Source organism: Magallana gigas, chromosome 1 (genome assembly GCF_963853765.1).
Source record: "Magallana gigas chromosome 1, xbMagGiga1.1, whole genome shotgun sequence".
Classification (NCBI taxonomy): Eukaryota; Metazoa; Mollusca; class Bivalvia; order Ostreida; family Ostreidae; genus Magallana; species Magallana gigas.
This window is the reverse complement of record NC_088853.1, coordinates 823904-1112261: the sequence shown is the minus strand read 5'-3', so window position 1 is coordinate 1112261 and position 288358 is coordinate 823904. Positions and strand designations below refer to the sequence as shown.

Below are 288358 nucleotides of genomic sequence, written 5' to 3'. Positions count from 1 at the left end.
CAGGAATTATTCGATTTCTTTCTTATTGTTTTTATTACTCATGTTAATGGCTTAAGAACTCTGCTTCTTGCAGGTACTTCTAGCTTTTCTCTTGACATTAACGGAAGACCCACTCGTTGCTTTGCAACGAGCTTTGCTCTAGTTTTTTTTTTTTTTCTTCCTAGACGCGAACTTTGAGGCTTCATATCTTGCTTATTTCTGAACGGTTTTTGCTCAAATTTTCAGGGCTAATGTACTTTAGAAAACACTATCTTAAGCAATTCATAAAATTTAGAATTCCCCTTCCGTTAAAGAGTTATTCCCCTTTTAAAAATTTTTAGGGCCTTTTGTTTCCAGACAAAGGCTCTGAGACTATGATAGCAGGGAATGGGAATCCAACGAATTTGAATAACAGAGACATTGTAGTTGTGCACATCTGTTTTTGTTTTAAGATTACGTTTTTTATTTAGGAAAAGGTAGGGGATCAAAAAACAGGATTCAAAAAAGTGCGAAAATTTAGACATATTTTCCTTTATATCTTTTAAACGAAAAATATTTTGTTAAGACATGTAGAATAAAAGTTGTGCAAAATATAGAGGGCTTTCATTTGACACCAATAAAAAAGGGCTGGCCCCTTAAATTAAGGGCCAATGGCCCCTAAAAATTTTGCTTAATAACTCAAAAACGGTTAGGATTTTGATATGGCTGTCGCTGGAAAAGTTGTTTGTTGGGATCTCATAAAGGTCGTTACAATGTTATTTTGTATGTGATTTGTGTAGTATGAGTGTAAAAAGCTTTACATGTTGACATGTACATGTTTTCATTTGACAAGTTAACGAAAGTCTTTGTGCGTACAACTGGCATAAAGTTGCCGCAGAAAGTATGCTGGTTTATACAGGAGGCATTAATTCATAAGAATTTTTGTTGTTGTTGGAGTATACGCTTTTCCTTTAGGAGTTAAAATTATTGTTGTTAAGTTCTTATAGTGCACAATCATTAAAAACGGCAATTGGAAAACAAAACATTCTTTTTCTTTTCTAGTAAACCACAAAATATGGAATTAAAAAACTCTATGCATTACATTTTAGTTATTAACTCCATGCATTTAAAATCTACCTTGAATCAGAGCTGCATGTGTGTGTGTACCATTACGTAAGCTCTCCCTTGTCCGCGGCCGAGAAAATCGGTTACCATGCTCGCGGCTGGACTACCTAGCGGTCAGCGGTTATCTAATACACGAGAGTTGCGTCTCTCATATATGAGTTTATGTAGCCGCGAACTCAGGAATTGTTTTAGTTTTGATTACACAAAATCTTTTGTGGATTAAACGATTGGATGTCAAGTAAGAAATAGTTCATTTAATTAATAAAAGCAATGTCATTCTCTAAAGCAATAATAGACATAGATCAATTGTGGGGTTTAAGTTTAAAATATATAACTTCTATTTGATAGAGTAAGGTCGTTATACTGCAAACTTTTCAAATCTTCCTTGGTTCTGAGCTATGCGATTCTGTGCTTTGTACCTTTACGTAATCTATTCTTCGCCCACGGCCGAGGAGATCAGCCACGGATGCATTACCTAGCGGTAAGCGGTTATTTAATACACAAGATTCGCACACCGGATTACACTTACATGCATATGAACGTGTTTGAGTTAATATAGCCGTATATACAAGAACTGTTTTGATTTTATGTTATAAAAGTTTGTCCTACTTGTATATATATTTAATTAAATATTTGAGTGTAAATGAATATTAATGAATGATATTACTCCAAATCGGAAAAATCGTTAGAATAAACTAATGTTTCGTTTGTTTAAGTAAAGTACTTTAAAAACTGTACAATTAATGTTTTAAATCAACACCCCCCCCCCCCCTCAAATATTAAACCTTTAAATGATGATCATCCCTCGCACATGGCTGAGGAGATCCGGCGCGAGTGGATAAGTGATCCGCCGTCGGTTCGTGTTCTTCTACATGTACCTTATGACGCGTTTATGTTTCATATTTTGCACGGACACAACTATATTTTATTATGTTTTCAACTATTATATTGGTTTAAGATGAAAAGATAAATTTATTTTACTTGTACAGTTGATTAAGCATTGGTGTATACGATAGCGTACAAGGTAGTTTAAACATCAAATCAAATTATAATCAAAGTTCCATGTTACATGTTTGCGGTAGGTGCTAGCACGATAAAAGAATGTCCTGAGTTGAGGCATTCGATGATTATTTAAAAGAATATTCACATGAGTTTTAAACAACTTTAGATAAGATTCTATCGGTCACATATTAATCACTTCTGTAGTTTTTCTACATGTTCGTTTCATTATGGAAGCGAACTCATTGCTGCCCCCCCCCCCCCCCCCCCGCCCCCTCCTCCCGCCCCGCTGACAGGAGCTCGCGCTGTATTTTTTTTGGCGAAACGATATCAAGATCTGTCGAAAATCATTTTTGGTGGCTTCTTCTTATGTGTAACATTTTGTTTCACTTTCCCAACCGTTTGTTTATTCGGTCAGTCTGTGTTAATTCAATCGCCACGTGCGACCGAGAATCTTGTGTCGCTTCAGCGCACACAGCTCAGAACATATATAGCCCCGGGTCATCAATTGTTATGTAATTGAGTAACAGTTGGAATGGTGCTTTTACTACATAAAATATAAATAAAAAATCATCCAGAAAAAATGTTACCGTAACTCAATAGTCAATACCAAAAATAAAAATCCGTATGATTACAAACTGAAATCGGTTTTTCAGTATTCGGCGGGATTTGATTTTTCTTCTAACATTAGTATTTTTATTGGTTTCAGAGAATACGATGTAAAAATACAAACAGGAAATAAATCTGATATTATTTACATTGATAATGTTGAAAAATATTTAAAATTAAATTAGTCACATTAGAAAACAATGTTATACAAACATCCGATAATTTTTTTCCTATGTCGTATCATTCGCGTAAATAAATATGTTTTGTACATATCCATGTACCTCAGAAAAAATTCAAATGATTAAACAAAAAAGAAAGTTGTAATTACTATTTCGGATTTTTTTTCAAAGTAATTTAACATTGTATTGAAAAGAACAAGAAATAAAAATGATTTAAATTTTTGACTCAATCTTCGTATATATTACCGGCGCTCCTTACATGTATAACGGCGTACAGTGTATATAGATTATCATGATCTATTTGAATTAAGTTCCATTCGTAAAGATTCCCATAATAATTAATTGCATGACTGTGTACATTGTAGGCAAATCGCTGTGCGTTTATTACGTCTTGTTTTCCGTTAACAGTGGTTTAAGTAATTAAAATAATTACTTGTAAAAATATCTGTAATCGGGATTCCAAAGAACTTACTTCCCGCAATTCATAGAAATGATCAGTATGTTTTCTTTCTATGTTTAAATTTAATTTTGTTCAAATAATTAATAAATTTTCTATCATTTAAATTGTGTGCTTCATCCAATACTGATTCCAATTACCTTGAAGTCATTAATTTTTCCATTGGCTATTGACAAAAAAAGAGACGCTTGACCATCCAATGAAAACAAATACACAGAGTTTGATTGACAGGTTCAGCCAGGTGCAGGTCTCACCCGATGTCCGAGGTTATGTGTGTCGCGAGTGGTCTCAATAAGAGTTATCGATGTAAATAAATTAAAAAAGATACATGCTTATCAAAACATGCTCGTGTAAGTTAAAGTTGATTAAGGCTTGTTCCAACAGAAATCATATTTTGCTAACTGTATTTAATATTTTTTATGTATAGCGAATTTTAATATTGTACAGTCATTTTACCGGTAACGAATCAGTATGCGGTTTCTCGTGCATGCAACTATTATTATCGGAATTCCAAATGTTTTTATTTTTTGTTTAAATCGCGTTTCTTTGTCCTTCTAAACTGTATCAAACCCGAAAAAATAAAGGATGAATTACGGAGACAGTAATTTCAACACCCCCTCCAGTTTCCTAGTTTTGAATTCGTTTCCCAGTATCGAATTAAGCGCCCTTTATCACTTCTGACCGAATATTTTGAGGCGAATTAATTTCAAAAATATACTAGAGGTACATGTTAATGGACTTATAAATGAACAAGGAAAAACAATTGTGGGAATATGTCATTTAAACAAATTATATGATCGTTATTTTTATCATACCGTTTTCCGGTCAAATTGAAACTGGACTTGAACAGTTTTCATTTCCGTTACTTTATAATATTGAATTTTCATACAAACACTTTATAGTAGTAATTGATGATAAGTAGTTGCCATTTTCCTTTGTTTTTCCCGTATATCTATCAATTTTTGCAGCCAAATAATACTTCTGTCGCAGGAAAACTACACGTGGTTCTATTTGAGGTCGTAATTTCATTCAAAGCTCCATTATTATTTGATATGATGTATTATCTTTTTAAATGAATTATATTTACTAATTATTCACTAAATAGGGATCAATAACAAACTTATTTTCATAGTTAGGCTTAATTGTTTTCACACTTTCGTTTTTTCTGCTTTGAACATCCGGCAGCCCATATCTGGGGCACATTTTTAATTTGTAAACAATTCGGTAAATAATCGTGCAAATGGCAAACACTGATATAATATTTATTTCTATGTTATAATCACCTAGCTATAATTTTTTAAAACCTCAACATTGTCTTCCACCAATAATTTTTCTAAAAATTATTCGATACTGGCAAATATTCGTTACCGGTAAAACTGTACCAGTGCTGAAACATCGTATAAAACGTTATATATACATGTACTCTGTAACAAGTCGTCTTTTAATACATATACCTTTCTTTTGTTTGTTAAAAATAAATTCAATTTTGTAAAAAGATAAGTATATCATTTCTTCTAGATTTTTTTTTCATGAAAATACATACAAGAGAGTTTTGCCAATCACAAACAGTTTAAAGTACATGTAATGTAAAACACGGCCTCCATTTTGAAACAAATTGTCAGAGAGTTCCGAATGAAATCTGATAAACGTTTCACATGGTTCTCGCACGCTTTGCTCGAAACGATATAAACGCATTGTCCGAAATTCTGCACGCTTTGTCCGAAACGCTAAACGGTTTACACGAAACGCTTCACGATTCACACGAAACGCTAAACGGTTAATACGAAACGTTTTTCGCACGTAAGTCGCACGCTTTTTTTTGTTGTAGTAGTACGTTTCAGGGTCTGTAAATTTTGTCAGCACGCAACAATTCTAAATTGCACATTGTCTTCAAAAATTTACAAATATTTAAATAAAGAAGATATCTTAGAGAAAAGGTGTTTTGTAAACGGGTTCGGTTTAAAATAAAAAAAAAAACACCACAATTCCTGACATGACACATGAGTACATACTGTTTATTACAATGCTTGCTACCCTCTGAAAATTTAACTCGCCATTAAATATCTCATTTTTAAAATAATGTTTGTTACGATTACATAAACTGTATGCGACAAATAGTTTTCCTAAAACATTTTCTTATTTTCTTTTTCAAAACACGTTTTATATGCAGGCTTTCAATCACAACACGTTTTTATAACAAAAGCACAACTGAAAGTTTAGTAATTATAATCGTTTGACACCATATCACATATATTTTCAACTCGCAGCAACAACGGAAGACCTACTCGTGGCTTTGCCACGAGCTCTGCTCTAGTGTTACTTATTTTTTTATAACCGAAAAAAAAAACGAAGAAAAAAAAGCTATTCGAATGTTTAATTTTTAATGTATTAATCGGTCAACTTAGTTTTCATTATAAATTAATTTCATCTTTATATTACTTATTAAACGTATATAGCCTATACTCGACGTAAACAATTTTTTTAAAAGGGGGGGGGGGTCCTGTGTCTGAACAAACGACTTGTTTTGTCACTGGTACATTGAGCTGTTGGATTGAAAGAATTTACCCCCTCCTCCCTTACCTGAACTAAGTTACAACAGTTTTTTCTTCAACACTTTACATATACATGAAGGACACGATTTTGAAAGTTTGTTTTCGGGTCAGCCATTTTTTTTTAATATACGTAGTTGATTTTTAAAAATATCGCGTTTTATCTCACCTAAATTGTCACTGGCATGATATATTGAAGAAGTAGACTACATTGTAGAATATATGATATAACAAACCTTTTGTTTCACGGGAAACAATTATCTAAACGGATAGAAATAAACCTTCCTTTCCTCTTCCCAAATATGCAAATCTGTCTCTCGTCTGTTCGACATACGTCACAGCGATGCTTAGACGTTTCGCCACCCAGCAATTTCGGCCCCAAGTCGTTTCCAGATAATGAATATACCGGTTTTCAAAAAATACAAAAAAGCAGTTCGAATATTTAGTTTTTAGTGTACTGATCGGTCAACTTACTTTTCATTATTACTTAATTTCATCTTTATATTACTTAATGTATTTTTTTAAACGGGGGGGGGGGGGGGGGTGAAAATGGATTTGAGACCACGGATGACTTCTAAAGCAATCCTGTATTTCTACATATTTTGCAGAAATGTTTGCCAGAACAACTCAAGTGAATTTATTAGTCAGTTTCACTGTATGTGATTTGTTTTATTAATTCATGTCAAAGTACTATGTGTGGTTTTATGCATTTTTTGCCCCAAAATTAAAGTTTTTTGAGAGCTTTAAAAATAAGGTGAAAGATAGTTAGAATCATATCAAAAATAAAGGTGCAAATGATTATCACACACACACACACGCAAACAGAGCTGTGTGTGTGGTTACTTTTTTTATTTAAGAAAATATTAATTTTCAACTTTATATGGAAAATAAGTAAACAGTATCATTTTATAATCATAGCAAGGCTTCGCAAGAGGCACGTATATAACATCTTTTGTGATCCAAAGCAGCTGTTTCCGTTTGCATGGTATAAGGTAAAATATCTAAATATATCTAGAAAGTTCATGCGGTGGGGTTCCGATGGATGATTGTGTTTTCAAGGAGGATTAAATACATTTAGTTTTCCAAGGTGGGGTCCGGACCCCCATTAGATGCGCACATGGCGCCTCTTTAATTAACTACTTTAAAATTATTAAGAGTCCGATGTCTGAAAAGAAAAAGAAAAGATTGCGTATTTATTTTATTCTTTTTATTACAATGACGCCACTTTTTATGCCTTATACACATAAAAACAATATACTATTTTACAGGTCATCTTAACTTCAATTGTTGATTCAAGAATTTTAATGACTATATGGTTACAGTAGACGTTAAAGATAAATGGTTGGTCATATGTTTCATGTTGCGTCACGTATGACGACATAACACATAGACCATGAAGCACGTGATGGCTATGATGATAATCCCGAACATTCCTCCCATATATAGCTAACGCCTGTACGGAGCCGGACCTGGGGAGACAAGAACACAAAATTACGGAATGAAACGTTATGGCATTTAATTACATTTATTGAGTTGTATGATGATCGATATTGAACACTTTGGATTCAATATGTATAAAAGTACATCATGTTCAAAATATATAGTCAACGTTTTAAAAAATTATTATTTTACTGGTTTCTGAAGAGACGACCTATATAATAGGCATCGAAGACTTACGTAATTTGACCTTCTGTGACAAAACTGTCATCCAGTTGATGTAAAGCTGAAAAACAAAAATGCACTGCCATCAAAGTACTGAGAGTACCGGATTCCTGTCAAACATTCCTGTCAGGCCTCAAGTTAGGTTTCTGCAAATAAACATATTTTACCACCGCCTGACTTTTTTATCATTACAATAAAAATACGCATTATGACAACTTTTGATTTTTATTTGTAGGGTTTTGTTTATATATCAAACAAATACATATGTTCTGATTAAAATTATACCGTCATGTTTTTCTACATGTTCGTGTTCACGTGTACCGGTAAATGGAAAAATGCTATGGCATTATTCTCCCCTATATATAATTTTAACATTCAGAAAAAAAGAATGTTTGAAGACTTTTAACTGAATATTTTGAACAAAAGGATACAACAATTGACTAGTATGCATGTATTTATATATAAACAATGTGGTTTTTGTTATTTAAATCTACTGGAGAACAGACAAATTTTTTTTATTTTTTGTGAGAATATGAAATATTGTTAAGTTTTACAGCACCAACCTATGCAGGAAGACCGCCTTCTGTTAAGACTGTTAATGACGCCAAAGTCTGTAGACGTAAAAGACGAATGATGCCACAGTCCGTCCCATTCACTGACGGTATGACACACCCTCTCCAGGCATTGAGAAGTCCCCGGATAACAAGTGTAAGTGTCAACATTAACACCACCACACTTGTAGGAATACGATGATTCAAGAAAGGACGGCGGTACATTGTATTGTGATAAATTACAATATGGCTGAAAATTCACTTCAGTGGAATATCCAACTCTTGCGCAGAAAATCAAAAGAAATATCTCAAAAACTGGAAGCACTATATTCTGTTCGCACAGGAAACAGTGAATATTATTCATAATCCTGGACTGAAATTTTCTGAATTTTTCACATTTTAAATCTTCACATCATTTTTCTAAACAGTTAAAATGCCAACAGCAGGGAAAACTCCTTTTTATATTTTAAAATATTCAGTTTCTTTACCAAACTGGATTACATGAACTACAGAATGGAAAATAATTCTTGGATTGATTCTATCGTATAGGTTGTTTAGGGCCCTCTTTCAACAGGACAGAGGGATATTGTTTGTGTATTTGCCTGGCCCTCTTTCAACAGGACAGAGGGATATCGTTTATGTGTTTTCTTTTTGTTTATGATATAATTTACTGTTCAATAATTCATCGATACCTTAACCTTGTCTCTATGTGAGTTTATGTTTACACACACGTAAAACACTTCATGCTTTCATTATAATCACTGCCGATCAATGGGTTGTTTTCTGTGACACATGCTTCGTTAAAAGTTCTCAAAATGAGGATCTCCGCAGTGACCCAAAAAGAAATGAGAGAATGTATGAGAGCTTCCCCCCTCATCCCCCTAAGAAATGAGAGAATGTGTGAAAGTCTCCCCCTCCCCCCCAAAAAAAAAGAAACTAGAACTGTCCTAATGGGACTAATACCCCCGCTAGGCTAATTTCAAATGGGACAAATAATTGAATTGAATAATAATTAAGGTTTGGAACACATACAAAAAAAAAAATTCTCGAAATGTAAAAAAAAAAAAAATAGTTAACAAAGAAAAACTAAAATCAAAATTGTCAGAATTTCACTGTAAATACATATCTATAACAGTAATACATTTACAAATGTATGTATTTGATGATATATTTTTTTAATTTAATTGATTCAAAGAAAAACCAACAAAATGACAATAACCCCTCCCTTTGCAGTGAATAGAAATACCGGTAGCCAAGCAATGCTCTTCTGTTGATAAAACTTTCAATATCTTTCTAATAAGAGTCTTGACAGATGCAATTAGTTGTTTCAAATTTTCCTCACTTTCTCCTATGGCACAATTGAACTCCAAATCAGAAAATTGATCCCATAGGACTATGATTTTCTTTGATGAGCTTGTTAAATTTAATAAACTCCCAAAACATTACCATAATTACCATACTATGTAAAAATATGTAAAAAAGAAAATTTAATATTATAAACAATTTTAAAATTGCCAAAACACTTCAATCATATCAGTAATTTTGAATTTCATTTAAATTAATGCCCAATAGGGTCACTTCATCAAATTACTTGACAAATAAATTTAAACAACCTCTAAAAATAGTTTAACTTCTTTATTAATAATTATATTATTTATTTCCTTATAATGATAGACCTTTTGGTTTACATGAAACAGTTTTAAAATAGCCCCAAAACCATCACCCATTTTACAGATTATCAATTTCCCCTAAACACATGCTCCATCTGAACCATGGCTCAGATAATGGCTCCCTTGGGACAAATGAATTCAGCCACACTTGTCTTTGATGTTCTCATTAGCTCCTAAGAATTTATCATTGACAAACAAAAACTTTGCATTGTCAGTTGATAGAATACTTATAAAAAATAATTTTTTTTATTAATTAAGACATAAAGACAAAAAACTCCATCTGGATGTATTTATATAAATATATTTTAGAGTGTTTTCTATTAATTAATTAATAAAATCTGTAAGGATTACCTCCCTTACTTTTCAACATTAGTGTACAATATATAGAATAAGGAAAATGAAAACTGTCATAAAATCATTAAATCTTGTCTGATCTTAAAAAAAATTGCAGGTGCACATCTTCAGATGGTGTTCAACATATGTACAAATTTTCAAACTGTTCCATGCAGTAATAAAAAATTCTATAGGGGGGACAAAGTTGCGTCTACAGACAGACGGACAGACGAACAGACAGACAGACGGACAGGGTGAAACCAATATACCCCCCTAAACTTCGTTTGCGGGGGTATAATGAGAGAATGTATGAAAAGCCCCATTCCTCCCCCCCCCCCAAAGAAATGAAAGAATGTATGAAAGCCTCCCCCTCCTCCCCCCAAAAAGAAATGAGAGAATGTATGAAAGCCTCCCCCTCCCCCCCCCCCCAAATATGTAAGCCTCTCCCCCCCCAAAAAAAAAATGAAGAAAAAAAGAATTGGCTAATACCGTTTCACACCCAAATGTATAAGCATTCTGATACGCTTTGCAATCAAAACTCTTTATCAATTTTTTCCGAATTAATTTATTTTTTTATTATATTTATTTATTAGCTGGTTAACAGTATCTTTTGGATTTAAATATATATCGAAAAGAGCTCTGCATAAAAAATGTCAGGATGTTTAAGGTCTGTTTGACGTTTTACTTACCAAAAATTGTTGAAACATATACACCCTTCTCTCTCTCAGATTAACGCTTTCATTGTTTACAGATTCCTTCAAAATACACGATTCATGTATTGGCCGGAAAGTAACCCCAAAAAGAAGTCCTTTTTATATGAAAAGCCTTACCCCCCCCCCGCACCCCCTCAAATCTATTAAGAATTGAAGTTTGCCAAAACAGTAGTGGTGTTTTTTTTATCTTCGGGATGGGGGTATGTCAATGTGTTAAGGAGTATGTCGGCTCCTTTAAAATAAATAAAGGTCGTGATTCTATCAGTAGTTATTTCGTTTTCTACAGATTCCTTCAAAACACACAATACATGCATTGGTCGGAAAGTAACCCCAAAAAAGAAGTCCTTATTATTACCCCCCCCCCCCCCCCCCCCCCCAATGGATTAGGAATTGAAGTGGCGGGTTTTTTTTTTTAATCTTTAGAATGGGACATGTCAATGTGTTAAGGAGTATGTCGGCTCCTTTAAAATAAATAAAGGTCGTGATTCTATCAGTAGTTAATATAAATATCAAGTAAAACATGTCATTGACAAGATGACCCGGTGAACTGATGACCCTAGGTCATTCCGTGAACTTACAGACCAGTCATAAGACATTGACAAGTTGACCCGGTGAACCGATGACCCTGGGTCATTCCGTGAACTTAAAGCTCTGGACACGAGACCATATGGAGTATAACTATATACATTTATTTAGTGACAACATTAGATACACCTCTAAGTTAACTGATTTACAGAGTTTTATCTTATGAGTGACAAATAGACGTCATCCATGGATCTAAACACTCTTGATATTGCTAACATTTGGCCCCAAAATCAATCAGTCACATTTTGACCTGGAACAACCTCTCTCCTTGGTAATCTAAAATTCTTATCTCTGCCTTTGACCCCCACTGTCAAAACAATTATCCCTTACCCCCCTCCCCGGGGGAATATTCTGGATCCGCCCACTTTTCCTTGAAATAAGTTAACAACAAAACAACAAAGTCTTGTACATAAATTTATTTGAACCTGTTATTAAAACTTCATATTTGTAAGCGTCATGATCAGTAACTCTTGATATGCAAATTTTATGTGACTATCACACACATCCAGTAATACATGGAAAAATACAGTACGTAATATACATGGTATAGTAAGCCGACACATGCACACTGAAGAGGTCACAGGTCAGAGTGAATATATTAATAATCATCATTGTTAGCTATGGTCAGCGTGAATATATTATAACGTCACTGTTAGCTAAGGTCAGAGTGAATATATTAATAATCGTTACTGTTAGCTAAGGTCAGAGTAAATATATTAATAGTCGTCACTGTTAGCTAAGGTCAGAGTGAATATATTAATAATCGTCACTGTTGGCTAAGGTCAGAGTGAATATATTAATAATCGTAACTGTGACGTAGGTCAGTGAATATATTATCATCCGCTGTAACCAAGGTCAGACTGAATATTTTCATTATCGCTATCGTTAGCTAAGGTCAGAGTAAATATATTAATTTTCTACATCTCAGCATCATTTTTCGTCGTTATTTTATTTATGGCAAATTTGCAATTACAAAATGTACGATTTTGTTGACACAAAATTAAATAATTTCTATAATCTTTGACGAAACAAATTATGGGTTGTTTCAAAATAATCCGTTAATGACAAAATATTGATAACAAAATCCATAATGCTAGTCTATAACGTAGATATTTTGATCATGAAATACGAGTTCATCGACTACATGATGTTCTTCTCGGATAATTCAAATTCTATAAGATGATGTTTGAATTGGTTGAATAACACAAGAGAGATAACTCTGGGTACAGAACATGCTGTAGTTGTATGGTTTAATGGTTTGCTATACAGGAGTCAAACAGATTCTGTAGTGTACCCCTGGTGATATTGATTAATGCTGAGGGTGTGGCTACGTTATATATGGTCAGTATAAATACAATATACCAATTTTATATAGGAAACAAAAGCTTACTACAAATATTGTGTACGATAGAGAATGTAGAAAATTACACAGTCGTCATCATAATAATTATACAATAATCATAATATTAAACAGAATAAAATATATATCGCTTTTATCAAAATTTAAACACGACTAATACAAAATACACACATAAAACAGTTCAATACGCAGCACTGGGTATATGTGTAGGACTAGCGTGGTACACACCAAATACTCGCGGATTTACTCGGTTAGTGGAAGCCTGGCATCAAACACAGAAATCAAATCAAGGTTTTTCTCATGAAATTATCAATTAAAACTCTGACTAAAATCAAGCGTGAATTGAAATCTCTAAACAGTAACAAAACAGGGGAAGAAACCTGGTTAATTTTCACTCAAACTGTGCTGATAAAGCAAATTTCTAAGTCGACATAAAAACACGACTTGAATACAACATCTGCAGTACATGGATAGTACAAATACATATCAAAGAATATGTAAGCTATATCAGTCTTTATATTGTATATAAGTATTGCATATCTGTCATTTGTAACACCATATCATCTATCATTGGTAACACCATATCATCTATCATTTGTAACACCATATCATCTATCATTTGTAACACCATATCATCTATCATTTGTAACACCATATCATCTATCATTTGTAACACCATATCACAATTGGCTACCTTAAAACAGTGTAGATTTAATCTATCAGATTCGGAAAACTTCATGTTTATATTCTTAAAAAAAAAAAAAACGTCTGCTTGCAGAAAAAAAATCCAAAAATAATCAAGTGTCGAATAACAACTGCTTCTATTTAAAATAGATAAATTTTTGCACGGTTGGTAAACAATTCTGTAAAATCCTGTACAATATGCGACATAACTGGTTTAACAGTTAATCAGCAGCTACATATACATATGATATGATTATTGAGAATCCTTTCTTTCTGAGTCTCTTTCTTCTCAATTCCAAATTTCTGTCCTCTGAATACATTATCCATCATTAATCATTCTAAGTATACAAACTTACACATCTATATTGAAAAATCACACCCACAAAAATGCAACCCTAACCCAGATCTCAAACACTCTCACTCCCTTCAAATTCTAAATCACTTAGATGCTTGTCACCTTGACCTTCACAAGGACAGCTGACATGGAAGCCATTATGACATCACAAGACACGTGACAGGCACTATACGCATTATACAGTTAAAGCTGGAGCGTGCGGCGTTAGAAGGCGGATGATGAGTCGCTATCGTGGCCCGTGTCCTTGTACCGCTGTTTACGGAACTTGGCCAGCTTCTCTCTGGCTTCGATCCATTCTCTCTCCTTCCGTAACATCTCCTCTTGAATTTGTAGTTCCTGTAAATTTTTTTAGAGAAAAGAAAAAAAAAGTTGTTTATATATGAGGAGATGAGAGACGAGATGGTAATAGTGAGGATGATACGCTAACATGCATAGAGACCGAGGCAGTCAGTCCAAGAATACACAGTGTGACAATCGAGGGGGGAGGGGGCTCAATACCTCTGAGACAGAGGAATTTGGACATGGTTATAAAATCTGTCTTTAGATTAAAAAATTCCCCATGTCATTAGACTAGTATACATTACTTTATTCTTTACCAATTATCGCCAAACAGAAAAGAACTTTTTTTCAAACAAAATTTTACAGCCTAGCAAATTACCCAACAAACGTAAAAGAAATTTTTTGTTATAGGGTAAAAGAACAAGGGTTAATGAGCCCGCGTTTCGCCCCCGTCACACTGTGTTATCTAGACAGCCGTCTGGTCGCGTTTCTCCGCCAGTTTCTCCTTCAGGCGCCTCGCATCCTCAAGCTGCTTCTCCAACAACAAAATCCTCTCTTGGGCCTCAATTTGCTAAAAATAGCAACAAGACATTGATGACTTTTTGACTTAAACACATCAACTGAGCTTTATCCTCTGACATTATTTCTTTTTCTTTCTTTTTTAATTGCTGAATAAAAACTTTGCAAAATGTATGTAAAATTTCATTATCTTAACATTAATTTTAGCACACAGCTCTTTTTATCAAATTTTTTTATGTTAAATGAAATGAATCATTTCTTGAGTTTATTTACTTCAAGAGAAAGAGAAAGAAAAAGATTGAATTGGAGACGGATTACAAACAGTCAAAAAGTGATCATACCTCAACCTCCACAAACTTAGTTCTAAGTTCCATAATAAAATTGTTTGATGTTTTTTGTTGTTATTGTCAGGCGTTATATCTGTGTAGCATTGTTAATTATTTTATTGTAATGTCAGTTTGTGGTAATTGAACACTGTGCATTAGATTTGTATATATTATGTGAGACTCTTGTTGGAGTTTGTCATATCAAACATGTACTCAGTGTGTCATGTGTGATTCTAATTTAAATACTGTAAACGCATTACATCTTGGCTGTGTATTCTATTTAGCGTTTTTGGCAGAAGGCGGCTTCTGCTAAATCAAGTACATTGCTCAATTCCATGTATATACGTATAGAATAGGAATATGCTAATTCAAATCCACGCCAAATTGTTCAAAAACTTTTTTCCGCTAAATATCGTACACGCGGAATATAATGTGTTTACAGTACCACATATCATCATGTTAACAAATTACATTTAATGAGAATCCTGAAAGAAACGAGAAATGAAACCAGTAATGACCTCCGGTGACTTCTGGCTGTAAAGTGAGGTCAAATTTAAGAGGTCAAAGGTCGTCAAACGCCAACTCATTTTGACAATAAATTCAAATTCACAGGTGAAAATACCCGAAAACTGAAACATCGTTAGTTGTTTTGTTAGTTACATTGTATGTAATTTATCAGTTGTTAGTGTGTTAATTATATCTTAAGCATAATCACTACATTTATAATCACATTATTGTATGTAACGAATTATTAGTGTGTTTATTATATTTTGAGTATAATCACTATATTGTATTTAATTAGCAGTTAGTGTGTTAATCATATCTTAAGTTTAATCACTTCATATCGTATGCAATTAGCTGTTAATTACATCTTTTAAATATTTTCAGTATATGTGCTATATTCTTAATCTGGACATATATAGTATATTATCAATGATACGACCATACAAGTTAGCATGGAGTCAGTGATGTGGATGTGTAAATTCACACGTTTGAAAGTAGTTTGTGTCAATACTTGTTATAGATATTACCTATTCAGGAAAATATTATAAAAATCTTAAGTGTATTGTGGTGAAATATACAGTGTTAATTATGAAATATACAGTGTTAATTATGAAATATACAGTGTTAATCATGAAATGAATTGATAAATGTATAGATTAGGAATACTTCAGCTGTTAGTGTGTTAATTACATCTTTTAAATATTTTCAGTATATGTGCTATATCTGGACATATATAGTATATTATCAATGATACGACCATACAAGTTAGCATGGAGTCAGTGATGTGGATGTGTAAATTCACACGTTTGAAAGTAGTTTGTGTCAATACTTGTCATAGATTTTACTTATTCAGGAAAATATTATAAAAATCTTTAGGATATAGAGGTGAAATATACAGTGTTAATTATGAAATGAATTGATAAATGTATAGATTGGGAATACTTCATGCAATACACTAATACGTTCATATTTATCCCATGTTCTCTTGCAATACCGGTACTTGGATTTCATCAATCATGCAGTTTCGTTAATATTCGTGGACATAAATTTTTGTGGATTTAATGAAAATCACAGTTACATAGATATGTAAACTCATGGCTAATAGTCCAATCAAGTCAACTTGTTATTTGATATTGCACTTCACTGAAAATTTATCTTCATGAATCACCTCAACTAAATGAAACTAAATCAAATTCATTTGGTATTTAACGAATGCTGATGAACTGTACAAGTTTTCAACATAATAGTAGTAGAGATCAGGTACAAACATGACATAAAAATAATCCTCTAAAGTCAAGGATGAATATGGTAAACCAACTCATATTTGCAATCAAGAAATGTTAAAGAGATTAGAGAATTCCTAATCATTGCCAACGGTCTTGTCACAAACAACAATCTTCTCTGGATTTTTTTTTTCAGAAGATTGCTTTTTCGTAAACTAGACAATGAATGATTAATCTAAAGGTAAGCTTCTATACTGCTATTCATCACTGTGACTGACAGATGCAAAGACAAGTTGGTTTTCAGTTTATCATTGTATACAAGAACATAAATACAAATACATGAAGAAATATACAACACACAGTAAGTGGGCGTGTCTCACCTGTTTGATCCCGCCCACTTTACGTGAGTCGACTGCCACGTTTATATCCTCGTCCTCATCTCTCTGCTTGGCCTGCTGGGCCGCCTTCACCAGGACCTCCGTGGCACGCTTCACCGCATTACCCGCCGCCTACAGATATGAATAGTAACAAGGTCATATCAAGGTCATCTATTGATCTAATATTGTAGCTAGGTCAAATATTTATTATATCAAAATCAACAAATACTCTAAATAAATACAAGTTCAAATCATGTCATCTGTTCATCTTGTGTTGTTTAAACATATTGAAGTCATAATGAAACTTAAATGTGACATCTAATAAAAAAAAAACACTGGACATTTTCTGGCTATTCCGCAAAAACAAAAGTGACACAAGGCAATTTATTACAAGAAAACAAGGCTTTTACCTGGAGGCGTTTCATGGCGACTGAGTCTGGGTCGGCCTTGACCCTGCAGGCGACCAGGAGATGGGCTGTCGACCCCGCGACCTCCTTGGCGGACGCGATGAGTCGCTCCTCTGTAGCATGACCTTGAACCATGGCATTGGCCGACTCGCACAAACTATGAGTGGCAGCAGCTACCATCTTGGCCTGTGGAGTATCAAATACAAAGCTTAAATCAGTTGAGTATCAAAAACAAAGCTTAAATCAGTGTGGAGTATCAAAAACAAAGCTTAAATCAGTGGAGTATAAAAAACAAAGCTTAAATCAGTGGAGTATCAAAAACAAAGCTTAAATCAGTGTGCAGTATCAAAAACAAAGCTTAAATCAGTGGAGTATCAAAAACAAAGCTTAAATCAGTGTTGAAACCCAATGTTTTGTACTAACATAGCTGAAATCAATGCTTGTATTGGAAAGAAGAAGAATCAATAAAAATGTGCAATGATTTATCTTTCTGTGTCAGCAAACATACAAAATCATTCGTGATATTTAACCATTGAAAAACTATTTGCTTCTGAAATTTTTCAGAAGTATTTTGTATTTAGAATTATTTAAAAATATTATGGATTTGTAAATTACTGCATTTAATCAACATGCTTCTATTGAATTGCTCATCGTTTGTTTCCCACCCTGTTGGGTCAGAGACTTCCTGCTGATATAAGCCCCTCGGACCATTTACTTACCGCTGATATAAGCCCCTCGGACCATTTACTTACCGCTGATATAAGCCCCTCGGACCATTTACTTACCGCTGATATAAGCCCCTCGGACCAATCACTTACCGCTGATATAAGCCCCTCGGACCATTTACTTACCGCTGATATTAGCCCCTCGGACCATTTACTTACCGCTGATATAAGCCCCTCGGACCATTTACTTACCGCTGATATAAGCCCCTCGGACAATTTACTTACCGCCGATATAAGCCCCTCGGACCATTTACTTACCGCTGATATAAGCCCCTCGGACCATTTACTTACCCCTGATATAAGCCCACTGGACCATTTATTTACCGCCGATATAAGTCCCTCGGACAATTTACTTACCACCGATATAAGCCCCTCCGACCATTTACTTACCGCTGATATAAGCCCCTCGGACCATTGACCGTCATCGTCCAGTATCTGAGATTTGTGGTATGTTGCTCCAATCTGTTATAACAACACAGCAACATATTATTACAGGTATATGTTATTACAACACAATCAGTTTATTATTACTTCAATAGTCAGTGGAATCATTTGACATCATTGGGTATCCCATCATTTGTTGGCAGATTGATATTTTAGTTTGTTTATGTGAACAAAATTCTAAAATTATTCTCATATGATAATTGAAATTTTTACCAAAAAATATTGTGTCTACATAAATTCTTATTCTTCCAAAGTAACACTGAGAATGCTACAACTCTCTCTATGTACAGCAAATCTGGACAACTCTTTCAATATTCAGAAAATCTGATTTCTATCTGGCAAATCTATCAATAACTTGTTTGTTTTAAAAATAGTTTCACTTTAACTGATTATTCTAAATACAGAAAAGTTGTACAAGTTTCTGTTAAAAACGATGCCCCTGTCTTTAACCCCTGTAAATGTGACGGAAACAATGTTGTTCAGTTTTCTTACAGGGCTTGATATGCTGTGATTAATGTTAATATCTAAGCTTCAACAGCAAAACAAAATTTCAACATCAAATATGTTATTCATCTAAGAAAGATGTTATCTCAAATTTCTTTTTTAAAGCTGAAGAAAATTATTCATATAACTCATGATAAATATCAGAATTCCCAGTCTACAATAGGTCCCTCTACAATCGATAATTATCAATTATAAATCAGTATAATGATTTTATTTAAGTACTTGTGTGAATTTATCCACAGTTCTATAATACCTTGAAAGATAGATATCCATTCAAATATTTGAGTTCCCATGAATAAATCATAAACCACATACATATATACCAGCACCAAGATATAGAGGAGTTCACAGATGTTGATATTCTTACCAATAATGAGAGAAAACAACAGTTTGTTTACCCAGTACAGATAAATACAATTTGTTTACAACCCAAGAAGTTGTTGATACCATACTTCCTCTATTATAGTAATTAATATATGATATATTTCCTATCCTTAAATAAAACTATAATGTAAGGTCACCCAGAAGAAAGAAATATTACAGGTTTTAAGTACATCTTAACTGGTTTTCAGTATTTCAGTAAAAGAGTTATAAGTTACATGATGAAGTTTACACGCCTATAACTTGTAATTACATGTAACACTAATGTAATAAATCATTACAGTATATTCCCTGTAATCTGTAATACATCTACCTTTTCCAGCTCTTTTATAACCTGTCAATTGTTTACAGTGTTACACAGACACAATACAACAACCATCAAATTTGTAATTCTTTAAATTTGGTCAACTTTAAACTGTTTTGTGTATCCTTCCCCTTAAATCATTATCATAGGTGTGTATTAAATTAAACTGAGAGATTTTACTGCTCAAAGATAGGATGTGTTTTCTGTTTGTTTTTCAAATCATCATACAATGTAAATATAATACAATAATCATTACAATTCCTATTACAGTTCTCAATAATTATTTATAAGTAATATTTTAAGATATTCTTTAACTTTAAAACTAGATAAATGTGATTTATGAAGATGACATTAATACTCTCTATCAATGAAGCATAATTCTGATATGAAATCATTCTTTGGCCTTTACAGTAATGTAAAATATTGGTTAATCCTTCTAATGGAAGGTTAAGGTCACCCCCCCCCCCTCCGGGTTAAGACAAAAGTTAACACACAGATTTCTGTGGTATTTCAATAAACTGTTGCTAAAACTTAAAATATAACCACATCACGACAGAATCACACCAGTGTCAAAATGGAATTCAAAATGGTGGTCAAAAGCAGGTACAAAGTATAACCAATGGAAATTGGTAAATCATATGTCATGTGAACAAGTTGGGTAAAAATGGATAGATTAGCGTTCACTGCAAACCTTTCTTTTAAGCGTTGCTATTTTTTTTAGCTTCAAACCCCCTATCCCTGTCATGATGAATAATGTTTGTGTACAATACGAAATCCAAAAAATCTATGTTCTACATTAATTATAAAGAAAAGCCCTCACTATTCTTAAACTAAATTTTGGAACTAAGTGAGGAATATTGCAAAAAAATTGTCTCCTTTAAAACTAAACATCTTGATACAGATTTATTTGAAATTTCCTTTTTCAGGCTATAATTTGGAGTAACATCAGATTTCCAATGTTTTTAACTAAAGCACAAACTTCTGAATTTTTTACAAATGAAATAAATGGTAACCTGAAAAATAAACCATAACTTGTCTGAGATACAGATAGTTTCCAACAGACATTAATATGGTGAGAGTTATTTCCCTTTGGCTGCCATTTTGGATATTAAAATTATTGACCAAATAGAATAACAAGTCATAGAGGTAATCCAGAAGACAAAAATCTTAACAATCTATAAACACTTTCTGTTGAAGTCCCCAAAAAAGATGAAAATATTTTATACTTGGTATTACAGCTCAAATTGTCTAAATTTTGTCAAGTGACAAAATTTGCCTGTTTTAATATGACAGCAATGGGAACTAACTCAACATATATTAAAATCATATGAAGTCTATCTAAACTCAAATTATAAGTCCCCAAAAGTGCAAAACAAGAATATAAAGTGTGTGTAGAAATAATGAGATTATACACCCAGTTGTCACAATACAATTGTGGAAGCAAGAAAGCGCAAGGTTGCCATGGTTACATCAATATTGTTTACCTCTTTGCGCGTGCGAACCTGAAACAGGAGAGAAGAACATGCAAGAACGAAATGAAACACAGAGGAATTAATGCATCGTCCAATGAAAATTAGTCACACAAAAGGTGGTCAGGTGACTATATACAGATCAGATCTAAGCTGACAGAATCCGCCCCATTGTCAGATTGACCAATCACAATTTGTGTTACAGCACAGTCTAGGACACATTAACATGCCATGACGTAGAACAAACAATATTTTAATGTCAAATTACTCGTCATACTATTTTTGAAGTTCACTAGGTTTCTTAGTAAAAACATTTACCATGCATCTCAGAGAGACTGCTAAGAATAGATATTTCAAGCCGGCAGGTAAGTTTATTCATGGCATTAAAATTTGAAAATGTTATCAAAAGCATTTGAAATATGTTCATGCCTTGTTCTAGATTTCTTATTTATGAATCTACCATGCCTTGCAGACTTTACTTGACTTCTAATTCATATTGGTTCAAACATTTCTCTACAGACAGTTACAAAAGTTAACCCAGGCATTTGTCATTATCACCTACAGTACAGTCCTAAACTCAATCCACTGCTGGCTTACCTTTCCTTGCGCCACAAGTTCTCTTTGTGCGGCCGACGCTGACTTCACCAAGGCTGCCGTTGCTGAGGCGATAGATTTGGCTGCCTCCAGAATTTGCTCTTCAAAGTTTAGACTCATGTCTGCTTCCTGAAATACATAAATGGGAAAAATGTGAAATAAGCCCAAAACACTAAAAAAAAATGTCTTCTTCAAAGTATGCAATACTTTTAGCATAAAATGGGGACAATCTTTAATTCAGATGTGAAGGGTTATACTTATCAATGAATTCATGGTTCAGGATAGTGATATTAGAGGTGTTTGGAATGAAATACATGATATTGTAAATCCTGGTGTAAAAACATATTCATCACTCCTAATATTTATTATGCTATGTTCCATGACCCTCAACTGAATTCCACATTCACTGATTAATTCTTCACAACTTACTCTCCAATGTACAAACAAATGCAATACACAATCTCTCCTCTGCTGACCGGTGCAGGCCGTAGTGTTGACATGTCTGATATTTGGTGGGACTTGATTTCACTCACCAAATATATCAAACATATCTCACCACAGCTCACTCAAAATATCTCATTCGACAAAATATCTCATTCCAAAGACATCTCTCAAAAATCATCTTACCACAGCTCACTCAAACTATCTCACTCGACAAAATATCTCATTCATAAGACATCTCTCATAAGTCATCTTACCACAGCTCACTCAAACTATCTCACTCGACAAAATATCTCATTCCACAGACAATTCTCATAGAATATCTCGTTAGGGACCTCCTTGCTCAAAACTTTTGTTCATTGAATTTATCACTGAGACTATCCCTCCACAAACATCTCTAACAATCCAACCATACAATGTCTCAAACCATAGCTCACTAAAGCCCACTTATCTATTGAAATATTTCATTCAATTATAGACATAACTTTATTGAAAATCTCAACGAACATTATTGAAATCTGAATGAAATTTTAAAATTGTTCAATGAAGCAATCTCAACATATCTCATATTTACAGGAATGATAACCATCTCATTTCAACTGATTTCACCTAAACCCGAGCATCTCACCAGATTTTATTCAACAAAGAAATCACAAACATCTCAACACAAGCTCACTGAAAATGCCAAGCGGAACCATGTTCACATAATTAAAAGTTGACATTGTAATGTTTGGCTCACATTCCTAAATCAAACATCTCATTGTTACTCAAAGAGCCCTGTGTGAAAGCTGTAGCAGTTAAAGTCAATACAACCAACTCTGCCTTTCTTTACAACAAATACTTTGGCTTTTTTGTGGTACAACTTATGTTAGTTTTATGGTGACGGATTGACTTTCTTCTATTAGGCAAGTCCTTCTGTTTGTTTGTTCTGATGTAGTACACATACCTTTGCCTTTTTGCGTGGTTTGAGTTGCGACAGTTTCTGTGCGGCAGCTTCGATGGATTTGGCCGCCGTCAGGAGTTCGCTCTCGGCGATCACTGTGGGGTCCTCGGGATCCACCCAGTCTGTACCTGATAAAGTCAGAGAACACAGAATCAAAGGACTGAAAGCACTCACAGGTACGCAAAATCAAGGGCTTGAAAGTACTTAATGGCAAAATGATCCTACAAACTTCTAATTAAATATCAATGAATGATTTTCAACAATGGTTTTGATGCGGAAATGATAAAACAATTGCTGCTATTTTTTCCAACTTTCAATCAGCAAGGTTTTTCTCAAAATTTCTTCAAATTTTTTTCTCCTCAAAATTTGTTAAAACTTTTATTTCTGCATCAAAAGCCCTCTGCATGAATACAAAGTATGAAATGATTATATTACCCTGTCTTTGTAAAAGTAATTGACTAAAATCTAAGAAATGTGGGAATTTCACAATTCCTACATTTCGCGCTGAAGAAAACAATACATGCAGGTAATTACATCCTTGTGCATGGATATATAGACAAAATAAAACAAGTCATACATGCTTGATATCATACTCAGGTTCATGCTGGTAACTCGGTAACAAATGTAACACTGCATCTAACAAACAAGAAATAAACTGGGGACAAAGTCTAATCTAATCACTGACTGCAAACATACAATTTAAAGAAATGAAACTCAGGTTTGCTTTTAGGGATATACATATTGTTTGATCTAATACAGTTGAGGTATGGGGATTTTTCTGTATGTGGAACAATTGATGCATTATACATAAGAATTTACATAGATGACTCAGTACTAACATTATAATTCAGGAGGAATATAAAATGGATAATGATTGTAAGCTGGAATCTAAAACTACTGTAAATTCCTTATTTTTTGTAATGGTTTCAAAACTGTCTGAAAAATAAGAGTGATTTTAAAATCTTTGAGGACTGCATCTCATGATTGTACGTGGAAATTAATTCCTTGAGTTTAATTAGGAATTTACAGTATTTCTCAATGGAATATTCTGAGAAACAGGTGTTGTGACAATCACTGTTCATATCGAACACACCCGATTTTATTTTTCCCATAATTCTTTGCAACGTGCTTGGCCGACGCTAACAATAGGCGCTAAGTTATACCCGGCCGAGCTGTCCAGCAATAAAGACGTGCTTAGTGTGTGAAGGGGGTATCGTGTTAGAAGCCTGTGTGGCATGTTTTAGTTTCACAAGTTCAGCATTTGACGCGGACACGGATAGCTGACCGTGGTAAGTATTTATTTAGTTTGGTGTAGTTTATTTGTAAATTTTTGCCTTTTTATTATTATTACGCAGTCGTCCTATAAAGTCACCTTGACCATTGTTCACTGTAGAGTTACCTGTGTGTTCACTGATGTGTGACTTTAGCGAGAGTGTTTAAATGGAATTCGTCTTTTTCTATAGTACAGTTTTTGCTATTGCTGTATAAAGAAACGGTGATTTAAAGGGCTATTTTCTATGCGTTATTTTATTTTACAATTTATTGTCACTTTTTCCACTTAACTACTTGGGCGGAAGTGCGTCACCGGAAGTCTCAGACGCCATATTGTTTACTGTAAACAAATAACTTAGTTACCATATACTTACAATATTTTGAGATGTTGCCTTTAATATAATACTATTTATACATTATCATAGTTTGATACTATCAGTGAGATACTTATATGATGTATTATACAATATTGTTTTTATTATGGTGTTATGGTGTCACTTGTACACTTATTGTAGTGTCATATTGTTGATGTTGATGACGACGATGATGTTATGATGTCGATGACTACGATGATGATGATGGTCATGTCGATGATGATGGTGTAGATGATGTCGTTCATGGTGAAGTCGATGACGATGCGATGTTCATGTTGATGACGACGATGATGTTATGGTGATGATGACGACGACGATGATGATGGTCATGTCGATGAAGATGATGTAGATGATGTCGTTCATGGTGACGTCGGTGATGATGATGAAGTAGATGATTATGGTGATGACGATGATGTCTATTATGATTATGGTGTTGTAGGCGATGGTGTTGACGATAGTGTCGATGATTATGATGGCGATGGTGATGATGATGATTGTGGTGACGAAACTACTCTAGTTGTGGTTGTCCGTAGTGGGTCCAGGACTACAGCCCCGGAGATTCGGACACTCTTCTAATTTATTTTTGGTCATTTGTATAAACATCATATTTTTTCTTGTTGAGTGAAAGTTGTGTGAGTGTTTGTGTGGTTTAGTGTTTATATTTCTATCTTTTCTTTCTTTCTCTTATTTTTTTTGTTATTAAATTTTGTTAAATTTAAGATGTCTTGTTGTTGTTTGGAGTAGCCTCCGCTCATCCCGTTACAATTGGTGGCAGCGGTGGGATGAGTTGACTCCTCCAGATACTACAAGATATCTTTATAAGTGAACAGTTGCCAAGGTTTATTTTATTTTTCATTTTTTGATCTCTTTTGTAGTACATGTAAGAGCAAGTGTAGGTCGTTGTTTCCTTTTCCCTTGGTGAGTACATTACGTTAGGCAGATTGTTTTGTTAAAAGTTGAGAAGTTAGTCCCTTTATGAGATAATTTTGAGGTAAGTTGGTCTGTCAGTCAATACACCATGTCTACTGTCAAGGAGATGCTGGAGCTACTTGAAGTGGGGACCAAGATGGGGATGAAGGATGAAGCCCTTCAACAATTCGTGAAGGACGAACAGGCCAGAATGCGGGACGAACGTGAGAAACATAGAGTCGAGAGACAGGAGGAGAGAGACCAGGAGGAGAAAGACCGCGACTTCAAACTACAGATGGAGGAGAAAGACCGCGACTTCAAACTACAGATGGAGAAAGAGCGCGCCGCAAGAGAACATGATGAGCGAGAGCACGCTCGATTGATAGAAGAAAAGAGACATCAGCAAAAACTAGAAGAACTGGAACTTGATCACAAACTGCAACTCGAGAGATCTCACATGAATCCGAGTGTTGTGACTAAAGAGGAGAAAGAAACTTCTCAAGTGATAAAAGGACCAAAACTTCCTCCGTTTGAGGATTCGAAAGACAACATTGACGCGTACATTCAAAGATTTGAGATATACGCAACAACGCAGAAATGGAATAAAGACACGTGGGGGACTCATCTTAGCGCATTACTCAAAGGAAAGGCACTGGATGTGTTCGCAAGACTCTCACCCGAAACAGCACTTGATTTCAACGAGTTGAAGAACGCCCTGTTGAAACGATTTGACATGACGGAGGACGGTTTCCGCAAGAAGTTCCGATTTTCAAAACCAGACGGAAGTGAAACTTTTATGCAATTTTCTACCAGACTGGACAGTTACCTTGAGCGGTGGATTCAGCTGTCTAAGACTAACAAGACATTCGATGATCTGAAGGACTTGTTCTTACGTGAACAGTTTTTATTGTGTTGCTCGAAAGAACTTGCCTTATTCCTAAAGGAGAGGATTCCTACTTCGATCCAAGACATGGCGCGATACGCGGACCAGTTTGCTGAGGCCAGAACAGTGACATCCTCTTCACTTACGCAAAAACCGCTCTTTGACAGACGACAGCAGTCCGATAGACAACCGCCGTACAAAGATTCCGTGCAACAAAACCAATCTGGAAATGCAGTGAAGTGTTATGAGTGCGGACGACAAGGACATAAAGCCTTTAACTGCAACTTCCGCAAAAGTCCGAATAACAGGCCGTTTAATTCGAGCGAGAAACAAGAAACAACACCGAAACATACTTACCCTAGTGATTTTCAACGTGGGTCGTACAATAATGGGAACCATGGATATCCAGGACGCGGTAGAGGTCGCCAAGGAGCCGCGAGTGTCGTCGAGAAACATGGAAACTTACCGTGTGTTGGTGATTCGGTTGCTTTCTGTGAAACGGAAATGCCAGTTGTGAAAGGATGTGTTGGCAATAAACTAGTGACTGTGCTAAGAGACACAGGTTGTAGTGGTGCCGTTATTCGTAGAGAACTGGTAAACGATGATCAACTAACAGGGACATCTCAACGATGCAAGTTAGCAGACGGTCGTATTATTGATTCAGATGTGGCTAGAATTAATGTCGATACTCCTTACTTTACCGGAAGTGTTGATGCTTGGTGCTTTGATTCGCCTTCGTACGATCTTATTCTTGGTAATATTCGTGGAGTAAGGAAACCACATGAACCAAATCCAGCCTGGATTCATTCCGTTGAAAACATAGCAGCTGTTGAAACGCGTGCGCAACTAAAAAAAAAACAGTCTCCATACAAACCATTGAAAGTACCGGAAGCAATACGGGATGTATCGCCGGAGGATATCTTACAAGAACAACGAAACGACGAGACACTGAAAAAGTTATGGAGCTTAGCTGAGAGTGGACAGCTTAAACATTTCAGTGACGGCGGATTTTCAAAAATGTGTGAACGGAAACAAATGTTGTTCAGAGAATTTTGCAGTCCCAAAGTGTCCAGTGGAAAACTTTTCCGACAGTTAATCGTTCCTCGGAAATACAGAACTATCGTCATGAAGATAGCACATGAAACGCTGATGGGTGGTCATCTGGGATCAAAGAAAACAACCGACAGAGTAGTGTCCGAATTTTACTGGCCAGGAATTCAGTCAGACATTAGACGGTTTTGCAGATCATGTGACGTGTGTCAGCGGACTATTCCAAAAGGAAAAGTACCTGCAGTACCGTTAGGACAAATGCCGCTAATTACAGAAGCGTTTCAACGAGTAGCAGTTGATCTTATAGGCCCTCTGCAACCAGTTACCGACAAAGGGAATCGTTACATTCTGACGCTTGTCGATTACGCAACCCGTTATCCCGAGGCTATTCCACTTCCTGGAATTGAGACAGAGCGAGTAGCGGAGGCACTGGTAGACATCTTTAGTAGATTAGGAGTTCCGATCGAGATGCTAACAGATCAAGGATCGCAATTCACATCGGACGTAATGAAAGAAGTGAGCCGTCTGTTGTCATTTAAACGGATTACTACTACTCCGTATCACCCCATGTGTAATGGACTCGTCGAGAAGTTCAATGGTACGTTGAAACAGATGCTAAAGAGGATGTGTGCTGAGCGACCAAGAGACTGGGATAAGTACATCAACCCATTACTCTTTGCATACCGTGAAGTACCACAGGAGAGCCTTGGTTTTTCGCCGTTTGATCTTCTCTATGGACGTACTGTTCGTGGTCCGATGACAATTCTTAAAGAACTTTGGACAAAGGAAATTCCTGACGAGGACGTTAAGACAACGTATCAATACGTACTTGACTTACGCACACGATTGGAAGAAACATGTGACATAGCTCGCCAAAACTTGGAGAAAGCTTCAAAACGTCAGCGCAAGTACTACAACAGGAAAACGCAAGGTCGTCAGATGAAAGAGGGAGACACAGTACTGGTTCTTCTACCGACAAAGTCAAACAAACTCCTCATGCAATGGAAGGGACCTTATAGTGTAATACAGAAGATAGGACATATGGACTACAAGATCGATATGGGAGGCAAGCTGAAAACTTTCCACGCAAATCTTCTTAAGAAGTATGTTGAACGAGATACATTGAACTGTGGTGTTTTGTCAACATGTGCAATTTCACTCATAGACTTTAGTGACCTAGATGATGATGAACAACAGGACTCTATTCTTATGCCACCTGTTACTCAAACCGAAACAGCAAAGGACATAAAGTTTGCAGACAGACTAACACCAGATCAGTTGGAAACTGCTAAATCACTGTGTGATTCGTTCTCAGATGTATTTACGGATATACCTGGAATGACGAACTTAGTGGAGCATAAGATTGTTGTGACATCGTCTGAACCTGTGCGTGTGAAACCATATCCAATTCCGTTCAGTACAGAGAAAACAATTACAGAAGAAGTTCAGAAAATGCTACAGTTGAATGTGATTGAGCCATCATCTTCCCCTTATTCAGCTCCAGTTGTCATAGCTCGGAAGAAAGATGGAACGAATCGATTTTGCATTGATTATAGACGACTGAACTGTGCTACGGTATTTGATGCAGAACCAATGCCCAGTCCAGAAAGCATATTTTCCAAAATGACCGGAAAGAAGTTTGTGTCAAAGATAGACTTAAGCAAAGGATACTGGCAAGTACCGATGGCTGACGAGAGTAAGCCGCTTACAGCCTTTTCCACACCATCCGGATTGTACCAATTCAGGACAATGCCGTTTGGTCTTGTAAACGCGCCGGCAACATTTAGTCGTATGATGAGAAAACTACTTCAAGGTATGAACGGCGTAGAAAACTTTATCGATGATGTCATTGTTTTTACAGATACCTTTGAAGAACATCTACACATACTGAAGACTGTGTTCGAACGACTCAGAGATGCGGGACTTGCGGCCAGACCGACAAAATGTTTCATCGGATTTGACAAGATTGACTGTTTGGGACATATGGTGGGCAACAAGTGTCTAGAACCAGAACAGGACAAGATTGATGCAGTCAGAAATGCGCCAATACCACAAACCAAGAAACAGGTTCGTGCCTTCCTAGGCTTAGCAGGATTCTACAGAAAGTTTATTCCGAATTTCTCTGCGATAGCCATTCCACTTTCTGATCTTACGAAGAAGGGCCAACCAAATAAAGTTATTTGGACTGAAAGTCAGCAACGAGCTTTTGATACATTGAAACACATGTTATCAGAAAGGCCAATATTGAAGTTGCCAGAATTTAATGAAACCTTCATTTTACGCACGGACGCTGCAGATGATGGGATAGGTGCTGTACTGTTACAGATGGAGGATGACGAGAAACTACCCGTAGCGTACGCCAGTAGGAAACTTCAACCAAGAGAAAAGGCATACGCTGTTATCGAGAAGGAGTGTTTGGCGGTAGTGTGGGGAATACAGAAGTTCCACCAGTACCTTTATGGACGCGAGTTTCTACTTGAAACTGATCACCAACCCCTGACCTACCTTAACAAAGCAAAGACAGAGAACTCCAGACTGATGCGTTGGGCTTTGCAGCTTCAGCCATACCGCTTTAGGATCATTGCAATCAAAGGAAGCGACAATGTGGGTGCGGATTACCTGAGTCGTCAGTGAGATGTATCGTAGACAGTACAGGTATGTGTATAGGTTTTATTGTAAATACGTGAGAATTTTCAAAATTCAGTGATTGTTTATTTGAAATTGCAGGACAATTTTTTAAGGGGGGAGGTGTGTGACAATCACTGTTCATATCGAACACACCCGATTTTATTTTTCCCATAATTCTTTGCAACGTGCTTGGCCGACGCTAACAATAGGCGCTAAGTTATACCCGGCCGAGCTGTCCAGCAATAAAGACGTGCTTAGTGTGTGAAGGGGGTATCGTGTTAGAAGCCTGTGTGGCATGTTTTAGTTTCACAAGTTCAGCATTTGACGCGGACACGGATAGCTGACCGTGGTAAGTATTTATTTAGTTTGGTGTAGTTTATTTGTAAATTTTTGCCTTTTTATTATTATTACGCAGTCGTCCTATAAAGTCACCTTGACCATTGTTCACTGTAGAGTTACCTGTGTGTTCACTGATGTGTGACTTTAGCGAGAGTGTTTAAATGGAATTCGTCTTTTTCTATAGTACAGTTTTTGCTATTGCTGTATAAAGAAACGGTGATTTAAAGGGCTATTTTCTATGCGTTATTTTATTTTACAATTTATTGTCACTTTTTCCACTTAACTACTTGGGCGGAAGTGCGTCACCGGAAGTCTCAGACGCCATATTGTTTACTGTAAACAAATAACTTAGTTACCATATACTTACAATATTTTGAGATGTTGCCTTTAATATAATACTATTTATACATTATCATAGTTTGATACTATCAGTGAGATACTTATATGATGTATTATACAATATTGTTTTTATTATGGTGTTATGGTGTCACTTGTACACTTATTGTAGTGTCATATTGTTGATGTTGATGACGACGATGATGTTATGATGTCGATGACTACGATGATGATGATGGTCATGTCGATGATGATGGTGTAGATGATGTCGTTCATGGTGAAGTCGATGACGATGCGATGTTCATGTTGATGACGACGATGATGTTATGGTGATGATGACGACGACGATGATGATGGTCATGTCGATGAAGATGATGTAGATGATGTCGTTCATGGTGACGTCGGTGATGATGATGAAGTAGATGATTATGGTGATGACGATGATGTCTATTATGATTATGGTGTTGTAGGCGATGGTGTTGACGATAGTGTCGATGATTATGATGGCGATGGTGATGATGATGATTGTGGTGACGAAACTACTCTAGTTGTGGTTGTCCGTAGTGGGTCCAGGACTACAGCCCCGGAGATTCGGACACTCTTCTAATTTATTTTTGGTCATTTGTATAAACATCATATTTTTTCTTGTTGAGTGAAAGTTGTGTGAGTGTTTGTGTGGTTTAGTGTTTATATTTCTATCTTTTCTTTCTTTCTCTTATTTTTTTTGTTATTAAATTTTGTTAAATTTAAGATGTCTTGTTGTTGTTTGGAGTAGCCTCCGCTCATCCCGTTACAGGTGTCCTTGGTTACAAACTATATATATAACTTAAACCTGTCTGTCAATCTTGCAGTACACATACATAGATTTTATATATTCCACAACAACTTGATACGATGTCTTGGCTGAAACAACATTTATAACACTGTAGGCTTAATCAACAGCATACTGTATAAAGGGAAATATTCGCCTTCGTTTTATTTTTGCCCTTTTGCCCTCGCTGTCAACGTGCGAATTAAAGACTGGGCAAATATCAATGTTCCAATAATCTCTTTACCATGCAATCATGTTTGGGCAAATTTAAGATGGGGCGAAACCGTTTGCAAGTGCAGAAGGGCGAAAATAACACAGGGCGAAAATAACTCTGCATACAGTATTGTATCTTAGGGCTTACACTGAACACAATGCATGTTAACCATTACATGGGGAATTCCAGTGAATTATCCAATAGTATTTTGATGATAACACAGCTGGAATCCTAGCATGTATGGACTACATTAGGCATGCCCACATAGAAGTCAGAACTGCATTTTACAATAGATCTTGATACTTATAATCAAACATATTTATTTATTTGATGATTAAACATAAAACTTTGTATACGTAATATAGAAATTAAAAAATAGTTTGGAACAAAGGAACAAATGGCTTTATCAGTACTTCTAATTGATAACATAATCCAACTTTTATTCGCAACAACTTTATTTGCAATTTATTCCCAATAAACTTGTTGGCAACGACTAATTTTCGCGACCAAGCCTTATTAAGACTGGTGTTGTTATAACAATCGTATGACAAGGATTGGGTTTGCGCCAGGAAATATTCATGACAATGAGGCTCTTGCAAACCTCGCCAAATTTCTCGCATGCAAATAAAAGTTGGTTTACAGCGATCATTCCACAAGAGTGAGATGTTTTAAGACCAAGTCAAAGAGTTCCTTTGTAAAATGCAGCCCAGAACTTTCTTACACTAAAGTCCAACTTTTTTCTTAATTTTTTCAAGACAAAGAAAGTCAGAGTGGCTGTCTGAGGTCATTCATGATGCATGAAGTCACATGTGTCAAGTTTGCTTTAAATCAAATAGGGTCAAAAGGTCATACATAATCACAGGTAAAAAATAAAGTCAAAGATACAATGATGTAAGGTCAGAGAGAGGCGAGGTCAGAGTTACATAGGATCAAATGTGTTGAGTATGGTGTAAATCACCTAAGGTCATAAGGTCATTCTGACATCTCTGGTCAAGGTCACACAGATGTAAGGTCAGAGAGAGGAGACAGGAGTTAATGGAATCTACCCGGACTGTTAGTCACGTGATTGTCTGGAGCCTATTTTGGGGGAATTGGACTGTAAACACAAACTGCTGCATTAACAGGAAAACTTTTAAATCAAAATTACAAGGCAGTTTTGAACAACAAATCAAAATAAAAGCCCTTTATAGGACAATTTCTAACAGCCAATCAAAATAATTTGACAACTACCAGTAGCCAAAATAAAAAAGATTTTTTTCATTGTATAAAACTTAAACAATTTTTAATGGAGGCTAAATTTTATCTAACTTTTTGTGTTTGCTCCGAGAGAAAAGAAACCAGCACAACATGTTTGATAAAGAACTTTATCCACACATCACATATCATGGTAGGTCATAAACTCTCTAACCTAATATCTCAGGTGTTAATTTCACTGTTAATGCAGCATTTTTATTCCTATCCTACAATGAAAGCATTCCTCTTTTGTTTTCAGCGATTGCCATGGTTACCTTTCACGATATGGGACCATCTTATCTCTTTGGACGCTAGTTTGAAAAAAACAAAGTGTCATCAAATTATGGAGGGACAAGTTTGACAAGGAGGTAGGAGTGACCTTCCCCCCAAACACAAGACTGAGGGGTAAACAATGCAGCACGTTTCTCATGCACACGAGACAATACAGGTAAAATACAGGTAAATACAGGTAAAATACAGGTAAATACAGGTAACAAAGAGTAACAGTTGTTCAATCCAATACATGTCTATCCAATTATCAGATCTCTGTGCCCAAATGCAACACTGCTATTCTTCTGAATATATGTTTCTCTCTTTCCCAATACTCCATATAAGTGTATAGATATTGTAATGGTGTGTAATGGTTATTTTCATTCCCATGTTATTTTTGCCCAATTAACCAACCCCTTGAGTTAGTAAATTTAAGATGGACCACATCCATTAAATACACTAAATTTCTCTGTGTTAATTTTTCATGTTTCAAAAGAGGAAAAAATGTTTTCTCAAGCCATTGGGCAAAAATAACTTTGGTGTTGAAATTCACCAGAGGCGTGTTCAGCAGAGAGAGCGCCCACGAGCGCTCGCCAAAATTTGTGTTGCGGGTATAGGGAATTTTGGCGAGCGCTCGCGAGCACCCGCTCTGTTGAACAGGCCTCTGGTGTACAGTCAGATCACAAAAGAAAGTGAGTGTTAACAGACTTCATCTGTGTCCGTATCATTTCACCTTTATATCTCTAACCAAACTACAACAGTGTCTATTTACAGAATATATCTCTAGAGTATAAGCCTTGTCTCAAATATGCAGGCAGTGACATTTCTCCTTAACATGAAATACATTCACAGTAATTCAGTCATCCGGGTCAGTTACAGACCCTAACAGCCATTCTGATTGGTTGCTTCCAAATAGTGCTGTCTTTGTATAAAAATTAAAGTTTCTTTGTTCTGATACAAAAGACATCTGGACAAAATACACCAAAATAAAAGGGAAGCCAAAAAAAATCAAAACATGACACTGTAAGCTCAATACCTCCTTCTGCGGGTTGGCCCACTAAAAATAAACGAAGTCAGATATATATCTACACAGTACCATGCCCATAATCACAAGCCCAGTATGGGCATTATAAGAAATCACAAGCCCACTTTGGGCGTTATCATTAATCACAAGCCCAGTATGGGCATTATCAGTAATCACAAGCCCACTTTGGGGATCGTCCATGAATACTATTACTGACCCACACATTTTCTAACCCAGACATTAAATGACTCCATCTTTGGCTCCTATTCTTTGCTTTGTTCCCAAAATGATTACTTCCTATAAATTTAACTTCTTAAATATAACTTCCCAATAAATTGTTGCTCTTGAATTTTACTTTGCATTGAAATTAAACTCCAACAAATTTCACATCTTCTTACTTCCATAAACATTAACTACTGTAATTTTACTTCCTATGAATTTAATGCAATTTTTTTTCTGCTTTGCATTTATATCTACATTATGCAATATCTTGAGTTTTAAAAATGCTGCAAATTGTCATATCTGTAATCTTTCAAAAAAAATTGTTATCTGTTTTAAAATTGTGAAAAAATAATTATACATTCTTAAAACCTTTTCCTCTCATGCATATCATAATTCATATTTACATGTATCAAAACAATCACCAATAGTTTTTACTTTAAAAAAAGTTCAATAAAAAATATATATCTACAAAAACTGACAAATAATAAAATTTGAATGCTATGCATATATGAGATAAATACGGTACAACAGAGCAGAATATCATGAAGTTGATGCGTCCGCTGTTGTTATGGTAACAGTGACACAGGGCTATAGTTATTACATGTAAAATGGCTACACATCACACCCCTAATCATGTCACAGGAATTATCAGTCACATACCTTTAATGAGTTCAGAGCAGTGTACGATTTCCTGTACGGACACCGCGACTTGGTGCGCACGTGCTGCCAGTGTCTGCTTGGCCTCCTGGGAAGGTTTCTGGACCACCTGAAAAATGGCCGCGAAACAAGGTGGTAAGATAACAGAATCACAGGCCCCACATTTCTACAACAATCCCTCCCCACATATTAACAGCTTCAATAACAACAATCCTTCCCCACATATCAACAGCTTCAATAAACTTGGTGTTTTGAATATTCTATTACTGACTCTATGCACACTGTGTGCTAACTGTGCACATTGTGCTGATTTTTTACACTGTGCTAACTGTCCACATTGTGCTGAGTCTGTGCACACTGTGCTCTGTACACTTACCGTGCTGACTTGCTCCAGTAGATCTTTGTAGACAACAGCACAGTTCTTGCCGGCTGCTATCGTCTTCTGTCGGACTTCTGTTGTCTCTGCAGTGCTGGCTGTGCCCTGTCAACACACAGGAACACCAATATTCTTAACATTTCTTGGAAATTCAGTTTCAAGGAAATGTAAATTTGTGGACAATGATCTTATATGTTTTACATTGTACTCGAATCTCTAGCAGAATATAACATACCCTGCATGTTGCCAGTAAATCAAAGATGGCCTTGCGTCCCATGTTGGCACAGATGATGACGTCCTCTTGGCGACCCGAGTTCCCAGCAGCCACTGCTTTGGCGGTCGCCGTGGTGATAGCTTTGGTCAGTCGGATCAGATCTTCTGCCGTTGCTTTCTTCTCTGGCAAGGTTCCAGCCTCGTACGACTATGAAAGAAAACATCAAACAGTACAGTGTCTGTTGATGAAGGAGAAAAAACATAAATTGGGAAATAAACCATTGGACTTTAGTCGGATTAGTACCCCTGTATTACCTTAACCTGTGGTAGACTCCAGGGCCTGAGTTACCTGTATTTGTACCTGTAGTTACCTGTGTATATTCAGTGTATTACCTTAACCTCCTGTCCTATAGTCTCTATGGTAGACTCCAGGGCCCGAGTTACCTGTATTTGTACCTTTAGTTACCTGTGTATATCCAGTGTATTACCTTAACCTCCTGTCCTATGGCTTCTATGGTAGACTCCAGGGCCCGAGTTCCCCGCGCGGCTTCATCCTCCACGGTCTTCACCGTCTTCAGTAACGATGTCACGTTGGTCACCATCACCTGGAGGGGAGATTGATATTTACAGTTTACTTCATCTGTTGTTTTACACATACTGTCATTTTCATTGATAAGTGACTGTTTTCATTAACAACTGTCTTATCATACATCCTGATTTTTGCTAATTTTCTTTTTTTTCATCTTTTTAAACTACAAAAACAAATTTCTGATAAGGCAGGTCAGACAAAACTTTTTAAAACAATATTTACTTACCTAATAATGATTTTTTTTCAATTGTTTGAATACATTTATGACTTGGTAATACTGTTTTTATTTAATGACTATTAAGGTCAGACGACACGTTCCTCGAGAATCTTTTTTGTATCTCCTCGTAATAAAGAAATCCAATAAAAAAACATTAATTTTATAATTACTTTAAAAATGATCAAAATTTACTTGAACTTGGTTATATGTGTACATGGTCGAGTGGTTAGAACCGTGGCCACTCACTGCCAGAAGCGTATAGGTTCTAGAGGTCGTGAGTTCAAATCCCCGCCCCGACGGAGATAAACTTATAATTCAGTGAATTTTGCTGTGCTGTAGATGTATTTATTTTTAAATCAGCAATTCAAGTGTATTTTCAAGAAGATTATATAGGACATTGCATATTCTAGTATTTTGCAGAAATGCCTGGTAAGGTACCCTAATTTTTTGCAAGAAAGCTTGTCAAAGTAGTAGTAAACCATAAACAAATTCCTGGAAAAAGTTATCTAAAATTGAGGAACGTGTCGTCTGACCTTAACACAAACTTCTACAATATTATTTATCTCTGAATGTCATAACCATCCTTCACCTCGATCAAAATCAAACACGTTTCTATGAACAATTATTTTTAATTAACACAGACATGTTATACAGAGTCAAGCAAGATATGTAAATAATAACAAGATATACAAGGCTTCCCTATCTAACACAGATCATAATACATTAATGGTCACAACATGGAGACATCCTTATTCAGCCCTACCTATGACATCAATTACACTATCAAATTATATAAAATATTCATTGAGACTTGAGTTTTTCTTACTTCAGACTTATTAAAAGGAAAAGCATTTGAATTTTTCATGCAAGAGTTGTCTTTCTTATCAAATAGGTCAATGTACCTTAAAGCTTAGCCTAACACAATGAAACAAGATTTTCTTGTCTGAACAATGCATTGTCTTTCTTATCAAATAGGTCATTGTACCTTAAAGATTAGCCTAACACAATGAAACAAGGTTTGTTTGTCTGAACAATGCTTGGTTTGAGATGAAAGCACAAGCTTGTATGAACAGGGAGACACAATGCAGGTGTCTGGAGATCTCTGCATGTCCCAGTCTCATGCTGTCAACAGAAGCTTGCAGGGAGGTTTAATACTACAGGCCTCAAACTCCAACATCCTGCCTCTCAGCTAAACTTAAGGTGGCCAAATGGTCAGATGTACTGTCAAGTTATTTTATAGCCAAATTTTTAGATATATAAATTCATGCTTATTTTTATATTTTTTCTCCAAATCCCTTTTTTATGTTAAATATAGAGGTCTTCTCTTCCTGAGGTTTGAAATGGTACAAAAATTACAAAATAGCCACCATTTTATAACATTACAAAATAGCCACAATTTTATAACATTACCAAAAGGTTTATCTTTTCGAGTGGATCAAGCCGATGGTCAAGTTCCCTGAGTCTGAGAGGCAAAATGATTTGGTAGTCCCCGCAGCTCATATAATTATTTGTATTGAATTCAAATTCTTGAGTTAAAATACTTAGCAGCTTACTGTTTCCACTGACAAATCATGATATGTATAGGAGCCCTGTGCTGGCTATAACCACCACAGGGAGTGATATGAGCTGGAACAACATTGTTACTGCAAAACAAACATGTTACACCGAACTGTGCTCATTTCTTCCTATCAAGAAAGCATTGCAAAACTAATACTTGACAATAGCTTTACTGCTTTTTCCATTCCAAAAAAATCTTATACTTTAAACTACCAGGTAAATTTACAATGTCCAGTCAGTTAAAAGGTAGTGTGTCAACAATAATTTGTAGTCATATGCTGATTGAGTGTACAGTGCAAGTAGGTAAAAGAAAAATTGGAGGAAAGGGGTGAACATGTTTTAGCAATAATTAATGCCCATGCAGAAATTGTCTGTAACTTGCAGGAAGAAATGAACACAGTTGTCACTAGTAGCCTGGTCAATGGTTCAGTGTGAAACAGGGGGATGGTTTCTATGGAAACACCAATTCAAATGCAATCTGTTGTTTCTTAAATCTCAAACCTCTACAGGATTTCAAAAATTCAATTTATAATGATAGAAGCTCTCACAAAAAGTCATTACTCACAACATTCAATATTTTTCTTTTTTTTTTAAATTGTTTCATTAACAGCTCTTGTTTTTGTAAATTGTCAACAACACTAGAACAGAGAAATATCATCCAATCAGATGGCTCGAAATTTTAACTGCACTCAGTACATGCTGGAAACATAGATAGTATACCCGTCCGGCAAACCCTCGATCAGGGAGTCTGTCTTCTGTAAAATCACACGACTCCACAAATCAGACAACAGTTAACTTAACAATTCTATCTATCAACGCCTAGGCGGCCTTTGTCAAATTATATTGTATATATTTCTTCCAATTAAGACAAAAAAAAATATTTATGCTCAGAAAACTTTTCAATTTTTAAACCTTTTTAAAATTGACTTAAAAAAAACTTTATCTACACATTGAATACTGAAAAGTCACTGCTAAAAAAAGTTAAACTGTGCCTGGAATTGTTTGAAATAATGATTAGCAGAAAAGGTTTATAATTATAGACCTGGGCTACTCCAATAATTGATTGCCAGAAGAGGTTTTTCCATAGAAGAAGAGAGTGCATTACATCACTACACCACAACACTACCATCTCATCAAGGTTAAAGTTCTAACACAAGGTCAACGCTCAGTCCTTATGTTACAGTAATTCACTAATCAAAATTTTGAGCATTTATATAAAAATTATAAGCATGTTTTCAAAAATCTCAAATTTTGAGTTTAAATAAAAAATAATAAACATAAAAAACTTCGGTCAAGGTTAAATGAAAACAAGAAATAATGTTGAATTTTGACTGACCTTGGCAGACTCTTTGAGGGTCATCATTGCCGGATCGGAGACGTTTTTGCCGGAGGCGTTCTTGGTGGCGCTGATCAGATCGGAGAGTGCGGAAGCCACATCCTTCACCGCGTTAATTATCATCACCTGAAAACAAGCTTACTCAGTTATTTCCCTCTTGAAATGTTGCAATTAACAAAATTTGATCACTCTGGCAAATTAATTGATTAAACAACTTCATCGTTACAATGTCAAGTTATAAGCCACGTACCTGAGCCTCAGGTTGGTTAGATCCGAGTGAGGCTGCACCAAGTTTGACGACATCTGCGAGTTTGGTGATGGTTTTGACGGCCTGTTGAGCGGCCCCGGCGAGCGTTTCCTGATCGGATGCGGCGCCCTGTACCAACTTCTTGGTCTCCTCTACCAAAGCCTTCGCCGTTTTCAGGATGTCCTCTCTATAAGTGGTTACAAAAATAAATATCGTGGAATCATTAAACTTTGTGGGGACAATTTCCATGCATTACTTTCATGAGTTATTTCATACCTACAAAAGGAAGTATGACTCTATCACCCTTATTCATTAGTGGATGAGAGGTACCCACAAACTCCACGAAAATTGATCTACCTCAAAATCTGATGATTCTACAGTATGAGACTACTGTTGGAGTGGATCAGTCGGTGGGGGTATTGAGGACTATTTGTCAGTGGGTGGGGGTATTGAGGACTATTTGTCAGTGGGTGGGGGTATTGAGGACTATTTGTCCCATTTACCTGTGGCTGGCGAAACTGTCATCTCCCTCAGTACACAGAGTTCCGGCGGTGGCAAACATAATGGTGGTGTCCAGATCAGCAATGATTCCGCTCACCGCGCTTGCCGCATTGATACAGGCCTGGGTACCGCGAGACCCGGACTGTAATGCTGCTAGAACAAAGGCCACCTTCTCACTGACGCTGCGGGCATGGTCCTGGAGGTCGCGTCTCGCGTATGTGTCGTGTGGGTCGCCCTGGACTTTGCCGGCGTCCTGTACCAGCTCCACACAGCTCTTACCCAGGTCTTGGATCGTCGTACGGATGCGATTCGCAATCTACAGATAGACCAACAAAATATATAACAATGAAATCAATGGAAATCTACAGACCCAACATAATGGATTTCTCAGAGATCTGTTAAATATTATGGTAGCAATCACATTGATTATAAAGCCAGCATCTTTGGTTTCAAGGGAATTTCCCATTAAAAATTCAATATTCAGTTAGACAGGAAAAATGTTTGAAACAAAATAAAACCAAATAAACACTTTTTCATGCAGATAACCATATTCTTGACTTAACAGTACACAGAGCACACAATATCCATCCAATTTTGTTTACAAAACATTTTTAGAATAACAGATAAACCAATAAACTAGGAATCACTAGACATTGTAACAGGCTCGTGACTCCACTTACATCCTGACTGTTGGAGGTTGCGGCGGCATTTGCTGAGTTACTGGCCAGCACATCGTAGTCTCGTGTCAGCTGATTGGCCAGTCGCCCGAGGTCGCCCGGGTTCACCCCCGCCTTGCCCACCATCTCCTGCGTCGTCATGGCGATCTTCTTGGCCAGACTGACCATGTTGGACTGGTACTCCACGAAGGACATCCCCTCCCTCACCATTACCTGCTCGTCCGTCTGTAACCATAGAAACAAAGGGGGGTCAATATTGTAAACACAGACTCCTTTATTTGATAGACCTTATTATGTTACACCGATATGTATCCAAAATGTTCATAATGGCATAAGTTTGTTAAAATTTCATGATTTTAAAAAATTAAAGTCGATCAAATTCTTCCTCCAGTGCCACTATCAACACAATATTGAGGACTTAAAACAGAGCAAATTTTGGAGGAAAGAAGGTCCTTTATGTAAAAAATTGTACCTACCTTAGTGATTGATTTGGTGAGTTTCTCTATCATACTGTTGACTACGCCGGCCTGTGAGGCGGCCTCCTCCAGAGACTGTAACAGGTCTTGTACGACGTCCATTGTGTTGTCTGCTGCTGTGTCAATGTTATCATGGGTGTGCTTAGGGGCCTACAACATAAAACAAGATATTGTAGTCTACAGAAGATCCGTGCACACACTTGTCTATTGTAAGGATTTGCTATGAAGTCCAGACTTAAACATGCCTCCTCTTTTTATCTTACGATACTCTAACCTCCCTATCTTATCTTTGGGTTGCCTCCCCCTCCTATCTTAAGGTACACTCTCCTTCTATAAGGTACACACTCCCCCTTTTTTCTTTAAGCTCATTCCTCTTCTCTCTTACTGTACACCTACCTAGGGTTGCCTACCCCTTCTATCTTTGGTTCACTACCCCTTCTTCCTTAAGGTACACTCCCCCTTCTACCTTAAGGTACACTTCCCCTTCTATCTTTAGGTACACCTACCTTAGGGTTGCCTCCCCCTTCCTTACAGGAGTACATGAACTGAAGTGCCGACTCGGCCACGGTCTTAGTCAGGTCCAGGATGTGGGTCTGTTGTTTGGAGTTCTGGATCAGCGAGGCGGCGCCTACAGCACCGTCCGAGAGTGGGCCGAAGTAGCTGGCCATCATTGTCACCTGTAGATACAGGAGGTGTCAAAAGTTATTACCTACCTATGTGTACATTGTGCTAACAAAAGGCATGTAAAAAATGACCATTATTATTTTGGATTATCATTCAAATTTCACAGAGAAGAAAATGACCCAGATCTCACATAATAAGTATTAAATATCACAACCGATGCTCTGTATACTGACCCTGTGACCCAGATTCTCCGGCTCTGCTTTAGCTGAGTCCTTGACCTTGGAACAAAGGTCATGGATTTCTCTTGCACTCCCAATCATCTGTTCTTGGAATCCCTATAATACCATTCAACAGTAATAATTAATGATTATTTATGAATATTGAAAATTGAGCATATTTTGATTACTTTAAAATCTTAATAAAGGGGGGGGGGGGGGGGTGAACTATCAAATAAATCTGTTAAACTGTTGAAACAAGGGAGGGGGTGATACCTTAAAAATCTAGACATGAAAGGGAAAATTTGAAAACTTAAATATCTAGATATTGGGAATGAGGGGTTGATAATTTACAAATCTGGACACATGGAGACATATTGGTGGATGGGGAAAAGGTGGTTTTGGGTGGAATAAGTACTGACCCTGAGGGATTTCTCGGTCCGTTGCTGTAGACTCTGACTGATGGCAGCCAGTGAGGCCTGGTCCAGGTCGCGGATGGAGCGGTTCAGTTTGTCGATCGACTCGTCACACTCACGCTGACCCGGCGCACAGTCCCTGAAATATAAAGATGTATATAGTCAAACAGGTCCTGATGTTTTACAGGATATATGTTCAGTTCAAGATTTTTACATTCCTTGAAGTATACAGTCAAATACTATAATATGTGTCAAGAAATAACAGATGTAAAGTGGAATGGACCTCAAACAAATTAAAATCAAGCTTCAGAGAAATACAGCAAAATACTATAATATACATGTCCGAAAATTTAAAATCACTTTAAGGAATGAACCAGGCTATTGAAGAGCTAACACTTTTGTAAATCTAGAAATGCTGACCAACGTTAGGAGCTGGCATTATAATAAAGACTTGCACTATACACTTACTTGATGAAGGAAAGACTTACTACTGGTGGACAAACTTACTTGATGGATGACACGAGTCGTTTGATGGCCTCGGACACACTCTTGGAGTGGTTGGAGTACAGTTGGTAAGTGGGCGGGTCCTTCGGGTTGACAGCCAGCTGTTTGGCGGCCGTCACCATGTGACACGCTCCATCGATCATCGCCTTACCTGCTGACACAATGGGCTCTTGGGCCTTCCTTGCCTACATATATATACAGATAAGTCATCTGTGTGTCTTGTCCCAGAAAATTAGGAATAACTGCATAAAACTTCCTTGAATTATGAAACCCCACCATGAACATATTCAAGTACATTTCTAATATGGGGTTTTACAGGACAACAGAATCCTGTTAGTTGGGTGCTTTAACTTGCTAACTGTCTGCTTTATGTAGCTAGCTTAGTAGCTATCTGCTATATATCACTAGCTGTCTTACTACCTGTATTTATCGATAGCTTTTCATTTACTGTAATTACCTCAGGGCTGATCTTGGCTGGCAAACTCGGGAGAGGAGGCAAATGTGGTGAGTTCATCCACTGCATCTGTCAGTGGTTTGGCGGCCTCCGCACATCGCTGGCGGTTCTCCTCGGTGAAATCCTGGTCCAGCGCCTGAATAATGATGTATGTAATATCATTTAAATCTTTGGGAGACTTAAGGTACAAAACCCATAAGAAATTTCATACAATCTAACCAAACACAAATTATCACAAATAGAAATGTACACTTAAGATCTTGACATTTGACCTTGACACTCACCTTGATGGCCTTGACCAGGTTGGCTGTGCTGTTGGCAACGTCCTTGGCACTCTGTACAAAGTGTCGCTTAGCGACAGGATTGGAGGTCTTGCTGGAGGCCAGGCGACAGGCGTTACACAGGGCTGACGTGTGCTTAGCAACCACTGTTGCTGCTGACAACACCTACAAGGGGAGAAAACTCTAAATCATCTCTAAACAAAACACATCCTGGTGACAAGGTTAGAAATAATTACAAGTTAATCAAAGCAAAGTCATTACAAGTTCACTCTGTGTATGATGTAAAATTGTTAGTTAAATATTAATTCTTAATACAAAACTGATTTTAGATCTTGGCAAAGGTATGAAATTAAAGTAGATAATCTCCTCCATTCATCAAAGTATTTTTTCACGTAGCACACAAGATGATGCTTGTATATATATGATACATAGCCTGATACCTCACAAACTTTTAACATAGAGATATACACACATATATCTGTTTTTCCTGGTATACTGTAGAACAAGTTAACTCTGATATTTCTTGAAACATGATACAATTCTGTTAACTCTGATACGCTTTCTCCAGCAATACATGTTAGTAAAGTAAATAGCAACCCCCACTTAGCGCTGTTCGCGATTCTATGATATATATGATATATGATACACAGTAACATGTAAGATACAGGTGATACGGAGTGAATTTCAATCTTCTCAACGATACACAGTGTGAACTATTGAACAATCTTGTCTAAACTTCTATCATGATACGTGAGGACGTTTTAATTATATCGTCTGTGATGTATCTAGATTCTGTGTGACGTCATACCACTATATTGAGCCCTGTATCTATTAATATCATATATACATTACAAATTCTTAACAGCCTACAACTAGAGAGTCTATAATTGTAATTACAATCCAATAACACTCAATGAATGCTTTAACATGGTGGTCAGAGACCATGAACAGAGACTTTTGAATTGTTGCTCTACACTATATAACAGAGACCATGAACAGAGACTATAGAATTGTTGCTCTAAACTACATAACAGAGACCATGAACAGAGACTATTGAATTGTTGCTCTACACTATATAACAGAGACCACGAACAGACACTATGAAATTGTTGCTCTACACTATATAACAGAGACCATGAACAGAGACTATTGAATTGTTGCTCTGCACTATATAACAGAGACCATGAACAGAGGCTACTGAATTGTTGCTCTACACTATATAACAGAGACCATGAACAGAGACTATTGAATTGTTGCTCTACACTATATAACAGAGACCATGAACAGAGACTATTGAATTGTTGCTCTTCACTATATAACAGTGACCATGAACAGAGACTATTGAATTATATTGCTCTACACTACATAACAGAGACCATGAACAGACACTATGGAATTGTTGCTCTACACTATATAACAGAGACCATGAACAGAGACTATTGAATTGTTGCTCTACACTATATAACAGTGACCACGAACAGAGACTATTGAATTGTTGCTCTACACTATATAACAGAGACCATGAACAGAGACCATTGAATTGTTGCTCTACACTATATAACAGTGACCACGAACAGAGACTATTGAATTGTTGCTCTACACTATATAACAGTGACAATGAACGTAATAAACTTTGCTGCTCTATGGTTTCCATGGAAACAATAAGACAGATGTGGCGCCAGACTATCTACGTCCTTCAGAACACTACTGAGGTGTAGACTGAGGACTATATACACTAACATTTATCACTAGAAAAGAAATCCCTACTAACTAGTTAATATGGTCAATATCCCCGAGTCCTGGCAAGTCTAACCTTTTGAGGTTGAGACAACTGCCAGCTACAAAGAAAATCTAATTCAGTCTGTATAAAAGTAAAATAGAAATTGCCTGCAGTTGAGACACGTTTAACCTACTGATGTACCCTAATTGCAGAGGTTGAGATAATCAAGTTCTAGCGAGTTCAATCTCGCCGAGTCTATACAATCACTACAGATATACAAAGTTCATATGATAGATACACAGTTCCTACGGTGATACACACAGTACCATGGTAACTGTTACTAGGCAACAGTATAACATTTTAATCGATCCCCTTGTCAAGATGTCTGATGAAAAATGTAACAGAAAATGATTTAATTTTCACAATGAAGCTCCTCTTTAACAACAAGAAATGTGTTACCATGGCTACCAGTCATACAGACGAACTCTCTACAGAGAAGCTTACACAACAGTATAATGATTCTACGTGTTATATGGACAGGAAGTTTACAGAATTCTGGGAAGTATACAATTACGTCGTGATATCTTACATCATGCAGAGACCGCCTCTGAAAAGCGTGTGATACAAAAGAGAAAAAATACATAAATATGCATGTACCTAATATAATGAATATTTAAATCTCTGTGTATGAAAGAAAATTACAACTCATGAATATGAATGAACCAAAGTATCTCTAAAGCTCAAACATAAAAGTGAGTAAGATTTTTCTAAGATCATAGAAAATTGTGTTCTTGTATGTTGAATATTTTTAATACAATGGTAATTTGAAATATAAATATGTTTAATTAAAGAGAATGAAGTTGATCATAAAAAATCTGACAACATGAATAATTATGGAGATATTTAAAGTTGTATACGAGTTGGAATGACCCAGACATTGTTACACACTGTACCTTCTTTCTATCAAACAATAGAAGCTGTTTAAACAAAAAATGTTGCAAATACAATATTAGCCATGTAATAAATTAATGCTACAACAAATCTTTCTTAACTTTCTTAAAAATATGCTTAATCAATAAAGCATGAAATAGAAGACTTAAAAGATTGACAAAATGTAACTAATCGTTAAGCACAAAAAAAACAACGACCTTGAGCCAAAATTTTTCATGACATTAACCCAAATTTTGTTTTGTCTTTAAACATGGAAGGCTGACAACACAACAATATGGCGGTAAATAGCTCTGTGTACGCAATTTAACCAAAAAAAATATTTTGAAAAAGATAATAAACATTCCACACACAGATCTACACGGTAACTAAGGGACACAATGCACAGGGTTACGTGACCCCAAGGTCATGACCCCAGGGGTGAAAGGTCACCTACCATTGACCTACAGCTTTCCGCCATGTAATACTAAACAAAGGACAAAAAGGAAATCAATTTACTTTGATTATTGAAATAAATCAAAATAACCAACAAATGAGGACAGAACAATGTGCTATGATTTGATTTCACCAATTCTAAAAGGGGGCTTTCCAATTGTATATTAATAAATCAATGCACATACAAATCAAATAGTTTCTTTGTTGTTATAAAGCAAATGATTTATTTACAGCAATAAATTCTGGATAGGAGGAGGAGGGTAAATTATGCTGTATGGATTCTGAGTGAGTTGGTCTTGATAGAAGTACACTGCTTTAAATCCTGTTATATATCATGGAGCATCATTGATCTGCTAGAAGCCAGGCTAAGTTAGCCACAGAATACAGAGTTATGGCTCTAAGGCAGTTAGTCTGTAATCAAACAGCTCCTATAGCAGGATATATAAGGAGATACTTCCTTGAGATATATGTAACTCAGGTTCTGCTACAAGCAGTCAGTTTGTCTAAAGACTTAATTCTTTTTGCAACAAATTATGTCTTATAACCTGATTTGTTAAGAATGAAATGAAATTATTTTTGAAAATTACCTCCCATTTCACTGAAAATTTAAATCTTAAACATTCACGTAAAAAAAGTTTGCTTATATTATGTCCTGAACTTCATGGTTATTAGGAATTATGAAATAAATTCTAATACAACATAAGCTCATTCAAAGAGGGGCAATAATGATGTTATCACCAGTCGGCTCAATAAGCTCATTCAAAGAGGGGCAATAATGATGTTATCACCAGTCGGCTCAATAAGCTCATTCAAAGAGGGGCAATACTGATGTTATCACCAGTCAGCTCAATAAGCTCATTCAAAGAGGGGCAATACTGATGTTATCACCAGTCGGCTCAATAAGCTCATTTAAAGAGGGGCAATAATGATGTTATCACCAGTCGGCTCAATAAGCTCATTTAAAGAGGGGCAATAATGATGTTATCACCAGTCGGCTCAATAAGCTCATCCAAAGAGGGACAATAATGATGTTATCACCAGTCGGCTCAATAAGCTCATTTAAAGAGGGACAATAATGATGTTATCACCAGTCAGCTCAATAAGCTCATTCAAAGAGGGGCAATACTGATGTTATCACCAGTCGGCTCAATAAGCTCATTCAAAGAGGGACAATAATGATGTTATCACCAGTCAGCTCAATAAGCTCATTCAAAGAGGGGCAATACTGATGTTATCACCAGTCGGCTCAATAAGCTCATTTAAAGAGGGGCAATAATGATGTTATCACCAGTCGGCTCAATAAGCTCATTTAAAGAGGGGCAATAATGATGTTATCACCAGTCGGCTCAATAAGCTCATCCAAAGAGGGACAATAATGATGTTATCACCAGTCGGCTCAATAAGCTCATTTAAAGAGGGACAATAATGATGTTATCACCAGTCAGCTCAATAAGCTCATTCAAAGAGGGGCAATACTGATGTTATCACCAGTCGGCTCAATAAGCTCATTCAAAGAGGGGCAATAATGATGTTATCACCAGTCGGCTCAATAAGCTCATTTAAAGAGGGGTAATAATGATGTTATCACCAGTTGGCTCAATAAGCTCATTCAGGGGGCAATATAGAGGTTTGAGAATTGATGCCATGTATTGCATTCTGACTGGTCCAACATTGGATCTGTATAAACTCCTACAGGGCTTTATTGACCAGGCTCTATACAGGTCCATTAGTAAGTCATTAGTCCTCCACTAATTAACCACTGATTAACGACGTACCTATTGCTGGGACCTGGCCGGGTTAACCAGGTTCTGACACGCCATCTGTATGGCCTGGTTAGCCCGGGCAAACTGGGACTGGTCCACCAGCCCGGGCCTTCCGGGCTCTGACGCTCCATCAGCGATGCCCACAAGGTAGGCTGCCTGTAATTTAAAGTAAAAACAAATGTCATTATTATTCATTCATCATACATATTAGGACGTTCTGGTGCTCCATCTCCTACACTCCATCAGCTATGTCACTCTTGACAGAATGTTGATGTAGAGTTTTGAGTCAGTTACTCTCTCTAGAATGTTTTGAGACAGTTCCTCTCTAACTCTTTTTCCTACTTAAAATTCTATGGTCTCAAAATAAGTTGTTTGTGCCATATTGGAAAAAATAGCAACTCATAGGAGTCAATCCCTGAATACAAAAACTTTTGAGATTGTCCCTTACCTGTGAGGCGGCCTCAGTGAGTCCACAAACAGATGTTGAGAAGTTCCCCACGGAGTCACAGAAGTTCTCCAGGTCACCCTTCTTGGCGTGGTTAGTGATCCCAGTCATAGAGTCTCCCAACAGCTGCAGGACAGAAAGAGGGGCCAGTTAGTTAATCCAGTAATTAACTAATTAACTGATCCAGATATTAACTAACCATTCAAAATATTATTAAATCTGAAGTGGTATGACAGGTATAATGTCAGTATAATTCATAATGAGTGATATACAGTTGGCTTAATGGTTCATCAAACACACTATAAATATATATATTCACTGGTCAACATTAAGGAGATAAATATCATCAATATAAAGCAAAATATTACATGCATGCAAAAATGTAATTCACATTTAAAGCCTCAAATTGACTGAATTTTTTCATATTGAAAACAATACCATTGTAACCAAGAAGAAGGGAGTTGTAAACATTTACATGGAGTGGGCACAGACATGCGGAGGGACCAAGCTCAGGGCCAGAGAATCTAGACTCGTTCACTTCTGATCTCAGTCTCACATTTACAAAAGTGGAGAAGTGAGATTTAGTTACAAAAGAAATATGAGAAAAAAGAGATTGAGACAAAAAGTGAGCTCGTCAAAGTTTTATGGCCACAGAGCCATCATCTGACAAATCATCGACTACCTCTATCTATTTGGAGGTCCGTGTTGCTCAGCTTTGAATTTGTATTTCGTTTTATGGATTTTTGAGATGGTTGACGGTTTGTTACTGTCATTTTTCAAACATTGACATTAAGGCCAATTCTCTGATTGACAGTTAGGCTTATTAGGGGACCATCATATAGTATTTGAGAAGACACTGTTGTAATGAGTTTTCAGGCTTGAACATGCAACAAACAACAAAACAACACACAACATAATGTTGACAGACAACAGACAGGGGGGGGGGGGTTAATGTTTACACACATACATGCTTTCTCTATATCGTGTTCTGGGACTGTACATTGGGGAAGAAATCTGTTCTGTTCATTTTTACATGCTTAGCAAATTGAAGTAAAATTATATTGTGATAATATTAGTATTCTGGTTATCACAAATGACAAGTAATACTATAAAATCAAATTTGTCATGAATTCACAAAGCCTTGGAACCTCAGATCCTTCAAGAATCAAGATTCTAAAGATATTTTGTTCTCTGTCTAAAATTAACCGACAACATATTTCATTTAATTTTCCAGAAAAGGAACAAACAATCTAGAACTTGTAAGATGGTAGCTACACTGTTAATTCTCTCTGTATATCACATGTATGCTGTCCAACTTAGCTAGTACTTATTACAGATAGAAGAGAGAAATATGCAATAAGTGTAATATACAGTTTTTCCAGGTACATTGGACAGTAACTAGCTTGGCTATTTTCTACCTATCTAATTAATGAATAAATACAAGATTATTTTTACCATTTTGACATTTGTACATGTATGCATATAGCACTAGCCATTTTATTTTTATCAAAACATAGCATAGAAGTCATTATCTCCTCAATTTTTTTTTGGAGGGGGGGGGTATTAATCAATTAATTGGTGGGGGTGGGGGGGAGGGGGTCATACATTTTCTCAACAACAAAGGCTGACATAAAAAAAAATGACAACAAACATGCAACTGATGATGGGAATTGACAGAGACAAAGTGGAAAATAAACCCCAGAAATAGTTCATAGAAAAACAAGTCTAAATCAAGATAACACTGAAAAAGCACCAGTTTCCCTCCCCCTTCACATGCCTGAACCCTGACCCTGAAAATAGATTGTGGGAACACAGAACAAGCTCAACATTGTCAATATAACGACCTTAAACTAATTACTGGCCCATAAACTGTGACATGCACATTGTCAATATGATGACCTTACACTAATTACTGGCCCATAAACTGTGACATGTACATTGTCAATATGATGACCTTACACTAATTACTGGCCCATAAACTGTGACATGTACATTTAAAATGACTGTTTTTTCATTACTCGAAGTTTCATTAAGTTCATTTGAGAAGGTTGGGTGTTTCATTTGAAATACAGGTGAAGTTCAGAGGTTAGGATAGTGTGTGATTATGTGTTCTGTGAGCAAATATAAAACGATGTGATCAACCCAAGATTTTTTGTGAGGGTGGGGGGTGGGGGTGAGGGTGGAGGTGGGGTGTTGAGCATGTCTGTTATAAGCTTTCTGGGTACAACAAAAATAGAAGAGATACAAGAAGGTGAGATTTACCCAGACTTGGCCCTGTGATAAAATCCTCACAAAATCAGCCAATCAGTCGATAGCATTCAAAACAGTATTATACAAACAGCCAATCAGTTTACAGCATTCAAAACAGTTAATTTACAATCAGCCAATCAGTCAATAGCATTCAAAAAAGTTTAGAAATGATTAGCCAATCAGATATTGGCATTCATAAATAATTCATAATATAGATGGCTGTAAATGTTAAAAGATTTAAATTAAAAAAACCAAATTAAATATTAATCTAGTAGGATTTGGGAAAATTCTAGTTAAACATTATTCAGCCATTAACAAAGATATGAATTTTTTCATTACAAAGGTTTGTAAGTAACATGAAGACGAATGAAAACAAACCTTAACTTCATTCTAAATACAAGACAAAGAGATTTTCACAGATTCATTCTCTACACAAAAAAGTCAAAAACTGATAAAGCATCACTTTCTACTCCGACAGTCAGCCATCATGCGACTTAGTTCTTGGATACATTCTGAGAGTTCACTCTCCGCGCCACAGACATTGTGATACAGGCGAGGAATGAGTTACCTACCTTAGATTTCTCCATGACGGAGTCCAGACATTCGAAATACGACAGGTCAGTCACTGGTTCATTGGCACTCTCCAGCATAGATTTCATCATCTACAACAACACAGCATCACAGCATTAAAAAAATACAGCATACTGAGCATAGAGAAGCATTGCATACCTGTTAACCTTTCTAAGCTGCTATGTGGGAGAATCTCCCCCTTACCAACTTGGCTAAGGGGGAGATTTTGCGTAAACAACGTTTTTTCACGTGAAATGCAAATATATATTAAAAATACTGTTAGATACCTTATTTTACCATTGTAATTAATGCATTTGCAATCATTTTAAATTTTATTATTTCTATGACTACCAGTGTGCAATTACAGCTTGTGTTGTTGTACAAGCTAGTTCAGAAAACTATTATTTTGTTTGAATGGTACAATACAAGAAGTCAATAGTGCCACTTTTTATATTAAGTCTTTCTATTGTTCAGTATTGAACCATCACTGCATGCTGACATCTAGGGTAAACACAGAAAATTTATTTTGCCTATTTTGAATTTTGAAACCCAGTTAAGAAAATACCAGAAAATAATATTCATTAAAATTATTTGTTGCCTTATATATAGGATAGATTTTTAATTCACAAAACAATTTTAACATGCATTTCTCCAGTATCATTTAAAAATGATCTCTGTTGTAATGTCTATAGCATCCCTGTAAATCATAGTACCGGTACTATAAACTTTAAAAACTCTTGTGAAATGCTTTTACACTTTTTTTTACACTTTATTGGTAGCTTGTATAAACACTCAGTGTTCCAAACTCACTTTGATTTTTACCGACCGTGCTGGCCACACAGAATTAGTCACGACTCACTGCACGTGGCTTGGGTGCTTTACCTGTGCACCTGTTAAGTGACACCACTGGCTGTTATTGTTTTCTTTGGTGTTACAGAGTAAAATCAAGATGTTTTAAGCTTTCACTTATTTTTTATAAGGCATATGCATAACTAAATACGTAACTGATTTAAGTCAAAACCGGAAGTAATCGTAAAAAGTAATCTGGGCTATAACATGTCATACTATGATCACGGTAGATAGTACTTGGATGGAATTTGATATATTCAAGCTGCACTGCACTGCAGCTTTTTTAGTTCAAAATCAGAGAAAACCCCGCAGTGGATGTTGAAATTTGCATGTAAAGATTCAGAATTGGGGGGGGGGGGGGATATGGGGAAGACAAATACGATTGCGGGAGAAACTTGTCTCCCGCGCGGGAGATAGGTTGGAAGCGGGAGATCTTAGATTTTTAGGACGTTTTGCGGGAGTCTTCCGCGCAATGCGGGAGGGTTAACAGGTATGCATTGTACAGCATAGATTCTTACACGGCTCAAATCTTTATAATAAAATACATATCTTTAACATTTTCATTTTCAGTTTGGAGGGAAAGGGCTTAAGAGGAAAGGAGTATAAATCTAAGGAATCCACTACAAATAATTATTTTGCTATGAGGATGAAGGAGTAATTCATCTGTAAAATCAGAAGGATGAAAAGATGGCTTTTAAGGATAAGTTATGTGATTTCTGAATCAGACTTACAACAGTGTCATAAAGCCATACTCTACAACTTCTTTCTCACTCTTATCGTAATAATATTCTGAGGGTGTTATCACACTCCTTCTGTCCTTGGTTATATAAACTACATACACATTGGAGGGTGTTACTGACCTGTATCTGTCTGAGGGCGTTATCACTCTCCTTCTGCCCTTGGTTATATAAACTACATACACATTGGAGGGTGTTACTGACCTGTATCTGTCTGAGGGCGTTATCACACTCCTTCTGCCCTTAGTTATATATAAACTACAAACACATTGGAGGGTGTTACTGACCTGTATCTGTCTGAGGGCGTTATCACACTCCTTCTGCCCTTGGTTATATAAACTACATACACATTGGAGGGTGTTACTGACCTGTATCTGTCTAAGGGCGTTATCACACTCCTTCTGCCCTTGGTTATATATACTACATACACATTGGAGGATGTTACTGACCTGTATCTGTCTAAGGGCGTTATTACACTCCTTCTGTCCTTGGTTATATAAACTACATACACATTGGAGGGTGTTACTGACCTGTATCTGTCTGAGGGCGTTATCACACTCCTTCTGTCCTTGGTTATATAAACTACATACACATTGGAGGGTGTTACTGACCTGTATCTGTCTAAGGGCGTTATCACACTCCTTCTGTCCTTGGTTATATATAAACTACATACACATTGGAGGGTGTTACTGACCTGTATCTGTCTAAGGGCGTTATCACACTCCTTCTGTCCTTGGTTATATATAAACTACATACACATTGGAGGGTGTTACTGACCTGTATTTGTCTGAGGGCGTTATCACACTCCTTCTGCCCTTGGTTATATATAAACTACATACACATTGGAGGGTGTTACTGACCTGTATCTGTCTGAGGGCGTTATCACTCTCCTTCTGCCCTTGGTTATATAAACTACATACACATTGGAGGGTGTTACTGACCTGTATCTGTCTGAGGGCGTTATCACACTCCTTCTGCCCTTGGTTATATATAAACTACAAACACATTGGAGGGTGTTACTGACCTGTATTTGTCTGAGAGCGTTATCACACTCCTTCTGCCCTTGGTTATATATAAACTACATACACATTGGAGGGTGTTACTGACCTGTATCTGTCTGAGGGCGTTATCACACTCCTTCTGCCCTTGGTTATATAAACTACATACACATTGGAGGGTGTTACTGACCTGTATCTGTCTGAGGGCGTTATCACACTCCTTCTGCCCTTGGTTATATATACTACATACACATTGGAGGATGTTACTGACCTGTATCTGTCTAAGGGCGTTATTACACTCCTTCTGTCCTTGGTTATATAAACTACATACACATTGGAGGGTGTTACTGACCTGTATCTGTCTGAGGGCGTTATCACACTCCTTCTGTCCTTGGTTATATAAACTACATACACATTGGAGGGTGTTACTGACCTGTATCTGTCTGAGGGTGTTATCACACTCCTTCTGTCCTTGGTTATATATACTACATACACATTGGAGGGTGTTACTGACCTGTATCTGTCTAAGGGCGTTATTACACTCCTTCTGTCCTTGGTTATATATACTACATACACATTGGAGGGTGTTACTGACCTGTATCTGTCTAAGGGCGTTATTACACTCCTTCTGCTCTTGGTTATATATACTACATACACATTGGAGGGTGTTACTGACCTGTATCTGTCTAAGGGCGTTATCACACTTCTTCTGTCCTTGGTTATATATAAACTACATACACATTGGAGGGTGTTACTGACCTGTATCTGTCTGAGGGCGTTATCACACTCCTTCTGTCCTTGGTTATATATAAACTACAAACACATTGGAGGGTGTTACTGACCTGAATCTGTCTGAGGGCGTTATCACACTCTTTCTGACCTTGGTTATATAAACTACATACACATTGGAGGGTGTTACTGACCTGTATCTGTCTAAGGGCGTTATCACACTCCTTCTGTCCTTGGTTATATATAAACTACATACACATTGGAGGGTGTTACTGACCTGTATCTGTCTGAGGGCGTTATCACACTCCTTCTGTCCTTGGTTATATATAAACTACATACACATTGGAGGGTGTTACTGACCTGTATCTGTCTGAGGGCGTTATCACACTCCTTCTGTCCTTGGTTATATATAAACTACATACACATTGGAGGGTGTTACTGACCTGTATCTGTCTGAGGGCGTTATCACACTCCTTCTGTCCTTGGTTATATATAAACTACATACACATTGGAGGGTGTTACTGACCTGTATTTGTCTGAGGGCGTTATCACACTCCTTCTGTCCCTGGTTATATATAAACTACATACACATTGGAGGGTGTTACTGACCTGTATCTGTCTGAGGGCGTTATCACTCTCCTTCTGTCCTTGGTTATATATAAACTACAACCACATTGGAGGGTGTTACTGACCTGTATTTGTCTGAGGGCGTTATCACACTCCTTCTGTCCTTGGTTATATATAAACTACAAACACATTGGAGGGTGTTACTGACCTGTATTTGTCTGAGGGCGTTATCACTCTCCTTCTGTCCTTGGTTATATAAACTACATACACATTGGAGGGTGTTACTGACCTGTATCTGTCTGAGGGCGTTATCACACTCCTTCTGTCCTTGGTTATATATAAACTACATACACATTGGAGGGTGTTACTGACCTGTATCTGTCTGAGGGCGTTATCACTCTCCTTCTGCCCTTGGTTATATAAACTACATACACATTGGAGGGTGTTACTGACCTGTATCTGTCTGAGGGCGTTATCACACTCCTTCTGCCCTTGGTTATATATAAACTACAAACACATTGGAGGGTGTTACTGACCTGTATCTGTCTGAGGGCGTTATCACTCTCCTTCTGCCCTTGGTTATATAAACTACATACACATTGGAGGGTGTTACTGACCTGTATCTGTCTGAGGGCGTTATCACACTCCTTCTGTCCTTGGTTATATATACTACATACATATTGGAGGGTGTAACTAACCTGTATCTGTCTAAGGGCGTTATTACACTCCTTCTGCCCTTGGTTATATATACTACATACACATTGGAGGGTGTTACTGACCTGTATCTGTCTGAGGGCGTTATCGCACTCCTTCTGTCCTTGGTTATATATATACTACATACATATTGGAGGGTGTTACTGACCTGTATCTGTCTGAGGGCGTTATCACACTCCTTCTGCCCTTGGTTATATAAACTACATACACATTGGAGGGTGTTACTGACCTGTATCTGTCTGAGGGCGTTATCACACTCCTTCTGCCCTTGGTTATATAAACTACATACACATTGGAGGGTGTTACTGACCTGTATCTGTCTGAGGGCGTTATCACACTCCTTCTGCCCTTGGTTATATATAAACTACATGCACATTGGAGGGTGTTACTGACCTGTATCTGTCTGAGGGCGTTATCACACTCCTTCTGCCCTGGAGCCGACACAGTACAGACGTTGATCAGCTGATTAATGCTCTCTGTCACCGCTCTATCAGACAAAATGTAGTAAAAGTTTAAAATATAAAACATTGAAATTGAAACAAAACCCCTAAAATCCTTACTCAATTTAATTATTTCATGCTTTACAAAACTACACATAATTATTGACTCCGGGGCTATAAACTTAACAAAAGTTAAAGATAAAACTCAAACACATTAAGGATTAGACTATGTAGAGTAACTAAATGTAATATTGGATTATATAAAGGTAATATTTGAGTGCCTACCTGGCGGCCTGCGAGAGCAGATTCTTGGTGTTGGGAGCGTTTGGATCAGCCGACACAGATTTGGCGGCCAGCAGCAGTTTACTTGAAACCATGGAGACGTTCTTCAGTCCGCCCGCAATCTGGTTCTGTGTGTCTCCATCCTTGGACAGACCTGGAAACCAACCAATCAAAATCAATCACAGGTACCTATGTGGCAGAATCATTATATATAATATATATATGATAAGTGTATTGTTATTATAATGTATTCTAGTAATATAATTATGATGTTTATTATATATTGCATAGTTAAGGTTATTATTTAAATAGATTTACTTACATCAGGTAGTGTTTGATATTACCTAGGCAATTAGTATGCAGTCAAGCATAGTGCTTGGCTGGTCAGTGAAACTGCCTGAGGTACATAATTAAGTATTGGCCAAATATTAGATATGTCTTTTAATCCTATTGGTGTTTTAGTTTTCTATTCTGTGTTTGGATTGGTTAGTAAGGTTTTCCCCCCAAAAGTTCTTAGATTTTGGTTATTCTTTGTCATGATCTTGATTTGGGCAGACATACAATATGTAGTATATCTTTGACAGACCTGACAAAAACCTCATACTGTTATAGACTGACATTTCTTCTTTATTGGTAAGTTAATATGTTTATTATTAATACTAACAATATATCTAATTTATTTATTAAAATGTTTATCCAGTAATTCTGCAATAGATAATTTCCTTATCACATATTTCTCCTGAATAAATGTAAAGTGAGAGTGAGGCATTTAAGATAAAAGTTACATGTAATTAGCAAACAATACCTTGTCTCACTAATATAATATTTTATATGTAAATATTGTTTTAATACAAAATCAAGGTGTTTATCATATCTAAATTTACAGATTCATGCATATGGCAATAATCAGATTTTGATAGACCCTTTCCCACAGAATGGTATGATTAATATATTTTATGTAATTGTCCTATATTGGGAGGCTTATATTTGTATATAATATATGCACGTAATATAAAGTTATCTCCCTTGTAATTGATTAAATTATTATACTGATATTGTATATCAGAATTCAAGTAGAGTAATATGTCTATTTTATGTTATTTTATGCCTGATAATGATATATGTTATACAATTGTTACAGGGTCTTCTAAACTCTTAATACATAAAGCCAAGTTTGAACCCTCAACAGTCTTGACTTATTTATGCTCATGCAAGGACTGTTACACCTACATTCTACAGTAATGTCACACCTTCAGCCTCGCGTCTGTTTTGATCAAACCTTAAACTTTTAGTATCTGATTTTGTTGGAATCTCGCTCTCACTGACCTGCCATGGTGAGTCCAGATTTGATGAACTCTGAGTAAGACGAGCTGTACTCGCGAGATGACTCGGCGAGTTGTTTAGGTGTGCCACGAGATGCGGTGACGATGTCACTGGCGGCCTGGTTGAGATTGACAGCGGCGTTGTTGATCTCGATCTGGATCTCCTGGAACGTGCGGTCTGTGCTCGGGTACTACAATGTACAGGAATGAAAAATTAAATCAATTCCTAATAATGATGCATAGATAAAGTAAATTTGTTTAAAAGATTACTTTTTATGAGATAAGGATTTCTATGCATATGTGAAGTAATTTAATTCTGAAAGAATGAGAACTATTTCTGTGAAAAAGGTGACTTTTTATGAGCCAAGTTAAAATTTGAGATGAAGTTTGTTTACTGTTGACATAAGGTTGCCTATTCGTCTATTTCTAAGATAGATGTAACTATCTCGGTGGATGCCATTTGACTCTTTATCCACTTATTCTGAGATCAAATCTGCTTCCAACTTAAATTTTGTCTATTTCTGAGATAGACTTTGTCTGCGGAACAGACAGATCTGCATACCTTGGTGGACGCCAGCTCCTGGCTCGAGTCTGTGATCTGTCTGATGGCGTTATCCACGTCTCTCTGTCCGGGAAGGGCGTTCACACAGTTGTTGAGCGCACTCGACACAGCCTTGGCCACCTGGTTAAGTCGAGCCTGGTTCTCAGGATTTTCTGGGTCGTTCATGGCTCGCTTCGTCTCCTCCAGTAGATGCGTCGACTTGTCGATGACGTCACGGGCGCTGTCGATCACTTGCCGTCTGACCTCGATGTCTTCCGAGGTTGAGGCGACACCGCGCGTGGCTTCTGTCAGCACGCGGAGAGCATTCGCGGTGTCCCTGGCTGCTACACCCACGTAATTCTCATTGCCCTAAAAAATCACCATATAGTGGAAATATATTATATAGATAAATATATAGATAAATAAAATCCAATTCCCTGAGAAATGACCATAGGGAAGAATGTGTGAAGAAAAGCCACAACAGAATGAAATCATGTCATATATATATATTATACTGTTCACTCCGTTTTTTCTCATATCACAAAAATTACAAAAATGGGAGTAAATACATTACTTTTTCATTTGCATCAGTCATCTTGTTTCAATTTTTGCGTATCATATTTTTTGTGATGTCTTATTTTTTTACAGCGATCATCTATTACCAGAATATATGAAATGTTCTATATATTCTACAAAATTTCTGTCTCCATTATACATTTATCTGTGTTTACCTGTGAGGCAGCCGTCAGTAGCTGAGCCATCGCCGATCCCACGTTCTTAGAGGTGGAGCCAAGTTTCATGGCCGACGCCTCCACCTGAAATACGTAACAGTATCATGTATCAACTCCATTCCACCATATTACAATAGAAAACCATGATACAATATCAAATCTCCCATTTATATAATAATCAAAAAATATCTGATACTTTACACCTGACTATATAATCACCATGACATTTTCCTCTTGGCCTTACCGTTTCACCGGGTAGTGGCACAAGGTTACCGCTGTCAGCGGCTCTGCGGTACTCCTCCAGCTCGCGGTCGAGTTCGGTCAGCTGATCAAGGGCAGCGTCAACCTCCAGTGAGATACACATCTCCTCTGCCTTCCCAGAGGCGGTTCTCAGCTCAGCGAGCGCGGTGGTCATCGTCTTCACTGCCTGGTTCATGTTCATGCTTGCGGCTTGATCTCCAACCGTTGGGGCTGCGGCGTTTGCGGCGGATACCAGCTGACTGGCAGGCTGTCAGAAGAAATGTGGCCAGTGAACCGAGATGTGAAACTAGTGTCTATTATAATAGCTATGCACATCATATTATTTTGATAAAATAAATAAAATAAGTTAAATATAGCACAGAAACCTTAGTATTAAGATATTTTCCTTTCTCCCCCAAACACTGCAGCAAGATTTTACAGATATTGTACTATCAATGTTTGATTTTTTTTCTTGCCAAATGGTCTCCCTTACAATTTGTACTTTATACCTGTATAAATTCCTTGCTGGCATTGATCAGTTGTAGCTGGGCTGTAGCGCTGTCCTGGTTTGTCTCAGATCCCCGGAATCCTTGGATCAACAGAGGCAGCTGTTCATTCATGATCTGTAGAAGGAGAACAACATGTGATAGTCTCAGCCAATAAAAAACAACAATACAAGGAGGACACACTATTATTTTCTTAGCCAATCAAATATGGTTTTACAAAAACTACAGTCCTAATCAGCCAATCATCGGCAGCATTTGGAAGACACAATACAATATTCTTAGACAATACCTTAATCCTCTGGAGAAACAGAAGGAATGCAGATACAATGCTTAGTCATAGAACACAACAAGAAGATTTGACCCCTTGACCTTTTGCCAATCAATTATAACCCAGCATTTGTCAGTGTTTCAACGTTCAGTGTGTCTTGTTAGTCATTTAACAACTTCAGGATTTAAACCAAGAACCTTTAGCTTACTGGCCAATCTACTATACCTCCCATAGCTAAGTGTTTCCACCATTATATAAATTGAATTGGGACTTCTTTTATTGATAAGAATTATGGAATGATGTCCCCATCACTGCTTACCTGACATTGTTGTGTCAGTTGATGTTCCGAGGTTTTGTTAGTGTTGGATTTGTTAGCGTTCTTTGAGGCGTTAATCAGCTGTGTGGTGGCTGAGGCGGTACGACGCGCGGCGTTCTACAAAACATAGATATAGTCTCTTAAAGCCCAACTACATATTAAAGTACGATTGTAAAATACTCGTTTTACAATCCAATTACATTTCAAAGCATGGTTGTAACCATAATACACCTAAATGACTCATGTAAAGTCTCATCACAAAACATGATTGTAATATCAAGCCATCATGTCGTATATCATTTACTGCAATTAAATTACAGGTTCTAGAGATAATTAAACGACACTTAATGAGTCTCTGACCTCTAGCCTCCTGATGAGTTTCTTTTTGAGGGCGTTGCTGGCGGCGATATTTGTGGCAGCCCGGAGATCCTCTGCAGCGCCTCGTAGTCTCTTCTGCTGCTCCGAGTCGTTTGGACTCAACGCACAGCCCTGTAATATTAGAATATAACACTTTACTGAAATTGATTGAACATGATATAGCTGTCAACTGTGATATACAACTCTGTATCAAATATAACATTTGACTTTACAAATGTTAAACATGATATTGCATTCTACAGTGTCAGCTGTTTTATCTTTATCATCATATGCTCTGCGGCCTTCAATGTCTACATAACCAGAAACACAGTATACTAGTATACTATTACACTTCCCATCTCATTGTACAATGCACACAACTTTTCCTTACCTTGGCAGCTTCCACCATGTTCGCGGTGGCATCAGGGAGTTGTCTGGCGGCAGCCAGGCTAGGAGTCGCTTCTGCATGTCCGAGTCAGAGTGGCCCTCAGCTCTCCCCTGATGGCCCCAACCAATGAAGAGGTCGCCTGAAAACAACAGATATCAAGGTCAAAAATTATATCATAAACAAGTAAATATATTGAAACAGTCAACAGTGTTAAACTTCTGAGCCATGTAGGTGCTAACCCAATCTAGCATTGACTTTTATAGAATTGAACTTATGAGAGAGGTGTGAGATATTTGCGAGCTTACCTGAGCTAGCTGCCTGGCCTGTCTCACCATCTCGTGGGCGTCGCCCACACTACTGAACAGTCAGGATCGTGTCCACTGCGTCCTCGTGGGACTCCCCAGCCTGAATATCAAAAACATACATTTACTACCTCACTGCACAGAAGAGTTCATGATCTTGGTATCATAAAAGGCTCAATGTTTTGTATCAAAATATCCTTAAAATGTGTTTGTCATTATAACCAAAAATTAAGTGTAATAATTTCTTCATTTTTTCTTAATATTGTGTAACAGGTCTATCTCAGAGAGAGAGAGAGAGAGAGAGAGAGAGAGAGAGAGAGAGAGAGAGAGAGAGAGAAAATAAAAAGCTACAGAAAAAGAAAACAGTGACTATCCCACTTACCGCGGTTGGCCCTGCCCCTTTCTTGATGTGCTGTAGCAGGTCGTTAAGAGCCTGAGTAACCACGGTGGCTGCGGCGCCTAGGTCGGCCAGAAGCTTGTCATCGCGGCAGGACTGCTGGACCGCCTCCACGACTCCCTCCACAGAGTGAGCCACACCCTTTGTGGTGTCTATCAGCTGTTCCTGACAGGCCGGGCTACTGATGGTCGAAGCCACCACCTACAACATACATAGTGATACAATATAATACGGTGTTAGTACCAACAAGCAGATATCGATGTTATCCTATGAGGTTATCATTCAAACCAATAGGACTTATTGTAACAAATGGATTAATCCAACCAATAGTACTTATTGTAACAAATGGATTAATTCAACCAATAGTACTTATTGTAACAAATGGATTAATCCAACCAATAGGACTTATTGTAACAAATGGATTAATTCAAACCAATAGGACTTATTGTAACAAATGGATTAATTCAAACCAATAGGACTTATTGTAACAAATGGATTAATCCAACCAATAGTACATGTACTTATTGTAACAAATGGATTAATTCAACCAATAGTACATGTACTTATTGTAACAAATGGATTAATTCAACCAATAGGACTTATTGTAACAAATGGATTAATTCAACCAATAGTACTTATTGTAACAAATGGATTAATTCAACCAATAGTACTTATTGTAACAAATGTATTAATTCAACCAATAGGACTTATTGTAACAAATGGATTAATCCAACCAATAGTACTTATTGTAACAAATGGATTAATTCAACCAATAGGACTTATTGTAACAAATGGATTAATTCAACCAATAGGACTTATTGTAACAAATGGATTAATTCAACCAATAGGACTTATTGTAACAAATGGATTAATTCAACCAATAGGACTTATTGTAACAAATGGATTAATTCAACCAATAGTAGCCACCACCTACACCACAATGGAAGACAGTATTGGCACTTAACACATACTTAACACACAGGATCAATAAAAATCCAAGGTCCCAACAAATAGAATGATTTCCATCCTACTGGATCAATCCTACCCATTAGGATCAATCCTGCCCAATAGGATCAATCTCAGCCTAAAGGATATTTTGGGTAATTCTAACCTAAAAGATCGTTTCCAGAAGATTTTGTCAAGCAAAGGGATTAGTCTGAACCTCATGAATCAACCCGAAAAATCAGATCCAAACAAATGGGTTAGTCCAACCAATAAGTATCAATCATAAAGAATTCAAATGAAAAAATTTATATTATCTACTTTATATTACAATATTTATAGTTTGATTGCAGCACTTATTTTCAACTTTGATATTCAATCTTTAAAACAGATTTCATAGAAATTAAATCCAAACTAACAGCAAACTAAGGTTATCCAAATTAAATTGTGTTACCAGTGACCAGTCAGCATAGCATCTTACCGAACCAAAGTCATGGAGCTACAGAGATATACAGAGACAATCTGAAAGCTTTGTACAAGCTATTAGCTCTGTCAGTCAATTTACCTTTAACTTAGAACAAGCTGCGAGCTGTGACAAAGCCTGATAAATCGTACATTATTCTAAGCCATGATATATAACTCGTACCTTGCTACAAGCTTCGAGTTGAAATGCGGCAAGGGTACAGACCGTCGCCCGGCCGATGAGTTTGTTCTGTGATGTACATGAATAAACTACAAACTCCGACTTATCTTACTACACACCTCAAGCTTAAACTGTATACAGGGAAATATTCACCCCCGGGTTTTTTTGCCCATTTTTCCCCACATTGTCAGCAAATCATCTCCTTCTTAACACAACTGTATCTTGGCAAACTGAAGACAGGACAAATTTGCAGGTGTAGAAGGGTGAAAGAAATACAAGGCTACAATAACCCTGTGTACAGTAGATAAACAGACGTACCTTGATACAGGCCACGAGCTGTGACGTGGCGAGGGCACAGCTGGTCGCCGAGCTGATGACCTTGTTCTGAAGCCCCTGGTCCTCGGTGGTGCTGGCCACACTCTTGGCCTTCAGGACGAGCTGGGCTGTCGCATTGGCCACTGCCTTAGCAAGAGCTAGCAATGTCTCCTAAAAATACAACACCATTCATATCAAATCTTATGATACATTTAAAATGATAATGTAGATTCCTTATTTTACGCAAGTCTTAAATTTCAAGATTCAGCTGCATCAAATCTTGAGCATATGAAATTCTACGCCAAAGTTTCATGTGATTTTACGTGATGTTTATACCTTGCGTTTAATTAGGAATCTACAGTTTTTAAAACACAAGAAATACATCTTTCTCTATACATTCATTGTTAATTCTATGAGATGGTACCTTATTAATTTTCAAGAAAGAAATCACACAATTAGCCGAAGACAATTAATCAGAGCGCCTCACCTGGTACATCCTGTCCATGTCGTCAGCCGTCTCTCCAATGCCTGTCATCACTTCCTGTGACGCCTCGCCGATCGTCTTACCTGCCGTGATTAGGTTAGATTTACCCTGTCAACACACGGAGTATACATATAAATAAATGGAATTATATAAGCACGTATCTGGTTAGATTTATCCAGTAAACACACTTATCTGTTTACATATAGCAGGTTGTATGTATAATTCTATGTTACCTGTATGTATAGCAGATTGTATGTATAATTCTAGGTTACCTGTACATATAGCAGGTTGTATGTATAATTCTATGTTACCTGTATGTATAGCAGATTGTATGTATAATTCTAGGTTACCTGTACATATAGCAGGTTGTATGTATAATTCTATGTTACCTGTATGTATAGCAGATTGTATGTATAATTCTAGGTTACCTGTACATATAGCAGGTTGTATAAATAATTCTAAGTTACCTGTACGTATAGCAGGTTGAGTTGTACAGGGTCACGCTGGTCCACATTTTGGTCGGAGAAAAAGAACTTCCTCCTCAGCAGTAATGTGTCCACGTCCAACACCCCCTGTTCCCTCAGGGTCCGTGAATGGTCCAACCACTCCACTGAAAAATCATCCAATCAAAACTCATTTACAAAACATCCAATCAAAACTCATTTACAAAACATCCAATCAAAACTCAATACATTTTTTTAAATCTAAATTTCATCAACTACTCCAATTAAAATCATTTGATCAAAAATTTATGAAAATGTCCAATCAAAACGTATCAATGAACGTAGCTTACGTTCGTCGTCCGTGTGGAGTTTCTTTCTCATCTCGTCGAGTTTCTTCTGGTCCTTGGCGATGGACTTGTCTCGGCGGAGAGTCAGCGCCTTCTCTTTCTTGTCGTCCATCATCTCGCAGACCAGGGAGTATTCCTTATGGTTAGAGATACCTGGAGAATAATACGACTGTGATAGGATTATATTTAGCATGGTCACATGTCAAGCACGTGTTCGTCTATTGCTTAAGCAAAACGTAACAATATTCGTTTAAGTATCATTCGGAAAATGTCTGTGTTATTCATAATGATGTGGGGAAAAGCTGGGTCGAGTTATAAATACATATAGTCTTTCTGATTGGTTAAGAGAAACACACCCCCAGAGCGCGGTGTATATAAAGTCAGGATTTGACTTAGTCCAGCAGTTGACGTGGAATCTTCTCTAAGGTTCGAGTCAACTCACTTCCCCGGGTAGAAGGGTGGGCCCCAGTCTCAGTTTCCCGTCTTGTTCATTAATTGCCTCGCTAAGCATTTTGTTTATTGTCCCGTTAATTTCCATTGTGCAGCATGCAAGGCGTTTAGTCCGTGCTAAGTGGGTTGGCATTAGGTTTGGGTTACTTGGACTTTAAATTAACCTTAAGGCAGGCTTACATTTACGTTGTAACTTGGTAAGGATGGTGTTAACGGGAAGTTTGTATAACTGTATATTTGTGTATATAACATTTGTTCATTAATAGTTCTATGGATCCATAACAAGTGTTTTCATTTACATGTGAAATGTGTGATTTTGAAAGACTCGTAAATATTTGATAGAGTGATTGAGCGTTGATATAACTTTCTAGAACATTTACATTATTACAGAGTTTTGGATTTAAGAAAACTGACAGATTTGAGACTGACTTAAATTAAGCGACTAGAGACTTAAGAATATCATGGAACTTCTGGTATAAATTAAAGTTATAACCACTATACGATTACACAACAATACAGAAAATATGTTGATAGGTGTTGCTGTATGTTGCTAACACTTACCCATCTTGGTACACATTGTGTTGCCCAACTGTGTGACTGTCATTCACCTTACATATGTGTTTGTGTTGCTACATGTTGCGTGTGTTGCTATTTGGTGCTGTATGTGCTAACATCTGTCCATCAAAAATTTGACCCCCACCAAATTAAATGATTCCACAGTACCTATATTGATATAGATGGTGACCATCAGTTGCCCCACTGTGTAGCTGTCATCCAACTGTAACTTCTGTGTTTCTGTGTGTTGAGAGTTACAGTGTGTTGCTATATGCCGTGTGTTGCTGTATGTTGCTGTAAGTTGCTATATGTTGCTTAGACTTACCCGTCTTGGTACAGATGGTGACCATCAGCTGCCCCACTATAACTTCTTTTTTGTGTGTTGCTGTGAGGTTGCTGTATGTTGCTGTATGTTACTTTAGGTTGCTGTATGTTGCTTAGACTTACCAATCTTGGTACAGATGGTGACCATGTGACAATTATTTGTTTTTTACTGTAAATGTCTTTCCTGTTCCAGCTTGGCCTGTTATCAAGATATTGTGATCATTTTCCGCAATGTTTACACATTTTTCCTTGTCGCTGTCTATTTTCGCGGGTTCTTACGATTTCTCTGGACTTACCGTATGCATTCGAAACATCTCTGACTTTATATGGAGAGCCGCCGCTAGGCGTCGCGTTGCTCGATGTAAACTTCCGTTGCTTTCGAAATGGAATGGTATCGAGGACGTTTCGGGTCACTGGGTGGTTAAAACAGCATGTATACTTATATAAAGTATATGGAGAAGTCATCGGATCATTTTGTGACCTAGTTCTCGCCAGAAACCGGTAGACAAAGGGTATAAATTGTTGAAAATAAACTGTGAATTGAGCCCCCCCCCTGAAATCCAAGATGGCGAGTGTCGTCTCTTTACTTTTTAGCTCACCTGAGCCAATTGCCAATAGCGCCAAAGGCTCAAGTAAGCTTTTCTGATCACAATTTGTCCGTTGTTTGTCGTTGTTGTAAACTTTTCCAATTTTAATCTTCTTCTCAAGAACCACTGGGCAAATGTCAACCAAATTTGGCACAAAGCACCACTAGGTGAAGGGGATTCAAGTTTGAAGGGCCACGCCCTCTTTAAACTGTGTTAAAGGGGAGATAATTGAGAATTATTGAAAATTTGTTGGTATTTTTCAAAAATCTTCTTCTCAAAAACTATTCGGCCTGAAAAGCTGTAACCTGTATGGAAATATCCTGAAATTTGTTTGGAGGCATCCTCAGGTATACTCTGTCCCAAGATATTTTGGATTCACATTTGGCTTAATTGCTTGATATTTATAAATACCTCAGGGTTCAAACGATGTTCATTCAAAACTATGAAAAATTTCCAAGATTTCTCAGTCGAAACGCCCGTTAGCTTATCAGGTTTCAATACAATGCTAAAAAATGAGATGTCTACGGAGATTTTGTATTGCAGCAAGCCCGGATGATAACGTTGAAATATTGCGCGATGTATTCCGAGTGTATTCCGAATGGAGAAAAAATGTAAACATTCCCCATTATAAATCTCCGTACAGAATCTGTTTTTGTTCCTGTGAATTTTTCTGAGTGAAAGATGATAATGTGGCAATGAAATTATCTTGGAAAATATCCCTTTCAACTATTTCAATTGCACTTCTTTCACAGGTAAGTGTATTTTTATTTAAAATCGTCCAAATGTGCAGCATAAATATCTTGGGACAGACTATGGTGTAGATTCAAGTTTGTTCAAATCATCGTCCCCGGGGGTAGGGAGGGGCCACAAGAGGGGGATCAAGATTTACATAGGAATATATAGAGAAAATCTTTAAAAATCTTCTTCTCAAAAATTATCAGGCCAGAAAAGCTCAAATTAAAATGGAAGCATCCTCAGGTAGTGTAGATTCAAGTTTGTTCAAATCATAGTCCCTGGTGGTATGGTGGGGCCACAATAGGGGGATCAAGTTTTATGTAGGAATATAAAGAGAAAATCTTTAAAAATTGTCTTCTCAAAAACTATTAGGCCAGAAAAGCTCAAATTAAAATGAAAGCATCCTCAGGTAGTGTAGATTCAAGTTTGTTCAAATCATGGTCCCCGGGGGTAGGAAGGGGCCACAATTGAGGGATCAAGTTTTACATAGGAATATATAGAGAAAATCTTTTAAAATCTTCTTCTCAAAAACTATTAGGCCAGGAATGCTCAAATTTGAGTGGAAGCATCCTCAGATAGTGTAGGCTCAAGTTTGTTCAAATCAAGGTCCCCGGGGGTAGGGTGGGGTCACAATTGGGGGAAAAATTTTATACAGGAATATATAGAGAAAATCTTTTTAAAAAAATTCTTTTAAAAACTACTAGGCCAAGAAAGCTCAAATTGGCGTGTAACCATCTTCAGATCATGGTTCCTGGAGTAGGGCAGGGCCACAATGGGGGATAAATTTTTATATATAGAGAAAACTTCTTCCCAAAACTATTAGGCCAGGAAAGCCCAAATTTGATTGGAAGCATCCCAAGATCGTATAGATTCAATTTTGTTTAAATAATAGTCCAGGGGTAGGGTGAGGCCACAATGGGGGATGAATTTTTACATAGGAATATATAGAGAAAATCTTTAAAAAATTTCTTTTTAACGAGGCCGGGTCTAATTTTTTCTGGCCTAGATTTTTTAATGAAATTTTTTAAATGAATTTCTACTGATATAATTATTATTATAAGGAAAAAAAATTAGACATTTACCACACCGTTTGTTCAAGGGGTCATGTCAAAGTTTGTTAATCTTTAACATGGGACCCTATGGGATTTTGCCTGAAATGTATCAATTTTGCATGTTTTTTACATTTTTTTTTAAACTTTTGCCCTAGGGATTTCTTTTTCTATTCTACATATTAAAGTTATTGCTTAAAGACATCAAATGGTCAAATAAAAAAAACCTTTTACCTCCTGGTTTGATCCAGGGGTCTTATCAAAGTTGTTTTTTGTATGCCCGATTTCCCAGTTTGCCAGATAATGGCTATTTTTTATTTGACAAAGACGGAAATGGTGATCTTTATAGTATTATTAAAACATTCAGACACATTTAAGTAATAAATAAATATATAACATCGCATATTAAGGGTCATTAATATAAAATACATGGTAACTGTCTTGAAATATATAAATTAAGCTATATTTAGGCGGGTAAAGAAAACGTGACAGAGGGCTAGGCTTGCTGAACCCTCTTCACGTTTTCGAACCGAGCCCAAATATAGCTTATACTTCGAGACATTTATGTTTATTCCACAATATAATATCAATTTTACGCATCAATCGAGCTATTTTCAACAAATTTTGCTGAATATTTGCAGTTGAAACTATTACGCCATGGCGTCAACAAAGCAAAAATATGACGTCACAATACAAATGAAACGCTGCGCGAAAGCGTGCGTACTCGTTCTGTACTCGGCCTCGTTAAAGACTATTGGGCCAGAAAAGCTTAAACTTGTGTAGAGGCATCCTCGGGTAGTGTAAATTCAAGTTTGCAAAATCACAGTCCCTAGTGGTAGGGCGGAGCCGTGATGGCGGTTTGAATTTTTACATAGGAATATATAGAGAAAATCTTTATGAATATTCTGGGAAAGTTTTCGGTCCAAAACTCAGTACTTAGTGTGAAAGCAGAGGTTATGCAGATTTAAGTTTGATGAAACCATGATTCCCTAGAGAAAAGTGGGGCCACGAAATATAGGGGGGGGGGGGGTATATAGGAATAGAGAAAAATCTTCTTACAGGTACAACAACAAAAGGGGCTTAATATTTACCCAAAAAAGAGGTGGGTTTGAATTGGCAGATTTTCAATTTTTTTTTAGCATTACAGTATAACAACTAATGTCGAGGCATTTTGATACTGTAATGCTAATTTGATCAGAATTAAGGCAATTGTTGCTTAGGTGAGTGATGTGGCCCCTGGGCCTTTTGTTTTAATGTACAAATGATACACATTTTTTAAAACAACGATAAAGGACGATTTTAACGGCGTATTTTATTTCGATACCATAGAACATATATTGAATGACCATTTATGTATATTTTTTTATTCGGGAATAAATTGTTATAAATTTCAGTGTCTGACAACCGAGCCCCTGTGGTTTTAAATTCAAAATAGATTTTAAAAAGGTAAAAACGGCAGGGTAATGCTATTTTTTGATTTCTGAAATATAAAATTACACATATTAAGCCATTTATTTTTCGAATTTTGTCTGGTTTAGACAGAGACATATCTTTTTATATGTCTCTGGTTTAGATGTTACATTTTAGATTTATGATATTTAAAAATGCGAGATTGTGGGGTAACAGTATATGCAAAATGCGTAATTGTGGATTAACCGTATATGAAAAATGCGGGATCGCGGGTTATCGGTATATATACAAAGTGTGTGATTGTGGATTAATCCGTGTCCTCGTTCTGGATTAATCCCTGTCCTCATTTTGTACCATGTATTACAGTACTGCCTGACTATGAAAAAAGACAAACAATATAGACATGTCACTTTAAGTTTATTGACTTTTATCTACAGCTCGCTACATTTACCCAAACATCATTTGTATACAAGTATTATGTTTTTCATGGTAAGAGTAAACACAATAAAAATAAACATAATACTATATATACGTTATAAATGTATTTCATCACGTTCATTGTGTGCGTAAACAAAACAAAAAAATTCTCAAAAGAAAATGACATTAACTTGAGTTGTCCTATCTATCTGGTCAACAGAGATACAGAGTGTGAGAAATGTGCTTAAACACCATTAACAACACATAGGATTAGCAGCTTGCTAAATACAAATTGAGGTCATCATGACCTACTTTCACATTGATATACATGAGTAAATGACTCCTGGTATGATTAATGGTACTTCATTTCTAAAACACAAATTTGGTATTTTTTTTTCCAAATAGATATGTTCTAAAATAGTTTCACCATAAACTACCATAATTCTAATTGGGTCATTGTGACCTACATTTTGAGCACAACAAGCAATATATGATGCACCAATTGTTACACATGCACAGCTCAAACTTAATGAATTAATCTAACATCAACTATTAATATATTGAAATTAAAACTACATAACATTGTATAAAAAACCATCTAAAACTTATCAAATTCTTATCAAAAGCTTATCAGATCACTTCTTTCCAAATGATCATGATATATTGTAAAAATACATTAACTGATATTCAATCCTACCAATAAAACTGTCAGGGATAAACACCATCAAATTCATTTCTCATTCTCAAGGGGAATAACTGTTTTTTCATCCTGACTGAAAAATACAAATTTTGAGTTATTCCCCTTTGTTTACTACAACATACAACATACAAGTTTACTACAACATACAAGATTATTTGTGTAAAAATCAAAATTAAAAAAACCACACTATGTGACACATTGGCTACAATTGTAATGGACATCTCCGTCCTAGCACCGAATGATACCAGAAATTTCAGGAGCTTAGATATGTAAAACATATTATATACTGACAACATTTACACTTAGATAAAATTGATAAAAAACGTATGATAACAAATTACAGTAGAGTTCACGTACACAAAAGACAGAGTCCATTGATGAGGCATTATTCATAAAGAGTTTAGGTACACAGAGCACAGAGTCTATTGAGGATGCGCTATATATGCAGATTTCACACACACAGAAACAGAGTCTATTGAGGACGCGTTATATATGCAGATTTCACCTATACAGATACAAAGTCTATTGATGACGCGTTATTTTTGTGCAGATTTCACATACACAGCAACAGTGTCCATTGATGACGCATTATTTTTGTTCACCTACACAGATACAGAGTCCATTCATGAAACGTTTATGCAGAGTTCACGCACAGAACACAAAGTCCCTTGAGGACCGGTAATTATTTAGCTTCTGTAACTCCATTGGAATTATGGGTAATCCGGGCAGGTTTTCTACTGTCTCCCCCTGAAGGCGTTTAAAAAAGCAGCTTGTCTGCAAGAAACAAAACAAAAATAATTAATTTATAATTGTATTAAATGATTAATACCAAATACTTGGACAAGAAGGAAAGAAAAAGTGAGCAAGCTCAAATACTCCATGTTCTCCCATTACTTGACAACGCTACACATCATGAATGGCAGAATATATATGCATTAAGGTGGCATTCTACACCACTTTTTGGTGACGCAGTACGCAAAAAAGTTAATCCTGGTACTGGCTGATTGCAACTGAGGCGAATTGTATGGGGACCGCTCTTTTGAAAAATTTGTTAAATAAATAGAATAAGTCAAAATTTTGATTAAATTCATTATTTACATGAAAGGTGGAATGGGACACCTTCATGTTGTGTCGTATTATTTATCGAAATAAACAATAAATCAAGTGTAATTTTATAAATAGTTTCTTTCCCATCATTGTTACCTTACAGCGCAGTGCAGTGGGTTAGAGCACTCACTACGGACCTGTAAGTCACGAGTTCGAGTCGGGTTTGAAAATTTATTACTTTTCCAAAATTTTCTAAAACAGATTTTTTGGTTAAATATTGTGAAAGAAAATTCTAAACCAATGAAAGTATTTCAGTAGTAATGTACTTTAATCCACATTTTTATTGACAGATGTTCCAAACCACCTTAATTAACGGGATGGGAGGGTGGCTTTGAATTTCTCTCAGGTTGGGATACATAAATCCTAATTATCTACCCTTGAAAAGGGGCACGTTCCTTAATTTTCAAAACTTAGAATCTTCTTTGCCTAAGGGTGCTTTGTGCCAAGTTTGGTTGAAATTGACCCAGTAGTTCTGGGGGAGATGTTGAAAATGTGAAAAGTTGACGGACAGAGGACAGACAAACAGACAGACAGACGACAGACAAAATGTGATCAGAAAGGCTCACTTGAGCTTTCAGCTCAGTTAGCTAAAAATGATAAAGGGCATTACTAGCAAAACATTATCAGATCAAAACTTTCTGCAATTATGCACATATTTAATCATTTGTCTTAAACAGCAACATACTAAACTCTAATGGTTCAAAATTTGAAGACAAAACATTGTAATTAAAATTTCCTAGAAATGTGCAAATCAACACATTGTGTTCTAACTACCTACAAAAAAAATCATTGCTAAATTCAACATTTGGACAAAATTCTAAGTTCAATGGGGCTAAAATTCCCAGAAAGATAAATGAATCAGAACTTCCTAGTAATTAGCACATCTACACATTGTGTCCTAAATACCTTAAAAGTTTCATATTAAACATGATAAAATTCTGTGCAGCTGTTTTGTAAATTATAATATATAAGTTTTGCTTAAAATCCAGGACTGACTGACATAGGTCGAAGTCATTATTCTCTAACAATTCCATTACATGGGGTATAATAATGGCACAATTAGCAAAACAAGATACATTTTGGAATTGATAAAGATCCAACATTTACAATGTTTAATTGTTTAGTTATTATTTGTTTTATAATATTCCACATTCAATAAATAAAACTTGTATAACATGATGTTTCTCACTCAGCAACAGACAGCCATGTTTGGATGATCACAAAGTGTGAAATAAACAGGAGTCAGTATTACAGTCCATGTGAATTATACACAGCTCAATTTCAGCTGCAGATGTTGAACAAAGTGACAAACAACATGTGTGGTTTTGAGAGCAGACTAGATTTGTACAGAAACATTTACAACCTGTCAATATCCCAGCTATCTCCATTATACGGCTGGTGTTGAGCTGGACATGGCCTCCTCATCAGGACGGGGTCTGTGTTCATCTACAACAAGTCATTAATTAGCTGTTAATTAATGCATACAGAATATGTAATGATAGAGCTACATCTACAAATAAAACTTTAAACTGAATACATGATACTTGGTCTATCATTTGTCTAATTAATTAAGTCAATTAACATGTAACAAATATTAAAACAACAAATACATACGTCAGTGAGTTTTACTTTCGTTTAGTTGATGAGTTGTTGTGACGAGGTGTGAGGGTGTCTCCATCAGGACGGGGTCTGTGTTCATCTACAACAAGGCATTAATTAGCTGTTAATTAATACATACAGTATATGTAATGATAGAGCTACATCTACAAATTAAAACTTTAACCTGATTACCATGACACTTTCTTTAATATTTATCTAATTAATTAAATTAAGTCAATTAACATGTCACAAAATAACTGATTACAAATACATGAGTCACTCTATATATATCATAATTAAATACAGCAACCTGCTATTTCTATTCACTAAATACAATGACATGTAACTGTACATTTAATTAATAAAATAATGTATCTAATTTCTGTTTATTTTAGATAAACACTGAATCCCAATGACTGGTAGATACAGCTAACCCTGTAACAATGAGTTGTTTATATTGACAAACAATCACACAGATAAACATGTCTTACATGTATCTTATTGACTGATAATTAACACGGACTGTGTGTCTTAGTTATCTATATCTAATTAATGTGAATGATAATGACTCAGACTTACCTGTCAGAGCGTCCTGTCTGGTGATATACCTGTAGACACACACCTTGTTGTCCCATGATCCGACCCAGAGACGGTGAGTGTTGACATCATAACTCAGGCCCCATGGATAACCCATCTCTTGTGATTCTGTCAGTAGATGTGACAGGAACTGACCGTCCTTATTTATCATCTGTACTGTGTTGGTACTGAGATCACACACCAGGATGTGTGACAGCGCGTCAGTACAGATTCCATATGGCACTAGTCCTGATTCTGATGGATGTCCTGTGTTGGAGAAACGATGTCTTCCTCCACGCTCTGTCACCACTACACCAGACCCAAAGTCAGACACCACGACATCCCCATTGTTGTTCTCTGTTATATAGATAGGTTGTCTATACAGTCCCCGTCCTGTGTTGTGGTTCTGTATGGTTTGTGTGAGTTGTCCACTCTGGTTGTACCGGGTTACCTTGCCTGTGTTTGTATCATTGTTCCACATCCCGACCAGTAGATCCCCAGTGGACGGGGACCAGTACACACACCGTGGTTCCCATGTAGCGTCTGTTCTCTCTATAAATGTGGTGGTTGTTTTCATATCCTTTGACAGTTTGTTGATGTTATAATTCCTATCTATATAAATCAGTTCACTCTCACTGTTCACTGTGTGTATTCCTATATCATAATCACTACATGAATCCTCCACACGATGTAGAGGGACACCTGTTGTGTCTATCAAGATGAGATTGTATTCATCATCACTGACCCAGACCCGGTCTGATGTCACACAGGAAATGTGATGACAACGACCAACACCTGGCACTGTGAGAGATTGATGGAGCTCAGCACCAGACGTCAGTTTCAGCAGACACTGGTTTCCTACGCGTCGGTTTCCTCTCTCTGTGATTTGGATTGCACTCAGTGACTCCATCACATCCTCCTTGTTGAGTGACTCAGTCATGGAGAGCTGGCTGGTGTGGAGTGTAAGATGTATCTGGGGGAGGGCTGTCTTTGTGAAGGAGAGGAATTGTAGCGCACTGAATGTGAATGCTGGCTGTACATATCTGTGTTCATATCTCCTTAGTCTGACAATATGTCTGATCATTTCTATCTTTTGTTTTTTACATCTGTGTTTGAAATCAAAGTAACATAACACATTGTTCAATAGATCATATACCACATAGTCAATGAGATCCTTCAGTCTCTGGGCCTTTGTTAACATCTCTGATTGAAGGGGGGAGAATTCTGTGTGACAGGTTTTGACATCAGCTTTGATTCCTGTCAGGAGAACAGGTCTGTAAAAGAGAGCCTCACTTCTGATGGTGTGAATGGTTCCTCTGTGTTGTTGTCGCTTTGTTTTATAGGCTGTTGTAACATCTATCTGAGTGTGTTTTCTATGTGTTTGGCAATTATTACAGGCAGGAACTTGACAAGGTTCACAGTACTTTGTATAAACATGGCTAGGATGTCTCACACAGATCTCTAGTGTTGGGATGTAGCTGATTTTATCACGGTGTGACACAACATCATGGTCTATTGTTTGGAGATCTTTTACATGGTTCTCTTTACACTGGGGACACAGATCACATGGACACGATACACAATAGTACGCTGTGTCCCCAGGACACTTAGAACACTGATTTACTCCGTATGGGGAGCTTGCTGTGATGTATTGGGAGCTTGCTGTGATGTATTGAGAGCTTGCTGTGTCCATGATGTGGGCGGTCTGGGTCACAACCTGTTGAATGAAAATAAAGAGTTTTAGAATTATTATTGTTATATATATTCTATGTCAAATTTTAAAAGAAATATATTTGGGTTTTTGAAGGAATACTATATTTTCCCTACTTAGATAATTGACGGTCCATTATTCTGGTTCTGATTAACTCAACCAGTAGAAAAATACAACATAAGATTGCTGAGTGAGAAAGAGGTTCTCTCTCTCTCTCTCTCTCCTCTCTCTCTCTTTCTCTTTTTATCCCTACATTTCTTTCTCTGTTTCTCTCTCTTGGATGTCTACATAATTGAGAAAGTGTACTATATGATTATCTATCAAAGAAAGTCAGAGAAGAAAACAAAATAAGATGTAGAGTACACGTCTCAATTTAGTTCAATTCAATTACCGGGTATTTACAGAGTGTCTCAATTTTTTTTTTTTTTTTTTATAATTTATTGTTTTTGTTCCATACATACTAGTACTAATGTTGACATTATTAAATTCAGTTTTTATAAATTTTATACACATGCATACTCACTCACACACAAGTATATTACATACATTTTTCAATATTAGTGGTAAATGGTTACTTTGCTTCCAAAAAAAGAGAAAAAACCAAAAAAAATAAAAAACCAAAAAATAAATAACAAATAATAATACGAATAGTAATAATCATAATATCATAAACTAATCTAAAATGTTTTTCCATGTAAGCCACAATTTTTCAAAATTGCGCAGCTTTTGATTTTGGATAGCAGCATATCTTTCTACATGGTATTTTATTCTTAAATGACTGAGTAATCCAAGAAAATTTGGCATTTTGTTTTGCATTAAGGATATAAAAATATATTGTTTAACATATAGAATTATGAAGTTTATAACCCTGTTATTGTTTGACAATGGTAGATCACCGAGAATAACATTCGAAACATTGAAACCAACTCTTTCAGAGGTTTTTCTGTATATATGAAGACTTAAATCACTCCAGAGTGTTTGTACTTTATCACAAGCAATGAAAACATGTATTATTGTTTCAACATTTTCCATACAAAAACCACAACAATCAGAAGTTTTAATGTTAATTTTCTTAAGGTATTTTCCAACAGGAACAATTCTATGTAAGATTCGAAATTGTAACCACTGGGCAGAAGAATCACTAGTGGTTTTATAACAAATTTTAAAAACATCTTGCACTGATATTGTGTCTACTCCATAAGCTCTGCCTCCCACTTGCTGATTGAGGTTGGAATAGCCTCATTTTTATTCAAGAAATTATAAAAGATTTTTGAGCATTTTTCAGAAGATATGAGAGGTTCAAAAAATAAAGGTACATATGGATTAGGAAGTCTTTTGAAAGAAGACCTATCTATTAACAATGATTTCAAATATTTTGAAATAGCTGTAACAATGCTATTGTATTGCATCACACAACTATCAGATAGATTGTATGTGTTTTTAAGAACTCCAAAGTCTAAAAGATTACAATCATCATCAAAAAAATCTTGCACAACCTTTATTCCCTTTTCATACCAGGATTTAAAAAAAACTGGTTTGTTGTTAACTTTTATATTAGAGTTATACCACACTGGAATATAATGAAATTTGTTTTTAAAGTGCGGAAAGTAAGTAAAAGATTTCATATAACATGACCAAGCAATCAAAACATCTTTCCAAAAGGCGTTATTTTCTTTTAACAAACAATCAAACACAAAACTATCTCCAAAATCATACAATTTCTGTAAAATATCATCTCCATTGAGAGCATAGAAAATATCCATCCATGGTTTATGTGAGCAAGTTAACCTTTTAATCCATGTACATTTAAGTGATGTAATAAAACTTCTAACATCTACCATTTTCATACCACCTGACAAGTAGTCTTGTGTTATAAGAGACCTTTTAACTTTGTCTGTTTTGGATTTCCATAGAAACTCAAAAAAGGCTTTGCATATAAATGCTACAATCTCCTTTTTGGGAGTAGGAAGCGATATAAATAAATGATTTAGTTTTGGAATTAAAAAACTCTTAATGACAGTGACACGACCAATTGGAGTAAGAATTCTTCTTTTCCATTGTTCCATAAGTGCAATGATTTTTGGAATCTGATTACCAAAATTAATATCAACAATTTCAGAAAGTTCAACAGAAAATTGGAAACCTAATAAATTAAAAGATGTAGATCCCCAGTCTAATTTCCATCTGGTATGATGAAACACTTGATCAGAGAATTTTTTTGAACCAATCCACACAATTTTTGTCTTAGATGTATTAATTTTAAGTCCTGAAAAGCTGGAGTAAAAATCTATAGTTTCTAATGCTTCGAACAAGGATTTTGGTGAACCATCAAGGGCTAACAAAGTGTCGTCTGCATACTGTGATATTATATGTTCTTTATTATGAACAAAAATGCCCTTAATATCATTGTTTTGCTTTATAAGAATTGAAAGGATTTCTGCACATATAATGAATAAATATGGAGCAACAGGATCTCCTTGTCTACAACCCCTTTGTATGTCAAATTGTTCTGATAAAAACCCACTTTGTAAAATGCAGGCACGGAAATTTGTGTTTAAAATTTTTATCCACTGGATAATATATTCTCCAAACCCAAAATAACTTAAAACTTTATAAATAAATGACCATGACATAGAGTCAAAGGCTTTTTCGAAATCAATGAGGACCAAAAGCCCTGGAATTTCATGTATCTCTGTGTACGACATCAGATCATAAACAAAGCGAGTATTTTCCCCTATGTATCTACCTTTTATGAAACCAGATTGTGTATTTGAAATAATAATGTCCAAAACTTGTTTGATTCTAAAGCTTAGGCAACCAGATATGATCTTGTAGAGAACATTTAAAAGGGTTATTGGTCGCCAGTTCTTTAGAAACTGTCTTGGTTTGTCCCCTTTTGGCAAACATGAAATTATTCCAAGTCTTTGAGAGATAGGAAGCTCTTTTTTAAGAAAAATACAGTTAATAGCTCTAACAACATAATTTCTAATATCACTCCAAAAAAACTTGAAAAATTCTGCGGTATACCCATCACTACCAGGGGACTTATTATTCTTCATGTGCTTTAATACGTTAAGAACTTCTCTTTCCTCAATGTCTTTCTCCAGACCTTTGGACGTATTTGTATCCATTTTAGGATTATTAGAATTCAAGAACATTTCTTCTAAATTTATATTAACTAAACTTGAATCTGCACTTTTATACAGAGTTTCATAATATATCTTAACTTCATCTAAAATTTCTGTTTGTTCATATATAGTGCCAGTACCCTCTAATTCAATTTTTTTTATTGTTTTATTTAAATAATTCCTAGATTCTAAATTACAGAAATATTTTGATGGTTTTTCACCCTCTTCTATCCAGCGAGCTCGGGACCTTATCATGTGGCCTAGTAACTTTTCTTTTCTAATACTCTCGAGTTCCTTTTTTTTTTTCATCTAATTTATTTAAATCAATGAAAGCATCTGATTCTAAATCCTCAATTTCTTGCAGTAGTGTTTTTTCTTTTTGGTCTTTTTCTTTTTTGATATATGAAGAATATGAGATAGTATTTCCCCGTATTTCCATCAGTAGTACCTCAAGAAATAAACTTTCATCCATGTTATTTTTACATTGGAAATTTTTACTCTCTGCATTCTCTAAATATTGATTACTAACACACTTTATTACATTTTTTACCTTTTGAACGTAGTCTTTATCTGTAAGTAAATAATTATTAAATTTCCAAAGACCACGCCCTCTCCGGAAGGGATTAAATTTAAGCTCGAGCAAAACTATAGAATGATCAGACCTGTATCCAGGTTTGATAGTACAGTTTTCAACAAGATTTGTTAAGCTGTCAGAAATGAGAAAATAATCAAGGCGACCTTGTTTTAGAGGATTTTTTTTCCGCCATGTATATACTTTTTTTTCAGGATTTAGGACTCTATAGTAATCTATGAGGCATAAGTCCTCCATTATTTCCAGGACTTTACTTCGAGCCTTTGGATTGTTAACACTACAGTAGTTATAAGTATCCTGCATGGGATTCAATGCAAGATTAAAGTCCCCACATAAAATAAAATATTCATTATCAAATTCAAGGAAGATACTTCTTACATTTTCATAAAACTCAGGGTTGTCAATATTAGGACCGTATATATTAATGAGGGTAACCTTGTGGTCCTCAATTGTCATGTCCAAAGCTAACACATTACCTTCACAGTCGTTTTTCACTCTATGAATTTTAAACTCAAAGTTGTTATTGAAAAGTATACAGACCCCTCTTGAGTTAGATGAATATGAATTAAACACACATTTATATCCCCACTGTGTTTCTATAAACTGTTCATGTTCAGAAATAAAATGAGTATCTTGCAGGCAAATGATAGAATAATGTTTTTGTTTATAGTAGTTAAGAACATCTTTACGTTTTGATGGTGTGGCGAGCCCCTGACAGTTCACCGTAGCTATTAAAATGTTGTCAGACGACATCATATTTACGTATTAAATAGAAAATAACAAAAGCAACACATGTAAGACAAAGAAAGTATTCAAAAATAACACATGCGAGAAGCAAATAACCACTTACCATTACCAAATTTTCTGATCCAACCATACCCAAAAATATTACACACACATAAGAAACTAAGCATCCTACCAGTTCATTAAGAACACTTATAAAGGGAGAAACACGCACACTCACACATACACACATGTCTAAACAGAAAGTAAACAGTTCTGAAATTGAGATACCGATCCCGATCTGAAAACCGTTGACCGATCCCGAAGCATCCAGGTTCCACTCCGCTGTCTATCAAAAAAGTGTACTAGCGCCGTTTTAGTTTTTCAGAAACATTGTCCAGAATATCGAATCTGTGGCGGCGTCCTTGTTCGTCCAGCGCAAAAATCTTGCCGTTGTAGTACCAGGCAGACTGGATTCGAGGGTCACCATTAAGATTGCGCAAAAGTTTTGCGTTGAAATATGTTAGGTGGTCATGCATGGTAAAACATTTTTTGAGTTTGTCATTCGATCGATTTTTGATGACCGCGATCTTGACCTCCGTGTTACGGAATTTGGCGATCACAGGGCGTGGCCCTTTCCCATCTCCCCCAGGAATCCGATGAATCGCAAGAACATCCGAGGGGTCCAGGTCCATCTTCACTGCCTCCTTGAGAATTGTACACAATTTACTCCTGAGGTTTTCGTTTTTCTCCTCGGCCCAGTTTAGAAATTTAATATTGGCTTTCTGCGAGTATTGTTGATTTTGATTGGCGAGGGTCATTGCAGATTGTGCCGCAGATTCACATTGTTTGAGCTTGTCATTGAGAGATCTCAGTTCACTGGCTTGGGAGTTCAATTTTTCTCTCAGAGTGTCGAAATCAAGATTAAAACCCTCGGAGATTTCTTTTGTTTGTGTTTCGAACTCTTTACACTTTTCGTCGATTTTATCTTCAAACTCTTTCTTGACTTTGTTTTTGATACTTTCTTCGAAATCTTTTTTCATTTCATCGACAATTTCTTGTTTTATTTCACTTTTTATTTCATTTTTCAATTCTAACAATATTTCCGAAACCAAGACCTTGACATCCGATTTTTTCACCATGGACTCTCTTATTTCTGTCAAACTTTGCTGAATTTGATGAAGGTCACCTGAGATATTAACGTGCTGGTCAGATGTACTACCGTCGTGAGCAGGTGTATGATCACCGCTGCTAGTTCTCGGTTTTTTCACTGCGGCCTTTTCAGAAACAATGGATTTTCTTACGGATACTGGTGCCGATTTTAAATCGAGCTGAACAAGTTTTTTTGTTTTTGTTTGTTCTTTTTCTGGTGTTTTTTTAAGTACCCCTGACTTTTCGGCCATTGTTACTATTGTCACTATTAGTGAGTAAGAGTTCACCACAGTCCGATATTTTCAGAATGCTTCTTAACAACAATATCAAGGCGTAAATTTTTAAAATTATATAGCACTCACCAAATTGAGTTTTAAGTCCTTTATCCAGTATTTTGGGCACTTTAAATATTACAGAGACGTATTTAAAGAGAAAAAACAGCGGAGCTTCAAAAATATGGTCAGTCGCAGACCATCACGTGACCGGAACCCCTCAGAGTGTCTCAATTTACCTAACATGTACTCCTGCTATTTCTTTCTCTCAATCTGTTTCTCACAATTTCAATAATAAACATGCACTCTTTCTCTCTCTCTCTCTCTCTCTCTCTCTCTCTCTCTCTCTCTCTCTCTCTCTCTCTCTCTCGATCTCATTCCTCCTCTCTCTCTGATTTTTTTTCAAACACATGCTTTTTCTCTGTCTCCTCAGATTTCTCTTCTAAACATGTATTTTTGTTCTCTATTTCTGTCTTTCAGACAAACTCCATTAAACATGTACATGTACTAAATATATCTTACTCTCAAAGATGTAATCTCTCTCTCTCTCTCTCTCTCTGACCTACTCTTATAAACATGTGCATCTTACTATTGTAATTTCTCTCTCTCTCTTTTTCTCTCTGAGTTACTATGCATCTTTCTATTTCTCTTAGACATGTAATATCTCTCTCTCTCTCTCTCTCTCTCTCTCCTTACTCCTATACATGTAAACATGTGCATCTTATTCTCTCAGACATGTAATCTCTCTCTCTCTCCTCTTTCTTCTCTCTCTCTCTCTCTCTCTCTCTCTCTTCTCTGTTAAACATATGAATCATTCTATTTCTCTCAGACATGTAATCAATTTCTTTCTTTTATTATTACTTTCATTCACTATCTCATGATTTTACAGCTAAACATGTACTTCTTATCTCTCATTTTTTCTCCAAGCCTCTGTCCCACATAATTTCCTAATAAATCTGTTCTCTTGCTTTCTATCTGTTCTCTCTATCCCTAACACTTTCACTGCCAAACGTCTTTCTCTCTTCTAACATGTAATCTTGTTTTCTATCACCCCTCTCTTCTCTCTATCTATCTCTCTCTCTTTCAGATGAACTCAACTAAACTTTGTCTCTTACTCCCTTAATCTTGTTGTTCCATATCTATCATCTAATATTTATTGCTCTGTATAACATGTCTGTTTGCCCCCTCTCTCTCTCTCTCTCTCTCTCTCTCTCTCTCTCTCTCTCTCTCTCTCTCTCTCTCTCTCTCTCTCTCTCTCTCTCTCTTTTCTCTGACTTACTTACTGTTAAACATTAGACATGTAATCTCTCTCTCCTCTCTCTCTCTCTCTCTCTCTCTCATTATTACTTTCTTTAATTGCTATCAAAATACAATTCACACCTAATCCTCAAATTTGTGCAAAATGGGAACCCACCAGTGTATACATGTTAATTACCGGCTTATGGCCCATGCTTTGCTATTCCCTTAACCCTGGTTGATTTTTGACTGCCCCCTAGATAAATGAGCCCTGATATTACCACAAGGATGTGTTTCTCCTCTTCTAACACATCAATCATCAAATGGGAATGTGGACAATAGTTATATTGTCAGTTCCTGGGTAAGAAGTTGATGTTGACCTCGGCCTATGGTCTCGGGCTACAGTTCTTACCCCAGTACTAACACAATGACTACTGCCCTCATTCCCATTTAAAAGATGTATACTAAAATGTCTATGAATGACACACGATGACAAACGTGAGACAGCAATGGGTCTCCTGAGTGACTCAGGTGACCTAAAAATACATAGTATAGCTACATGAACATGGTAATATTACATGAATACTATACCACATATATTCTCCCTTTGATCTTTCAGTCAACAGCACAGCCAGAAACAACCTGGGAACCTGTAAAGAGACCATCAACTGTTACATTCTAGTACTTGATGATATCCCGCGCAATTGCGGGATTTAATATTACATACATTTAAATGATACAATGCTTCACAAGATATCTGTGAGCCAATGCTCACTAGTGATACCCCCGCTCTGATGTAAATATGCAAAATAATATGGCATGCGTAAACAAATAGTGTGTAAAAATTTCAAGCATCTGCGATAAATAGTTGCTGAGAAGTCTTTGAGGAAAATTTGTTTGAAAATTTTGGCTAAAAATAAGCAAAGTCGTCATTTAACAGGAAGTTGATGTCTGATTGGTACAAAAATATATCCCATAATATGGCATGCCTAAACAAACACTGTAAAAATTTCAAGCATCTGTGATAAATTGTTGCTGAGATAAATGTGACAGAAATTTTTGTTACAGACGGACAGACAGACAGACAGATAGACAGACAGACGGACAGACACACAAGGGTAAAACAGTATACCCCCTCTCCTTTGGAGCGGGGGTATAATTATATGTTGATCCATATTTTTTGGTTTATTTATGTAAACATAGTGTCTGATTTTTTTCTTAGTTGCTTTATTAACCTTTTCTCAAACTCGTAAAAATCTACATTTACTATATTAATTACTGCTTACTCTCAAACATGTACCTTCAATCTATGTTATTCTCTCTCTCTCTCTCTCTCTCTCTCTCTCTCTCTCTCTCTCTCTCTCTCTCTCTCTCTCTCTCTCTCTCTCTCTCTCCACACACACATCACCATAACTTAGTTATAGAAATGAGGGCCGACACAGGATTTGACTTCTGTCTGATTCTATTGAAAAACAGTTTTTCAAATGTGACACATATCTTCAGTATGTTCTTATTTACAGATTACAATTCACCTATGAAATACAGAATGTAACTTTTTATAATGTGGTTATAAAACATGGATAAAATGCAGTTGTGTCTTTACCCCATGTAAAGAACAGACTATAATTGCTATCAAAATACAATTCACACCTAAATCCTCAAATGTGTGCAAAATGGGAACCCACCAGTGTATACATGTTAATTACTGGCTTATGTCCCATGCTTTGCTATTCCCTTAACCCTGGTTGATTTTTGACTGTCCCCCGGGCAGATAATTGGACAATACCCCAGCCCTGACATTACCACAAGGTTATGTTTCTCCTCATCTAACACATCAATCATCAAATGGGAATGTGGACAATAGTTATATTGTCAGTAAGCAAGAAATTGATGTTGACCTCGGCCTATGGTCTCGGGCTACAGTTCTTACCCCAGGACTAACACAATGACTACTGCCCTCATACCCATTTAAAAGATGTATACTGAAATGTCTATGAATGACACACGACGACAAACGTGAGACAGCAATGGGTCTCCTGAGAGACTCAGGTGACCTAAAAATACAGAGTATAGCTACATGAACATGGTGATATTACATGAATACTATACCACATATATTCTCTCTTTGATCTATCAGTACACAGCACAGTTAGACACAACCTGGGAACCTGTAAAGAGACCATCAACTGTTACATACTACAGACTGGTATAACCTATCAGTCAACAGTCAGACACAGAGAACCTGTAAAGAGACCATCAACTGTTACATACTACAGACTGGTATAACCTATCAGTCAACAGTCAGACACAGAGAACCTGTAAAGAGACCATCAACTGTTACATACTACAGACTGGTATAACCTATCAGACACAGTTAGACACAAGGAACCTGTAAAGAGACCATCAACTGTTACATACTACAGACTGGTATAACCTATCAGACACAGTTAGACACAAGGAACCTGTAAAGAGACCATCAACTGTTACATACTACAGACTGGTATAACCTATCAGACACAGTCGGACACAAGGAACCTGCAGACCATGGACTTTTACATACTAGTACTTGATGATATCCCGCACAAGTGCGAGATTTAATTATATATACATTAATATGATACAATGCTTATATTTCAAAAATTAATTTTTTGTTCATTTTTGTATATTTATTGTCTGATCTTTTCTTAATTGTTATCTTAACCTCTTCTTTAAAATTGAAATAAAAAACCAACTGCATGACTGGATTTTTACAGGAGCAGGGATTAAAAATCTAAACTAAAATGGATGATATATACAAATTATATACCTATCAATTTTCCTTCCTTGATACTGTCAATTTTACAGAGTTTGATCGGATTTTCCGGATTACCACACTGTGGTTTTCAGATTCCGTATCATTGCTCTCTTAAACTGATAACGCTGTATTTTAGCCCTTTTTAAAAGACTTCGTATAAAATACAGTCAAACTTCGTTATCTCGAACTAGATGGGACTGTTTAAAACCTTTGAGATATCAGCTTATTTGAAATATCAAGGTACAATACTTAAAGCGGAAGGAAAGTCAAAAACACATTTGATTTATAGCGAGCGCAGCGAGGCGGCGGGCAGCGCCGCTCGCGTAGCGAGCTCCATAGACAACGTGTACGAACGGAGGAAATTCGAGTTGAAATCTGCACATTGTTCAAAGAAAATTTTATGAGGCCACGTGAAAACGTTCTACTATCCCAGTGATCCTTTGCGGTGCATAGCAACATGGTGGAACACAAAGTGTTTCTACGGAAAATTCTTACCTCTACATCGCCATCGTCGGATACCCACGGGTGATCGCGTTTTTTACTATTGATATTCATGGATCATTTGATTGGTCATCATATGATTCCATCGCAAAACCTCGATGGCATTTCAACCAATCAGAATGCTTATAACGTATCTGTGTTCGGCTATCGTAAACATGGCGGGCAAGTTTCAAAATGTGTGTAAAAGGTTCAGTTTAGATGCGTTAAAACCTTTCCAGGAGGAAACAATTACACAGCTGTTGAAAGGCAGGGATTCATTTCTTTCCGTTAAAACAGGCGGTGGCAAAAGTATTTGCTATCAAGGTTTCCAGCTGATGTGGACGGAATTGAACGGATGCGAATGCAGTGTTTTGATAGTTTCTCCATTGCTTTCGATAATGAAAGAACAATGTGAATACTTGAAATCTTGTGATTTTACCTCAACGTATATTGGCAGAGATAGTAGCGAAGACATAGACATTATCAATGGTAATTTTCAATTCCTGTTTGCTTCACCGGAATCCATTTTGTCTGTAAATAAGTGGAGGGACATGCTCGTTGCTAGCAAACATTTCAAACTGTTCGTCGTCGATGAGGCCCATACTGTATTGCATTGGTAAGAAAATTTTATTCCAACGGTATATAACACACGTAATAAATATCCCTTACAAGATGGTTTACTATTTATTGCACAAGATTTCAATGTGTATATTTTTAGGGGTGAAAGTGAAATGGAGATGGAACCTTTCCGTATTTGGTACAGCAAGCTAGGCGAAATCAGATCCCTAATACAGTGTCCTGTCCTGTTGATAACTGCAACAGCTAACAGATCAGCTCGAATGGAAATGCAGAAGAAGTTTTGCATGATAGATTGTCATGAAATTATTCAAAATCCTGATAGAGAAAATATCAAGCTGTTTGTTCATAAATTTAAGAGCACAGTTTCACATGGAGACATTTTCTACTTTCTTATTCACTTGTTAAAAAAGGACAAAGAACTGTGTGAAAGATTTTTGATATTCTGTCCTTCAATTAAAACATGCAGTGAATTATTTTCTGCCTTTAGGATGAAACTTGGGCATATCATTAAGCATGTTGACATGTTTCATTCACAATCACCCGACACAGTTAAAGAAAAGATTAAAGAAGACATGAGTGTAGAGAGTGGTAACATCAGAGTTTTAGTTGCAACAAGTGCAGCAGGGATGGGAGTGAATTTCAGATCGGTTAAAATATGTTATAAATTATGGACCTCCCAAAGATATGGATGGATTTGTCCAACAGTTCGGTAGAGCAGGTCGTGATGGAGGAGTGGCCATGGCCTTGTTACTTTTTAATGGTAAACAGTGTAGAAAATTGGATGAAGACATGAAAACCTATACTCAAAATAAAGAAACTTGTCGTAGGGACATCATACTTTCAGCATACAAATCAAAATCTGACCCCAAAAGATTAAGGCACATGTGCTGTGATATTTGTGATGTCCAATGTGATTGTAATAGTACTGACTGTTCAAATTTTAAACATCCATTTTATAAATACGAATTGCCTGTGTGTTCTTCAGATTCTGATAATAGTGCTGACGACATGTTTGACGACGATTCAGATTAAAACAAATCATTTCATTATATTCCTGGTTTTGTTTTCCATTTCATTTAAAGGTATGGTGACATAAAGTGAAGAATGCTTATTTTTCTACCGCAGCAAAATTGAAGAAAAATAAACATTATTCAAGTACATTGAAAATATTTAGAACAAAAATAAGTATCTTCACTTTGGAAAAATTTCAAATTTTGTTGCATTAAACAGCATTTCTTCACTATATGTCCTGTTATTGATATTGCAGTAAAATGAGAAAAAACATCCTTAGGTTGTACAAATTTTAATAATATAATATACATAATCTGAGGTAGATCCAAAGTATGCATGTCAAAACAAGGGTTAATTTAGGATATATAAGGAATCAGTCATACTATTTGGCTACCGACACTCTAAAATGCATATGATAAGTGTAAATACTTGGTCAATTCATAAAAAATGAGACCAAAAAGGCTATAATATGAGGTAAAGCATAATTCATTATGCTCATAGATGTATCTATATATTGTAATTACATAAGAAAACTTGCAACATTCTTTTGAGCTTTAATCCAGTTGTGCAAGTCTTCACTATTAATAGAATACAATGGCTCCTTAAAATTTGAAAAACTTTCCCATTTTAAATCTTTCACCTGTCCTTTTTGTCGCAATACTTTCACAATTGTAACAATATCACCTGTTTTGTCAACTGTTGGTCTCGTGCTCCTTGATTTTACAGTTTTAGTACTTTTCATTAACTGATCTTTTATTCCATCTACTACTTGTGTTGTCATACAAATTAGCCTTGCAGATTGAAAGGATTTGTTTGCACCTTGTGTGTTTAACTGAGATTTAATATTGTGTACCTGTATCTCTACACAATTATCATTTGGAATATTGTTTTTAATTCCACCTTTCAAGTTAACAGTCATGTTCCATTTATACTCAAAGCTTTCTTTGGTATCTAGTATGGCAATTATGTATGTAATCATTCGCCAAAGCCAAATTTTATATTTTGAGTGTTTTACTGCAGAAGCATACAGCCATTCCATATAAGCATTGCGTACAATTCTTTCACCATCACCCATTTGATAAGCATTGCATGTATCTCTTAACAATAAAGACATTAAAAGAAAGCAATGAACAGGATTTGAATCTGCATCCATATTTTCAACACTACAAAACTTCCAGCAATGTTTTTTTTCTAAATGTTTCTTGAACCAACCAGATTTGTAGTATGTTTTAGCACAAAGAGGACACTCGTACAAGTCTTCATTTTTCATAGCTTCCATCTGGGAATCATTCTGATCCAAAGCCTGTAAGTTTTCTCGCAAATGGTGTATTGTTCCAAAATCACAAAAACCTAAAGATTCGACCACTTTATTTGCGGCATGGAGAACCCAGTCAGCTTTTTCTTGATCATTCATCATAGAAAACACAGGTGCATCTACAGGTGTTGAACTGATGTCATCCATGTCCATGGTATCCAGGAAAGCTCCTACAATGTACCCATCCGTGACGTCATCAATGAACTGGTGATGTGGCCTAAAAATTTAAGATTTTTGAAAACGTTAAAACTGATATGCATATAACATAATGTACATTTATACACAGGGTATAGAGCTTTGTCTTCATATATACACACAATAAAGAAACCAAAATGCACTGAACAATAGATTAAACAAACTACCGGGTAACAACAATTTCTATACCATTAATAATTTTCCATACTGTTAACGTCGGACACCCACAGGTGATCACACCTTCCTCATCGACCATGGGTGATGAGTAAAAGATATGATCATCTGTGGATATCTGGCAATGTAAACAGTATTAATGCAAAATTGGGGTTGTTTTGGTTTTTTTTTTTTACATATATTAATTGTTAATATTAATACAATTACAGTACCTGAATTTATTGATTACTTCATCAGGTCCTGAAACATCTCTTCTGTTTATGAGATTGCGAAGTTGGTATAATGTCCCAACATCTGATGAGCTTTTTTCTTTGTAGAAGAGTTGGTAAATGCTCTGTAGAAATACAAGTTAATGGCAAATTATTGTAAAGTTTACCTTATTCCTCTTCATCTAGAATTACAAACATTTAAATTTATTGTAAACATTAAAAAAAACCAGCAAAAAAGTAACCCTCTCAATTTCATGGGCATCTGTTAAATACCTGGTAGGTTTAAAATCAACCCCTCCACCCAATAATAAATTCATTGAAGTCTGTGTACATATTATCAAAAAAGCAATATCACAAAATTGAGAGATGATGTTAAACCAAAATAAAATTATCATGCATTTGAAAAGTAAAGCAATATCTAATATGGCAATGTCTTTTAAACAAACTGCATTTTTTCAAAAATAACATTTTAAATCAATTTGAATTAATACATGTGTTATAAAGGCTTGGTTTATGTTATAACAATTTATCAATAAATTTTCTTATTTTTACACATAAAAACTGTCCTCAATGGACCAGTGATTTCTCTAGAAATAATTCCATTTTTCTGGGGAGGGGGGGGGGGGTGTTGTCTATAAGGATGGAGAAGCCATTAAAACCTATTTTTCATCAACATTACTATGTGAACTTAATTTGTAAGAATTTTCCTAGAGGGAGGTATAGACACGATTTCCAGTCTAGATCAACACACAACAATAATAGTCAGTTAGTAAAACACAAACACAAATGAAAACAAACGAAAAACTTACATGTGAACAAGGTGAAAAATAAACTTCAAACTTTTTGAACTGTCAACTTTTGAAACATCCAAGCTCAGTATACCAAAAGAAAGTTCATTTCCCTGTGCAATCCCTCTGGCCTGTGAATTAATCCACTAAGGCTCTCAAATTCAGATGGGACATTCTGCATGGCCTCCTGCGCAGAAAAAGCTCTCTCATTCGTCAGAACGTCTCCACCGAACACAATTCTTTCTGGCGTTTCATTGTCTACATGTGGAACTGCTAGGTGATGGATTCTTTGAAGTATAGTAATCATGCCTAAATAATAAAAGATAATGAAAAATATTTTCTTAGAGAGTGTGAAGATCTAATTTTAAGAAATGTTCTCTCACTGTCATATTAAAACATGTATATGCACATAGAAAAAATTCCAGTACATTTAATTTTTTCTCATTTTTAATTATACCTTGAGAAGAATTCTCACTGGCTTCAATTAGGTCACAATTGAGAAAAATAGACTTCTCCTTTGTCTTCTCCATGTATGGATGTGAAATATAAGTTGGAAAGCTTGCACTTGCAGGTTTCAAAAACTCAATATACTTCAGCAGGATGTGAGATACATGGAAAACAATGTTTTTACAAAGGCTGTCAGTCTGTACCATCGATGGTATCCAACTATTTGTTGGTACACGTAAAACATCATTTCTTTCTCTCAACATATTGGACGGTAAATTCAAGTCCTCTGCTGTAATTCGTTTTTGCTTGGCCATGACTAGGAACCAGTGTAAGCTCTTGCGCTGTTTCTCCATGGTCATCTTTGCTGGACTGATCGTGACGTCCAAATTATCCCCAAGAATTTCTATTGGCTTTGGTTTTGAAATAATGTTCTGAACTACCGGTAAATGATCTCCTGTATCAGATTTATCATCAATTTCACATGCAGCAGAAAAAAGCAAATTGTTTTCTGCACTACTTTCAGTTCTACCAGTATGGTACTGTGTTTTGTCTGCTTCACTTTCAACAACAGCAGCATGGCACGGTAAGCCTTGTGTCTCACTGTCTCCACAAGCAGCAAGCGAAGTTACTTCTGTATCACTTTCAAGCCCTGCAGTAGGAGACAGTCCTGAAGCATTCCTTGTGAACTCTTGTTTGTGATTTACATATGTTGAAACTGTTTCCATAATCTGCTTTTCTTGCTGTTTCACAAGTTGTTTTTTCTTTTTCATTATGCTTGTAGGCGACACAACTACACCAAGATCATGAAGTATTTTCAAACCCTGAAAAGATAAACAATTTAATCAATCCATGAGTGTTGAACTTGAAATTTTAACTTTTTAATTACAGTACTGTGCATGTACTATTTTGTTTTGTATCTGTTTCAGCAAAATAATGTATATTGTTTGGAAGTTTAACTCAATTTGTAATAATTCAAATGACTTGTATTTTAAGCATTGAGTTTCGGTCCCATTTTTACATTCATGAATATAATGTCAAACATTAAAAATCTATCACCTCTTTGGTCATTCCACATTTGTCTGCAATAAGTCCTAAGATATACTGCAGCTGATTAAGTCCTTGGGATCTTGTGTAAAGTAATATAGCTGCAGAGGTTATCACACCAGGCAACTTTTTCTTAGTTCTCAAATCCAGGTTAGCCGCACCACATAGAATATTATGCAAGTAAGGAGCTTTGGCTTGAAATTCATGAGAAACAGCTGTCCAATCAAATTTAAGAAGGTTTTCTGAACTTTGATTTTGGAAGACATTTCCATTTCTTCTAACAAGAACATTAATTTCTTTCTGAATCTCTTTTTTCACAACATTCACAATAGCATCCTTGTATTTATCATTTTTCCTGTAATGTTTCATAATTGCTTCAGGTTTCTTGCTGTTCATCATAGCTTTCAAGGCTGATTTTTCAGGTTCAGTGTTAACATACTTAGAGCGTTCACCATGTGGGTACTTGACTGTGATCTATCAAAAAATAAATAAATGAATTGTTGATCTTTACAAGACGTACTGTACATATGCCGGTATATGTTCATATCTAAGTGAACTTTGCCTAGGATCAAGAGGTCATAATATGATGCCACAATGATCATTGCACATTTTATAATTGCTTATTTTATTTTTGATATTCTATTATGTATGTACCAGGTATATAAAACATGATATTGAACATGTTGAATACAGTAAATTTATTTGTCAATTTTAATAATCTGATTTTCTCAAGATAACAATGATAAAAAGTTCACCAATTTGAATTTGTTTGATAGTCATAGATATCAAATCTCCTGCTTTTTATGCTATAATTTAAAGTCTATAAAATAAAACATTGAACATGTGTACTGGTGTGCAACCAGTTCTCACCAAGTACCGCTTCTGGCTAGTACATTTTTTAAAATCTAAAATCTAATCTTCTCGCCAGTACATATTTAAAATCTATGAAATAAAATGTATCTGTGTACTGGTGTGCGACCAGTTCTCACCAAGTACCATTTCTCGCCAGTACTTTGTGACGTCATTTTTTGTATATAATTTATGTGACAGTGTGTTGATTAAATGACGTCACAATGTACTGGCAAGAAATGGTACATAGCGAGAACTGGTCGCACGTCAGTAGTTTTACGAAATGATTATGGTACAAAATGACTCCTAGTAAAATCATGGAGACGAAGAATAATTGTTTCATAGTTCCTACCATTGTTGTACCGGTACTCAATATTGTATAATATTTAAAATATTTGATTTTTGCAATAGCATTATAATATATATATATGCAAAATGTAAACCAAGTGCGCTATATTTACCTTAACATCAAAATCTTCTCGTGGTTGTTTTGTCTGCGTTGACCTTGTGACTTGAGTTACAACCCTTTTCTCTGGTGTGACTTTAGGTGCAGGACTACATTTACGGGTAGGTGTGGAAAATAAACTTTTCTTGAGCCTTGACCTTGGTGTCGGCGTTTGTTTAACTAACGGTCTTTTTTCCCCTCTTCTAGGCGTACTTACACACTGTTGAACAATGCCTGGCATTGTTTTGAGTGTCGCTAAAAGTTTGTCGCGTTCTTCTGTTAACGACACAACTTTCGTCTCAATGTCCCCATTTAATTTCCTTATTCTGTTCAGTTTATTCACACACTGATTGCAAAGAACGCCAGTCATAGCTATTCCCAGTATTTTGAAAATATTTCCATAGTGATCTTGGCTAATATTTGATGCTAAGGACCTGTAAGATTTATCCCGGATATTTTTCTTACAAAAACCACACGTCTTCATGGGCGCCGCCATTGTTGCATGTTTAGTTAACAACAAAACGTATTTTCAAAACTGAAGAGTTCCAAATTTACTATCAGAGTTTCTGATTGGTTGTTCAATATGAACGAATTTGCATATTTTACAGCGATATTTCGGCTGGTTTGCCCACGGGTGATAAGTAAAAAACGCGATCACCCGTGGGTATCCGACGAAAAAACGCGATCACCCGTGGGTATCCGACGATGCTACATCGCATACATCATTTTCATTTAACAATAAAAAAAATCCTTCTAAAAACATTACAGTAAACAACACATAAGCTTACGTAAAAAAACTGAACCTTTGCTGACATATGACGTCATTTCCTTCTCTGAATTTGTCCGACAATTTACGAAAACTGTCGAGCGCAAAAGAATGTTAACTATGACGTCACAAAGATCTTGCGTTTTAATTTCCCGCGATACATTTAGAGGTGGATCAAGCATATGTACTGGATCATGTAGGAAGTACTCAGTATCAGTGTTAACGGTGACTCTTTGGCTGATTAGTTTTGTTTTGATGATTTTTTTTTTGCTTAGTAAATACACATGCAAGTTCCATGCTAAATTTATTGTCATATTGATCCAGTCATATATGCATACGTTAGGTAGGTGACAAAAAATTATTAAGAAAGAAAAGTCTAATCATTATTAGATCTACGTGCAGCCACGTCATTTTGTAATGAATAGATAAATGAAAAGAATTTAACTGTTAAAATATCTACCGGTACATGTATTTGTTATATAGTTGCATATGTGGTCAAATAATATTGGATATCACACACTAAGAAAGGGGTGAGGGCACATGTCTACAACGCTTATATAGCGTACAAAAATTAAAAAGATTTAAAACAAAATTAATGTCACTGAGGAAAATAATTAAAACACGGGTTACAACAAGGAACAAAATGAGAAATAACAAACAAAATTTATTTTTACTGATTTTAATGATCATTATTAAAAGGTAAAGAAAAGATAAAACATAATTGTATCTACATAAAAAAACAAGAGGCCGATTGGCCTTAACGGTCACCTGAGTAGCATATATCCAATACACAAACTTGTCATGGAGTCTCATATATGCATCTAATTAATTAGGTTTCATACTGAAGTAGAAAAATTATAAATTTGTAATGACAACCACATTTAATTAAAAAAGAACTGTGAAACCTATAATTTTGGTGAAAAACTAAAAGATCTGGTCTACAAAATAATGAATTCAGTTTTCCTTTTAGGTGTGTGGGAGTAAAGAAGATAATTTTTTAACGTTAAAACGTAAGCCCTAGAGTCAAAACCCATACCCCAGGGGACATAAAAATTAAAATTTCAGTAGAGAACTTCCTGGTAAACATAATTATTAGTCGTTTTTTTTATACAGATGTGTGAGAATAGAGAAGAAGATTTTTAAACATTATATGCATTAACACTTTATTGCCATATTGCCCCCCCCCCCCCCCTCATGTCCTGAACCCCTGACCCAGGGGCCATGAATTTCACAATTTAGGTAAAGGAGATTGTGGATATCATAACCATGTATTCAGTTTTTTGCCTACATGTGTGGGAGTAGAGAAGAAGATTTTTTAATATTTAACTAATTTTTACTATATGGCCATATTGGCCCCACCCTAGAGCATGAACCCCTGACCCAGGGGTCATGAATTTCACAATTTAGGTAGAGGGCTTCATGGACATCATAATCATGCATTTAGTTTTTAACAAATATATATGATAGTAGAGAAGAAGATTTTCTAAGATTTAATACATTTTTACTATATGGCCATATTGGCCCCACCCTAGAGCCTGAACCCCTGACCCAGGGGTCATGAATTTCACAATTAAGGTAGAGGGCTTCATGGACATCATAACCATGCATTTAATTTTTAACAAATATATATGATAGTAGAGAAGAAGATTTTCTAAGATTTAATACATTTTTACTATTTGGCCATATTGGCCCCACCCTAGAGCCTGAACCCCTGACCCAGGGGTCATGAATTTCACAATTTAGGAAGAGGGCTTCATGGACATCATAATCATGCATTTAGTTTTTAACAAATATATATGGTAGTAGAGAAGAAGATTTTCTAAGATTTAATACATTTTTACTATATGGCCATATTGGCCCCAACCTAGAGCCAGAACCCCTGACCCAGGGGCCATAAATTTCACAATTTTGGTAGAGGGCCTCATGGACATCATAACCATGCATTCATTTTTTTCCTCACATGTGTGGAAGTAGAGAAGAAGATTTTTGAAAATTTGGCTTTTTTTGCATATTTGGCCCCGCCCGTGGCACCCCAGGGGTGGTAGAGCCATAAATTTCACAATTTAGATTCTTCTTACCATAGAGATGCTTCACACCAAAAATGGTAACGATTGGCCTGGTAGTTTTCAAGAAGAAGTTAAAAATGTAAAATTGTTAACGCACGACGCACAACGCACGACGCACAACGCACGACGACGGACGAAGACCAATTGCAATAGGTCACCTGAGTGACTCAGGTGACCTAAAAACAGCGTTGTGTTTATCAAAATATTTTAATACAATGTAAGTCTGTTTAACATTTTATTAATGCTCAGTGGTAGTTTGTTTAAGTGTATAAGACTAGGAAGGGGCCAATGGAATAAAAGTTTGATAATTTCGGGTTCCTTGCGGTGGTAAAAGTTTTCGAGACAAAGCCAAAGTTTTTTGGTTAGGGCAAGTCCACGGGTTGCATTTAACAATGATGACAGATGTGTGGTTCCTTCTGCACTCGCCCCAACGGTCACACCGTAAAACATATTATTAATAAAGTGTTTTAAATTATCACACACGTAGTCATGCTGTTTTGAAAATAAACTACAAAATGTACATAATTAAGCAATGATCCACATTTGAAGTTAGAGAAATTGTATTTACACGAGGCTGACATGATGTAGAACTCTTTTGTATTGAAGACCAAGAAAATTAATTATTTTCATGTCACAGCATCTATTCCGGTTTGGTTTACATACAATATATACAGTGCTCTGAATAAAACGCTGGTTTATGCCTTTCTGTTACTCAAGTAATCGACTGAACCAAAATAACGTTTAGGTTCACATGTCAATCTAAAGAATATTACATTTATGCATAAATATACTATTTTTTATTTAAGCACACAGTAGGCCAATTCATTTAATTTTGTAATCCTACAAATTTTCTCTTATCAAAATAGAATGATGTCAATTATTTGTATCAAGGACCCCGCCCCCTCCTTCTTATTATCATCCACTAATATGAAAAATGTCCAGATTATCTGTTTTGAAACGCCCCCTCTACCGCTTCAGGTTTCAATACACATCCCAAAATTGAAAGTCTACGGAAATTTTGCATTGCATCAGCCATTAGTAGGCCCGGATGATAACATTAAAAAATTGTGCGAGGTAATGTAAACATTTCCCATTATAAATCTCCATAAGAAAATTGTTTTGGTTCCTGTGAAATTTTATGAGTGAAAAGGGATAATTGCTCAGTGAAGATATCTTTGATATATTTCCTTTCATCGATTTCAATTGTATTTCTTTCACAGGTATGTGTATTTTTATTAAAAAACATAAAAAAAAATGATGGAAGCAATAACTTGTGACAGACTATAGTATATCATTGCAAGTATATATTTTGATACAAACTCTCAATGACCTGGATCAGCCAAAGCGTGCCCACCACCTTACCCTCGTTTTTGCTTTGTTGGGCCTAATAAAATGTCGAAAATGAAAGTAGGTTTTTAATTAATTAATTTTACAATAATTACTTATCGGGTAAAATTCAATTATAGTTTATGGACATCATATCACACTTGTTAAAATACCAATTTGGCAAAGGTGTAAGCAGTTACTCTGGTGCAGGCATTTTTTAGTTTATTGACAAAATGTAGTATATATATTCCTACATGTAACAAATGTTAAAGTGGCAATAACTTTATATTTTTTTTCTTCAAATTCTGGTAAGCGATTAAGACATTGATAAATGTATTCTCATAAACTTTTGGTCTTTCAACAGGAAAACAAAATGTTACAAATGCCACCCCCCCCCCCCAAAAAAAGCTATTCTAATCGCCCATTCTAATATTTAGTTTTTAATGTATTAATCGGTGAACTTTGTTTTCATTATTAATTTATTTCATCTTTATATTACTTAACGTATATATACTCCAAGTAAACATTTTAAAAAAAAAAAAAGGGGGGGGGGTGTTCTGTGTCTGAACAAACGACTTGTCACTGGTACATACAGCTGTTGGATTGAAACAACTTACCCCCTCCTCCCTTACCTGAACTAAGTTACAACAGTTTTTTCTTCAACACTTTACATATACACGAATGACATGATTTTGAAGGTTTGTTTTCGGGTCAGCCATTTTACATAGTTGATTTTTAAAAATATCGCGTTTTATCTCACCTAAATTGTCACGGGGATGATATATGGAAGAAGTAGACTACATTTAGAATATATGATATGACAAACCTTTTGTTTCACGGGGAACAATTATCTAAACGGATAGAAATAAACTTTCCTTTCCTCTTCCCAAATCTGTCTATCGTCTGTTCGACATACGTCACGGCGATGCTTAGACGTTTCGCCACATGGCAATTTCGACCCCAAATGGTTTCGGCCCCAGATAATGAATTTACCGGTTTTCAAAAATAGAAAAAAGCTGTTCGAATTTTTAGTTTTAAATGTATTAATCGGTCAACTTAGTTTTCATCATTACTTTATTTCATCTTTATACTACTTAACGTATATGTACTCGAAGTAAACATTTTTTAAAGTAAGGGGGTGGGTGGAGGGATCTGGGGGGGGGGGGGGTAAAATTGATTTGAGACCACGGATGACTTCTAAAGCAATCCTGTATTTCTACATATTTTGCAGAAATGTTTGCCAGAACAACTCAAGTGAATTTACTGGTCAGTTTTACTGTATACATGTGCTTTGTTTTATTAATTCATGTTAAATTTCATATCATGCGTTTGTGAAATAAAATTTGAATTATCTTTTGGACGGCAATCCTGCTATCTGTAGCATTTCTGTTGAGTCACGATGAAGTGTGTTTGTTTTATAACAGAATGTCTGATTCTGACTGACACCGGAAATCGTGTTTATTTCAACAGCCAAAACATCGCACTTGTTGAACTGAACACAAGCACATAACAACATGTCAAGGACATTCGGTACACGCACTTTTGCACAAAATAAAATAATCAATGAAAGCAAAATATATACGGTAAAAATCGAATGACATAATGGTTTTTTTTTATGAATTGCCGCTAGAAATGTTATTCGCATTATAGACACAATCAATTAAAGAAACAGCATACATTAAACATATATAACAGGCACGTAGCATCGTTTTTGAAAGTGGGGGGGGGGGGGCCAGACTCATCCAAAAATCTTGACAAGCCAAAAAAAAAAAAAAAAAAAACAAGGAAAAAAGTAAGTTACTTTCCAAAATCCTGAAAATCCTAAACGGGGGGGGGGGGGGGGGGGGGGGGGCGGGGAGAAGAAAGAAAAACTTACTTTTAACTTCATTGGACTTATTTTCAATCCAAAATTTTCATGATCCCTTAAAAGTGGAGGGGGGGGGGGGGCAACTCCATCTTCATTCAATTATTTGTATGTAAATTTAAGAAAAATCTTTGCTGCCCAAAAAAGTGGGGGGGGGGGGGCCAGGCCCCCCCTGGCCCCCCTGATGCTACGTGCCTGTATAAGCAGCAATCACCAAGATATTATAATTTTCAACTTTTAACCCAAGGTGTGTTATTTTGTTTGCACCCACCCTCCTCCCGGAGGAAGGGGTGGGGGGGGGGGGGGGGGTACAGAGGCGGATCCAGCAATTGGAAAAGGAGGGGGGGGGTTCCAATTGATTAACATCATTGCGTACAAAAATCATTATTTGTCAATAAACAAGGCCTTTTGAACGTTCTCCATGCCTAAATTAAAAAAAGTTATTTCGTCAATATCTATTTCATATCTATTTTAATATCAGAGTGCACTGTATTTATTAAGCGTTTTTGGTTTAGGTTAGGAAGATTTGTATAATTTCTAGCCTTAAAAAAACAAGTCTACAGCCATGAGAACGTGCGTCTGTGCTAAATAGAAAGAAACACTTAGAAAGAAAAAATAATTCAGACTAATTACGACAAGCTATAATTATAAAAAGGAATTTTTTTTTTTTGGGGGGGGGGGGTATTTTTTTATGTTTTTGATGAGTACATTCTGAACTATTTATCGATTTTGATTTCTATCGATTGCCTTCTTAAAGAAAGGTCTAAATGATAGGATATGACAAAAAATTAAATTGGAATAGTTTATTTGCTGAATAGATGGAACATGTGTAATACAATTGTACAAGCAATATAGTCGTCCCAGGGAATTTAATTGATGTTACCTCTGTAATGGGTGCGCCACATCATTCGGCACTAGTACAGATGCGATCAAATTCAGGAAAGTTTTGAAAAGTTGTGCATTTTCATAATGGTTTACATATAAACCCCTTACACGGTATTTTTGAAACATAACCTCCGATTCTCGGAAACAAAACAAAAAAGGCTTTCTTTTGTGTTTCATGTGGGTATGAACGTATCTAGCATTCCAGAAAAATAACATAACCCGCATAAGCGGGTTTAATTTTCTCTGTATTTTTCTTTCTTATTTTTTTTTTTAGTATGAAACGAAGTAAAACTTTTTTATTATAATTACTTTAGTTAACTAAACAATACATTTGAAAGCAGCTTTTAAAAGTAAAAGGAATGTTTGTACTTGTACTTGAACGCCGTTTTACTCGATGGCTTGTCAGTTCAAACTGTATGTTTTCTCATGGAAGTGAACAGCGGATGCTGAAGGAGAGTACTTTTTTCGATTAAAAAATAGTTAGGGTTTTTCATATCAGAAATACATGTAAATTACGGTACGTTGTGAGAAAATCTTTAGATAAGCAATTCTTAAAGCATTCATTTGATATAATTACAGTATTTATATTACAAATGGGAAAAATTGCCTTTAAATATGCATTAGAAGTTTTCAAAAAAATTCATATGTCCCAGAGAAAGGGGGGGGGTCCGACCCCCGGAACCCCCTCTCTGGATCCGCCAATGGGGTATGAGGTCTATTTTTGGTAGCTTTACTACACTGCTTTAATAAGTTGTTTTTTTTTTAAACTAAAACAACGCCATCGTTTAAAAATCGTCAGCGTAAGACACGTCCTTTACTTCCTATAATTAGGCAACTTCAAAACAAAGAAATGTTTGCAGGCTTCAGGATCGGGGCGGATTAGGGGAGGGGGGGGGGTGGATGGGGCCTGCCCTCCCCCACACTTATGTGGTATTTCTTACTTATCAACAATGCATGCGTAAGCAAGAGAGAGAGAGAGAGAGAGAGAGAGAGAGAGAGAGAGAGAGAGAGAGAGAGAACACATGTACAAGATCAACCCTGACTCTTAATACAAATGTGAAGTATGGGGGTTCGAAACTGGGGAGCATTTTAAATTTAATATTCTAATAAAACACATAATTTCCGCTGAGTACTATTTGGAGTATGCTCCAAAAGCTGGTGGAGGAAGTATTTACGTCTCTAGAGGAAGACAGAGCACGGAAATTCATGTAAAAAGTCCTGACATGTAGACAAACTGTACGTGTATTCACATCAATTATTTCTCAACAAAATATAACACATTATTTACATGTATATTATGCCCTTTATCATCTGCAAGCATGGAGATGTGTCTGCATCTATAACTGGTGAAATTCTCTTTCTATCTCTCTATCCCTCTCTCTCTCTCTTTTTTTCTCTCTCTCTCATAATTTTTAGCTTCTATCATGCGTGTTTTAATTAATTAAAGTACTATCATTATTTTACATAAACAAGCTTAATTTTTATAAAATGTAAAATAAATACCCAGGTTCCAAAGCAGAATATATATTACATCGATCATACTTAATTTCTTTCCATAAATGTTTACTTAAGAGAGAGAGAGAGAGAGAGAGAGAGAGAGAGAGAGAGAGAGAGAGAGAGAGAGAGAATTACAGACCATTAATTACCTCGTTCTTTTAAAAGTTGTTTATATTTACGCTCCCTACCCTCTTTTCCACAAACATTTGACATAAACACAGTTTGTTGATAAATTCCCCAATAACACTGGATTTATCGTCTTTGTTGCTCAAAAGTTCATCAGTGTTTAAATGTAACCGTACACGCCTAATTAAGTGTATCAAATACGACAGACCAACAAAAAGTACAAAAGCCACCCCACGTGCTGAACCTATACACTTCTATTCAATCAAGTCATCGCCTTTCATGTATGCATGTTTTAGACTTTCCAGATCTGTTCCAGCTCGCCCATTCTTTCCACAAATTGTTTATAAAATAGTTTTTCGGAATTTCATAAGTTAAAGTGACAAACACTTATAAATACACGTGTCTTCACCACATTAAAATTGCTTAGTAAGTTCACACGCACCGTTGTATTTTGTGATGCGATTTTTATAAACCATAATCTTTGAAATAATTAATTAAACATAAGCATTATTCACATTTTTTTCTCAAAATGTAAGATTGCATGTAACTTTCAATAAGACATCTGCGTTATTTATGTCCAATTTTTGGCACTAATCGATAGTACAGCGCCGATAGATGTAGCTTATACTCGTTGAGTAGTAAGATTTTTACATGGTGTCTTAATTTAATTTCCATATTATCGATGTAACACAACGAATGAATACATGTATCTCTCTCTCTCTCTCTCTCTCTCTCTCTCTCTCTCTCTCTCTCTCTCTCTCTCTCTCTCTCTATGAACATGAATACAAATATCGGCCAAGTGATTATCTATTTAAAAAAATTAAATACATGTAATAGTCGTTTATAGAGTGCATGCAGTTGCATACGTTAATCTGAAGTTTTAATAAATTTCGCGATTCTAAGATTTTTTTATTGCTGTACATTGTACATTGTAACAAACACACATTAACATTGACTTCAGTATCATCGAAATTTTTTTCTTGTATAAAAAAGAAAAGATGAAATAGTATCATTTGAGTTTACATCTAATGCCCTTTAACATGCATTTTTATTACTTACTGATAATTCTTGATTACTTTCTATATTTCCAAGTAAGATTGCTATTTTTTAACTTTAGAATAGGTTTTTATTATTCTAAATGGTCTTGATATTTCGAAATGAAAAGAAATGAACCTTGTACAAAATAATTCTAAATTACACAGCATTTTTGACACTAAAGAAAAAGCCAAAATTTTACATAGACATTAGCTGTTCTATGAAAATTAAAGATTAAAAAAAAAACAACAACAATCGTATAGATCAACCACAAAAAAGATAACTATGGCAGCTTGTATTATAATAACCATGGAAGAGTCGTGACAACACTAGCTATTATAACCAATTTGATTCAGAGTACTATCATGTCATCTAAAAATATTTACAGGACATGTCATAACTTGGTGTTAAAAGGGAGATAACTCAAATTATCAATCTCTTCAGCTATAGGCATTTTCATAACTAACCCCCCCCCCTCTCTCTCTCTCTCTCTCTCTCTCTCTCTCTCTCTCTCTCTCGTTAAATGTGTTGTCATGATAATCAGTCCCTCTACATCTATCCTCCCACCACGCATTATTCACAACCTTTCACCTCGCATGTTTTATCATTAAAACACGGCGATAAAGCTCTGCCATTCGTTCAACTGTACTTGAGATCATGAGCGTGATAAGTTTTCATACATACATGAACTCGAATAGGTTTCGAGTCCCGTGATCAGGTAATATAAATAGTAGAACCATGCGGTGACGTGGCGCTCTAGACTCGCTCGTTAGTTGTATGTGTTTTAAATGAGGTAAAATGGCAGATAGAAATGAATACGATGATTTAGGACTATCGAACGAAGAGGCAGTTTCATTATTTTCCTTCCTTACTAAAGAAAGCGATAGAAAAACAGAGTTGACATAACGGGGCTTACTCAGAAACTTGCCAAAAAAAAAATCCCACCACGGTGAGCAGTGCTGCGCATGTGGCAGGGACCGGACCAGCATTTGAAATTAAGCACGAGGGGCGAGGTCCCAAAAGTTGGCTGAATTTGTAGAACTGTTTCAGGAGGGACATGTAGCGAAGGCCGCGCTCGTTATTGACGAGGAGAAAGCCGTTTACAACAAAGAAACAAAGAAACAAAGTCCTTAAGGTGGACTACCACACCTGGTAAAAGTCACTCAAATCAAAAGAAAATTATTTAATTACGAAAGGTATGATGATAAATAAACTGTACGTATATGTCAAATAAGCGAAAAAATGTGGGAGGGCGTATTTTGTTTAGCGGGTGGGGGATCCAATGCCTTTTTTGGGGGGTGGGGGGTAGCTTTGTTTTACTTATTTGATAAGGTTTTTTTCAGGGGAAATATACGCAACCACTCCACCTGTAGACCCGCGCATGAAATGTATTACATGAGGAATTCTTTTAAAAGTAAAATGGAAATTAAGTGTTCAAACAGCTGTACCCTGCTAGATGTAAGTGTAGGTGTCCCTGACAATGCGTTATTTCTTGATTTGCATCTTATGTAGAATAAAGTGCATATATTTATTGATATTTTTGAAATTATGATCGATGTACTTCAACCACGCCATCATTTAAACCTGACTTTGAGCTTTGGAGGACCTTTATCGTGCCAGCGCCTACTAAGACATGTCCGTCACTTCCTATAGTAAGCTTAAGCCACCAAGGAAATCGATTTTTTTACATGCATTTTTTTTTTAATTTACCAACCATTAAGGAATTAATTTTAGAAAAAAATCCAGACATTTTTCAAATTTCATGTTTTTCACAAAAGTTTTCAAGGGGATACCCATTTCTGAGAGGTTATAACAAACAACTAGCAAGTAAACATATACTTTTTCTTATTTATAATGTATTGTTAGGATGTATATATATTTATATATATATAATCTAAACTGGGTTAGCCATGATTGAGCCCAATTAATGCTAACTATAGGACTACCTTAAGAGAATTAACAAGCCGCAGAATTAAACTATCGTCCCTACTAATGGAAAATCGACGCCTTGTTATTTGTATAAAGAAGTTTCTGTTAACATTTTTATCAAAAACCTAAGAAGTCCGAGAAAGATAACTCTTCCTTTTCATGCCGTTTTATTTTTAATTTATTTTATATTTTATCTCTGTTTATTCTTTTAGACATTGCAGAAATACTTGACAGGCTTTCACTGATTTAGAACTTTTCGTTTTTCAGTCCACAAATTCACGGCAATTAATTAATTTCTGATCACATGCAACACAGAACAACAGGAGAATGTGCATCAGTTGTTTGAATGGAAGTCCAAGTAGCCGCAAACACTTTAAATTAGCCGCTTCCAAGTTCAAGTTTGTTCACATTGCGTTATGAAATGCATGCTCAATTATTCAGTCAGACAAAGTTATCTGTACAAATCAAAGTAAATTCATCCGCTCAATCAAATGTATATAGTATATTTGTATGTAATAAGATTTCAAAGTGACATATAGGTACAATAAGCCGGATGTAATTCGATAATGGAATCACTACTCTACAGTACGGACTGAATTGTTGTAGGCTTATGGAAACATGTTTACATATAGGAAATCACTTTTCTACAGTACGGACTTAATTGTTATAGACTGTTTCGACTGAGTAGGGAATATACACTCTCAGTGAATGCCTAGATATTTATCAATAGTATTATAGAAACCTTTTTTTACAAAATAAGAAAACCCGTACATGTCTTACCTTTAGAACAGCGCTCTTAAAATAATTCCTATCGCTTGATATCAGGTACTAAAATATATATATAACTGTCTTAAAAGGTATGACTATATAAGGCGTTGTTACTTAACACAGCCGAGAACATAATGTTATGGTCTTCAATATGCCTCATACATATATTGCGGGCCGTTTTAATCAGGGTGAACCTTCATTGTTTTGTAGGGATTTAAACAGTATAAAAGAGTATACAATGACTGGTGATTTAAAGGTAATTCAACAATACACGTACCACGGCCATTGATAGATTGAAGCTGATATGTAATATGACAACAATTATCCCCCACACACAGATATCTATTTATCAGCAGATGTTCTGCATTGAGATGGGTCCTTAGACTTGTCGGGAATTAAAAAAAAAATCAAGTGTTGAATATCGCAAAAAACACTAAACGTAGGGGACATGTTTACATATGGTAAAACACTACAGTTCTCACTAATTATTGTAAACTTGTTTTAACCATTAATTGTGTGACCAAGTAGACACGAAAGACATTTCCATATTTATTGGATGAAAAAGGTGGCAGGATAACAATCTGCAATATAAACAAGAACACAATAAGTAATACAATAGCTATATACAAGGTACATATACCTTCGTAAGTGAACACAATTATGTGATAAATTGTACAATAAACATTCATTTTCACAAGAAACAAGTTTCAGTTAAGAATTTCTTGTCAAGTGTGCAACTAAAATAAACGGTCATCACCTGTCTAATTGAACCTACTCATGACAACATTACATTGCATCTACATGTATTAACAGCACTATACATGTTCCGGTAGATCAAAAGATACATAGGTGGAACAACATCCTAAACCAGATCTTTTACAAGAAGTTTACTGAATCAAAACATTATGACTAGATCTATGTTCCATACATTTGCACAAATGATGGGTTACTTAATGATGTGCACACACATGTACAAAATATCATATTACAAATTAAACTGTGAACACTGATGCCTTCAAATACATCTCGATGATATGGGTACCTAAAACTAGTTCAAATGAGTGCAAATATGCAAAATACGTATTAAAGTAACAACATGCAACTGATACACAAATCAGAATAGACCTACTCTACAAATCTATGCAATAACTGTATCATACTTCAAATATCATGACCATAAACTCGAGAAAATAACACGGGTGTAATACTGTTGTGTACACGTGATCGACCGTGAATATAGACTGCAGGTTTACATTGACAGATTAAATATATAAAAATAGTGTTGCAGTAAGTTATGTATGAATAACAATAATAACCAACAACATGTAATGTATTACCTATAAATTCAGCAAATATATCTGTTGAAGAACAATAGTTGTGCCAGCGTTCTTTTTTACCGCTTTTTCCGGCGTATAATAGAAAACAAAACCGGAGCTACAGAAATAGGAAGAAATCCGGAATACATTCTAATATTATAAAAATATGTGACTCGCTCACATACTCCCCTGCTAAAACAGGTAACGTCCTCGTTACTGTAGCAAAAATGTAATAATCAACTATGTTACACAAAATGAGCCTCATCAAAGTCAGAATCAGCATCCCTTGACTAGATAGAGTGTAGAGCCTTTGTTACAGTGAAAAAAACTTAAAGCACCCAGAAAATTTTGTAAAAAAAATATTGTTCAGCAGAAAAAAACTTAAAAATGCAAAGTACAGCAAAAACAGTCATCCATAAACCAGAGATGTCAGTACACCTATTCATATATACATGCATGTAAAACACAACTAGGTTACAGGATAGATCTAACATATTTCACAGGGTAGATCTTGGTTCATGATGTACATTGGTATGTTTCCCTAGGGTAGAACGGGTGGATCTTCTTAGTTCGCGGTATCCATTGTATCCAAGAGCGGATGGAAGATCATCTTCGTCAGAACTGTCACTTTGCTCTCTGACACGAAGCGGTTGTAGATTCGTCCTATTTTCAACCCGACGTGGTCCAGACTTGGCAAGAGGTTCAATTAAGTAGATGTGTCTCTCAGGGTCTAGGCATTTCACAACCACAAACGGAGAGGAATTCCACTTATCCTGTATTCTGTTTCGCCCCTGGACTCGGTTTCTTGTCAACACTTGAGTTCCATTTTCTAGTAGCTGTTGAGAAGACTTGGGCTTCACCTTGTGTGCTGCTTCACGCGAAATAGCTTCTTTCTGAAGGCGCTCCCCTGCTTTTCTGTATGCCATCTTCATTTTTTCTAGATGTTGGGTGACATACTGGAAATGGTTGTCTTTCTGTCCCTCCTCATCCAGGTCTAAAAGTGAGTCTATTGGGAGCCTTGGGTGTCTACCCATCATCAAATAAAACGGTGTGAACCCGGTGGAAGCATGGACAGTGGAGTTGTATGTAAACAACAACTCCGGTAGAAGTTGCGGCCATTGTCGTTTCTGTTCTGGTAGGAGGGTCCTGAGTAAGTCGTGCAATGTTCTATTAAACCTCTCGCATTGGCCGTTTCCTTGAGGGTGGTAAGGCGTAGTTCGGCTTTTCTTCAAACTGTAGATCTTACAGAGTTCAGCAACTAATTCTGACTCAAAGTTCCTCCCTTGATCAGAGTGTAAACGCTGTGGTACACCATAGTGCATAAACCATGACATCACGAGAGTTTTTGCTGTAGTTGCTGCAGTCTGATCACGAGTAGGGATAGCTACGGTGAACTTTGAAAACACATCTGTCATCACTAGTACGTTTTCTCGCCCATCACTTGCTGGCTCCAAAAGAGTGAAGTCCATTGCTAGAATTTCATTCGGTTCATTAGCTAACAAGTGGTTCATAGGGACAGACACGCGAGGTGATGGCATTTTGGCAACATTGCAACGTTTACATGTTTTGCAGTATTCTTCAACATCCTTGCGCATTCCAGTCCAATAAAATCTGGAACAGACCAAGTTTGTGGTTCTTTCTATTCCTTGATGCCCTTGTTGGTCATGGAGCATCTCCAACACTTGCTTTTGCAGTATATCTGGTACAATGAGCTGTTGTAATTCGCCAAGGTGTGGGTCAGTCACTTTTCGAAACAGTAGTCCACCCGTAAGGAAAATGCGATCCCTCTGCCTCAGCATGGCAATAACTTTGGGAGATTCTCCACCTCTTTCTTTGGCAGAAGGTGTCCGTCCACTTTTAAAGTACACAAGAAACTGTTTAATGGTACTGTCACTTTCTTGTATGGAAATAATATCTTTCCGACTGTATCTTGGTAATGTATGAATTGCTCCACAGAACACAGAGAGTGTGTCTTGTTCACATGTGTTCCGTTGTTTGTCTACTTCTTCCTCTTGCAATGTTATAGCGTTCTGATAGGCGGTCACCTGGAGTGTAGGTGGAATTTCTGTTGTGGTCTTTGGCAACCTTGATAAAGCATCTGCAGCCTGATTCAGTTTTCCAGAGCGATATTCTATGGTGAAGTTGAATTGAGCCAATTGGGCAGCCCATCTTTGCTCCACAGCTCCGAGCTTTGCACTGGTTTGCAAGTAAGATAAAGGGTTGTTATCTGTAATGACCTTAAACTTGGAACCAAGCAAGTAGTCTCTGAATTTCTCTGTTACAGCCCATTTGACTGCTAACAGTTCTAATTTAGCCGAACTATAGTTGGAATCGTTCCGTTCACTGGGTCGAAGAGTCCGACTTGCATAGGCTATCACACGTAGAACATCATTCTGCTTCTGCATTAGCACTGCACCAAGTCCTTGGAGGCTGGCGTCGGTCTCAAGGATAAATTCTGATTTGTAATCTGCGTATCCTAAAACGGGGGAGGAGGTCAGTTTCTCCTTCAACTTGTCAAATGCCTCTTTGCAATCTTGTGTCCATGATGCCTGTAGCTTACAGTTAGCTTTAGGTGTAGTCTTTTCCTTGTTACACACTCCTATCAAGTGGTAGAGTGGTCCTGCCACTTGTGCAAACTTGGGTACAAACCTCCGGTAGTAGCTTGCAAACCCAAGGAAGGAACGAAGGTCTTTTACAGTGTTTGACTTTGGCCAAGTCTCCACTACGTTTACTTTTTCGGGGTCCGTGGCTATACCCTTAGCTGAGATTACATAGCCCAGGTATCTAACTTGATCCTTAAAAAAATGACACTTTCGCCCTTTTAGCTTTAAGTTATGTTCTTCCAATCTTCCCAATACCTTATCCAAGCGAGTCAAATGTTCCTCCAATGTTGATGAATATATAATCAAGTCATCAAGGTATACGAGCAAGATTTGGAAAACAGAGTCATTGAAAATATTCTGCATCAACCGCTGAAACGTAGCCGGGCTGTTACACAGGCCGAAGGGCATTCGAGTGAACTCGTACAGTCCAAAAGGTGTGCTGAATGCTGTTTTATGTTGGTCATCTGGGTGCATTGCGATTTGGTGATACCCACTAGCTAGGTCCAACGTTGTAAAATATTTCGCACCAAGCAAGGCATCCAAGGATTCGTCTATCCGAGGTAGTGGGAACGCATCCCGTACTGTCTTCAAATTTAATTTTCTATAATCCACGCACAGGCGAATGGAACTGTCCTTCTTCCGGACTACCACAATAGGCGCAGCATAGGGACTTGTGCTTTCTTTAATGATGCCCTTGTGTAAGAGATCCTGTATGTGGTTTTTCACTTCTTCAAATTGACTCGGTGGGATCCGTCTGTATGGTTGAGCTATTGGCTGGTCATCTGACAGCTGGATACGGTGCTGTGTTTTGGTCGTATAGCCAAGGTCTAGGTCGTCAGATATGAAAACATTTCTGTGTTTTTCCATCAGGTGTCGGATTTTCTGTTTTTCACTTTCATTGATATCTAGTTCCTCCAGGAAATCCATAGGGACAGGGTCATTCTCTTTTACCTCCTCGAAATCAGCTTTCAAGACGACAGTCTCTTCATTCTCACCAGTCTGAAAAAACTCTATCTCTGAATCTCTATCAAAAACACAGTTCACCTCCCTTATGATTCCAATCCTCATGTTCGGTTTCAACCAAAGGTCTGTTGGTTTGAGGTTAGCTATCCTGACTGGAAATAAGTTCTTAGAAGTTGTAGACACAGAGTTTATGACCATTACTTCTGCATTAACTGAGAGTGGTTCAATGTTCACAACTTTATCAGACAGAGTTTTCTGTGTCGGCCCAACCACATTCACAACACTCACGGAATTTGCAGGAACACACACTTCACTTCTCCCTGCCACTCTGGCAAATCCCTTGACCTCTGACCTCACATGTTTTCCAATGTTCGGCAAGAAACTCTTGAATATCTCCATACATTGCGAAATGATGTTCATCCCCATTAGGCCAGGTTTGTCAATCCTACCATCCTTCTCCGGACAATCCTTGACAATTAGAATGCCCCTGCCCTCAATGGTCTTTTCAAGCAAAGGTATGTATACATCTGTCTCGATATATCCAATATATGGGATATCCAGTCCATTTGCAGCCTTAAGTCTGAGCCAATTACGACCGGACTGTACTTCAAATGTAGGTTTCAAAAATTGGTTAAAAAACGATTCGTTAATTGTTGTTACCATAGATCCAGTGTCTAAAATAAATGGCACAATTATGTCACCAATTTTTAAGTCTATAACTGGACTATCTCCTATCAGTTTCTGTACTAGTGGCGAGCCTTTTTTGTCACTGCCTACAAGTCGGCTCTCAGCCGTAGGCCTGATCCGTTTAAATCCTGAGTGTTAGCTGATGCCTCAGAATCTCTTTGGCGTTTACGACATTCTCTCTTCATGTGGCCTGGTTTCCCGCAATAGTAGCACTGTCTTGTGTTACCAGTTTTCTGACTTTTGTTCTGCGTTTTCAGAAATTCCATTTCCTCTCTCATGTTCTTCATTACAGATTTAAGATCGAGCAGGAGTTTGGACAAGTCGGTTGACTCTGTAGTTTTGGGTACAGACTGAGTGGCCAAAACTGGTACCTCATATTCGTAGTCATTGGTTGTTGCCACTGCGGTGTCCTTTGAGTCCTCAACCAAAAGTGTTGCCTCTTCCCTAATGTCACTAAAGGTAATAGATGGTGTGCTTCGGATTCTTTTCTTCAGCTCTCTTCTCAACCATACCTCTTTGACATTTTCCGCCAACTGGTTTCTCAGGGTCGTGTCGCGATCCGTGATGACTTTTTGATCTCTCTTGCAAACTCGGTCTAGTTTGCACATGAGTTTGTGACAATACTCTTGTAAAGTTTCATCCTCTTGTTTACACTGATAAAAGTCTGAGAGGAGTTCAGATATGGTTCCTCTGTCTCCAAACACTTCCCTGAGGATATCTAAAATATCTTTTGGCTTCTTTTTTTCGGCTGTCGACCTGTAACGCACTTCTTCTCTTGCTGGACCCTCCAGATGGCTGATGATGAAATTCACTTTTTCAATGTCCGACGTTGGTCGTGTCTTCAATGCAAGTTCAATGTCCTCAATAAACTCATCGACGGTTATATCACTGTCCCGTTTCCCCGAAAAGTTATTGATCTTCCTCTCCCTTGGAGTAAATACCACTTTTGGTTCTGCAGCATCTCTGGCCATCACATGGGCCAATTTCAGCTTCAAATCCGCAAGTTCCTTCTCCAAGGATTGTACCTTCTCTTCAGCCATGTCCGGTTTTGAGCTTGTCGTCGCTTACGTCTACCACCTTTCATAGAGTCTTCTTTGGCAATGGAAACTATATCCTACCGGCGACGCCATTTGTGACCAAGTAGACACGAAAGACATTTCCATATTTATTGGATGAAAAAGGTGGCAGGATAACAATCTGCAATATAAACAAGAACACAATAAGTAATACAATAGCTATATACAAGGTACATATACCTTCGTAAGTGAACACAATTATGTGATAAATTGTACAATAAACATTCATTTTCACAAGAAACAAGTTTCAGTTAAGAATTTCTTGTCAAGTGTGCAACTAAAATAAACGGTCATCACCTGTCTAATTGAACCTACTCATGACAACATTACATTGCATCTACATGTATTAACAGCACTATACATGTTCCGGTAGATCAAAAGATACATAGGTGGAACAACATCCTAAACCAGATCTTTTACAAGAAGTTTACTGAATCAAAACATTATGACTAGATCTATGTTCCATACATTTGCACAAATGATGGGTTACTTAATGATGTGCACACACATGTACAAAATATCATATTACAAATTAAACTGTGAACACTGATGCCTTCAAATACATCTCGATGATATGGGTACCTAAAACTAGTTCAAATGAGTGCAAATATGCAAAATACGTATTAAAGTAACAACATGCAACTGATACACAAATCAGAATAGACCTACTCTACAAATCTATGCAATAACTGTATCATACTTCAAATATCATGACCATAAACTCGAGAAAATAACACGGGTGTAATACTGTTGTGTACACGTGATCGACCGTGAATATAGACTGCAGGTTTACATTGACAGATTAAATATATAAAAATAGTGTTGCAGTAAGTTATGTATGAATAACAATAATAACCAACAACATGTAATGTATTACCTATAAATTCAGCAAATATATCTGTTGAAGAACAATAGTTGTGCCAGCGTTCTTTTTTACCGCTTTTTCCGGCGTATAATAGAAAACAAAACCGGAGCTACAGAAATAGGAAGAAATCCGGAATACATTCTAATATTATAAAAATATGTGACTCGCTCACAATTGTTTTTATCATTTGATTTGTTTTATTCCATAGAGTTAAACTTTACATAAAGCGAAACACTACACCTCAAAACGTACTGTTGTAGACAGTTATAGCTGAGAAAGTCAAAACACTCTGTGAATGCTTATACTACTACCTGAAATATCATAGGCCAATTTATATTAACATGAGAAATTGTACACGTCTTACCTTTCTTATAGCATTCCTAAAATCATTTTCATCGCTTGATATCAAGTACTAAAATATATAACTGTCCTAAAAGTATGACACATTACGTGTTGTTACTAAGTGGAGCCGAGAACATCATTTTCTTCTATTTGCTCATACATATCTTGTAAGCCATTTTATTCAGAGCGAACTGTCATTGTTCTGTCGAGATTTAAACCCTTTAAAAGAATATGTAGTGAATGATGATTTAAAGGTAATTCAACAACACACGTACCACGAGGGGGGGGGGGGGGGGCATTGATAGATTGATGATGATATGTAATATGACATGCAGATTTTTTCAGTCAGAAAAATGGATCATCAGACTTTGAATGTCGCCAACAAAAATAAAATTCAACACAATTAACGTCCGTGACATCAATGTCAATGGCTTTAATTCTGTGTGTAGTATAAAGTAGGATACATCTCGACAAAACACACACACACCAAACACACACGTCCTCAACGAGTTGTACAAAAGACAGAGGTGATTGTCAATTCTCCCGTTATGTAGTATAAAGTAAGATATAACTACAACTTAACAAATACATCGTGTCCTAAACACTTGGTGCTAAAGACAGAGGTGATTGTCAATTCTCCCGTTATGTAGTAAGATATATCTACAACTAAACAAACACATCATGTCCTAAACCCTTTGTATCACAGACAGAGGTAATTGTTAACTCTCCTGATATATAGTATAAAGTAACTTATATATACAACTAAACAAACACATCATGTCCTAGACCCTTGGTACCACAGACAGAGGAGATTGTCGATTCTCCCGTTATGTAGTATAAAGTAAGATACTTCTACAACTAAACAAACACATCATGTCCTAGACCCTTGGTACCACAGACAGAGGAGATTGTCGATTCTCCCGTTATGTAGTATAAAGTAAGATACTTCTACAACTAAACAAACACATCATGTCCTAGACCCTTGGTACCACAGACAGAGGCGATTGTTAATTCCCCCGTTATGTAGTATATAGAAAGATATAACTACAACTAGACTCTTGTTGCTATAGCAACAAAAAGGTCTTCCGTTCCTCATGTATTAATCTGCACAAAAAAATCCAGTTATCTTGTAAACAGAAAATGGATACATGTACATTTTGTCTTTCCTCAAAGTTTGGATGTTCAAGTTTTCGTTAGTTATAATATCTCGTTGAAAAAAGGTTTTTATCTAGGGACCGGAAATAAACAAACGGAAGTGATTTAAAAAACGGAAAGTAGATATGTTAGTTCATTTACCAACGTACGTTACTGTTCATAACATTGGGTAAAATGTTTTTAAAAAAGTTAAAAGTTTTAAAAAAGTTCTATTGCTTTTGAACATTTCAAGTATTAACCGGAAGTGACGTAGGACCCAATGAAACCCGTTAAACACATGTTCAATCAATGTCCATTATCTATATAAGTCTTGATCTATCATAGTTTCTTGTGGGTACTTTGTTTTTAAAAAAGAAGGCTACCTGAGATATTTGAGATGTCTCACCGGAAGTAGATCTTTTTTTTTACCATGTGTAGATGACTTTTTGTATTTCTATAGCTAAAATGCTACTTCAATATAGCATTGAATGACTTATTTTTGACGTCGTCGTGTCAATAACTGCCGTCAGGTGAGCAGACAAATTGAATAACGCGCGTTAGCGCGTTATGATAATTTGTCTGCTCACCTGACGGCAGTTATTGACACGACGACGTCAAAAATAAATCATTTAATGCTTATATTTACATTCCCTTACTGAGGAAATCAATTGTTTACTTAAATAAATCGATATTAAGTGCAGATCACGGAGGGAGTGAATAAGTAACAGCAAGAACAGCTGTTTTGTAAAACCGGTTAAAACTGGTTTTCACATAGACTGTTGAGATAAGATCGACGAGCATGAAAATATAATCCATGATAAATAACTTTTGAAATGTTGCTTTAAAGAATAAAGTCAACTTTTTTGTTGAATAATTATAAAACATGGTGTTTTGACAACATTCATGAAATACATTTTTTAACTGATAACATAGAAATCACTGTTTGAGAACTACTTATGTAAATTACTCGTAAATTCATACGCAGTGAATAGGTGTTGCATTTAGAGGCATTTAAACATCACCGAATTTAATGGAAAAACACAGTAGAATGTAAATATTGCTAAATAACCAAATTATTTTTAAAAATATCAAAATTGGGTGTACTTCCTGTGACGACCGGAAGTTACGCCGGATAAAACAAAATAGTGTTAACACATGTACATACATAGGTCTATCATCCCACAAAGTTTGGTTGTTCAAGTCTTTACTGTTTTTGAGATCTCGTCGAAATCAGGTTTTTGGTCTCTGGACAGTCAACGGGCAAACGGAAGAGTTCAATGTAAATTGTATTCAATATTTCTTGTATACTTGCCTTTTGTACATTATTTTTCAATTATCTAACTAAAATATATCAAAGGAAAACAGTTAAACTGATAAACAGCTCGATTTTTTTTAACTCTTCCGGTATGGACCGGAAGTGACGGAAGACAAAATGAAACCGGTTAAACACATCTTTAATCAAATGTCTATCATCCATGAAAGTTTCGTGTATTGATCGCTTATAGTTTCTGAGATCTCGCGGGTACAAAATGTGTTTTAAAAAAGCTACCTGAGATAATTGAGATATCTCACCGGAAGTAGAAATTTTTTGTTGATATTACATCGCAGAGATTTCCTATGTATAGATTTATTCTTATATATTTATTCTATTGACAAAAAAATTGATGCATAAAAAAAATTATTTTATAAGTGCTTCCGGTGACAACCGGAAGTTATGACGAACAAAACAAAAGTGTTTAAACACATCTACAGCTATATAGGTCTATCATCCCACAAAGTTTGAATGTTTAAGTCTTTACCGTTTTTTAGATCTCGAGGTGACAAGCTTTTTGTCGCGGGACAGGAAACGGACGACCGGAAGTGAATTTAGACCATTTTTAATAAAAATCCTCTAGATCTTTTTATTTTCTGTCATTCCTAAAAATTTTATAAAAATCCATCAAGACATCTTTGAGAAATTCACGAGAGAAAAAGGGGAAAAAAATAATAATAACTAGACACGATCTCGTTGCGAGCAACGAGGAGGTCTTCCGTCCGATTTTTAGAACAGGAAATGACCTTGCCTTTTATCATCATCAACGAAACATATCAGGAAATGCAGATGTGATCTAAAAGAGCGATGGATGAAGGATTATACACCTGTAGGATCCTTAATTTTAAGGACCAGTCCCATTTTATTTCATATTAAATAAGAGGTCTTTTGACTTAATAACAGGTCTAATAACCTGTAATAAAAAGAAACCGAAGAAAAAAAGAGGGCCTTCCTTTGTTAACGGAAGACCCTAATAACAATAAGAATAGAAGGGTCTTCCGCTGAAGACGGAAGACCCTAATAATAAAAGACTGTTTTTGTCTAAATCTTAATTGAAGAGTGTTTTTCAACTTGTACTACAGTCCAACAACCCTTTTATGTTGATTATTTTAGTTAGAAAATTAAATAAATAGCAGAGAAAGAAATAGAGAGAAAGAACAAATCTTGGCTCCGGCGAGATTAGAACACACAGCCTTTGCAGGTGTCTCAAAACATGGCTGACGCGAAATAATTCCCGAATTTGTGTTTGAATTTGGGGCGTTTTCGCCCGGGAGAAGAGCTGAGTTTTTGTATGAGATGAAAAACAAAGTGTAAGATGTCTGACTATTTAGGTTTGGTAACAGTGCGAGGTCATTTGAAATATTGACGCGTGTTTTTGTCTGGAGGGGGGTGAAAAGACCCGAGCTTGATTTTCGTCGTAAATAAATCGAAAATAGAATTTTGAGGTGTGGATCTCGGATTCGTGTAAAAACTATTAGGGGAAGTCCTAAAACAATGACTGATGCATTTTACCCATGTATTTCAGTGTTGAGAATTTTTGTTCGTGTCGTTTACTATTATGTTTGACTGTTTTATTTCAGCAGGATTGACAGAATCTTTATAAATGTAGAAATAACGAAATCAGTAACACGTAAATTTATTCGGTAAAAATTTGATGCAGTAATTTCCACAGTTCTAACATTCATAAGTAGTTCACACGCTATCGTAGATTCAGACTAAACGGAAAAAAAGAAATATACATGCAACAGAAATATTACGTGGCTGCACAGGGGCCAAGTCCATTTCAACATTAATTTCAATGAAACCATAAATAAAGAAAGAGGTCGAACTCTGACCCAGATAGAAAACTACCAGCTCGCTTCAAAATCCTAAAAAATCAATTAATCCTTAAAACACTCGCAACGTGCATGTATTTTTCATAAAAGTAATGTCTGAGATACACTCCTGCCGAATTTTAAGTTGATGGGTCTTACAATAGGGGAGATATACGCATTATTCTCTCGAAGTCGCGAGTTTATTTTTACTCGGACATTTACCGGTCCAGAGCTCACGATGGGATTTTGCCTATGACAACAGCAGTATTGCAACAAGTCGAGAAACATTTGCAATAATCTTTTAAAATCTTACATCAAACGCAATTTATGGATTTACTTTTTACTTTTAAAGTTTTCAGAAATAAAATATATAAAATGCCATAACATTTACATGCTAAACACTACATATGTATGATGAGAGAGAGAGAGAGAGAGAGAGAGAGAGAGAGAGAGAGAGAGAGAGAGAGAGAGAGATTAATCAGAAATCGATTTGATCAGAGACATAAATAACATTTACGTCTTTGATTTGATAAAGAAATTTATAATTGTTTTATCTGCTTTTTCATATGAATTATATTTCTTTTTGTCTCAAGTTTTTCTTTGCCGACAATAACTGCATAATAAAAAATTCTGGTAAGTCAGCAAATAAAATAACCTACATCATTAAAAATATAGTATGATTATTTATTCCCCATTTTCCCGAATCCAAACGATATCCAAGTGTTATGTCTAAATGACCAATGTTAAGCATTCAGTTGATAATAAAAATCGGTTTTTTTTAATCCCAGACAGTCAATAGATTTGTTATTAAATCATTGAACAGTGAATTTCAAAAAATAACATCCGTAGACAATATCCCGTAACTAGAAAAAAATACGTATTTACTTTTTTTGACGTCAAATGTACATTAGCCTCTAGCCTCATTACTCCATGTTACCTGTAGTAGATCTTTTAGAGAGAGAGAGAGATAGAGAGAGAGAGAGAGAGAGAGAGAGAGAGAGAGAGAGAGAGAGAGAGAGAGAGAGAGAGAGATTTTAGTGTTCAGGAATTCAATATAAACGCAACATTTGTCAATAAACGCATGTATACATGCATACATGTACATATCTAAATGTTTGAATAAATACAAAACAACCTTTCTTTTTAAGCCATGTGAAATACTAAAAACGTTGGTGCATTGCTAAATGTTGTGTGTATACCACATTGAAATGGCGGCATTTCTTTCATGCCGGCAAAGCGATCCAGTGAACTCTAATGCGGTCGAACTGCAGGGGTGCTTCGGCGGCATGTCTTTGATGCTGGCAATGCGACAATCGTCCGAATTTAGCGAGCAGTTGACAGAAAAGAGCTCTATATTTGTACTGAAAAAAAGCCGCTATTGTTTTTATTTATGACAAAAAGAAAACGGAAAACATTCAAATCCATCATTATAAAGATAAAATCGTTAAACAAAACACAGTTAAGCAAGAACAAATAAAACGGCACTCGGGGACTGAACCCGGGTCGCCTGGACACAAGTCCACCACTCTAACGACTGAGCTACGCGGACTCTCGCTTCAGAACTTTGGAGCCCAAAATCTCGAGAATGCATGGATCGATTTTAAAAAAGATTTCATATTCAGAGGTTTTTAGAGTGTCTCTATCGAATAGTAACATAAAAAAAATTCAAGTTCAAAAAATTGAAAAATTAAGGTTTTTCATTTCCTTCCGCCGACGACCGGAAGTGACGGCAGACGTTCGGATATGCGTAGTACACTGCGGCCGTTCACTCTCTACAATCTCTGAAAATTTGAAAATTCTATCTTAAATACTTTTGGAGAAAACTCGTGAACAAGCAAAAACATAAAATCTTTAATATCTCGGGACCGGAAGTGACGACCAAAAAAATCCCACGTACTTTTCTTACAAATGTTGTCATAAACAAGATCTGAAAGTTTTATCAAAATCGACTGAAGCGTTTTCGAGAAAACGTGGGAGAAAAAAATAATAATAATAATAATAGAGGAAAAGAAACAAAGCAAAAACAATAAGGTCTTCCGTTGGAAACGGAAGACCTTCACTAGACACTTGTTGCAAAAGCAACAAAAAGGTCTTCCGTTTTGATATACATGTATCAATTTAACTGTAAGACATTGCTTCTCTTACATGCAAAAAAAAGTTGATATGATAATTATTGTGAATGATATATCCAGACGTTACTTACATGTAAAACAACGAGAATGAAAAAGAAATCAATTTTTTAAGTACTTTCTGTGACGACCGGAAGTAACGCCGATCTAAACAAAAATGTTAACCATTTGTACAATCATAAGTCAATCCTTCCTCAAAGTTTGGTTGTTCACGACTCTGCCAAATCTAAGATCTCTTTGAAACAATATTTTTTGTCTCGGGACCGAAACGGACGAACGAAAGTGATTAATAAAAACAAAAGCTGGTATTTCTCGTACATTTGCTTAATGTACATCACTGTTAATCAGGCTAGATGAAATTCCAAGAAAGTCAGCTAAACTTGTTAAATACAGGATTTGTTTGAACCCTTTCGGTAAGAACCGGAAGTGACAGTTGACAAAATTAAACCCTTTAAACACATCCCCAATCAAAATTCTATCAAACAATCTATGAAAGATTCGTGTCTCAATCACTTACAATGACGAAAATATTGCGGACATCAAATTTGTAAAAAGAAAAGCTACATAGAGATATTTGAGATATCTCACCGGAAGTAAAATTTATTTGCCAATTTAAAATTATATAGATGACATATGTAAGATTGTATACTGATATTTTCATTTTATGTAAATTGAATAAAACAAATTGTTGAATTGCTTCCGGTGACGACCGGAAGCTAAGCCGAACAAAACAAAATAGTGTATACACATGTACATACATAGGTCTATCATCCCACAAAGTTTGATCGTTCAAGTCGTTACCGTTTTTGAGATCTCCAGGAATCGAGGTTTTTTGTCTCGGGACAGGAAACGGACAAACGGAAGTGCTCAATGTAAATTGTAATTAAAAATTTTTTTTGTACTTGCCCTTTCTACTTAATTGTTTATCGACTTCACTACAAATATCAAAGGAAAACAGTTAAACTGATAAACAGCGCGATTTGTTTGAACTCTTCCTGTGTGAACCGGAAGTGACGGAAGACAAAACGAAACCGGTTAAACACATCTTCAATCAAATGTCTATCATCCATGAAAGTTTTGTGCTTTGATCGCTTATAGTTTCTGAGATCTCGTTTGTACAAAATGTGTTTCAAAAAAGCTACCTGAGATATTTGAGATATCTCACCGGAAGTAGAATTTTTTTGTTGATATAACATTGAATTTGTTAACGTATGTATAGATTTATACTTCTATATCTATTCTATGGCAAAAGAATTTAATGCGTAAAAATAGTTATTTTTGAAGAGCTTCCGGTGACAACCGGAAGTTACGCCGAACAAAACAGAATAGTGTAAACACATGCACATCCATAGGTCTATCATCCCACAAAGTTTTATCGTTCAACTTGTCACCGTTTTTGAGATCTCATCGAAATAAGGTTTTTTGTCTCGGGACAGGAAACGGACAAACGGAAGTGCTTAATGTAAATTTTATTAGTTATGTTTTGTAAACTTGCCCTTTGCATTTTATTGTTCATCGAGCACACTACAGATATCAAAGACAAAACGTTAAACTGATAAACAGCTCGATTTGTTTGAACTCTTCCTGTGTGGACCGGAAGTGACGGAAGACAAAATGAAACCGGTTAAACACATCCTCAATCAAATGTCTATCATCCATAATAGTCTTGTGCTTTGATCTTTTATAGTCACTGATATCTCGTTTGTACAAAATGTGTTTCAAAAAAGCTACCTGAGATATTTGAGATATCTCACCGGAAGTGGAATTTTGTTGTTGATATAACATCGCAAAGATTACTTTTGTGTAGATTAATGCTTAAATATTTATTCTATTGAAAAGGAATTTAATGCGTAAAAGTTGGTAATTTTGAAGTACTTCCGGTGACGACCGGAAGTTACGACGAACAAAACAAAATAGTTTAAACACATCTACAACTATAGGTCTATCATCCCACAAAGTTTGAATGTTAAAGTCTCTACCGTTTTTGAGATCTCGAATGTACAAGCTTTTTCAACGCGGGACAGGAAACGGACGACCGGAAATGATTTTTGAGAAAATGAAAAAAACGCCTCGAGATATTAACACTTTCTATTAGTCCTGAAAATTTCAAGAAAATCTATCCAGCCATCTCTGAGAAATCTTGTGGACAAAAAAAGGGGAAAAAAAATAATAATAACTAGACTCTTGTTGCTATAGCAACAAAAAGGTCTTCCGTTCCTCATGTATAAATCTGTGCAAAAGATATATTTCTCTTGTAAACAGAATATGGATATAATTTATACTGTAAAGGAATTCCCAAGAAATAAACAAAACAAAAAGACAAAACGTCATTTTTTGAGTACTTTCTGTGACGACCGGAAGTTACGCCGGATCATACAAAACACAATAAACATTACCTTGTCTTTCCTCAAAGTTTGGATGTTCAAGTTTTTGTTAGTTATAATATCTCGCTTAGAAAAGATTTTTGTCTCGGAACCGGAAACGATCGAACGGAAGTGATTAAGAAATTGAAAATACGTAGTTTAGTACATTTACCTATGATACGTTATTGTTCATTACATTGAGTAAAATGTTTAAAAAATGCTTAAGAAAAAAAACCTTTTATTGCTTGAACACTTCGAGTTAAAACCGGAAGTGGCGAACGACCAAATGGAACCCGTTAAACACATGTTCATTCAAATGTCCATTATCCATACAAGTTTTGTGTCTGTATCTCTCACAGTTTCTGAGATCTTGAGGGTAGTTTGTTTTTTTTTAAAGAAGGCTACCTGAGATATTTGAGATGTCTCACCGGAAGTAGAACTTATTTTTGGTTTTTTTACCATGTGTAGATGACCTCTTGTGTTCTTATAACCAAAATGTTACTTCCATGCTAAATAACCAACATATTTTTAAAAAATCAAAATTTTGCGTTCTTCCTGTGACGACCGGAAGTTACGCCGGATGAAACAAAATAGTGTTAACATATGTCCATACACAGGTCTATAATTCTACAAAGTTTGGTTGTTGAAGTCGTTACCGTTTTTGAGATCTGGTCGATATAAGGTTTTTTGTCTCGGGACAGGAAACGGACAAACGGAAGTGCTTAATGAAACTTAATTTTTTTATATCTTGTTTACTTTCCTATTTTACATTATTAGTCATCGAAACAGCTTAAACTATAAAAAAAAAACCAGTTTAACGGATTAACAATTTGATTTGTTTGAACTCTTCCTGTGTGGACCGGAAGTGACGGAAGACAAAATGAAACTGTTTAAACACATCTTCAATCAACTGTCTATGAGTGGTGAAAGTTTTGTGTCTTGATCACGTACAGTACCTGAGAACTTGCGGGTATGTTTTAAAAAAGCTACCTGAGATAATCGAGATATCTCACCGGAAGTAGAATGTTTTTGTTTATTTAACATTGCATAGATGACATATATAAGGATCTATACTAATATCTTTATTCTATTGAAAATAAATTAAATACGTAAAAACAAAAAAAATTGAAGAGCTTCCGGTGACGACCGGAAGTTACGACGAACAAAACAAAAATGTTTAAACACATCTACGACTATAGGTCTATTATCCCTCAAAGTTTAGATGTTCAAGTCTTTCTCATTTCTGAGATCTCGATGTGACAAGCTTTTTAACGCGGGACAGGAAACGGACGACAGGAAATAAATTTTCAAAAAATGAAAAAAATGCCTAGAGATATGATCATTTTCTATCAGTCCTGAAAACTTGAAGTAAATCTATCAAGCCATCTCTGAGAAATCTTGTGGACAAAAACTGGGAAAAAAATAATAATAAAAAACCTTACAATCTCTATAAGGTCTTCCGTTGGAAACGGAAGACCTTAACTAGACTCTTGTTGCTATAGCAACAAAAAGGTCTTCCGTTCCTCATGTATTAATTTGCACAAAAAATCCAGTTATCTTGTAAACAGAAAATGGATATAATATATATATAAGTTTTGTGTCTTGATCTATCACAGTTTCTGAGATCTGACTATCTGAGATATATGAGATGTCTCACCGGAAGTAGAACTTTTTTTTACCAGGTGTAGATGACTTTTTGTATTTCTATAGCTAAACTGTTACTTCAATGCTAAATAACCAAAATATTTTTTAAAATATCAAAATTGGAGTACTTCCTGTGACGACCGGAAGTTACGCCGGATTAAACAAAATAGTGTTAACACATGTAGATACATAGGTCTATCATCCCACAAAGTTTGGTTGTTCAAGTCGTTCCCGTTTTTGAGATCTCGTCGAAATAAGATTGTTGGTCTCTTGACAGGAAACGGGCAAACGGAAGTGTTCAATGTAAATTGTATTAAATATTTCTTGTATACTTGCCTTTTGTACATTATTTTTCATTTATCTAACTAAAATATCAAAGGAAAATAGTTAAACTAATAAACAGCTCGATTTGTTTGACCTCTTCCGGTGTGGACCGGAAGTGACGGAAGACAAAATGAAACCGGTTAAACACATCTTCAATCAAATGTCTATCATCCATGAAAGTTTCGTGTCTTGATCACTTATAGTTTCTGAGATCTCGCGGGTACAAAATATGTTTTAAAAAACCTACCTGAGATGATTGAGATGTCTCACCGGAAGTAGAAATTTTTTGTTGATTTAACATCGCATAGATGACATATGTAAGGATCTATACTAATATCTTTATTTTACGGAAAATTAATTAAATACGTAAAAACAAAAAAAAATTCAAGAGCTTCCGGTGACGACCGGAAGTTACGCCCAACAAAACAAAAATGTTTAAACACATCTACAACTATAGGTCTATCATCCCACAAAGTTTGGATGTTCAAGTCTTTACCGTTTTTGAGATCTCGTTGGTACAAGCTTTTTCAACGCGGGACAGGAAACGGACGACCGGAAACGATTTTTGACAAAATGAAAAAAACGCCTCGAGATATTGTCATTTTCTTTCATTCCAGAAATGTTCACATAAATCTATCCAGTCATCTCTGAGAAATCTTGTGGACAAAAACTGGGAAAAAAATAATAATAATAACTAGACACTTGTTGCAAAAGCAACAAAAAGGTCATCGTTTTGATATACATGTATCAATTTAACTGTAGGACATTGCTTCTCTTACATGCAAAAAAAAGTTGATATGATTATTATTGTGAATGATATATCCAGACGTTACTTACATGTAAAACAACGAGAATGAAAAAGAAATCAATTTTTTAAGTACTTTCTGTGACGACCGGAAGTAACGCCGATCTAAACAAAAATGTTTGTACAACCATTTGTACAATCATAAGTCAATCTTTCCTCAAAGTTTGGTTGTTCACGACTCTGCCAAATCTAAGATCTCTTTGAAACAATATTTTTTGTCTCGGAACCGAAACGGACGAACAAAAGTGATTAATAAAAACAAAAGCTGGTATTTCTCGTACATTTGCTTAATGTACATCACTGTTTATCAGGCTAGATGAAATTCCAAAAAAGTCAGCTAAACTTGTTAAAAACAGGATTTGTTTTAACCCTTCCAGTAAGAACCGGAAGTGACAGTTGACAAAATTAAACCCGTTAAACACATCCCCAATCAAAATTCTATCAAACAATCTATGAAAGATTCGTGTCTCAATCACTTACAATGACGAAAATATTGCGGACATCAAATTTGAAAGAAAAGCTACATAGAGATATTTGAGATATCTCATAGGAAGTAAAATTTATTTGCCAATTTAAAATTATATAGATGACATATGTAAGATTGTATACTGATATTTTCATTTTATGTAGAATGAATAAAACAAATTTTTGAAGTGCTTCCGGTGACGACCGGAAGCTACGCCGAACAAAACAAAATACTGTAAACACATGTACATACATAGGTCTATCATCCCACAAAGTTTGATCGTTCAAGTCGTTACCGTTTTTGAGATCTCCAGGAATCAAGTTTTTGTCTCGGGAAAGGAAACGGACAAACGGAAGTGCTCAATGTAAATTGTAATTAAAAAAAATTTCTGTACTTGCCCTTTCTACTTAATTGTTCATCGACTTCACTACAAATATCAAAGGAAAACAGTTAAACTGATAAACAGCTCGATTTGTTTGAACTCTTCCTGTGTGGACTGGAAGTGGCGGAAGACAAAACGAAACCGGTTAAACACATCTTCAATCAAATGTCTATCATCCATTAAAGTTTTGTGCTTTGATCGCTTATAGTTTCTGAGATCTCGTTTGTACAAAATGTGTTTCAAAAAAGCTACCTGAGATATTTGAGATATCTCACCGGAAGTAGAATTTTTTGGTTGAGTTAACATCGCATAGACAATCTATGCATAGCTTTATACTTATAATACTTATTTTATGGAAAAACAAATTTTGTGCGAAAAAGTAGTTATTTTTTATGTGCTTCTGGTGACGACCGGAAGTTACGACGAACAAAACAAAATAGTGTGAACACATCTACAGCTATGGGTCTATCATCCCACAAAGTTTGGATGTTCAAATCTTTACCGTTTTTGAGATCTCGTTGATACAAGCTTTTTCAACGCGGGACAGGAAACGGACAAACGGAAGTGCTCAATCTAAATCATATTTAATATATCTTGTAAACTTGCCCTTTGTACTTCATTTCTCATCCAGCACACTACAAATATCAAAGGAAAACAGTTAAACTGATAAACAGCTCGATTTGTTTGAACTCTTCCTGTGTGGACCGGAAGTGACGGAAGACAAAACGAAACCGGTTAAACACATCTTCAATCAAATGTCTATCATCCATGAAAGTTTTGTCCTTTGATCACTTTTGGTTTCTGAAATCTCGTTTGTACAAAATGTGTTTCAAAAAAGCTACCTGAGATATTTGAGATATCTCACCGGAAGTCGAAATTTTTTGTTGAGTTAACATCGCATAGATAACCTATGCATAGATTTATACTTATATATTTATTTTATCGAAAATGAATTTTATGCGAAAAAATAGTTATTTTTGAAGTGCTTCCGGTGACGACCGGAAGTTACGACGAACAAAACAAAATAGTTTAAACACATCTACAGCTATAGGTCTATCATCCCACAAAGATTTGATGTTCAAGTCCTTACCGTTTTTGAGATCTCGTTGATACAAGGTTTTTCAACACGGGACAGGAAATGGACGACCGGAAATGATTTTTGACAAAATGAAAAAAACGCCTCGAGATATTGACATTCTCTTTCATTCCAAAAAATTTCATAAAAATCTATTCAGCCATCTCTGAGAAATCTTGTGGACAAAAAAAAGGGAAAAAAAAAATAATAATAAGAAACATTACAATCACTATAAGGTCTTCCGTTGGAAACGGAAGACCTTAATTACTTACATGTAAAACAACGAGAATGAAAAAGAAATCAATTTTTTAAGTACTTTCTGTGACGACCGGAAGTAACGCCGATCTAAACAAAAATGTTAACCATTTGTACAATCATAAGTCAATCTTGCCTCAAAGTTTGGTTGTTCACGTCTCTGCAAAATCTAAGATCTCTTTGAAACAATATTTTTTGTCTCGGGACCGAAACGGACGAACGAAAGTGATTAATAAAAACAAAAGCTGGTATTTCTCGTACATTTGCTTAATGTACATCACTGTTTATCAGGCTAGATGAAATTCCAAAAAAGTCAGCTAAACTTGTTAAAAACAGGATTTGTTTGAACCCTTCCGGTAAGAACCGGAAGTGACAGTTGACAAAATTAAACCCGTTAAACACATCCCCAATCAAAATTCTATCAAACAATCTATGAAAGATTCGTGTCTCAATCACTTACAATGACGAAAATATTGCGGACATCAAATTTGTAAAAAGAAAAGCTACATAGAGATATTTGAGATATCTCACCGGAAGTAAAATTTATTTGCCAATTTAAGTTTATATAGATGACATATGTAAGATTGTATACTGATATTTTCATTTTATGTAAAATGAATAAAACAAATTTTTGAAGTGCTTCCGGTGACGACCTTAAGCTACGCCGAACAAAACAAAATAGTGTAAACACATGTACATACATAGGTCTATCATCCCACAAAGTTTGATCGTTCAAGTCGTTACCGTTTTTGAGATCTCCAGGAATCAAGGTTTTTTGTCTCGGGACAGGAAACGGACAAACGGAAGTGCTCAATGTAAATTGTAATTAACATTTTTTTTGTACTTGCCCTTTGTACTTAATTGTTAATCGACTTCACTACAAATATCAAAGGAAAACAGTTAAACTGATAAACAGCTCGATTTGTTTGAACTCTTCCTGTGTGGACTGGAAGTGACGGAAGACAAAACGAAACCGGTTAAACACATCTTCAATCAAATGTCTATCATCCATGAAAGTTTTGTGCTTTGATCGCTTATAGTTTCTGAAATCTCGTTTGTACAAAATGTGTTTCAAAAAAGCTACCTGAGATATTTGAGATATCTCACCGGAAGTAGAATTTTTTTGTTGAGTTAACATCGCATAGACAATCTATGCATAGATTTATACTTATATATTTATTTTATGGAAAAAGAATTTTATGCGAAAAAGTAGTTATTTTTGAAGTGCTTCCGGTGTAGACCGGAAGTTACGACGAACAAAACAAAATAGTGTGAACACATCTACAGCTATGGGTATATCATCCCACAAAGTTTGGATGTTCAAGTCTTTTCCGTTTTTGAGATCTCGTTGATACAAGCTTTTTCAATGCGGGACAGGAAACGGACAAACGGAAGTGCTCAATCTAAATTGTATTTAATATATCTTGTAAACTTGCCCTTTGTACTTCATTTCTCATCCAGCACACTACAAATATCAATGAAAATAGCTTAAACTGATAAACAGCTCGATTTGTTTGAACTCTTCCTGTGTGGACCGGAAGTGACGGAAGACAAAACGAAACCGGTTAAACACATCTTCAATCAAATGTCTATCATCCATGAAAGTTTTGTGCTTTGATCACTTATAGTTTCTGAGATCTCGTTTGTACAAAATGTGTTTCAAAAAAGCTACCTGAGATATTTGAGATATCTCACCGGAAGTCGAAATTTTTTGTTGAGTTAACATTGCATAGATAACCTATGCATAGATTTAAACTTATATATTTATTTTATCGAAAATGAATTTTATGCGAAAAAGTAGTTATTTTTGAAGTGCTTCCGGTGACAACCGGAAGTTACGACGAACAAAACAAAATAGTTTAAACACATCTACAACTATAGGTCTATCATCCCTCAAAGTTTGGATGTTCAAGTCTTTATCGTTTCTGAGATCTCATTGTCCATAGCTTTTTGTCGCGGGACAGGAAACGGACGACAGGAAGTGAATTTTGAAAAAATGAAAAAAACGCCTAGAGTTATTATCATTTTCTATCAGTCCTGAAAATTTCAAGAAAATTCATCCCGCCGTCTCTGAGAAATCTTGTGGACAAAAAAAGGAAAAAAAAAAATAATAATAACTAGACTCTTGTTGCAAAAGCAACAAAAAGGTCTTCCGTTTTGATATAAATGTATCAATTTAACTGTAAGACATTGCTTCTCTCACATAGAAGAAATAGTGGATATGATAATTATTGTGAATGATATATCCAGACGTTACTTAAAAGTAAAACAACGAGAATGAAATAGAAATCAATTGTTGAAGTACTTTCTGTGACGACCGGAAGAAACGCCGAACTAAACAAATCATGTTAACCATTTGTACAATCATCAGTCAATCTTTCCTCAAATTTTGGTTGTTCACATCTCTGCCAAATCTGAGATCTCTTTGAAACTATATTTTTTGTCTCGGGACCGGAAACGGAGGAATGGAAGTGAATCATAAAAACAACAGCTGGCATTTCCTCGTACTTTTGCTAAGCGTACATCACTGTTTATCAGGCTAAATGAAACACCCAAGAAAGTCAGTTAAACTTGTTAAAAACATGATTTTTTTAACCCTTCCGGTGAGAACCGGAAGTGACAGTTGACAAAATAAAACCCGTTAAACACATTGCCAATCAAATTTCTATAAATCATGAAAGCTTCGTGTCTCAATCACTTACAGTGACAAAAATCTCGCGGACATCAAATTCGTAAAAAAAAAACTACATAGAGATATTTGAGATATCTCACCGGAAGTAAGATTTGTTTGCTAATTTAACATTATATAGATAACATATGTAAAATTGTATACTGATATTTTCATTTTATGTAAAATGAATAAAATATGAAAAAAAACAAATTTTTGAAGTGCTTCCGGCGACGACCGGAAGTGACGCCGAACAAAACAAAATAGTGTAAACACATGTACATACATAGGTCTATCATTCCACAAAGTTTGATTGTTCCAGTCGTCACCTTTTTTGAGATCTCTGGGAATCAAGGTTTTTTGTCTCGGGACAGGAAACAGACAAACGGAAGTGCTCAATGTAAATTGTAATTAATATTTTTTTTGTACTTGCCCTTTCTACTTATTTATTCATCAACTTCACTACAAATATCAAAGGCAAACAGATAAACTGATAAACAGCTCGATTTGTATGAACTCTTCCTGTGTGGACCGGAAGTGACGGAAGAAAAAATGAAACCGGTTAAACACATCTTCAATCAAATGTCTACCATCCATGAAAGATTTTGGGCTTGATCATTAATAGTTTCCGAGATCTCGTGGGTACAAAATGTGTTTTAAAAAGCTACCTGAGATACTTGAGATATCTCACCGGAAGTAAAATTTTTTTGTTAATATAACATCGCATACACAACTTATGTATAGATTTATACTTATATATTTATTCTATGGAAAAGGAATTTAATGCGTAAAAGTTGTTATTTTTGAAGTGCTTCCGGTGACGACCGGAAGTTATGACGAACAAAACAAAATAGTTTAAACACATCTACAGCTATAGGTCTATCATTCCACAAAGTCTGGATGCTCAAGTCTTTATCGATTCTGAGATCTCGAGGTGACAAGCTTTTTCAACGCGGTACAGGAAACGGACGACAGGAAATGATTTTTGACAAAATGAAAAAAACGCCTAGAGATATTGTCATTATCTTTCATTCCACAAAATTTCACAAAAATCTGTCCAGCCATCTCTGAGAAATCTTGTGGACAAAAAAAAGGAAAAAAAAAAATAATAAAAAACATTACAATCACTATAAGGTCTTCCGTTGGAAACGGAAGACCTTAATAAGAAACATTACAATCACTATAAGGTCTTCCGTTGGAAACGGAAGACCTTAACTAGACTCTTGTTGCTATAGCAACAAAAAGGTCTTCCGTTCCTCATGTATTAATCTGCACAAGAAATCCAGTTATCTTGTAAACAAAAAATGAATATAATATATATAAGTTTTGTGTCTTGATCTATCATAGTTTCTGAGATCTTATTTATTCTTTGTTTTTAAAAAAGAAGGCTATCTGAGATATATGAGATGTCTCACCGGAAGTAGAACATTTTTTTACCATGTGTAGATGACTTTTTGTATTTCTATAGCTAAAATGTTACTTATACGCTAAATAACCAAAATATTTTTAAAAATATCAAAATTGGGTGTACTTCCTGTGAAGACCGGAAGTTACGCCGGATGAAATAAAATAGTGTTAACACGTGTCCATACACAGGTCTATAATCCTACAAAGTTTGGTTGTTGAAGTCGTTACCGTTTTTGAGATCTCGTCGATATAAGGTTTTTTGTCTCGGGACAGGAAACGGACAAACGGAAGTGCTTAATGAAATTTAAATTTTTTATATCTTGTTATTTTCCTCTTTTACATTATTATTCATCGAAGTAGCTAAAACTATCAAATTAAAACAGTTTAACGGATAAACAGTTTGATTTGTTTGAACTCTTCCGCTGTGGACCGGAAGTGACGGAAGACAAAATGAAACTGTTTAAACACATCTTCAATCAAATGTCTATGTTTAGTAAAAGTTTCGTGTCTTGATCACGTACAGTACCTGAGAACTTGCGGGTACAATATATGTTTTAAAAAAGCTTCCTGAGATAATCGAGATATCTCACCGGAAGTAGAATTTTTTTGTTTATTCAACATTGTATAGATGGCATATGTAAGGATCTATACTAATATCTTTAATCTATGGAAAATAAATTAAATACGTAAAAACAAAAAAAATTGAAGAGCTTCCGGTGACGACCGGAAGTTACGCCGAACAAAACAAAAATGTTTAAACACATCTACAACTATAGGTCTATCATCCCTCAAAGGTTGGGTGTTCAAATCTTTATCGTTATTGAGATCTCGATGTGACAAGCTTTTTGTCGCGGGACAGGAAACGGACGACAGGAAATGAATTTTCAAAAAATGAAAAAATCGCCTAGAGATATGATCATTTTCTATCAATCCTGAAAATTTCAAGTAAATCTATCCAGCCATCTCTGAGATATCTTGTGGACAAAAACTGGGAAAAAAATAATAATAATAACTAGACACGATCTCGTTGCGAGCAACGAGGAGGTCTTCCGTCTGATTTTAGAAATTGAGATTTATGTTCGATCTTGATTTTGCTATTTAACAGCTATACATGATTTAAAACAGGAAAAGAGGATCTTCATTTTAAGTGCCTGATACTATTTTGTTTCAGGTGTTTAGAAATTCGTCACCGTTCTTGAGATATTTCAGAAAGAATATTTTAGGGGCCGGACCTTATCTCCTTATTGGGGCCGCTGAACAAAAATTGTAAGGTTGCATGTTATTAGGTACATTATTTTGAGCATCTTTTCTTTTATACTGCATTTCAAAATATTTTTTCTTTTTGAGATATAGGTGAGCAAATTTTTGGACTTTTGCCCCTAAAAATCCTTAATTACGTAACACATGAGAAAAATCATTATAATGTTAGGCTACATAACTGTTAGATAAACATTTTTGCTTCTATAATCTATTACGAAATACCCCTCGGTAAAGAACTATAGTAAAAAGACTTTAGAGCCCTCTAGGTCCCTAATATTAGGGGCCAGCCCCTTTTTCATGGTATCAAATGAAAGGTCATTTGATTATAAAGACATTTTGTTCAACAAGTGTTCAGAAATCCGTTACCATTCTTGAGATATCTCAGAAAGAATATTTTAGGGGCCGGTCCCTTATCTCCTTATTGGGGCCGCTGAACCAAATTTTTTAGGCTGCATGTTGTTAAGGACATCATTTTGAGCATCTTTTCTTTTATACCGATTTCAAAATATTTTTTCTTTTTGAGATATAGGTGAGCAAAGTTTTGGACTTTTGACCCCTAAAAATCCTTAATTACGTAACACATGAGAAAAATCATTATAATGTTAGGCTACATAACTGTTAGATAAACATTTTTGCTTCTATAATCTATTACGAAATACCCCTCGGTAAAGAACTATAGTAAAAAGACTTTAGAGCCCTCTAGGTCCCTAATATTAGGGGCCAGCCCCTTTTTCTTGGTATCAAATGAAAGGTCATTTGATTATAAAGACATTTTGTTCAACAAGTGTTCAGAAATCCGTTACCATTCTTGAGATATCTCAGAAAGAATATTTTAGGGGCCGGTCCCTTATCTCCTTATTGGGGCCGCTGAACCAAATTTTTTAGGCTGCATGTTGTTAAGGACATCATTTTGAGCATCTTTTCTTTTATACCGATTTCAAAATATTTTTTCTTTTTGAGATATAGGTGAGCAAAGTTTTGGACTTTTGACCCCTAAAAATCCTTAATTACGTAACACATGAGAAAATCGTTATACTGCTTGGCTTCATAACTGTAAGATAAACATATTTGCTTCTATAATCTATTACAAAATATCCCTCAGTAAAGAACTATAGTAGAAAGACTTTAGAGCCCTCTAGGTCCCTAATTTTAGGGGCCAGCCCCTTTTTCTTGGTATCAAATGAAAGGTCATTTGATTATAAAGACATTTTGTTCAACAAGTGTTCAGAAATTCGTTACCATTCTTGAGATATCTGAGAAAGAATGTTTTAGGGGCCGGTCCCTTATCTCCTTATTGGGGCCGCTGAACCTAATTTTTTAGGTTGCATGGTGTTAAGTACATCATTTTGAGCATCTTTTCTTTTATACTGCATTTCAAAATATTTTTCCGTTTTGAGATATAGGTGGTCAAAGTTTTGGACTTCTGACCCCTAAAAACCCCTAATTACGTAACATATGAGAAAATCGTCACACTGCTTGGCTTCATATTTGTAAGATAAACATATTTGCTTATATAATTTATTACAAAATATCCCTCGGTAAAGAGTTATGGGTAAAAGACTTTAGAGCCCTTTAGGTCCCTTATTTGAGGGGCCAGCCCCTTTTTCCTGATATCAGCAGAAAGGTCTTGTAAATATAAACTTTTTTTACATTACATGTTTTAACAAAATATTTTCCAGAAAAGAGATAAAGAGAGAAAAGCACAAAAAATTACGACGCTTTTTTAATGTCAATTTTCGAGCCATAGCGAGCTTTGGCGCCAGTAGTGCTAAACATACAAAACAACAATCATGCAAAACTTCAATCTTTCGTTTACCAACCGTAGAAATTGGAGCTCAAAATCTCTTATAGTTTAGGAGAACGGCCGCAGACAAAATACCCATATAAAAAATAGAAAAATCTCAATATCTCCAAAACGGATGTGACGTCATCAGTGCAAAAAATTTGCTATCAACTTCAGACCACTATCTATCACATCTGAAAATTTGATGGAGATCAGTTGAGCCGTTTCTGAGAAATCGCGTGCACAAAAATGGGAAGAAAAAAAAAGAATAAAAACTAGACACGATCTCGTTGCGAGCAACGAGGAGGTCTTCCGTTCGATTTTTAAAATGAAATATGACATCATCGACTTTGATTTTCGACAACAAAACATGTTATGGAAAAAGGAGTGAAGTACTAATGCTTTATTGCATCGTTTTTTTAAGTTCTCTTGCTTTTTTAAATACTTGCATTTCTTTCAATTAAGATAGAAAAGATCAAACTTGTTTACCTCTGGTCCCTTAAAAACCCTAATTGGGTAACGCAAGAGAAAATCATTATATTGTTGGGATATATAAACGTATTATACCTAATCTAGCTTTAATAACCTTTCACAAAATATCCCTTAATAAAGGGCTATAGATAACAGATTTTAGAGCTCTTTGATCCCCTAGTTTAAGGGGCAATCCCTTTTTCTTGGATTCAAATGAAAGGACATTTAATTCTGAACACATTTTGTCAACAAGTGTTTAGAAATTCGTTACCGTTTTGGAAATATATGAGAAAGAAGGTTTTAGGGACCGATCCCTTATCTCCTTTTAGGGGCCGTTTAACGAAATTTTGAAGGTTGCATTTTGTTGAGAACATCATTTTGAACAACTTTTCTTCGTACTGCATTACAAAATATATTTCCTTTCTGAGATATGGGTGATCAAAATTTTGGACTTTTGGCCCCTAAAACCCTTAATTGCGTAACACATGATAAAATCATTACATTGCTTTGATACATAACTACGATAAACATATTTGCTTCTATAATCTATTACAAAATATTCCGCAATAAAGAGTAATAGATAAAAGACTTTAGAGCCCTTTTGCATCATTTTGAACAACTTTTCTTCTGTACTGCATTTCAAAATATTTTACCTTTCTGAGATATGGGTGATCAAAACTTGGGACTTTTGGCCTCTAAAAACACCAAATTACAAAACACATGACAAAACAAATACATTGCTTTGATACATAACTGCAGGATAAACACATTTGCTTCTATAACATTTCACAAAACATCCCTCAATAAAGGGCTATAGATAAAATACTTAAGAGCCCATCGGTCTCCTAATTTTAGGGGCCAGCCCCTTTTTCTTGATATCAAATGAAGGTTATTGAATTCTCAACAAATTTTGTTCAACAAGTGTTTAGAAATTTGTTACTGTTCTAGTGATATATGAGAAAAAAGGTTTTAGGGGCCGGTCCCTTATCTCCTTTTAGGGGGCGTTTAACGAAATTTTGACAGTTGCATTTTGTTAAGGACATCATTTTGAACAACTTTTCTTCTGTACTGCATAACAAAATATTTTTCCTTTCTAAGATATGGGTGATCAAAATTTTGGACTTTTGGCCCCTAAAAACCCTTAATTACGTAACACATCATAAAATCATTACATTGCTTGAATACATAACTGTGAGATTAACATATTTGCTTCTATAATCTATTACAAAATATCCCTTGGTAAAGAGTTATGGGTAAAAGACGTTAGAGCCCTTTAGGTCCCTAATATCAGGGGCCAGCCCCTTTTACTTGGTATCAAATGAAAGGTCATTTGATTATAAAGACATTTTGTTCAACAAGTGTTCAGAAATTCGTTACCATTCTTGAGATATCTGAGACAGAATGTTTTAGGGGCCGGTCCCTTATCTCCTTTTTGGGGCCGCTGAACCAAATTTTTTAGGTTGCACGTTGTTAAGTACATCATTTTGAGCATCTTTTCTTTTAAACTGCATTTCAAAATATTTTTCCTTTTTGAGATATAGGTGATCAAAGTTTTGGACTTTTGACCCCTAAAAACCCCTAATTACGTAACATATGAGAAAATCGTTATACTGCTTGGCTTTATAACTGTAATATAAACATATTTGCTTATATAATTTATTACAAAATATCCTTCGATAAAGAGTTATGGGTAAAAGACTTTAGAGCCTTCTAGGTCCCTAATTTGAGGGGCCAGCCCCTTTTTCTTGATATCAGCAGAAAGGTCTTGTAAATATAAACTTTTTTTACATTACATGTTCTAACAAAATATTTTCCAGAAAAGAGATAAAGAGAGAAAAGCACAAAAAATCACGACGCTTTTTTAATGTCAATTTTCGAGCCATAGCGAGCTTTGGCGCCAGTAGTGCTAAACATACAAAACAACAATCATGCAAAACTTCAATCTTTCCTTTACCTACCGTAAAAATTTGAGCTTAATATCTCTTATAGTTTAGGAGAACAACAGAAGACAAAATACCCATATAAAAATTAGAAAAATCTCAATATCTCAAAAACGGATATGACGTCATCAATACAAAAAATTTCCAATCAAGTTCAGACCACTATCTGTCACATCCTAGAATTTGATTGAAATCGGCCGAGCCGTTTCTGAGAAATCGCGTGCACAAAAAAAGGCAGAAAAATAATAATAACTAGACATGATCTCGTTGCGAGCAACGAGGAGGTCTTCCGTGCGATTTTTTGAAGGTTTTATGACCTTGACTTTGACATTTGACCCTTTATCTCCTTATCGGGGCAACAACAAAAAAAAATTATGGTTGAATTTTGTTAGGAACATCATTCTTAGCATTTTATTCTATATTGATTTTCATACTTTTTAAAATATTTGTTCTGTTTGAGGTATGTTATCAACGTTTTGTACTTCTGGCCCCTTAGAACCCATTAAAAACCCCATAATACGGAACACATGATAAAATAATTATAATATATTGTTAAATAAATGTGAGATGAACATTATTGCTTCCTAAACATATTACAAAATAATTTTCAGTAAAGTGCTATGGAAGAAAGACTTTAGAGCCCTTTTGGTCCCTAAATTGAAGGGCCAGCCCCTTTTTCTTGGCATCATACGAAAGTTCTTTTGATATTAAACATATTTTGTTCAACAAGTGTTTAGAAATTCTTTGCCGTTTTTGAGCTATCTGGGATATGACGTTTTAGGGGCTGACCCCTAATCTCCTTATTGGGGCCAGATAACAAATCTTTTATGATTGAATATTGTTTAAAACATTATTCTAAGCATCTTTTATTCTATATTGCTTTTCAAAATATTTGTCCTTTTTGAGATATATTCGATCGAAGTTTTGGACTTCTGGCCCCTTGAAACCCTTAATTACGTAACGCATTATAAAAATTTTATAATGTATAGTTTTATTAGTGAAAGATGAACATGTTTGCTTCTTAAACTTATTACAAAATATTTCTCAGTAAAGTGCTATAGAAGAAAGACTTTAGAGCCCTTTTGGCCCCTAAATTGAAGGCCCAGCCCCTTTTTCTTGGCATCATACGAAAGTTCTTTTGATATCAAACATATTTTGTTCATCAAGTGTTTAGAAATTCTTTGCCGTTTTAGGGCTATCTGGGATATGACATTTTAGGGGCCGACCCCTAATCTCCTTATTGGGGCCAGAAAATAAAACTTTTATGATTGAATATTGTTTAAAACATCATTCTAAGCATATTTTACTCTATATTGCTTTTCAAAATATTTGTCCTTTTTGAGATATATTCGATCGAAGTTTTGGACTTTTGGCCCCTTAAAACACCTATATACGTAACGCATAATAAAAAATTTATAATGTATAGTTTAATTAGTAAAAGATGAACATTTTTGCTTCTTAAACATATGACAAAATATTTCTCAGTAAAGTGCTATGGAAGACAGACTTTAGAGCCCTTTTGGCCCCTTAATTGAAAGGCCAGCCCCTTTTTCTTGGCATCATACGAAAGTTCTTTTGATATTAAACATATTTTGTACAACAAGTGTTTAGAAATTCTTTGCCGTTTTTGAGCTATCTGGGATATGATATTTAAGGGCCCGACCCTTAAGCTCCTTATTGGGGCCAGATAACGAAACTTTTATGATTGAATATTGTTTAAAACATCATTCTAAGCATCTTTTATTCTATATTGCTTTTTAAAATATTTGTCCTTTTTGAGATATATTCGATCGAAATTTTGGACTTTTGGCCCCTTAAAACCCCTAATTACGTAACGCATAATAAAATTTTTATAATGTATAGTTTTATTAGTAAAAGATGAACATTTTTGCTTCTTAAACATATTACAAAACATTTCTCAGTAAAGTGATATAGAAGAAAGACTTTAGAGCCCTTTTGGCCCCTAGATTGAAGGGCCAGCCCCTTTTTCTTGGCATCATACGAAAGTTCTTTTGATATTAAACATATTTTGTTCAACAAGTGTTTAGAAATTCTTTGCCGTTTTTGAGCTATCTGGGAAAGGACATTTTAGGGGCCGACCCCTAATCTCCTTATTGGGGCCAGATAACGAAAATTTTATGATTGAATATTGTTTAAAACATCATTCTAAGCATCTTTTATTCTATATTGCTTTTCAAAATATTTGTCCTTTTTGAGATATATTCGATCGAAGTTTTGGATTTTTGGCCCCTTAAAACCCCTAATTACGTAACGCATAATAAAAAAATTTAATGTATAGTTTTATTAGTAAAAGATGAACATTTTTGCTTCTTAAACATATTACAAAATATTTCTCAGTAAAGTGCTATGGGAGAAAGACTTTAGAGCCCTTTTGGCCCCTTATTTAAGGGACCAGCCCCTTTTTCTTGTTATCAAACGGAAGATCCTGTAAATATAAATTTTATTTGCTCTATATGTAATGGTAAAATATTTTCAGGAAAGGAGATAAAGAACGAAAACCATTAAAAATTACGTCGTTTTTTTAAACACGATTTTCGGGTCCAGGCGAGCTTCGACGCCTTTGAAGCCAGACAACCACAAATGCCTTTAAACACATCTACAATCTTTTGTCTACAATCCCTGAAAATTTAAATTCAATATCTTTTTTCGTTTAGGAGGAGATAGCAGGACAAAATGACCCTCTAAAAATCACTAAAACGTCAATATCTCCCGAACGGAAATGACGTCATTAAAATAAAAAATTATATATAAGGTTTTTATCAATATCTACAAGATCTGGAATTTTCACGAAAATCGGTCAAGTCGTTTTCAAAAAATCGCTTGTACAAAAAAGCGTAAGAAAAAAAAAAAATAACTAGAGCAAAGCTCGTTGCAAAGCAACGAGTGGGTTTTCCGCTAATGTCGAAAGCAACGCTAGAAGTACGTCTAAGAAGCAGAGTTCTTAATCTAGTAACAAAGAAACCTAAGTACAAAAAGATAAAAAAAATCGAATGATTCTTGGTACAACTTAACATGATCCGAATGTTTTTAAGTACGACTTAACCAAAAACCCTTAACCATTTCAAGAACGACTTAACAAAAAAACCCAATGTGTTTAAGTACGACTTAACAAATTTGACTTCATTTTAGGTACAAGTTTACTTTACCTTGAACTAACATCTTTTTTCTTAACCCAGAATGCAAAATTAAAATTTATGTAAAAAATCAATTTTGTTTAAAACATAATTCTGAGCAACTTTTCCTCTTCACTGCTTTTCAAAAGGTTGACCTTTCGTACTGTGTGCTCGTTGCGTCATTAATTGTCAGAAACTTATCGATGTAAAGTTTACTTTACTGTACTTCTGTGAATATTTTCTATGTAAAATTACTATGAACCAGACAACATTTCAAAGGGCCCCGCTTATGTTATTTCAAAGAATTCTGCTTTGACCTTGACCTATAACTTGAAATTTTTCCAGCTGGCATAGAACTTTTAATTCAATTTCATTCCCCCTAACATACATGCATTTTTGTTCAATCTGACCAAGATTAAGCATATTTGGAAAATAATCTACTATTTAAAACTAATTTTAAAAAGATCTGCTATGACCTTCACATTGACAGACTTGGTTCAAGGTCACTGCACGCCATTAACCAATAAACTCTGTAAAGGTAAAATATTAGCCAAATAGGGGCTAAAAGGAGAGTATATCTATGCTCTTAAAATATGGATTTTTGTGTGATCTGATATGACCTTGACTCTTCATCTACAAATATCATTCGAGGTCATTGCATATATTTTGAACAAAGGCATCATGTGGGTAAAGTATGAGGCTGAATGGAGCAAAGGGAGAGAAGATATACTCCGGACAAGGATTTTTAAAAATATAATTCTGATATGACCTTCACAGTTTCTTTTCACTGAAAATAGGTTCAAGGTCACTACACACCCTTTCACCCTTTACTCAAAAGCTCTGCTTATGTGAAGTCTGAGCCAAATAGGGGTTAGTAGAAATTATATATGCTCTCAAAAAAGGATTTTTGCATGATCCGATATGATCTTCACCCGTTACCTAGAAATTTCATGCAAGGTCACTGCACATCGTTTAACCATAGAGACACTCTGTGAGTATTAGCCAGATTGGACCAAAGGGAAAAAAGATATGCCCCAGACAAGGATTTTATATATATAATTCTGCTATGACCTTAACCTTATACCTAAAAACATGGTTCAAGGTCACTGCACATCCTTCAACCAAAGGAACCCTGTGGATGAGGTATGAGCCAGATTGGGCCAAGGGGAGAGAAGCTATGCTCTTGTCAAGCCATCTCGGATGGACAGACCGACAAATTGATCACTAGAAGGCGCCCGCATAAACATGCCTTTTTATCTAAAATAGTATCCATGCTATCTGCCCATGGTGAATAGTCATCAAAACCATTCATTAGCAGAATTTGATTTCCCTCCTTTTTAAGGTGGTATGGGACATCTGTCGATATTAATGTGGATTAAAGTACTATATAATTGAAAACTTTTCACCGGTTTAGAATTTTCAAATTTTACAATATTTAACCAAAAAATAGCTTTTAAAAATATTTGAAAAGGTAAAAATTGTAAAAACCCCAGCGGGATTCGAACTCATGACTTACAGGTTCCTAGTAAACCCTCTAACCCACTGTGCTAAGGAGTTAGGTGACCATTTTTGAGAAGAAACTACATGTACTTATATAATTACACTTTATTTTATTGTTTATTTCGATAAACAATACGTCACAACATGGAAGTGTCCCATATCACCTTAAACTCGGAACACCTCTGACCTAATAAGATCGCCGCATTAAATACAAAGTTTGATTTTGTTTTTGTTTATCATCAAGAAATTCTGCATCGCTGACAAATAAAGTTTTCTTCTGTATAATGAAATACCAATTAACTGACTATTCGGACAATAGCAAGTTTATTGTCCCATTCAACAGCTACTATTTCCCTTGGCTTTGCCTCATTAAATATTTGCTGTCTTGGGGGACAATAAACTTGCTATTGTCCTCATACCCAGTAAATACTAAATAGGCATATAATATCCCATCCACCTACATTTCATGTTATATAACCTCCCGTTTGTAACCTTCAATTTCACTGTAAAGTCAACATATCTGTCATAGCCGCAAGTTTCACAATTTATTTCTGCTTCTCATGTACTTAAAATTAGGGGCCTTAATATTGCTTACCAATTCCAACAAGAGACATCACTCTAACTATTGATAATCATTAAAATTCATTTCATGAATCTACGCAACAATGATAAACCTTCAAGTACAGTCACTCTCAATTTTACAAAGATATTGACGGTACTTTATCCGAAACTGTTCCTTGTATCTTTAACTTAGTACACTAACATTTTTATGAAAAGACAGTTTGTCTTAGAATAAGAAAGCTAATGCAATTCTGAGAAAAAGAATACCACACATTGCCAATTCCATTGAGGTTTAATAAAAATATGGCCATTTAAGTGAACCCACCATTTCCAATTTCCTTTAGTAAACACAGATTTACAGGGTTCTCCATAGTAAAACATCTTTATCTGACCTTTTAGAGGTCAACTTTTGTTCAACCACCTTTAAAAAGAAACCTTATTCAATACAACATATGCCTACATGATATAATCATGATAAAAGCTTCACATCACTTAGAAATACCCTTACATGTATACCCCCCACCCCCCAATCTTTTGATTTTCATAAAAAGTCATGGTTTGAAATGTTTTACCTAATTTTATGAAACATGTGGCAATTTCCTTGAGTCATTTCTCACACATATTTGAAAACAATCATCAATGATTCTAAAATGTGATCTTTATTTGTTTATTGTATGATTTGTACCATTTTAATTAACAAATAGACAGCTGTCCTGCTTGTGATTTCTTGTTTTCATGAAAAAAGTAAGCTAACAATCATATTTAGTGAATATCTAATCTATTCTGATTTCTAGTCTTCTTCTACCCATGCTAAAACAGTAAGTTACAACCTACAAGTTAGACATCTGCCTTAAATTAGAATTAAATTCAAACACACCCAGGTAGCTGGAGACAGAGTTGATTTCAATGAAAAATGTTCAAATTTGACATGTTTTTCTACTTTTTTATGCATATATACCTTAGAAAGGTAGAAATAGGTTGTTTCTTGTTCATTTCAAAAGTAATTATCATAGCAGATGTTATTTCAAAGTCAAATGTACATTTACATATCCTACATGTAATCTTAATGCAGACAATTAAATAGAGGGGGGGGGGGGGTTTCAATTATGTAAACACATCTAAATATCTTTATGAAATAAAAAATAAAGGAAACATAATTGTATACTTTTATTGAAAAACAAATTTTCACAGCAATTATGAATTTCTTTAAACAGCCTTAATTTTGTTTTCATAATTTCTTATCAAACACAAACCACAACATGGCATGATGCTTTCTTCAAGTTCCATTATTGTTCATGCATTATCGGATTTAATTTGAATTACCAGTAAATAGTCTGTAGAACACAAGGAATATGCATGTGGATAGAGGTGACAGGTTAATCTCAGGAGCTGACCCACAAGAATCAACAGGTACCGGTAAAAGCCATGTGGTAACAAGAGTCTGTTTTGAGCTGAAATAAATAAAAAAATAATTAGCTGTGTTTACATACATGTACTAGTAATAGCTGTGTTTACATTAACATATGCATAGTATTTCTGTAAAAAATACACTGACCATGCAGTGTAATAAGTATGACATATCCCAATACATGACATAACATTTAGGCAGTACAAGATCAAAAATTTGCATATCAAGTCATAATATAATATTAAAAAATTTTCATAGGTATAAACACTTATCAAATTGAGAAAGAGAGAGAGTTTGAGAGAGAGAGAGAGAGAGAGTTTATTACCATACTTGTAGTGCAACAGTCAATATTTCAATTCGTAAATTACAAACGAATATTACCCACCGAACAGCGTCAAAGTACATGTACTGGTATTAGCTTCTGGTATACCATTTTTTATCAATTCTACTGTGTATTTTTTGTTTGCAAATAAATTTAGCGAGGGTTTTTGTTTATTTTCTTATAAATTACATGTTTTAAAAACAATACTACGTGTAATAAGCATAAAACATGTATGAGTAAACTTAATGAAGAATTTTTAATAGATTATTTTTCAAAGAATGTGGTACATTACATGTATGTCAATCTTTATAAAACTAGCGTATATTTCGTGCGCCATAAATTGCAAGTTTTTTGTAAATATCATTTACTTGCATGATAGGTATATATGGTCTAACCAAAATTTTCTTCATAAAGCTACAGCTGTATGTACCACATATATGTTTTGTCACAAGTATACATTTTAAAAAAAAATACCCAAATTCCAACAGTTTAAATAAACTCAACTCATTCTCTGATAAGTTCATTGTGTTTTGTGCGTGCATATCTTATTTGTCTGCTGCAACAGCAGCCAATCAGCGGTAAGCTGAATCCACAAAAAGAAAGTTTGTGTTTTAGGAGCGGGTAAATTGTTTAGGCGACACTGTCAAGAAAACCACACCAAATAATAACAAGAAACATAAATATTCACTTAAATGTATTCTGTTGTAAAGTAAAGGTTTTTAACACTTATTGCATCTTGCAAAACATGTGATGACCTTAATCATCTGTCATATATCTGATATACATGTATATGTAAAAGATGGGAGAAATAACGACGGAACAAAGTGGGATTCGAACCTGGCCCTCTGAATCTCTAGTCAAGTGCTCTACCAACTGAGCTACATGTATTTGGCACCGGTATTCAAACCAGTCTGACCGTCACATTCCTCCCCCTTAAATGATCTTCACCCTCGAAGATCATCCCTGGCAGGATCTAGTTAACCTGTTAGTTCCAGGGGTTGGTCACAACACCAATATTGTAACAGGATGGGAGAAATAATGAAGGGATTTGAACCTGGGCCCCCTGAATCTCTAGTCAGGTGCTCTACCAACTGAGCTATCTGGCACTGGTATTCAAACCGGTCTGATCGTCACATATATAAAGAATTATTTTAAACAATGTTGTTCAATTAAAAATAACAATCGCAACCTTCAGTTTTTGTCTGTAATTAATCAATATTGGCGTGCGATCAGTTCTCGCCGAGTACCATTTCTCACCAGTGCATTGTTACGTCATTTTATCAACACATAAAATTATATACGAAAATATGATGTAACAGTGCACCAGCGAGAAATGGTCCTCGGCGAGAACTGCTCGCACGCCAGTACTGCCAGTAGTCAGATTAAAAAAAGAGAATAAAAAATTACATTTAAAACATTAACAAGGACAATTTAAGTACACATCATAACTGCTAAACAAGAAAAATTATGTGAACTGGTAGAATGGTAGGCATAGTTCTTACTTGTAACCTACATGTACAAGTACATGTACCGGGTACCCGTTGGTCTGCTATACCTCTTTTATGATACAATGATCGGCATCATAAAGATATTAAAGTCATGTTTTAACTCTGAAGTCTGAAGTATACAATTTTATTTACTTGAAGTTATGTCTACAGGGTATTCATGACTACATTTGGAGTCCTCTGCACAAGAATATATGATATGTTTCTAATTAGACCCTGCTTTGAATTTTGAGTTGAAAATTCACAATCTGTTATTTTTTTAAATAGATAAATTCAGTTACCCTTTCCAGTCCCCCATGAACCTCGAGCGAGTCTAAACACCCATGAAACATGTAAAAATTATACGTTAGTAAACAAACACCCACACCATAACAAAAACATCTAACAGTGTGCACGTACTTACATGTACATCTATACTATATACTAAATTTTAACCAGTTAACAAGAAACTTTAAAAGGAGTAAAAGCCTCACCTTCTTCAGTAACATCCACATAAATCACACACTTTAATGTCCATCTTTTCTCCTTTATTACTCGTAGCTTATCAACGGCTGATCGTCGACAGAAGTGTGGCTGTCAGAATTTCCTCGTAAACGATTCACACGAGAAAAATATCCTCCTTATACAAATATGTAGTATTGTTCCCTGTGCATGTTCATATGTTTCACAGCAAATTGAAAATGCATGTGTACACCGAAAGAATACACAACTTCTCTTCTGCATTACGGCTCTCTCTTTTCTACAATGCCGTTCGTTACTGTTTACATTCGGCGAGCGCGCGCGGGGGTCACAAACAGGGGCGCCCCGACAAATAGTTGCACATAGAACGTTTAAATAATGTGTGTTCATTGAATTCATAAATGATATAGATGAAAAAAATGAAATTGAATCACAACAATTTATCTAAGACGCAACACAACGTAATGCAGTAAATGCCTGGGCCTTAATGTGGCATTTCTTCGCTTGTGTGTCTATGTAGACATATTAACTCGTTCATGTACGATTCTCACATATTTGTTTTATGAAATTTGAAAAAAAATATAGGACAGAACTTGTTTAATTTGATACCAAATGACATTATTTTATATATTAACAATAACTAAATTAATTTTTTTTCATAAAATGATAACGATTTTTGCTATCAGAAAAATACGTGTATGAGCTGCTGACCCCTAATTATAGGGGCCAGCCCTTTTTTCTTAATTTTAGATAAAAGCTCTCGTTATTCTAAACAACTTTTGTTCTATATGTATTAACAAAATATTTTTAGTTTAAAGGTTATAATACAAAAAGCAACAAAATTTCAGCCCCGAAAAAATCTTAAACTTTGGCGACAAATAGCTCAAAAACTAACAAAGAAATTACCAAAATTTTCATGCCAGCAAAATTATAAAATGTTATTGACAATTTCGCCAAATTTCATGCATCTATCATCTGTAGTTCCCGAGATCAACTCTGGACAAAAGACCCCCCAATTTTCAATTAAAGGGCAATAACTCATAACCGGAAGTGAATTTTAAAAATTTGAAAAAAACGTCTAGAGATATTAATATCATCTACATACCCTGAAAGTTTCATAGCAATCAGACAAAAAATCTTCGAGAAATCTCGTGCACAAAATTTGCGGGAAAAAAATAATTAAAAAAAAATTAATAATAGGGAAAAAGAAACCGAAGAATAACAATAAGGTCTTCCGTTGGAAACGGAAGACCTTAATAATAATAACTAGACACTTGTTGCAAAAGCAACAAAAAGGTCTTCCGTTTTGATATACATGTATCAATTTAACTGTAAGACATTGCTTCTCTGACATAGAAAAAGAAGTGGATACGATAATTATTGTGAATGATATATCCAGACGTTACTTACATGTAAAACAACGAGAATGAAAAAGAAATCAATTTTTGAAGTACTTTCTGTGACGACCGGAAGCAACGTCGATCTAAACAAAAATGTTAACCATTTGAAGAATCATATGTCAATCTTTCCTCAAAGTTTGGTTGTTCACGTCTCTGCCAAATCTAAGATCTCTTTGAAACAATATTTTTTGTCTCGGGACCGAAACGGACGAATGAAAGTGATTAATTAAAAACAAAAGCTGGTATTTCTCGTACATTTGCTTAATGTACATCACTGTTTATCAGGCTAGATGAAATTCCAAGAAAGTCAGTCAAACTTGTTAAAAACAGGATTTGTTTGAACCCTTCCGGTAATAACCGGAAGTGACAGTTGACAAAATTAAACCCGTTAAACACATCCCAAATCAAAATTCTATCAATCATGAAAGATTCGTGTCTCAATCACTTACAATGACGAAAATCTCGCGGACATCAAATTTGTAAAAAGGAAAGCTACATAGAGATATTTGAGATATCTCACCGGAAGTAAAATTTATTTGCCAATTTAACATTATATAGATGACATATGTAAGATTGTATACTGATATTTTCATTTTATGTAAAATGAATAAAACAAATTTTTGAAGTGCTTCCGGTGACGACCGGAAGTTACGCCGAACAAAACAAAATAGTGTATACACATGTACATACATAGGTCTATCATCCCACAAAGTTTGATCGTTCAAGTCGTTACTGTTTTTGAGATCTCCAGGAATCAAGGTTTTTTGTCTCGGGACAGGAAACGGACAAACGGAAGTGCTCAATGTAAATTGTAATTATTATTTTTTTTGTACTTGCCCTTTCTACTTAATTTTTCATCGACTACACTACAAATATCAAAGGAAAACAGTTAAGCTGATAAACAGCTTTATTTGTTTGAACTCTTCCTGTGTGGACCGGAAGTGACGGAAGACAAAACGAAACCGGCTAAACACATCTTCGATCAAATGTCTATCATCCATGAAAGTTTTGTGCTTTGATCACTTATAGTTTCTGAGATCTCGTTTGTACAAAATGTGTTTCAAAAAAGCTACCTGAGATATTTGAGATATCTCACCGGAAGTAGAATTTTTTTGCTGAGTTAACATCGCATAGACAACCTATGCATAGATTTATACTTATATATTTATTTTATGGAAAAGGAATTTTATGCGAAAAAGTAGTTATTTTTGAAGTGCTTCCGGTAACGACCGGAAGTTACGACGAACAAAACAAAATAATGTGAACACATCTACAGCTATACGTTTATCATCCCTCAAAGTTTAGATGTTCAAGTCTTTACCGTTTCTGAGATCTCGTTGATACAAGCTTTTTCAACGCGGGACAGGAAACGGACAAACGGAAGTGCTCAATCTAAATTGTATTCAATATTTCTTGTATACTTGCCCGTTGTACTTCATTTCTCATCCAGCACACTACAAATGTCAATGGTAAAAAGTTAAACTGATAAACAGTTTGATTTGTTTGAACTCTTCCTGTGTGGACCGGAAGTGACGGAAGACAAAACGAAACCGGTTAAACACATCTTCAATCAAATGTCTATCATCTATGAAAGTTTTGGGGTTTGATCACTTATAGTTTCTGAGATCTCGTTTGTACAAAATGTGTTTCAAAAAAGCTACCTGAGATATTTGAGATATCTCACCGGAAGTAGAATTTTTTTGTTGAGTTAACATCGGATAGATAACTTATGCATATATTTATACTTATATATTTATTTTATGGAAAAGGAATTTTATGCGAAAAAGTAGTTATTTTTGAAGTGCTTCCGGTGACGACCGGAAGTTACGACGAACAAAACAAAATAGTTTAAACACATCTACAACTATAGGTCTATCATCCCTCAAAGTTTGGAGGTTCAAGTCCTTATCGTGTCTGAGATCTCATTGTCCATAGCTTTTTTCCGCGGGACAGGAAACGGACGACAGGAAGTGAATTTTGAAAAAATGAAAAAAACGCCTAGAGATATTATCATTTTCTATCAGTCCTGAAAATTTCAAGAAAATCCATCCAGCCATCTCTGAGAAATCTTGTGGACAAAAAAAGGAAAAAAAAAAATAATAATAAGAAACATTACAATCACTATAAGGTCTTCCGTTGGAAACGGAAGACCTTAATAAAAAACATTACAATCACTAGAAGGTCTTCCGTTGTAACGGAAGACCTTAAAAAAACCTTACAATCACTATAAGGTCTTCCGTTGGAAACGGAAGACCTTAACTAGACACTTGTTGCAAAAGCAACAAAAAGGTCTTCCGTTTTGATATACATGTATCAATTTAACTGTAAGACATTGCTTCTCTTACATGCAAAAAAAGTTGATATGATAATTATTGTGAATGATATATCCAGACGTTACTTACATGTAAAACAACGAGAATGAAAAAGAAATCAATTTTTTAAGTACTTTCTGTGACGACCAGAAGTAACGCCGATCTAAACAAAAATGTTAACCATTTGTACAATCATAAGTCAATCTTGCCTCAAAGTTTGGTTGTTCACGACTCTGCCAAATCTAAGATCTCTTTGAAACAATATTTTTTGTCTCGGGACCGAAACGGACGAACGAAAGTGATTAATAAAAACAAAAGCTGGTATTTCTCGTACATTTGCTTAATGTACATCACTGTTTATCAGGCTAGATGAAATTCCAAAAAAGTCAGCTAAACTTGTTAAATACAGGATTTGTTTGAACCCTTCCGGTAAGAACCGGAAGTGACAGTTGACAAAATTAAACCCGTTAAACACATCCCCAATCAAAATTCTATCAAACAATCTATGAAAGATTCGTGTCTCAATCACTTACAATGACGAAAATATTGCGGACATCAAATTTGTAAAAAGAAAAGCTACATAGAGATATTTGAGATATCTCACCGGAAGTAAAATTTATTTGCCAATTTAAAATTATATAGATGACATATGTAAAATTGTATACTGATATTTTCATTTTATGTAAAATGAATAAAACAAAATTTTTGAAGTGCTTCCGGTGACGACCGGAAGCTACGCCGAACAAAACAAAATAGTGTAAACATATGTACATACATAGGTCTATCATCCCACAAAGTTTGATCGTTCAAGTCGTTACCGTTTTTGAGATCTCCAGGAATCAAGGTTTTTTGTCTCGGGACAGGAAACGGACAAACGGAAGTGCTCAATGTAAATTGTAATTAATATTTTTTTTGTACTTGCCCTTTCTACTTAATTGTTCATCGACTTCACTACAAATATCAATGGTAAAAAGTTAAACTGATAAACAGTTTGATTTGTTTGAACTCTTCCTGTGTGGACCGGAAGTGACGGAAGACAAAACGAAACCGGTTAAACACATCTTCAATCAAATGTCTATCATCTATGAAAGTTTTGGGGTTTGATCACTTATAGTTTCTGAGATCTCGTTTGTACAAAATGTGTTTCAAAAAAGCTACCTGAGATATTTGAGATATCTCACCGGAAGTAGAATTTTTTTGTTGAGTTAACATCGGATAGATAACTTATGCATATATTTATACTTATATATTTATTTTATGGAAAAGGAATTTTATGCGAAAAAGTAGTTATTTTTGAAGTGCTTCCGGTGACGACCGGAAGTTACGACGAACAAAACAAAATAGTTTAAACACATCTACAACTATAGGTCTATCATCCCTCAAAGTTTGGAGGTTCAAGTCCTTATCGTTTCTGAGATCTCATTGTCCATAGCTTTTTTCCGCGGGACAGGAAACGGACGACAGGAAGTGAATTTTGAAAAAATGAAAAAAACGCCTAGAGATATTATCATTTTCTATCAGTCCTGAAAATTTCAAGAAAATCCATCCAGCCATCTCTGAGAAATCTTGTGGACAAAAAAAGGAAAAAAAAAAATAATAATAAGAAACATTACAATCACTATAAGGTCTTCCGTTGGAAACGGAAGACCTTAATAAAAAACATTACAATCACTAGAAGGTCTTCCGTTGTAACGGAAGACCTTAAAAAAACCTTACAATCACTATAAGGTCTTCCGTTGGAAACGGAAGACCTTAACTAGACACTTGTTGCAAAAGCAACAAAAAGGTCTTCCGTTTTGATATACATGTATCAATTTAACTGTAAGACATTGCTTCTCTTACATGCAAAAAAAGTTGATATGATAATTATTGTGAATGATATATCCAGACGTTACTTACATGTAAAACAACGAGAATGAAAAAGAAATCAATTTTTTAAGTACTTTCTGTGACGACCAGAAGTAACGCCGATCTAAACAAAAATGTTAACCATTTGTACAATCATAAGTCAATCTTGCCTCAAAGTTTGGTTGTTCACGACTCTGCCAAATCTAAGATCTCTTTGAAACAATATTTTTTGTCTCGGGACCGAAACGGACGAACGAAAGTGATTAATAAAAACAAAAGCTGGTATTTCTCGTACATTTGCTTAATGTACATCACTGTTTATCAGGCTAGATGAAATTCCAAAAAAGTCAGCTAAACTTGTTAAATACAGGATTTGTTTGAACCCTTCCGGTAAGAACCGGAAGTGACAGTTGACAAAATTAAACCCGTTAAACACATCCCCAATCAAAATTCTATCAAACAATCTATGAAAGATTCGTGTCTCAATCACTTACAATGACGAAAATATTGCGGACATCAAATTTGTAAAAAGAAAAGCTACATAGAGATATTTGAGATATCTCACCGGAAGTAAAATTTATTTGCCAATTTAAAATTATATAGATGACATATGTAAAATTGTATACTGATATTTTCATTTTATGTAAAATGAATAAAACAAAATTTTTGAAGTGCTTCCGGTGACGACCGGAAGCTACGCCGAACAAAACAAAATAGTGTAAACATATGTACATACATAGGTCTATCATCCCACAAAGTTTGATCGTTCAAGTCGTTACCGTTTTTGAGATCTCCAGGAATCAAGGTTTTTTGTCTCGGGACAGGAAACGGACAAACGGAAGTGCTCAATGTAAATTGTAATTAATATTTTTTTTGTACTTGCCCTTTCTACTTAATTGTTCATCGACTTCACTACAAATATCAATGGTAAAAAGTTAAACTGATAAACAGTTTGATTTGTTTGAACTCTTCCTGTGTGGACCGGAAGTGACGGAAGACAAAACGAAACCGGTTAAACACATCTTCAATCAAATGTCTATCATCTATGAAAGTTTTGGGGTTTGATCACTTATAGTTTCTGAGATCTCGTTTGTACAAAATGTGTTTCAAAAAAGCTACCTGAGATATTTGAGATATCTCACCGGAAGTAGAATTTTTTTGTTGAGTTAACATCGGATAGATAACTTATGCATATATTTATACTTATATATTTATTTTATGGAAAAGGAATTTTATGCGAAAAAGTAGTTATTTTTGAAGTGCTTCCGGTGACGACCGGAAGTTACGACGAACAAAACAAAATAGTTTAAACACATCTACAACTATAGGTCTATCATCCCTCAAAGTTTGGAGGTTCAAGTCCTTATCGTTTCTGAGATCTCATTGTCCATAGCTTTTTTCCGCGGGACAGGAAACGGACGACAGGAAGTGAATTTTGAAAAAATGAAAAAAACGCCTAGAGATATTATCATTTTCTATCAGTCCTGAAAATTTCAAGAAAATCCATCCAGCCATCTCTGAGAAATCTTGTGGACAAAAAAAGGAAAAAAAAAAAATAATAATAAGAAACATTACAATCACTATAAGGTCTTCCGTTGGAAACGGAAGACCTTAATAAAAAACCTTACAATCACTAGAAGGTCTTCCGTTGTAACGGAAGACCTTAAAAAAACCTTACAATCACTATAAGGTCTTCCGTTGGAAACGGAAGACCTTAACTAGACACTTGTTGCAAAAGCAACAAAAAGGTCTTCCGTTTTGATATACATGTATCAATTTAACTGTAAGACATTGCTTCTCTTACATGCAAAAAAAGTTGATATGATAATTATTGTGAATGATATATCCAGACGTTACTTACATGTAAAACAACGAGAATGAAAAAGAAATCAATTTTTTAAGTACTTTCTGTGACGACCAGAAGTAACGCCGATCTAAACAAAAATGTTAACCATTTGTACAATCATAAGTCAATCTTGCCTCAAAGTTTGGTTGTTCACGACTCTGCCAAATCTAAGATCTCTTTGAAACAATATTTTTTGTCTCGGGACCGAAACGGACGAACGAAAGTGATTAATAAAAACAAAAGCTGGTATTTCTCGTACATTTGCTTAATGTACATCACTGTTTATCAGGCTAGATGAAATTCCAAAAAAGTCAGCTAAACTTGTTAAATACAGGATTTGTTTGAACCCTTCCGGTAAGAACCGGAAGTGACAGTTGACAAAATTAAACCCGTTAAACACATCCCCAATCAAAATTCTATCAAACAATCTATGAAAGATTCGTGTCTCAATCACTTACAATGACGAAAATATTGCGGACATCAAATTTGTAAAAAGAAAAGCTACATAGAGATATTTGAGATATCTCACCGGAAGTAAAATTTATTTGCCAATTTAAAATTATATAGATGACATATGTAAAATTGTATACTGATATTTTCATTTTATGTAAAATGAATAAAACAAAATTTTTGAAGTGCTTCCGGTGACGACCGGAAGCTACGCCGAACAAAACAAAATAGTGTAAACATATGTACATACATAGGTCTATCATCCCACAAAGTTTGATCGTTCAAGTCGTTACCGTTTTTGAGATCTCCAGGAATCAAGGTTTTTTGTCTCGGGACAGGAAACGGACAAACGGAAGTGCTCAATGTAAATTGTAATTAATATTTTTTTTGTACTTGCCCTTTCTACTTAATTGTTCATCGACTTCACTACAAATATCAATGGAAAACAGTTAAACTGATAAACAGCTCGATTTGTTTGAACTCTGTCTGTGTGGACCGGAAGTGACGGAAGACAAAACGAAACCGGTTAAACACATCTTCAATCAAATGTCTATCATCCATGAAAGTTTTGTGCTTTGATCGCTGATAGTTTCTGAGATCTCGTTTGTACAAAATGTGTTTCAAAAAAGCTACCTGAGATATTTGAGATATCTCACCGGAAGTAGAATTTTTTTGTTGAGTTAACATCGCATAGACAATCTATGCATAGATTTATAGTTATATATTTATTTTATCGAAAATGAATTTTATGCGAAAAAATAGTTATTTTTGAAGTGCTTCCGGTGACGACCGGAAGCTACGCCGAACAAAACAAAATAGTGTAAACATATGTACATACATAGGTCTATCATCCCACAAAGTTTGATCGTTCAAGTCGTTACCGTTTTTGAGATCTCCAGGAATCAAGGTTTTTTGTCTCGGGACAGGAAACGGACAAACGGAAGTGCTCAATGTAAATTGTAATTAATATTTTTTTTGTACTTGCCCTTTCTACTTAATTGTTCATCGACTTCACTACAAATATCAATGGAAAACAGTTAAACTGATAAACAGCTCGATTTGTTTGAACTCTGTCTGTGTGGACCGGAAGTGACGGAAGACAAAACGAAACCGGTTAAACACATCTTCAATCAAATGTCTATCATCCATGAAAGTTTTGTGCTTTGATCGCTGATAGTTTCTGAGATCTCGTTTGTACAAAATGTGTTTCAAAAAAGCTACCTGAGATATTTGAGATATCTCACCGGAAGTAGAATTTTTTTGTTGAGTTAACATCGCATAGACAATCTATGCATAGATTTATAGTTATATATTTATTTTATGGAAAAAGAATTTTATGCGAAAAAATAGTTATTTTTGAAGTGCTTCCGGTGACGACCGGAAGTTACGACGAACAAAACAAAATAGTGTGAACACATCTACAGTTATGGTTCTATCATCCCACAAAGTTTGGATGTTCAAGTCTTTACCGTTTTTGAGATTTCGTTGATACAAGCTTTTCCAACGCGGGACAGGAAACGGACAAACGGAAGTGCTCAATCTTAATTGTATTTAATATATCTTGTAAACTTGCCCTTTGTATTTCATTCCTCATCCAGCACACTACAAATATCAATGGAAATAAGTTAAACTGATAAACAGCTCGATTTGTTTGAACTCTTCCTGTGTGGACCGGAAGTGACGGAAGACAAAACGAAACCGGTTAAACACATCTTCAATCAAATGTCTATCATCCATGAAAGTTTTGTGCTTTGATCACTTATAGTTTCTGAGATCTCGTTTGTACAAAATGTGTTTCAAAAAAGCTACCTGAGATATTTGAGATATCTCACCGGAAGTCGAAATTTTTTGTTGAGTTAACATCGCATAGATAACCTATGCATAGAATTATACTTATATATTTATTTTATCGAAAATGAATTTTATGCGAAAAAATAGTTATTTTTGAAGTGCTTCCGGTGACGACCGGAAGTTACGACGAACAAAACAAAATAGTTTAAACACATCTACAACTATAGGTCTATCATCCCTCAAAGTTTGGAGGTTCAAGTCCTTATCGTTTCTGAGATCTCATTGTCCATAGCTTTTTGTCGCGGGACAGGAAACGGACGACAGGAAGTGAATTTTGAAAAAATGAAAAAAACGCCTAGAGATATTATCATTTTCTATCAGTCCTGAAAATTTCAAGAAAATCCATCCCGCCATCTCTGAGAAATCTTGTGGACAAAAAAAGGAAAAAAAAAAATAATAATAACTAGACTCTTGTTGCTATAGCAACAAAAAGGTCTTCCGTTCCTCATGTATTAATCTGCACAAAAAATCCAGTTATCTTTTAAAAAGAAAATGGATATAATATATATAAGCTTTGTGTCTTGATCTATCACAGTTTCTGAGATCTTATTTATACTTTGTTTTTAAAAAAGAAGGCTATCTGAGATATATGAGATGTCTCACCGGAAGTAGAACTTTTTTTTACCATGTGTAGATGACTTTTTGTATTTCTATAGCTAAATGTTACTTCAATGCTAAATAACCAAAATATTTTTAAAAAATCAAAATTGGGTGTACTTCCTGTGACGACCGGAAGTTACGCCGGATAAAACAAAATAGTGTTAACACATGTACATACATAGGTCTATCATCCCACAAAGTTTGGTTGTTCAAGTCGTTACTGTTTTTGAGATCTCGTCGAAATAAGGTTTATGATTTCTGGACAGGAAACGGGCAAACGGAAGTGTTCAATCTGAATTGTATTCAATATTTCTTGTATACTTGCCATTTGTACATTATTTTTCATTTATCTAACTAAAAAATATCAAAGGAAAACAGTCAAACTGATAAACAGCTCGATTTTTTTAACTCTTCCGGTATGGACCGGAAGTGACGGAAGACAAAATGAAACCGGTTAAACACATCTTCAATCAAATGTCTATCATCCATGAAAGTTTCGTGTCTTGATCGCTTATAGTTTCCGAGATCTCGCGGGTACAAATTGTGTTTTTAAAAAGCTACCTGAGATAATTGAGATATCTCACCGGAAGTAGAATTTTTTTGTTGATATAACATCGCATAGGTAACTTTTGTATAGAATTATAGTTTTATGTTTATTCTATGGAAAAAAAATTTAATGCGTAGAAACAATAATTTTTGAAGTGCTTCCGGTGACGACCGGAAGTTACGACGAACAAAAAAAAATAGTTTAAGCACATCTACAGCTATAGGTCTATCATCCCACAAAGTTTGGGTGTTCAAAACTTTACCGTATTTGAGATCTCGAGGTGACAAGCTTTTTCAACGCGGGACAGGAAACGCACGACCGGAAATAAATTTTGAAAAAATGAAAAAAACGCCTAGAGATATTATCATTGTCTTTCATTCCAGAAAATTTCAAAAATATCTATCCAGCCATCTCCGAGAAATCTTGTGGACAAAAAAAGGAAAAAAAAAAATAATAATAATAAAAAACCTTACAATCACTATAAGGTCTTCCGTTGGAAACGGAAGACCTTAATAAAAAACCTTACAATCACTATAAGGTCTTCCGTTGGAAACGGAAGACCTTAACTAGACTCTTGTTGCAAAAGCAACAAAAAGGTCTTCCGTTTTGATATAGATGTATCAATTTAACTGTAAGACATTGCTTCTCTCACATTGATAAAAAATGGATATGAAAATTATTGTGAATGATAAAAATATCAAAATTGGGTGTACTTCCTGTGACGACCGGAAGTTACGCCGGATAAAACAAAATAGTGTTAACACATGTACATACATAGGTCTATCATCCCACAAAGTTTGGTTGTTCAAGTCGTTACTGTTTTTGAGATCTCGTCGAAATCAGGTTTTTGGTCTCTGGACAGGAAACGGGCAAACGGAAGTGTTCAATGTAAATTGTATTCAATATTTCTTGTATACTTGCCTTTTGTACATTATTTTTTTTTTATCTAACTAAAATATATCAAAGGAAAACAGTTAAACTGATAGACAGCTCGATTTTTTTTAACTCTTCCGGTATGGACCGGAAGTGACGGAAGACAAAATGAAACCGGTTAAACACATCTTCAATCAAATGTCTATCATCTATGAAAGTTTCGTGTCTTGATCGCTTATAGTTTCTGATATCTCGCGGGTACAAAATGTGTTTTAAAAAAGCTACCTGAGATAATTGAGATATCTCACCGGAAGTAGAAATTTGTTGTTGATATTACATCGCAGAGATTTCCTAAGTATAGATTTATTCTTATATATTTATTCTATGGACAAAAAAATTGATGCGTAAAAAAAATATTTTTTTTTAGTGCTTCCGGTGACGACCGGAAGTTATGACGAACAAAACAAAAGTGGTTAAACACATCTACAGCTATAGGTCTATCATCCCACAAAGTTTGAATGTTTAAGTCTTTACCGTTTCTTAGATCTCGAGGTGACAATTTTTTTGTCGCGGGACAGGAAACGGACGACCGGAAGTGAATATAGAACATTTTTAATTAAAATCCTCTAGATCTTTTCATTTTCTGTCATTCCTGAAAATTTTATAAAAATCCATCAAGACATCTCTTAGAAATTCACGAGAGAAAAAGGGGAAAAAAATAATAATAATAAGAAAGAAAGAAAAAACCTAACAATCACTATAAGGTCTTCCGTTGGAAACGGAAGACCTTAACTAGACACGATCTCGTTGCGAGCAACGAGGAGGTCTTCCGTCCGATTTTTAGAACAGGAAATGACCTTGCCTTTTATCTTCATCAACGAAACATATCAGGAAATGCAGATGTGATCTAAAAGAGCGATGGATGAAGGATTATACACCTGTAGGATCCTTAATTTTAAGGACCAGTCCCATTTTATTTCATATTAAATAAGAGGTCTTTTGACTTAATAACAGGTCTAATAACCTGTAATAAAAAGAAACCGAAGAAAAAAAGAGGGCCTTCCTTTGTTAACGGAAGACCCTAATAACAATAAGAATAGAAGGGTCTTCCGCTGAAGACGGAAGACCCTAATAATAAAAGACTGTTTTTGTCTAAATCTTAATTGAAGAGTGTTTTTCAACTTGTACTACAGTCCAACAACCCTTTTATGTTGATTATTTTAGTTAGAAAATTAAATAAATAGCAGAGAAAGAAATAGAGAGAAAGAACAAATCTTGGCTCCGGCGAGATTAGAACACACAGCCTTTGCAGGTGTCTCAAAACATGGCTGACGCGAAATAATTCCCGAATTTGTGTTTGAATTTGGGGCGTTTTCGCCCGGGAGAAGAGCTGAGTTTTTGTATGAGATGAAAAACAAAGTGTAAGATGTCTGACTATTTAGGTTTGGTAACAGTGCGAGGTCATTTGAAATATTGACGCGTGTTTTTGTCTGGAGGGGGGTGAAAAGACCCGAGCTTGATTTTCGTCGTAAATAAATCGAAAATAGAATTTTGAGGTGTGGATCTCGGATTCGTGTAACAACTATTAGGGGAAGTCCTAAAACAATGACTGATGCAGTTTACCCATGTATTTCAGTGTTGAGAATTTTTGTTCGTGTCGTTTACTATTATGTTTGACTGTTTTATTTCAGCAGGATTGATAGAATCTTTATAAATGTAGAAATAACGGAATCAGTAACACGTAAATTTATTCGGTAAAAATTTGATGCAGTAATTTCCACAGTTCTAACATTCATAAGTAGTTCACACGCTATCGTAGATTCAGACTAAACGGAAAAAAAGAAATATACATGCAACATAAATATTACGTGGCTGCACAGGGGCCAAGTCCATTTCAACATTAATTTCAATGAAACCATAAATAAAGAAAGAGGTCGAACTCTGACCCAGATAGAAAACTACCAGCTCGCTTCAAAATCCTAAAAAATCAATTAATCTTTAAAACACTCGCAACGTGCATGTATTTTTCATAAAAGTAATGTCTGAGATACACTCCTGCCGAATTTTAAGTTGATGGGTCTTACAATAGGGGAGATATACGCATTATTCTCTCGAAGTCGCCAGTTTATTTTTACTCGGACATTTACCGGTCCAGAGCTCACGATGGGATTTTGCCTATGACAACAGCAGTATTGCAACAAGTCGAGAAACATTTGCAATAATCTTTTAAAATCTTACATCAAACGCAATTTATGGATTTACTTTTTACTTTTAAAGTTTTCAGAAATAAAATATATAAAATGCCATAACATTTACATGCTAAACACTACATATGTATGATGAGAGAGAGAGAGAGAGAGAGAGAGAGAGAGAGAGAGAGAGAGAGAGAGAGAGATTAATCAGAAATCGATTTGATCAGAGACATAAATAACATTTACGTCTCTGATTTGATAAAGAAATTAATAATTGTTTTATCTGCTTTTTCATATGAATTATATTTCTTTTTGTCTCAAGTTTTTCTTTGCCGACAATAACTGCATAATAAAAAAATCTGGTAAGTCAGCAAATAAAATAACCTACATCATTAAAAATATAGTATGATTATTTATTCCCCATTTTCCCGAATCCAAACGATACCCAAGTGTTATGTCTAAATGACCAATGTTAAGCATTCAGTTGATAATAAAAATCGGTTTTTTTTAATCCCAGACAGTCAATAGATTTGTTATTAAATCATTGAACAGTGAATTTCAAAAAATAACATCCGTAGACAATATCCCGTAACTAGAAAAAAATACGTATTTACTTTTTTTGACGTCAAATGTACATTAGCCTCTAACCTCATTACTCCATGTTACCTGTAGTAGATCTTTTAGAGAGAGAGAGAGAGAGAGAGAGAGAGAGAGAGAGAGAGAGAGAGAGAGAGAGAGAGAGAGAGAGAGAGAGAGAGAGAGATATTTTAGTGTTCAGGAATTCAATATAAACGCAACATTTGTCAATAAACGCATGTATACATGCATACATGTACATATCAAAATGTTTGAATAAATACAAAACAACCTTTCTTTTTAAGCCATGTGAAATACTAAAAACGTTGGTGCATTGCTAAATGTTGTGTGTATACAATCATTGAAATGGCGGCATTTCTTTGATGCCGGCAAAGCGATTCAGTGAACTCTAATGCGGTCGAACTGCAGGGGTGCTTCGGCGGCATGTCCTTGATGCCGGCAATGCGACAATCGTCCGAATTTAGCGAGCAGTTGACAGAAAAGAGCTCTATATTTGTACTGAAAAAAAAGCCGCTATTATTTTTATTTATGACAAAAAGAAAACGGAAAACATTCAAATCCATCATTATAAAGATAAAATCGTTAAACAAAACACGGTTAAGCAAGAACAAATAATCGGCACTCGGGGACTGAACCCGGGTCGCCTGGACACAAGTCCACCACTCTAACGACTGAGCTACGCGGACTCTCGCTTCAGAACTTTGGAGCCCAAAATCTCGAGAATGCATGGATCGATTTTAAAACAGATTTCATATTCAGAGGTTTTTAAGGTCTCTATCGAATAGTAACATAAAAAAATTCAAGTTCAAAAAATTAAAAAATTAAGGTTTTTCATTTCCTTCCGCTGACGACCGGAAGTGACGGCAGACGTTCGGATATGCGTAGTACACTGCGGCCGTTCACTCTCTACGATCTCTAAAAATTTGAAAGTTCTATCTTAAATACTTTTGGAGAAAACTCGTGAACAAGCAAAAACATAAAATCTTTAATATCTCGGGACCGGAAGTGACGACCAAAAAAATCCCACGTACTTTTCTTACAAATGTTGTCATAAACAAGATCTGAAAGTTTTATCAAAATTGACTGAAGCGTTTTCGAGAAAACGTGGGAGAAAAAAAAAAATAATAATAATAGAGGAAAAGAAACAAAGCAAAAACAATAAGGTCTTCCGTTTCCAACGGAAGACCTTAATAAGAAAGAAAGAAAAAACCTAACAATCACTATAAGGTCTTCCGTTGGAAACGGAAGACCTTAACTAAACAAACACATCATGTCCTCAACCATTAGTACCACAGACAGAGGTCATTGTCAATTCTCCCGTTATGTAGTATAAAGTAAGATACGTCTACAACTAAACAAACACATCATGTCCTAAACCCTTGGTACCACAGACAGATATGTAGCTTCTTTAAAAATACCATACATACACAAGTACTCACGAATAAATTGGATAGAAAAGTGCTCGTGTTCGGGTTAACTATGCACAAGGCAATAAAGTAAGAAGATTTCGTATACCATGGCATCAAACCCTGATCCAGGAGAAACAGATACTGTACGGGAACCTGATTTGTTGGAGGAAAAGAAACTTGTTCCAGGACATCATATATAATAATAAAATATAATATAATATAAAATTATACATGTTTTTCTACATGGTCGTGTTCACGTGTAAATGGAAAAATGCTATGGCATTATTCTCCCCTATAATTTTAACATTCAGAAAAAAAGATTGAAGACTTTTAACTGAATTTTTTGAAGAAAAAAAGAATACTAAAAACTCATCATTTGATATATTTAAATCATTAAACAAAAGTCTTTAATCTTGGGAAAAAAACCCGAAACAAATATTGTGAAGTTCTGATGAGACAATTGACTAGTATGCGTGTATTTATGTATTAACAATGTGGTTTTTGTTATTCAATCTACTGTCGAACAGACTAAAATTTTATTCTTTTGAGAATATGAAATTTTTAATATACTGGAGAACAGACTAAAATTTTCTTCTTGTGAGAATATAAAATATTGGTAAGTTTTACAGCACCAACCTATGCAGGAAGACCGCCTTCTGTTAAGACTGTTAATGACGTCACAGTCTGTAGACGTAAAAAACGAATGACGCCACAGTCCGTCCCATTCACTGATGGTATGACACACCCTCTCCAGGCATTGAGAAGTCCCCGGATAACAAGTGTAAATGTCAACATTACGACCACCACACTTGTAGGAATACGATGATTCAAGAAAGGACGGCGGTACGTTGTATTGTGATAAATTACAATATGGCTGAAAACTCACTTCAGTGGAATATCCAACTCTTGCGCAGAAAATCAAAAGAAATATCACAAAAATTGGAAGCACTGAATTCTGTTCGCACAGGAAACAGTGAATATTATTCATAATCCTGGACTGAAATTTTCTGAATTTTTCACATTTTAAATCTTCACATCATTTTTCTAAACAGTTAAAATGCCAACAGCAGGGAAAACTCCTTTTTATATTTTAAAATATTCAGTTTCTTTACCAAACTGGATTACATGAACTACAGAATGGAAAATAATTCTTGGATTGATTCTATCGTATAGGTTGTTTAGGGCCCTCTTTCAACAGGACAGAGGGATATTGTTTGTGTATTTGCATGGCCCTCTTTCAACAGGACAGAGGGATATCGTTTGTGTGTTTTCTTTTTGTTTATGATATTATACATATATTACATGGCATCGAGGGCGACATACCAGAATATTTGCCCCGAGGTGGCAGGAAAGCCCTGGAGTGTTATGTCGCCCGATGCCGAAGGCAGAGGGCGACATAACACTCCAGGGCTTTCCTGTCACCGAGGGACAAATATTCTGGTATTGTCGCCCGAGAAGACATGTAATATATGTTATATAACATTTTTAAACAAATCAAAGTCGGGTTATGAACATATTTATTTAATTCACAAGGCAGAGGCAAATATATTTAAAACACTCACGCTTGAGTTTATCACTTTTGTCGTATTTGCCGAATTTTTTTCATCAATTAAACTATCGAGTTCATCTGAATTTAGATGAACAAACCGCAGACGTTGGCCTGACATGTTTAAAATTCGCGGATCTGTTTACGTTTGCTTAGCAACTGGCTCGTTGAATTTCGAACCCGACCTAATTAATATGCAGAATTCTTGCACGCGATGGTGATATTACAGTTTCGGGAGGGCAATATAACTATTTCCTGTGAAATATAACTGTTTCCGGGAGGGCAATATAACTGTTTCCGGTGTGATTCAGCAATTTTCGGGGCATAGTAATAAAATTATCTCATTTGTGACATAACGAGAAAACTTATTCAAAAATGGTATATAATTTACTGTTCAATAATTCATCGATACCTTAACCTTGTCTCTATGTGAGTTTATGTTTACACACACGTAAAACACTTCATGCTTTCATTATAATCACTGCCGATCAATGGGTTGTTTTCTGTGACACCTGCGTCGTTAAAAGTTCTCAAAATGAGGATCTCCGCAGTGACCCAAAAAGAAATGAGAGAATGTATGAGAGCTTCCCCCCTCATCCCCCTAAGAAATGAGAGAATGTGTGAAAGTCTCCCCCTCCCCCCCCCCCCAAAAAAAAAGAAACTAGAACTGTCCTAATGGGACTAATACCCCCGCTAGGCTAATTTCAAATGGGACAAATAATTGAATTGAATAATAATTAAAGTTTGGAACACATACAAAAAAAAAATTCTCGAAATGTAAAAAAAAAAAAAATAGTTAACAAAGAAAAACTAAAATCAAAATTGTCAGAATTTCACTGTAAATACATATCTATAACAGTAATACATTTACAAATGTATGTATTTGATGATATATTTTTTTAATTTAATTGATTCAAAGAAAAACCAACAAAATGACAATAACCCCTCCCTTTGCAGTGAATAGAAATACCGGTAGCCAAGCAATGCTCTTCTGTTGATAAAACTTTCAATATCTTTCTAATAAGAGTCTTGACAGATGCAATTAGTTGTTTCAAATTTTCCTCACTTTCTCCTATGGCACAATTGAACTCCAAATCAGAAAATTGATCCCATAGGACTATGATTTTCTTTGATGAGCTTGTTAAATTTAATAAACACCCAAAACATTACCATAATTACCATACTATGTAAAAATATGTAAAAAAGAAAATTTAATATTACAAACAATTTTAAAATTGCCAAAACACTTCAATCATATCAGTAATTTTGAATTTCATTTAAATTAATGCCCAATAGGGTCACTTCATCAAATTACTTGACAAATAAATTTAAACAACCTCTAAAAATAGTTTAACTTCTTTATTAATAATTATATTATTTATTTCCTTATAATGATAGACCTTTTGGTTTACATGAAACAGTTTTAAAATAGCCCCAAAACCATCACCCATTTTACAGATTATCAATTTCCCCTAAACACATGCTCCATCTGAACCATGGCTCAGATAATGGCTCCCTTGGGACAAATGAATTCAGCCACACTTGTCTTTGATGTTCTCATTAGCTCCTAAGAATTTATCATTGACAAACAAAACCTTTGCATTGTCAGTTGATAGAATACTTATAAAAAATAATTTTTTTTTTATTAATTAAGACATAAAGACAAAAAACTCCATCTGGATGTATTTATATAAATATATTTTAGAGTGTTTTCTATTAATTAATTAATAAAATCTGTAAGGATTACCTCCCTTACTTTTCAACATTAGTGTACAATATATAGAATAAGGAAAATGAAAACTGTCATAAAATCATTAAATCTTGTCTGATCTTAAAAAAAAATGCAGGTGCACATCTTCAGATGGTGTTCAACATATGTACAAATTTTCAAACTGTTCCATGCAGTAATAAAAAATTCTATAGGGGGGACAAAGTTGCGTCTACAGACAGACGGACAGACGAACAGACAGACAGACGGACAGGGTGAAACCAATATACCCCCCTAAACTTCGTTTGCGGGGGTATAATGAGAGAATGTATGAAAAGCCCCCCTCCTCCCCCCCCCCCAAAGAAATGAAAGAATGTATGAAAGCCTCCCCCTCCTCCCCCCAAAAAGAAATGAGAGAATGTATGAAAGCCTCCCCCTCCCTCCCCCCCCCCCAAATATGTAAGCCTCTCCCCCCCCCCCCAAAAAAAAATGAAGAAAAAAAGAATTGGCTAATACCGTTTCACACCCAAATGTATAAGCATTCTGATACGCTTTGCAATCAAAACTCTTTATCAATTTTTTCCGAATTAATTTATTTTTTTATTATATTTATTTATTAGCTGGTTAACAGTATCTTTTGGATTTAAATATATATCGAAAAGAGCTCTGCATAAAAAATGTCAGGATGTTTAAGGTCTGTTTGACGTTTTACTTACCAAAAATTGTTGAAACATATACACCCTTCTCTCTCTCATATTAACGCTTTCATTGTTTACAGATTCCTTCAAAATACACGATTCATGTATTGGCCGGAAAGTAACCCCAAAAAGAAGTCCTTTTTATATGAAAAGCCTTACCCCCCCCCCCGCACCCCCTCAAATCTATTAAGAATTGAAGTTTGCCAAAACAGTAGTGGTGTTTTTTTTATCTTCGGGATGGGGGTATGTCAATGTGTTAAGGAGTATGTCGGCTCCTTTAAAATAAATAAAGGTCGTGATTCTATCAGTAGTTATTTCGTTTTCTACAGATTCCTTCAAAACACACAATACATGCATTGGTCGGAAAGTAACCCCCAAAAAGAAGTCCTTATTATTACCCCCCCCCCCCCAATGGATTAGGAATTGAAGTGGCGGGTTTTTTTTTTTAATCTTTAGAATGGGACATGTCAATGTGTTAAGGAGTATGTCGGCTCCTTTAAAATAAATAAAGGTCGTGATTCTATCAGTAGTTAATATAAATATCAAGTAAAACATGTCATTGACAAGATGACCCGGTGAACTGATGACCCTAGGTCATTCCGTGAACTTACAGACCAGTCATAAGACATTGACAAGTTGACCCGGTGAACCGATGACCCTGGGTCATTCCGTGAACTTAAAGCTCTGGACACGAGACCATATGGAGTATAACTATATACATTTATTTAGTGACAACATTAGATACACCTCTAAGTTAACTGATTTACAGAGTTTTATCTTATGAGTGACAAATAGACGTCATCCATGGATCTAAACACTCTTGATATTGCTAACATTTGGCCCCAAAATCAATCAGTCACATTTTGACCTGGAACAACCTCTCTCCTTGGTAATCTTAAAATTCTTATCTCTGCCTTTGACCCCCACTGTCAAAACAATTATCCCTTACCCCCCTCCCCGGGGGAATATTCTGGATCCGCCCACTTTTCCTTGAAATAAGTTAACAACAAAACAACAAAGTCTTGTACATAAATTTATTTGAACCTGTTATTAAAACTTCATATTTGTAAGCGTCATGATCAGTAACTCTTGATATGCAAATTTTATGTGACTATCACACACATCCAGTAATACATGGAAAAATACAGTACGTAATATACATGGTATAGTAAGCCGACACATGCACACTGAAGAGGTCACAGGTCAGAGTGAATATATTAATAATCATCATTGTTAGCTATGGTCAGCGTGAATATATTATAACGTCACTGTTAGCTAAGGTCAGAGTGAATATATTAATAATCGTTACTGTTAGCTAAGGTCAGAGTAAATATATTAATAGTCGTCACTGTTAGCTAAGGTCAGAGTGAATATATTAATAATCGTCACTGTTGGCTAAGGTCAGAGTGAATATATTAATAATCGTAACTGTGACGTAGGTCAGTGAATATATTATCATCCGCTGTAACCAAGGTCAGACTGAATATTTTCATTATCGCTATCGTTAGCTAAGGTCAGAGTAAATATATTAATTTTCTACATCTCAGCATCATTTTTCGTCGTTATTTTATTTATGGCAAATTTGCAATTACAAAATGTACGATTTTGTTGACACAAAATTAAATAATTTCTATAATCTTTGACTAAACAAATTGTGGGTTGTTTCAAAATAATCCGTTAATGACAAAATATTGATAACAAAATCCATAATGCTAGTCTATAACGTAGATATTTTGATCATGAAATACGAGTTCATCGACTACATGATGTTCTTCTCGGATAAGATGATGTTTGAATTGGTTGAATAACACAAGAGAGATAACTCTGGGTACAGAACATGCTGTAGTTGTATGGTTTAATGGTTTGCTATACAGGAGTCAAACAGATTCTGTAGTGTACCCCTGGTGATATTGATTAATGCTGAGGGTGTGGCTACGTTATATATGGTCAGTATAAATACAATATACCAATTTTATATAGGAAACAAAAGTTTACTACAAATATTGTGTACGATAGAGAATGTAGAAAATTACACAGTCGTCATCATAATAATTATACAATAATCATAATATTAAACAGAATAAAATATATATCGCTTTTATCAAAAACTAAACACGACTAATACAAAATACACACATAAAACTGTTCAATACGCAGCACTGGGTATATGTGTAGGACTAGCGTGGTACACACCAAATCCTCGCGGATTTACTCGGTTAGTGGAAGCCTGGCATCAAACACAGAAATCAAATCAAGGTTTTTCTCATGAAATTATCAATTAAAACTCTGACTAAAATCAAGCGTGAATTGAAATCTCTAAACAGCAACAAAACAGGGGAAGAAACCTGGTTAATTTTCACTCAAACTGTGGTGATAAAGCATATTTCTAAGTCAACATAAAAACATGACTTGAATACAACATCTGCAGTACATGGATGGTACAAATACATATCAAAGAATAAGTAAGCTATATCAGTCTTTATATTGTATATAAGTATTGCATATCTATCATTTGTAACACCATATCATCTATCATTTGTAGCACCATATCACAATTGGCTACCTTAAAACAGTGTAGATTTAATCTATCAGATTCGGAAAACTTCATGTTTATATTCTAAAAAAAAAACAAGTCTGCTTGCAGAAAAAAATCCAAAAATAATCAAGTGTCGAATAACAACTGCTTCTATTTAAAATAGATAAATGTTTGCACCGTTGGTAAACAATTCTGTAAAATCCTGTACAATATGTGACATAACTGGTTAAACACTTAACCAGCAGCTACATATACATATGATATGATTATTGAGAATCCTTTCTTTCTGAGTCTCTTTCTTCTCAATTCCAAATTTCTGTCCTCTGAATACATTATCCATCATTAATCATTCTAAGTATACAAACTTACACATCTATATTGAAAAATCACACCCACAAAAATGCAACCCTAACCCAGATCTCAAACACTCTCACTCCCTTCAAATTCTCAATCACTTAGATGCTTGTCACCTTGACCTTCACAAGGACAGCTGACATGGAAGCCATTATGACATCACAAGACACGTGACAGGCACTATACGCATTATACAGTTAAAGCTGGAGCGTGCGGTGTTAGAAGGCGGATGATGAGTCGCTATCGTGGCCCGTGTCCTTGTACCGCTGTTTACGGAACTTGGCCAGCTTCTCTCTGGCTTCGATCCATTCTCTCTCCTTCCGTAACATCTCCTCTTGAATTTGTAGTTCCTGTAATTTTTTAGAGAAAAGAAAAAAAAGTTGTTTATATATGAGGAGATGAGAGACGAGATGGTAATGGTGAGGATGATACGCTAACATGCAAAGAGACCAGGGCAGTCAGTCCAAGAATACACAGTGTGACAATCGAGGGGGGGGGGGGGGGCTCAATACCTCTGAGACAGAGGAATTTGGACACGGTTATAAAATCTGTCTTTAGATTAAAAATTAAAATTAAAAAAATTCCCCATGTCATTAGACTAGTATACATTACTTTATTCTATACTAATTATCGCCAAACAGAAAAGAACTTTTTTTCAAACAAAATTTTACAGCCCAGAAAATTACCCAACAAAAGTAAAAGAATTTTTTTGTTATAGGGTAAAAGAACAAGGGTTAATGAGCCCGCGTTTCGCCCCCGTCACACTGTGTTATCTAGACAGCCGTCTGGTCGCGTTTCTCCGCCGGTTTATCCTTCAGGCGCCTCGCATCCTCAAGCTGCTTCTCCAACAACAAAATCCTCTCTTGGGCCTCAATTTGCTAAAAATAGCAACAAGACATTGATGACTTTTTGACTCAAACACATCAACTGAGCTTTATCTTCTGACGTTATTTCTGTCTGTTTTAATTGCTGAATATAAACTTTGCAAAATGTATGTAAAATTTCATTATCTTAACATTAATTTTAGCACACAGCTCTTTATATCAAATGTTTTATGTTAAATGAAATGAATCATTTCTTGAATTTATTTACTTCAAGAGAAAGAGAAAGAAAAAGATTGAATTGGAGATGGATTACAAGAAGTCAAAAAGTGATCATACCTCAATCTCCACAAACTTAGTTCTAAGTTCCATAATAAAATTGTTTGATGTTTGTTGTTGTTATTGTCAGACGTTATATATGTGTAGCACTGCTAATTATTCTATTATAACCTCAGTTTGTGGTGTTTGAACACTGTGCATTAGATTTGTATACATTATGCATAGGCGTCGGAAGCGGGGGGGGGGGGGGGGGGGGGGGGGGCTAGACCCCCCCCCCACCCAACTTTTTTTGCAAAGTTAGATCTAACCATTAGGGACATAGCATCATAGAGGGTTCAGCCCCCCCCCCCCCCACTTTTTCTCGCATCAAAGATAATTGTTCCTAAATTTTCCTTGAAAGATTGAGAAGTTGGAGTTCATGATTTGGGGAAATTTTTTATTTTGGTAAGTAAGATTTGTATTTTTGGAAGTATAGGTATACCCCCCCCCCTCCCCCCTCCCCCACAGATTAGGATTTCCATGATTTTGGGAATTATTTTGTTTTCCTCTCAAAATTTCTGAGGATTAGTCTAGCCCCCCCCCCCCCACTTTCAATTTGCTTCCGACGCCAGTGTTATGTGAGACTCTTGTTGGAGTTTGTCATATATGTACTCAGTGTGTCATGTGTGATTCTAACTTGAATACTGTAAACGTATTACATTTAACTGTGTATTCTATTTAGCGTTTTTGGCAGAAGGCGGCTTCTGCATAATCAAGTGCATTGCTAAATGCCATGTATATACGTATAGAATAGGAATATTCAGGAATATGCTAATTAAAATCCACGCCAAATTGTTCAAAAACTTTTTTCCGCTAAATATCGTACACGCGGAATATAATGTGTTTACAGTAGCACATATCATCATGTTAACAAATTACATTTAATTAGAATCCTGAAAGAAACGAGAAATGAAACCAGTAATGACCTCCGGTGACTCCTGGCTGTAAAGTGAGGTCAAATTTAAGAGGTCAAAGGTCGTCAAACACCAACTCATTTTGACAATAAATTCAAATTCACTGGTGAAAATCCCCTAAATTGAAACATCGTTAGTTGTTTTGTTAGTTACATTGCATGTAATTTATCAGTTGTTAGTGTGTTAATTATATCTTAAGCATAATCACTATATTTATAAACACTATATATTGTATGTAATGAATTAGTGTGTTAATTATATTGAGTATAATCACTATATCGTATGTAATTAGCTGTTAGTGTGTTAATTACATCTTAAGTATAATCACTTCATATTGTATTTAATTACCGGTAGCTGTGTGTTAATTACATATTTTAAGTATTTTCAGTATATGTGTTATATTTCTAATCTGGACATAGATAGTATATTAACAATGATAAGACCATACAGGTTGGCGTGGAGTCAGTGATGTGGATGTGTACATTTATGTTTGAAAGTAGTTTGTGTCAATACTTGTTATAGATTTTACCTAATCAAGAAAATAATATAAAAATCTTTAGGATATTGAGGTGAAATATAAAGTGTTAATTATGAAATGAATTGATGAATGTATAAATTAGAAATACACTCGTAACGTTCATATTTATCCCATGTTATCTTGCAATACTTGGATTTCATCAATACTTTGTAGTTTCATTAGTATTCGTGGACATAAATTTTTGTGGATTTAATGAAAATCACAGTTACATAGATATGTATAAACTCATGGCTAATAATCCAATCAAGTCTACTTGTTATTTGATATTGCACTTCACTGTAAATTTAACTTCATGAATCAGCTCAACTAAATGAAACTAAATCAAAATTGGTAATTAATGAATGCTGATGAAATGACACTGTACAAGTTTTTAATATAATAGTAGTAAAGATCAGGTACAAACATGGAATAAAAATAATCCTCTAAAGTCAAGGATGAATATGGTAAACCAACTCATATTTGCAATCATGAAATGTTAAAGAGATTCGAAAATTCCAAATCATTGCCGACAGTCTTGTCACAAACAACAATCTTCTCTGGATTTTTTTCAGAAGATTACTTTTTCGTAAACTAGACAATGAATGATTAATCTAGAGGTAAGTTTCTATATTGCTATTCATCACTGTGATTGACAGATGCAAAGACAAGTTGGTTTTCAGTTTATCATTGTATACAAGAACATAAATACATGAAGAAATATACAACACACAGTATGTGGGCGTGTCTCACCTGTTTGATCCCGCCCACTTTACGTGAGTCGACCGCCACGTTTATATCCTCGTCCTCGTCTCTCTGCTTGGCCTGCTGGGCCGCCTTCACCAGGACCTCCGTGGCACGCTTCACCGCATTACCTGCCGCCTACAGATATGAATAGTAACAAGGTCATATCAAGGTCATTTATTGATCTTATATTGTAGCTAGGTCAGATATTGATCATATTAAAATCAACAACAAGAGGCCAATTGGCCTTAACGGTCACCTGAGTAGCATACATCCCATAAACAAACTTGTCACGGAGCCTCATATATGTATCTAATTAATTAGGTTTCATACTGGAGTAGAAAAATTATAAATTTGTAATGACGACCACATTTCAAAAAGAACTGTGAAACCTATAATTTTGGTGAAAAACTAAGATCTGGTCTACAAAATCATGAATTCCGTTTTCCTTTCATGTGTGCGGGAGTAAAGAAAATAATTTTTTAACGTTATATGCATTAACATCTATACATCCATTTTGGCCCTGTCCTAGAGTCAAAACCCATCCTTGAGGGGACATGAAAATTAAAATTTCAGTAGAGGACTTCCTGGTAAACATATTAATCAGTCAGTTTTTTTAATACAGATGTGTGAGAATAGAGAAGAAAAATATATGCATTAACACTATATTGCCATATTGCCCCCCCCCCCCCTTTCATGTCCTGAACCCCTGACCAAGGGGCCATGAATTTCACAATTTAGGTAAAGGAGATTGTGGATATCATAACAATGTATTCAGTTTTTTGCCCACATGTGTGGGAGTAGAGAAGAAGAGTTTTTAAGATTTAAAACAGTTTTACTATATGGCCATATTGGCCCCACCCTGGAGCCTGAACACCTAACAAAGGGGTCATGAATTTCACAATTTTAGTAGAGGCCCTCATGGACATCATAACCATGTATTCAGTTTTGTGCTCACATGTGTGGGAGTAGAGAAGAAGATTTTTAAGATTTAAAACAGTTTTACTATTTGGCCATATTGGCCCCACCCTGGAGCCTGAAACCTAACAAAGGGGTCATGAATTTCACAATTTTAGTAGAGACCCTCATGGACATCATAACCATGCATTTAGTTTTTAACAAATATATATGGAAGTAGAGAAGAAGATTTTCTAAGATTTAATACATTTTACTATTTGGCCACATTGGCCCTACCCTAGAGCCTGAACCCCTGACCCAGGGGTCATGAACTTCACAATTTTGATAGAGGGCCTCATGAACATCATAATTATGCATTTAGTTTTTAACAAATATATATGGGAGTAGAGAAGAAGATTTTCTAAGATTTAATACATTTTTACTACTAGTATTTGGCCACATTGGCCCCATCCTAGATCCTGAACCCCTGACCCAGGGGTCATGAATTTCACAATTTTGATAGAGGGTCTCATGGACATCATAATCATGCATTTAGTTTTTAACAAATATATATGGGAGTAGAGAAGAAGATTTTCTAAGATTTAATACATGTTTACTATTTGGCCATATTGGCCCCACCTTAGATCCTGAACCCCTGACCCAGGGGTCTTAAATTTCACAATTTAGGTAGAGGGCTTCATGGACATCATAATCATGCATTTAGTTTTTTTAAAATATATATGGTAGTAAAGAAGAAGATTTTCTAAGATTTAATACATTTTTACTATATGGCCATATTGGCCCAACTTAAAGTCAGAACCCCTGACCCTGGGGCCATAAATTTCACAATTTTGGTAGAGGGCTTCATGGACATCATAACCATGCAACTGTTTTTTTCCTCACATGCGTGGGAGTAGAGAAGAAGATTTTTGAAAATTTGGCATATTTGGCCCCGCCCGTAGCACCCCAAGGGTGGTAGAGCCATGAATTTCACAATTTAGATTCTTCTTACCATAGAGATGCTTCACACAAAAAATGGTAACGATTGGCCTGGTAGTTTTCAAGAAGAAGTTAAAAATGTAAAATTGTTAACGCACAACGCACAGACGCACGACGCACGGATGAAGACCAATTGCAATAGGTCACCTGAGTGACTCAGGTGACCTGACTCAGGTGACCTAAAAAACTCAATCAATACAAGGTCAAATAATGTCATCTGTTCATCTCGTGTTGTTTCAACATATTAAAGTCATAATGAAACTTAAATGCTACATTTAATAAAAAAAAAAAGACCATATACATTTCCTGGCGATTACCACAATAACGAAAGTGACACAAGGCATTAAATTACAAGAAAACATTGCTTTTACCTGGAGGCGTTTCATGGCGACTGAGTCTGGGTCAGCCTTGACCCTGCAGGCGACCAGGAGATGGGCCGTCGACCCAGCGACCTCTTTGGCCGAGGCGATGAGTCGCTCCTCTGTAGCATGACCTTGAACCATGGCATTGGCCGACTCACACAAACTATGAGTGGCAGCAGCTACCATCTTAGCCTGTGGAGTATAAAAAACAAAGCTTAAATCAGTGGAGTATCAAAAACAAAGCTTAAATCAGTGTTTAAACGCAATGTTTTGTACTAAAATAGCTCAAATCAATGCTTGTATTGGAAAGAAGAAGAATCAATAAAAATGTGCAATGATTTATCCTTCTGTGTCAACAAACATACAAAATCATTCACGATATTTAACCATTGAAAAACTATTTGCTTCTGAAATTTTTCAGAAGTATTTTGTATTTAGAATTATTTAAAAATATTATCGATTTGTAAATTACTGCATTTAATCAACATGCTTCTATTGAATTGCTCATTGTTTGTTTCCCACCCTGTTGGGTCAGAGACTTACCGCTGATATAAACCCCTCGGACCATTGACTTACCGCTGATATAAGCCCCTTGGACCATTTACTTACCGCCGATATAAGCCCCTCGGACCATTTACCTACCGCTGATATAAGCCCCTCGGACCATTTACTTACCGCCGATATAAGCCCCTCGGACCATTTACTTACCGCTGATATAAGCCCCTCGGACCATTTAATTACCGCCAATATAAGCCCCTCGGACCATTTACTTACCGCCGATATAAGCCCCTCGGACCATTTAATTACCGCCAATATAAGCCCCTCGGACCATTTACTTACCGCTGATATAAGCCCCTCGGACCATTGACCGTCATCGTCCAGTATCTGAGATTTGTGGTATGTTGCTCCAATCTGTTATAACAACACAGCAACATATTATTACAGGTATATGATATTACAACACAATCAGTTTATTATTACTTCAATAGTCAGTGGACTCATTTGACATCATTAGGTATCCAATCACTTGTTGCAGATTGATATTTTCATTAGTTTAATATTTGAACAAAACTCTAAAATTATTCTCATAAGATACTTGGATTTTTTTTACCAAAAATATTGTGTCTACATAATTCTTTTTCTCCCAAAGTAACACTGAGAATGCTACAACTCAATATTCATTAAATCTGATTTCTATCTGGCAAATCTATCAATACCAGTAAGTTGTTTGTTCTTAAAAAAGCTTCAACTGATTATTCTAAATACAGCAAAGTTGTATTTGTTTCTGTTAAAAACGATGCCCCAGTCTTTAACCTCTGTAAACATGATGGAAACAATAGTTTTCTTACAGGGCTTAATAAGCCATGATTAATGTTAATATCTTAGCTTCAACAACAAAACAAAATTTCAACATCAAATATGTTATTCATCTAAGAAAGATGTTATCTCAAATTTCTTTTTTAAAGCTGAAGAAAATTATTCATATAACTCATGATAAATATTAGAATTCCCATTCTACAATAGGTCCCTCTACAATCGATAATTATCAATTATAAATCGGTATAATGATTTTATGTAAGTACTTGTGTGATTTATCCAAAGTTTTATAATACCTTGAAAGATAGATATCCATTCAAATATTTGAGTTCCCATGAATAAATCATAAACCACATACATATATACCAGCACCAAGATATAGAGGAGTTCCACAGATGTTGATATTCTTACCAATAATGAGAGAAAACAAAAGTTTGTTTACCCAGTACAGATAAATACAATTTGTTTACAACCCAAGAAGTTGTTGGTACCATACTTCCTCTATTATAGTAATTTATATATGATATATTACCTATCCTTAAATAAAACTATAATGTAAGGTCACCCAGAAGAAAGAAATATTACAGGTTTTAAGTACACCTTAACTGGTTTTCAGTATTTAAGTAAGAGAGTTATAGGTGACATGATGAAGTTTACACGCCTATAACTTGTAATTACATGTAACACTAATGTAATAAATCATTACAGTATATTTCCTGTAATCTGTAATACATCTACCTTTTCCAGCTCTTTTATAACCTGTCAATTGTTTACAGTGTTACACAGACACAATACAACAACCATCAAATTTGTAATTCTTTAAATTTGGTCAACTTTAAACTGTTTTGTGTATCCTTCCCCTTAAATCATTATCAGAGGTGTGTAAATTAAACTGAGAGATTTTACTGCTCAAAGATAAGATGTGTTTTTTGTTTGTTTTTCAATTGATCATACAATGTAAATATAATACAATAATCATTACACTTCCTATTACAGTTCTCAATAATTATTTATAAGTAATATTTTAAGATATTCTTTAACTTTAAAACTAGATAAATGTGATTTATGAAGATGACATTAATACTCTCTATCAATGAAGCATAATTCTGATATGAAATCATTCTTTTGGCCTTTACAGTAATGTAAAATATTGGTTATTCCTTCTAATGGAAGGTTAAGGTCACCCCCCCCCCCCCTTCCGGGTTAAGACAAAAGTTAACACACAGATTTCTGTGGTATTTCAATAAACTGTTGCTAAAACTTAAAATATAACCACATCACAACAGAATCACACCAGTGTCAAAATGGAATTCAAAATGGTGGTCAAAAGCAGGTACAAAGTATAACCAATGGAAATTGGTAAATCAAATGTCATGTGAACAAGTTGGGTAAAAATGGATAGATTAGCGTTCACTGCAAACCTTTCTTTTAAGCGTTGCTATTTTTTTTTAGCTTCAAACCCCCTATCCCTGTCATGATGAATAATGTTTGTGTACACAACGAAATCCAAAAAATCTAAGTTCTACATTATTATAAAGAAAAGTCCTCACTATTCTTAAACTAAATTTTGGAACTAAGTGAGGAATATTGCAAAAAAATTGTCTCCTTTAAAACTAAACATCTTGAGTCAGATTTATTTGAAATTTCCTTTTTCAGGCTATAATTTGGAGTAACATCAGATTTCCAATGTTTTTAACTAAAGCACGAACTTCTGAATTTTTTTTACAAATGAAATAAATGGTAAGTTAAACCTGAAAAATAAACCATATCTTGTCTGAGATACAGATAGTTTCCAACAGACATTAATATGGTGAGAGTTATTTCCCTTTGGCTGCCATTTTGGATTTTAAAATTATTGACCAAATAGAATAACAAGTCATAGAGGTAATCCAGAAGACAAAAATCTTAACAATCTATAAACACTTTCTGTTGAAGTCCCCCAAAAAGATGAAAATATTTCATACTTGGTATTACAGCTCAAATTGTCTAAATTTTGTCAAGTGACAAAATTTGCCTGTTTTAATATGACAGCAATGGGAACTAACTCAACATATATTAAAATCATATGAAGTCTATCTAAACTCAAATTATAAGTCCCCAAAAGTGCAAAACAAGAATATAAAGTGTGTGTAGAAATAATGAGATAATACACCCAGTTGTCACAATACAATTGTGGAAGCAAGAAAGCGCAAGGTTGCCATGGTTACATCAATATTGTTTACCTCTTTGCGCGTGCGAACCTGAAACAGGAGAGAAGAACATGCAAGAACGAAATGAAACACAGAAGAATTAATGCATCGTCCAATGAAAATTAGTCACACAAAAGGTGGTCAGGTGAATATATACAGATCAGATCTAAGCTGACAGAATCCGACCCATTGTCAGATTGACCAATCACAATTTGTGTTACAGCACAGTCTAGGACACATTAACATGCCATGATGTAGAACAAACAATATTATAATGTCAAATTACTCGTCATACTATTTTTGAAGTTCACTAGATTTCTTAGTAAAAACATTTACCATGCATCTCAGAGAGACTGCTAAGAATAGATATTTCAAGCCGGCAGGTAAGTTTATTCATGGCATTAAAATTTGAAAATGTTATCAAAAGCATGTGAAATATGTTCATGCCTTGTTCCAGATTTCTTATTTATGAATCTACCATGCCTTGCAGACTTTACTTGACTTCTAAATATTGGTTCAAACATTTCTCTACAGACAGTTACAAAAGTTAACCCAGGCATTTGTCATTATCACCTACAGTACAGTCCTAAACTCAATCCACTGCTTGCTTACCTTTCCTTGCGCCACAAGTTCTCTTTGTGCGGCCGACGCTGACTTCACCAAGGCTGCCGTTGCCGAGGCGATAGATTTGGCTGCCTCCAGAATTTGCTCTTCAAAGTTTAGACTCATGTCTGCTTCCTGCAATACATCAATGGGAAAAATGTGAAATAAGCCCAAAACACTCAATGTTTTTCCTCTTCAAAGTATGCATAATAATCTTTAATTCAGATGTGAAGGGTTACACTTATCAATTAATTCATGGTTCAGGAAAGTGATATTTGAGGTGTTTGGAATGAAATACATGATATTTTAAATCCTGGTGTAAAAACATATTCGTCACTCCTAGTATTCATTCTGCTATGTTCCATGACCCTCAACTGAATTCCACAGATCACTGATTAAGTTTTTACAACTTATTCTCCAATGTACAAACAGATGTGGTACACTATCTCTTCTGCTGACCGGTGCAGGCCGTAGTGTTGACATGTCTGATATTTGGTGGGACTTGATTTCATTCACCAAATATATCAAACATATCTCACCACAGCTCACTCAAAATATCTCACTCGACAAAATATCTCACTCCAAAGACATCTCTCATTAATCATCTTCCCAAAGCTCACACAAAATATCTCACTCTATAAACTGCCTCAGTCCACAGACAATTCTCACAGAATATCTCGTTAGGGATCTCTTTGACCAAAACTTTTGTTCATTGAATTTATGACTGAGACTATCCCTCCACAAATATCTCTAACAATCCAACCATACAATGTCTCAAACCATGACTCACTAAACCATACAATGTCTCAAACCATAACTCACTAAACCATACAATGTCTCAAACCATGACTCACTAAACCATACAATGTCTCAAACCATGACTCACTAAACCATACAATGTCTCAAACCATGACTCACTAAACCATACAATGTCTCAAACCATGACTCACTAATCCATACAATATCTCAAACCATAACTCACTAAACCATACAATGTCTCAAACCATAACTCACTAAACCATACAATGTCTCAAACCATGACTCACTTAACCATACAATGTCTCAAACCATGACTCACTAAACCATACAATGTCTCAAATCATGACTCACTAAACCATACAATGTCTCAAACCATGACTCACTAAACCATACAATGTCTCAAACCATGACTCACTAAACCATACAATGTCTCAAACCATAACTCACTAAACCATACAATGTCTCAAACCATGACTCACTAAAGCATACAAGGTTTCAAACCATAACTCACTAAACCATACAATGTCTCAAACCATGAGTCACTAAAGCATACAATGTCTCAAACCATAACTCACTAAACCATACAATGTCTCAAACCATGATTCACAAAAGCCCAGTTTTTCTATTGAAATATTTCATTCAATTACAGACATAACTTTATTGAAAATCTCAACGAACATTATTGAAATCTGAATGAAATTTTAAAATTGTTCAATGAAGCAATCTCAACATAACTCATATTAACGGGAATGATAACCATCTCATTTCAACTGATTTCACCTAAACCCAAGCATCTCAACAGATTTTATTCAACAGAGAAATCACATACATCTCAACACAAGCTCACTGAAAATGCCAAGCGGAACCATGTTCACATAATTAAAAGTTGACATTGTAATGTTCGGCTCACATTCCTAAATCAAACATCTCATTGTTACTCAAAGAGCCCTGTGTGAAAGCTCACATTCCTAAATCAAACATCTCATTGTTACTCAAAGAGCCGTGTGTGAAAGCTCACATTCCTAAATCAAACATCTCATTGTTACTCAAAGAGCCGTGTGTGAAAGCTCACATTCCTAAATCAAACATCTCATTGTTACTCAAAGAGCCCTGTGTGAAAGCTCACATTCCTAAATCAAACATCTCATTGTTACTCAAAGAGCCTTGTGTGAAAGCTCACATTCCTAAATCAAACATCTCATTGTTACTCAAAGAGCCCTGTGTGAAAGCTCACATTCCTAAATCAAACATCTCATTGTTACTCAAAGAGCCCTGTGTGAAAGCTCACATTCCTAAATCAAACATCTCATTGTTACTCAAAGAGCCGTGTGTGAAAGCTCACATTCCTAAATCAAACATCTCATTGTTACTCAAAGAGCCCTGTGTGAAAGCTCACATTCCTAAATCAAACATCTCATTGTTACTCAAAGAGCCGTGTGTGAAAGCTCACATTCCTAAATCAAACATCTCATTGTTACTCAAAGAGCCTTGTGTGAAAGCTCACATTCCTAAATCAAACATCTCATTGTTACTCAGAGCCCTGTGTGAAAGCTGTAGCAGTTAAAGTCAATACAACCAACTCTGCCTTTCTTTACAACAAATACTTTGGCTTTTTTGTGGTACAACTTATGTTAGTTTTATGGTGACGGATTGACTTTCTTCTATTAGGCAAGTCCTTCTGTTTGTTTGTTCTGATGTAGTACACATACCTTTGCCTTTTTGCGTGGTTTGAGTTGCGACAGTTTCTGTGCGGCAGCTTCGATGGATTTGGCCGCCGTCAGGAGCTCGCTCTCGGCGATCACTGTGGGGTCTTCGGGATCCACCCAGTCTGTACCTGATAAAGTCAGAGAACACAGAATCAAAGGACTGAAAGCACTCACAGGTAAGCAAAATCAAGGGCTTGAAAGTACTTAATGGCAAAATGATCCTAGAAACTTCTAATTAAATATTAATGAATGATTTTCAACAATGGTTTTGATGCGGAAATGATAAAACAATTGCTGCTATTTTTTCCAACTTTCAATCAGCAAGGTTTTTCTCAAAATTTCTTCTAATTTTTTTCTCCTCAAAATTTGTTAAAACTTTTATTTCTGCATCAAAAGCCCTCTGCATGAACACAAAGTATGAAATGATTATATTACCCTGTCTTTGTAAAAGTAATTGACTAAAATCTAAGAAATGTGGGAATTTTTTACAATTCCTACATTTCGCGCTGAAGAAAACAATACATGCAGGTAATTACATCCTTGTGCATGGATATATAGAAAAAATAAAACAAGTCATACATGCTTGATATCATACTCAGGTTCATGCTGGTAACTCGGTAACAAATGTTACACTGCATCTAACAAACAAGAAATAAACTGGGGACAAAGTCTAATCTAATCACTGACTGCAAACATACAATTTAAAGAAATGAAACTCAGGTTTGCTTTTAGGGATATACATATTGTTTGATCTAATTAATACAGTTGGGGTATGGGGATTTTTCTGTATGTGGAACAATTGATGCATTATACATAAGAATTTACATAGATGACTCGGTACTAACATTATAATTCAGGAGGAATATAAAATGGATAATGATTGTAAGCTGGAATCTAAAACTACTGTAAATTCCTTATTTTTTGTAATGGTTTCAAAACTGTCTGAAAAATAAGAGTGATTTTAAAATCTTTGAGGACTGCATCTCATGATTGTACGTGGAAATTAATTCCTTGAGTTTAATTAGGAATTTACAGTATTTCTCAATGGAATATTCTGAGAAACAGGTGTCCTTGGTTACAAACTATATATATAACTTAAACCTGTCTGTCAATCTTGCAGTACACATACATAGATTTTATATATTCCACAACAACTTGATACGATGTCTTGGCTGAAACAACATTTATAACACTGTAGGCTTAATCAACAGCATACTGTATAAAGGGAAATATTCGCCTTCGTTTTATTTTTGCCCTTTTGCCCTCGCTGTCAGCGTGCGAATTAAAGACTGGGCAAATATCAATGTTCCAATAATCTCTTTACTATGCAATCATGTTTGGGCAAATTTAAGATGGGGCGAAACCGTTTGCAAGTGCAGAAGGGCGAAAATAACACAGGGCAAAAATAACCCTGCATACTGTATTGTATCTTAGGGCTTACACTGAACACAATGCATGTTAACCATTACATGGGGAATTCCAGTGAATTATCCAATACTATAATGATGATAACACAGCTGGAATCCAAGCATGTATGGAATACATTAGGCATGCCCACATAGAAGTCAGAACTGCATTTTACAATAGAGCTTGAGACTTATATTTATTTGGTGATTAAACATAAAACTTTGTATACGTAATATAGAAATTAAAAAATAGTTTGGAACAAAGGAACAAATGGCTTTATCAGTACTTCTAATTGATAACATAATCCAACTTTTATTCGCAACAACTTTATTTGCAATTTATTCCCGATAAACTTGTTGGCGACGACTAATTTTCGCGACCAAGCCTTATTAAGACTGGTGTTGTTATAACAATCATATGACAAGGACTGGGTTTGCGCCAGGAAATATTCATGACAATGAGGCTCTTGCAAACCTCGCCAAATTTCTCGCACGCAAATAAAAGTTGGTTTACAGCGATCATTCCACAAGAGTGAGATGTTTTAAGACCAAGTCCAAGAGTTCCTTTGTAAAATGCAGCCCAGAACTTTCTTACACTAAAGTCCAACTTTTTTCTTAATTTTTTAAGACAAAGAAAGTCAGAGTGGCTGTCTGAGGTCATTCATGATGCATGAGGTCATATGTGTCAAGTTTGCTTTAAATCAAATAGGGTCAAAAGGTCATACATATTCACAGGTCAAAAATAAAGTCAAAGATACAATGATGTAAGGTCAGAGAGAGGCGAGGTCAGAGTTGCATAGGATCAAATGTGTTGAGTATGGTGTAAATCACCTAAGGTCATAAGGTCATTCTGACATCTCTGGTCAAGGTCACACAGATGTAAGGTCAGAGAGAGGAGACAGGAGTTAATGGAATCTACCCGGACTGTTAGTCACGTGATTGTCTGAAGCCTATTTTGGGGGAATTGGACTGTAAACACAAATTGCTGCATTAACAGGAAAACTTTTAAATCAAAATTACAAGGCAATTTTGAACAGCAAATCAAAATAAAAGCCTTTTATAGGACAATTTCTAAAAGCCAATCAAAATAATTTAACAACTTCCAATAGCCAAAATAAAAAAGAATTTTTTCATTGTATAAAACTTAAATGATTTTTAATGGAGGCTAAATTTTATTTAACTTTTTGTGTTTGCTCCGAGAGAAAAGAAACCAGCACAACTTGTTTGATAAAGAACTTTATCTACACATCACATATCATGGTAGGTCATAACTCTCTAATCCAATATCTCAGATGTTAATTCACTGGTCACAAACTCTAACCCAATATCTCAGGTGTTAATTTCACTGGTCACAAACTCTAACCCAATATCTCAGGTGTTAATTTCACTGTTAATGCAGCACTTTTATTCCTATCCTACAATGAAAGCATTCCTCTTTTGTTTTCAGCGGTTGCCATGATTACCTTTCACGATATGGGACCATCTTATCTCTTTGGACGCTAGTTTGAAAAAAACAAAGTGTCATCAAATTATGGAGGGACAAGTTTGACAAGGGGGTAGGAGTGACCTTCCCCCCAAACACAAGACTGAGGGGTAAACAATGCAGCACGTTTCTCATGCACACGAGACAATACAGGTAAATACAGGTAAAATACAGGTAAATACAGGTAAAATACAGGTAAATACAGGTAACAAAGAGTAACAGTTGTTGAATCCAATACATGTCTATCCAATTATCAGATCTCTGTGCCCAAATGCAACACTGCTATTCTTCTGAATATATGTTTTTCTCTCTTTCCCAATACTCCATATAAGTGTATAGATATTGTAATGGTGTGTAATGGTTATTTTCATTCCCACGTTATTTTTGCCCAATTAACCAACCCCTTGAATTAGTAAATTTAAGATGGACCACATCATTAAATACACTAAATTTCTCTGTGTTAATTTTTCATGTTTCAAAAGAGGAAAAATTATTTTCTCAAGCCATTGGGCAAAAATAACATTGGTGTTGAAATTCACCTGGTGTACAGTCAGATCACAAAAGAAAGTGAGTGTTAACAGACTTCATCTGTGTCCGTATCATTTCACCTTTATATCTCTAACCAAACTACAACAGTGTCTATTTACAGAATATATCTCTAGAGTATAAGCCTTGTCTCAAATATGCAGGCAGTGACATTTCTCCTTATCATGAAATACATTCACAGTAATTCAGTCATCCGGGTCAGTTACAGACCCTAACAGCCATTCTGATTGGTTGCTTCCAAATAGTGCTGTCTTTGTATAAAAATTAAAGTTTCTTTGTTCTGATACAAAAGACATCTGGACAAAATACACCAAAATAAAAGGGAAGCCAAAAAAAATCAAAACATGACACTGTAAGCTCAATACCTCCTTCTGCGGGTTGGCCCACTAAAAAAAAACGAAGTCAGATATATATCTACACAGAACCATGCCCATAATCACAAGCCCAGTAAGGGCATTATAAGAAATCACAAGCCCACTTTGGGCGTTATCATTAATCACAAGCCCAGTATGGGCATTATCAGTAATCACAAGCCCACTTTGGGCATCGTCCATGAATACTATTACTGACCCACACATTTTCTAACCCAGACATTAAATGACTCCATCTTTGGCTCCTATTCTATGCATTGTTCCCAAAATGATTACTTCCTTATAAATTTAACTTCATAAATATAACTTCCCAATAAATTGTTGCTCTTGAATTTTACTTTGCATTGAAATTAAATTCCAACAAATTTCACATCTTCTTACTTCCATTAACATTAACTACTGTAATTTTACTTCCTATGAATTTAATGCAATTTTTTCTTTCTGCTTTGCATTTATATCTACATTATGCAATATCTTGAGTTTTAAAAATGCTGCATATTGTCTTATCTGTAATCTTTCAAAAAAATTTGTTATCTGTTTTAAAATTGTGAAAAAATAATAATACATTCTTAAAACCTTTTCCTCTCATGCATATCATAATTCATATTTACATGTATCAAAACAATCACCAATAGTTTTTACTTTAAAAAAAGTTCAATAAAAAATATATATCTACAAAAACTGACAAATAATAAAATTTGAATGCTATGAATATATGAGATAGATACGGTACAACAGAGCAGAATATCATGAAGTTGTTGTGTCGGCTGTTGTTATGGTAACAGTGACACAGGGCTATAATTATTACATGTATAATGGCTACACATCACACCCCTAATCTTGTGACAGGAATTATCAGTCACATACCTTTAATGAGTTCAGAGCAGTGTACGATTTCCTGTACGGACACCGCAACTTGGTGCGCACGTGCTGCCAGTGTCTGCTTGGCCTCCTGGGAAGGTTTCTGGACCACCTGAAAAATGGCCGCGAAACAAGGTGGTAAGATAACAGAATCACAGGCCCCACATTTCTACAACAATCCCTCCCCACATATTAACAGCTTCAATAACAACAATCCTTCCCCACATATCAACAGCTTCAATAAACTTGGTGTTTTGAATATTCTATTACTGACTCTATGCACACTGTGTGCTAACTGTGCACATTGTGCTGATTTTTTACACTGTGCTAACTGTCCACATTGTGCTGAGTCTGTGCACACTGTGCTCTGTACACTTACCGTGCTGACCTGCTCCAGTAGATCTTTGTAGACAACAGCACAGTTCTTGCCGGCTGCTATCGTCTTCTGTCGGACTTCTGTTGTCTCTGCAGTGCTGGCTGTGCCCTGTCAACACACAGAAACATCTATATTCTTAACATTTCTTGGAAATACAGTTTCAAGGAAATGTAAATTTGTGGACAATGATCTTATATGTTTTACATTGTACTCGAATCTCTAGCAGAATATAACATACCCTGCATGTTGCCAGTAAATCAAAGATGGCCTTGCGTCCCATGTTGGCACAGATGATGACGTCCTCTTGGCGACCCGAGTTCCCAGCAGCCACTGCTTTGGCAGTCGCCGTGGTGATAGGTTTGGTCAGTCGGATCAGATCTTCTGCCGTTGCTTTCTTCTCTGGCAAGGTTCCAGCCTCGTACGACTATGAAAGAAAACATCAAACAGTACAGTGTCTGTTGATGAAGGAGAAAAAACATAAATTGGGAAATAAACCATTGGACTTTAGTCGGATTAGTACCCCTGTAATACCTTAACCTGTGGTAGACTCCAGGGCCTGAGTTACCTGTATTTGTACCTGTAGTTACCTGTGTATATTCAGTGTATTACCTTAACCTCCTGTCCTATAGTCTCTATGGTAGACTCCAGGGCCCGAGTTACCTGTATTTGTACCTTTAGTTACCTGTGTATATTCAGTGTATTACCTTAACCTCCTGTCCTATGGCCTCTATGGTAGACTCCAGGGCCTGAGTTACCTGTATTTGTACCTGTAGTTACCTGTGTATCAGTGTATTACCTTAACCTCCTGTCCTATGGCTTCTATGGTAGACTCCAGGGCCCGAGTTCCCCGCGCGGCTTCATCCTCCACGGTCTTCACCGTCTTCAGTAACGATGTCACGTTGGTCACCATCACCTGGAGGGGAGATTGATATCTACAGTTTACTTCATCTGTTGTTTTACACATACTCTCATTTTCAATGATAAGTGACTGTTTTCATTAATAACTGTCTTATCATACATCCTGATTTTTGCTAATTTTCTTTTTTTTCATCTTTTTACACTACAAAAACAAATTTCTGATAAGGCAGGTCAGACAAAACTTTTTAAAACAATATTTACTTACCTAATAATGATTTTTTTCAAGTGTTTGATACATATGACTTGGTAATACTGTTTTTATTTGACGACTATTAACACAAACTTCTACAATATTGTTTATCTCTGAATGTCATAACCATCCTTCACCTCGATCAAAATCAAACACGTTTCTCTGAACAATTATTTTTAATTAACACAGACATGTTATACAGAGTCAAGCAAGATATGTAAATAATAACAAGATATACAAGGCTTCCCTATCTAACATAGATCATAATACATTAATGGTCACAACATGGAGATATCCTTATTCAGCCCTACCTATGACATCAATTACACTATCAAATTAAATAAAATATTCATTGAGACTTGAGTTTTTCTTTCTTCAGACTTATTAAAAGGAAAAGCATTTGAATTGTTCATGCAAGAGTTGTCTTTCTTATCAAATGGGTCAATGTACCTTAAAGCTTAGCCTAACACAATGAAACAAGATTTTCTTGTCTGAACAATGCATTGTCTTTCTAATTAGGTTAATGTACCTTAAAGCTTAGCCTAACACAACGAAACAAGGTTTGTTTGTCTGAACAATGCTTGGTTTGAGATGAAATCACAAGCCTGTATGAACAGGGAGACACAATGCAGGTGTCTGGAGATCTCTGCATGTCCCAGCCTCATGCTCTCAACAGAAGCTTGCAGGGAGGTTTAATACTACAGGCCTCAAACTCCAACATCCTGCCTCTCAGCTAAACTTAAGGTGGTTGATTGGTCAGATGTACTGTCAAGTTATTTTATAGCCAAATTTTTAGATATGTAAATTCATGCTTATTTTTATATTTTTTCTCCAAATCCTTTTTTTTTAATGTTAAATAAAGAGGTTTTCTCTTCCTGAGGTTTAAAATGGTACAAAAATTACAAAATAACCACCATTTTATAACATTACCAAAAGGTTTTTCTTTTCGAGTGAATCAAGCCGATGGTCAAGTTCCCCGAGTCTGAGAGGCAAAATGATTTGGTAGTCCCGCAGCTCATATAATTATTTGTACTGAATTCAAATTCTTGAGTTAAAATACTTAGCAGCTTACTGTTTCCACTGACAAATCATGATATGTATAGGAGCCCTGTGCTGGCTATAACCACCACAGGGAGTGATATGAGCTAGAACAACATTGTTACTGCAACACAAACATGTTACACCGAACTGTGCTCATTTCTTCCTATCAAGAAAGCATTGCAAAACTAATACTCGACAATAGCTTTACTGCTTTTTCCATTCTCAAAAAATCTTATACTTTAAACTACCAGGTAAGTTTACAATGTCCAGTCAGTTAAAAGGTAGTGTGTCAACAATAATTTGTAGTCATTTGCTAATTGAGTGTACAGTGCAAGAAGGTAAAAGAAAAATTGGAGGAAAGGGGTAAACAAGTTTTAGCAATAATTAATCCCCATGCAGAAATTTTCTGTAACTTGCAGGAAGAAATGAACACAGTTGTCACTAGTAGCCTGGAAAATGGTTCAGTGTGAAACAGGGGGATGGTTTCTATGGAAACACCAATTCAAATGCAATCTGTTGTTTCTTAAATCTCAAACCTCTACAGGATTTCAAAAATTCAATTTATAATGATAGAAGCTCTCACAAAAAGTCATTAATCACAACATTCAAAATTTTTCTTTTTTTTTTTTAAATTGTTTCATTAACAGCTCTTGTTTTTGTAAATTGTCAACAACACTAGAACAGAGAAATATCATCCAATCAGATGGCTCGAAATTTTAACTGCACTCAGTACATGCTGGAAACATAGATAGTATACCCGTCCGGCAAACCCTCGATCAGGGAGTCTGTCTTCTGTAAAATCACACGACTCCACAAATCAGACAACAGTTAACTTAACAATTGTATCTATCAACGCCTAGGCGGCCTTTGTCAAATTATACTGTATATATTTCTTCCAATTAAAAAATAAAAAAAAATCTTTATGCACAGAAAACTTTTCAATTTTTAAACCTGTTTAAAATTGACTTTAAAAAAAACAAGAGGCCCATGGGCCACATCGCTCACCTGAGGAACAATAGTTATGATAAAATCAGCTCAATGGAGTCATAATACAAACTATCTGGACAATGTACAATAATACATGTAGATCCTGTATAAATAAAATCCATTTTCCCCTGGCTATTCTTATGTTTATAATCATTAGTCCCTTTTCTAACAGGATGATTTTTATAGTCATATCATATGTTGAGTATTGCAGTTCTCAAAAAGATCCCTAACAATAGTTTATATATGGGATATAAACGTACATCAAACTCTGAACCTTCTCGTGAGGCCAAAGAATTGTCCTGGGGCCAAAGTCTTAACAATTATAAAGAATCATCTGGCTGATTAGTTTCTGAGAAGATTTTTAAAGATTTACCCTATATCTCTTGTTAAACTTTGACCCCCCACCCCATTGTGGCCCCACCCTACCCTGGGGATCATTATTTTCACAACTCTGAATCTACACTACCTGAGGATGCTTTCACTCAAATTTCAGCTTTCCTGGCTGATTAGTTTCTGAGAAGAAGATTTTTAAAGATTTACTCTGTTTATTCCTATGTAAAACATCGACCTCCCATTGTGGCCCAAACCTACCCCCAGGGGTCATGATTTTCACAAATTTGAATCTACACTACCTGAGGATGCTTCCACACAAGTTTCAGCTTTGCCGGCGGATTAGTTTCTGAGAAGAAGATTTTTAAAGATTTACAGTATATATTCCTATGTTAAACTTCGATCCCCCATTGTGGCCCCACCCTACCCTCGGGGGTCATGATTTTCACAACTTTGAATCTACACTACCTGAGGATGCTTCCACACAAGTTCCAGCTTTGCCGGCGGATTAGTTTCTGAGAAGAAGATTTTTAAAGATTTACTTTATATATTCCTATATAAAACTTTGATCCCCATTGTGGACCCACCCTACCCCTGGGGGTCATGATTTTCACAACTTGGAATCTACACTACCTGAGGATGCTTCCACACAAGTCTCAGCTTTCCTGGCCAATTAGTTTCTGAGAAGAAGATTTTTAAATATTTACTTTTTATATTCATATGTTAAACTTCGACCCCCCATTGTGGCCCCAACCTACCCCCGGGGGTCATGATTTTCACAACTTTGAATCTACACTACCTGAGGATGCTTCCACACAAGTTTCAGCTTTCCTGGCCGATTAGTTTCTGAGAAGAAGATTTTTAAAGATTTACTCTATATATTCATTTGTTAAACTTCGACCCCCCCCCCCCCCCCCATTGTGGCCCCATCATCAAGTGAGCTAAAAAGGTTCAGTTTACCATTCAATAAGTTGGTTTCTGGAAGAACAGACTTTGACAATTTTCGTAATAAATATTTACAATTTTTTTACTTTTTTAATCTTTAGCTTTTAAGATCTGTGTACAAACATTGTGAGCAAATCTCTGTATCTTGCTTATAATTCGAAGCTTAACACTCAAATATGTTTAGTAAGTAGGAATTGTAGGGTAACAATTATACAAGAAACATGAACTACATGTATAACAAATAAAGAACACAATTTATTTTTTCGAAATGAATCATATATTATACATGTATATACCTACATATTTTCGTCAGCGATATCAAACTCTATTTAAACTGAATAAACTCGAGAAAATGCCGAGCATCTCAACAAAACCTATTGTATTAATCTACCATTACGCAAAAGATAATGCCGAATTACCGATAGAATTATTTGTACTTCGAATTCAGTACCCCTACATCAGATTTTGCTTAATTTGCGCAGGTAAACTGTTAACTGTTTGATTTACCGTAGTCTCTGTTTTATTTGATACGTAAAAATCACGAAATACAGACGATAGTTCCCAGGTTACAAAGCATAAATAATGAAAACGAAACGAAAATCAGAACAAGCTAACACCAACGTCATGTGTGAAAACTGTCAACGCATTGAAATATTTAGCCTTAATTTACTTCACAAAATCGGCACCAATATATTTTGCATGTTTCAAAAATTTCCCTTCATACGCGAACGGTTGCATAGCAAGTAAATTCATCATAGTCAGATCGACCCTTTTTCGTATAATGTCATGGCTGCTTTAAACAAAGAACCTCGTTTTAGAAGTATGGAATACGAGTCTTGGTAAAATGGGTATGCAAACCCGGGCCGTGGCAAAATAAAAGCCGGGGCAGATCGGCAATCGTCAATTCCAAATACGCATTATTTTGCAGCAATATTTACAGCGAATACAAATATACTGGTCCATCAAATATCCTGAAATTTTAATGAGATTGGCAGATTAATACCTGCCAATCTTTTGTTTTGCTCAGACCAAGTCTTGCCTACCCATTTTACCGTAGGTAATTCTTACCGTATGCCGAGCCCGAAGCTATTAAACTGATTAAAACACGCATTTCCTTTATTATTATTTTCGTAATAACTCAGATTTGAATCAGAATTAGCACTTAATTTTTGCAATTTATATTTTCCTTACCATAAGGATAATTTATGCTAAACTACGTTGAATTGAACTAATTAGTTCTTGAGAAGAAGATTTTTAAAAATGCACCCCCCTTTTTCTACAGTTTCAAGGTTTTCTCCGCTTTGAATACAGACTTTTATTTCTGCAATTTATATTCGCCCACCCATAAGGATGCTTTGTGCCAAATTTGGTTGAAATTGAATAAGCGGTTTTAGAGAAGAAGTTCAAAATGTAAAAAGTTTACAGACGGACAGACGGACGGACGGACAGACGGACAGACGGACGGACAGACGGACGACGGACAAAATGTGATCAGAATAGCTCACTTGAGCTTTCAGCTCAGGTGAGCTAAAAACTTTATCTACATTTTGAATACTGAAAAATCATTGCTAATAAAAAGTTAAGCTGTGCCTGGAATTGTTTGAAATAAGGATTAGCAGAAAAGGTTTATAATTATAGACCTGGGCTACTCCAATAATTGATTGCCAGAAGAGGTTTTTCCATAGAAGAAGAGAGTGCATTACATCACTACACCACAACACTACCATCTCATCAAGGTTAAAGTTCTAACACAAGGTCAACGCTCCGCCCTTATGTTACAGTAATTCACTAATCAAAATTTTGAGCATTTATATAAAAATTATAAGCACGTTTTCAAAATCTCAAATTTTGAGTTTAAATAAAAAATAATAAACATAAAAAACTTCGGTCAAGGTTAAATGAAAACAAGAAATAATGTTGAATTTTGACTGACCTTGGCAGACTCTTTGAGGGTCATCATTGCCGGATCGGAGACGTTTTTGCCAGAGGCGTTCTTGGTGGCGCTGATCAGATCGGAGAGTGCGGAAGCCACATCCTTCACCGCATTAATTATCATCACCTGAAAACAAGCTTACTCAGTTATTTCCCTCTTGAAATGTTGCAATTAACAAAATTTGATCACTCTGGCAAATTAATTTATTAAACAACTTCATCGTTACAATGCCAAGTTATAAGTCACGTACCTGAGCTTCAGGTTGGTTAGATCCGAGTGAGGCTGCACCAAGTTTGACGACATCGGCGAGTTTGGTGATGGTTTTGACCGCCTGTTGAGCGGCCCCGGCGAGCGTTTCCTGATCGGATGCGGCGCCCTGTACCAACTTCTTGGTCTCCTCTACCAAAGCCTTCGCCGTTTTCAGGATGTCCTCTCTATAAGTGGTTACAAAAATAAATATTGTGGAATCATTAAACTTTGTGGGGGACAATTTCCATGCATTACTTTTATGAGTTATTTCATACCTACAAAAGGAAGTATGACTCTATCACCCTTATTCATTAGTGGATGAGAGGTACCCACAAACTCCACGAAAATTGATCCACCTCAAAATCTAATGATTCTACAGTATGAGACAACTGTTGGAGTGGATCAGTGGGTGGGGGTATTGAGGACTATTTGTCAGTGGGTGGGGGTATTGAGGACTATTTGTCCCATTTACCTGTGGCTGGCAAAACTGTCATCTCCCTCAGTACACAGAGTTCCGGCGGTGGCAAACATAATGGTGGTGTCCAGATCAGCATTGATTCCGCTCACCGCGCTTGCCGCATTGATACAGGCCTGGGTACCGCGAGACCCGGACTGTAATGCTGCTAGAACAAAGGCCACCTTCTCACTGACGCTGCGGGCATGGTCCTGGAGGTCGCGTCTCGCGTATGTGTCGTGTGGGTCGCCCTGGACTTTGCCGGCGTCCTGTACCAGCTCCACACAGCTCTTACCCAGGTCTTGGACCGTCGTACGGATGCGATTCGCAATCTACAGATAGACCAACAAAATATATAACAATGAAATCAATGGAAATCTACAGACCCAACATAATGGATTTCTCAGAGATCTGTTAAATATTATGGTAGCAATCACATTGATTATAAAGCCAGCATCTTTGGTTTCAAGGGAATTTCCCATTAAAAATTCAATATTCAGCTAGACAGGAAAAATGTTTGAAACAAAATAAAACCAAATAAACACTTTTTCATGCAGATAACCATATTCTTGACTTAACAGTACACAGAGCACACAATATCCATCCAATTTTGTTTACAAAACATTTTTAGAATAACGGATAAACTAATAAACTAGGAATCACTAGACATTGTAACAGGCTCGTGACTCCACTTACATCCTGACTGTTGGAGGTTGCGGCGGCATTTGCAGAGTTACTGGCCAACACATCGTAGTCTCGTGTCAGCTGATTGGCCAGTCGCCCGAGGTCGCCCGGGTTCACCCCCGCCTTGCCCACCATCTCCTGCGTCGTCATGGCGATCTTCTTGGCCAGACTGACCATGTTGGACTGGTACTCCACGAAGGACATCCCCTCCCTCACCATTACCTGCTCGTCCGTCTGTAACCATAGAAACAAAGGGGGGTCAATATTGTAAACACAGACTCCTTTATTTGATAGACCTTATTATGTTACACGGATATGTATCCAAAATGTTCATAATGGCATAAGTTTGTTAAAATTTCATGATTTTAAAAAATTAAAGTCGATCAAATTCTTCCTCCAGTGCCACTATCAACACAATATTGGGGACTTTAAACAGAGCAAATTTTGGAGGAAAGAAGGTCCTTTATGTAAAGATTGTACCTACCTTAGTGATTGATTTGGTGAGTTTCTCTATCATACTGTTGACTACGCCGGCCTGTGAGGCGGCCTCCTCCAGAGACTGTAACAGGTCCTGTACGACGTCCATTGTGTTGTCTGCTGCTGTATCAATGTTATCATGGGTGTGCTTAGGGGCCTACAACATAACACAAGATATTGTAGTCTACAGAAGATCCGTGCACACACTTGTCTATTGTAAGGATTTGCTATGAAGTCCAGACTTAAACATGCCTCCTTTTTTTATCTTACGATACTCTAACCTCCCTATCATATCTTTGGGTTGCCTCCCCCTCCTATCTTAAGGTACACTCTCCTTTTATAAGGTACACACTCCCCCTTTTTTCTTTAAGCTCATTCCTCTTCTCTCTTACTGTACACCTACCTAGGGTTGCCTACCCCTTCTATCTTTGGTTCACTACCCCTTCTTCCTTAAGGTACACTCCCCCTTCTACCTTAAGGTACACTCCCCCTTCCATCTTAAGGTACACCCCCTCCCTTCAATCTTAAGGTGCACTTCCCCCTTCTATCTTAAGGTACACCTACCTTAGGGTTGCCTCCCCCTTCCTTACAGGAGTACATGAACTGAAGTGCCGACTCGGCCACGGTCTTAGTCAGGTCCAGGATGTGGGTCTGTTGTTTGGAGTTCTGGATCAGCGAGGCGGCGCCTACAGCACCGTCCGAGAGTGGGCCGAAGTAGCTGGCCATCATTGTCACCTGTAGATACAGGAGGTGTCAAAAGTTATTACCTACCTATGTGTACATTGTGTTAACAAAAGGCAATGTAAAAATTGACCATTATTATTTTGGATTATCATTCAAATTTCACAGAGAAGAAAATGACCCAGATCTCACATAATAAGTATTAAATATCACAACCGATGCTCTGTATACTGACCCTGTGACCCAGATTCTCCGGCTCTGCTTTAGCTGAGTCCTTGACCTTGGAACAAAGGTCATGGATTTCTCTTGCACTCCCAATCATCTGTTCTTGGAATCCCTATAATACCATTCAACAGTAATAATTAATGATTATTTACGAATATTGAAAATTGAGCATATTTTGATTACTTTAAAATCTTAATAAAGGGGGGGGGGGAGGGGTGAACTATCAAATAAATCTGTTAAACTGTTGAAACAAGGGAGGGGGTGATACCTTAAAAATCTAGACATGAAAGGGAAAATTTGAAAACTTAAATATCTAGATATTGGGAATGAGGGGTTGATAATTTACAAATCTGGACACATGGAGACATATTGGTGGATGGGGAAAAGGTGGTTTTGGGTGGAGTAAGTACTGACCCTGAGGGATTTCTCGGTCCGTTGCTGTAGACTCTGACTGATGGCGGCCAGTGAGGCCTGGTCCAGGTCGCGGATGGAGCGGTTCAGTTTGTCGATCGACTCGTCACACTCACGCTGACCCGGCGCACAGTCCCTGAAATATACAGATGTATATAGTCAAACAGGTCCTGATGTTTTACAGGATATATGTTCAGTTCAAGATTTTTACATTCCTTGAAAGTATACAGTCAAATACTATAATATGTGTCAAGAAATAACAGATATAAAGTGGAATGGACCTCAAACAAATTAAAATCAAGCTTCAGAGAAATACAGCAAAATACTATAATATACATGTCCGAAAATTTAAAATCACTTTTAGGAATGAACCAGGCTATTGAAGAGCTAACACTTTTGTAAATCTAGAAATGCTGACCAACGTTAGGAGCTGGCATTATAATAAAGACTTGCACTATACACTTACTTGATGAAAGAAAGACTTACTACTGGTGGACAAACTTACTTGATGGAGGACACGAGTCGTTTGATGGCCTCGGACACACTCTTGGAGTGGTTGGAGTACAGTTGGTAAGTGGGCGGGTCCTTCGGGTTGACAGCCAGCTGTTTGGCAGCCGTCACCATGTGACACGCTCCATCGATCATCGCCTTACCTGCCGACACAATGGGCTCTTGGGCCTTCCTTGCCTACATATATATACAGATAAGTCATCTGTGTGTCTTGTCCCAGAAAATTAGGAATAACTGCATAAAACTTCCTTGAATTATGAAACCCCACCATGAACATATTCAAGTACATTTCTAATATGGGGTTTTACAGGACAACAGAATCCTGTTAGTTGGGTGCTTTAACTTGCTAACTGTCTGCTTTATGTAGCTAACTTAGTAGCTATCTGCTATATATCGCTAGCTGTCTTACTACCTGTATTTATCGATAGCTTTTCATTTACTGTAATTACCTCTGGGCTGATCTTGGCTGGCATGCTGGCAAACTCGGGAGAGGAGGCAAATGTGGTGAGTTCATCCACTGCATCTGTCAGTGGTTTGGCGGCCTCCGCACATCGCTGGCGGTTCTCCTCGGTGAAATCCTGGTCCAGCGCCTGAATAATGATGTATGTAATATCATTTAAATCTTTGGGAGACTTAAGGTACAAAACCCATAAGAAATTTCATACAATCTAACCAAACACAAATTATCACAAATAGAAATGTACACTTAAGATCTTGACATTTGACCTTGACACTCACCTTGATGGCCTTGACCAGGTTGGCTGTGCTGTTGGCAACGTCCTTGGCACTCTGTACAAAGTGTCGCTTAGCGACAGGATTGGAGGTCTTGCTGGAGGCCAGGCGACAGGCGTTACACAGGGCTGACGTGTGCTTAGCAACCACTGTTGCTGCTGACAACACCTACAAGGGGAGAAAACTCTAAATCATCTCTAAACAAAACACATCCTGGTGACAAGGTTAGAAATAATTACAAGTTAATCAAAGCAAAGTCATTACAAGTTCACTCTGTGTATGATGTAAAATTGTTAGTTAAATATTAATTCTTAACTGATTTTAGATCTTGGCAAAGGTATGAAATTAAAGTAGATAATCTCCTCCATTCATCAAAGTATTTTTTCACGTAGTACACAAGATGATGCTTGTATATATATGATACATAGCCTGATACCTCACAAACTTTTAACATAGAGATATACACACATATATCTGTTTTTCCTGGTATACTGTACAACAAGTTAACTCTGATATTTCTTGATACATGATACAATTCTGTTAACTCTGATACGCTTTCTCCAGCAATACATGTTAGTAAAGTAAATAGCAACCCCCACTTAGCGCTGTTCGCGATTCTATGATATATATGATATATGATACACAGTAACATGTAAGATACAGGTGATACGGAGTGAATTTCAATCTTCTCAACGATACACAGTGTGAACTATTGAACAATCTTGTCTAAACTTCTATCATGATACGTGAGGACGTTTTAATTATATCGTCTGTGATGTATCTAGATTCTGTGTGACGTCATGCCACTATATTGAGCCCTGTATCTATTAATATCATATATACATTACAAATTCTTAACAGCCTACAACTAGAGAGTCTATAATTGTAATTACAATCCAATAACACTCAATGAATGCTTTAACATGGTGGTCAGAGACCATGAACAGAGACTTTTGAATTGTTGCTCTACACTATATAACAGAGACCATGAACAGAGACTATTGAATTGTTGCTCTACACTACATAACAGAGACCATGAACAGAGACTATTGAATTGTTGCTCTACACTACATAACAGAGACCATGAACAGAGACTATGGAATTGTTGCTCTACACTATATAACAGAGACCATGAACAGAGACTATTGAATTGTTGCTCTGCACTATATAACAGAGACCATGAACAGAGACTATTGAATTGTTGCTCTGCACTATATAACATAGACCATGAACAGAGGCTATTGAATTGTTGCTCTACACTATATAACAGAGACCATGAACAGACGCTATTGAATTGTTGCTCTGCACTATATAACAAAGACCATGAACAGAGACTATTGAATTGTTGCTCTGCACTATATAACGTAGACCATGAACAGAGACCATTGAATTGTTGCTCTACACTATATAACGGAGACCATGAACAGAGACCACTGAATTGTTGCTCTACACAATATAACAGAGACCATGAACAGAGACTATTGAATTGTTGCTCTACACTATATAACAGAGACCATGAACAGAGACTATTGAATTGTTGCTCTACACTATATAACAGAGACCATGAACAGAGGCTTTTGAATTGTTGCTCTGCACTATATAACAGAGACCATGAACAGAGACTATTGAATTGTTGCTCTACACTATATAACAGAGACCATGAACAGAGACTATTGAATTGTTGCTCTACACTATATAACAGAGACCATGAACAGAGACTATGGAATTGTTGCTCTGCACTATATAACAGAGACCATGAACAGAGACTATTGAATTGTTGCTCTACACTATATAACAGAGACCATGAACAGAGACTATTGAATTGTTTCTCTACACTATATAACAGAGACCATGAACAGAGACTATTGAATTGTTGCTCTACACTATATAACAGAGACCATGAACAGAGACTATTGAATTGTTGCTATGCACTACATAACAGAGACCATGAACAGAGGCTTTTGAATTGTTGCTCTGCACTATATAACAGAGACCATGAACAGAGACTATTGAATTGTTGCTCTGCACTATATAACAGAGACCATGAACAGAGACTATTGAATTGTTGCTCTACACTATATTACAGAGACCATGAACAGAGACTATTGAATTGTTGCTCTACACCATATAACAGAGACCATGAACAGAGGCTTTTGAATTGTTGCTCTACACTATATAACAGAGACCATGAACAAAGACTATTGAATTGTTGCTCTACACTATATAACAGAGACCATGAACAGAGACTATTGAATTGTTGCTCTACACCATATAACAGAGACCATGAACAGAGGCTTTTGAATTGTTGCTCTACACTATATAACAGAGACCATGAACAGAGACTATTGAATTGTTGCTCTACACTATATAACAGTGACCATGAACAGAGACTATTGAATTATATTGCTCTACACTACATAACAGAGACCATGAACAGAGACTATTGAATTGTTGCTCTACACTATATAACAGAGACCATGAACAGAGACTATTGAATTGTTGCTCTACACTATATAACAGTGACCACGAACAGAGACTATTGAATTGTTGCTCTGCACTATATAACGTAGACCATGAACAGAGACCATTGAATTGTTGCTCTACACTATATAACGGAGACCATGAACAGAGACCACTGAATTGTTGCTCTACACAATATAACAGAGACCATGAACAGAGACTATTGAATTGTTGCTCTACACTATATAACAGAGACCATGAACAGAGACTATTGAATTGTTGCTCTACACTATATAACAGAGACCATGAACAGAGGCTTTTGAATTGTTGCTCTGCACTATATAACAGAGACCATGAACAGAGACTATTGAATTGTTGCTCTACACTATATAACAGAGACCATGAACAGAGACTATTGAATTGTTGCTCTACACCATATAACAGAGACCATGAACAGAGGCTTTTGAATTGTTGCTCTACACCATATAACAGAGACCATGAACAAAGACTATTGAATTGTTGCTCTACACCATATAACAGAGACCATGAACAGAGACTATTGAATTGTTGCTCTACACTATATAACAGAGACCATGAACAGAGACTATTGAATTGTTGCTCTACACTATATAACAGTGACCATGAACAGAGACTATTGAATTATATTGCTCTACACTACATAACAGAGACCATGAACAGAGACTATTGAATTGTTGCTCTACACTATATAACAGAGACCATGAACAGAGACTATTGAATTGTTGCTCTACACTATATAACAGTGACCACGAACAGAGACTATTGAATTGTTGCTCTACACTATATAACAGAGACCATGAACAGAGACCATTGAATTGTTGCTCTACACTATATAACAGTGACCACGAACAGAGACTATTGAATTGTTGCTCTACACTATATAACAGTGACAATGAACGTAATAAACTTTGCTGCTCTATGGGTTCCATGGAAACAATAAGACAGATGTGGCGCCAGACTATCTCTGTCCTTCAGAACACTACTGAGGTGTAGACTGAGGACTTTATACACTAACATTTATCACTAGAAAAGAAATCCCTACTAACTAGTTAATATGGTCAATATCCCCGAGTCCTGGCAAGTCTAACCTTTTGAGGTTGAGACAACTGCCAGCTACAAAGAAAATCTAATTCAGTCTGTATAAAAGTAAAATAGAAATTGCCTGCAGTTGAGACACGTTTAACCTACTGATGTACCCTAATTGCAGAGGTTGAGATAATCAAGTTCTAGCGAGTTCAATCTCGCCGAGTCTATACAATCACTACAGATATACAAAGTTCATATGATAGATACACAGTTCCTACGGTGATACACACAGTACCATGGTAACTGTTACTAGGCAACAGTATAACATTTTAATCGATCCCCTTGTCAAGATGTCTGATGAAAAATGTAACAGAAAATGATTTAATTTTCACAATGAGGCTCCTCTTTAACAACAAGAAATGTGTTACCATGGCTACCAGTCATACAGACGAACTCTCTACAGAGAAGCTTACACAACAGTATAATGATTCTACGTGTTATATGGACAGGAAGTTTACAGAATTCTGGGAAGTATACAATTACGTCGTGATATCTTACATCATGCAGAGACCGCCTCTGAAAAGCGTGTGATACAAAAGAGAAAAAATACATAAATATGCATGTACCTAATATAATGAATATTTAAATCTCTGTGTATGAAAGAAAAATACAACTCATGAATATGAATGAACCAAAGTATCTCTAAAGCTCAAACATAAAAGTGAGTAAGATTTTTCTAAGATCATAGAAAATTGTGTTCTTGTATGTTGAATATTTTTAATACAATGGTAATTTGAAATATAAATATGTTTAATTAAAGAGAATGAAGTTGATCATAAAAAATCTGACAACATGAATAATTATGGAGATATTTAAAGTTGTATACGAGTTGGAATGACCCAGACATTGTTACACACTGTACCTTCTTTCTATCAAACAATAGAAGCTGTTTAAACAAAAAATGTTGCAAATACAATATTAGCCATGTAATAAATTAATGCTACAACAAATCTTTCTTAACTTTCTTAAAAATATGCTCAATCAATAAAGCATGAAATAGAAGACTTAAAAGATTGACAAAATGTAACTAATCATTAAGCACAAAAAAAACAACGACCTTGAGCCAAAATTTTTCATGACCTTAACCCAGATTTTGTTTTGTCTTTAAACATGGAAGGCTGACAACACAACAATATGGCGGTAAATAGCTCTGTGTACGCAATTTAACCAAAAAAAATATTTTGAAAAAGATAATAAACATTCCACACACAGATCTACACGGTAACTAAGGGACACAATGCACAGGGTTACGTGACCCCAAGGTCATGACCCCAGGGGTGAAAGGTCACCTACCATTGACCTACAGCTTTCCGCCATGTAATACTAAACAAAGGACAAAAAGGAAATCAATTTACTTTGATTATTGAAATAAATCAAAATAACCAACAAATGAGGACAGAACAATGTGCTATGATTTGATTTCACCAATTCTAAAAGGGGGCTTTCCAATTGTATATAAATAAATCAATGCACATACAAATCATATAGTTTCTTTGTTGTTATAAAGCAAATGATTTATTTACAGCAATAAATTCTGGAGAGGAGGAGAAGGTAAATTATGCTGTATGGATTCTGAGTGAGTTGGTCTTGATAAAAGTACACTGCATTAAATCCTGTTATATATCATGGAGCATCATTGATCTGCTAGAAGCCAGGCTACGTTAGCCACAGAATACAGAGTTATGGCTCTAAGGCAGTTAGTCTGTAATCAAACAGCTCCTATAGCAGGATATATAAGGAGATACTTCCTTGAGATATATGTAACTCAGGTTCTGCTACAAGCAGTCAGTTTGTCTAAAGACTTAATTCTTTTTGCAACAAATTATGTCTTATAACCTAATTTGTTAAGAATGAAATGAAATTATTTTTGAAAATTACCTCCCATTTCACTGAAAATTTAAATCTTAAACATTCACGTAAAAAAAGTTTGCTTATATTATGTCCTGAACTTCATGGTTATTAGGAATTATGAAATAAATTCTAATACAACATAAGCTCATTCAATGAGGGGCAATAATGATGTTATCACCAGTCGGCTCAATAAGCTCATTCAAAGAGGGACAATAATGATGTTATCATCAGTCAGCTCAATAAGCTCATTCAAAGAGGTGCAATAATGATGTTATCACCAGTCGGCTCAATAAGCTCATCCAAAGAGGGGCAATAATGATGTTATCACCAGTCGGCTCAATAAGCTCATCCAAAGAGGGGCAATAATGATGTTATCACCAGTCGGCTCAATAAGCTCATTCAAAGAGGGGCAATAATGATGTTATCACCAGTTGGCTCAATAAGCTCATTCAGGGGGCAATATAGAGGTTTGAGAATTGATGCCATGTATTGCATTCTGACTGGTCCAACATTGGATCTGTATAAACTCCTACAGGGCTTTATTGACCAGGCTCTATACAGGTCCATTAGTAAGTCATTAGTCCTCCACTAATTAACCACTGATTAACGACGTACCTGTTGCTGGGAGCTGGCCGGGTTAACCAGGTTCTGACACGCCATCTGTATGGCCTGGTTAGCCCGGGCAAACTGGGACTGGTCCACCAGCCCGGGCCTTCCGGGCTCTGACGCTCCATCAGCGATGCCCACGAGGTAGGCTGCCTGTAATTTAAAGTAAAAACAAATGTCATTATTATTCATTCATCATACATATTAGGACGTTCTGGTGCTCCATCTCCTACACTCCATCAGCTATGCACTCTTGACAGAATGTTGATGTAGAGTTTTGAGTCAGTTACTCTCTCTAGAATGTTTTGAGACAGTTCCTCTCTAACTCTTTTTCCTACTTAAAATTCTATGGTCTCAAAATAAGTTGTTTGTGCCATATTGGAAAAAATAGCAACTCATAGGAGTCAATCCCTGAATACAAAAACTTTTGAGATTGTCCCTTACCTGTGAGGCGGCCTCAGTGAGTCCACAAACGGATGTTGAGAAGTTCCCCACGGAGTCACAGAAGTTCTCCAGGTCACCCTTCTTGGCGTGGTTAGTGATCCCAGTCATAGAGTCTCCCAACAGCTGCAGGACAGAAAGAGGGGCCAGTTAGTTAATCCAGTAATTAATTAATTAACTGATCCAGATATTAACTAACCATTCAAAATATTATTAAATCTGAAGTGGTATGACAGGTATAATGTCAGTATAATTCATAATGAGTGATATACAGTTGGCTTAATGGTTCATCAAACACACTATAAATATATATATTCACTGGTCAACATTAAGGAGATAAATATCATCAATATAAAGCAAAATATTACATGCATGCAAAAATGTAATTCACATTTAAAGCCTCAAATTGACTGAATTTTTTCATATTGAAAACAATACCATTGTAACCAAGAAGAAGGGAGTTGTAAACAGAATACATTTACCGGTACATGGAGTGGGCACAGACATGCGGAGGGACCAAGCTCAGGGCCAGAGAATCTAGACTCGTTCACTTCTGATCTCAGTCTCACATTTACAAAAGTGGAGAAGTGAGATTTAGTTACAAAAGAAATATGAGAAAAAAGAGATTGAGACAAAAAGTGAGCTCGTCAAAGTTTTATGGCCACAGAGCAATCATCTGACAAATCATCGACTACCTCTATCTATTTGGAGGTCCGTGTTGCTCTGCTTTGAATTTGTATTTCGTTTTATGGATTTTGAGATGGTTGACGGTTTGTTACTGTCATTTTTCAAACATCGACATTAAGGCCAATTCTCTGATTGACAGTTAGGCTTATTAGGGGACCATCATATATTATTTGAGAAGACACTGTTGTAATGAGTTTTCAGGCTTGAACATGCAACAAACAACAAAACAACACACAACATAATGTTGACAGACAACAGACAGGGGGGGGGGTTAATGTTTACACACATACATGCTTTCTCTATATCGTGTTCTGGGACTGTACATTGGGGAAGAAATCTGTTTTGTTCATTTTTACATGCTTAGCAAATTGAAGTAAAATTATATTGTGATAATATTAGTATTCTGGTTATCACAAATGACAAGTAATACTATAAAATCAAATTTGTCATGAATTCACAAAGCCTTGGAACCTCAGATCCTTCGAGAATCAAGATTCTAAAGATATTTTGTTCTCTGTCTAAAATTAAACCGACAACATATTTCATTTAATTTTTCCAGAAAAGGAACAAACAATCTAGAACTTGTAAGATGGTAGCTGCACTGTTAATTCTCTCTGTATATCACATGTATGCTGTCCAACTTAGCTAGTACTTATTACAGATAGAAGAGAGAAATATGCAATAAGTGTAATATACAGTTTTTCCAGGTACATTTGACAGTAACTAGCTTGGCTATTTTCTACCTATCTAATTAATGAATAAATACAAGATTATTTTTACCATTTTGACATTTGTACATGTATGCATATAGCACTAGCCATTTTATTTTTATCAAAACATAGCATAGTGCTAAGTCATTATCTCCTCAATTTTTTTTTGGAGGGGGGGGGGGGTATTAATCAATTAATTGGTGGGGGTGGGGGGGAGGGGGTCATAAATTTTCTCAACAACAAATGCTGACATAAAAAAAAATGACAACAAACATGCAACTGATGATGAAATTGACAGAGACTAAGTGGAAAATAAACCCCAGAAATAGTTCATAGAAAAACAAGTCTAAATCAAGATAACACTGAAAAAGCACCAGTTTCCCTCCCCCTTCACATGCCTGAACCCTGACCCTGAAAATAGATTGTGGGAACACAGAACAAGCTCAACATTGTCAATATAACGACCTTAAACTAATTACTGGCCCATAAACTGTGACATGTACATTGTCAATATAACGACCTTACACTAATTACTGGCCCATAAACTGTGACATGTACATTGTCAATATAACGACCTTACACTAATTACTGGCCCATAAACTGTGACATGTACATTCAAAATGACTGTTTTTTCATTTACTCGAAGTTTCATTAAGTTCATTTGAGAAGGTTGGGTGTTTCATTTGAAATACAAGTGAAGTTCAGAGGTTAGGATAGTGTGTGATTATGTGTTCTGTGAGCAAATATAAAACGATGTGATCAACCCAAGATTTTTTGTGAGGGTGGGGGGTGGGGGTGAGGGTGGAGGTGGGGTGTTGAGCATGTCTGTTATAAGCTTTCTGGGTACAACAAAAATAGAAGAGATACAAGAAGAAGGTGAGATTTACCCAGACTTGGCCCTGTGATAAAATCCCCACAAAATCAGCCAATCAGTCGATAGCATTCAAAACAGTATTATACAAACAGCCAATCAGTTTACAGCATTCAAAACAGTTAATTTACAATCAGCCAATCAGTCAATAGCATTCAAATAAGTTTAGAAATGATTAGCCAATCAGATATTGGCATTCATAAATAATTCATAATATAGATGGCTGTAAATGTTAAAAGATTTAAATTAAAAAAACCAAATTAAATATTAATCTAGTAGGATTTGGGAAAATTCTAGTCATACATTATTCAGCCATTAACAAAGATATGAATTTTTATTGCAAAGGTTTGTAAGTAACATGACGACGAATGAAAACAAACCTTAACTTCATTCTATATACAAGACAAAGAGATTTTCACAGATTCACCCCTACACAAAAAAGTCAAAAACTGATAAAGCATCACTTTCTACTCCGACATTCAGCCATCATGCGACTTAGTTCTTGGATACATTCTGAGAGTTCACTCTCCGCGCCACAGACATTGTGATACAGGCGAGGAATGAGTTACCTACCTTAGATTTCTCCATGACGGAGTCCAGACATTCGAAATACGACAGGTCGGTCACTGGCTCATTGGCACTCTCCAGCATAGATTTCATCATCTACAACAACACAGCATCACAGCATTAAAAAAATACAGCATACTGAGCATAGAGAAGCATTGAATACCTGTTAACCTTTCTAAGCTGCTATGTGGGAGAATCTCCCCCTTACCAACTTGGCTAAGGGGGAGATTTTGCGTAAACGACGTTTTTTCACACTTTTTTACACTTTATTGGTAGCTTGTATAAACACTCAGTGTTCCAAACTCACTTTGATTTTTACCGACCGTGCTGGCCAGACAGAATTAGTCACGACTCACTGCACGTGGCTTGGGTGCTTTACCTGTGCACCTGTTAAGTGACACCACTGGCTGTTATTGTTTTCTTTGGTGTTACAGAGTAAAATTAAGATGTTTTAAGCTTTCACTTATTTTTTATAAGGCATATGCATAACTAAATACGTAACTGATTTAAGTCAAAACCGAAAGTAATCGTAAAAAGTAATCTGGGCTATAACATGTCATACTATGATCACGGTAGATAGTACTTGGATGGAATTTGATATATTCAAGCTACACTGCAGCTTTCTTAGTTCAAAATCAGAGAAAACCCCGCAGTGGATGTTGAAATTTGCATGTAAAGATTCAGAATTGGGGGGGGGATATGGGGAAGACAAATACGATTGCGGGAGAAACTTGTCTCCCGCGCGGGAGATAGGTTGGATGCGGGAGATCTTAGATTTTTAGGCCGTTTTGCGGGAGTCTTCCGCACAATGCAGGAGGGTTAACAGGTATGCATTGTACAGCATAGATTCTTACACGGCTCAAATCTTTATAATCAAAGGCCTGAAGGGCCATAATGGCTTACGGGTTTGATATGACTATATTTACATGGATCGAGTATGATTCCCTCTATTTCTTACGGAAACTTTAGTTTATTTATAGCTCTATAAAAAGTAACTAGCTACACGTAATTCATAGATCTATAGAAACTAACAGGACCGATATCAACATGCCCCATTTGTTGATTGGTCGAACCTTAGTGACCGAAACAGACAGGATTGAAATCTATATGCCTCTTTTATCAATTGGTTGAAACCACCATTGCTTTTAGGAAAATCATAGACTGCATAAAATAATAATGATGATGTCAGACTCAAACTCCACTTTGAAACAATTTGTTTCTTTCTTTTGTCCAACGACTGAAGTACATTAACTGTAAATTCATTCAACTTTATATAGGACACAAAAACACTTAAAACCAACATGCTCTCAAATATCAGTATACCTTGTATTCCTACGCACTATGAACTTGCGCGAGAGTTGGTGCACGGTGCAACGTAACAGCGCCACAGCCAGCGCGAAATCACTGCGCGTAAAAATAATATAACCAAATGATGAAATGTACTGCATGTTATGTACTATAATTAATGAATTCTCATGAAATCTACACCAACAAGTATTATTCCATTTTATTTGTATTTCATAAATGTATAATTGTTCATATTTTTCTAGATTTTTCTCTACTTTTTTAAGAGGCTGACCTTCACAAGCTTTTATAAGAAATATAGATTCACAAGGCAGTTCTAACACCTTCTGTTTTATTTTTTTCCCCTTTGTACAGAGATAAACTCTTTGGGGGGAGGGGGGGGGGGAGAGAGAAACAGGCAGAACTATGCAATTACAGCAAACTTGTTTTGACACCAAATTTAATTAAAATTAATTACTGCACTATAACTAAAATTTGCAGTCAGTCTCTCTTCACATGACATGTATACACAGTCATTTTCAGAGGCATACTATACGATGTCTCTATGTTATAGTATAATGTGACATCGCTTCCGTATATGACTTGCAATCAAGCTTAACTGTATATTGTTTTCTTATTTCAGTACATTTGGTCTCAAGTTTCCAATATTTTTACGACAAATAAACACTTCAATCATAGCACAACCAAGGTAACACCATTGAGGGAACATTGTGCTATTTTTAGATCTTGGAAAATCCCCAACATTCGATAATGGCGGAGGTGTCGAAGAAGGCACATTATATTAAAACAAGTAGTAATTGCCCCTCTATTTATGCATTTATTACCGATTTATACTCCCAGTTTCAATATACCTCAATCATAAGTTCAGTTCTTTAACCGTTAAACACTTTCCCCCATGCTGAGATCGATGTCGATCGAAGTTAGCGACGCTCTCTGCGGGTGCAAACGTTTTTATGAAGATTGAACGAAATAACAACTTTACATTTACTTATCACTGTTAGGATCTGAAATAATTGGGAAAAGATTGTTTGCTTATAATACATGTAAGTATGCATAGCGGAAAGCATGGCGACACTGTGTGATGCATGGCGGGGGCCTATACCTCTATGCAAAAACGGCCTAGGGAAAACACTGCAGTTAATATTCATTCGCGTTAGATTTCGAGTTTATTTAAATAAAGTCAATATTGGTTACAATAAAATAAGTGATAATAACATATGGAAAGTATAATCTTGCTTAAAGATATTTATTATGAATAACAAACAGTTAACTTTGCAACATTCGAATAGAACTATTTTTTGTCGCGCATGTTCAGATAACTGAACTCTTTGCCGTAAAGATTATCCGGCAACTAGATGGCCGTAAGCCATAATAAAATACATATCTTTAACATTTTCATTTTCAGTTTGGAGGGAAAGGGCTTAAGAGGAAAGAAGTATAAATTTAAGGAATCCACTACAAATAATTATTTTGCTATGAGGATGAAGGAGTAATTCATCTGTAAAATCAGAAGGATGAAGAGATGTCTTTTAAGGATAAGTTATGTGATTTCTGAATCATACTTACAACAGTGTCATAAAGCCATACTCTACAACTTCTTTCTCACTCTTATCGTAATAATATTCTGAGGGCGTTATCACACTCCTTCTGCCCTTGGTTATATATAAACTACATACACAATGGAGGGTGTTACTGACCTGTATCTGTCTGAGGGCGTTATCACACTCCTTCTGTCCTTGGTTATATAAACTACATACACATTGGAGGGTGTTACTGACCTGTATTTGTCTGAGGGCGTTATCACACTCCTTCTGCCCTTGGTTATATAAACTACATACATATTGGAGGGTGTTACTGACCTGTATCTGTCTGAGGGCGTTATCACACTCCTTCTGTCCTTGGTTATATATACTACATACACATTGGAGGGTTTTACTGACCTGTATCTGTCTGAGGGCGTTATCACACTCCTTCTGTCCTTGGTTATATAAACTACATACACATTGGAGGGTGTTACTGACCTGTATCTGTCTGAGGGCGTTATCACACTCCTTCTGCCCTTGGTTATATAAACTACATACACATTGGAGGGTGTTACTGACCTGTATCTGTCTGAGGGCGTTATCACACTCCTTCTGCCCTTGGTTATATAAACTACATACACATTGGAGGGTGTTACTGACCTGTATCTGTCTGAGGGCGTTATCACACTCCTTCTGCCCTTGGTTATATAAACTACATACATATTGGAGGGTGTTACTGACCTGTATCTGTCTGAGGGCGTTATCACACTCCTTCTGCCCTTGGATATATATAAACTACATACACATTGGAGGGTGTTACTGACCTGTATCTATCTGAGGGCGTTATCACACTCCTTCTGTCCTTGGTTATATAAACTACATACACATTGGAGGGTGTTACTGACCTGTATCTGTCTGAGGGCGTTATCACACTCCTTCTGTCCTTGGTAATATAAACTACATACACATTGGAGGGTGTTACTGACCTGTATCTGTCTGAGGGCGTTATCACACTCCTTCTGTCCTTGGTTATATAAACTACATACACATTGGAGGGTGTTACTGACCTGTATCTGTCTGAGGGCGTTATCACACTCCTTCTGTCCTTGGTTATATAAACTACATACACATTGGAGGGTGTTACTGACCTGTATCTGTCTGAGGGCGTTATCACACTCCTTCTGCCCTTGGTTATATATATACTACATACACATTGGAGGGTGTTACTGACCTGTATCTGTCTGAGGGCGTTATCACACTCCTTCTGGCCTTGGTTATATATAAACTACATACACATTGGAGGGTGTAACTAACCTGTATCTGTCTGAGGGCGTTATCACACTCCTTCTGTCCTTGGTTATATATACTACATACATATTGGAGGGTGTTACTGACCTGTATCTGTCTGAGGGCGTTATCACACTCCTTCTGTTCTTGGTTATATAAACTACATACATATTGGAGGGTGTTACTGACCTGTATCTGTCTGAGGGCGTTATCACACTCCTTCTGTCCTTGGTTATATAAACTACATACACATTGGAGGGTGTTACTGACCTGTATCTGTCTGAGGGCGTTATCACACTCTTTCTGCCCTTGGTTATATATACTACATACACATTGGAGGGTGTTACTGACCTGTATCTGTCTGAGGGCGTTATCACACTCCTTCTGCCCTTGGTTATATATATACTACATACACATTGGAGGGTGTTACTGACCTGTATCTGTCTGAGGGCGTTATCACACTCCTTCTGCCCTTGGTTATATATAAACTACATACACATTGGAGGGTGTTACTGACCTGTATCTGTCTGAGGGCGTTATCACACTCCTTCTGCCCTGGAGCCGACACAGTACAGACGTTGATCAGCTGATTAATGCTCTCCGTCACCGCTCTATCAGACAAAATGTAGTAAAAGTTTAAAACATAAAACATTGAAATTGAAACAAAACCCCTAAAATCCTTACTCAATTTAATTATTTCATGCTTTACAAAACTACACATAATTATTGACTCCGGGGCTATAAACTTAACAAAAGTTAAAGATAAAACTCAAACACATTAAGGATTAGACTATGTAGAGTAACTGAATGTAATATTGGATTATATAAAGGTAATATTTAAGTGCCTACCTGGCGGCCTGCGAGAGCAGATTCTTGGTGTTGGGAGCGTTTGGATCGGCCGACACAGATTTGGCGGCCAGCAGCAGTTTACTTGAAACCATGGAGACGTTCTTCAGTCCGCCCACAATCTGGTTCTGTGTGTCTCCATCCTTGGACAGACCTGGAAACCAACCAATCAAAATCAATCACAGGTACCTACATTCTACAGTAATGTCACACCTTCAGCCTCGCGTCTGTTTTGATCAAACCTTAAACTTTTAGTATCTGATTTTGTTGGAATCTCGCTCTCACTGACCTGCCATGGTGAGTCCAGATTTGATGAACTCTGAGTAAGACGAGCTGTACTCGCGAGATGACTCGGCGAGTTGTTTAGGTGTGCCACGAGATGCGGTGACGATGTCACTGGCGGCCTGGTTGAGATTGACAGCGGCGTTGTTGATCTCGATCTGGATCTCCTGGAACGTGCGGTCTGTGCTCGGGTACTACAATGTACAGGATCAATTCCTAATAATGATGCATAGATAAAGTAAATTTGTTTAAAAGATTACTTTTTATGAGATAGGGATTTCTATGCATATGTGAAGTAATTTAATTCTGAAAGAATGAGAACTATTTCTGCGAAAAAGGTGATTTTTTATGAGCCAAGTTATAATTTGAGATGAAGTTTGTTTACTGTTGACATAAGGTTGCCTATTCGTCTATTTCTAAGATAGATGTAACTATCTCGGTGGATGCCATTTGACTCTTTATCCACTTATTCTGAGATCAAATCTGCTTCCGACTTAAATTTTGTCTATTTCTGAGATAGACTTTGTCTGCGGAACAGACAGATCTGCGTACCTTGGTGGACGCCAGCTCCTGGCTCGAGTCTGTGATCTGTCTGATGGCGTTATCCACGTCTCTCTGTCCGGGAAGGGCGTTCACACAGTTGTTGAGCGCACTCGACACAGCCTTGGCCACCTGGTTAAGTCTAGCCTGGTTCTCAGGGTTTTCTGGGTCGTTCATGGCTCGCTTCGTCTCCTCCAGTAGATGCGTTGACTTGTCGATTACGTCACGGGCGCTGTCGATCACTTGCCGTCTGACCTCGATGTCTTCTGAGGTTGAGGCGACACCGCGCGTGGCTTCTGTCAGCACGCGGAGAGCGTTCGCGGTGTCCCTGGCTGCTACACCCACGTAATTCTCATTGCCCTGAAAAATCACCATATAGTGGAAATATATTATATAGATAAATATATAGATAAATAAAATCCAATTCCCTGAGAAATGACCACAGGGAAGAATGTGTGAAGAAAAGTCACAACAGAATGAAATCATGTCATATATATATATTATACTGTTCACTCCGTTTTTATATGAAATGTCTCCATTATACATTTATCTGTGTTTACCTGTGAGGCAGCCGTCAGTAGCTGAGCCATCGCCGATCCCACGTTCTTAGAGGTGGAGCCAAGTTTCATGGCCGACGCCTCCACCTGAAATACGTAACAAAATCATGTATCAACTCCATTCCACCATATTACAATAGAAAGCCATGATACAATATCACATCTCCCATTTATATAATAATCAAAAAATATCGGACAGTTTACACCCTTTACTTACTTTTTTTTAGTAATGATCTTATTCACTAAACACATGCTACTATCATTAAATATTCATGACCTTTAACCCTGGCCTGAACATAATACGAATGATCCACTTCACTTTACATATAATCCAATTAACAAATGCACTATGTATACACATGCTACTATCATTGAGTATTCATGACCTTTAACCCTTGACCTGACTATATCATCACCATGACATTTTCCTCTTGGCCTTACCGTTTCACCGGGTAGTGGCACAAGGTTACCGCTGTCGGCGGCTCTGCGGTACTCCTCCAGCTCGCGGTCGAGTTCGGTCAGCTGATCAAGCGCGGCATCAACCTCCAGTGAGATACACATCTCCTCTGCCTTCCCAGAGGCGGTTCTCAGCTCAGCGAGCGCGGTGGTCATCGTCTTCACTGCCTGGTTCATGTTCATGCTTGCGGCTTGATCTCCAACCGTTGGGGCTGCGGCGTTTGCGGCGGATACCAGCTGACTGGCAGGCTGTCAGAAGAAATGTGGCCAGTGAACCGAGATGTGAAACTAGTGTCTATTATAATAGCTATGCACATCATATTATTTTGATAAAATAAATAAAATAAGTTAAATATAGCACAGAAACCTTAGTATTAAGATATTTTCCTTTCTCCCCCAAACACTGCAGCGAGATTTTACAGATATTGTACTATCAATGTTTGATTTTTTTTCTTGCCAAATGGTCTCCCTTACAATTTGTACTTTATACCTGTATAAATTCCTTGCTGGCATTAATCAGTTGTAGCTGGGCTGTAGCGCTGTCCTGGTTTGTCTCAGATCCCCGGAATCCTTGGATCAACAGAGGCAGCTGTTCATTCATGATCTGTAGAAGGAGAACAACATGTGATAGTCTCAGCCAATAAAATACAACAATACAAGGAGGACACACTATTATTTTCTTAGCCAATCAAATATGGTTTTACAAAAACTACAGTCCTAATCAGCCAATCATCGGCAGCATTTGGAAGACACAATACAATATTCTTAGACAATACTTTAATCCTCTGGAGAAACAGAAGGAATGCAGATACAATGCTTAGTCATAGAACACAACAAGAAGATTTGACCCCTTGACCTTTTGCCAATCAATTATAACCCAGCATTTGTCAGTGTTTCAACGTTCAGTGTGTCTTGTTAGTCATTTAACAACTTCAGGATTTAAACCAAGAACCTTTAGCTTACTGGCCAATCTACTATACCTCCCATAGCTAAGTGTTTCCACCATTATATAAATTGAATTGGGACTTCTTTTATTGATAAGAATTATGGAATGATGTCCCCATCACTGCTTACCTGACATTGTTGTGTCAGTTGATGTTCCGAGGTTTGGTTAGTGTTGGATTTGTTAGCGTTCTTTGAGGCGTTAATCAGCTGTGTGGTGACTGAGGCGGTACGACGCGCGGCGTTCTACAAAACATAGATATAGTCTCTTAAAGCCCAATCACATATTAAAGTACGATTGTAAAATACTCGTTTTACAATCCAATTACATCTCAAAGCATGGTTGTAACCATAATACACCTAAATGACTCATGTAAAGTCTCATCACAAAACATGATTGTAATATCAAGCCATTATGTCGTATATCATTTACTGCAATTAAATTACAGGTTCTAGAGATAATTAAACGACACTTAATGAGTCTCTGACCTCTAGCCTCCTGATGAGTTTCTTTTTGAGGGCGTTGCTGGCGGCGATATTTGTGGCAGCCCGGAGATCCTCTGCAGCGCCTCGTAGTCTCTTCTGCTGCTCCGAGTCGTTCGGACTCGACGCACAGCCCTGTAATATTAGAATATAACACTTTACTGAAATTGATTGAACATGATATAGCTGTCCCCTGTAATATACAACTCTGTATGAAATATAACATTTGACTTTACAAATGTTAAACATGATATTGCATTCTACAGTGTCAGCTGCTTTACCTTTATCATCATATGTTCTGCGGCCTACAAATGTCTACATAACCAGAAACACAGTATACTAGTATACTATTACACTTCCCATCTCATTGTACAATGCACACAACTTTTCCTCACCTTGGCAGCTTCAACCATGTTTGCGGTGGCATCAGCGAGTTGTCTGGCGGCAGCCAGGAGCCGCTTCTGCATGTCCGAGTCAGAGTGGCCCTCGGCTTCTCCCCTGATGGCCCCAACCAATGAAGAAGTCGCCTGAAAACAACAGATATCACAGTAAAAAAATTATGTTATAAACAAGTAAATATATTGAAAGTCAACAGTGTTAAATTTCTGAGCCATGTAGATGCTAACCCAATTTACCATTGACTTTTATAGAATTGAACTTATGAGAGAGGTGTGAGATATTTGCGAGCTTACCTGAGCTAGCTGCCTGGCCTGTCTCACCATCTCGTGGGCGTCCCCCACACTACTGAACAGTCTGTCCGTCACAGTCAGGATCGTGTCCACTGCATCCTCGTGGGATTCCCCAGCCTGTCAATCAAAAACATACATTTACTACCTCACTGCACAGAAGAGTTCATGATCTCAGTATCATAACAATATCAAATCATTGTACCGTCATTAAAACCAAAACTTCAATGTCATACGGCTCATACCTTTCTTCATTTAATATTGTGTAACAGGAGAGAGAGATAGAGAGAGAGAGAGAGAGAGAGAGAGAGAGAGAATAAAAAGCTTAAGAAAAAGAAAACAGTGACTGTCCCACTTACCGCGGTTGGCCCTGCCCCCTTCTTGATGTGCTGTAGCAGGTCGTTAAGAGCCTGAGTAACTGCGGTGGCTGCGGCGCCTAGGTCGGCCAGAAGCTTGTCGTCGCGGCAGGACTGCTGGGCCGCCTCCACGATTCCCTCCACAGAGTGAGCCACACCCTTTGCGGCGTCTATCAGCTGTTCCTGACAGGCCGGGCTACTGATGGTCGGAGCCACCACCTACAACATATATAGTGATACAATATAAAACAGTGTAGGTACCAACAAGCAGATATTGATGTTATCCTATGAGGTTATCATTCTAACCAATAGTACTTATTGTAACAAATGGATTAATTCAACCAATAGGACTTATTGTAACAAATGGATTAATTCAACCAATAGGACTTATTGTAACAAATGGATTAATTCAACCAATAGGACTTATTTTAACAAATGAATTAATTCAACCAATAGGACTATTGTAACAAATGGATTAATTCAACCAATAGTAGCCACCACCTACACCACAATGGAAGACAGTATTGGCACTTAACATACAGGATCAATAAAAATCCAAGGTCCCAACAAATAGAATGATTTCCATCCTACTGGATCAATCCTACCCAATAGGATCAATCCTGCCCAATAGGATCAATCCTGCCCAATAGGATCAATCTCAGCCTAAAGGACCAATCTCAGCCTATAGGATCAATCTCAGCCTATAGGATCTATCCCACCCAATTTGATCAATCCAAACTCAAGAGATCGACCCCATTATTTTGGGTAATTCTAACCAAAAAGATTGTTTCCAGAAGATTTTGTCAAGCAAAGGGATTAGTCTCAACCTAATGAATCAGTCCCAAAAAGTTAGATCCAAAAAATGGGTTAGTCCAACCAATAAGTATCAATCATAAAGAATTCAAATGAAAAAATGTATATTATCTACTTTATATTACAATATTTATAGTTTGATTGCAGCACTTATTTTCAACTTTGATATTCAATCTTTAAAACAGATTTCATAGAAATCAAATCCAAACTAACAGCAAACTAAGGTTATCCAAATTAAATTGTGTTACCAGTCAGCATAGCATCTTACCGAACCAAAGTCGTGGAGCTACAGAGATATACAGAGACAATCTGAAAGCTTTGTACAAGCTATTAGCTCTGTCAGTCAATTTACCTTTAACTTAGAACAAGCTGCGAGCTGTGACAAAGCCTGATAAATCATACCTTATTTCAAGCCATGATATATAACTCTTACCTTGCAACAAGCTTCGAGTTGATCTGTGGCGAGGGTACAGACCGTCGCCCGGTCGATCAGTTTGTTCTGTGATGTACATGGATAAACTAAAAACTCCGACTTATCTTACTACACACCTCAAGCTTAAACTGTATACAGGGAAATATTCACCCCCGGGTTTTTTTTGCCCATTTTTCCCCCCATTGTCAGCAAATCATCTCCTTTTTAACACAACTACATCTTGGCAAATTGAAGACAGGACAAATTTGCAAGTGTAGAAGGGTGAAAGAAATACAAGGCTACAATAACACTGTGTACAGTAGATGAACAGACGTACCTTGGTACAGGCCACGAGCTGTGACGTCGCGAGGGCACAGCTGGTCGCTGAGCTGATGACCTTGTTCTGAAGCCCCTGGTCCTCGGTGGTGCTGGCCACACTCTTGGCCTTCAGGACGAGCTGGGCCGTCGCATTGGCCACTGCCTTAGCAAGAGCTAGCAATGTCTCCTAAAAATACAACACGATTTACATAAAATCTTATGATAATATTTCTTACAATATTTAAAACACAAGAAATACGTCTTTCTGTATACATTCATTGTCAATTCAATGAGATGTTTTCTTAATGATATCAATTTTCAAGAAAGAAATCACACAATTAGCCAAAGACAATTAATCAGAGCGCCTCACCTGGTACATCCTGTCCATGTCGTCGGCCGTCTCTCCGATGCCTGTCATCACTTCCTGTGATGCCTCGCCGACCGTCTTAGCCGCCGTGATCAGGTTAGATTTACCCTGTCAACACACGGAGTATACATATAAATAAATGGAATTAAGTACATATCAGGTTAGATTTACCCTGACAACACACAATGTATACTCTTAAGTTAGGACAAATAAGAAATTCTGAACATAACAAGCTAGAACTACCCTGACAACACAGAGTATACATATAAATAAATGGAATTAAGCAATTATCTGGTTACTTTTGTCCTGTAAACACACTTAACTGTTTACATATTGGTCAAATATTCCGAATATTCAAAAACACCACAACGTAAATAATTTTCCATAACATGTAAACTCTGGTTAAAGTTTTTTTGAGTTTTTTCATTTTTAAGATAGCAAAAAATGGAAAGCTGTTCTTAGATTTGACAGAGTTTACTGACCTCTTTCTGCCCGGGTTCGGCAGCGTTCAGGAGGTCAGAGAAAGCACCACACAGGCGTTTGGCAGCCCCAAGGAGTTTGTTACGACTAGCGTCGTCGTCCTGGAGAGCTCCCAGCATCCTCACGTCCTGAGAGAAGTCGTCAATGTTTGACGTTCTAAAAATATCGTAGAAACAATATAAAAAATGTGTGTTTACTTCTATTACAAAAAGTCAGACATGTTTGATTCTGAAAAAACTCACTCATATTCAGTTAGTTCTGAAAATCATTGAGACAAGGTCAGTAATAATTGTTTACTTTACTACAAAAAGTCAGACATGTTTGATATTTAGAATAAACTAACTGATATTCAGTATCTAGAGCTGACCATAACACACAGTGGTTAAATGACACTTATTCAAACAGAGGAGATCTTCATCCAAAAATCAGAGCTGTGGAGTGTCTTTATGTTTTTAAACAAAAAGAACAAGTCCAATGATTTGTACACAGAGATCGAGGAGACACACTTACATCTGTGCCACGGCAGCACCCACGCGGCTCGTGTCTATCTCGTCATCTATCGACATGGTAACCAGCTGGGCGGTGGCGGCGTTCATCGCGGAGAGCTGGGCCCCGACCTTCTGCCGTGACAAGTCTAGCATGTTCTGTCTCCACTTTTTGGAAGCCTGTGTATACATAACCATCAGAGTAAAAAGCCTTGAACATGTTTATATAAATGTTTATAGAACTATGGCCTGTTGTATTTAAATCATTTCTTATTTAATTTTCCTCTATGAAGTTAAGAAATACACCAAAATGTTTATTTTACAATAATTAAATGTAACGTCAAGAATATTAGTTTGTTTTGCACAAAATTAAATCATTTCTTATGAAAATTTACTCAATGTAAAAATTTATGTTAATTGGAGTTTTTTAATGAAACCACGGCGAAGACTCACAAAATTAAATCATCTTTTTTTTTAAATGCACTCAAAACCATAATTTGAATAACTGGAGTTTAACAATGACACCGCTGACTTACGGCGTCGTTTCCGAGGTTGGGCAGCGCGGCGCCTTTGTCCATCTGAGACTCGGCCTGTCTTATTGAGGTGATCCCCTCCTCTATACAGGTCAGCAGGGCCCTCTGGGACTGGGACAGACCGTGCTCCTGTATGTTCTGACTCTGGAAGTAAGTATATAGGTATATGCAATAAGTTAGTATAAGTAAGTATATACAGGTGAAGGCAGTATGACATAGTAGACTGAGGGCTCCTGTATACAACTTGACATGTAAAAAGTCCAGTTTATACTATTTATGTTATAAACAAATGTGATTGGAAAATAGAAAGCAGCAAATTTTTTTTTTGAAATCCCAATTTTTTTAAGAAATCCCAAAGAATGGCGAATAATTAAATAATCTGACAGGTCTTCTGGACTTATTGACTTGTGTATGTTTAGCTGAAAATTAAGTTATCTTTAAATTGTATCGTTTGCAACTTAGAGAAATCATCACCTTTTTACAAAAACGCAATAAAATCAAATCAATATTTAATTGGGAGGTAGTCAATTATCTAATGATCTAAAGATTATAATGACCTTAGACATTCCGCATTTCTAACAAAACTGATTGCTTTTTCTTCAATCATCATAAACAATAACATTTTTATTCATAATAAGATTATTATAAATGATGCATAACATAGATTTAAAGTGCGATTATCTCTGTCTAACTCAAACAGAACCAAATAATCAAACACAGGGATAATGGAGGGATAATGAACACTGTGAGGGTCTTGTAATGGGGGGGGAGGGGTGGGGGGGGGTGGGGGGGGGGGTGTGTCACACAAGCAAAACTAGAACTCTACCGGGCATCCCGTGTGGAATGTTGTGTCTATATAATGGTGCTGAACTCAAAATAATAGCAGAACTAAGGGAAACGTAATCAAGCAAAACCAAAAAAATATATAAAGTCATTCATAGGATTATGAATTTTAACTTCTGAAAATCAGTATTTGCTCATGTCTACAAATATTTGTGTATATATATTATACAGGAGCTAATCAAAGCCAAGGAAGTCTGCAATTAACAAACTTAAGATGTCAGCATCCTCTAAATCATCTAGCTCTATGCTTTAGTTAACAATGTCCATGCTCTGGGAAGACCTTACCTTCATATGATTAATATTCAACATGTCGGAACAAATTCTACCTTTAACAAACTTTTTAACACATTACTAAATTCAAATGTCTTTAAAATATGTTTGTTGCATAAAGTTAATTTTTTTAAATGAGATCTAAATGAAAAATATAACCACTATAAACAAATGAAGTGAGAGCGAAATGACTGGGGTGTGAATTGGTCTGATAACAGTTAGTAGGCACACCTGTCTGTTGCCATGCACATGATGCATTTCGCTAGAGACCTGTCCGTGTTGGGCGGATGACATTGACCCGACGGAGATGGTGTTTTCCCCCGAGACTCCGCCTCTCATCACCCCGGGCAGGGCCACGTTTCCTACGTCGGGATGACTGACGTTTCCCTGCATACGAGAAATAATGGTCGCCCTGAAAAACATAAATAATGATGTGAATCTGAAGGCAAATAAGAGGAAACAAATATTGTACTGACATTTCATCATGAACACATTGATAAAGAGAGTAGACAGAATCATTACTAAAATGAAATGGTCAGAGAAAAAATGAGTGTATATATTATTTTGTGTTTTTATATGCCCTGGCCTGAGACTAATTCTCGTCAGTGGATTGTTACGTCCTTTTTATGTATATAATTTTAAGATTTGATAAATTGATGTAACAATGCACAGGCAAGAAATTAAACTTTGTGACAATTGGTTTTAGAGCAGTAAGTGTTTAAACTCTGGAATACATTCTGTACATTGATGTTAAAAACTACCGGTACTCTCCCTACATCAAATATTCTAAATATATGTACTACTACATGCACTTGTCTAGCTGGTTAACCATTTCAAGCAAACTAAGCATTCAATTTTCCAACTGATATTATATTTTTTTTTCAAACTTTAAATAACAAGCATTTGAAAATTAAACAAAACCACACACTGGTCGGCTTGACATTACATCGATACTGTGGAATCATTCTTTGTGGGAGTCAGTGTCCCTGGGAAACCCAAACTTGTCTGGTTCATAGCCCTGGGTGTAATCTCCTTGGTAATGTAATCTTGGTATATTTTCATGACTATTCAACAAATAATTGTGTAAAGGTTCATGGGGACATAAATTTGGGGGCAAGGGTTACCCAAAAAAGCCACGAATATTGGTCCCCCATGAACGATGATGATTCCACAGTATTAATATCGAAATTTAATATGATAAATCAAAACAGAATTGTGAAATCTAAAAATTGTAACAGGCTAAACAGGGTAGGTAACAACAAAATTCTTCAATTTACAATCTGATTATTAAAGGTATCAAAGGTATGTACTTTCAATCTGAGCCTTAATTAGCAAAATTTGTTGTCTAGTGAAAGAAACCATGCATATAATGATTCCGCTATAGTAATTATTTCGAATTCATTATACGAAACAAATTACGGATATAAGGAAGTAAATCCATTGGTCCCTAGGACTTCGCTTTAACCGAGTTTTACTATAAATTCATACTTTGGGCACACGTCAGAGAAATCAAAATTGTGGCACAAGTGCAACTGGACAAAATTAAGGGGGAAGCAAAAATAACCCTGTAAATTATAACAGGCTAAACAGGGTAGGTGACAACAAAATTTACAATATCATACAAAGGCAGCTAAAGTGGACTAGAACTAAATTGCATTAAAACACTTTAGGTTTCTGTAACACGAACCTAAACACAATTTTGTTTCTTTAAAAGTAACATTTCTATAATCCAACCTTCCTATCCTGTACACAGGGTCAGCTTTGTCTCCCAGTCATCCTTATACAGTTAGTACAAACATGGATATAGCGAAATCTCGGACATAGTGAAGTTTTTTTTGGTGAAATTCTTAACAAATCTTTGCAAAATTTAATGGTTATAGCGAATTTGGATATAATGAGTTTAATATGGATATAGCAAACTAATTTTGAGTCCCACAAACTATATAAAATATTTTCTACAGTTTAAAAAGTTTGCACAACCATTTAACATAATAGTTTGAAGGAATTTATTTTTAAATAATTTCTTCAATTTACAATCTGATTTTTAAAGGTATCTAAGGTATGTATTTTCATTCTAAGCCTAAATTTGCAAAAATTGTCGTCTAGTAAAAGAAACCATGTATATAATAATTTCACTATAGAAATTATTTCGAATTCATTATACGAATCTATAAGGATATAACAAATTACAGATATAAGGAAGTAAATCCATTGGTCCCTAGGACTTCGCTATAACCAAGTTTTACTGTAAATTCATACTTTGGCCACATGTCAGTGAAAAATCAAAATTGTGGCACAAGTGCGACTGGACAAAATTAAGGGGGAGCAAAAATAACGCTGTGTATAATACAGGATATATACCAACACTACACCACCACCAACTAGCTACATATACATGGTTCCAGCATGTCACACACAAGCACATGTGTCACACAACAAAGCACATCCACCACTACACACATTACTTACGTGCTCCCCCGGGAACAGAGAGCGTTAACACCCACACTTACTTGGCCGGCGACACGCTGTCTTCGTACATTGGGGCCTCATCCGAGCCCTCTATACCCAGATGGTCCTTGTCTTTTTTCTAGGATCAAACAGAAAAGAGAGAACCCTCGTCAAGTCACGTGACCTAAGCCCCGCCCCCTTAACTTACTTTCCCTTGGAGACGCTGTCCTCAAACATCGCGCTGTCGTCTTCTGCGTCGAATCCAATATGGTCGTCCTTGTCCTAGTCAAACAGGAAGTGGGCGTTAGTTCACAGAAACACAAGGCTGCGTCCAGAACAGTGACATAGTTTTTTTGTCCAGTCAGATTCATTCTTTTATCTTGATTTATTCGATGCAGTTTTTTTTACCGTGAATTAACAACTGTTCTAAACACATCCTTCTATGGTCTGAATATATGCAATCTTTTATCTTTCAAGAGTTTCTGATGAAAATAATCAAATGTTTAATTTACATAATTTTGATTTATTTTTTTTAAAAACCAATTTGTTATGAATTTCTCATAAGATGAAAAGATTGCATATCTTTTAAATTTCAATATTCTCTTTTTCTATAATAGAGATTATTTTACCATTTTCTAATTTATTTGATTTTTTTATTTAATTTTTCAGCTCAATTTCAAATCTTTTGAAATAATTATCAAGTTGTCTTGAAGATTCACAATCCAAATATTTTCTTGCTATAATTCAGAGTATTTGTCAAAAGCTTTGTGTCGTTGTTTCAGAAAAAGAGATAACATGGAAACGCTGGTTAAACTTCATTCAACAAAAGACAGATAATAAAGATGGACAGAATGAAGAAGTCATACATTGAGATGAATACATTCTCTGCATTCCTTCATATTTCTTTCTGGAGCTGTAAAAGTAGACGTGCAACATATCAGAAGTTTATTTACAGGCATTGGCAATATATCATGGTGTTCATTCAAAGGTTAGATTCTGGAGAATAGGCTGAATTTACACAAATTTGACAACCAGTGAGTATGAAAAGAAATAATCCTGAAAGAAAGAGAAATCATGCTTTTACTTTATACAATGTGTTAGTACTGGATGCATATTTTGATTTGTTAAACACTTGTAATGCACATGTAATACACAAAGCCAATTGTTTGTAAAAGGGAGATAATTAAACTCCAAGAAAAGATAACTCCTGCAGTTTTCATATGGCATGCTATTTCTGAAAGCAATTCTGTATGAGTTCATTCAGTCATAGATGTTTAGGAATCAGTATCCATACATAAAGAGTTATGGTGCAAAAGGTAATGACTGATCAAACCTCTCAAAAATCTCAAAAGGAAAATGGTTCTCTATTTTTATACCAGCAATTTTAAATTTTTGATACATGATCAAAATTACATCATTTGATTTTATTGATTTATACCAACGCATTTTTCTTTTGAGATTTTGTTGAAACTTTTTTTATAATTTTATTTACCCCCTGAAAATAAAATACATAAAATTCATTGTCAAACATTCATGAATATCAGTTCAAGCAAAAATTGATATTGATAAAACATAAAATCATTGATAAAGTGTTAATTTTAAAATCTCATTTTATTTTCTTCAATAAATCATAAATCATACTGGATGCTATTTTCATTTTTAAATTATGATTAAATAACTGTTAAAACTCAACAATTGTTCAAAATTCTTAAATTTATTTTGTTTTCTTTCAATCAAGATTACAATTATTTAATAATCATTTAGTTTTCCTGGTTCCCTATAATCAAGATAAGTTAAACTAGTTCCTTACCCGTTTGAGGATGATGTCGATGTATCCGGCGATAAGTCGAGATATCTGCTCGCCTTCCTGAGTTTGGACCGAGTAATAAGAGTCTGAGTAGTCTCCAAAATCCTACAGATACAATAGGAATACATGTGTACAATTACAGGTATATACAATGTAATTTAAGAAAGGTTACCATTGTTTTTTCCCTTTACTGTAAAACTGTTTTACAGAATTTTTTTTTTTTTTTAATCCTACGGTCATTTCATTAGTAATAGGTAAAAAAAACTATTGTGATGTCATTGCACCAACTATTAAAAAATTTGTTACACAAGTGATATCCATTGCGTATTGAGGCAAACGTGATCAATACACGGCTACAAAGTATACAGGTGTCATTTTATCGAGGTTACTCTTATTCCTTTCCCTAACAAATAAAGTAATGTAATGAGGACCTAGAGACAGTAGCGGTACGTACCAGGGTGAAGCTGTTGGGGGAGGCGGCCCATCTCTTCACTGTGGTCAGCGGCCAGGTCTTCAGGATCTGAAACCACACAGAACATTTGTAGAGCTATATCCATGAGTAATTTTAACATCAGATCTCAGTGTTATTGACATTGATACTTTTGTTTTTTCTTAGATTTGTGTTTAAGCTATTCTAAAATGACAATAAAAATAAGGGCGTCTGACTTTATGGCTTAATATGCTTTTAACATGAACGTGAAATCTCTTCAATGCATTTTGTTTGATTTTTGCATGAACATTTTTTAAGAGATTTCTCACATGAATTCTTTATATATTAGATGACAAGGGAGTCAACTCACCTCTTTCGTGTTTTCGTCCATCCTAACCACGCTTTCTTTTGTGATACCAAGCAAGCGGGGCACCAGTTTATTCTTTCCAGGCATTTTTTCCTAAAGAAGATAAACATTCTCATGAGAAAAACACAATTACTTTTTCATGAATAAAAATATGAGTCTAAGTCTACAACATTTCTGAGTGTATTTGTACTGAATTGGTGTAAATATTGTAGAATCATTAATATACATGTATAGATGTTGTTTTTTGGGTCCCCAACACTTATGTGAGTATTTATACTGAATTATTGTGAATTCTATGGAATTATCAGCACACGAGTAGATGGCTGTCTTACTTTGACAAGGAAGAAAGTGATTCCATAAGTCTTGAGTCCACGACATTTTTGAGTGTACTTGGCCTTGGCCTCAAACTCATGGACGCCGACCCATTTCTTGTGTTCCTACAACAAAGAAATAACACACTGAAGTACTGTACTTATAACACACACAAAAGTACTATACATATACCACACACTGAAGTACTGTACATATACCACACACTGAAGTACTGTACATATACCACACACTTTTTGTTTGTGTTCACCACCAGTACTGAATAACCAACAATATTCAACGAACAAAATCTCAAAAAGAATTTACGTGTATTGCAAAAGCTGTGTGATCCAATTATGTCAACATTAAATTACAATGCCACAATCTGCATGATTTCAAAGGCCTAATGATAATGTGAGGGTCATATGCAATTCAGAAACTCATTTTCTTCCAACCAAGTTTGAATGTTGAAGGTATTTTCCAGAAAATCGATTTAAAATATTTTTCAGTAGATAAAATGAAAATTAGACTTTTCTTACTGCAAATATTCTCTTTTCTATTTTCTGTGTTTTGACATATTCTTTTGGTAAAAACTCCTTTAATCTGGAAAAAAAACACCAAACAATTAAACAAACATTCTTTGCCCCTTATTTTTTTTTCAATACCTTTGTTTAATTTGTTGATCAATTGACAATAACAAAAGTAAGATTTAAGTCTGATAAAAAAATTTTTTCTTTAGACAAATCATTTAAATAGAAAGAGTAGATAACTGTTTTATTTCACTTTGTAAGAAACCGTTACGTAAGAAAAGGTCTCGCAAAGGCAAAACTATCGAATCTTTTAATAAGAATTTAACAATCATTTCTACAAAGGGAGGCAACTCACTCTAGGAATCCCGTCTTGTGTTTGTTTTCGTTGTAGTCGCCAAACTGTATGTGTGCCTGTATCCCGGCCAGCTGGATCGCCTCCTCCTGAGTGACCGGGTGGGTCCCGTCCAAGATGGCGTCTCGGGACTAAAAGAAACGATGCGATTGGTTAATACTGACTAAAATACAGGATGCGATTGGTTAATACTGACTTTAAGTGAGGATGTGATTGGTTAATATCTTTAACTGTCTAAAGCAGCGATAAGAGAAATTTCCAGAGAAGTTCTTTTATTGAAGACTTTTGCCAGTAGTATGACATTAACAAAGTATTATACCTTTTGACTTAAAGGGAGATTCATCTATCTTATACATAATGGAAAATATATACACATTTACTTGGGCATAGTAGGACTTCAAGACTTGTACACATAAATGTAGGTTACCTGTACATATAGCAGATTGAGTTGTACAGGGTCACGCTGGTCCACATTTTGGTCGGAGAAAAAGAACTTCCTCCTCAGCAGTAGTGTGTCCACGTCCAACACCCCCTGTTCTCTCAGGGTCCGTGAATGGTCCAACCACTCCACTGAAAAATCATCCAATCAAAACTCATTTACAAAACATCCAATCAAAACTCCTTTACAAAACATCCAATCAAAACTCATACAAAACAAAATGCAAAATGTCAAAACTTTTAAATACATTTATTTTAATCTTAATTTCATCAACTACTCCAATAAAATTCATTTCATCAAAACTTTATGAAAATGTCCAATCAAAACGTATCAATGAACGTAGCCTACGTTCGTCGTCCGTGTGGAGTTTCTTTCTCATCTCGTCGAGTTTCTTCTGGTCCTTGGCGATGGACTTGTCTCGGCGGAGAGTCAGCGTTTTCTCTTTCTCGTCGTCCGTCATCTCGCGGACCAGGGAGTATTCCTCATGGTTAGAGATACCTGGAGAATAATACAACACTACAGAAAATATGTTGATAGGTGTTGCTGTATGTTGCTAACACTTACCCATCTTGGTACAAATTGTGTTGCCCAACTGCATGTGTGGCTGTCATTCACCTAACTTAAGTGTTTGTGTTGCTACATGTTGCGTGTGTTGCTATTTGGTGCTGTATGTGCTAACATCTGTCCATCGAAAATTGACCCCCACCAAATTAAATGATTCCACAGTACCTATATTGATATAGATGGTGACCATCAGTTGCCCCACTGTGTAGCTGTCATCCAACTGTAACTTCTGTGTTTCTGTGTGTTGAGAGTTACAGTGTGTTGCTATATGCCGTGTGTTGCTGTATGTTGCTGTAAGTTGCTATATGTTGCTTAGACTTACCCGTCTTGGTACAGATGGTGACCATCAGCTGCCCCACTATAACTTCTTTCTTTTTTTGTTGCTATGAGTTGCTTTATGTTGCAGTGTGTTACTTTATGTTGCTGTATGTTGCTTAGACTTACCCATCTTGGTACAGATGGTGACCATCTGACAATGTTTTTTACTGTAAATGTCTTTCCTGTTCCAGCTTGGCCTGTTATCAAGATATTGTGATCATTTTCCGCAACGTTTACACATTTTTCCTTGTCGCTCTTCTATTTTCGCGGGTTCTCACAATTTCTCTGGACTTACCGTATGCATTCGAAACATCTCTGACTTTATATGGAGAGCCGCCGCTAGGCGTCGCGTTGCTCGATGTAAACTTCCGTTGCTTTCGATATGGAATGGTATCGAGGACGTTTCGGGTCACTGGGTGGTTAAAACGGCATGTATACTTATATAAAGTATAGGGAGAAGTCATCGGATCATTTTGTGACCTAGTTCTCGCCAGAAACCGGTAGACAAAGGGTATAAATTGTTGAAAATAAATTGTGAATTGAGCCCCCCCCCCCCCCCCGTTGGCGAGTGTCGTCCCTTTAGTTTTTTTAATGTACATATAATACACATTTTTTAAAACTACGATAAAGGGCGATTTTAACAGCTTATTTTATTTCGATTCCATAGAACATATATTGAAAGCCCCCCCCCCCCCCCCCCCTGAAATCCAGGGTGTTGCTAAAACGCGGAACGGAAAACGGAACGGAAGGGAAAACGGAAAATCTTATCTAATGTTATTTACCTCATAGATTTGTTATATCATGCTAAAACGATATACTTTATGTACGTTTTTAATTTTTTTTGAAAGATTAGCAATATTAGATTATTTATTCAAGAATATTTTTTTCCTCAAAATTAACAGTACATGCATTGACCACTATATTCTGTCCCAAAATATCCTCGATTCACTTTTTGCTGTATATTTATATATACCTCAGGGTTCAAGCGATTCTCTTTTAAACATTCTCATTATTCTTTCTTTAAAACGTCCTCTCTAGCTTATAAATACACGGCTAGAATGCTTTTTATTAAGTTTGGTTAAATTTGGCCCAGTGGTTTTAGAGAAAAAGTTTAAAATGTAAAAAGTTTACAGACAGACAGACGGACGCCAGACAACAGGTGATCAGTAAAGCTCCCTCGAACCTTTTGTTCAGGAGAGCTAAAAAAAACTATAGTATAATAACAGTGTTTATAATACTGCTCAAGGATGAAACAAGCTGCCATAATAAAATGGTTTAACGGACTCTGGGTACTTGGAAGGAAATCATTATTTTTAATTTATAATTTATTGTTGAGTATTTAAAACATATCATTATGAATTCAAAAGGACATTGGTACACTCAACTTGACATGGTTCACCTCAATAAATAATGCTCTAGTTCTTGTACCTAAAGTTACAGTATTGTCTGTATACGTTGAACTGTTAACAATGGTGTAGTCTGTCTGATTAATCCGTGTCCTCATTTTGTACCATGTATTACAGTACTGCCTGACTATGAAAAAAGACAAACAATATAGACATGTCACTTTAAGTTTATTGACTTTTATCTACAGCTCGCTACATTTCCCCAAACATCATTTGTATACAAATATTATGTGTTTCATGGTAAGCGTAAACACAATAAAAATAAACAACAAAAACAATGTATAAAAGTTACCTCATTGTGTGCGTAAACATAAAAAACCATAATCACGCTTAAACTTACGTACAATATTTCTCCAAATAAATGACATTAACTTGAGTTGTCCTACCTATCTGGTCAACAGAGATACAGAATGTGAGAAATGTGCTTAAACATCATTAACAAACACATAGGATTAACAACATGCTAAATATTAATTAAGGTCACCATGACCTACTTTCACATTGATATATACATAAGTAAATGACTCCTGGTATGATTAATGGTACATCATTTCTAAAACACAAGTTTGTTTTTTTTCAAATAGATATGTTCTAAAATAGTTTCACCATAAACTACCATAATTCTAATTGGGTCATCATGATGCACCAATTGTTACACATGCACAGCTCAAACTTAATGAATTAAACTAACATCAGCTATTAATATATTGAAATTAAAACTAAATAACATTGTATAAAAAACCATCTAAAACTTATCAAATTCTTACAAGAGCTTATCAGATCACTTCTTTCCAAATGATCACGATATAATGTAAAAATACATTAACTGATATTCAATCCTACCAATAAAAATGTCAGGGATAAACACCATCAAATTCATTTCTCATTCTCAAGGGGAATAACTGTTTTTTCATCCTGACTGAAAAATACAAATTTTGAGTTATTCCCCTTTGAAAATAATGTTTACTTCAACATACAAGATTATTTGTGTAAAAATCAAAACTAAACAAACAAAACAATATGTGACACATTGGCTACAATTGTAATGGACATCTCCGTCTTAGCACCGAATGATACCAGAAATTTCAGGAGCTTAGATATGTAAAACATATTATATACTGACAAAATTTACACAAGATAATTAAAATTGATAAAAAAAAACGTATAACAAGTTACAGTAGAGTTCATGTACACAAAAAAAAAAAAAAAACCCGATTCCATTGATGATGCCTTATTCATAAAGAGTTTAGGTACACAAAGCACAGAGTCTATTGTTACGTGTTATATATGTAGAGTTCACACACACAGATACAGAGTCTATTGATGACATGTTATACATGCAGAGTTCACATACACAGAAACAGAGTCTATTGATGACGCGTAATATATGCAGATTTCACCTATACAGATACAGAGTCTATTGCTGACGCATTATTTTTGTGCAGATTTCGCGTACACAGAACACAGAGACCATTGATGACGCGTTATTTTTGTGCAGAGTTCACCTACACAGCAACAGTGTCCATTGATGACACGTTATTTTTGTTCACCTACAGAGATACAGAGTCCATTCATGAAACGTTGTTTATGTAGAGTTCACGCACAGAACACAAAGTCCATTGATGACCGGTAATTATTTAGCTTCTGTAACTCCATTGGAATTATGGGTAATCCGGGAAGGTTTTCTTCTGTCTCCCCCTGAAGGCGTTTGAAAAGCAGCTTGTCTGCAAGAAACAAAAATAATTTATTATTGTATTAAATGATTAATACCAAATACTTGGACAAGAATGAAAGAAAAAGTAAGCAAGCTCAAATACTCCATGTTCTCCCATTACTTGACAACGCTACACATCATGAATGGCAGAGTATGCATTAAGGTGGCATTCTACACCACTTTCTGACGCAGTGTGCAAAAAAGTAAATCTGGAAGCATGTAATTCTGGTACTGGCTGATTGCAACTGATGCAAATTGTATGGGGACCGCTTTTTTAAAAAAACTTGTTAAATTAATAGAATAAATCAAAATTTTGATAAAATTCATTCTTTACATGTAAGGTGGTATGGGACACCTTTATGATGTGTCATATTATTTATCGAAATAAACAATAAATCAAGTGTAATTTTATAAATAGTTTCTTTCCCATCATTGTTACCTTACAGCGCAGTGCAGTGGGTTAGAGCGCTCACTACGGACCTGTAAGTCACGAGTTCGAGTCCGGTTTGAAAAATTTATTACTTTTCCAAAATTTTCTAAAATATATTTTTGGGTAAAATATTGTGAAAGAAAATTCTAGACCATTGTCCAATGAAAAAATTTCAATAGTTATGTACTTTAATCTACATTATTATTGGTAGATGTTCCATACCACCTTAATTAAAGGGATGGGAGGGTGGCTTTGAATTTCTCTCAAGTTGGGATACATCAATCCTAATTATCTCCCCTTGAAAAGTAGCATGTTCCTTAATTTTCACAACTTTGAATCTTCTTTGCCTAAGGGTGCTTTGTGCCAAGTTTGGTTGAAATTGACCCAGTAGTTCTGGGGGACATGTTGAAAATGTGAAAAGTTGACGGACAGAGGACAGACAAACAAACAGACAGACGACAGACAAAATGTGATCAGAAAGGCTCACTTGAGCTTTCAGCTCAGTTAGCTAAAAATGATAAAGGGCATTACTAGCAAAACATCATCAGATCAAAACTTTCTGCAATTATGCACATATTTCATCATTTGTCTTAAACAGCAACATACTAAATTCTAATGCTTCAAAATTTGAAGACAAAACATTGTAATTAAAATTTCCTAGAAATGTGCAAATCAACACATTATGTTCTAACTACCTACAAAAAAATCATTGCTAAATTCCACATTTGGACAAAATTCTAAGTTCCATGGGGCTAAAATTCCTAGAAAGATAAATGAATTGGAACTTCCTAGTAATTAGCACATCTACATGTTGTGTCCTAAATACCTTAAAAGTTTCATAATTAAACATGAAAAAATTCTGTGCAGCTGTTTAATATATGTTTTGCTTAAAATCCAGGACTGACTGAGATAGGTTGAAGTCATTATTCTCTAACAATTCCATTACATGGGGTATAATAATGGCACAATTAGCAAAACAAGATACATTTTGGAATTGATAATGATTTGACATTTACAATTTATAATGGTTCAGTTATTATAGATTTTCATTGGGATATCTCTTTTATAATATTCCACATTCAGAAAATAAAACTTGTATAACATGATGTTTCTCACTCAGCAACAGACAGCCATGTTTGGATGATCACAAAGTGTGAAATAAACAGGAGTCAGTATTACAGTCCATGTGAATTATACACAGCTCAATTTCAGCTGCAGATGTTGAACAAAGTGACAAACAACATGTGTGGTTTTGAGAGCAGACTAGATTTGTACAGAAACATTTACAACCTGTCAATATCCCAGCTATCTCCATTATACGGCTGGTGTTGAGCTGGACATGATGTCCTCATCAGGACGGGGTCTGTGTTCATCTACAACATGTCATTAATTAGCTGTTAATTAATCCATTCCATACATTATATGTAATGATAGAGCTACATCTACAAATTAAAACTTTAAACTGATTACCCTGTCACTTGCTTTATTATTTGTTTAATTAATTAAATTAAGTCAATTAACATGTAACAAAACAACTGATTACAAATACATGCGTCAGTGAGTTTTACTTTCGTTTAGTTGATGAGTTGTTGTGATGAGGTGTCGTGTATCGGGTGTCTCCATCAGGACGGGGTGTGTGTTCATCTACAACAACGCATTAATTAGCTGTTAATTAATACATACAGTATATGTAATGATAGAGCTACATCTACAAATTAAAACTTTAACCTGATTACCATGATACTTGCTTTAATATTTACCTAATTAATTAAATTAAGTCAATTAACATGTCACAACATAACCAATTACAAATACATGTGTCACTCTATATATTTCATAATTAAATACAGCAACCTGCTATTTCTATTCACTAAATACAATGACATGTAACTGTACATTTAATTAATAAAATAATGTATCTAATTTCTGTTTATGTTAGATAAACACTGAATCCCAATGACTGGTAGATACAGCTAACCCTGTAACAATGAGTTGTTTATATTGACAAACAATCACACAGATAAACATGTCTTACATGTATCTTATTGACTGATAATTAACACGGACTGTGTGTCTTAGTTATCTATATCTAATTAATGTGAATGATAATGACTCAGACTTACCTGTCAGAGCGTCCTGTCTGGTGATATACCTGTAGACACACACCTTGTTGTTGTCCAGTGATCCGACCCAGAGACGGTGAGTGTTGACATCATAACTCAGGCTCCATGGTACACCCATCACTTGTGATTTTGTCAGTAGATGTGACAGGAACCGACCGTCCTTATTTATCATCTGTACTGTGTGGGTTGTACCATCACACACCAGGATGTGTGACAGCGCGTCAGTACAGATTCCACGTGGATATAGTCCTGATCCTGATGGATGTCCTGTGTAGGAGAAACGATGTCTTCCTCCACGCTCTGTCACCACTACAGCACCAGACACAAAGTCTGTATAGTCAGACACCACGACATCCTCATTGTTGTTCTCTGTTATATAGTGAGGTATACTATACAGTCCCCGTCCTGTGTTGTTGTACTGTATGGTTTGTGTGAGTTGTCCACTCTGGTTGTACCGGGTTACCTTGCCTGTTACCTTGCCTGTCTTTGTATCATCGTTATACATCCCGACCAGTAGATCCCCAGTGGACGGGGACCAGTACACACACCGTGGTCTCCATGTAGAGTCTGTTCTCTCTATAAATGGGGTGGTTGTTTTCATATCCTTTGACAGTTTGTTGATGTTATAATTCCTATCTATATAAATCAGTTCACTCTCACTGTTCACTGTGTGTAATCCATATAAATAACTATCTGAATTCTCCACACGATGTAGAGGGACACCTGTTGTGTCTGCCAACATGAGATTGTTTCTATGATCACTGACCCAGACCCGGTCTGATGTCACACAGGAAATGTGATAACAATGATCAACACCTGTCACTGTGAGAGATTGATGGAGCTCAGCACCAGACGTCAGTTTCAGCAGACACTGGTTTCCTACGCGTCGGTTTCCTCTCTCTGTGATTTGGATTGCACTCAGTGACTCCATCACATCCTCCTTGTTGAGTGACTCAGTCATGGAGAGCTGGCTGGTGTGGAGTGTAAGATGTATCTGGGGGAGGGCTGTCTTTGTGAAGGAGAGGAATTGTAGTGCACTGAATGTGAATGCTGGCTGTACATATCTGTGTTCATATCTCCTTAGTCTGACAATATGTCTGATCATTTTTATCTTTTGTTTTTTACATCTGTGTTTGAAATCAAAGTAACATAACACATTGTTCAATAGATCATATACCACATAGTCAATGAGATCCTTCAGTCTCTGGGCCTTTGTTAACATCTCTGATTGAAGGGGGGAGAATTCTGTGTGACAGGTTTTGACATCAGCTTTGATTTCTGTCAGGAGAACAGGTCTGTAAAAGAGAGCCTCACTTCTGATGGTGTGAATGGTTCCTCTGTGTTGTTGTCGCTTTGTTTTATAGGCTGTTTTAACATCTATCTGAGTGTGTTTTCTATGTGTTTGGCAATTATTACAGACAGGAACTTGACAAGGTTCACAGTACTTTGTATAAACATGGCTAGGATGTCTCACACAGATCTCTTGTGTTGGGATGAAGTTGATTTTATCACGGTGTGACACAACATCATGGTCTATTGTTTGGAGATCTTTTACATGGTTCTCTTTACACTGGGGACACAGATCGCATGGACACGATACACAATAGTACGCTGTGTCCCCCGGACACTTAGAACACTGATTTACTCCGTATGGGGAGCTTGCTGTGATGTATTGGGAGCTTGCTGTGTCCATGATGTGGGCGGTCTGGGTCACAACCTGTTGAATGAAAATAAAGAGTTTTAGAATTATTATTGTTTTATAGATTCAATATCAAATTTTAAAAGAAATATATTTGGGTTTTTGAAGAAATAATAATATTTTCCCCACTAAGATAATTGATGGTCTATTATTCTGGTTCTGATTATAGAGACACTCAACCAGTAGAAAAATACAACACAAGATTGCTGAGTGAGAAAGAGGTTCTCTCTCTCTCTCTCTCTCTCTCTCTCTCTCTCTCTCTCTCCCTACATTTCTCTCTCTCTCTCTCTCTCTCTCTCTTTATCCCTACATTTCTTTATCTCTGTTTCTCTCTCTTGGATGTGTACATAATTGAGAAAGTGTACTATATGATTATCTATCAAAGAAAGTCAGAGAAGAAAACAAAATAAGATGTAGAGTACACGTCTCAATTTAGTTCAATTCAATTACCGGGTATTTACAGAGTGTCTCAATTTACCTAACATGTACTCCTGCTATTTCTTTCTCTCAATCTGTTTCTCACAATTTCAATAATAAACATGCACTCTTTCTCTCTCTCTCTCTCTCTTTCTCTCTCTCTATCTCATTCCTCCTCTCTCTCTGATTTTTTTTCAAACACATGCTTTTTCTCTGTCTCCTCAGATTTCTCTTCTAAACATGTATTTTTGCTCTCTCTTTCTATCCATTTCTCTCTTTCAGACAAACTCCATTAAACATGTACATGTACTAAATATATCTTACTCTCAAAGATGTAATCTCTCTCTCTCTCTCTGACCTACTCTTATAAACATGTGCATCTTACTATTGTTATTTCTCTCTCTCTCTTTTTCTCTCTGAGTTACTATGCATCTTTCTATTTCTCTTAGACATGTAATCTCTCTCTCTCTCTCTCTCTCTCTCTCTCTCTCTCTCTCTCTCTCTCTCCTTACTCCTATACATGTAAACATGTGCATCTTATTCTCTCAGACCTGTAGTCTCTCTCTCTCTCTCTCTCTCTCTCTCTCTCTCTCTCTCTCTCTCTCTCTCTCTCTCTCTCTCTCTCTCTCTCTTGTGACTTACTCTTATACATGTAAACATGTGCATCTTATTCTCTCAGACCTGTAGTCTCTCTCTCTCTCTCTCTCTCTCTCTCTCTCTCTCTCTCTCTCTCTCTCTCTCTTGTGACTTACTCTTATACATGTAAACATGTGCATCTTATTCTCTCAGACATGTAGTCTCTGTTTCTTACTCACAGACTTAGTATGTAAACATGTGCATCTAACTATTTTTCTCAGACATGTAATCTCTCTCTCTCTCCTCTTTCTTCTTCTCTCTCTCTCTCTCTTCTCTGTTAAACATATGAATCATTCTATTTCTCTCAGACATGTAATCAATTTCTTTCTTTTATTATTACTTTCTTTCACTATCTCATGATTTTACAGCTAAACATGTACTTCTTATCTCTCATTTTTTCACCAAGCCTCTGTCCCACATAATTTCCTAATAAATCTGTTCTCTTGCTTTCTATCTGTTCTCTCTATCCATCACTTTCACTACCAAACCCCCTCTCTCTTTTCTAACATGTAATCTTGTTTTATATCATCCCTCTCTTCTCTCTATCTATCTCTCTCTCTTTCAGATGAACTCAACTAAACTTTGTCTCTTACTCCCTTACTCTTGTTGTTCCATATCTATCATTTAATATTTATTGTTCTGTATAACATGTCTGTTTGCTCTCTCTCTCCTCTCTCTCTCTTTCTCTCTCTCTCTCTCTCTCTCTCTCTCTCTCTCTCAGATACTTGCTCTTATACATGTAAACATGTACATCTTACATGTAATATCTCTCTCTCTCTCTCTTTTCTCTGACTTACTTACTCTGTTAAACATTAGACATGTAATCTCTCTCTTGCTCTCTCATTATTACTTTCTTTAATTGCTATCAAAATACAATTCACACCTAATCCTCAAATTTGTGCAAAATGGGATCCCACCAGTGTATACATGTTAATTACTGGCTTATGTCCCATGCTTTGCTATTCCCTTAACCCTGGTTGATTTTTGACTGCCCCCCTAGATAAATGAGCCCTGATATTACCACAAGGATGTGTTTCTCCTCTTCTAACACATCAATCATCAAATGGGAATGTGGACAATAGTAATATTGTCAGTGCCTGGGTAAGGAGTTGATGTTGACCTCGGCCTATGCTCTCGAGTAACAGTTCTTACCCCAGGACTAACACAATGACTACTGCCCTCATACCCATTTAAAAGATGTATACTAAAATGTCTACAAATGACACACGACGACAAACGTGAGATAGCAATGGGTCTCCTGAGAGACTCAGGTGACCTAAAAATACATAGTATAGCTACATGAACATGGTGATATTACATGAATACTATACCACATATATTCTCCCTTTGATCTTTCAGTCAACAGCACAGCCAGAAACAACCTGGGAACCTGTAAAGAGACCATCAACTGTTACATTCTAGTACTTGATGATATCCCGCGCAATTGCGGGATTTAATATTACATACATTTATATGATACAATGCTTCACAAGATATCTGTGAGTCAATGCTCACTAGTGATACCCCCGCTCTGATGTAAATATGCAAAATAAGCAAAGTCGACATTTAACAGAAAGCTGGCATCCGATTGGTACAGAAATATATCCCATAACATGGCATGCCTAAACAAATAGTGTGTTAAAATTTCAAGCATTTGCGATTAATAGCTGTTAAAAAATCTTTGAGGAAAATTTGTTTGAAAATTTTGGTTAAAAAATAAGCAAAGTCGTCATTTAACAGGAAGTTGACGTTCGATTGGTACAAAAATATATCCCGTGATATGGCATGCCTTAACAATCACTGTGTAAAAATTTCAAGCATCTGCGATAAATTGTTGCTGAGATAAATGTGACAGAAATTTTTGTTACGGACGGACAGACAGACAGACGGACAGATACACAAGGGTAAAACAGTATACCCCTCTCCTTTGGAGCGGGGGTATAATTATATGTTGATCCATATTTTTTGGTTTATTAATGTAGACATAGTGTCTGATTTTTTTCTTAGTTGCTTTATTAACCTTTTCTCAAACTCGTAAAAATCTACATTTACTATATTAATTACTGCTTACTCTCAAACATGTACATTCAATCTATGTTAATTCTCTCTCTCTCTCTCTCTCTCTCTCTCTCTCTCTCTCTCTCTCTCTCTCTCTCTCTCCACACACACATCACCATAACTTAGTTATAGAAATGAGGGCCGACACAGGATTTGCCTTCTGTCTGATTCTATTGAAACACTGTTTTTCAAATGTGACACATATCTTCAGTATGTTCTTATTTACAATTCACCTATGAAATACAGAATGTAACTTTTTATAATGTGGTTATAAAACATGGATAAAATGCAGTTGTGTTATTGCCCCATGTAAAGAACAGACTATAATTGCTATCAAAATACAATTCACACCTAAATCCTCAAATGTGTGCAAAATGGGAACCCACCAATGTATACATGTTAATTACTGGCTTATGTCCCATGCTTTGCTATTCCCTTAACCCTGGTTGATTTTTGACTGTCCCACAGGCAGATAATTGGGCAATACCCCAGCCCTGAAATTACCACAAGGATATGTTTCTCCTCATCTAACACATCAATCATCAAATGGGAATGTGGACAATAGTTATATTGTCAGTTCCTGGGTAAGAAATTGATGTTGACCTCGGCCTATGGTCTCGGGCAACAGTTCTTACCCCAGGACTAACACAATGACTACTGCCCTCATACCCATTTAAAAGATGTATACTAAAATGTCTATGAATGACACACGACGACAAACGTGAGATAGCAATGGGTCTCCTGAGTGACTCAGGTGACCTAAAAATACATAGTATAGCTACATGAACATGGTGATATTACATGAATACTATACCACATATATTCTCTCTTTGATCTCGCAGTACACAGCACAGTCAAACACAGCCTGGGAACCTGTAAAGAGACCATCAACTGTTACATACTACAGACTGGTATAACCTATCAGACACAGTCAGACACAGGGAACCTGTAAAGAGACCATGGACTATTAACTGTTACATTCTAGTATTCGATGATATCCCACACAAGCGCTAGATTTAACAATATATAATCATTTATATGATACAATGCTTAATATTTAAAAAAATTATTTTTTGGTTCATTTTTGTATTTCTTGTGTCTGATGTTTTTCTTAATTGTTTTCTTAACCTTTTCTTTAAAATTGAAATAAAAACCCAACTGCATGGCTGGATATTTACAGGAGCAGGGATGAAAAATCTAAACTAAAATGGATGATATATACATATTATATACCCATCAATTATACTGTCAATTTCACAGTTTGATCTGAGTTTCCGGATCACCACACTGTGGTTTTCCGATTCCGTATCACTGCTCTCTGAAACTGATAACGTCTGTATTTTAGCCCGTTTTTAAAAGAGTTCGTATAAAATACAGTCAAACTTCGTTATCTCGAACTAGATGGGACTGTTTAAAAACTTTGAGATATCCAAGTATTTGAAATATCAAGGTACAATACTTAAAGCGGAAGGAAAGTCAAAAACACATTTTATTTATATTAATAAAGTGTTTTAAATTATCACACGTGGTCATGCTGTTTTGAAAATAAACTACATAATCAAGCTATAATGCACGTTTGAAGTTAGAGAAATTCTATTTACAGGAGGCTGACATGATGTAGAACTCTTTTGTATTGAAAACCAAGAAAATGAATTATTTAGACATCACACCATCTCTTTCGGTTTGGTTTACATACATGCATACAATGTATAAAGTGCTCTGAATAAAACGCTGGTTTATGCCTTTCTGTTACTCAAGTAATCGACTGAACAAAAATAATGTTTAGGTTCACAAGTCAATCTAAAGAATATTATATGTATGCATAAATATATGATTTTTTATTAAAGCACATAGTAGGTCAATTCATTTAATTTTGTAATCCTACAAATTTTCTCTTATCAAAATAAAATGATGTCGATTATTTGTTTCAAGGACCCCGCCCCCTCCTTCTCAGTATTATATATTCAAATACATTAAAGTATTAAATTAATTAATTTAGTTTATTAAAACATCCTACCATGTTCACCATTCTATTAATGATCACTATTGATGTGTATTATTTGTAGTATAGGAAAACGGTCTAGGAAAAACAAAACATTTTTTTTATGAACATTCATCGCCCAGTCCCCTTTCAACCTCCCTATTTTACGCACACATGATTTATTCATATAGACGTAGAACACAATCTGTTCATTGTTTACAAATTAATGTAAAAGGTTTGCTACCAATCTTTCCTGTATTAAAATGTATGAAATTAAAAGACGCTAGTGTATGCTAGTAATGCAACTGTGAAACGATAAGCACGTGCCTTTATCATTGTGATGTCATGATCAGAAAAAGTTCACACATTATTGAACGTTTTCGCTATTCAAAGGTTCATAGAAGGAAACATATTTGCAACTATAAATATCAAGTATCACCTTCTATGTATACTCTAAGTCAATTCCCAGTAAATATATTCACCCTTTACATAATCATTCAATATCATTTCATTGCTAGTATATATTTTGATACAAACTCCCACTGACTTGGATCCCCCAAAACATGTCCACCACCATACTCTCATTTTTGCTATTTTAGGCTGGTTTTAAAATATTGAAAATGAAAGTAGGTTTTAATTAATTCTACAATAATTACTTATCAGGTGAAATTCAATTATAGTTTATGGACATCATATTACACTTGTTAAAAACCAAAAGTGCAGTCTTCGAAATAACCCGGGAGTCCGATGCCCGGGGCCTAGTAAATTTGCAGGCGGGCATGTAAAAATTGCCAAATTACATGCCCGGAGGGCATGTGTAAATTTTCTGTCAATGTACTATGTGTTTTACTTGCCATTTCTTCCATCGTACCCAAGGTATTCGCGTAACTTGCTTTGTGCAGTCTACATTCTCAGTACAACTTGTCAAATAAACGTCAATCGTAATCATTGAAGTGTTTAGTTAAACCTATTGTATATATACGTTTGCTAAATAACAGAAAGTGAATAAAGCGATATGGAGCAAGTTCGATTACAAACCACGGTCGCCGTAGTTCGACTAAAAGGATATCGAACTCACTTTAGTCGGACTAAAATGAAACGGTGGTCCAACCAACGGAGAGTCTCTGGTCTGTCTTTGGTCAGGTAGTTTAAAAATGGCGGCAGAAAGCAAAACCTCCAAAAATTGCTTTTTTTAATTAGCACAGCATGCAATGTGTTAAATTTTAGCGCGCACACATGTCAGATTTAATGTGTTTACAAGGTATTGTCCGTCCTTTTTCATGAACAGTAAAATTATAAGTACAATTAACATCTACTCATTTTTTTAACCAGACATAGACCAATGTGCATTCGAACACAGTTAATTTTCCTTACTACCGTGGTTTAACCCGGATAATGAACTCGTCCATGGAGATGACAGAGCTTGAAATTGAGAGGGGGCTGGAAAGAATTTGAATCACAGGGCTCTACATTAACTTTTTTTCCTGCTTGTCCATTCGGACAAGTGACCAAGACATTTACTTGTCAGAACTTCAACTTCACTTGTCCAAAAAATTTTCAATATTAAAGATTAAATATTGTCAACTTGAAAATTACAGTCCTGTATTACTAAAAAAAAAGTCATTTATTGATTATTCTAACTATAATTAATAACCTGAATTTTTAAATGGAAACTTAAGGTGTCTTTCCTAAATGTATTTTTTCCATATATCATTAAACGTGATCTGTCAGCTGTAGATTTGTCATGGCAAATTAAAAGACATTTTAAATTTAGCACCAAATTTAAAAATAGATGTAACTGCTATATTGATCTCTAAGCTGTTTTTTAAACTGAACATGGAAAGTCATCATAGTGTTTCAATGATGAATGAAACCTAAAATAAATTACATTTCTTTCCATAATCCTTTATCTTTGCTACCTTTTCTTCTTATCTTTTTTCATAACATGTGTATGTATAAAAAAAAAAAAAATGTGTGTTTGGTACTTTGTAAGAACTAAGATCCACATATTTACAGTTCAGTTTGAAATTAGTGAACTTCAATCCCGATCAAGAGTAACTCAATTGCATTGCAATTTGATGTCGGGATCGAAATTCAAAATAACTAATCGATAAACTTATAACGAGACTACGGATAAACTTATCACTAAACTTTCTTTTCTTTTTTAAATGTTGGAGACTTCTTTACATAAAAATACACTTGTCCAGTCGGACAAGTGGCCAGCAACATTCAGTTGTCCGTAAATTTTTTAACTGGTATCGGACAAGCGGACAGTATCGGACAAGCGGACAAGCGTTAATGTCGAGCCCTGAATCATTGTCCCTAATACAATTAAATATAAAACCTTTATTTATTTATTTTGGTTGCACCATACATGTACTAGTAAATATAAGAATTTTGAGTTGGGCATGTTAAAATGATGGGTCTACATGCCCGAAGGGCATGTGCTGAAAAAAATTTGTCGTGAAGACTGAAAGTGTAAGCAGTTACTCTGGTGCAGGCATTTTTTAGTTAGACAAAATGTAGTATAGATATTCTTACATGTAACAAATGTTTAAGTGGCAATAACTTTTTTCTATATTTTTTTTTCAAATTCTGGTAAGCGATTAAGACATTGATAAATGTATTCTCATAAACTTTTGGCCTTTCAACAGAAAAACTAAATGTTAATTACTTTTTTAGACAAATGCCACCCCCCCCCCCCCCCCCACATAAAACCTAATATTTAGTTTTTAATGTATTAATCGGTCAACTTAGTTTTCATTATTAATTAATTTCATCTGTATATTACTTATTAAACGTATATATACTCTAAACATTTTTTTAAAAGGGGGGGGGGGGGGGTTGGGGGTTCTGTGTCTGAACAAACGACTTGTCTTGTCACTGGTACATACAGCTGTTGGATTGAAACAACTTACCCCCTCCTCCCTTACCTGAACTAAGTTACAACAGTTTTTTTCTTCAAAACTTTACATATAAATGAATGACACGATTTCGAAGGTTTGTTTCCGGGTCAGCCATTTTATTTCAAGTTGATTTTTAAAAATATCACGTTTTATCTCACATAGATTATCACTGGCATGATATATGGAAGAAGTAGACTACATTGTAGAATATATGATATGACAAACCTTTTGTTTCACGGGGAACAATTATCTAAACGGATAGAAATAAACTTTCCTTTCCTCTTCCCAAATCTGTCTATCGTCTGTTCGACATACGTCACAGCGATGCTTAGACGTTTCGCCACCTATAGCAATTTCGACCCCAAATGGTTTCGGTCCCAGATAATGAATTTACCGGTTTTCAAAAATAGAAAAAAGCTGTTCGAATATTTAGTTTTAAATGTATTCATCGGTCAACTTAGTTTTCATTATTACTTTATTTCATCTTTATACTACTTAACGTATATGTACTCGAAGTAAACATTTTTTAAGTAAGGGGTGGGTGGATGGATCTGGGGGGGGGGGGGGGGGTAAAAATGGATTTGAGACCACAGATGACTTCTAAAGCAATCCTGTATTTCTACATATTTTGCAGAAATGTTTGCCAGAACAATTCAAGTAAATTTACTGGTCAGTTTCACTGTATGTGCTTTGTTTTATTAATTCATGTTAAATTTCATTATGCGTTTGTGAAATAAAATTTTAGAATTATCTTTTGGACGGCAATCCTGCTATCTAGTCCCGTCACGATGAAGTGTGTTTGTTTTATAACAGAATATCTGATTCTGACAGACACCGGAAATCGTGTTTATTTCAGCAGCAAATTCATCGCACCTGTTGAACTGAACACAAGCACATAACAACATGTCAAGGACATTCGGTACACGCACTTTTGCACAAAATAAAATAATCAATGAAAGCAAAATATATACGGTAAAAATCGAATGACATACTGGTTTTTTTATGAATTACAGCTAGAAATGTTATTCGCATTATAGACACAATCTATTTAAGAAACAGCATACATTAAACATATAAATCATAACAAAGCTATTAATATACATTAAACATATAAATCATAACAAAGCTATTAATATACATTAAACATATAAATCATAACAAAGCTATTAATATACATTAAACATATAAATCATAACAAAGCTATTAATATACATTAAACATATAAATTATAACAAAGCTATTAATATACATTAAACATATAAATTATAACAAAGCTATTAATATACATTAAACATATAAATCATAACAAAGCTATTAATATACATTAAACATATAAATTATAACAAAGCTATTAATATACATTAAACATATAAATCATAACAAAGCTATTAATATACATTAAACATATAAATTATAACAAAGCTATTAATATACATTAAACATATATAAGCAGCAATCACCAAGATATATATATATTTCAACTTTTAACCTAAGGTGTGTTATTTTGTTTGCCCCCCACCCTTCTCCCAGAGGAAGCTAGGGGGGGGGGGGGTATGAGGTCTATTTTTGGTAGCTTTACTACACTGCTTTAATAAGTTGGGTTTTTTTAAACTAAAACCACGCCATCGTTTAAAAATCGTCAGCGCAAGACACGTCCTTTACTTCCTATAATTAGGAAACTTCAAAACAAAGAAATGTTTGCAGGCTTCAGGATCGGGGGTGGATTAGGGGAGGGGGGTGGATGGGGCCTGCCCTCCCCCACACTTATGTGGTATTTCTTACTTATCAACAATGCATGCGTAAGCAAGAGAGAGAGAGAGAGAGAGAGAGAGAGAGAGAGAGAGAGAGAGAGAGAGAGAGAACACATGTACAAGATCAACCCTGACTCTTAATACAAATGTGAAGTATGGGGGTTCGAAACTGGGGAGCATTTTTAATTTAATCTTCTAATAAAACACATAATTTCCGCTGCATGAGTACTATTTGCAGTATGCTCCAAAAGCTGGTGGAGGGAATTCTTACGTCTCTAGAGGAAAACAGAGCACGGAAATTCATGTAAAAAGTCCTGACATGTAGACAAACTGTACGTGTATCCAGATCAATTATTTCTGAACAAAATATAAAACATTATTTACATGTATATTATGCCCTTTATCATCTGCGAGCATGGAGATGTGTCTGCATCTATAACTGATGAAATTCTCTCTCTCTCTCTCTTTCTCTCTCTCTCATAATTTTTAGCTTTTACCATGCGTGTTTTAATTAATTAAAGTACTATCATTAGTTTACATAAACAAGCTTAATTTGTATAAACTGTAAATTACCCGGGTTAGAGAGAGAGAGAGAGAGAGAGAGAGAGAGAGAGAGAGAGAGAGAGAGAGAGAATTACAGACTCTCTCTCTCTCTCTCTCTCTCTCTCTCTCTCTCAATGAACAATGAACAATGAATACAAATATCGGCCAAGTGATTATATATTTAAAAAAAAATTAAATAATAGTCGGTTATAGAGTGCATGCAGATGCATGCGGTAATCTGAAGTTTTAATAAATTTCGCGATTCTAAGATTTTTTTTTATTGCTGTACATTGTACATTGGAACAAACGCACATACACATTGACTTCAGTATCATCGAAATTTGTTTCTTGTAAATAAAAAAAAGATGAAATATCATTTAAGTTCACATCTAATGCCCTCTAACATGCGTTTGTATTACGTACTGCTAATTCTTGATTACTTTCTATATTTCCAAGTAAGATTGCTTTTTGTTAACTTTCAAAATCGGTTCTTATTATTCTTAATGGTCTTGATATTTCGAAAAAAAAAATTGTTGTAAATTATTTACAGGATATGTCATAACTTGGTGTTATAAGGGAGATAACTCAAATTATCAACCTCTTCAGCATAACTTACCCCCCCCCCCCTCTCTCTCTCTCTCTCTCTCTCTCTCTCTCTCTCTCTCTCTCTCTCTCTCTCAGTTAAATGTGTTGTCATGATAATCAGTCCCTCTACACATATCCACCCACCACGCATTATTCACAACCTTTCACCTCGCATGTTTTATCATTAAAACACGGCGATAAAGCTCTGCCATTCGTTCAACTGTATTTGAGATCATGAGCATGATGAGTTTTCATACATACATGAACTCGAATAGGTTTCGAGTCACGTGATCACGTAATAAAAATAGTAGAACAATGCGGTGGCGTGGCACTCTAAGCTTGCTCGTTAGTTGTATGTGTTTTAAATGAGGTAAAATAGCAGATAGAATGGAATGCAGTGATATAGGACTATCGAACGATGAGACAGTTTCATTATTTTCCTTCCTTACTATAAAGAAAGCGATAGAAAAACAGAGTTGTTTAATCATAAAAACATAACGGGGCTTACTCAGAAACTTGCAAAAACCCCACCACGGTGAGCAGTGCTGCGCATGTGGCAGAGACCGGACCAGCATTTGAATTCAAACACGAGGGGCGAAGTCCCAAAAGTTGGCTGAATTTGAAGAACTGTTTCAGGAGAGAAATTTAGCGAAGGCCGCGCTCGTTTTTGACGGGGAGAAAGCCGTTCACAACAAAGAAACAAAGTCATTAAGGTGGACTACCACACCTGGTAAAAGTCACTAAAATTAAAGGTAAATTATTTAATTACGATAGATATGATGATAAATAAACCGTACGTATGTCCAAAAAGCGAACAAATGTGGGAGGGGGTATTTTGTTTAGCGGATGGGGGATCCAATGCCTTTTTGGGGGGTGGGGGTAGCTTTGCTTTACTTATTTAATAAGGTTTCTTTTCAGGGGAAAGATACGCAACCACTCCACCTGTAGACCCGCGCATAAAATGTATTACATGAGGAATTTTTTAAAGAGTAAAATGGACATTAAGTGTTTAAACAGTTGTACCCTGCTGCATGTAAGTGTAGGTGTCCCTGACAATACGTTATTTCTTGATTTAGTAAATAAAATATTGGTGCATTGCATTTCATGTAGAATAAAGTGCATATATTTATTGATATTTTTGAAACAATGATCGGTGTACTTCAACCACGCCATCATTTAAAGATCCAGGTCAAATCCTGACTTTGAGCTTTGGAGGACCCTTATCGTGCCAGCGCTTACCAAGACATGTCCTTCACTTCCACCTTGGAAATAGATATGATAGTTGATTTTTCTAAAATTATGGTTAAGTATGCCACTCCCCCATGCGCTAATCTAGAGGGGGTCAGGGGTACAAACCCCCTCCAACCCTTGCAAAATTCAAATTTCTTTAAATTAACTAAAGAAATTGCCAGAATTATGTCTCAACCCCCCCCCCCCCCGGCTAACTCAAATATCCGCAGGACCCCCCCCCCCCTCCCGGGGATATTTTTTGGATCTGCACATGCCCCGTCCACTTTCAGAAACAATGCTAAGTAATATATCGTAGAGTTCCTTGATGTATCTGATCATCATTTCTTTGTATATTCTTGTTGTAAATTATTCACGAAAAGGTCTTTATATACACTTCAATCTGTGTTAGAAGGGAGATAACTCGGAGTATCAACCTCTTTAAATAGGCCCACACAACACAGAGATACTTATAACAAAAAACAAAAAAAAAACTTACAAATTGCGCAAAATATTGATGTGATATGGTTTAAACAAATGTTAATACTCGATTTTTACATGCATTTTTTTAAATTTACCAACCATTAAGGAATTAATTTAGAAAAAAATCCAGACAATTTGCAAATTTCATGTTTTTCACAAAAGTTTTCAAGGGGATACCCATTTCTGAGAGGTTATAACAAACAACTAGCAAGTAAACATATACTTTTTCTTATTTATATGTATTGTTAGGATGTATATATATATATATAATCTACACTGGGTTTTCCATGATTGAGCCCAATTACATGTACCACATTACCGGCATACATTAACACACTCTCTACATGTGAATGTCTTTAATTTAAACATTTCCATAAGATAATACCACATTACCGGCATACATTATCACACTTTCTACATGTGTATGTCTTTAATTTAAACATTTCCATAAGATAATACCACATTACCGGCATACATTATCACACTTTCTACATGTGTATGTCTTTAATTTAAACAGTTACACAAGATAATACCACATTACCGGCATACATTAACACACTTTCTACATGTGTATGTCTTTAATTTAAACATTTACACAAGATGATACCACATTACCGGCATGCATTAACACACTTTCTACATGTGTATGTCTTTAATTTAAACATTTCCATAAGATAATACCACATTACCGGCATTCATTATCACACTTTCTACACATGCGCGGATCTAGAGGGGGGGTCGGGGGGTCCCGACCCCCCCTGGAAAATGAAAATTTATTAAATTTACATAGTGAAATTATCGCGAAAATATGCCTCGGACCCCCCCTGGCAAACACAATTATCCTTCGGACCCCCCCCCCCCCCTGGAAAAAATTTCTGGATCCGCGCATGCTACATGTGTATGTCTTTAATTTAAACAGTTACACAAGATGATACCACATTACCGGCATACATTAACACACTTTCTACATGTGTATGTCTTTAATTTACCCCATCCCCCCACCTCGCGCTTCTTAACCACTTCTGTGCCACAGGGCCGATTTTGGGCCGATCACACAGTTGCGTAGAGTGCCACGGGGCCGATTTTGGGCCGATTTAAACATAAGATATTTAATACATATTTTATGGTTTTAAAAATAACAGTAATGAAATTTTTGCACATTTAAAATATTATATATTGCAATTTTTGTGGATTATGTGTGGAGTGTTTTTGGTATAAATTAACAAGAACAAAATATTATATGTACATATGTCCTACATGTAATATTAAAAAAAAAATGAAATTTGAGATAGAAATAATTCCATGTTACATGTATGCTCTGTTTATGCTCTTGCTCATAGCAGTATTGGATAAATGAAATAAAGATCAACTACATGTACTTTAAAAATGAAATAGTTCGCACTGGCAATCAGGTTAGAATAATGATTGACACACGAAACGATTTAAATTGACGTCATTTTACGTAAGTGACGTCATAATTACATGTGCGTGCTCGTATTATACAGTTGTTGACTGGGGTCGAGGGCAACAGTTGATCTGTCAGACCGGTTCGCAAACTGTTGCCCAAGGCCGAAGGCCGCGGGCAACAGTTTTTGAGCCGGCCCGACAGATCAACTGTTGCCCGAGACACAGTCAACAACTGTTATGTTATACCCCTTCTAATCAATAACACGTTTTCGCGGAATGTGACGTCACCGGTCAACAGTCTTTTTTAACAGTCAATTTTAACAGTTCCAATTTAACAGTTCCAGTCCAACAGTCAAAATGTTGGACTTTTTTCGTATAGAGTTATATAGTAACTGTTTTACTGGGGTATAACAAATTCTTCTGTCACCCAAACAACTGTAATTTACAGCACAGAAAAAGTCATATCACTTATCACTTAATTACTATATTTACTGCTATTTTCTAAATACAAATCTCAAAATAAAGTTATTTGTCATACAAGTAATATGCCGAATACAGTGGAAAAAATATGAACAAAAAATGTGAGTCGTGTTTTTTTATGTGACATGGTGATCCAAACAATTTGTCAGAGTAGAATTCTTGCATGATACCATCTTATTGTGTTTCACAGGTAAAACATCATGGTTTTGAAAATGCTACTTGTACTGACTTTAGTCAATCTTTTACCAACATACAGGCTTTATATGTTATGCTTATGTTTGAAATGCGTCACAATCTCCTGAACATTCATTTTCATATTTCCATCCTCCGAGTATAATTCCTTCTATTTCTTACGGAAACGTATAGTTATTTCATAGCTATATAGAAGCAGTCAGACTGAAAATTACGCGCCCCGTTTATCGATTGGTCTAACCTTTCATCGACTGAAACTGACAGGACTTAAATATATATATACACCGTTTATGGATTGGTCAAAACCTACAGCGACCTAAGAGAAATCAAGGACTGCACGAAATAATCATGATGATGTCAGACACAAAGTCTCACTGGAGACGTTTTGGCCGTTTCTTTTAGCTAACGTATTATAGTCTGTCCCAAGATATTTATGCAACACGTTTAGACGATTATTAATAAAAATACACTTACCTGTGAAAGAAGTGCAATTGGAATAGTTGAAAGGGATATTTTCCAAGATAATTTCATTGACACATTATCATCTTTCACTCGGAAAAATACACAGGAACGAAAACAGATTCCTTACGGAGATTTATAATGGGGAATGTTTACATTTTTTTTTTCATTCGGAATACACTCGGAATACATCGCGCAATTTTTCAACGTTATCATCCGGGCTTGCTGCAATACAAAATCTCCGTAGACAATTCAGAAAAAAATATGCATTTTTTCTGCAATATAGCGACCTTCACATTCAGCATGAATCACCAGAGAAAGCATTTTAAAATTGTTTAAATAGTCATCTACATGTGCTTATATCATTTATCACCTTTAAAATAAATAAAGGCCTTTTTTTTCAAATAACCATTTAATGCCATTCAATTATTATCACACGTAAAATTGTATTTATTTTTAGGACTTTGTCTCTTATCAGTTTGTTGTCGGGTTCCTTGCGAAAATAACTAAAAATCTTTAAAATCAATGAACCGGGACGTAAAATTCATACACAATGTTGAACTACTTAATTATAAAAGATTAAATATTCTCATGACAACTAGTGTTAAGATCGAGATCAAGTTAACTTGTTTAAAAGTCAAATTATATAAAAGAAAGGCGCCTGCATTTGCACGCAATGTACTCAGTCGTTTTTGTGACACGAGAAATATACCCCACCCTCTCGAAGTATTTACAATTATAGATTATCTTTTGTAAAGATGAATTTTGACTAATAGAATTACCCTAAACCTAGGCTCAAAGTCATTTTTACTGAATAAGAGATTTACTGTCATTCTAAAATTAAAAATCTACAAATATAAAAATCGTCTGCTTGAAAGGTCTAGATATTTGTTTGGAGACATATTTAAAATTATACATAACCGTATTTCACCAAAATAATTAGGGTCTTCCGTCTTCAGCGGAAGACCCTTCTATTATTGTAATGTTTCTTTTTCACTTTTTTTTTCTTTACAATTTTTGTGCAGAAGATTTCTCGGAGATGCGTGGTCCGATTTTTGTCAAATTTTCAGCATGTATCTATTATCATCTAAAGCTTATACACATTTTTTTATTTTGTAAAAATCACTTCCGGTTCGGACTTATCCGCCATTTTGTAATTTTTAAAAAAGTTCTTGTCCAGGTATCTCCTCAAAAACGAGCAATGATAGAAAGCTGAAATTTTCAGGAATGATAGAGGACATGAATGTCTAGCCTCACGAGGAAAATGATTGTCCGGAAATTCCGAGTACGGAAGCTAACTGGGGTCAAAATATAGGACACGTTTTAGACGAAAACTCCTTGTCCACGCATCTCCTCAAGAGCAAGCAATGATAGAAAGTTGAAATTGTTCGAAATGATAGATGACATGAACGTCTAGCCTCACGAGGAAAATCATTGTCTGGAAATTCCGAGTACGGAAGCTAGCCAGGGTCAATATATAGGACCCGTTTTCGACGAAATTTTTTGTCCACGCATTTCCTCAAAAATGAGTAAAGATGGAAAGCTGAAATTTTACAGATTGGTAGAAAATATACAAATCTAGCCGCACATGGTAAATTTCGGTTCGGAAATTCCGAATGCGGAAGCTAGCCGGGGTCAAGATATATAACACACTTTCGATGGGTTTTCATTGTCCACACATGTATTTTAAAGCAAAAAAAGATAGAAAGCTGAAATTTTCAGGAATGATAGAGGACATGATAGACTAGCATTACGAGAAAAATCATTGTCTGGAAATTCCAAGTAGGGACACTAAATTTTAAAATTCATAATAAATGTGTTATAATGACCTCAGACCTGTTTTAAAACATAATATCTAAGTTGCACACACAATCCTGCGTCTAATGAAATCTTTTTCAAATTGATGGGATGGAATTTGAATTTTTTGAAAATTTTAATTTAATTAAATCGTGTTAAAACTTCCTGAGACTAATTTTAAAACATGATATCTAAATTGCACTTACAATTCTGCGTCAAATGACATCTTTTTCGAATAGGACAGATGAAATTTAAATTTTTCAAAAAATTTAAAGTCATTTAAATTGTGTTAAAATGACATTAGACCAACTTTAGTACATGATATCTAAGTTTCACTTACAATTCTGCATCTGATGACATCTTTCTCGAATTGATTGGATGAATTTTTAATTTTTCAAAATTTTTAAACTCATTTAAATCGCATTAAAATGACCTCAGACTAATTTTAAAACATGATACCTTAGTTGCGCTTACAATTCTGCATCTGATGACATCTTTCTCGAATTGATTGGATAAATTTTAAATTTTCAAAAATTTTAAACTCATTTAAATTGCGTTAAAATGACATCAGACTGATTTTAAAACATGATACCGCAGTTTAGCTTACAATTCTGCATCTAATGACATCTTTCTCAAATTGATTGGATAAATTTTAAATTTTTGGAAAATTTTAAAATCGATTAAATCGTGTTAAAATGAGCTGAGACTAGTTTTAAATTATAATATTTAGGTTGTGCTTAGAATTCTGCGTCTAATGACATCTTTCTCGAATTGAATAGATGAATTTTAACTTTTTCAAAATTTTTAATTTCATTTAAATCGCGTTAAAATGATCTCAAACTAATTTTCAAACATAACATCTAAGTTGCGCTTACAATTCCGCGTCTAATGACATCTTTCTCGAATTGATTGGATGATCTTTAATTTTTTTGAAAATTTTAAATTTAAATAAATCGTGTTTAAATGACATCAGACTAATTTTAAAAAAATGATATCTAAGTTTTGCTTACAATTTCGCGTCTAATGACATCTTTTTCGAAATGATTGGATGATTTTAAAATTTTTGGAAAAATTTAAATTTGAGTAAATCGTGTTAAAATGACCTCAGGCTAATTTCAAAACATTATATGTAAGTTACACTTACAATTCTGCGTCTGATGACATCTTCCTCGAATTGATTCGATGAATTTTATATTTTTATCTCATTTAAATCGCGTTAAAATGACCTCGAACTCATTTTCAAACATGATATCTAAGTTGCGCTTACAATTCTGCGTCTGATGTCATCTTTCTTGAATTGATTGGATGAATTTTAAATTCTTCAAAAATTTTAATCTCATTTAAATCGCGTTAAAATGACCTCAGCCATTGTGTACAATGGACATAAATTCACCACAGAAAATGTATTATTGAATTCGGGATGGTTTAATTCATTCGAAAAAGTTTCATAACAGCATACATTATTTTCTTCAAGTTTTTGCGTGACGGCTATATGTCAGTCTTATTAAGTTCTGCAAGCATTAACCTGGTTTTTGATCTCTGTACCATTACGTAACTGATCCCTAGCTCGCGGCCGAGAAAATCGGTCACTTTGGTCGCGGCTGGACTACCTAGTGGTCAGCGGTTATCTCATACACAAGATTTGCGTCTCTCATATATGGGTTCACACAGAAGTTCTATAACATATAAATGTTTATATTTTCAATCATAAGCATTGCCAGACAAAAAATTAATGGTGGGTAAGTAAATCTAAATAATTGTAAAAAAAAAAAATGCACACAAAACACGAACACAAAAAATGATGAAAACTTTAAATGATGAAATTAATCTGCTTCAGCTTCATAATTAAAAACGGTGGATATTTCAGTAAATACGTGTATGACATTGTGACATGTGTCATTGAAAAGGGGGCTCTTTGTATATTTTCAAAGTTGTTAAATAGTTATATATTGTTTAAATAAAATAAGTTATTAAACTGCAAATATTTTAAGCGAACATGGCCACGGAGCTCTGCGTACACAATTATATAATCCATATCCCGCATATGGCCGTGAAGATCCCGGAAAAATTGACATGCATGCGATCCGCGGAAGTCTAATAACACTCGCTTCATGTGCTTCTACTTTATCACACACATGTTCATTGATCCTTTGTACGTTCATCATTCAATCTGGATAATAACTACAGTATTTATTTTGTTTACATATATTGTTTCAAGAACACACTCTTTTATCTTACACAACAGATGTAATTTTAATTTATTTAGCATTGAATAAGTTATTGTCAGATATGCAAGGCCAATTGTTTTAGTAACTCTAAATAGTTAAAAAAGGAATAGTTATAACTATTTAACATCAACACAGAAATTGATTAAATTTTTAAATGATAAACATGTCACGGTTTGAAATTCAATCATTCGGACTATTTTTAATTATTGTGTAAATTTATTTTTTCTGATTTTGTGTTTTTTGATACAAAATTTTTTGCCATATTTCGACATTTGTTTTAAAAACGTTCTAAATTTCGCGCAGCCTTTATCCCACCTGAGGCAGTCAGAGATGGACAGTTAATCTTTTAAATGACTTCTGCGCTTATTGAAACTCTGTTATTAATCCTGTTGGTATATGAAATGTCATGATTTATACTCAATTGTTGTTTGATAAATGATTTCATTACATTTCTGCATAATATGTTATTTAAACCTTGATTGTGTTATTCATTAATTGCTTTATGTATAATTTCGAATTGTAAATTATGGTCAGTTGGAATCAGACTTTCGGTGCTGATGCATACCAAACTCATGCAAAGACTATAAGAAATCTGAAAGCTAAAGTGCGTGTTTGCTTGTTGGAAGTTTTTTGAGGCTGTGTTCAACAACAATGGAATAATTTCAGGCTTGGCCCAGTATAAGTCATGTACGGAAGAGAGTGCTCCGTAATATTTGGTTGGAGAATCCTAGTCAGATCCTGAACGACTACATCATTTTAAATAGCGAGTTTCCATAGATTCAGAATTTACAGATGATGAAGACGATTTAATGTAGATTCTTTTCAACCGCAGTGAAGACGGAGGAAGGTCAGCTTCACTTCATGTCAGCGTCCAGTGTGCGGAAGGTGCGGAAACGTGCATCCCAACGTTTTGATGAAAAATAAATCATGCGCGAATCTAGAGCGCGGTCAAAGGGGGGGGGGGGGGGTTCGACCCTTTTTCACTGTAGGACTTCCAGGACCGTGAGAAAATATACGCAGTACAGTTAAGGCAGTCAATAAAAATATGAGCAAATTTCTGTGATGAAAACACGTATACTTTAGTTAAACTGGCATGTCCTTTTTAAAATCAATAACAGTCACTCAAATGCAATATATTTCTAAAATATATATATAACAGTACAATATTTTATGTTCATAGTGGTCACGTGATATGGCAGTCGCATGGTACAAGCAGATGTATTTGTGGTTTTGAGGTCATTTAAAAAATTCAATATTGCAAGGGCATAATCATGTCAAAATTCACAACTGAATTATGAAATAACTTGATGTTATATCGTAGATTTTGAAAAACGGTGCGAACTTTTTAAGATAAGAATATTTGTTAGTAGAAACCGTAATTTATGATGCATATGTTGAATAATTTTGAAGGTCACAGGGTTAGTTTCATTAAAAAATAATTAATTTGTAAGATTTTACAAGGATCGTAGAAGTTTTTAAGTTACATAGCATATTTCAAATTCACATGTAAAAGTTTGTCGGGATCAGGTAAGTGTATGCCCTTGCAATTAAGTGATTTATTTAGGTACTCAGATTTTAGATATACGATATTTAATACAAAACCGAGTTGGCTTCTTTATACGATGCATACTTTTAACAAAATGAAAATAAGACTATATAGGTAGCATTCTACCAATAATAATTTTAAACAAAATATTCATTTATACTTTTCCGTTAATGTATGACATTTATTTTTCTTCGCTATAAAACTGCACGATAGCCTTCAATGATCTAACTTAATGCGTCATTTTGAAGCATATGACGTCATATTTTGTAGTACAGCGAGAACGACATCTCGCTTATTTTTCAGTGTGTACGATATAACGGACATCAAAATTGTAAGAAATAGCATTTGTTGTTTTTAATTAAAAGATTAGTATAAGTTAATTTTACTAATAAATAGATTAATAAGTACTTTCGAGGTTTGTAATATACTATGATGTCATAATGCACATTTCCTGTACTTTTTGTCTGAACGGAGTTTATTGACAGCCTTAACGTAGCTCGCGGGTTTGCTGACGTCACAATAGGAATCGACGTAAAGAGTTGACCGTCATAGTAAACTCATAATTTTATTTTAAAATGACAAATGAGATATTTAGAAGTATAAAAAAATATTCTAAAAAGCTTATATGCGGTTTATGACTGTTTATATAAAGATTTATAATATCAAGTTCTGAAAATTTAAAGATGTCACATACATTGTCACATTTTGTTCTATAAAGATACAGAATGAGTGTGCGTTAGAACTCTTCCATTTAAAGTCATGTTTTAAAATAGAATGTATGCATTAACTTCGCATTTTTTTTTACAATTATAACTTCCGTAATCTGTACATTGTACTACCGATCAAATTCTTAAATTTCTTTTGGCTTGAGATAACTGTTTTATTCGATTACTTACTTATAATGTCAGTAGTTGCCTGGCATTTTATTTTTGCATTGATTGACTCAGAGTTTCATAAAAACAAAAATGGCAATTTTCTGTATCTTTACAGCCTTACATTAATTGCAATTTTAAATAACATTCACAATAATATCTAATAAGCATTAACATGTTCTAAAATGTGTTAAACAGCTAGTCTCAATAAATGCATTTCAATTTTGGTGTTCTACGAAGTAAGGAAATGATGACGTCAGGCTAACGTCGTAATGAAAATATAAGGTTTTGAGAAATCTTTTAAATCTTTAAAGTTTTTTTGCCAAAAATTGGCCGAGAACACATAGTGATATTTTTTATGAATTGATTCATAATTATCTCCTCTGTTTTTGTGTTGAGTATGATTAATTTCGTCTGAATCGTTTAAAAGTTTGGAGCATAGTTTTGTAATGCGTTTCTCGGTTAAAATGTGCATTTTACTATATATTTCATTGAAATGGCGTTGCTTGATTTTATCAATGACACTGTATTTGAAACAGGATAACATTATTACCGCGCAGACGAATCTTATATAAATTTTAGAAATAAAACCATAAAACCTATGGATCACGTGGACAAATTTTCAAGGTAGGTTTTCTCACAAGCAGGTAAACCCGCGAGCTACCTTAACTGTGCTGCGTAATTATGTAAGGTGGTATGGGTTACATGTAAATATTAATGTAGATTAAAGTATATTATAATCAGAAGGATTTCGCCATTATAATAAACGCTGAAATACATGTGTTAAACATAAGCGCTTCCAAGCTATTTTATAAATGACGAACGATATCTATTTAAATATGTCTACCCTATATACTTTAAAATCCCTATATACTTTAAAATCAACTAGTAATAGCTTTTTAAAAAGCTTGTCTGACTGAATAAAGTTGTTCATTGAAAGCATGCATCAATTAGTTGATTAATTTTATCTTATAGGAAATAAATTTCAATTTAACTGCTGATCGTAAATTCATAAACGGAAAGTGCAGATTTAAAAAGAAATTTCAGGGTTGTCTTCCATCATGTGCATTTACATGTATATCATTTGAAACTAAAATATTCCATTAAATGAAAATTATTTTACGAATGTACATGTATCAAATAATTTCATGTAAAGATAAAACAGTCAATTTTTAAATTGTATTTGTCATATTAAGATGGAAATTCGAAGGAGGGAAGAAGAAAGAATTATTCAAGCATGTAATATTGTTTTGAAAGTGTGTGGGGACAGCTTCTTCTAAAATATTTTGACAAGCAACTTAAAAGAGGATGAATTCTCAAAACCATTAACTTCAATTCATTTTTATTAAAATTCACTATTTTCAGTTTTATTTATTACATGCTGCGGCAAAAGTGAAAGGGGGGCAAATCTATGATATTCCATTTTTGATATTTAAAATTAAGTGTCTGTTCCCTCCCCCCTCCCCATCCTGATGCTACGTGCCTGTGATGTGTTCACACGGAGCGTTTTTATCTTGAAACTCCAGTCTTTACTCTACGGCCATATTCGCTAGCCAAGGGTTTTTGGTTCACTCCGCTCCCATTTAAGGGTAGCGGAGTGAACAGAAAAGCCTTGGCTGATAGGTACGGTTTGCTCTGATCCCAATTTAGACTTGTACATTAATCGCCGCGAAAGAAACTTTGAATGACACATATTATGGCGCTAAGTCCCGTTTTACCATTCACGTAACGGCTGACAGTTTGAATGAACTCATCCATTGGCATAGGGAGGGTCTCAAATGATTTTTTGATATTTGTTTTGTATCAGCTACGTATATTATACTTTGGATCTAATGTTTTAGAAGAAATCTATCGAGTTAACATAAACACTTGACTAGTACTTGTTTAAATGTACATTTAGTAAGACAGGCGAATTATGTACCCCTTTTAAGATGAATGAAATCGCCCAATGATCGAAAATCGGGTCACACCCCGCTATACAGCGATTTACTGTAGATTCCTATTTAAACGCGTGGAATTAATTTCGGCGTAAAATCGCAAGAGGCAACCCGCGGATTTTAAAATCTCGCTTTTATTTTTCAGACAGTTTTGAACTACAGTAAATTACTGCAGAACATTGGTAATCGCGATTGTGACGTCAGAATGTAAACAGGACGGTCTTCGTGGGGCTCCGATAAAAAGTATTTTCTATGAGTGATTTACGACAGATCTTCAAGAAAAAAACTGGTCAGTGAAAATATGTAAGTCAAAGAAACATATCGGGCACACAAATTAGTTATTTGAGTTGTTCTGTGAATATAATCTATTTGATACTACTTCGATCGAAGACACCAATGCCGCCATTGTGAACACCTACTCACTGCCCGTTTGTACATTTACACTATATTATTTTGTGCTCATTGAGTCTTCATTGTGTTATACATCGTATATATACTTCGTAATGGCATCTGGCAATGCTGCTGATGTAAATCCACTAAAGAGACAAAGACAGAACAGCAGCTTCAACATGTCCTCTGATCTTAGTAAACTCAATGACCTGCTAGACTCAATTTCTTCAGATGAAAACGAATTCAAACAAGCCATTAGCCTTATTCTAAATAAGGAAAATTTCAAAAACGCTCTAGCTGGAGTTTTTGTTACAGAGGTAACACAATTACGCAATGAACTCAGTGATCTTTATTTACGAATTGACGAAATGGAACAATATTCTAGAAGAAACTGTCTCAAAATAACAGGCATACCTGAAGAGAAAAACGAAAACACTGACACCCTTGCACTTAATGTATTCAACAATCTTGTTCTTAAAGAAAACACAGAGAAAATATCAGTTAAGGATATCTCCAGGTCCCACAGGGTAGGGAAATATGACCCTCGCAGGAAAACACGCGACATCATAGTCAAATTCACCAGCTACAGAGATAGGGCCAAAGTGTACGGCAATAAAAAAAACCTGAAATCATACAACAACAACCCTTCAAAGCAAACTGGCCGCATATTCATAAATGAAGCCCTCACTACCAGGCGTTCCGAACTCTATGGGAAAACTCGAGACCTTGTAAAGAAGAAGAAGATCGACAGTACCTGGACCTACGATGGACGCATTTACGTTAAACTCAGCGGTCCAAGAGGTAAGAAGGTCATCATTAACTCCTTGGAGGATCTGGAGTGCTTCCATGAGGATAACGCGGACAGCAACCACGAAGAGGGATAGATCCTTCGTTGTGATTATAAACACTCACACGTGCCCGAGTTTTACAGACGCTTGAATCGTGGTCGTTTCAACGTTTCCTTACTTTCGTTTTCGTTTAAAAACATCAGTGCAGTGTTTCTACCAACTTTAAGGATGCCCCGTGTTTCACGCAAAGTATGTTCACGTTTAGTTTTATCTTCACATTACTGTTATTGTCACACCGTCTTCACCATCTACATATTATAGTTGGATGTTATTTTGTTCTTTCATGCATTGCATGCACTTTATACATCCAGATATGTGTATGTAAATATTACAACAGTTCTAGATACAGCGGTAGTTTACAACCCGCTTTCCATGCTATTTCTACAATTTATCTCCCAGTTCCACCATGTATATTGTGGGAGTTAATGCACTTTTCTTTATATTTTTTATGCACTTTGTCTAGTGTAACTTATGTTTGTTTGTTTTTTTGCTCCTTTGAATTGACACACTTTGTATATTGCCAAATACTTGTAAAATCTTCATACCCTCTACGCTGGCGGTACAGATGTAAATTAAGCTATGGACTCTACTTAACTTACATATTAGACAATGGGTAACTCTCTTGAACAATACCGTGCCGCTGTGGGTTTTTTTTATACTCAATGTCATAATATACTCTCGAAGTCTGTTCTCAGATTTTCCAAATCTGTCAACATGTTAAACTTTCTGCTGTTTATATGTAATATCTTTAAACAACAATGCAAAATATTGTCTTCTTGGTCTCTTAGAATTAATTTTTTTGCACAGCTGTTCATGTTTTTTATTCTTCTACTGTCTGGTGACATCGAGACAAACCCAGGTCCTTCTGTTGAAAAATCCCTTGATATATTACATCTTAATATTCGAAGCATTAGGAACAAGATTGACTCTCTAATGTATTTAGTGCATGATTTTGATATTTTATGTTTTACAGAAACTCATTTAGACTCAAATGTTTTAAATGAAAATCTGTTCATTGAGGGTTTTAATAATATGTTTAGAAAAGATCGCAACTGCTATGGTGGTGGAATAATGATTTTTGTTTCAAACTTTTTAAAGGCGAACCGTAGAGAAGATTTAGAACCTTCTGATACTGAAATTATTTGGATAGAAATACCACAAGCGAAAGGGATTCTTCTAGTATGCTGTATTTATCGTCCACCACACTCTAGTAGTGCTTTTTGGCAAAAATTGTCTTGGTCTTTTGAAAAGGCTACTGATATTTCTAATAATATTGTAATACTTGGTGATCTAAATATTGATTTTTTAAAGGTAAATAACTCACATGAGATACATACAATAATGAACAACTACAGACTGACAAATATTATACATGAACCCACAAGAAGTACACACAACACAAATACCCTCATAGATCCCATTATAATTAGTGAAAATATATGTGTACATGATTCTGGTACTTTAAGTGTATGTAATGCTCTCAGTGATCATCGGGCAACTTATATCTATATTCATCAGAAAACAAATACAAACATTGCATATAAACGCAAAATTTGGGATTACAAGCATGCAGATATGGAACTTTTAAACAAACTCATACTTGAATGTGATTGGTGTAGAATCATTGATGACACAGATAACATAGATAAGGCCACAACAAATTTTACTAACAAACTCCTTTCTTTTATTCATCACTGCATACCTGAAAAAACTGTAACTATAAGGCCGAATGATAAACCATGGATGGATGCTCTTCTTAGAAAAACCTTGCGAGTTCGTAATAGGTTAAGAAAAAAGGCACAAAAAACAAGAAGAGAATCTGATTGGGTTATTTTTCGGAGAATAAGGAACAAGGTTAATAACATGAAGAAACATGCAATTGCAAACTACTATGACAATATAGACTCTCATCTCAAGGATGCTAGCTTAAACAATCAAAAATTATACTGGAAATTATTGAAAGATTGTTTCCACACTAAACTAACACATGACATCCCACCTATAAGGTATACCATGGACAATGGCAAGGAGGGTTATGCATTTTCAGACACTGATAAGATTGAATTACTTAACAATTACTTTACATCTATCACTTTCTTAGATGACAGCAATCATGACCTTCCAACTATAGGAGGGTGTAGATTTAATAACTCTTTTTCAGAAATAAGAATACAAGAGCAAGAGATTACAGATATCATATCTATCATTCCAGTTAACAAGGCAATTGGTCCTGATTGCATCAGTCACAAAATGTTAAAATCATGTAAAGATACCATCTCAAAACCACTCTGCATATTATTTAACAAATCATTATCACTCAAAATTTTTCCAGAATGTTGGAAATTAGCACATGTTCTTCCATTATTTAAGAAGGATGACCCTTCTATCACTTCAAACTATAGGCCAGTTTCTCTTTTGTCTTGTATAAGCAAAATTTTTGAAAGAATTATTTTCAAACATGTATACAATCATTTACATTCGCAGAATCTCTTTTACAAATATCAAGCAGGTTTTTTACCAGGTCATTCTACAATGTATCAACTATTAGAAATATACCACTCGATTGTTAAAAGTATTGATGAAGGCAAATTTTGTTGTATGGTGTTTTGTGATCTTTCAAAAGCGTTTGATCGAGTATGGCACAAAGGTCTAATTTACAAATTAAATATGTATGGAATTAGTGGAAACATGCTGGATTGGTTTGAGAGTTATTTAAGCAACAGAACACAAAAAGTTATGTATAGAAATATTTTATCTTCCGTAGGCCATTAAAGCTGGTGTTCCTCAGGGCTCAGTACTTGGGCCATTATTATTTTTATTGTATGTAAATGATGTAGCTGAAAATATGATATCTGTATGTAGATTATATGCTGATGACAACTCTTTACAACAATGCTCAGATAATATTAATGTTATTGAACAAAATCTTAATCATGACCTCAGAATATTAGATGAATGGTCAAAAAAATGGTTGTTGAAATTCAATCCACAGAAAACCAAAGCTGTATTTTTCCATTTGAAAAATGTACATCATTTTCCTAATTTATTTTTTGAAAATTGTCAGTTGGAATATGTTACTGAACACAAACATCTTGGTATACAGTTATCTTTAAACTTAAGTTGGTCAGAACATATTGATAACATTGTTAAAAAAGCTTACAAAAAACTGGGGTTACTTAAAAAGCTAAAATTTTCTGTTTCAAGGGATATTCTGTCACAAATGTATGTATCTTTTATTAGACCACAATTGGAATATGCTGCCGAAGTTTGGGCTGGTTGCACACAGATGGACATAGAAAAAATGGAAAAGGTTCAATTAAATGCCGGAAGAATAGTAACTGGGCTCACAAGTTTTGCTTCAAGAAATTCAATTTATTTTGAAACAGGTTGGGAACCTTTGGAACACAGAAGAAATAGAGCTAAATTAATAACTATGTACAAAATGCACAATAACTTAGTACCTACTTACATACAAAACATTGTACCATATACAAGAGGCAGTGTTTCAAGGTACACAACTAGAAACTCTCTTGATTATTCTGTTCCAAAATTTAGATTAGAACTATTTAATAAATCATTTATTCCTGACACTGTCAGAAGATGGAATGCCTTAAGTCTTAATACAAGGGAGGCAACCTCTATTAAAATATTCAAAAAATGTTTATACAATGATACGGTAAAGCCCCAGAAACATCTTTCATTTGGAAAAAGATTTTTAAACATAACACATACACGTTTGAGACACAACTGTATTTTAAATTCTGACTTATTCCGCTGTAACTTAATAGCCAGTCCAAACTGTTCGTGTGGCTTATCAGAAGATGCATACCATTTGTTTTTTGTCTGTAAAAAGTATACAAGAGCTCGGAATTCTCTAATGAACAAGCTATTGACATTAAGTTACGTACACATTATAGATGCACATTTATTATTATGGGGGGATGATTCGTTGACATATATACAAAACACTGAAATTTTCAAGACAGTACAAATTTTTTTGAGTGAATGTGGTCGTTTTTCAAAAAATGTTTAAATTTATAAGGTGATATTATATATGCAGTAGATTGTTTATTCATGTATATTTATGTGTACTCAATATTTCAATATATTCAATGTATGGCAATATTTATAAAATTTCATTACTAGGAGAGGACTATCTAAGTTTTAGAACTTGTGTCTTATCCTTTTGATTTATTCAATAAAATATGTTCAATTCAATTCACAGCGATTTACTGTAGATTCCTATTTAAACGCGTGGAATTAATTTCGGCGTAAAATCGCAAGAGGCAACCCGCGGATTTTAAAATCTCGCTTTTATTTTTCAGACAGTTTTGAACTACAGTAAATTACTGCAGAACATTGGTAATCGCGATTATATATTCTCGCGATTTGATACGGAACAGTGGAATCGCAGAATTAAGTACTCGCGTAAAATAAGGAATTTACAGTAGTTCCTCCAGTACATAATTCAGCTTTATGAATATATATTTTTAAAATCAAAACTGATGATTCTTTGGTAATGATGATAATCCACCTCCAATTATTACTTATATTGTACCGTGATATACATATGTAACAACTTGTTGCGATGACCCCCCCCCCCCCTTTCCGCCGTACAAATATCGCTTATCTATTTTTAAATCAGGATTACGCACGTGCATGGCGAACAACCCTTTTTCTTAAAAATTCTTGCTCATTGTTGCTTATTACATCCCATATAGCATTTTCATCAATTATGTTTTAGCTTGGGAGTATAGAGGATACGACATATGACTGCCGTCATGAGAAAAGGGCCCTTATCTTTTGACGCTACAATGTTCCCTTTTACTACCCGCGCATTGTACAACGCGAAGCGAGCCAACTATCTTGTTCAGACAATAATTATCAAATTACTGAACCACTTGATCACTAATTTCTCTATACATACAGACTCTTTCTCTCTCTCTCTCTCTCTCTCTTTCTCTCTCTCTCTCTCTCTCTCTCTCTCTCTCTCTCTCTCTCTCTCTCTCTCTCTCTCTCTCTCGTTACAATGGTTTCGTGTTTTTGACCAAATAAACTAAACCTCAAATGACTGTAAGCGTTAGACATTATTTCTTATCTTTCTTAAAATGCCTGGCACATAAAACGATAATATCCCTGTGAATTATACAAAGAGAAAATATATATGACGACATTTAAAAAATACACAATAAGCGTAAGCTGGTTATGTAAATTTCATCTCCTAGCATCATGTTCCATCATATTCCGTATAAATCATTAAAGAGACCTTTTAACTGTGTAAGGTCGCTGTAGGTTTCGACCAATGGATAAACAGGGCGTGTCAATTTCACATCTAACAATTTCAACCGCAATTGATAACGGGTCGTGTACATATCAGCCTGGTTGTTTCTATAGAGCTATGAATTAACTATAACTTTCTGTAAGAAATAAAAGGAATAATACATAATAGATGTAAAATATATAACTAATAGACTAATTGTTAACGGAACAATTATAGAGACCTTTCCACCTTTCAAAATGGTTTAATTATAATAATTAAAGAGTAAATTTGTTAATAAAAATCAGTGCTGCTTGTAAACAATGGTGCCGGATAGCATTGACTAAGATATCAACAGCCCAGGTCAAACTCTTGTTGCGACAAACTACATAAAAATCGGGGTCTGGGAAGGAAGAGTTACCTTACCTGGATCTTCAACAAATATCGTCACAGACTGCTGATAAAAATATAAACACAAATTTTCAGTGAAATTTGAGAATGAATTTATTAGATAGAAATATCGAAGCGTTGAAATTTCGTTTCTCTGAATGATAGCGTGATGCTGCTGGAGATGGATTACTTTCTTCAATATGGTTCCTTTCGTTTTATATTTGGAAAACACTTAGATTCAAGTGTGAGGAACAATCCCATGAATTTTCGCCTAGTTCTACAGAGTTTTACTGGAGCTACAATTTTTATTCGGAGGCCTAGTCTAAAACGCGGTCTGGGGTAAAAAAGCAGGCAAGGTTTCAAACTTTTGAAAAGTTTTGACAAACGTTTTAACTATTTGTTAGGTATTATTATAAACAGAAATATACAATTTCCTGTCCAAATATCGAGGGTCATTTTCATATTAGAAATCAATTTTTGTACAAAAGAAAGGATAAATTGGGGGGGGGGTGCTAATTGTACATATAACTGAATTTGATATATATTTTGCATATTCTTATAATACACCAGTTCTTAGAGGTCAAAGGTCAAGGTCAAACCTAAAAATAGGGAGAAAGGGGATCGAAAGAGCTAATTGTACATATAAATGAATCTGATATATATCTTGCAGATACTCACTGGCGTCGGAAGCAAATTGAAAGTGGGGGGGCTAGACTAATCCTCAGAAATATTGAGAAAAAAGTAATTCCCAAAATCATGGAAATCTTAATCCGGGGGGGGGGGGGGGGAGTATACCTATACTTTACCAAAAAAAAGATATTACTAACCAATTTTTTCCCCCCCAAAATCATGAAATTCCTAATCCGTAGGGGGGGGGGGCTAGTATGCTTCTGAATCCAACTTTTCAATCTTTCAAGGTCAATTTAGATACAATAATCTTTCCTGCGAGAAAAAGTGGGGGGGGCTGAACCCTCTATCATACTATGTTTCTAATGGTTAAGTATAAATTTGCAAAAAAAGTGGGGGGGGGGCTAAGCCCCCCCCCCTAGCCCCCCCCCCGGTTCCGACGCCTATGATACTTATAACACATCAGTTCTAAGAGGTCAAGATCAAACGACCAAGGTCAAAGTCTAAGGGCACACATAAAAAAGGGGGGAGGGTTTATTTCGAATGTGTTTGTGAAATCAATGAAATTCAAAGGATAATTGCTGCTAGAAGCAAAGAGTCCGAGAAGCTCAGTCGTTAAATCATGCAAAAGTACTCAAGCAACCCGGGATCAAGCCCCGAGTGCCCAATTTTATTTCCATATTTTTTTATGTCAATTAACAATTTCATCCTAAAACTTGTCTTATTTACTCAAATAACGGACGGAAGACCCACTCGTTGCTCGCAACGAGATCGAATCTAGTTATTCTAATTTTCATTGTCGTCGTTCTTTGCGTGAGAGTGAATTTGGCAATAAAGAGCACCTACTGAAAGACTGAAAGTGCTGAAATTTGCAGGGAAAACATTCCAAGGTTCTCCTTTATGTAACTATGAAAATGCAACCTGAACTGTGTGCAAAAATTGTCGGTTAACTTTACTTTTGATCGGTATGTTGATGCTAAAAGAACTGAAATTTAAATAACGACTGAATTAAATTCAACAGCTAGCGACGTTATACTTAGACATCATAAACTGGGTTAGAACAACATTTTTAACGTTAAAAATACATTCTTTGTCTAAAGTGGAATAACACACCTGGAAAAAGTCACTCGAACTAACAGTAAATTATTTGATTATGAAAGATTTTATGATAAATTAACCGTACATATGTCAAATAAACGAAAATTTGCAGTTTGGGGATAAAAAAAAGAAGAATAATTAGAAATTCAATTCAGTAAGTAACAGCAAACGTCCCCAATGGATTCGAACTCGGGATGTACGGATCATAAGCCAAACACCTTAACCACCCGGCTATGAAGTAATGTAGATGTTGCTGTCGATTAAAATCCTTTTAATATAATGAAATTTCGTTTCGATCAGAAGTCAGCCATTTTGTGACGATGTGTTATTCAACCTTTAGAAAGAAAACGAAGTTGGGAAGGGGAAGAAATATGAAATATATATGTGACCTATTAAATCTTTTTGTTTTTCTTTTCAATCGGCGCGGCAGGTGCAATAATCCCCTTCAAAGAATTGTTTCATAAATCTGTACATTTGTATCTGATCTCTAATAAATTGGCAATTAAACACAATTCATCAGACATCTGGGAGGAACTGAATCCAGCGGTAGGATTCATGTTCTATGTAGAAAGCTCATCCAGCGCATGAGAAACGTCCTAGTCAATACCATCTGACGCTATTATCTCCCTTGCTAAAAGTTTCTACTTCATTCCGGAAAGTTTTTTCATTTTTCATGTAATTAATATTCTATGTAACTATTTTACGGAAGCCCGTTGGTGCCATGTAAAAAAAAGATTAAAAATTATATTAAAGATTGCTCTTGTCAGTTGCTGAAAAAATATTAAATATTATAACAGGACACGGTGATTCAGTGACTTGAAAAATGTAATTGTCTCAATAGACTTTAATTAACTAGATCTCTAACTAACGGATCCACACCCAGACTTTATGTGTGTAGCATGCACGTTGATGATGACTTAATTTTTTACATACCAACTACAAAAAAATAACATATATATGTTTTAATTTTGGTATAATAATTTATCAACGCAGATTAAAGTCAGTTTTTTTTTTACCACGACAGCTAGTACAGGCAATATTATCACGAGAGCGGATCCTACTCTCCGATGACTTTATAAGGATAAACTAGGATAAGTGTGAAGCATTCATGGCCATGCAAATGAAACTAGTTAACTGACTGTGTTGTTAAACTCTTATTCCAAATCACATAGAAGGCAATACAATAAAAAGATCGTGATCGGCCACAGTCTCTCGGGGTAAAAAACGAATGGTCAGTTAAGAGACTTTATATGAATGACACGACTGATGGTCAGCATACCAAATTCATGCGTGAGAACACATTGGCTAAAAAAACCCAAACATCAGAAACACTGGAATTACTTAATTTGATACTTTCCTACGAGATTTTAAAATATGACTACAAGTTATATGTAAAATAACAAAATCAGGGGCATAACAAGAATAGCTAGCATTTTCATTCCATTCTTATAATGAAAAAAATCGTGAATGTAATCTTTTTTTTTTTAGGGGGGGGGGGGGTTGTGACGTGGTGAATGGCGGACGTGTTCGCTGAGCTCTAATCGAGAATCCAGGTAGTTACACATAGAGACGTTTTATGAGGAGCAAAAATAGCACAAACAGACATTGGGAAGTGTATGTACTAGTATTGTGACTTCTCGTGTCTTGATATTTAGTAGTTTTATAGCAAAGCGTTTATCTACATGACTATATATACGTGTCATAGACCGTAAATAGTCGCATTACCTGAAATAAACAAAGGTATTCGCACCTGATTGTATATGGCACATGTTACAAAGGCTAAGAGTAGAAACACAAACAAAAACGAAATTGAAATTGGCAAACGTAGACGGTCTGATAGAAGTTCTACAGGAACAGAAAGTGAATTATCACCCAAAAGAACGCAAGAATTGCATGACCAGCATAACACACATACACAGAGTACTAGTCAAAATGTCACGCTTGGCTCCACTGGCGAAATGATAGCCGGTTCAAATGAAATTCTAAATGCTAGACCCGAATTAGCTATGATGCACCATGCAAACACCCAACCAAATGACGAACACACAGTTACCGGGAGGAGCCCCAATCCATAGCCCTAATCTCCAGCAACACCCTCATGTTGGTGTACCGTCAGGATTCCCCCAGTTTCAAGCCCCTGTGCCCACTGTTCAGAACATTCTAGTGGATATCCACAACACATTTTCAAAGTTAAACTGCTTAGATGAAATTCTTAATAAACTTGGCAATCTTGAAACTAGATTCGCTCATATGGAGCAAACAGTTAATATCTAACATAGGAAGTTGCCAAATGCAAAACAAACACATCCGTTATTGAAAACACAACAAGCAATATCAAAGCAGATCTAGCCAAAACAAAAGACGATTTGCTTGATATACAGACCAGAACTATAAGAGACAATTTGATATTTTTCAATATTTCCGAGAAACCGAATGAAAAACCAGAAGAAACAGAGCAAATCCTATATGAATTCATCGAACATGACATGAGACTAGATAGTCAGTTTGCCAAAAATATCAGTTTTGAAAGGGTTCACAGGGCTGGACCTATTGACAAGAAAAAACATAGGAAAATTGTGGCCAAGTTCAGTTTTCATAAAGAAAGAGAAACAGTCCGATCCCATTCAAAGAACCTGAAAGGCACCAACTATTTTGTTCGTGAGCAATTCCCCACAGAGGTAATCGAAGCGAGAAAGAGGCTTTACCCTGTCTACCAAGAAGCTAAGAAAAACAACCAACACGCAAGCTTAGTAGTAAATAGACTCTATATTATAGACGGAAAAGAGGTCAAGGTACCCGATGATACAAAATAGGACAGCGGAAGGGGTTCATTTGAACATCCTTTGAAGATATGTAGCTGGAACGTCCAGAGATCTCTTGATAAAGAATTACAGGACGAACACTTTCAAACTCTTTTAAAGGGCAATGATTTGATATTCTTGTGTGAAATCTGGCTAGCGATAATGATTTTGAACTGTGTGAGTTTGACGTTTTCCCGCCAATACAGAGAAGTAAATGTAAAGGGGGTGGGTTATTACTTGCTAGCAAAACGTGGCTAAAGTCATTTATCACTGTATCCGAGGTTCTATTCGATAGCATTATTAGGCTAAAGCTTGACAAACGATTATTTGACACTGGTAAGGACCTCTATATTGCCTTCACATACACACCACCCGAGGGAAGCGTCTTCCACTCTGCTTACAATATAGAGATTTTTGATATTCTAGAAGACAGTGTTGCGAAATATATCTTTCGCGGAAATGTACTTATTATGGTTGACTTGAATAGCAGGTGTGGAATTGTAGCATATTTCATTGAATCTGATATTATTGATAAAACTTTACATAGTCATATACTAAGTGTCCTAAGTTATATCCCGGATGAAGAAATTACAAAACGCAGAACAGAAGATAAGAATACTATCAACGCCCATGGACGTGCCCTAATCTCTTTATGTAAGTCAACGCAGTTGAGAATCTTGAATGGTCGGTCTAGTGATGATAAAACAGGAAAAGTGACCTTCTGTAACTCGAGAGGCACCAGTCTTATAGATAAATAGACTTTGACCCGTGCGTGCACGGGTTAACATTGCATATGATATCTAACATTTATAAAATAGATACATCGACACACCGTATTGTTGACCTTAACAGAACCAAGCGTTAAGCCTGTAATAATGCTATTTATTTCACTACCCTCTGCTTAATTAAAATAATCAAACTGTGTCTCAGAACAGGCCTTCACCACAGTTAAAATGCCTCCCATATAACCGTAATGTAGTAGGAAATTGCAGAATCGATCCAAAACGATTTTTTTTAATAACAAACTATTTTGAGACTGTAAATACCTTTCACCTAATCATTTTATTCAAATTATTGAAGAATTCAATTCTTTTTCACCAACGTTTTTTATTTTTTACCAGAATATATAAAGCAGATTTCCAATAACAATTTACACGTATTTGTAGTATTGTTTCTGAGTTCATCCATGCAAATGTGATATTGTGGGAACGTAAACTAAAACGGCTCCCGTTTTTTAGCGTTAATGCAATGCGCATGCGCAATATTGTAAAATTAAAAAAAATCCAGATGATTTCCGGAATTTTTAAAGCAATTTTCGTTGATTTTTAATAAGCGAAGCTTGATTGAGAAAAAATTAAAACAAATTGGTAATATTAAAGTACCATATGTTTAAAATATATAAAACAAAAGACAGTACTCTTCCGATTTATCGGTATTAAAGGCGAAAAATTCGAGTCTATTATTTTAATATAGTAGTATAGATGTACTAATTGAAAATGCTTTTTTACGAAGTGAAACTTGTAACTTTCGTGTTGGTGACTTTAATTTATATTCCGACCATGCGCCCATTTATCTCACAGTAAAAACGAAAGAATACAAAAATAAACAGCATAATATACTTCAAACACCTGTGGAAAAAACTACAAAAGTATTATGGAACCCGGATGCTATTGGCGAAATAAAAAACGACTAGACCATAGTTCACCAAATATTATCGCTTCTGTTGAAGATATAGACGAATCTCCAGAAGGTATCAACATCTCAGCGACAAATTTTTCCAGCGCAATACTAGACACTTTCAGTGAGTTCTGTGAAAAGGAAATAACATATAACCAAAACAGCGTACGCGGTTCCAAACAAAATTCCAAGTCAAACACCAACTCAGAAGACAAATCATGGTTCGATGATCGATGCAAGGCCCTATATCAGGAATACAGAAATTTTTTGTCAACATTCAACACATCTAGAACGTCGGAAAACCATGATAAACTCGCTGCTGCCAAAAAGAAATACAAAACCGTCGAAACTCGTATTAAACGTATATACCAAAGACATGAGGGAAATCAACTGGAGTTACCCCGCCGATCCAACCCAAAGTCATTCTTCCGTGTATTTAAAGGTGCAAAAAAGAAAAATAATTCAACGCTCTCGACATTAGACTTTTATGAACACTTCTAAAATATTGCGACAAACCAAACTGATTATGAAGACCCCGGACCCGAATTTACCGAACCCCCGATATTTCCACAACGTGACTCTCCATGTACAATTGATGAAATAAACAAAGCAATTGCTGATTCAAAATTAAATAAGTCTGCAGGTTTTGATAATGTACATAATGAATTTTTCAAAAGTTTTTCAAATGTATTTTCACCTCTTTTGACAAAACTGTTCAATGCCATTTTGAATGCCGGTTGTTACCCAACTGTTTGGTCACAAGGAATAATTGTCCCTATTCATAAAAAAGGTGATGTAAATAACCCATACAATTATCGGGGGATAACTTTATTAAGTCATATTTCAGAATTATTCACATCTATCTTGAATAAACGTCTGTTGTTGTGGAGTGAGGAAAATAATGTAGTAAGTGACACACAGTTTGGGTTTAAACCTGGATCAGGGACAAAAGATGCTATATTTGTCTTACACTCATTAATAAGCAAAACGTTGAATGACAGGAAACGTTTGTACTGTTGTTTTGTTGACTTTAAAAAGGCGTTCGACAGCATTCAACACAATAAACTATGGCATGAATTGGTTAAAGCTGGTATTATTGGAAAATTGTTTAATATCATTAGATCTATGTATAATGACATCAGAAGCTGTGTAAAAGTTAATGGTCAATTTTCCGAATATTTTCCTTTACAGTCAGGTCTTATACAAGGTGATACACTCTCACCCATGTTGTTTTTATTATTTATTAATGATCTAGAAAATGAATTACTTTCAAACTGTTGTCAAAGCATTGAGCTTCAAGATTTGAATCTGTTTTACTTTTGTATGCTGACGATACTGTGTTATTCTCAGAAAGTGTAGAAGGGCTTCAAAAAATGTTAGATACACAAAAAGCGTATACAGATAGTTGGAAGCTAGAGGTTAATGTTAGCAAAACAAAAATGGTTGTTTTTCGAAATGGTGGAAAAATTAAAAGCTCTGAAAATTTTTTTTTTTTGATAACACAGAGCTCAAAAATGTTGACGTATTTACTTATCTTGGTGTTAATTTCAAGTATAATGGCAAATTTGACTCTACTCAAAACTCAATACAAGCAAAAACATATTTGTTTTTACTGTTGAAAAGGGTTAAAGAAAATAGTCTAAATGTTGAGACCACGCTCTCTTTATTCGATACATATTTTAGTTCTGTTCTGAACTATTGGTGTTAAACTTGGGGTTTTCATAAAGCCCCACAAGTTGAAAAAATACATATTGATTTTTTGAAAAGAATTATGTCGCTTCGAAAATCTACCAATAATTGTATGGTTTACTTTGAATTTGGTAGATATCCTATGTATGTACAAAGAAAACTTCGTATTTTGAAATACTGGTGTAGCTTGCTGACAACAAATAATTGTATACTTCAGAACTGTTATAAGGAATTGTTATATAAATATGAAAAACAACAGCAAAAATGTAAAAACTGGGTAAGTCTTGTTAGAAATGAACTTTATTATCTGGGACTTGGAAATTTTTGAGAACAACAAGAAGTTACTAATGTTAAATAATTGGTTCTACTAGTTGAACAGCGCCTTACGGACGCGTTCATACAAAATTGTTATAGTGTTTTTGAAAATTCTTTAAAATGTATAGTGTACAAGGAAATAGCTTCACATTTTTGTTTACAGAAATATCTTTTGAAACTCAGAAATGTCTCTGAGTTTTTGGAACTAAAGAAATGTCTCTGTTATGTAAATATAGAATATCAGCGCATTCCTTAAACGTTTAAAATGGAATATATAAAAACATACCTAGAAATGACCGTAAATGTACTTTGTTTAATTCTCAAGAGATAGTGGACGAATTTCATTTTGTTCTGATATGTCCTGCTTTTCCGAATATTCGAGAAAAAAATAAAACCTTACTACTATAAGAAACCTTCCTTTTTTCAAATTTATACAGTTGTTTAGTTTTGATAATTTAGCAGCGGCTGTGTCAACATCAATCTTCTCAACCAAATATAAATACACTAACACTTACGTTTTGCAAAATGATTAAGGTGGCGGCCGCTAGATAAATTATGTGGCGGCCGCCAGATATTAAGTCGCGGCCGCCAGATATATAAGTGGCGGTCGCCAAAACATTATGTGGCGGCCGTCTGATAATAAAATGCGGCCGCCAAATAACTATCTGGCGGCCGCCAGATGAAATATTTTTAATTTCCTACGTGGCACAAACGAGCTTCCGTACGATTTATCATGCATTTTATAGCGAGCGCAGCGCCGGCGAGCGAAGCGAGCTCTTAGAACCAGTGTGCGCGGGAAAAAAGAACGAGCTAAACCTACAGTTCATCAAAAAAAATTTTTTGTCTACGTCCCATAATGCTCTCTAATGTTTTCACCCGTGATGCTATGCCAAAAATGGCCGACTTTTGACTCGTAATTTACAGTGACTTAAAGTTTGAAGACACGTTTTGTGTACCGCATTTGCTATGGCGAGACTCAAAAGATTTGTTATATGCTTCCATACCTCCGTATCGAGTCGAGAAACGTAAACAAAGACCAACAAAGTCATAGATGACGTCACAGTGCACTCGCACTATATTTCCCGCGATAAATTTAGAGGTGGATCAAACATCTGTAATGCGTGTACTAGCCATTCCAGAATAGACTGCGATACCTGCCTCATTGACGGATGATTTGTTTTTAATTTTTTTTAATATAGAGATTTTATGTATATAAATATATATGTAAATATTAGAAAGAGCCATACTTTACTGTCATAACGATCCATTTTTAAGCTAATTGTGCATGCATGAGTAGGGAGGAAATAAACAATAGGACATTTTGAAATAAATAAAAAGGAATAAAATGAAAAAATAACAGTTAAAAAAATTATGTAGATATTGCATATAGTCGGACCATTAAATATAAAAGTGGGAAATTACACACCTACAAACAGGAACCGTACTCTCTCTCTCTCTCTCTCTCTCTCTCTCTCTCTCTCTCTCTCTCTCTCTCTCTCTCTCTCTCTCTCTCTCTCTCTCTCTCTCTCTGGGAAGGGGGTAGCGCTGTATGTATCATAACCATTAAAATTAGTACACTTGGCATACTTATTGTAGAGCAATACTCTCTCAAAAATTCTTTGACGTTCGTTGATACCTAAATAAAACTATAAGTTGACAATGATGCAAGGTATGTGTAATTCTTGCTGCGCTCGCCATAACGGTAGCACCGTAAAACATATTATGTATCTATTGTCATGCATTGCGAAGGTGTTTTAGTGTTGGTAGTACATATACATTGTACTTACTGTACACGTATATACGTATAAATGGTTAGCTAAACTAAACACCACAATCATGCTATCCTTATTGTTTCTTCTTTTAAAATTTAGTTCAACTCATTGCTGTTGTAGCTTGCGTCAATCCTTTCATTATTTTTTATGTGTATAACTTTTTTTATCGAGTTGTTCAGTATTAAAAATTGAAGAAAACCTATTAGCAGGCAATGACAATATTTATTTGAGCCATTTTACAAGTGCTTTGACTAACGGTGGAATGTAACGATCTATAGTTTGCTCATCAAAACAAGCTGTCAAATATTGATATCCATTTTATCTGATTAGTTACGAAAAGCTCATTATTTGTTCAAACGCTTTTTTATATCTTTAACATCAAACATTTAAACTTTTCTTTCTTCCTCTTATGCACAATCTAAAACTTCTTGAAGCGCCTCCATAATCAATTTACTGTCATGTTTGTCAATGACGTCACCTATTGTATTTTGTCAACGTTTATTTTCACTATTCAATCAACAGTGATTGGATATATACATATCCAACTGATGGGCAGTTGGATATTTTTAATATCCAACCGCCCGTCAGTTGGATATTCAAATATCCAACAGTGCATAAAACAAATAAAAATGACAAAATGTTAAAACATGTATTTCCAACATATATCCAAATTTATAAAATCTTGTCATCCGTAAATGTAAATCCGATAAGCCACAAATGAAATTTCAGCAGAAATATCTCCTTTTCCTAATTTTGATAGATTTGGGATCACATATAAATCACTTCCATAAACAGTACTAGACTTCCTCTTTGAACCTTGAACCATATCACTCCTTTTCCTTAATATTGTCGCACTTTGACTTCATAAGACTCCTATAAAATTTTTAACAAATCATCGTCTGTTAATTTTCGTCAAATTTCTGATTTGTCCTTTCTCCTTGCAAGTCTAAAATATCATTCAAACGGTATTCGTGTCTTTCCCGGTAGTGTAGACCTCTAGATCTATATACATTAAATGTACTTTGCGTTAAAAAGTCCATCATCTACATTTAAGTCTGCTCAGTACAGCGGAATGGTTTACTATAAGATGCGCACCTATTCACTCGTCCATGAATAAAAGGTGTGTTTGGTTAGGCTATTGTGTATGGTACTATTGGAATCTCAAATGAGCTTGATGCTTTTGTATTACAGCACAGTTGGATATATGAATGGGTCAATGCTTCTTGGAGGTTCAATGGGGGGATTTTAAGTAAGATAAAGAACTCGATAGTGTTGAATATTTTAGAGAAAACATTCCCTCCGAGGGCCGACTTAACACCACAGTGACGTCATAATGTAGAAATGACGTCATAAAGATTGCATTATTTTGATAAATTGGTGTTTTGTAGCAAAATATGGGTGTTTCCGATGGTTTTTCGACTGGGAAACAATGAGTGCAGGCTTGCTCAAGTACGATTTTTTAGTATAATGTGTATACCTATCTGAAGAAAAACATATGTTAAAATCGCACTTGAGGAGACCTGCGCTCTGTACTTCCAAATGCAAAATATAGAGCAAAAATGAGATTATTTTCATTTGTTTGAAAATTTGCGGGAATTGTGTCATTTAGGTGACGTCATAGATAAACAGCAAATAAGCAATGCTGACTAAAATCAAGATAAAAGTTATAGGCATCCTCTATACAATGATTCGTACAGATTTTGTTTTAATACGATACTATTTAAAATTGGTTGAAATCGGGGGCAGATATTTGACCATACCGCACATAGTCCTTTCGTAACCAGTGACGTTAAATATTTGGCAATTCAAATATTTACGTTGGCAGCGAAAGGGTTAAACTTTTTTATAATTAGGGCCTATATCATTCCTATTTTACAATGGAATTCGATAATTTCTTTTCAAGTAAAATTGGGATAAGGCAAATGTTGGTACCTCGTTTCCTTTAATGAAGCGCTCATAACAATCGCAATACATTAGAGGAATTGACTTTTAAATGACCCTTGTAGTTTGATATTCTATTTCTAAAATGATAAACTAAAGTCTATAGATGCATTAACTATACATATTTGTTTAAGAGAAAGCAGTATGATTTTATTTTCATGGATTAACACATTTTTTGGGAGTTGATTTTAATCAACTCCCATCTGCAGTTACTCGGGCAAAAAGGAAGTGAAACAGTGTTTGGACATAATTAACACAAATTATCACACTGACAAGACTCAGTACTTGAATATAATCGATAAATTCAATGAAATGTATTTAGAAGCAGGTGGATCCTCTCCTAAGCAACTTTGTACAGAACATGATTCATATGGGCTTTTCCGTCTATAGTTCTGGTTTTTTTTGTCGAAGCCCGAGAATTTATATTCATTAGGCAAAAAATATGCGTAATAATTAAAATACATCTCATAAGCTATTTGCCATTCGAAATTTCATATTGTTGATTTTTAAGATATTTGATAATCTATTAAATCAACTCCCGACAGAACTTCACTATTTTGACATATATTTTAGTTCCACGTGTAGATCTCAAGATAAATACATGTAAAAAATATACCCCTTTCCGCCATGTGCAATATAAACTGGAAATTCAACTACTGCGGAATAAACATCAATAGTTTAACTTTATATCTTATTATTTGACGATTAAAATTGAATGACATACCGGTAATTATCATACAAAATGTTTGAACTGCCGTTTACATAATAGACCCAACCAATCTAAAAATAAAATATGTCAAAATTCATTTAACATCAAGATATGGATTTTCAACTAAGCGATTAACAATTTTTGTCTTGTTATTCCTAGACAGTTTTCCCAGTTTACGAATGCATGCACGGAACTCGATTTTAATTCGGAAGAGAGGCTGTTATCGAGGAGGGGAGGGGGGCTCCAAAGTTTATTTTCGGTAACTTTACCATTCTAATTTGACAGGTTTGAATTGTTCAGAGTTTCTGACCAGAACCACCAGGGCCCTCTATACCTGTAGATATGTGCATTTAATGCATTACATTCAATCACTTAAAGGTTTGTTTGCCGTTTTTAACGCCATTTTTGCGATGTTGAAAACGGAACCCAAATTGTTTTATGCATATAAAAAAGAATGTGATAGAAAATCATATATACCGTTTTTAACGCCATTTTTGCGATGTTAAAAACCAAACCCAAATTTTGCCAGCATGACAAGATACATAAAAAAAGAATTTTATAGAAAATCCTACAAATAAATAACGGTGATTTACCTATGCACATTCGTAAACGAATAACGTTTGAGGTACATTTGCGCATGTGCACGGGAATAATTTTTCGGGTTGACACATTTTCGATAAAAATTAATTGTTTATATTCAATTTTTTAATGTTTGGGTTCGTTATCGGGTTTGATGTGTGTTGAACAAATGAGGAAAGTATGTAGTCAGTAATAATATCGTGCATTACTTGGACCATTCCTTTTTTTATTGTTTGTAACAAATAAGTTCTGTAAAATAGTGTCATGCATTGTATTGTAAATTTAATCGACAGGGTTATTGTATTATAACCATCGGGTTTGTTTCGGGTTGATCTGTTGATTCGGGGTACAGAAGACGGTAAGAAATGATATTCTGCATAACAGCCCTTAAAGCTCACAGTGCATAAAATAGTTGCAACTCCGATTTTCTTTACCAATCTAATAGCATGAGGGAGAAAATGAACCTCAAACAGTTAAGTTCAATAAAAAAGTTTCTATGACTAAATAACGTTAACTCTAGTTCTGATAATTAAAATGTTTCACTGTGTGCAGTTTGTTGATTGTAAATTAAGGCTTCCATTAAATTTATGTTTTCTTTTAATTGTGATCAATAACCAGGGAAGTATATGTTGAAGAAGATTTAACTGTATTCGCTTCCGGGCACATCTTTCCGTATCAAAGATGAATGTCCCAATCATTATCAACCGTGTGAATTTTTTTTTTTTTATTAATTTATGCATAATAGATTTCCTGAAATATTTAGACAAAATATAAACAACAGTTGTATGTCGACGGACTGCTTTGTCGAAGGATCTTGCTACCACCTTATATAATTTGACATGGTACATTGTTTGTCCTGACTTACTTTTATATTCAAATATTTGGTCTTTTATTTAAAAAAAAGGCAAATACTTCCTGTATATTTGTAACTGATTTTGTATTACTGTGTTTAACCTATAGTAAGTATAAGCAGTTTTATAAGATAATAACTCATTACATGCATGCATTATCACCTCATATAATCACCTCATATAATTGTTCATTAACAAATATACCACGTATTCTACATGTACCCAACAACACCCCTACCCACTTTTTTTAAAGAAGGAAATCACAACCAGAAAATGGATTCGAGAAATTATGAATTGATTCAACGGCAGTTTATTCAATGGCATTTACGTCTTATAGACCAGTCTTTTCAATGGCATGTACGTCTTACAGACTGCCTTATATAATTTGACATGGTATATAGTTTGGAGTGACTTACTTTAATGTTACTTGTGTCTGTATCATGTCTATGTGACCTACTCAATGGCATGTACTTCTAATAGACTGCATTATGTAATGCGATATGATACATCTAATCGACTACCTTATATAGTTTGACATTGTACATAGTTTGTCGTGACTTACTTTTATATTCCGTGTGTCGTTTAATGTGATCTGTAGTTCCGCTCTACTTCTCGGAAGCTATGGATTGTAGTTGTTTCCCTTAACACCCGATTTAGCACGCGAAAAGCAGAACTCTGTAGTCTATAATAAATAAAAAGAGAAACTGGAATACTTGAACATCAAGAAAATTCGTAAACAAGCGACATGTTCTCTCATATACTTAACACTATTTCTATATCCCAACCGTCATAAAGCCCCCCCCCCCCCACCACCACCACCAAAACAAGACTTCACTTCAATTCAAAGTTCACATTTTTTAAAACGAGAAATGTTTTAATCAAATCAAAGTTACATATAATAATCAATATCTTACCCAATGATGACAAATGTATTTTTGTCAGATTATTAAAATATCTGGCCTGTAATAATGCATATGAAACCTGCAGTCAGGTGTACCTGAATGTGTGCAGACTTTGTCGGGCTGACATCGAGAACCCAACAATAGAAGTGTCACTTGATTGGTTGGTTTACTGTATAGTCTGTGTCAGTCCCTGAATTGTTGTACTTTATATCTTTTTACATGTGTTTAACATAAGATGAATGTGAAGAAGTAAAGTATTAAACAAATATTGAAACACTCTCTCTCTCTCTTTTTTATTTCAATAAACTTTTTTTTTTCTAGAAGAAGCTAGTATCGTTCCAGCAGAGATATCAAGTATAAATTCACACTAGCTGTACATCAATCATGGAATGTATCAGATTCCAATCTAATATATTTTAAAATTCAGTTTAAATTGTTGATTGTTTGCCCAGCAATGTTTAAATTTAAAACAAAACTCATGCAGTTTATTAGCAATTTTCACCGAATCACGCTCGAGTTTTCACCCCCCCCCCTGCATCATGTTTTAAATGTTGATACAGCCGACTGGTTGCCCTACATACTACAAGGTGGTTTGATGTAATACGACACCTGTTTTCCTGTGATGATGCGAATAATTGGAATGCCAGACTGTAAGCTGATAGGCATGTGTGAGGATGAAAGGGTTTTTGAATTTAAAATCAAAATTAAGCTGTCTGTTAAAAAAGGTTAAATAAAGTATATTTAAAATCTTTTTGGATGAATTTGTTTTTAAAAGAAAATCATCATTTGAAAGATGCTTTATATGATTGTTAAGTGTGATTAGAATTTTCCATGGATTTAAAAGATATTAAAGAATAATGATTATTATGTCAATTATTGTTTTATTAAAGAAATCAAGACTTGATTATACAATCTTAGGCATGCTCTCATAAATTACTAAAATTAAATTACATCCATTGAGACCAATTTTTAATCTCCAGATTATAAAGTCCGCAGCCAAAACAACCTCTCCGGTTTATTTTTTTTTATTTTCTTTTTAAATCAAATCAATTCATTAAAAAGCGATGTCGGCCCATTATTGACCATTTAAACAAAATAGTTGTGGTTTGGCGAATATATTGATCCTTATGTTTAGGAATTTTTTTTCATTGCACAAATTAACCAAAAGCAACACATTTCTGAGTACATGGACTTGAAAAATAGTTGTTTTAGTATACTGCAGGATTGCCTTCAATACAGTGCATTGTCAATTTGCTAACTGATAGCTATAACATTGAGATCACACACTAATACACCCACAAGTACAGGATAACATTTCTTAATGCTACTTAAATATTTCAAGCAGTACCCATGATAAGAACGGAGAGAAAAATAATTGAATGTAGTTAAAAAGTATTTTATTTTAGATTAAAATCCATTCTTTGGTGATTCATGCTGGATATGAAGCTAGTGACACTGAAGAAAATACATAACCCGCATTAATCATAAATCATATTAATGAATGAAGGTAAATATATGGCGTTTTAACGCCATTTTTGTGATGTTGAAAGCCAAACCCATATTTTGTCAGCATGACTAAGTACATAAAGAAGAATTCGATAACAAATGTTACAAATGAATAACGGCGATTTACCTATGCGCATCCATAAACGATTAACGTTTGAGGTACTTTTGCGCATGTGCGCGGGAATAATAATTCAGAGGAGCAGCATACAGGACAAGGTAATAAGACAGGTTTGTTTACAGTTGTTTGGGGTTTTTGTGCTGTTAACAGAAAACAAATATCATATATTTTCATCTGCATTTTATGAGGATGGGTGCGTATCGGTGTCGATGACAATCTATGAGAGCTCTTTTGCAATAAATCATTATTTTTCATGCATTTGACAACATATATAATCATAAAATAGCAAGTCAAAGTTTTATGGACTAAAACATGTATCCTACTCCATAGCCGAGTGAATAAAGTGTCGGACTTGTGATCCATACATCCTGCGTTCGAATCCTTCAGGGGTTTTTGTTGTTACTTACTGGAATAATTATTTTTTATATTCATTTTTTATCCCCAAACTTCAAATTTTTCGCTTATTTGACATCTGTACAATTTTTTTATCATAATATCTTTCATTATAAAAAAAATTCCTGTTAATTTGAGTTACTTTTTCCAGCTATGTTATTCCACCTTAAGCATGACGTTTCTAACACGTTCCCACCGCTCAGGTGTTCTTCAATATATACTCTAATTTTACAACGTTCTCTGTCCAACTGTTTCTTTTTTTTCCCTTTGGACTCGTTATTCCACTGCCCACAGACCAACCACGTTTCTGCGTCGACATCTTGTGTACGTCTAAAATTAGCTTGTCACATCATGTGCTTTTGAATATTTCAAAATTGTCGTTTACCGACCGAATGAATTCATTAGAATCTATATTCAATAATTTTAAATGCGTTTGACTTAAACTGTATAATTTACAGAAAGTGTATAAAATGTGTTGCTTAATAGATTTCAAACGGCATATATACCTTTAATAATTCTCATCATAGAAAGCCAAGGGATTTGTTTAATAAATATGAACGCGATTCCATTGTTTCAACCTAGAACATAGAATGGACACTAAAATTGTTTCTTGCAAAGATGAGGAATTCTGTTAAAAGTAAAATGGAAATAGAGAGAACAAAAGTGGGTCTCTGCTATCTGTCAGTGACCGTGTTATTTGTACCAACTTAAAATATTAGCTTGTTGCATTAAATGTAGGATAAAGAGCCGATTTTTGCATGTTGGGTCAATATGATGCACTTTAATCACTGCATCATTTAAATATCTACGGTATATCCAAGAACTCCTGATCTTTGAGCTGTGGACGTTTTCGGCGCCGACAATGACAAACTCTTCCTTCACCCTATAGATATCGACACCCTGGGGGCTGGGGGGGGGGGGGGGGGTCGGAAAGCCCTGTCTCTAGCACATATTTTTAAATCAGACATTTTTCACATATAGAAAAATATTCTTTTATGGAAATGGCCACCCCTTCTACACTATTTATTTAGGGAATTATGGAAACAATTATAGGGGAACATAAATAAGAATACCGGGTTTTAGGATTCTGAAGATTGGCACAAAGTATTAACATGTTGTTTTGTACTTGTTTTTAATTACCCTTGATCATATTAACTGCACAGTCAAAACCTGCAGTCAAATTATTTACCTCTTCAGCCATGTACTCAACCCCCCCCTCTCTCTCTCTCTTTCTTTCTTTCTCTCTTCCTGTCTTCTTTTTTTCGCTATTTCGTTCTTTCCGCCTCTGTCTATGTTTCTGTCTGTCTGTATCTCTCTCTACCGCTCTTTCTCTTTCTCCTCTTAACCTTCACAATGTTGGTGACGAAAGACCCCTTATTTTACTTATACTTTAAACTTTTTTAACATGTTCTCTCTTTTCATTTATTTACTTCTTCTCAGGTGTACCTGACTGGCTGTTATCGATTTGGATCCTTAAAGGCAGTTGTTTATTTGAAATTCGAGGACGCCGTCAACATCTTAGTTAGCTGCTCAGGACAAAACTTTGACCAGGCAGCATTACTGTTTCCTTTATGAAAGGTGTTACCATGTCAACCAGTCACTTAACGTTAATCATTCACTACGCATCTACGTATACTTAAGCATTGGGTCATTATTTTTTGAAAGATATAGTCTCATAATCTCATTACTCATAACTGCACCGCTGTGTGCATGCAAATTGAATAACGCACGCTAGCGCGTTATGAAAATTTATATGCACACACCGCTGCAGTTATGAGACTATATCTTTCAAAAAAGAATGATTTAATGCTTATATTTACATTTTTTAAAACTTCTTTCCTTGTCTGCAAATGTGTTTTTTAGGTCAAAATTTCTGTTTTATCCTATGGGTAAGCTCAAATTAATGGAAGAGCCGCTGTAACAGCCACAAGCGTGAACTTTGATTCTCGAATGTGACGTTGCATTTTACAGCGTTCAGTGTTTGTGACGTCATAATAAAACTAGTCATTTTAACCTTTGAGTACCCTGTGTGTGTTACAGTTTATAACTGCAGTATCTTTTCACACACTTTACATGCAAAAAATATTTGGAATGTAAATATATTGTTTTGAATACACTTGTGATGAGTCGCCGTGGTCGAATCCAAAATATGAAAACAGGCAATTGCAGACAAATGGAACAACTTGCAGTGGCATCAATGATTTCTCTGCATGACAAAAGGTCAAGGTCAAAGGTCAAGGTTATTCAAAAGTGAAAACAAATTTAACCAGTAACATGTTTGTCGTGAACGTTTTTTTCTAAGCTATTGGAGAAGTTGTAACCCCCCTAAAAGTGACACTGAGATATAAACTTGACCTTTTGATCTAGATCTATTCTACCAATATTGTAATGAAGAAGATAACAACAGGTTTGAAATTGCCCTTTTCCTGTTCTCGTCCACTTCCAGTTTATGCCACAATTACTGCATTTCATCTTTACACTCTTGCGCCAAAGATCAGAACAAAGTAATTTAGTTTACGACATTCTATATTAAGCCTTGCTCAGCTCAAAATACATAAAATAGTTGCAACTTCGATTTCTTCCCCCCCCCCCCAAAAAAAAATATATATATGAGGGACGTTTCAGTTTAACTTCTCTCCAGGTACATGCAAAATTCAAATAAGATTTAATTGTACTTCCGTATCAAAGATGAATGTCCCAATCATTATCATCTTTGTTAATTTTTTTTTTTATTTATGCATGCATGATAACGGATATCCTAAAATATTTCGACAAAACATAAGCAACAATTGTATGTCTCTGCTTAGTCGAAGGACCTTACTACCATCTGTGGGAAGTTTTATTTTATCAAAATTTTATTAAAACATTTTAATTTTTATTTTAAAAAGGCAAATACTTCCGTTATATGTGTAACTGATCTGTCATTACCGTGTTTAACCTCCAGTAAGTATAAACAGGTTTATAAGATAATACCACGTGACATAGATGCATTATCACCCCATATAATTGTTCATTAACAAATATACTCCACATTTTACACAATTTCAATAACATCCCCCACCCCCTTTTTTTAAAACGCGCACAAAACGAATTCGAAAAATAATGAATTGATTATATAATTTGACATGGTATATAGTTTGGAGTGACTTACTTTAATGTTACTTGTGTCTGTATCATGTCTATGTGACCTACTCAATGACATGTACATCTAATAGACTGCATTATGTAATCTGATATGATCCATCTAATCGACTACCTTATATAATTTGACATGATACATAGTTTGTCTTGACTTACTTCTATATTCCTTGTGTCGTTTAATGAAATCTCTAGTTCCGCTCTACTTCTCGGAAGCTATGGATGGTAGTTTTTCCCCTTAACATCCGATTTAGCACGCTAAAATCAGAACTCTTTAGTCTATAAGGAATAAAAAGAGAAACTGGAATACTCGAACATAAAGAAAATTAGTTAACAAACGACAAGTTCTCTCATATACTTACGCTTTTTTTTTATCCCCACTGTCATAGCCCCTCCCCCCCCCCACTCCCCACCACCACCTTAAAAAAAACTTCACATCAATCTTTTAAAACAGGAAATTCTTAAATGAAATCAAAGTTACCTATAAAAATCAATATCTTACCAAATGATGACAAACGTTTTTTTCGTATGATTATTAAAATATCCGGTCTGTAATAATTAATGTAAGACCTGCAGTCAGGTGTACCTGAATGTATGCAGACCTTGTATGACTGACATCCCACACCCAACAATAGAAGTGTCACCTGATTGGTTGGTTTGCTGTATAGTCTCTGTCACACCCTGAATTGGTGTACTGTATATCTTTTTACATGTGTTTGACATAAGATGAATGTGAAGAAGTAAAATATTAAACACATATTAAAACATTCTCTCTCTCTCTCTCTCTCTCTCTCTCTCTCTCTTCATCTCCATTTAAAAAAACTTTTTTTTAGAAGAAACTTATATCGTTCCAGCAGAGAAATCGTGTATAAATTCACTCCAGCTATACACCGAGTTTGGAATGCATCATATTCCACATTCAATATATTTTAAAATTCAGTTTAAATTGTTCATTGTTTACCCAGCAATGTATGATTTAAGAGCTTAACTCATGCTTAACTCATGCAGTTTATTAGCAATTTTTACTGAATCACGGTCGAGTTCTCACCCCCCCCCCCACCCGCATCATTTTTTAAATGTTAATACACCCGATCGGTTGCCCTACATACTACAAGGTGTTTTGATGTAATCCGACACCTGTTTTCCTACAATGACGCAAATAATTAGAATGCCAGACCGTAAGTTAATAGGCGTGTGTAAGGATGAAAGTATTTTTTAATTTAAAATCAAAATTAAGCTGTCTGGTAAAAGGGGTTCAATATATTAATTTTGTTTATCTTTTTTTTTATTCGTTTTGAATAATCATCTTTTGAAAAATGGTTTATTTGATTGTTAGGCCTTAGGTGTGGTCAGCATTTTCCATGGACTTAAAAGATACTAAAGAATAATGATTAAATATATCCATTTATATTTTATTTTATTAAATAAATCAATACTTGATTATACAATCTTATGCATGCTCTTTTAAATTATTAAAATTACACATATTACATATATCACATATTAACCAAAAGCAACACATAACTAAACTTGAAAACTAGTTTTTTTTAGTATACTGCACGATTGTCTTCAATTCGGTGCATTGACAATTTGCTAACTGATAGCCATAACAATGAAAACATGCACTAATATACCCACAAGTACATTTTGACATTTCCTAATGCTACTCAAATATTTAAAGCGGTACCCATGAAAAGTATGGAGAGAAAAATAATTGTATGTAATAAGTATTTTATATTAGATTGAAATCTATTCTTTGGTGAATCTTGGAGGATTTGAATGTAGTGACACTGCAGAAAATACATAGCCCACATTAATCAAAAAATATATGAATGAATTGATCGTAATGACAAAATTAATTTAACTACTATGAAAATTTGAGTCTTAAACACCCTGATTATTTTGTGCAGTCCGTGAATTTCCTTGTGTTCCTAAATGTCTTGACCGATCGACCACTAGTTTAAAAAGTGAATCGTGTAGATTCCAGTCCCGTGAGATTTGTTATAGCTGTCAATTATAAGTAATTTCCGTAAAAAGTATTGGGAATCATACTTAAATAACTTAAATTTAATACATTTATCGA

General features: G+C 35.5%; 9 protein-coding genes, 2 long non-coding RNA genes and 1 pseudogene across 32 annotated transcripts in view; 3 read left to right on the top strand and 9 right to left on the bottom strand.

Moving 5' to 3' along the window:
* LOC136273675 (uncharacterized) overlaps window positions 1-6215 on the bottom strand; it is a 32121-nt gene extending 25906 nt beyond the window's left edge. Inside the window, exon 1 of the mRNA XM_066078723.1 lies at window positions 6113-6215. The gene's annotated coding sequence lies outside the window, so the exon portion shown is untranslated. The remainder of the gene's footprint in view (window positions 1-6112) is intronic.
* Window positions 6216-7140: 925 nt separating this feature from the next.
* LOC136273103 (uncharacterized) lies at window positions 7141-8918 on the bottom strand. The gene is made up of 3 exons (XR_010711280.1): window positions 8102-8918; window positions 7554-7599; window positions 7141-7345 (listed from the first exon to the last, which is right to left on the bottom strand). It is a non-coding gene; the product is annotated as an uncharacterized lncRNA (long non-coding RNA).
* A 2873-nt stretch (window positions 8919-11791) lies between these two features.
* On the bottom strand, window positions 11792-66331 carry LOC117687498 (talin-1-like; annotated as a pseudogene). Its single transcript, XR_010712513.1, has 43 exons — window positions 66127-66331; window positions 65801-65943; window positions 65337-65441; window positions 64853-65020; window positions 62935-63150; window positions 62556-62655; window positions 62254-62389; window positions 61866-61994; window positions 61509-61622; window positions 60925-61038; window positions 60420-60683; window positions 60176-60259; window positions 59466-59813; window positions 58908-59094; window positions 57585-57735; window positions 57253-57346; window positions 52268-52357; window positions 49449-49571; window positions 49013-49156; window positions 44138-44299; window positions 43857-43989; window positions 43403-43584; window positions 42902-43034; window positions 42498-42599; window positions 42147-42317; window positions 41641-41790; window positions 41168-41389; window positions 40490-40803; window positions 39990-40173; window positions 39740-39865; window positions 36529-36645; window positions 36063-36248; window positions 35828-35932; window positions 35455-35560; window positions 34585-34605; window positions 33554-33589; window positions 23233-23357; window positions 21849-21974; window positions 21267-21284; window positions 18540-18611; window positions 17428-17610; window positions 17021-17149; window positions 11792-14125 (listed from the first exon to the last, which is right to left on the bottom strand). The product of XR_010712513.1 is annotated as a talin-1-like (transcript).
* Window positions 24295-31770, top strand: LOC136274190 (uncharacterized). Of its 4 annotated transcripts, none has more exons than XR_010712517.1 (3): window positions 24295-24518; window positions 25315-30694; window positions 31193-31770. XR_010712517.1 is itself a non-coding variant. In XM_066080681.1 (2 exons), the coding sequence occupies exon 2, from the start codon at window positions 25894-25896 to the stop codon at window positions 30349-30351; it is 4458 nt and encodes a 1485-aa protein (XP_065936753.1). In that variant the 5' UTR covers window positions 24295-24518; window positions 25017-25893; the 3' UTR covers window positions 30352-31770. The 4 variants fall into 4 exon arrangements, 1 of the variants encoding a protein (XP_065936753.1); XR_010712519.1 differs by having other exon boundaries at window positions 25017-30694; window positions 31491-31770; XR_010712515.1 differs by having other exon boundaries at window positions 25017-30694.
* Window positions 66332-71633: 5302 nt separating the features above from the next.
* On the bottom strand, window positions 71634-86736 carry LOC105324223 (uncharacterized). 2 transcript variants are annotated; one of them, XM_066076173.1, is made up of 6 exons: window positions 86556-86736; window positions 85038-85096; window positions 75636-77349; window positions 75087-75156; window positions 74821-74903; window positions 71634-73124 (listed from the first exon to the last, which is right to left on the bottom strand). In XM_066076173.1, exons 3-5 carry the CDS (start codon window positions 77323-77325, stop codon window positions 74900-74902), a joined length of 1764 nt encoding a protein of 587 aa, XP_065932245.1. In that variant the 5' UTR covers window positions 77326-77349; window positions 85038-85096; window positions 86556-86736; the 3' UTR covers window positions 71634-73124; window positions 74821-74899. The 2 variants fall into 2 exon arrangements, with proteins under 2 accessions (XP_065932245.1, XP_065932249.1); XM_066076177.1 differs by lacking the exons at window positions 75087-75156; window positions 86556-86736 and having other exon boundaries at window positions 85038-86385.
* Window positions 86737-87789: 1053 nt separating this feature from the next.
* LOC109620409 (ATP-dependent DNA helicase RecQ) lies at window positions 87790-89350 on the top strand. Its single transcript, XM_034460933.2, has 2 exons — window positions 87790-88336; window positions 88439-89350. Exons 1-2 carry the CDS (start codon window positions 87840-87842, stop codon window positions 89010-89012), a joined length of 1071 nt encoding a protein of 356 aa, XP_034316824.2. The 5' UTR covers window positions 87790-87839; the 3' UTR covers window positions 89013-89350.
* A 236-nt stretch (window positions 89351-89586) lies between these two features.
* Window positions 89587-95445, bottom strand: LOC117686224 (uncharacterized). Of its 2 annotated transcripts, XM_066076152.1 has the most exons (7): window positions 94793-95445; window positions 93495-93956; window positions 92449-93259; window positions 92013-92300; window positions 91207-91328; window positions 90735-90842; window positions 89587-90660 (listed from the first exon to the last, which is right to left on the bottom strand). In XM_066076152.1, the coding sequence occupies exons 1-4, from the start codon at window positions 95270-95272 to the stop codon at window positions 92077-92079; spliced, it is 1977 nt and encodes a 658-aa protein (XP_065932224.1). In that variant the 5' UTR covers window positions 95273-95445; the 3' UTR covers window positions 89587-90660; window positions 90735-90842; window positions 91207-91328; window positions 92013-92076. The 2 variants fall into 2 exon arrangements, with proteins under 2 accessions (XP_065932224.1, XP_065932216.1); XM_066076144.1 differs by having other exon boundaries at window positions 89587-90842.
* Window positions 95446-112693: 17248 nt separating this feature from the next.
* Window positions 112694-114722, bottom strand: LOC117687660 (uncharacterized). The gene is made up of 2 exons (XM_034464538.2): window positions 114561-114722; window positions 112694-113804 (listed from the first exon to the last, which is right to left on the bottom strand). The coding sequence occupies exon 2, from the start codon at window positions 113645-113647 to the stop codon at window positions 112694-112696; it is 954 nt and encodes a 317-aa protein (XP_034320429.2). The 5' UTR covers window positions 113648-113804; window positions 114561-114722.
* A 29749-nt stretch (window positions 114723-144471) lies between these two features.
* On the bottom strand, window positions 144472-147608 carry LOC136274187 (uncharacterized). Its single transcript, XR_010712509.1, has 2 exons — window positions 147026-147608; window positions 144472-144768 (listed from the first exon to the last, which is right to left on the bottom strand). It is a non-coding gene; the product is annotated as an uncharacterized lncRNA (long non-coding RNA).
* Window positions 147609-167908: 20300 nt separating this feature from the next.
* Window positions 167909-228653, bottom strand: LOC117687305 (talin-1-like). 12 transcript variants are annotated; one of them, XM_066075928.1, is made up of 56 exons: window positions 228524-228653; window positions 227864-228013; window positions 227504-227646; window positions 227080-227207; window positions 226734-226797; window positions 226218-226322; window positions 225889-225978; window positions 225543-225608; window positions 225092-225193; window positions 223344-223420; window positions 221104-221245; window positions 219724-219864; window positions 219213-219367; window positions 218705-218858; window positions 218226-218330; window positions 217875-218042; window positions 216316-216531; window positions 215963-216076; window positions 215666-215797; window positions 215277-215405; window positions 214920-215033; window positions 214336-214449; window positions 213831-214094; window positions 213393-213476; window positions 212845-213192; window positions 212300-212486; window positions 212014-212164; window positions 211682-211775; window positions 207056-207145; window positions 204218-204340; window positions 203783-203926; window positions 202610-202639; window positions 197738-197899; window positions 197449-197589; window positions 196995-197176; window positions 196493-196625; window positions 196089-196190; window positions 195737-195907; window positions 195180-195329; window positions 194708-194929; window positions 194030-194343; window positions 193559-193742; window positions 193309-193434; window positions 187761-187877; window positions 187203-187388; window positions 186968-187072; window positions 186595-186700; window positions 185722-185742; window positions 184791-184826; window positions 181925-182049; window positions 179466-179591; window positions 178887-178904; window positions 176188-176259; window positions 175357-175539; window positions 173099-173227; window positions 167909-170128 (listed from the first exon to the last, which is right to left on the bottom strand). In XM_066075928.1, the coding sequence occupies exons 1-56, from the start codon at window positions 228546-228548 to the stop codon at window positions 169997-169999; spliced, it is 7392 nt and encodes a 2463-aa protein (XP_065932000.1). In that variant the 5' UTR covers window positions 228549-228653; the 3' UTR covers window positions 167909-169996. The 12 variants fall into 12 exon arrangements, with proteins under 12 accessions (XP_065932000.1, XP_065931981.1, XP_065931989.1 ...); XM_066075909.1 differs by having other exon boundaries at window positions 221065-221245; window positions 228524-228652; XM_066075917.1 differs by lacking the exon at window positions 202610-202639 and adding an exon at window positions 202179-202202 and having other exon boundaries at window positions 221065-221245; window positions 228524-228652.
* Window positions 228654-229954: 1301 nt separating this feature from the next.
* Window positions 229955-286895, bottom strand: LOC117687382 (uncharacterized). 5 transcript variants are annotated; one of them, XM_066076105.1, is made up of 9 exons: window positions 286778-286895; window positions 286435-286554; window positions 280781-280900; window positions 239695-239753; window positions 238154-238212; window positions 234071-235787; window positions 233516-233591; window positions 233238-233320; window positions 229955-231527 (listed from the first exon to the last, which is right to left on the bottom strand). In XM_066076105.1, exons 6-8 carry the CDS (start codon window positions 235761-235763, stop codon window positions 233317-233319), a joined length of 1773 nt encoding a protein of 590 aa, XP_065932177.1. In that variant the 5' UTR covers window positions 235764-235787; window positions 238154-238212; window positions 239695-239753; window positions 280781-280900; window positions 286435-286554; window positions 286778-286895; the 3' UTR covers window positions 229955-231527; window positions 233238-233316. The 5 variants fall into 5 exon arrangements, with proteins under 5 accessions (XP_065932177.1, XP_065932179.1, XP_065932181.1 ...); XM_066076107.1 differs by lacking the exon at window positions 238154-238212; XM_066076109.1 differs by lacking the exons at window positions 286435-286554; window positions 286778-286895 and adding an exon at window positions 281133-281590.
* Window positions 259778-260548, top strand: LOC136273670 (uncharacterized). The gene has a single exon (XM_066078705.1). The coding sequence runs from the start codon at window positions 259778-259780 to the stop codon at window positions 260546-260548; it is 771 nt and encodes a 256-aa protein (XP_065934777.1).
* Window positions 286896-288358: the final 1463 nt, after the last annotated feature.

What these genes read in the sequence shown, in the direction of transcription:
- LOC136274190 (XM_066080681.1), top strand. Translation starts at nt 25,894, where the DNA reads ATGTCTACTGTCAAGGAGATGCTGGAGCTACTTGAAGTGGGGACCAAG.
- LOC105324223 (XM_066076173.1), bottom strand. Translation starts at nt 77,325, where the DNA reads ATGGACACAGCAAGCTCTCAATACATCACAGCAAGCTCCCAATACATC. An exon ending in CAGACAGGACGCTCTGACAG is followed by an intron (nt 75,157 to 75,635) that starts GTAAGTCTGAGT and finishes GCCTTGTTGTAG; the next exon opens with ATGAACACAGACCCCGTCCT.
- LOC109620409 (XM_034460933.2), top strand. Translation starts at nt 87,840, where the DNA reads ATGGCATTTCAACCAATCAGAATGCTTATAACGTATCTGTGTTCGGCT. An exon ending in GCCCATACTGTATTGCATTG is followed by an intron (nt 88,337 to 88,438) that starts GTAAGAAAATTT and finishes GTATATTTTTAG; the next exon opens with GGGTGAAAGTGAAATGGAGA.
- LOC117686224 (XM_066076144.1), bottom strand. Translation starts at nt 95,272, where the DNA reads ATGGCGGCGCCCATGAAGACGTGTGGTTTTTGTAAGAAAAATATCCGG. An exon ending in GAGAAGATTTTGATGTTAAG is followed by an intron (nt 93,957 to 94,792) that starts GTAAATATAGCG and finishes ATTTTTTGATAG; the next exon opens with ATCACAGTCAAGTACCCACA. An exon ending in AATGTGGAATGACCAAAGAG is followed by an intron (nt 93,260 to 93,494) that starts GTGATAGATTTT and finishes TTATCTTTTCAG; the next exon opens with GGTTTGAAAATACTTCATGA.
- LOC117687660 (XM_034464538.2), bottom strand. Translation starts at nt 113,647, where the DNA reads ATGGCTGAAGAGAAGGTACAATCCTTGGAGAAGGAACTTGCGGATTTG.
- LOC117687305 (XM_066075909.1), bottom strand. Translation starts at nt 228,548, where the DNA reads ATGGTCACCATCTGTACCAAGATGG. An exon ending in CACCATCTGTACCAAGATGG is followed by an intron (nt 228,014 to 228,523) that starts GTAAGTCTAAGC and finishes ATTATTCTCCAG; the next exon opens with GTATCTCTAACCATGAGGAA. An exon ending in TACTGGAGCAGGTCAGCACG is followed by an intron (nt 186,701 to 186,967) that starts GTAAGTGTACAG and finishes GCCATTTTTCAG; the next exon opens with GTGGTCCAGAAACCTTCCCA.
- LOC117687382 (XM_066076105.1), bottom strand. Translation starts at nt 235,763, where the DNA reads ATGGACACAGCAAGCTCCCAATACATCACAGCAAGCTCCCCATACGGA. An exon ending in CAGACAGGACGCTCTGACAG is followed by an intron (nt 233,592 to 234,070) that starts GTAAGTCTGAGT and finishes GCGTTGTTGTAG; the next exon opens with ATGAACACACACCCCGTCCT.
- LOC136273670 (XM_066078705.1), top strand. Translation starts at nt 259,778, where the DNA reads ATGGCATCTGGCAATGCTGCTGATGTAAATCCACTAAAGAGACAAAGA.